The sequence below is a fragment of the Pinus tabuliformis genome, chromosome 5_1, assembly GCF_031772625.1.
Source record: "Pinus tabuliformis cultivar Carrire ecotype Pingquan chromosome 5_1, CPIR1, whole genome shotgun sequence".
Classification (NCBI taxonomy): domain Eukaryota; kingdom Viridiplantae; phylum Streptophyta; class Pinopsida; order Pinales; family Pinaceae; genus Pinus; species Pinus tabuliformis.
Window position 1 is genome coordinate 639,096,910 of NC_142305.1, and position 288,358 is coordinate 639,385,267.

Below are 288,358 nucleotides of genomic sequence, written 5' to 3' on the forward strand. Positions count from 1 at the left end.
TAGGGGATATAACCATAAGCATCCGAAGACCTGGGATGGAAATTTGGTACATATACAACATTATTATAACAGAGAAGTCCACATTTCTATAGGAAAGTCAACGTTTGAGACTTGTTTTGGATATTTTCCACCTTCACCTTTGGATATTGCTTATGGGCAGTAAGGAGGAGTGAGGAAATATCTTACAAGAGATGCTTTGAGGGCTAAAAATTTATAGAGAAGATCAGGTAGATCCATCTACAGGTACAGGAAAAACTGCAAAAATTACAGGAGAAGTATAAGGCCATGCATGATCAACACAGAACAGAGAAATCATTCAAGGTGGGAGATAGAGTATGGCTACAGTTGAACAAGGAGAGGTTGCAGGGGTCTGGTAAGAAAATCAAGGCTCTATGGTATGGGCCCTTTGAGATACTAGAAACTGTGGGCGATAATGCCTATTGACTAAGTTTACCACCATATATGCACATTTACTCAATTGTGAATGTAGAGAATTTGAAACTCTATGAGCCTTCCATGCTAGATCAGGAAGAGGAACATGTCCTACCCTCTATGGAGGATTTGGCCCAGATGCTTAGGCAGACTTGACATAAGATACAGTTTTGCAGAATAGGTCCAGAACTACATGACAGGAGCAACATGACCTTTGACAGATTGGGTTGAAGGGACAATTTCTAGGCAAAGCTAAATGGTACACCAGAGAGAAGGTGGAGGAAAAAATTCTTCACCTCATTCAATAAAATCTTTTGGGGACCAAAAGCCTCCCAAAATGGGGAGGTGTGATCCGAATTGGATCATTGTATTGTTTTTCATCCATCTTGATTCATTTGGAGTGGAAAAAGTGGAGGAATCAGCTCATGGGACCATTTTTACTAGTGGAACACAGTTTGGTTAAACAAGGTCTGAAACCTTCCGGGAGAATTTTGAGGCATCAAACGATGTTTTTTGGGGGTAAAAATTTGGCGCTTTAGCACCACACCTTTTCATGCTATTCTACATGTAGAGACCTTTCCAACAACATAATAAGTGCGTCAATCAGAGTTATTATGCAAAAGTTATGCCCCTCAGAAGTTGACCTTCCTGTTTTAACACCTATTATTTCGGGAAGATGTCGCACCAGCCCCCATTATTCATTGAAAAGAGGCTAGCCATGTGTTTCTGATGTAAAAGACTCTAGAAGAGCCTTTTTTGTAACACTAGTTTATATTTGATGTAGTCAAACTTAACCACTAGTAGGCTATCGGGTTTTGTTATAATCGGGCCATTAGGAGGAAGAGGCATCACATTCTTTTGAGAGAATTTTGTTCCATAATTGAGCAAAGATAGTTAGGAGAGATAGGAGGTAGAGCACACAAAGATGATTTATGCATTGTAGCAGCCCACAAGCCACATGCATTACTTTTTGTATTTGTAGCCATATTTCCAGACAAAGAAAGAAAGCAAAGCGACGCCACCTTCCAACTGGGTTTTCTCCCGAAAGGGTTTCCCATAGAGCATATCTTGTGTCTTATGTGTGTGTAGGCTTATTTTGTCATTCTCTACTTTTCTGCTTGATTTACTTTTACATGCATGCACTAATTATAATAAAATCTATAGATTTAGAAATTAAATAAAATTGTAATAGTGTAGAATCTCATATTTTTAATATAATATTATCATATATGTTGTGACGAACTGCCCAGTGGAATATCCACGACAATTTACAGATCAGATAAAGAGCTAGGGAGAAAGAAAAGGTAGTATATTGAAGAGTTTAATCCCACTTATAATCATCAACAAAAAGCGTACATAGGGGCCAATATTTCTTGGAGAGCCAAAATTCTTATTACTCAGTTAGGGATTAATTCTCATCAACTCCATTGTGAAATAGGGTGTTGGAAAAAACCAAAAGAAGTGTGGGAAGAAAGAGTATGTATTTTAACAAAAACACATTTCATTTTAGAATGTGAGGCCTTCAAAGACAACAGAGAAATTTATGCAGATATTTTGACTGCTAGCTCTTGGGATAATTTATTCAGCGAGGGGTTTGTTGAGAAGCTGGGAGTGTTTATTGTGAGACTTCACAGGAAAAGGGATGAATACATGACTCAGATGGCGAAGCAATCTGTCCCATAGGCTATCTTTAGCCTCGTGGACGTTAAAATAATTTCTTCTTTTTCTTCTCTCCCTGTTTATGTTTTAGAATGTGTTTTTTAAATATTTATTTATTTATTTTTTAAACATTTTATTAAAGAAATTTAAAGAATTTATGATATGTTGTTTTTTTTAAAAAATGAAAATTTTATGATTTTGTTTATAGTAGTGATGACTTTACATAATTTTTTGCAATTTTAATGCTCCATTGAAAAGGATATCAACTTACCTTACATCAAAATTTCAAATGAGCTATAATTTTAATGTTAAAAAAAAAAAAAAAAAAAAAAAAAAAAAACTATTGGTGCAACCACTCTTTGATTTAGGTACTGATTTTTAAGGTTTTTCGTATTCATGATATTTGGTCTTTAATACCATCATTGAAAAATGTTTTAAATTTTAATACTTAAAAAAAGAGTGGCGTTGCATCACCGCTTTCACATTTAGGGATATTTGGATTTTAATAACATGATTAAAATATGTTGGATTAATAAATTGATCTTGCTAAAACCACTCTCTAATTTAATAATTGATTTTTAAGGTTTTTTTGTAGTCATAATATGGTTGAAAAATGTTAGAATTAACTCTAAAAAGGGTGATATTGTATCACCACATTTGCATTTATGAGTATCTTTCATGCTTTTAGTAGCCATGATTTTGTGGTTGAAAAATGTTGAAATAATACATTACTCTTGGTAGACCCTGTTAGCTCTGCTATTACTTTCGACTTTTTAAGGACAAATGCAGGCCTGATTGGGTTGTTGATGATTAAAAGGGGGGTCGCAGAAGTTGGTTTTCCTTCCCTCCTTCATTTTCTTTATAACTCTATAACTCCCGCTACCTCCGTGTCCTTCCCCTCCTTCATTTTTCTACACTCTCATAACCTCTCTGCTAGCTCTGGTTTCCTTCAAAACCCTGCATAAACCCATGTTTCCCTCGGGGCCCGGGTGCAAAGTTTAAGTCCATATTACCCTAACGATGTGACCTCGTGCCTTCATAACCCTTTTTGTCACTTTTAATTCCGAGCTGTTGATCGCATCTGTCGCAATCCAACGGTCTCCGCTGACTTTCCCGCACATTAAACTGATACCTCTTTCCACCATTGATCGCTTCCACCGTCGTGATCGAATGGCTATCGCGCATCCCGCTAATGAAACTTGCCCGCGCGTTAACTCGCGATATCGGTGGTTTCGTTCCCATCACATCCGCCACACGTCACAATTGTGTTGGATCGCTCCTTCGTGTACGTATATCGCCGCGGCTCCAAAGGTGATGCGATAATTACTGCCCGCCCCGAAACCGCCTTCCCCTCGCTCATTATCGTCTGTGTGTCTTTCGCGCCCGATTGCCATCGGATCTGTTCGACCACGATCCGACGGCCCACATTAGTTTGACCCGGTTTGTTCCCGCTTCTCTCCCGCCGATAGATCTCTGCCGTCCGTGCACTGGATCCGACGGCTCACAGCTTTCTTCCGCCTCGCCTCCTGGTACTCCTCGCCGAGTGTTTTCCGCCATTGATCTGCGTGATCCTACGACTTATTTTCTTCCACAGTTCGCCCACACGGTCCTCTCCCACAGCCTTTCCAAACTCCTGAAGGACGAAGGTAGCCTGCAGTTATGTACCCAAGCAGTGACTCCTCAACAACTGCAATTAACCAACAGCGTGGCCGAGAAGAAAATGGACGGCCTCAAGCAGTCAAAGGAATTTATCAATTATGGAGATCCATCCATACATGAATCCACCTGACTGAGGAGGACTGCAGAACACCAGAGAGAGGTCGATTTGTTCATTAAGACAATCAGATTGTAGCAGACAATCCATTAGAAGAGATAATGTGGTTGGTGATCCATTATGACCCCTCCACGCATAGCATAGCAGAGTTTTTTTTGTAATCAACCTCTATATATACCCAGAAGACAAAAGGTTGATCATTGATGGATATTGTATTGATGTAAAGTTCAACTTCTGGAGACTGTAACTACTGTGATACTTGCAATGTCTGGTCTTCATTTTCAGCTAATACAAGATTCTTTTGCTGTTAATTGCTCACTTTCCACTTCTTCTTTGTTCCAGGCTGTGCCTGTTATACATTTTTCATGTGCTCTTGATGTTTAACATTAGAGGGGATGTCATCCCACCTCTGTGTTAGAATCTAGTATGTATTATTGAAGGTGTATGAAGGTTTCTGTTTTCTTAATGCTAGAGAGCTGTCATCCTGTCTGTGTATTAGGAAATAGATTTACAGACCTTTTAACTGCTTGCAACTGGCCATCACAGGGTCCTGTGTATCTGCTGGTGTGATCAGTATTCTCCATTTTCACCTATTCCTTAAACTGTGAGTAATTGGTGGTCTAAAGCCTTGTAGTCTGGGGGTGTTCACCTATGTCTGGGGTTAAGCATAGTAGAAGTGGTTATCTAGCTTGAATATGCATCATTCCTTCCATTCATCCACCATTTTCCAACATTTTTGTTGAGTTTCTAATGCTCCCGAGCATCTCTGAGATACAACCTAGGAGAGTTTCTTGGGGTGATTACAGAACCACTCTCTGATTTATGTGCTGATTTTTAAAGTTTTTCGTAGTAATGATATTTGGTATTTAATGCCATGGTTGAAAATTGTTGAAATTTTAACTCGAAAAAAGGGTAATGTTGCATCCCCATTTTTGCGTTTGGGAGTGTTTTTCATATTTTTTGTAATCATGATATTTGGTTTTTAAAGCAGTGGTTTAAAAATGTTGGAATTTTGACTCTAAAAAATGATAATGTTGCATCACCACTTTTATATTTGGGGTTGCTTTTTCATTTTTTTACACAAAAATATGGACTTCTAAAGTTTGAGTTCTCATTCTGAGGTTATGGTTCTTGCTAAGTTGATAACTTTGTTTATTGATTTATGTTTTAACGTGATAAATTAGTTGCTAGGTGATTATGTTTATTTTCTCAATATTTGCCTCCCTCCTTTGTGAGACACCTATGTAATGTTGAACTAGAAAAATGTTAGATATGTCTATCTTGTAGTGCTTTTATGTTGTTGCTATGATATATAAACACATATCCTCCATCCCTCCTATCTAGTTATAACTAATGTATTCTATATAAAACTTTAACTCAAAATAGTAGGGGTACCAAATAATATTTTAGATAATTTTATCTTCTCAATCATTAGCGAAATTTCACATTGGGCCCATGGATCTAATTTTGTAACCAAAATACAAATATAATATTTTTTTCTACCACATGGAAATTAAATATAAATTGGGAATTGTCAACAATATAAACATATCAATGGCAATTAAACAACAAAGCTCAAGTAGATAAATTTAAACTTCACTTATAAAAAGTAAGCAAGATTAAATATGTTTAAAGATTTCAATATGAACATCATCAATGCTTTAAATACATTAGACAATAAGAAACAAAAAAAAGCCCCTAATCAATATGAAGAGCGAAGTAGCATACACATTATAATTGGTTATTGATCTCATAAATGTTGGGAAACTATAAATTATGTTATAATTTGTAGGGCATTAAAAAAATGTTTTTTTTTTAACAATTTGAAAAATCAATATGTGGTATTTACTAATCTTGAAAATCATGAAATTAACACACTAAAAAAATTTAGGTTATACATGTTTTAAAACTATAAACAATTTTTTTTGTAAGTCAACATTTTTCTATTAATTCAAGAGAAAGATACATCGTGGGTGGAACAAGAGCCATGAAAACAAGGTCTCACTCCTATCAGATTTGATGGCCATTAGATACATACAAAAAAGAACTGAAATTTTGTGAGAAAAACTAGATGACTTCATATCAAGAGTCCACCAGGCACAAAATTGAGCAAAACAAGAAAACATCCCACTTGCTTCATTGCATATTGCCTTCATTCGGGGATTGAGCACCATTACCTCCATCAACTGAGCGATGAAAGGCATCATGGATGTGTGATTCCATGTGAGCTATGTGCACTTCAAAACCATCCATCTGATCCTGCAGCATTTGTTTATTGCGACGAAGTGATGCTTGACGATCCAAAATGCAACCTTGATTGTGCAAAATATCAGAAAAGAAACTGATAATGTCATTGCAGTCTACTTGGCGATCTTTGTTGAAAAGTGTAACTAGGTTCGGTCTTCATATTGACACGTGTAATCATGATTTTATGTAATTGGTGCAAAGAAGAAAAATAAGATTATTTTTGTAATGCTTGAGTCATGGGTTTCATGCTCAAGGAATTTTATTTTACGTAAGGCTCCCATTGTGAGCCTTTAGGGTTAGTCATCAAGTCATAAAGTCTAGGAAGTCAATGTCATGTATTGAAGATATGTTACATATTATAAAAAGTGATTTTGATTGTGTCATTTACCCTCCAAGGCCGTGTCACAAACTATACCTCATGTCGGCCTTCTACGAAGGATGAAGAAGTTTCTGGACAACATGTCGGCCTCAAGTACAAAGTGAAGTTGGCCCAATTTGTGAAGACAAACCACTATATATAGAGGACTCAACCTCCATTTGGAGGCATCTCGGTCAAACATCCATCTCAAGAAGAAGTAGCACGAAATCACAAGAAGAATAAGCCTTATAACCAGCGAGAAGGAGAAAGCGAAGAGCGAATATCTGTGGCACTGATTTTGGGTTCATCTCCTCACATGTGTGGCAAAAACTAGGGTTTCTATAGTGATATCAAATAAGTCCCTTATGAAGTTATCAAGAAGGTCTACAATACTCTCCCCTTGCTAGCCGAGAGCACCAACAAAAGAATTCAAGGAAAGCGAAGGAGGAAAAGCACCCTAAACTCTCTCTCTCTCTCTTCATACGTGGAGGTACGGATTGCAGTTCTGTGGATAGAAATTGAAATTTTAGGGTAGGTGAAAAGTGCAGTGAAGAGGCAAGTTTGACTTGTGTTGACTTGGGCAAGAAGAAGAAACTGTGAAGAAGGATCTTGTGACTTGGTCTTGGAGAGGTTTTCATGTCAAGGGTCTTGGTCTTGGTATTCATCAATTGAAGTCTCTATAAGAAGAAGAATTCGTTTGGGTTTTCCTCTCAAGTTGGAGAGGTTTTGGTCCTGGATGATTACTTATATTTCGTGTCTCTCGTCTCTTTATTGTTTATGCTTTGGTAGTTGTTTGACGAAGAAGAACACTATAATAATCTAAGAAAATAAAATATCCTAATCTAAAGAAGTAAAAAACATTCACAAGCAGTTATCATTACAAGAGAAATCACCTAATCCTAATGCCCTAGGTTTCTGAACATGGTATCAGAGGTAAGGTGACAAATCAAGGAAAGGGAATCTCATTAAGGGACACACAAGCACTCAAGGATCAAATATCGAAGGATATCAAAGCAAAGTCAAGATCTACACTACAAGAAGTCTTGAGATCGTCAAAAGACGACAAAGACCCTACTCGAGTTAAAGAGACCTACAAATCAAAGTTCTTGAAGACTATTCATCCAAGAGAAGCAAGATCAAGGACGTTGTCATCATCTTCAAAATTTCTAAGGCAATCTCCCTTCATTGAAGCAAGGTCCTTGCCTTTGAAGAATATTTTCCAAGAAGCATCAAGACATCATCAAGAATTTAATATTGATCATCATCAACAAGGACATCACCATCAAAGGATCTAAAGTGATCTCCTCTTTGCAAAGCCAAGGATTATTCTTGAAGAGAACTATCTTCTCTAAGGAGAAGTTCTATATTATCTATATCATCATCAAATTCCAAGAGGCAGCAAGTGGAAGAAGCATCTTCGCAAGTAAGTATATTTATATGAATATGTCAAAATGTCGTTTTGCAAGGAAAACAACAAATTGGTTGGTGCTTCAAACTATCTTGCATGGAAGAAGAGGACACATCCGAATCTCATTGAGAATGAGGTCATAGAACATGTTAAGGGCTCAATCACCAAACCCCCAAAAGAATATGCTCAAGCAATTGCAAATTTTATGAAAGGGGAAATGAGGGATCAAGGATTCTCATAGAATCCATCAAGGATCCCCTCATTCCATATGTATATAAACTCGACACTTCAAAAGAAATATATGACAAATTGGTGGAGTTGTTTTCTATAAGCACTACAAGAGAAGTTATCTCTGAGGAAAGAACTCTACAAGCTAAAAATATTAAAAGAATAAGGGATAACCTCATACATCATGAGGATATTTGAAATAAGGGATCAACTTCAAGATCTGGGTGAAATAATCTCTGACAAAGAGATGACCATTGTAGTACTAAATGTAGTACCAGAGGAATGGGGTAACTTTACTCCAAGCATTTATGGGAAGAAAGAAGCCATTCCATTCCAAAATCTATGGTCACTATGCAAGATTGAAGAAAGTAGGCTGAAGGAAAAAAGTGGTGTGGGATCAAATGAACAGAATAAACCATATTCCACAATGAAAAAAAGTAAGGGAAAATTTGGAAAGTTTGGTCCCCAGAAAAAGAAGAAGAACTTGGATAAGATTCGATGCTATGGATGTCAAGAATATGGGAATTACAAAAGAGATTGTCCTAAGCTAAAAAAGGACAATAAAAAAAGAGGAAGAGAAGAAGCCCATATAACCGAAGAAGTGGAAGACGCTGAAAGGAAGAAATCCAACAAAGAGGAAGTAAGAGATCTCTACTATCACTGAGATAGTCTTCTTCATCTAGTTCCTTTCAAGTTTATGTTTCTAAGTTCTTTTTTTGTAGGAATATAGCAATCATGAGTCACCAAGGAGCATGATAGGATGCATCTTGGCATCATAAAAGCATTGAAAGCAAGAGCTTGTGACATCTTCATAGAGAAACACGAAAGATGGTTGGAATAGAAGTTTGTGGAAATCACCTATGGAAGGATATAGCTCTTGGTAACCTTATTAGAAGCATAAAGGGTATTTATGAGAAAAGGCAAAAGTCATCTAATACAAAGCTCAACATACATCAGTCAAAAGGAGACATTTGTTGGATGAGGATACTTAAGATTCTCTATTGGAATCTTCGTCGAATGGTTCTCCAATTAAAAGGAAGCAAGTGTTTCATCAAGAATTCCAACTTGTGGAATTATTGGGATGATGGTATGATGACAAAAGTGGTGAAGCAGATGAAGTTCTTTCAATCAAGGAAGTTGTTGAAGAAAGTCTAGATGACCCAAAGGAAAATGAGGTATGTATGCTTGTATTCAATATTATAGAATCATGTCATATGGTTGTAGGTAACATAGATAAATGCTCTATCTCGAGAGCATGACCAAAAGAAAGGATCTCCTAATTTGAAGGGATGAATGAAGGCATGTGTCACACATTAACTAGTTGAAATCAACATAATATGTCCTCATATGAAATATGAGGTGGTTGACAATAATAGGAGGAACTTTGATTAAAAGTTCCCGAGCAAAAAAAAGTGTGCAGAAAGAAGGGAAGAGATCGTGAAATATGCAACTATGAAGAAGGCAATCAACATCCAAGAACTAAAAGATTTGACTAGGATATCTCCATGAAAGATATGAAGACTTTGATGAAGTTTGAAAAAGAAAGAGACCCTTGACAACGTATATCATTTGGAGATATGTCAATGTGTATGCAAGACGCTGATGCAAATTAGAAGATGTCATGGTGAAAGACCATCACAAAGGTAATTTTTATTTAATGTCCATTTCTTATTTTAAAACAATATCTGGATGGGCGTGTGCAGGGTTGCCAAGGGAAGAACTTTGGATGTCTTCCACAACTGATGCCCATGTAGCAGGATGAAAGATCCTTAAGGAAACATGGCATGAAGAAGGGAAACATGGCATGAATAAAGACCAAATATGGACTAATGGATCACTTTTCGATGAAAGAAATGATGACATGACTGACTCGTGAATAAAAGTGATGAATGGTCAATTCCCTACAAGGAAGTCCCAAAAGATGTAGACTCTATGACAAAGAATAAATTCATGACATCAAAGGAAGGAGTTCTATAAGCAACTGGTTACCCCATGATCTCCACCTAAAGAGTTGCTACAACCAAGTCCCTGGTCAAGAGAAAGCTTATTCAAGTCCCTAATTAAGAGGGATCTAGGGTACATTCCTTTTATAGGAATTGGTAAATTCCTTCAGTGAAATGCGTATGTATTCCCTAAGTTGAGGGTGAGAGATAGACACATCATTCTTGTCTTCACTTGGGAAGATAGAATGGAGGATTGGGTAAACATCTAGCATTTGATGCTCTTTGAGGATGAGTTAGGGCATCCAAGATAAGAGTAGTCATAGAGGACCGATATTCTTTGAGGGTTGATAATCCAAGATAAGAATTGTCTTAGTGGAACATACTCTGAGGGAACCCTGATGGGGTATGTTTTGAGAGAGATAATGACGAGGGTGTTTATACATCATTATTCTTGCCAGCATTGAGCTCCGATCTTGTGGAGAGATAGAGTTGTTAGTTAAAGCCTTGGTATGTGACAATGCTGGATGATATGATGTTATACAGATGGATTACCAATCCAACTCTTCTTATGAGAATTCTTTAGATTGAGAATGTCCAAGTACCTTGTATGGATTATGAATACGTCCCTATTTAAGAGAGAGTGTTGAAAAGTGTAACTAGGTTCGGTCTTCATAATGACATGTGTAATCATGATTTTATGTAAATGATGTAAAGAAGAAAACTAAAATTATTTTTGTAATGCCCGAGTCATGGGTTTCATGCTCTAGGAATTTTATTTTAGTTAAGGCTCCCATTATGAGCCTTTAGGGTTAGTCATCAAGTCATAAAGTCTAAGAAGTCAATGTCATGTATTGAAGACATGTTACATATTGTAAAAAGTGATTTTGACTGTGTCAATTACCCTCCAAGACTGTGTCACAAGCTATACCTCATGTTGGCCTTCTACAAAGGATGAAGAAGTTTCTGGACATCATGTTGGCCTAAAGTACAAAGTGAAGTCAGCCCAATTTGTGAAGACAGTCCACTATATATAGAGGACTCAACCTCCATTTGAAGGCATCTCGGTCAAGCATCCATCTAAAGAAGAAGTAGCATAGAATCACAAGAAGAATAAGCCTTGTTACCAATGAGAATGTGAAAGGGAAGAACGAATATTTGTGGCACTGTTTTTGGGTTCATCTCCTCGCACGTGTGGCAGAAACTAGGGTTTCTGCAGTGATATCAAATTAGTCCCTTATGAAGTTATCAAGAAGGTCTACAATACTCTCCCATTGCAATCCGAGAGTACCAAGAGAATCATTCAAGGAAAGAAAAGGAGGAAAAGCACCCTAAACTCTCTCTCTCTCCTCACACGTGCAAAATTTCATAGGTACGGATTGCAGGTCTGTGGATAGAAAATAAAATTTTAGGGTAGCCGAAAAGTGAAGTGAAGAAGGCAAGTTTAACTTGTGTTGACTTGGGCAAGAAGAAGGATCTTGTGACTTGGCCTTTAGAGGTTGTCATGTCAAGGGTCTTGGTATTGGTATTCGTCAATTGAAGTCTCTTGTCTCTTTATTTTGTCTGATCACCTATATTCTGTCTCTTGTCTATTTATTGTTTATGCTTTGGTAGCTATTTTATGAAGAAGAACATTATAATAATCTAAGCAAAGAGAAGATCCTAATCTAAAGAAGTAAAAATCATTCACAAGCAGTTATCATTACAAGAGAAATCACCTAATCCTAATGCCCTAGATTTCTCAACGGTCTTGAGATACAACGTATTTAGGCTTCAATGGAATTGAAAGGGGGTGGCAAATCAACATGCCCAAGTGAGCCTCCATGTGGCACGCCAAGCTCACCATTGTCTTCCAGTTGAATCCCTTGTTTTTGTTCTCCCCTACTTTGTTGACCACCCCCCTCGACGTGGACAACCACACTGTCTCAACATTGGAAGCTCGCGAGTGACACAACTTTGACTTGACAGGGCTAAGCTCTCCAAACAAGAGTTGACAGTAACACCTGATTTTTTCCACCAAGGCTTACCAAAAGGATTGAAGATTCCTACGCCTGTCTGAGGGTGGATGACAGGATGATTCCACCTTTGGGCTCCCTTCTCATTCAGTGCGGGAGTCGGGGCAAGAATCTCTTGGATACTAGTGAAAGAAACAATAGAGAACACGACATTCTTGAAAAACCCATTGTATGCCAAGCAAAAACCAACACAATTATCCCAAAGAAGCAAAACAGTAGGGTGGATAACCCCCTGATAACCTAGATGACATGCACACCAGAACAATTCAACTATTCTTGAGGGAGGAGAATCCCACACAACATAAAAAAACCATACAAATCTTCTTTGTAATTGAAATGGAAGAGCATTACCTGTGAACATGTAGATGAAATCCAAGCGACTATCCAAACATACAGCTTGCTTACAGCCCAGAAGAGATTGTGCAGGGGAATGGACTTAGTATGCGAAAGGAGTCCCTTCGCCTCAAGGCTCTACAAGAAACTTGTGCCCGAGTCCCAAATTATAAACTCAACTTCAACTAGCTCCTATTCTTTGCCATTCTCTAGCCTTCGGGTTGCTATACGTACCTCCCACCCAACAGAGAGACAGCTTGGGGCTCCAAAGAGATCACACGCAAAGTCCAAACCAAAACCTCCCTCCACTGCACCCAATTTCATTTCCGTATAGTGACAACTATGTGTCTAGACTAGCTCCATCCCTATTATACCCGGAGTAAGCTCAAGAAAGTTTGTTGAGCAACTTCCCAACATCCTTGTTCTAGCACATTTAAACATAACTGATGCCGCATGGGGTAGTAATAATCCCACCTGCTCCCATACAACCCTCAATTCCACCCCAACGGGCAAATTTTGAATCATTTTATTTAAATACTAATATAATAAATATGATAATGTGTATTATTTAACATTGTTCAATGATGATATAACATTTTTTCTTTCATTTGTTTAATTATGTAAAATGAAAAATTATCAATTTGTTAAATTTAAATTATGTTCAAATATGTTTTTAAATTCTACTGTTTTTAATATGGAGAATTCTTTGAGCTTGTTTATATGTGAACTTTGTTTTGTAAAATGTTATCTGCAACTTAAGTTGTCATATAATGTTACTCATTTATCCCATATCCTAAAAGATAAACCTATATTATAAAGAAAACAAGTACACTTTGGGAAAAGAGATTTCACAGAAGCAATGTTTGGGGGGATTTTTAATTCACAGATTTCACACCAGTAATGTTTTCTACATATAATAGTCAAATTTTGACAAAAATTACAAACCATTTAATTAGTAAAGATATCATACTATGTACAAATATTTGAAAAAAATGGGACCATTATTGCCTTACTTGCAAATTAGATATCCAATAAAATCATAGCAATATGCGGTTTGTCCATCATAGACGATTAAGGGAAAAATGAGACTACTTTCTAAGTAGACAACCTTAAATTTCAACTTTTGCCTTTCAAAATTGAAGGATCTGTTCCTATCCATGAATTGTATCTAGCACATATGTTACAACATATGGCAATTTTTTTCAAGACACCTCCCTTGGTAGAGTTCATGGAGGCAGTTACAAATATTAAAAAGAAATATAACTCGCACGTGAATAGACATGATAAATATTAAGCAACATAGTAAGTTAATTATTAGTTTATTGCCTTTTCATTTTGTTCATTGAATACCATATTCTCATCCGGTAGATAACAATATATCACCATGTGGGTCACCCATCATCATTGTGCCAAAGAAGGATGGGACTTAGTGGATGTGTATAGATTACAGGGCGTTAAATAAAAGCACACTCAAGAACATATACCCCCTGCCCAGGATAGATGATCTGCTAGATTAGTTGTAGCAAGCAAAGTATTTCACCAAAATCAACTTGAAGTCTGGATATCACTAGGTTCGAGTCAAAGAAGAAGATACATGCAAGACCGCCTTCAAAATGAGGCAAGGTTTGTATGAGTGGTTAGTTATGCCATTTGGCCTATGTAATGCACCAACTACATTTATGAGATTAATGAATGATGTACTGCGCCCTTTTATAGAATCATTTTTTATTGTCTATTTGGATGATATACTAGTATATAGTGCTACCTGGGAGGAGCATATATCATATTTGACACAGGTGCTGGAAACACTGAAGAAGAACCAATTGCTAGCAAATATCAAGAAGTGCGAGTTTGCGCAGCAATCCTTGGTGTATTTGGGATATGTGATTGCTGGAGGAGAATTGAAGATAGATCCTTCCAAGATGGAGGCCATCATGAAATGGTCAGTGCCTACTAATGTTACTGAGGTTAGGAGTTTCATTGGGGCATCACAGTACTTGAGGAAATTCATAGCCTCGTTTTCAATGGTAGCAGCACCACTCCATGCCATAACAACAAGTGGCAAGTGTTCCCAGTGGGGAAAAGGTCAACATAAGGCTTTCGATGAGTTAAAGAAGAAGATCAGTGAAGCACCAATTCTGGCATTACCAAACTTGCAACGACCCTTTGAAGTGGAGACAAATGTGAGTGGGTATGCTATGGGAGTTGTCTTGATGCAAGGAGGAAGGCCTGTTTGCTACCATTCTGAAGTATTTCATGGGGCAGTTCTTAACTATCCTACCTATGATAAGGAGCTCTATTCCATGGTGCAAGCTGTGAAGAAGTGGAAGCACTATCTGATGGGAAAGGAGACAATAATCCACACAGATCACTAGTCATTACAGTACTTGCAGGCCCAGAGTAAGCTACAATAGACCAGGCATTACAAGTGGATGGGGTTTTTACAACAATTTCATTTGGTGATCAAGTATAAGAAGGGCAACACAAACAAGTTGGACGATATGCTTTCAAGGCCACCCACATCAAAGATTACAACTTTGGGGACTCTTATGCACATGGAGCCATTCACCCATGATGCATACATAGAGGCATATTCAGAAGATGAGGACTTCAAGGAGGTGTATCAACAGTTGCAGAGTCAGAGTCATGTGCACGATGGCAGAAACACCGCTGACTACCATCTCCAGGATGGGTTACTCTACATGATCGATAAGCTATGTATTCCTAAAGGTAAGTGTTTTCAGCTGATTAGAGAGGCTCACACCTCCAAGGTTGTAGGGCACTTTGGTGTAGGGAAGACTGTGGCTACCTTGTAGAGGTATGTGGCCCAAGATGCAAGAGAAGGTAGCTAGGTTCATAAGAGGATGCATGCCTTGTTGTACCAGCAAGCCTAGCAATAGGAAACAAGGTCTGTATAATCCCTTACCGGTACGTACTCATCCTTTGGAAAACATTTCCATGGACTTTGTGGGCAGTTTACCGACAACCAAGAAGGGACATGACTACCTGTTCGTGGTACTTGACAGGTTCAGTAAGATGTGTGTTCTGATGCCCTTTAAAAAGACCATCAGCGGAAAAGAAGCATCAAACTTGTTCTTTGGACAGGTCTAGGTGCACTTTGGGATACCACGAAGCATCATTTCAAACATGGATACAAGATTTCTCAGGGCATTCTGAACTACATTGTGGGAAAAGATGGACACAAAGTTGAAGAGATCTACAACATTCCATCCATAGACAGATGGGCATACAAAGGTAGTGAACGTGACTTTGGTGAAGCCTCTGAGGGGATATAACCATAAGCATCCGAAGAACTGGGATGGAAATTTGGTATATATACAACATTATTATAACAGAGAATTCCACACTTCTACAAGAAAGTCAACATTTGAGACTTGTTTTGGATAATTCTCCACCTTCACCTTTGGATATTGCTTATGGGCAGTAAGGAGGAGTGAGGGAATATCTTACAAGAGATGCATTAAGGGCTAATAATTTATAGAGAAGATTAGGTAGATCCATCTACAGATATAGGAAACACTGCAGAAATCGTAGGAGAAGTATAAGGCCATGCATGATCAACACAGAACAGAGAAATCATTCAAGGTGGGAGACAAAGTATGGCTATAGTTGAATAAGGAGAGGTTGCAGGGGTCTGGTAAGAAAATCAAGACTCTAAGGTATGGTCCCTTTGAGATACTAGAAAATGTGGGTGATAATGCCTATCGACTCAGTTTACCACCATATATGCGCATTTACTCAATTGTGAATGTAGATAATTTGAAACTCTATGAGACTTCCATGCTAGATCAGGAAGAGGAACATGTCCTACCTTCTGTGGAGGATTTGGCACTAGATGCTCAGGCAGAGTTGACAGAAGATACAGTTTTGCAGAAGAGGTCCAGAACTACAAGACAGGAGCAGCATGACCTTTGGCAGATTGGGTTGAAGGGGCAATTTCTAGGCAAAGCTAAATGGTACACCAGAGAGAAGGTGGAGGAAAAAATTCTTCACCTCATTCAATAAAAGCTTGTGGGGACCAAAAACCTCCCAAAATGGGGAGGTGTGATCCGAATTGGATAATTATATTGTTTTTCATCCATCTTGATGCATTTGGAGTGGAAAAAGTGGAGGAATCACCTAACGGGACCGTTTTTACTAGTGGAATGCAGTTGGTAAACAAGTTCTGAAACCTTCCGGTAGAATTTTGAGGCATAAAACGACATTTTTTGGGGGTAAAAATTTGGCGCTTTAGCGCTGCACCTTTTCATGCTATTCTACATGTAGAGACCTTTCCAACAGCATAAGAAACACGCCAATCAGAGTTCTTATGCAAAAGTTATGCCACTCAGAAGTTGACCTTCCTGGTTTAACACATATATTTCTGGAAGATGTCGCACCAGCCCCCATTATTCATTGAAAAGAGGCTAGCCATGTGTTTCTAATGTAAAAGACTCTAGAAGAGCCTCTTTTGTAACACTAGTTCAGATTTGATGTAGTCAAACTTAACCACTAGTAGGCTATCGGGTTTTGTTATAATCAGGCCACTAGGAGGAAGAGGCATCACATTCTTTCGAGATCATTTTGTTCCATAGTTGAGCAAAGATAGTTAGGAGAGACAGGAGGTAGAGCACACAAAGAGGATTTGTGCACTGTAGCAGCCCACAAGCCATATGCATTACTACTTTGTATTTGCAGCCATATTTCCAGACAAAGGAAGAAAGCGAAGCGACGCCACCTTCCAACTGGGTTTTCTCCTGAAAGGGTTTCCCATAGAGCATATCTTGTGTCTTATGTGTGTGTGAGCTTATTTTTTTATTCTCTACTTTTCTGCTTGATTTACTTTTACATGCATGCACTAATTACAGTAAAATCTACAGATCTAGAAACTAAATAAAATTTGTAATAATGTAGAAACTTATATATAATATTATCATATATGTTGTGACGAATTGTCCAGTGGAATATCCACGACAGTTTACATATCAGATAAAGAGCTAGGGAGAAAAAAAAAGTAGTATATTGAAGAGTTTAATCCCACTTATAATCATCAACAAAAAGTGTACATAGGGGCCAATATTTCTTGGAGAGCCAAAATTCTTATTGCTCAGTTAGGGATTAATTCTCATTAACTCCGTTGTGAAATAGGGTGCTGGAAAAAACCAAAAGAAGTGTGGGAAGAAAGAGTATGTATTTTAACAAAAAAATATTTCATTTTAGAATGTGAGGCCTTCAAAGACAACAAAGAAAGTTATGTAGATATTTTGACGGTTAGCTCATGGGATAATTTATTCAGCGAGGGGTTTGTCGAGAAGCTAAGAGTGTTTATTGTGAGACTTCACAGGAAAAGGGTTTAATACATGAATCAGATGGCAAAGCAATCTGTCCCATAGGCTATCTTTAGCCTCGTGGACCTTAAAATAATTTATTCTTCTTCCTCTCTCATTGTTTATGTTTTAGAATGTGTTTTTTAAATATATATATTTTAAATATTTTAATTTTAATTTTTATTAAAGAAATTTAAAGAATTTATGATATGTTGTTTTTAAAAAAAATGAAAATTTTATGATTTTGTTTATAGTAGTGATGATTTTACAGAATTTTTTGCAATTTTAATGCCCCATTGAAAAGGATATCAAGTTACCTTACATCAAGATTTCAAATGAGCTATAATTTTTTTCAAAGATTCAAATGAGCTATAATTTTAACCTTTAAAAAAAATAATTTATTGGTACAACCACTCTTTGATTTAGGTACTGATTTTTCATATTCATGATATTTGGTCTTTAATACCATAGTTGAAAAATGTTTTAAATTTTAATACTTAAAAAAAGTGTGGCATTGCATCACTGCTTTCACATTTAGGGATATTTGGATTTTAATAACATGATTAAAATATGTTGGATTAATAAATTGATCTTGCTAAAACCACTCTCTAATTTAATAATTGATTTTTAAGGTTTTTTGTAGTCATAATATGGTTGAAAAATGTTAGAATTAACTCTAAAAAGGGTGATATTGTATCACCACATTTGCATTTATGAGTATCTTACATGTTTTTAGTAGTCATGATTTTGTGGTTGAAAAATGTTGAAATAATACATTACTCTTGGTAGAACCACTCTCTAATTTATGTGCTGATTTTAAAGTTTTTTGTAGTAATGATATTTGGTATTTAATGCCATGGTTGAAAATTGTTGAAATTTTAACCTGAAAAAATGATAATGTTGCATCGCCATTTTTGTGTTTAGGAGTGTTTTTTCATATTTTTTGTAATTATTATATTTGGTTTTTAAAGCAGTGGTTTAAAAATGTTGGAATTTTGACTCTAAAAAGTGATAATTTTGCATCACTACTTTTATATTTGGGGTTGTTTTTTCATTTTTTTACACAAAAATATGGACTTCTAAAGTTTGAGTTCTCACTTTGAGGTTACGGTTCTCGCTAAGTTGATAACTTTGTTTATTGATTTATGTTTTAATGTGATAAATTAGTTGTTAGGTGATTATGTTTATTTTCTCAATCTTTGCCTCCCTCCTTTGTGAGATACCTATGTAATGTTGAACTAGAAAAATGTTAGATATGTCTATCTTGTAGTGCTTTTACATTGTTGCTATGATATATAAACACATATCCTCCATCCCTCCTATCTAGTTATAACTAATGTATTCTATATAAAACTTTAACTTAAAATACTAGGGGTACCAAATAATCTTTTAGAAAATTTTATCTTCTCAATCTTTAGTGAAATTTCACATTGGGGCCATGGATCTAATTTTGTACCCAAAATACAAATATAATAATTTTTTTCTACCACATGGAAATTAAATATAAATTGGGAATTATCAACAATGTAAACATCTCAATGGCAATTAAACAACAAAGCTCAAGCAGATAAATTTAAACTTCACTTATAAAAAAGTAAGCAAGATTAAATATGTTTAAAGATTTCAATATGAACATCATCAATGCTTTATATACATTGGACAATAAAAAACAAAAAAAATCCCCTAATAAATATGAAGAACGAAGTAGCATACACATTATAATTAGTTATTGATCTCGTAAATGTCGGGAAACTATAAATTATGTTATTGTAGGGCATTAATTTTTTTTTTTTTTAACAATTTGAAAAATCAATATATGGTATTTACTAATCTTGGAAATCATGAAATTAACACACTAAAAAAAAATTAGGTTATACATGTTTTAAAACTATAAACAATTTTTTTTGTAAGTCAACATTTTTCTATTAATTCATGAGCCATGAAAACAAGGTCTCACTCCTATCAGATTCACTGGCCATTAGATACATACAAAAAAGAACTGAAAGTTTGTGAGCAAAACTAGATGACTTCATATCAAGAGCCCACCAGGCACAAAATTGAGTAAAAGAAGAAAATATCCCACTTACTTCATTGCATATTGTCTTCATCGGGGCTTGAGCACCATTACCTCCATCAACCGAGCGATGAAAGGCATCATGGATGTGTGATTCCATGTGAGCTATGTGCACTTCAAAACCATCCATCTGATCCTGCAAAATTTGTTTATTGCAACGAAGTGATGCTTGACGATCCAAAATGCAACCCTGATTGTGCAAAAATATCAGAAAAGAAACTGATAATGTCATTGCAGTCTACTTGGCAGTCTTTGTTGAAAAGTTGTTGAAAAGTGTAACTAGGTTCGGTCTTCATAATGAAACGTGTAATCATGATTTTATGTAATTGATGCAAAGAAGAAAAATAAGATTATTTTTGTAATACTTGAGTCATGGGTTTCATGCTCAAGGAATTTTGTTTTACATAAGGCTCGCATTGTGAGCCTTTAGGGTTAGTCATAAAGTCATAAAGTCTAGGAAGTTAGTGTCATGTATTGAAGACATGTTACATATTGTAAAAAGTGATTTTGATTGTGTCAATTACCCTCCAAGGCTATGTCACAAACTATACCTCATGTCGGCCTTGTACGAAGAATGAAGAAGTTTCTGGACAACATGTCGGCCTCCAGTACAAAGTGAAGTTGGCCCAATTTTTGAAGACAAACCACTATATATATAGGACTCAACCTCCATTTGAAGGCATCTCGGTCAAGCATCCATCTCAAGAAGTAGCACGAAATCACAAGAAGAATAAGCCTTATAACTAGCGAAGAGCGAATATCCGTGGCACTGATTTTGGGTTCATCTCCTCACACGTGTGGCAGAAACTAGGGTTTCTACAGTGATATCAAATCAGTCCCTTACGAAGTTATCAAGAAGGTCTACAATACTCTCCCCTTGCTAGCTAAGAGCACCAACAAAATAATTCAAGGAAAGGAGGAGGAAAAGCACCCTAAACTCTCTCTCTCTCTCCCCTCACATGTGGAGGTACGGATTGCAGTTCTGTGGATATAAACCAAAATTTCAGGGTAGCTGAAAAGTGCAGTGAAGAGGGCAAGTTTGACTTGTGTTGACTTGGGCAAGAAGAAGAAACTGTGAAGAAAGATCTTATGACTTGGTCTTGGAGAGGTTGTCATGTCAAGGGTCTTGGTCTTGGTATTCATCAATTGAAGTCTATATAAGAAGAAGAATTCATTTGGGTTTTCCTCTCAAGTTGGAGAGGTTTTGGTCCTGGCTGATCACCTATATTCCATGTCTCTCATCTCTTTATTGTTTATGCTTTAGTAGTTGTTTGACGAAGAAGAATACTATAATAATCTAAGCAAAGAAAATATCCTAATCTAAAGAAGTAAAAAACATTCACAAGCAGTTATCATTACAAGAGAATTACCTAATTCTAATGCCCTAGGTTTCTCAACATGGTATTAGAGGTAAGGTGACAAATCAAGGAAAGGGAATCTCATTAAGGGACACACAAGTACTCAAGGATCAAATCTCTAAGGATATCAAAGCAAAGTCAAGACCTACACTAGAAGAAGTCTTGGGATCCTCAAAAGACCACAAAGACCCTACTCGAGTTAAAGAGACCTACAAATCAAAGTATCTTGAAGACTATTCATCCAAGAGAAGTAAGATCAAGGACGTTGTCATCATCTTCAAAAGTTCTAAGGCAATCTCCCTTCACTGAAGCAAGGTCATTACCTTTGAAGAAGATTTTCCAAGAAGCATCAAGACATCATCAAGAATTCAATATTGATCATCATCAACAAGGACATCACCATCAAAGGATCTAAAGTGATCTCCCTCTTTGCAAAACCAAGGATCATTCTTGAAGAGAACTATCTTATCTAAGGAGAAGTTCTATATTATCTATATCATCATCAAATTCAAGGAGGCAGCAAGTGGAAGAAGCATCTTCGCAAGTAAGTATATTTATATGAATATGTCAAAATGTCGTTTTGCAAGGAAAACAACAAATTGGTTGGTGCTTCAAACTATCTTGCATGGAAGAAGAGGACACATCCGAATCTCATTGAGAATGAGGTCATAGAACATGTTAAGGGCTCAATCACCAAACCCCCAAAAGAATATGCTCAAGCAATTGCAAGGCTTATGAAAGGGGAAGTGAGGGCTCAAAGGACTCTCATAGAATCCATCAAGGATACCCTCATTCCATATGTATATAAACTCAACACTTTAAAAGAAATATATGACAAATTGGTGGAGTTGTTTTCTATAAGCACTACAAGAGAAGTTATCTCTAAGGAAAGAACTCTACAAGCTAAAAATATCAAAAGAATAAGGGATAGCCTCATACATCATGAGGATATCTGAAATAAGAGATCAACTTCAAGATTTGGGTGAAATAATGTCTAACAAAGAGATGACCATTGTAGTACTAAATGCAGTACCAGAGGAATGGGGTAACTTTACTCCAAGCATTTATGGGAAGAAAGAAGCCACTCCATTCCAAAATATATGGTCACTATGTAAGATTGAAGAAACCAAGCGGAAGACAAAAAGTGATGTGGAATCAAATGAACAAAATAAATCATATGCCACAATGAAAAAAAGTAAGGGAAAATTTGGAAAGTTTGGTCCCCAAAAAAAGAAGAAGAACTTGCTAAGATTCAACGCTATGGATGTCAAGAATATGGGCATTACAAAAGAGATTGCCCTAAGCTAAAAAAGGACAATAAAAAAAGAGGAAGAGAAGAAGCCCATATTACCGAAGAAGTGGAAGAAGCTGAAAGGAAGAAATCCAAGAAAGAGGAAGTAAGAGATCTCTACTATCACTGAGATAGTCTTCTTCATCTAGTTCCTTTCAAGTTTATGTTTCTAAGTTCTTTTGTTGTAGGAATATGGCAATCATGAGTCACCAAGGAGCATGACAGGATGCATCATGGCATCATAAAAGCATTGAAAGCAAGAGCTCGTGACATCTTCATAGAGAAGCATGAAAGATGGTTGGAATAGAAGTTTGTGGAAATCACCTATGGAAGAATATAGCTCTTGGTAACCTTATTAGAAGCATAAAGGGTATTTATGAGAAAAAGGAAAAGTCATCTAATACAAAGCTCAACATACATCAGTCAAAAGGAAGCATTTGTTGGATGAGGATACTTAAGATTCTCTATTGGAATCTTCGTCGAAAGGTTCACCAATTAAAAGGAAGCAAGTGTTTCATCAAGAATTCCAACTTGTGGAATTCTTGGGATGATGGTATGATGACAAAAGTGGTGAAGCAAATGAAGTTCTTTCAATCAAGGAAGTTGTTGAAGAAAGTCTAGATGACCCAAAGGAAAATGAGGTATGTATGCTTGTATTCAATATTATATAGTCATGTCATATGGTTGCAGGTAACATAGATAAATGCTCTATCTCGAGAGCATGACCAAAAGAAAGGATCTCCTCCTTTGAAGGGATGAATGAAGGCATGTGTCACACATTAACTAGATGAAATCAACATAATATGTCCTCATATGAAATATGAGGTGGTTGATAGTAATAGGAGGAACTCTGATTAAAAGTTCCCGAGAAGAAAAAAGTGTGAAGAAAGAAGGGAAGAGATCATGAAATATGCAACTATGAAGAAGGCAATCAACATCCAAAAACTAAAAAAAATTGACTAGGATATCTCCATGAAAGATATGAAGACTTTGATGAAGTCTGAAAAAGAAAGAGACCCTTGACAACATACATCTTTTGGAGATATGTCAATGTGCATGCAAGAAGCTGATGCAAACTAGAAGATGTCACAGTGAAATACCATCACAGAGGTAATTTTTATTTAATGTCCATTTCTTATTTTTGAACAATATCTGGACGGGCTTGTGCGGGGTTGCCAAGGGAAGAACTTTGGATGTCTTCCACAACTGATGCCCATGTAGCAGGATGAAAGATCCTTTAGGAAACATGGCATGAAGAAGGGAAACATGGCATGAAGAAAGACCAGATATGGACTAATGGATCACTTTTCGATGAAAGAAATGATGACATGACTAACTCATGAATAAAAGTGATGGATGGTCAATGCCCTACAAGGAAGTCCCAAAAGATGTAGACTCTATGACAAAGAATAAATTCATGATGTCAAAGGAAGGAGTTCTACAAGCAAATGGTTTTCCCATGATCTCCACCTGAAGAGTTGCTGCAAGCAAGTCCCTGGTCAAGAGAGAGCTTGGTCAAGTCCCTAATTAAGACGGAGCTTGGGTACATTCCTTTAGTGAAATGCATATGTCTTCCCTAAGTTGAGAGGGAGAGATAGACACATCATTCTTGTCTTCACTTGGGAAGATAGAATGGAAGATTGGGTAAACATCTGACATCTGATGCTCTTTGAGGATGAGTTAGGGCATCCAAGATAAGAGTAGTCATAGAGGACCGATATTCTTTGAAGGTTGAGAATCCAAGATAAGAATAGTCTTAGTGGAACATACTCTGAGGGAACCCCGATGGGTTATGTTCTGAGAGAGACAATGATGAGGGTGTTTATACATCATTAGTCTCGCCAGCATTGAGCTTTGATCTTGTGGAGAGATAGAGTTGTTAGTCAAGGCCTTTGTATGTGACAATGCTTGATGATATGATGCTATATAGATGGATTACCAATCCGACTCTTCTTATGAGAATTCTTTAGATTGAGAATGTCCAAGTACATTGTATGGATTATGAATACTCCCTAGTTAAGAGAGAGTGTTGAAAAGTGTAACTAGGTTCAGTCTTCATAATGACATGTGTAATCATGATTTTATGTAATCGATGTAAAGAAGAAAAATAAAATTATCTTTGTAATGCTCGAGTCATGGGTTTCATGCTCGAGGAATTTTATTTTAGTTAAGGCTCCCATTGTGAGCCTTTAGGGTTAGTCATCAAGTCATAAAGTCTAGGAAGTCAATGTCATGTATTGAAGACATGTTACATATTGTAAAAAGTGATTTTGACTGTGTGAATTACCCTCCTCCAAGACTATGTCACAAGCTATACCTCATGTCGGCCTTCTACAAAGGATGAAGAAGTTTTTGGACATCATGTCGGCCTAAAGTACAAAGTGAAGTCGGCCCAATTTTTGAAGACAGTCCACTATATATAGAGGACTCAACCTCCATTTGAAGTCATCTCGATCAAGCATCCATCTAAAGAAGAAGCAGCACAAAATCACAAGAAGAATAAGCCTTATAACCAATGAGAAAGAGAAAGGGAAGAACGAATATCTGTGGCACTATTTTTGGGTTCATCTCCTCGCACGTGTGGCAGAAACTAGGGTTTCTGTAGTGATATCAAATTAGTCCCTTATGAAGTTATCAAGAAGGTCTACAATACTCTCCCATTGCTATCCGAGAGTACCAAGAGGAGCATTCAAGGAAAACAAAGGAGGAAAAGCACCCTAAACTCTCTCTCTCTCTCTCTCTCTCTCCTCACACGTGCAAAATTTCATAGGTACGAATTGCAGGTCTGTGGATAGAAACTAAAATTTTAGGGTAGCCGAAAAGTGAAGTGAAGAAGGCAAGTTTGACTTGGGCAAGAAGAAGGATCTTGTGACTTGGTCTTGGAGAGGTTGTCATGTCAAGGGTCTTGGTATTGGTATTCGTCAATTGAAGTCTCTTGTCTCTTTATTTTTTCTGATCGCCTATATTTTGTCTCTTGTCTCTTTATTGTTTATGCTTTGGTCGTTGTTTGATGAAGAAGAACACTATAATAATCTAAGCAAAGAGAAGATCCTAATCTAAAGAAGTAAAAAGCATTCACAAGCAGTTATCATTACAAGAGAAATCACCTAATCCTAATGCCCTAGATTTCTCAATAGTCTTGAGCTAACTGGTCCACCGAGGCTTGGATACGGCGTATTTGGGCTTCAATGGAATTGAAAGGGGGTGGCAAATCAACATGCCCAAGTGAGCCTCCATGTGGCACATCAAGCTCACCATTGTCTTCTAGTTGAATCCCTTGTTATTGTTCTCCCCTACCCTGTTGGCCACCCCCCTCACTCCCCCCCCCCCCGACGTGAACAACCACACTATCTCAACACTGGAAGCTCGCGAGTGACACAACTTTGACTTGATAGGGCTAAGCTCTCCAAACAAGAGTTGACGGTAACACCTGATTTTTTCCACCAAGGCTTACCAAAAGGATTGAAGATTCCTACGCTTGTCTGAGGGTGGATGATAGGATGATTCCACCCTTGGGCTCCCTTCTCAGGCAGTGCAGGAGTCAGAGCAAGAATCTCTTGGATACTAGTGAAAGAAACAATAGAGAACACGATGCTCTTGACAAACCCATTGTATGCCAAGCAAAAACCAGCACAATTATCCCAAAGAAGCAAAACAGTAGGGTGGATAACCCCCCGATAACCTAGATGACATGCATACCAGAACAATTCAACTATTCTCGAGGGAGGAGCAACCCATACAACATAAAAAAACCATACAAATCTTCTTTGTAATTGAAATGGGAAGAGCATTACCTGTGAACGTGTAGATGAAATCCAAGCGACTATCCAAACATACAACTTGCTTACAGCCCAGAAGAGATTGTGCAGGGGAATGGACTTAATATGCGAAAGGAGTCCCTTCGCCTCGAGGCTCTGCAAGAAACTCGTGCCCGAGTCCCAAATTATAAACTCAACTTCAACTAGCTCCTGTTCTCTGCCATTCTCTAGCCTTCGGGTTGCTATATGTGCCTCCCACCCAACAGAGAGACAGCTTGGGGCTCCAAAGAGATCACACACAAAGTCCAAACCAACACCTCCCTCCACTGCACCCAATTTCATTTACCTATGGTGACAACTATGTGTCTAGACTAGCTCCTTCCCTGTTATACCAGGAGTAAGCTCAAGAAAGTTCGTTGAGCAACTTCCCAACGTCCTCGTTCTACCACATTTAAACATAACTGATGCCGCATGGGGTAGTAATAATCCCACCTGCTCCCATACAACCCTCAATTCCACCCCAGCGGGCAAATTTTGAATCATTTTATTTAAATACTAATATAATAAATATGATAATGTGTATTATTTAACATTGTTCAATGATGATATAACATTTTTCTTTTCATTTGTTTAATTATGTAAAATGAAAAATGATCAATTTGTTAAATTTAAATTTTGTTCAAATATGTTTTTAAATTTAATTGTTTTTAATATGGAGAATTCTTTGAGCTTGTTTATATGTGAACAATGTTATCTGCAACTTAAGTTGTCAAATAATGTTACTCATTTATCCCATATCCTAAAAGATAAAACTATATTATAAAAAAACAAGTACACTTTGGGAAAAGAGATTTCACAGAAGCAATGTTTGGGGGGATTTTTAATTCACAGATTTCACACCAATAATGTTTTCTACATATAATAGTCAAATTTTGACAAAAATTACGAACCATTTAATTAGTAAAGATATCATACTATGTACAAATATTTGAAAAAAATGGGACCATTATTGCCTTACTTGCAAATGAGATATCCAATAAAATCATAGCAATACGCGGTTTGTCCATCATAGACGATTAAGGGAAAACTGAGACTACTTTCTAAGTAGACAACCTTAAACTTCAACTTTGGCCTTTCAAAATTCAAGGATCTGTTCCTATCCATGAATTGTATCCAGCACATATGTTACAACAGAGCAATTTTTTTTCAAGACGCCTAACTTGGGAGGCAGTTACAAATATTAAAAAGAAATATAACTCACACGTGAATAGACATGATAAATATTAAGCAACATAGTAAGTTAATTATTAGTTTGTTGCCTCAGGAATCACCAGACCTCATGCACATTTCTCTAAGTATGGGTCCTAGTATTTATGATCTATGGCTGGGCTTTTTAATTTTTATGCTTTTTTTTTTTTGGTTTATTCTTAGTCTTTTTTGTTTTTTAAATACACAGGTACAGTTTTTTCTGATATTTTCTCATCATATACTTGCCAAGTCCTGTCATATGCACATAGAGGATGGTAATAATTCTGTAAAGTTATCAGTTTTGCTATCATGTGAGACTCCTCTTATATGTTTGTTTCTTATCCCTGCGTAATCGCTGACATATGATAGCTGGATGCCAGACTCAATAGATTACATGTACTGATTTTAATATATAATACAAATCAGTTTTTTTCTTCCTGAAAAAAAAACACATAGAAAAGCAGGAAAACAATAAATGAATGACTGATTAACTTACTGTATGGTGCTTAATATTGGCCAAGGCATGCACTTGTAGAGAAATGTAGAATTCTTTCCTAAGATGGAGTACAAACGCAGGCAGTTTTTCTCAAAACATGGCAGTCAATAAAAAAAATATGAAACTAATGCTAGAAACAATGTTTTTTTTTAAATCTAGGATAATCGGTAACTGGTGAGAGTTATCCTGAACAGACCCAGGATCAAATCTAACTGGCTGCCACTATAAACCTAGGCTACGTGCAACAGCCTGCAAGCCGCACAATAGCAGGAAACTTATGCCTCAACAAGAGCCGAGACGTCTGCTATGGGGTCGCCTACTCTTCTAGCCAAGACACAACAGGTCATATATATACTCAATGAGATTTGAACCCTCATCTCGTGGGTTTCACCCAACGAAACTTACCATTAAACCCCATATCACTGTATAATGCTAGAAACAGCATTACTAACACCGTTTTCCATTTAACATCACGTTTCTGGTAACTAAGTGATAAACCTTTTCTACGATCTTCTCTACTGTAAATCACATCAAACCAGTTATAGTCATATCAGAGCCTTACTATATATTGGTTGAAATATTGCTCGATACTCCCTCAGAACTAGAAGTCCTAATTCATTCATTAATTCTTAACCACAGTTGGCTTCTAGGGACAGTCAAATCTTTTGTAAAAAGATAAACTCAGTTTTGTTACCTCCTTTTCCTTCTACTAAGATTTTGATGGAAATCAAGTTTTGGAAAATTTAATGACATTTTATAATGCCTACCTAACCTTTTGGCCAAACCAACTAGTTTTTTATGTACATGTTAATCTCTGTTTAATACTGTTAGTGTTTTATTAACATTAGGCATATCATAATTGCATATAATTTGAAGGATTACAGTGGTACCTAACTTTGTATGTAGTCATGATTAGAATTTCAACCGAGTTATTATCTCAACGTTAACTTAAACATGTAATTAATAGCCATTTTAAAAAATGCCTAGCCCGCATTTTAGATATGTTGATTTATATCTTTCAATATCGTCTGCGTTGCCTTAAGCTAGAAGCTTAAAAACTATTTTGATATCTTGAATTGTGAAGATGTGTCCAGGCTTTACAAATCCTATTATTACCTTAACGGGACAAAAGCAAGTGATTAGTTACATGATGCTTTATTGTTTTCATTTTTCCATTGATAGTTCTTTCCATTAATACTAAAAAACCATCAGAACAAAAGTAGAGCAGAACAATGTTTTTCAAATAAATATAGAACGCTAGGCAGCCCTGTTGTGCCATCTCCAATTTTGCAAACAAGGTCGTAATATCTACTGGCTCTGCTTAGGCATATTTTTAAAACTCTTGTATAGAAAAAAGAAGAGATCTGATTGTAAGTTCCAGATATTCGATAGATAATTGTTGGGTCTAAAATACACAATCATTTAAAATGGTGTAACAGATATTTTAAATACGAGAGTACCCCAATACACAACACCATGAAGAAATAATAATGTAATTATTACCTAAACAGATGAACCTATTTTAGAGATTTCTACCTACAGACAATGTATTGAGCAAACAAATCTTAGCTCAAATAAATAGCTCGACACAGAGGACATTAAAACAGCAGTACCACTTGAAAGTATGAAAAAAAGATATTTAGATCCGAACAACCAACTGTTCTATAGCGTTATCTATAAATGCCCAATGTATCTAGCACATATGTTACAACTTACAGCTTAATAACCCTGAATCTTATCATACAGAACAAACAATGGATGAAGCAGATTCAGCAGCTTTTGTTGTCTCCCCCCTGCCAAATCAATGCACAGCAAAAGGATTAACTAGGAAATTCCACAATACCAGACATCCAAGTTACAATTATGAAAATACTGACAAATTTGAAATGAAGAATCTTGTACATAAAGGTTACCACGTAGCTGAAGTTCAGAGGAACTGTTCACTAATTGTTAATTTAACAAACTCTACATATGCGTTGTTTTTTAAAAACCCATATTGAAACAAATCATATTTAATACCAGATGAGAGATACTGAGGTAACAAAACATGCCGGGGACAATAACTTTTGTACAGTTTCATCCGCTGTGTGTCCTCTATGACACAATCCCGTGGCTGATGCAGAAACAAACATCAAAATTAAGAAGAATCCAAAGGCTGATGCAAAAGTGAACAGCAAAATGCAGAAAGGGGCTCTACACAGAACCAGAGTACTGCTTGATTATTAAAAAGTAAGAAAAAACCCAAACCTTAAAATTTTTGTAAAAGCAAATTCGGAGTTCCATCACTTCACCCTGCGAACAAACAAGTAAAGGCGTTGCCCCTACAGCTTTTCTAATTGCAGCGATTAAATCACGAGTTGGATATTCTTTACCATTGTCTGGGCTATATCCAGCTGCACTAAGTATATCCTGCCACAGAAGACATGTTTCAAGGTTTAAAAATTGAATATCAGTTCTCTTCAAATGACAACATTTGACAACTCAAATCTTATGCTGATTACATCACATATATTAAATGTGCTGATCGTTTCTTTTCCTCACTTATCATTCAATTATAAAATGATAATGGAGAGAGCGATCCTTTCCGGACCAAAATACTTCATATGTTCTGGTCTGGCGGAGACAGGATTTGAACCTGTGACCTCAAAGTTATGAGCCTTGTGAGCGACCAGACTACTCTAGTCCGCACCATTAATTGATAGCATAATCAGAATGGGTTTATCCAAGATATTTTGCAGTAGATAGGGTGCCATGCTTGTTTGTATATCCAACAGTAATTTCCATAGCATTGTCATGATAGCCTGGCCTGTGTGAGGAATCCTCTTCTCATACTGAATCTTTTATATATCACTTTTGGGATAACTGGCCAATATTGCTAGTACTTGGGACTAAACAAAAACTTGGGGTGTCTAAGAATATTTGTTCTTGACTCTTCACTTCTTATCCAAAAGATTTAATACCAGTTCTGTTGGACATGGAATCCAGTGTTCCATGGGGACGTGTCCCCCAAGGTGGGGTGCACGCACCTCTCACACTGCACGCACCTGGGACGGGGGCGTTTGGGGAAACATTTTCTCACATCCCTCTTTTGGGTAAGATGTAGGGGGGACATTTCCTCAATGTGGGGGACACGACTCCCCAAAAAGGGTGCTTTTGGGCATCCCCCTTAACTTTGGTTGAAAATAATAATTTATGAGTGGAGAGCTTAATATTCAAACCTAGGGCCTTACTAATGCTATGTAATTAATGGTAAAGTTAAAATCACTTTTACTTAAATTTTTAACATTACCATGAAATGACTCAAGATGTTTGAGAGTCGTTCCAACCTCATTGGACTTCATATGGAGAAAATAGAATTTCATATCCCATTCAAAATTCAGCAGACTTAACAGTTTTCATGATTTCAGGATTGGGGGCACTACAATGTTTCCATTCGATTCTATCAAATATGAGGGCCTGGAACTAGCATTTAATCAAAAGCATCAAGTCCAGAATCATCCCTTTTGAGGGGGACATTTCCCCCTCAATTTTGTATAATAACCCTTGAAATTTAAAAAAAAATTAAAAATAAAAAGAAAAATAATAACAAATATAAGAATCTAAACTAATTTGCAATCCCTAACTCACTCATTCGACTTACCAAGCTTACCTCTACTTGGCTTACCACGAAGTATTATTTGACTTCCCGGTTATCTGTTGTCTCTCCTCCTCGGCGACGCTCCTTCAATGCTCAGTTCCATTTTTAATTTTCGAGTCTTGACTCTAGATATTGATGGCCTTAGACTGATTCTTTGACTTGTCACTCTTTACTATTTTTGAGCTTCAGTTATATCAATTTACTATTCTAGTCTTCAAATTTCAGTGTCTACTATAGTCTATTTTGCTTAGTACTAATTAGATTCTAAAATGATGAATTTAAATTTTAAATCAATTTAGAATCTAGAATGATGAATATGGATCAATGTATTTCATTATTGAATCTTGTGGTGTATGGATGAATGATATATACCTCAGTATGAATGATGAGTATGGATTAGTGTATTTCATTATTTAAAACAATTATGTATGGATCAATGTATTTATACTTTCATTATTGAATATATATGTGTGTGTGTGTAAAAGTATATAGTATATACCCTGACGTCCCCTCGCCCCCCTTAAATTTCCCTAACTTTGAGGGTAGTCCCACACGTCCCCCTTGTGAGTCTCCCCACACCCGCATCCCCTTGTCTTGGAGTCTTGGTCGAACATAGATGAAATCTTACTGCCAGAGTGCAAATGGCATCAAACTCATGGATAATCAACCCAGAATAGTCCACAAGTATGCCCTCAGAATCTGCATAAGCTGCCAAAACTGGGCCCTACTGGGTTACCACCAAGAAAAAGAATACATCCAACCACCGTCAACTTTCCTGCAAAGGCAGGTCCTCATGAAGCCAAACATGTAATTTGCTTTGCAGCCTCTAAAGACACCAAGCCCACATGGCTACCAGTGACAACCCAACCCTAAACAGATACCCGAGTACCTATTGATGACCCCACGGTGAATATAAGTCCGGGCAGCAAAGATCCACTCTGGGATATGGTCTTCTGAACACTGATCACCTCTTAATCATGCAGCTGCAAGGCTTTATTCCGAAGTTCGAGCTATTCAATATGAACATGTGTATGCTTGGGCTGTTTTGGAGGGACTGCGGTTGGAGCTTTGGCTGTCTGCTTCTTGAATATGACTCCTGCCATACGTATTCAGTGCTTCATCAGAGACATATTCTCTCCCTGGGTTCTTAATGTACAATGGGTGTATAAAGATTAGGAGGACCATTGGGTCCATTGACTCCAGAGTGTTTGGACACTGAGGCTTCCTACAATCTGCAAATTTTTGCTTGGTTGGTCATATGTCAAGGGATACCATCCAAGGTCAGGTTGGCCAGGAGTGGTCTCTTGAATGGCCTCTGCCAAGTTTGCCAGCAAAAAAAGATCATCAAGCATATTTACTAGGAGTGCCAGTTTGCCAAGCGATGTTGGGGTTTGTTGAAGGATTGGCACGATGTGTTACTAGAGGGTAGGGTGCATTGGTGCATTACTTTGTTGGTTGATCTCTTGTTTGGCCTGCTTTTCTAGGGTTCTGGCATTGCTTCCACATCTTGGTGTTTTTTGCACTATGGAAAAAGCAGGTGTAAATTTGCTTTTAATCAGAAGGTTATCTCTGTCTACTTTTAAAATTTTGTTGAAAGATGAGGTATGCCATCAACTTTTGGCTAAAGGAGCTTTGTTGATCAGAGATGCCCAATCGTTGGATCACATAGAATTTTCTGCTTTTATTTCTGATCTAGTAGCTCTTAGGAAAGGTTATTAAATTCATCGTATATACCCTTGAGCATTTTGCTTTTCTGATTGTAAATTTTTTTTCTGTAGATGTAAGATATTTTTCCAAAAGAAGAAAAAAGAAATCCAGAATAATCCCACAAAATGAGTGAACTCTTTATTATGTTGCACTGGATACATCTATGCTGTGTAAAACAGGATCTTTCTAGTCAAATATTGATAGAAAATACAAAATGACAACGAAATATCCTAAAGTTCATACCAGAAAATCTTTTGAGACAAAATAATCCTTCACTTGTCACGACGATTGAAATTGCTATGCTGGGCATTCGTGTTCAGTTTCCCACTAGGTAAAGTCCGAAAAAAGAACTGCTAATACTGCCCTAGAGCTATGTATTCCTAACACAGAAAGTACCCTGAAGAGAGGATGTAGCAAAAACCTTAGAAAATAGGGGTTTTAGGTCCTTCAGATGCCTCCAATGACATCTGGAGGTAGACAGGTGATTTGGAACAGTGTAGAGACCAATTGATTGAGGTCCACCAAGGTTGGTTGAGTAAGCCACAGGGTGACAGTTATGACAAAGTTTGGCCACAGCCTGCCATGAATACAAGGATGCCTGCCTTTATCCAAGGTATCCAAATTTTTTAAAGAAGCCAGCGTAGGGCACTCGATATTAGATAACATAAGATAAGACTATTATAATAATGTCCAACAAATAACCAAAAAGGTAGGTCAGTTGGACTGAAGAAAAATAAGCACCTGCAAGAGTACCTAAGGCTACTCCGAAAGCAAAAAATAAGCTAAACTAACAGACATGAGAAAGACATGAAAGAGCATGAGCAAGTAACATCAGAATAGACAAATAAGAAGCTGGGGCTAGATATTAACTTCTGAATTTTCTCAGCCTCTTGCTGAGAATTTTGTGGAGCTTTTGGGATAATTAAGCTCTCTTTGTTTCCTCTTAGCCATCTTATGAATGTGCTTCTAGGGAGGAGAAACTCAGTTGAAATTTAGGAACCTGAAAATGGCAATTTTGTAATTTCATCCACTCAATTTCATCAAGAGTAAGCTCAGCTCCTCAAGTACTAGGATACCTTCACAGTCCCCACCCCACCCTAGATCAAACTGGGGGCTAGAATTGACATCTGCAAAATCTCAGAAGCCCTAATTCACAGAGGAGATTCTAACCCTTCCCATACAATTTAATCGATGGTAACCATTGTTCAGTGGATAGCTTTCATCTACTTGGGAGTCCACATAGGAATCGAGGTGTCGAATTGAGTGTCAGCATGGAAAAATAGCTGGCAGTAATTAGAACGGTTTGATTTCATAAAGTCCTATACATGTATTGAAGCTTACTAATGAATAAAGAAATGTATTTGATTTCCCCCATTATTTTCGTTCTTCATTCTCAACATCTTAACTGCTTCTACTATTAAATCAAAGCCAGGAACTTCGTGCTGAGTTGCCCACCAGAATATTTGCAGCAGACATCAATGTAAGGTTTGGGGCTGAGTTGCCCACCAGAAAGTTTGCAGCAGACACCCATGTAAGGTTTGGGGCTGAGTTGCCCACCAGAAAGTTTGTAGCAGACACCAACAGAAGGTTGCTGTTTTGATGCATACCTGAGCTCCTTGTTTGGCACATACTATTGCTTGTCGAGAAATAAGCTTTTAAGGCAATGTTTTTGGCAAAGATTGAAATGGGAAAAGGCATCCAAGGAGAATGAAGATGAAGACTGAGAGAGGAGAGGACAAAACTTGAGCACAATACAAACCAGAAGAGAAGGGATGCCCACAAATCCATCAAAGTTGCAACCCAAAAGATAAAATTAAAAACCTTTGTTGAAGAAGGTACATATATGCTGAATTGTTGAAGAAACAAAAGAAGGTTGCTTTCAATAGAGAAGAACATTATCCAGCAGAGTCAGACACTCTGTGGACCCCATTTTCCTGTTGAGTAACAAGATGGAAGAAGATCTACAGAAACGGAAGCATAATTGTATTTCCCTGCTTGGAGTTGGAGGAGGTCGTTGTCGCTTGGAGGAGGAGGTCATCTCAACTTGGAGGAGAGCTTGGAGCCTTGGCTATTAGTGCTTGGAGCTTGGTTGCTAGAGCCTAGAGATTGTGTGGAGCTTGGAGATTGGAGGTATTTACAGTTTACTCCTAAGTTCTAATCAAGATTCAATGGAGCTTGGTTGCTAGAGCCTAGAGATTGTGTGGAGCTTGGAGATTGGAGGTATTTACAGTTTACTCCTAAGTTCTAATCAAGATTCAAGCTTGAAAGTTGAAATATTGAAATATAAATTTGTAGATTATGTAACATGTTGCTTGTTGAAATTTGAAATATAAATAGAAATAAATTCAAGAATTTTTTTAATTTTATTATGTAGTTTCCATTTACATCATCATCATGGCATCTTCAAGTTCATCCATTCGTAATGAGGCACAAGAAATTGAATTGGCCCCTAAAGTTGATCCAAAGTCACCACTTAGGAAATATGTAACTGTTGTAGCCTATAGGGAAGATCCAAGGAGGCGGATCATTGGTATGGGTTTGCAGCGAGTGTCAAAAGGTGTTTACGGGATCATACACCTGAGGCTAAGTTGCACGAAACGGGGAAACGGAAACAAGTTTCCGAAACGGGAAGCGATACGAAACGCGACCTCCCCAAATTTTGGAAACGGGGAAACGCGAATATATATATATATATTAAAAATATTTAAAAATTATTAATATATATATTTGCAATCATAAAGCATTAATGATACATTTACATTATATGATTATAATTTATTACATTTAAACATTAAGATTAAATTTACATCACATTTACTCATGAGTCATGAATAATCACATAATGAAAATAAAAATATAGGAACTGGAAAATCCAAAATCAGCCTTTATTTATATTAGTATATGAGGCTGCAAGTACAATAAAGACTATAAGGCTGCAAGAACTATAGAGACAAGTCACAAAAGACTAATCCTCATCATAACAATTCTCATAAAAAATAGAAGCAGCAGAATGCTCAACAGTGGATGGTGGTGCTGAAGAAGATGATGCACCAATTCCACTTCTAGAATCGTCCTCAATATTCAGGGCAGCAAGAGAGAGATCCAAATCAGGATTTTCTGCATCCACATCCCATTCTTTAGAAGGACCACTGTTGTATTCTGGACCCCTACGAGATGCAAGGCGAAGGTTGGAGTGCACATAAACAAGATCCTCTGCTTTCTGTGAGCCCAACCTATTGCGCTTCACAGAATGAATAAAACCATAAGTGCTCCAATTCCTTTCTGTTGATGAAGAGCTTGCCACTTGTGAAAGAATACGAATGGCAAGGCTTTGCAAATGTACACCATTTGCTCCATGACAAATCCACCACCTAACTGGATTCATGTTGCTTCTCTCCTCCAAAGCTGATATATCTGCATAATCATCTATTTCTGCAGCAAAACTGGCAAATTCCTCCTTTACCTCCCTATGTAGATGAGAAGGAAACATTCTCATAAGTGCTTTTTTCACCCCAGTAGCCACCTCTCTATCCTTATGGGGTGCCTTCCTCTTCCCATTGCTTTTAGCAATAAGCTCCTCATGATAAAATTTGGGGTTCAAAGCATGTGCTAAAGTGTGCAATGGTGTATTGAAATTGTTCCACCTGTCAACAATGATTTTCTTGATCAAACCAGCAAAATGATCATCAACAAACAAAAGTTGTGGAGACTCCTGCGAAATGATTTCCATAGTTTTCTCAACCATGGAATCCATGCCATCATATACCTCTCCCAAGAAAGGTTGGTCAGTGTCAGCACTCCGGAGAAGCTCAAATGCAGGGGTTGTGAACTTTAGCAAGAAATCTACCTTGCTCCACCAATCCTCATCAAGGCACAATCTACGCACCATAGATCCCCGCTCTGAATCTGCTTGTCTCCACTCAATCCAAAGTTGACTCACCACCATAGAAACTAATGCATGCTTAACCTCAACAAGGCGGTGCAACATCACGAAGTTTGAGGCATATCTTGTCTCAGCAACTTTTAACAACTCCAATTTGGTGTTAAAGAGAGAATCCATACAGGCTGGTAGAATTTTTTTGTTAATGGAAAAACCTGTGAGCAATTTAGGAAACCGACGTTTCGGACTCATTGCCCTGATGATGGACTCACCTAGCTAGTCCGAAACGTCGGTTTCCTAAATTGCTCACAGGTTTTTCCATTAACAAAAAAAACTCCAATTTGGAGTACTCTCGAAATATGGCCTGAGACTGGTGGTGGTTGGTGATGAATTTGATAATCTCCCTTGCTTCCCCTGTGACTTCCTTTATCCAGGAAACTTTGTTGTCGATCTCTTCTAAGATCAGATTCAGATTATGGACAATGCAAGGTGTCCAAAAGATGTGGTCATACCTCCCCTCAATAATTAAACCTGCAGCTTTGCAAACTGGTGCATTATCCGTGATAACTTGCACCACCCTGTTAGGCCCTATTTGTTCAATAGCTTTTATAATAACATCAGCAATGAACTGTGCATCTTTCACCTCTCCTGAGCAGTCTTCTGCCTTGATAAACATTGCTCCTTTGGGGGAAGTGGCAATGATATTTATCAATGGTCTGCGCCTCATATCTGTCCAACCATCTGAGACTATGGTAACCCCAGAGCTACTCCAGGAAGAACGAATTGGAGCTAAAATTTCCTCCACAAGTTCCTTCTCATTTTTGAGAAGCTGGGTTCTGACTTTCTCATAGTTGGGCCCCTTGTACCCTTGAGGAGCTTTGTTAACTGCCCTTATCATATCTTGCCAGTAAGGAGAGCGAACAACATTGAATGGGATACCACATGCATAAATGCACCTAGCCACTCTGGAATCAGCTTCTTCTCTTGCTTGCACATTCACCAATCTAGCAATTCTGCTATCCTGAACTGAATGGGATGCCCCTGGGCCTCTGTATTTTTGGGTGCTGGTTGTTCATGTTCTTGAGTGTGACCAGCTCTCCTCTTTCTTGCTTCAGCTACAATCCTTGGCTCAATATTAGATGGAGCTTGAGTAAGGTCATCATGCCTTCTCTTAGTACCATCCGCCTCATCTTGCTCTCTTTGATATGCCCTCCTTACCAACGGATCTGATGTTTTTGTGCAACCTGAAATCCCCTGTCCTCCTCCATGCAATAGATGCGCCTTCACTCTTGGGTAGGAGCCCTTGTACGTATTATTGCAAAGATTGCATCGCCATTCCCATGAGCCACCACCTCCACATCTTTGAAGCTTCGTCACATGCCTCCAAAGAGGATAATATTCAGCCCTTGGGTTGGCCCTAGGGCTTGAAGTTGCAGCTGCACTTTGGCTGGAAGCCATTGCTGCAAAAATAAATTAAAAAAACAAATCTGTAAATAATAAAAACGTTTTTCATATTTTTGGCTGTATAAACCCTAGAAAAATTAAAGAAATAGTAAGAAAAAAACTAAGAAATGAATGTGGCTTACCCAAATTAATTTTCTGTGGCTGAATCTACCCTAAAATGCCAGAAAAGAGGAGAAATATGGCTGTAGCTGAGCCAAATCTGCTGCAAAAATAAATTTAAAAAACAAATCTATCAATAAAAAACGTTTTTCATATTTTTGGCTGCCTAAACCCTAGAAAAATTGAAGAAATAGTAAGAAAAAACTAAAAAAATGAATGTGGCTTACCCAAATTAATTATATGTGGCTGAGACTACCCCGAAATGCCAGAAAAGAGAAGAGAAATATGGTTGTAGCTGAGCCAAATCTGTTGCTACTGAAATCTCTTTCTCTTGCTGCTGAAATCTCTTTCTCCTGCTGCTGAAATCTACTTTGCTCATTGCTCAAAACACCCTAGCTAAAACAACTGCCAGTCTCCAAGAGAAACGACTTGCTGAATAGTGTGATGAGAGAATGAGACAAACTGCTCTTTTATAACTTTAGAATAGGTTTCTAGAACATCCTGGAAACCCTAAAAAAATTTAAAAACAAATTAAAAAAAAATAAATTAAAAAACAACTGTTTTTTTGGGGAAACATGGCCCGTACGGCCTGGAAACGCGTTTCCGGCTGTACGGCCACGTTTCCCGAAAGTACGGCCACGTTTCCGTTTCGGGAAACGTGGCCGTACGGTCGGAAACGCGTTTCCAGGCCATACGGTACGGGGAAACGCGTTTCGTTTCGTTTCCCCTGGGGAAACGACCCCTAGGGCCACGTTTCCTGCAACTTAGACCTGAGGTAAAGCACATTTACTTGCATTAAGAAACAATGGGATTTGAATATGCATTGGCCCACCTAAAGAGAATGGGGTAAAGGGAAAAGGTTTAAGCAAGGAAAAAATTGCAAAATATCAGAAAGAACAAGACGAGGCTCTTGGGTCGTAGTTACACCTAACCATAATCATTATCATCGTCACCATTATTGTCTTCTCACATCTGAGCTCCCACTTGAGTTCCATTCTTTGTTTTGGGTTTTTCACACATTGAGAGAGAGAATAGATCGTTGAGTACAAGGACATCAAAGGACCTATTACCACTCAAACTAGCAAGGGTCCTAGAGGGTGATCCTCAAGGAGAAACTGCTAGGTCAAGGGAAACAATGGAGCAATAGACCATTGTCACCTCAGCTAAAGCTCTCTACTCTTTACGGACTTTCACCAATGGGAGGAGACCCCGTATGAAGGGAATCACTAGATGAATGAATCAATAAAGGGAGAGAGTGATTCCTAAAGGCCTATTCACAAGAGAGACTCAAATTGTGGTTTGCTTACGTTAAAAACAAGGTGAAAGGCTCTCTAAGAAGGGCCAAGGGGATTTCAAGGGCTAGGTTTTGCAAGTAAGACTTGTAATGGAGGGGCTTAGTCCAAGAAATCTTTGTGGGAAAGTTGGATTCCAGGTGGTCTTTGTGAAGTTTCCTTTAAGAGGTTGCGGGACCACACAGAACCAAGTGGACCCGCAATTAGGTCAAGGGGATGGAGTTGATCAATCAAGGGTATGATTGACCTAATTGAGGAGAAGGAGATCAAAGGAGGAGGTTTCAACAATCTTGATGAAAAGATATCAATGAGGTCACTAGCCAAGGGAAACCCAAGGCAAGAAACGATCCTCGATCTAGGGTTTGAAATATCTGGAGATCCCACCGTCGGATTTGATTCAAATTTGGAAGGCCTCTAGAGAAAACTGCAGTGCAGCTGTGGACCAAAAATCAAAGTATTTGGATGGCCAGATTGTGAGATAAGTGATGCCCTAGGTGACCTATGTAGGCTAGGCCTAGAAAAGAAGGGAGAAGGTGAGAAAAATATGCTTTCAGGTCATCACCTATGGAAGACCAATGCCTATTCCTTTGGGAGAAATGGAGTCAAGAAGATTCCAATGATTAGGATGGTTTCATTCAGTCAAGGAGGCCTCTAGGACAATTCCGCATGGCAATTAGGGCATAAGGAAAATTGCTTCAAGGTCTTTATACTTCAATGTGCAATGTGTGATGAGTTATCAATATAAATTTAAATGAAATATCTCTAGGAACATTCACTTATTAAAACATGGCCCATAACATGATGCAACGCTAATAAAAGACAAATTTATACCCTTTCACCAAAGAAAAGCAGCAAAATTTCGGCCTAGTATAGTGAAAATCCCAACATCATTTATGTGACATAGAAAAGAATGACAAAATAGCATTAAAATAGCACTTACATGTGAGAACAAGTATATCCCGTCATCATCATATGCTAATATAGAAGCTCCAAGAAAAATGATATCCAAACATCAAAATTCATCCATACATCCAATTTCATCCTCCAAAAAGAACAGTGAAAATATCTTAAGAGAGAATGATCAATCCAAGTGATGATGATCAAATGATTTCATCACACTTCTATTTATACACTTCCTAATGAATTTGATTTAGCTAATTAGGCCTAATTTAGCCCCTAGAATAAAATAATGTGCATAATAACACTAACTTTTGGTGACAAGCCCACCAAATAGCTCAATAATACACGAATAAGCCTCTCAAGAGGGTCGAATGATCAACTGAATGAGTCGTTGGGCCTTTGAGGAGGCCTAATGAAGTCCAAAGGGTGCCCTGATGAAGTAAAGGTCTCCAAACATAGTGGACAAAGAGTTGGCCCCTTATTATCCAATCAGGAACCTATGGTGCTCCCAACTGGGTGTGGGGGCACAAGGACAACCTCATGGGTCCCCACATGGATCAAATATGCCTGTAGACCATCTATAAGGGTTCGAGTGACGACATAAACCATACATCTGTAGTGGGGGCATCCTAGAGAATTTGCCAAGTGTATGGTGCAACTGTGGAGCTGGCTGGGCATGGTGGACCAGGTGCATCATCCTCATCCTAAAGGTGGAACACGAGCAATCAATGAACACTGTTAGGGATCCATGAAGTGTTGTCTGCTATGGTGGAGGCCCATGGCTCTCAACGCTCACCCTACAAGTGCCAATGTGGCCCTCTGAAGGACCAGGACCCCATATAGGAGACCAAGCCCTAAATGAAGACCCACCTACAATCCTGCATAAGATCCAATGTGTCCCCTTGCCCTCCAATACAACAAATCATTAAATTAATCAATTAATAATGCTTACAAGTCATGGGATGAATGGGGCACTTCATAGTGGCATGCCCTTCCATAGTGGGCTTTGGCAAGTACAAGTGTCTCCAAGCTTAAAAGGGGGTTAACCAAGGACCCTATTAGGTGGTTTCAACCTCTAAAGGGGGTGGCAAGTCCATGGTACATCCTTTAAGAGGTAGGTGGCAAAAGATATAATGATGGAATGGAGTGGTGATCAGGGAATCATCCAGACCACATGTCAAGGTGCATTGGGGTAGCTATAACAAGGGAAGCCCACACCTGGGTGTGAGTGTAGGAGGGAGCAAATCGTGGTACATGAGTTACTCCGACCTTTATTTTTCCACCCTTTTTCATATGCCTTTTGCCTTTGATTGATTTTTCTTCTTCATAACCGCTCGGGGCTCCAAGGATGAGAGCATGATGTGTAGTATATAATAGTGGATACCCCCTTAAGGTGGGGCAGTTCATTGCCCACAAGGGGTTGGGACAAGCATGGGTTCCTTAATGATGGAGGGGGCTCATCTAGGGCCCATAGGAACAACGTGATGGCCATGGACAAGGGGTAGAGCTCATGTTTGGCTTTTGCCCACATGTTAAATTTGTCTGTCTTGACCATTTTTTGCATTTTGTGGTACATTTCTTGTTGAGAGAGGCCAAATTATGCTTTTTACTTTCTTTTTCGCTTCATCAACCTTCGAGGCATCGTTCCAAGGCCTGACCCAAGGTGTGGACAAGGGGAGGGGGAGGCTAACCCTATGTAGACCTAGTGGACACATGAAGACCCGGATGGGAAAAGAGATGAATGGGGCTCAAATAAGTGGAAAGGGAGTATTGTAAGTGGTATTGGGAGGCGGCACCATGCAACCAAAATCGAGATTTCCCATGTAGTGCCAACCCTAAAGCTAATGGTCAGTAAAGGAGATCCCATGTGACTAAGATACAAGGGTAACCATGAAATCAGGCAATGGAGACAAGAATATAAACCTAACCCACTCTTTCTGCCGAATCCCCCCACCAATTCATGCCCATGACAAGTAAGGAAAACTATTCAACTATACCAATGAAAAGTGATACCTTTGGGATTGGGAGGCCCACCTTCAAACATGCATTCATAATAGATGGGCGAGTGACCATATGGCTAGCTCAGGTGGTGGAGAAAACGGTACATCGAGCTATCTGGGGGCTGCAAGGGGCTGCTGGCTGAGGACCATCTAGGAGAAAAAATTTCTCTATATATACTACCCACAGGTGGTGAGCAACATGACCCATCCCACGGAGGGGGATTTGCAAACCCATGTTGTAGATCTCCTTTACCAGGTGTTTTAATAAAATATTATGCATATACAAGTCTTATTCTATTGGGTTATTACATCGAATATTTCTTGTTTTCTGTTTTGGATCGCATACAATCTTTTTGTTGCAGGGTTTTCTCGTATGCTAAAGCAAAAGAGGCAAATCCTACCTCTCAATTCAAACAACCAACAAGGTTGGGAGCATCTTCATCAAAGCCTCCACTTCCCTCTTATGGAATTGGCAACCCTGGTTCAAAGCGGTCTAATTTGGGACCGCTTGAAAAGAGTTTTAATAATGATGCTCAAGAGAAGGCAGATGCAACTATAGGTCAATGCATTTATGCAAATGACCTTCCCTTTAACCTTGTGCGATCTCCTTATTGGGAAAAGATGATCAAAGCAATGAATGAAGCCCCAAAAGGGTACAAGAGCCCTAGATATGAGAAGGTCCGCACTACATTGTTGATTGTTGAGAAGTTAGATTTGGAGGCTAAATTAAACCACATTTGTAATTCATGGTGCATTTTAGGGTGTTTGTAATTTTTTATGGATGGAAAGATCAAAGGAATAGGCCTTTGATCAATGTGATTGCTCAGAGCCCAAAAGGGGCAATGTTTTTTAAGGTAGTGGATTGTGAAGGGTAGCTGAAAGATTCCCAATTCATCGCTGACATCTTGATTGAAGCAATTGATTGGTGGGGCCAAAAAGTGTTGTCCAGGTAATAACTAACAATGCTATGGTGTGTAGAGTAGCAGGCCTAATTATTGAAGGCAAATATCAACACATCTTTTGGACCCCTTGTGTTGTACATTCATTGAACCTCATGTTGAGCAAGATGGAGAAGCAAATTGAGTGGATTCGACTTATTTTTGAAGAGGCAAGAGAAATTCAAGCCTTCGTCACAAGCCACCACATGTCCCAAGGCATCTAAAGGGAATTTGCAAAGTTGGAGCTCCTTAAGGTACTTAAACTTTAAAATTTATTTCATAAATTCTAATTTCTATGACTCTAAATTCAAATATGTAAATTGGATTCTCAAATAAGTCATGATTCATGAATCATAATAGGTATTCAATCAATTATGATTTTTAATTTATTGAAACATTGGCACTTGCAGGTTGTCGAGACTCGTTTTTCTTCTCACATCATAGTCTTAACAAGGCTTATGCAGGTGAAAGAAGCATTACAATCAATGGTATGCAATTCTCTTTGGAATCAATGGAGGCAATCCCAAACTGAAAGAGCACAAGCAATGAAAAGGTTGGTTGTTGATGATGAATGGTGGGATAAGGTGGAGTACCTCTTGGCATTTACTAAGCCAATTGTGGATTTGCTACGCATGTTTGACACAAATATGCCTAATTTGGGAGAGGTGTATGAGGGCATTGACTCCATGATAGAGAAAATAAGGGTGGTTATAAATGCCAAGGAGAAGGACCCAGATGAATTCTTTTACAAAGAAGTAAAATATATATTGACCAAAAGGTGGAACAAGATGATCACCCCATTACACCTTTTGGCCTATGCAGTGAATCCAAAATATTATTCTACAGAGTTGCTAAGTAATCCAAAAAGAACTGCACCAAACAAAGACCCAGAAGTCTCACAAGGATTTAAGAAATATTTTAGAAAGCTATTTGTAGATCTCAATATTGGGATTTGGATTCGTTCAGAGTTTGCTCATTTTGTGGGATCAGAGGGTTTGGGTGCAGATCTTGATTTTATGTGGGACAAGACTATATTAAGTCCAATTGATTGGTGGAACTACCATGGTGGGGAACTTCCAAATATCCAAAAATTGGCCATTAGAATATTGCCATAGGTTGCTAGTTCCTCTTTAGCAGAGAGGAACTGGAGTACATATGGCTTCATCCATTCAGTGAAGTGAAATAGATTGGGCTCTAAGAAAGCTGAGGAACTAGTGTATGTTCATTCAAACCTTCGCTTTCTGTCACATAAGAGTGACAGATAAATTTGGGCATGTGAATCTATGGGATGTGGAACCAAAGTTGCTTGACTTCGATATGACGTTGAATGCCATGTCTCATATGACTCTATGTTAAATTTCCATGAGACTCTACAACTACTTAGATGAATGTTTGAAAATTGAAACCTAGTTTACGTTCACCAAGATACAAAGTCTCTTAACAATTCATATGCAGCAGAAAAAAACACAGAGATAAAAACACATCACACAAATTGACACTTATTTTTTCTCAAGAAACCCAACAGAGAAAACCTGCTTGCTTGATGTGGTTATTTTATTGATTGTCTTGGAGCAATTGAATCTATTACAAAGCAATGTGTCTCTCTTGAGAGAGCGTTCTGTTGTTGAAGTTTCTAAGTCTACCAGTTAGAAACCCTCCATGCACTTTACTGATTTATTCCTACCTACTTGTTTCGTTACTTAAGAAGTTATTTACAATGTAAATACTGAAAATAAACACTAGTGCATGCTAAACATATTACAGATCATCCACTGAAGGAAACAGAAACAAGCACACAAAATGACACCATTATTTTTGGACCAATGTCCCCAGAAAAACCCAATGTGGGAAAACTGGTGCAGCTATCTGAGGGTTTTCTTATTAAGCAATTTCAGAGTACAATCTGGGTGCCAAATCCGGCTTACCCAACAGAGAATGCCCTTGGTAGTAGTACCTCTCAGTCTGAGACAAATGTCCTGACTAAAACCCCGGATAAACCCTCCGGCAGCTCCTCAGCTCCAATCTGCCCCAGAAAACCTAGCATTTGCCTTTCTGGACTGCGTCAACCTCTCTTTGCCCAGCATTGGCCCTGCGTCACCCTGAATGGGTCTGCATCAGCCTTCTGGCCCTCTGCGTCAGCAACGCTGGCCTCTCTGAAGGACTGCGCAACTCCTAGCTGCCTCTACGTGGCCCTGCGTGAGCCTTGGCTGGTTCTACGTCACTCTCTCTGGCTCTTGCACTGATCTCCCATCACTATCACTGCCTCTTTGTCTCTCTGTACTCACTGCCCCTTAGCTGCAACTCTGATCACTGATTCTATCTCTCTTAGCAAACCCCGCTCTAGTGAATAGAATGACTAATCATCTGGTGTGCTCTCCAAGTGACCCTCAAGCCTCCTCTTATACTTTTCTCGTTGACATATCAACGACCGAGATTAAGTCCCTAATCGACGGCTAAGATTAGATCTTGCTTGATCCATGTCTTTTGGACCATTCTAAGACAGTTTTATATTAATCCACATTAATATTTTAATTTCCCTAAGTTTAGACTTAGGGACTCCATTAAAAATATTGATTATTTTAATATCTTCTAAACTGTTTAGAATTTGCCCAAACCCTTTATGGGTATTGGAGATCTCATGTGCCCCAACCTCTCCACCAAATTTTGTGGCTAGAGCACATCCGATGGTACCACAAATCAACACTCCCTCTTAGCAAGGACTATGCTCTAGCAATACTCCTCACTGAGTATCACCCTGATCATCTAGCATCAGTCCCTGTGCTGATGCTGGGCCTCCTGCCCATCATCCTCTACACTGCTGCATTTTATACTGCTACCCATGGCTCTGCCACTACCACTGTTGCATCCGTACTCCAACTCCCTCTGCATCCGTGCTGCTGCTGGTCCTTTCTCCCAACATTGCATCCGCACTACAACTCCTCTCATCATGTTGCATCGTGCTGCCCACTGCTTCACTGCAACTTAGTTACTGAGAAGTAATCGATCTCCCAACTCTAACCTCTTTTTTGGGTTAGAGGCACCCACTCATGCTGAAGCTCCCTCTGCGGCTGACAAGTGCTCCCTCTCTGACCTTTGCGTTGCTGCAACAACTCCCTGTATCTCGCACCGTTGCACACCTCTCTGTGCCATCCTGCACTGGTGCAACACTCCTGTGCCTCTCGCACTGCTGCAGCCTGCTAGCCTTGCGCTGTTTCGGGACTCCTGCACTGTAGCATGGTCTAATCCAAGAGGCTGGGTACCTCGAGGATCCTGCCTCTCATTGCCTGTAGTCTGCCTAACTACAGCTCGATGTCTCCCCACTTCCGCTCAAGTGGTGCGGGTGCACTTATGGAACACAGAACAAAAAGGATCCTGGGCTTCCAGATGACCAAAGTTGGATGCCTCATCCAACCTGTCCTGATCCCTCAACCCATTCATGGCGATCTCTTTGCTCTTCTTGTTGACTCCTCTTAGTCTCTCTACTTCTCGCCTGGAAGTTCTCTGTTCGACTCCTGCTGAGTCTACTTCCCGTCTGGAAGTTCTTTGTTCGACTCCTGCTAAGTCTACTTCTCGTCTGAAAGTTCTTGGTTCGACTCCTCCAAGTCTCTTTACTTCCCGTCTGGAAGTTCTCTTCTGGACTCCCTCCGGGTCCTGATTTCCCTCCTGGAAATCCTTCTGCCAATGTTAAGTTGCCCCACTCTGATCATCTGTGTAACTGCACCACTGATTTGGATTTCTTGGCTAGAAACCCTCGGTAGCAACTCCCTCCTCCTTGCCTTGTTAGGTACTGTTCTGACTACAGTACCCCACCAGCTCCACTATGCAGCTTTCTCACAGCCTCCTAAACCCTAGCAACCTAAAGGTGAGAGCTCCTAGGCTCTGCGCAATCCCGGCACCAGCAACTCAGCCTCCTCAGCCAACTGCGTCAGCCCTCCTAGCTTCTGCATGGCTTTGCGTGAGTCTCCCTTTGCCTCTCTTAGCCTCTGTGCTACCTCTTCCTGGCTCACCCTTGATGACAAAGGCACTGCGTCACCCTTCCCTTGTTGCTGCTCTGCTCGAAACAGTTTTTGTCACTCGGGATAGCTGTTTTTTGCTGTTATTGCTCTGCTCGACTGATGTCCTTAGTTCTCCTGTGATCTGCAACCATGCTCTGATACCATGTTGAAGTTTCTATGTCTACCAGTTAGAAACCCTCCATGCACTTTACTGATTTATTCCTACCTACTTGTTTCGTTATTTAAGTTATTTACAATGTAAATACTAAAAATAAACACTAGTGCATGCTCAACATATTACAGATCATCCACTGAAGGAAAAAGAAACAAGCACACAAAATGACACCGTTATTTTTGAACCAATGTCCCTAAAAAAACCCAATGAGGGAAAACCGGTGCAACGATTTGAGGGTTTTCTTATTAAGCAATTTCAGAGTACAATCTGGGTGCCAAATCCGGCTTACCCAATAGAGAATGCCCTTAGCAGTAGTACCTCTCAGTCTGAGACAAATGTCTTGGCTGAAACCCCGGATAAACCCTCCGGCAACTCCTCAACTCCAATTTGCCCCAGAAACCCTAGCGTCTACCTTTCTGGACTGCGTCAGCCTCTCTCTGCCCAGCGCTGGCCCTGCCTCAGCCTTCTGGCCCTCTGTGTCAACAACGTTGGCCTCTCTGAAGCACTGTGCAGCTCTTGGCTGCCTCTGCATGGCCCTGCGTGAGCTTTGGCTGGTTCTGTGTCACTCTCTTTGGCTCCTGCGCTGATCTCCTGGCACTATCTCTGCCTCTCTATCTCTCTGTACTCACTGCCCCTCAGCTGCAACTCCGATCACTGATTCTATCTCTCTTAGCAAACCCCGCTCTATAGAATAGAATGACTGATCATCTGGTGTGCTCTCCAAGTGACCCTCAAGCCTACTCTTATACTTTTCTCGTTGACATATCAACGGCCGAGATTAAGTCCGTAGTCGACGGCTAAGATTAGATCTGGCTTGATCCATGTCTTTTGGACCATTCTAACACAGTTTTATATTAATTCACATTAGTATTTTAATTTCCCTAAGTTTAGACTTAAGGACTCCATCAAAAATATTAATTATTTTAATATCTCCTAAATTGTTTAGAATTTGCCCAAACCCTTTTTGGGTATTAGAGATCTCATGTGCCTCAACCTCTCCACCAAATTTCGTGGCTAGAGCACATCCAATGCTACCACAAATCGACATCTGCGTCTCACACAATTCTCAACTGATACAACTGATCTTGGCTTACCTTGATCACTACTTGATCTCGATTCCTGCACAAAATTCTTCCTTCGCTGCCTCCTTGACTTGCTTTGCAAACCCTACTGTCCTGCTTCAATTTTTCTCCTTCCTTGCACACTTGGCCTCCTTATTCCTTGTACTGATCTCCTATATCCTAGCGCACTTCTGGCCCTATTTCTTAGCGCACTTGAGCTCCTATTTTTTAGGACCCCAACTCCACACAACCTGCGCACAACCAATTCTCATAAATTCTAGTGCACTTGTGCCTCCTATTCTTTAGAAGACACTAACTCATGAGCTTTGTCTTGTCACAAACCTTTGTGCACAAAACAATGTAATTTACTTGTGCCTTCGTCCTCTTATCGAAGTCAAGAGGCCCAACTTAATTTAAAACTCGAGCTTTGATAACGAGTTAACTGAGAGTGTTACTCGCTCTCCTTCCAATCAACACTGGAGTTGTTAACTCGTGCTCTCTCCAACCAACACTGGAGATCTAACTCGCTCTTCCTTCAATCAAGACTGAAGACTAACTCGCTCTAATTGAACTACCACCTCGTTCTATAGTCAAATTGATGAAGGCTTCCACTTAAATAAAACTCCAACTCTACGCATGCTAATTTGATGACTATTCCAGTAAATTGGAAATAACTTATCCTAACTGAAGTCTAACTCACGAGGACAACTTGAGGCCTTCACTGGCTAAGGCACAAGCCAAAAGACCTTGCTTGCTACATTTTCAAGACATTATTTGATGAGGAGGCACCAATAATTGCATCTTCAAGTGGACATGGCAACAATGCTACCAATCCTAGAGAGGATTCAAATGTTGATGTGGATCTTAATTACATGGATGAAGACATATTTGATGATACATAAATGTAATTTATGATTATGTTTTAAACTTTTAAACAATGAACATTGAATACCATAATATGTAATATGATAGTACACTGCCACTCATAGTTCATTTTGTAATTTGTACTATGTGGTGTGCATTATTAATTTTGGTGATGATGTTGATGATTGAAATTTGAAACTGAAACTTGATGATATGTTGAATGTTATAATAATCATTGATGTTGATGATTTGTTTAAGTTGAATTCATGATGATGATTATGTATTTTTAAATATAGAATCTAGATTCTAAAAGATGAATGGTAATATGAAATTTTTACGGTCCGGTATATATATATCGTTTCTTTGTTGTATCATATCTGGATTTTTTGAAAATTTGTTGTATCAGTTTCAAACCCCATACTGTATCCGTTCTCATATTTGTTTCAATGTAACTTAGCCTACTACATCAAAATTATTTTTACCTTTCTAAAACTTCTGACACTTGCTCAAAAATCTAAGTGTTTTTTGTGTTTGATTTGTTCTTCCACTTTACTGGGCATTGTCTAGAATCTGCAAATCACATCTCCAACACCTTTTCTTCCAAAACTATCTCATCCATTTGCTTCTTCGGCATCTATCTCGCCAACTTGCTTTTGTGTTTTCATTCTGTGCATCACCATGGTTGCTTGGGAGCGGGAAGCAAGAGCGGAAGTGGGAGTGGGGAGCAACATTTTCAAAAACTCTCGGGTCGGGAGCAATTTTATATAATATATATTTTTATATATTTTGATGCGTATATGTCAATAAAAGCATGTAGAATGATGAATTAGTGATTAAAAAAATAAAAACATGGATTAAACCATATAACATCATTCATCTAGTAGTTATAATCTTCATCAACCATAGGTCCAAAAATTACAAGTTCTCATTTATATAGCATGTAAGGGTGCACATAACCAAAATAGCATAGAGTACAATGCATCTCTGAATTGAAAATACATCAACAAATAGGCTCTAGATGACCTCTAGCATACAAAAAAATCATGCTACAACAAATACCTACATATCATCAAAATCATTTGCCCATCTTGGGATCTTTTTCATTAATATCACCCTCTAAGCATTAACATAAGATAGAAAAAACATAGCATGTCAAGTCTGTTGAAATTATGATGTTTTATGTTGTAACAATCACTTATTACAAAACTTCTTTACGATGGCATCCCACAGTGTTTGTTGTATTTTTATCTGCAACATGCGGGATGACATGATCCCGAACACCATCTAGGACCATTCTCTTAGCTTTGGCCATTTCTTTCTTGAAGGTTGTAAACTGTTGTGGATTTGCTGGCTCTGCGATGATATTTGTCACGAAACCTTCAAACCATGCTCATCCAACATGAATTGCATTCTGGCCTTCCACACACCAAAGTTAGAGGCTTCATCAAGTCTGTCTTGATCCCTGAGTCTTGCTATAGCAATCCCTGTGAAACTCAAATAAACTGGAGACTGGATTTGGAAATCTCCTACTCTTCCTTGCTTGGGCTTCTTTTGCTATCCACATTCCCTCTAGAATGCGCAGATTTGTTCCTGTACTAGCAAATATGATCCTACACTTGCCTCTGGTCCTTCCGGGAACTCGCACTGCCTGCTACTTCTCTACTAGGCAACTCGCTCTACCTTCCAGATGTCCTTCTCCTGAATCTGGCACATGCATTGCTTCTCCTGAAGGTTGCATTGGCTAACTAGCAAGCCTAACTCAGCCTACTACTGCTAGAAATCATGGATCTCCTCCTAAAAACTGGAAACCCTTTGAGGAAATCTCTTCGATGTGCTTTTCTCTTCCTTCCCTATGTAGATCTGCAACTACAACTCTTGCTGCAAATCTTCTGCGCTCAGATCTGCTTGCAAATCAACTGATCTGCTTTCGAGCAACCATACTGCTTGCAAACTCTGCTTCTAAGGCTATTCAAACTTTTCCTTTGACTAGATCTGGAAATCGAATTTCATGCCCTTATAATTCGCACCATTGGCTTGGCCTGCGTAGATCTGAACCCTATGCTTCAGATCTCCCTCTGAAACTGCACGATTTGTTGATCTTTCACCTCTGATCTTATCAACAACGCTCTGATACCATGTGAAATTTCCTTAAATTGCAGCAACTAGAATTTATTCTTCTAACTTATTAGCAGTATATTTGTTTTACAACAAATAACGAATAAATCACACTGCAATTCTTCACAATGAAATTATGTTGCAGAAGTAAAATTAGGAACTGAGAAACAAACACACAGACACAAATAATGACACTGTTATTTTGGACTAACGTCCTCGGAAAATTCCCGAAGGGAAAACTAGTGCTGCAGATGAGGGTTTATTTTATTATTATGCAACGAATATTGAGAATATAATAATTTGGATGCCCAACTAGCAATCATCCAATAAATATCTAGCCAAAATAATCTGGAGATCAAGGATCTCGTCTGCAAATCAATTCGGCCCCTTCTGGGCTACTCGCACCCCTCTCCGGTTGCTTGCACTGCTAGCCAGAATGCGCACTGCTGACTCTATGCAAATCGTAGAACCCTAGAACTGCCTCCAATTGGGCCATCTAGCCCCCCTCTGCCTCTGGAAAATTTTTGTTTTTCCTTTTGGACTCAGATCTGACCTCTGGCAACTGAAACGAACTGTTTTCAACAACTCGCTTTGTTGCACTAGCTAACTCACACTGCTTGGATGACTCTCTCTGCAGAGGAATTCAGCCTCCCTTTTCTTGCCTCTCCGACACTAGAAAACTACTAGAAAATTCTATGGAATCCTCCTCCCAAATTATTTGTTTCTCCCTCTCTTCGATGCTCTCCCTTTGGCTCGAATTGGGCCCTCACTTTCTGTGAACTGGGTAGCTCGATCTGCCAAGAAAACGGATGTTCAATGTTTCTCTCTCCATCCCTTCGAGTTGCTCTTATAATCTCTCATTGAGACTTCAAGAGCCAAGATTAAATCTTCATCAACTTCTAAGATCAATTAGACTTCATCAATAGAAGTCTTTAGTGTTGGAAATACTGAGAGGGGGGTGAATCAATATTTCTTACTATTTATTTATATATTTTTTAATCGTTCTAGTGATTGCCAACAACATATATAGATATGTGTATGTATACACAGAGCACATAAATCAACAGCTGTAATTAATGCTTTTATTAAAACTCAAAACAGTGCAATGAAATAAATACAATATAAGTATAAATCTGATTGTGAATAGTTGCCAAGCTCCAACTTGGACTTCAGTGAGGCTCCAACCTCCAGAGCACCAACTCTGTTTTGCAGTGGCCCTGCACTTAGGAGCACTTACCACCAATGACTTTTGTCCAGTTTAGTTCTGAGGCTCCAACCCAACCTTGGTATAAACAGGTATGCTGTTGCACACTATTCAGCTGAGATTGTCTCACTCTTGCTCTCCTGCCTCTGCTGCTTCTACTGCCTCTACAGCCTCTGCTGCTTCTACTACCTCACACTCTGGTTCTTCACCACACCAACAGCAACAACAGTTCTCTGTTTTTACTGTTTTATACATTCTCATGCCTTTGTCCATTCGTTTCCGCTTACTCAATGGCTCTTTGGCTTCCTCCTCGCTCACTTGAGCTTCCAGCTTCCCTCCTCCATTCGCTTTATCTTCCTCATGATTACCTTCGATTGATGGTGTCACGAAAATATAATGTCGTCGCGGAGGTGTTTCAGCAACGCGGAAATATAATGTCGTCGTGGAGGTATTTCAGCAATGCCGAAACTGGTGTTTCAGCAACGCTGAAACTGGTGTATCGGCAAATTTTTCACAAGTGTCGGTGTTTCAACAATGGAGAAATTGGTGTTTCAACAACTTTTCTCCAAGTGTTTCAACAGTGCTCAACAGCTGCAGCAGCCTTCACCAGTGTTCACCAGCAACTTCATACAACGCTTAACTACCTCTACTCCTCTTGGCTTTGTGTGCTCCTCTTCTTTGGCTTTGTCTTCTTCCTTGAATATTGCCATATTAACATCAATGACAATCTGTGTCCAACAATCTCCCCCTTTGTTATTGATGGCAATATTCTTCTGCTCTCTCTCTCCCCCTTTGACATCAATGGCAAAGGAATGCATACAGACTCCCCCTGTCAACCTGCTCTCCCTGTCCTGCTACATCTTTATGAATGAACTTGAGTGATGATAAATAAATAACCCCCATCTTTTGACGTAGATGTTCGAATGCTTCTCGAGGAAGAGGTTTTGTGAAAACATCAACTATCTCCTCCTTAGTACTGATATATTCCAGGACAATGTTTTGTTCAACTACTTGCTCACGGAGGAAATGATACTTGATTGGAATGTGTTTGGTTCTTGAGTGCATCACTGGATTTTTGCTGAGACTGATTGCACTTGTGTTGTCACAATAGACAGTAATTGGTTGATCTGTACATATGTCGAGATCTTTTAGAGCTTCCTTCATCCATAGTATCTGAGTACAACACTCTGTTGCAGCAATATACTCGGATTCGGATGTGGATAATGATATGGATAATTGTTTTTTGCTGAGCCAAGATACCAAATAGTCTCCTAGGAAGAATGTATTTCCACTAGTACTTTTCCGATCATCTATACTTCCAGCCCAATCAGCGTCTGTGTATGCAGTTACAGTCAGTGTTGAGTTCTTTGGGTACTAAAGACCGAAATCAGAAGTTCCCTTCAAATATCTGAGAATTCTTTTTACAGTTAATAAATGGGATTGTTTGGGAGCAGATTGAAATCTTCCCACCATTCCTACTGCTTGCATTATGTCTGGTCGTGTAGCTGTTAAGTATAGAAGGGCTCCGATCATTGACCTGTAAAGAGTTGCATCCACTAAAGGGGAGTCATCATCTTTGCTCAATTTGCAGTTTGTGGTCATAGGTGTGCTCATGGGTGCACAGTCCTCCATTCCATATTTTTTGAGCATGTCTTTTAGATATTTGGTTTGAGATATACACAGTCCTGCTCTGGTTTGAGATATTTGAAGTCCAAGGAAGTGCGACAGCGTGATGGAAATAATACTGAGAGGGGGGGGGTGAATCAGTATTATCACATCAATAAAACTTTTTCATTTCCATATTCAGATTCATATATGCTACTTCCACAACTTCTTATGATTCAGTTAGTTGATCCTTAATGAGTGCATTAGAACATTATCAACCATATTAACAGTAAACAGGTGCAGTAAAATAGAACAGATCGTCACACATAAGCCACACACATGAACACCATGATATAAGGTGGAAACCCAATGTGGGAGAAAACCACCTGCTGCAAGTCATCTCAATCTTCTTCTTAATAAGAAAATCCTTTTACAATATTTCTGTACTGGTGCAGTCTTATACCAGTACGCAGGCTTCTACCTGCAGAGAGCTACAACCCTCTCTCGTTCTCCAGTCTTTCCTGGAAGGGAGCTACAACCCCCATAGTTCTTGTACTAGCCGATCCATTTACTAGTACGCAGGCTGCTACCTGCTACAATGCTCCAAAGTTTTCAACTGCTACTGGAAAGGAGCTGCCACCCCCTTAGCTCTTGTACTAGCTAAGATACTAGTACGTAGGCGCCGACCTACAATCTTCTCTCCTCCAGGTACCACGTTTCATACATTTTCAGACTGGATACACCTGAAGCACAACACATAATCTGAAAGGCCACGTTTCATCCAATTTTCATACTGGACCCATAAATATCATTGAAGCACATAATCAATCAATCTTCTGAATCACCCAATCACCAGATCAATACATATACAAGGATAATATGAGTGTTAGCAACCCGATCTAGTCCATTAGATCCATTACTAGATCTCATCCATCAACACAATCAATCAAACTGAATATGTAGAATACTGACACCATTAAACAGTCATCAGAACACATCAACAACCTGAACCACCTGTAACTTTAAACATCATAGCTCAAATGGTATATGCTACTACAATGAACCAAACCTGCGTACATACGTGCTTTCACCAAAGCCAACCCGCGTACAGATCTATAAATATTCAAACATGACTTGCAGCGATTTCAAACTCAAGATATACCCAGTTCAGATCATTACAAGCGTCAGTATACAGATCTAGAATAAGCATAATCAAATATATAGAGATAGTTCATTTCAAACCATTTGATCCCGATCTATCCTTAGATCTTGTTTTCCATCAACTGGTGAGATCCCTCTTTAGCTCAGATCTAGATCTGCACCATAACCCAATCACAGTCTTCCAGATCTAGTACTTTATGAGATATTCAATAATTCAGATAATGCTTTGCCAAATGATCTCCTTCCTCTTTTATAGCCTTAGTCCTTTCTCAATACCACGGTCCAAAACCATAGGATCAAAAAACTGTTGGACTAATACCATGAACCAACCATGAAAGTGCGTGAGATCAACACTTTTGGATGCAATACCACGGGCCAAAACCATAGGATCAAAAACTGTCGGACTAATAAAATGAACCAACCATGAAAGTGCGTGAGATCAACACTTTTGGATGCAATACCACGGGCCAAAACCATAGGATCAAAAACTGTCGGACTAATACCATGAACCAACCATGAAAGTGCGTGAACTTTTCTCTTGCATGAAGGGAACTTTTCTCTGCATGAAAGTGCGTAAACTTTTCTCTACATGAAATAAACTTTTCTCTGCATAAAAGTGCGTGAACATTTCTCTACATGAAATAAACTCTTCTCTGCATAAAAGTGCGTGAACTTTTCTCTACATGGAATAAACTTTTCTCTGCATAAAAGTGCGTGAACTTTTCTCTACATGGAATAAACTTTTCTCTGCATAAAAGTGCGTGAATTTTTCTCTACATGGAATAAACTTTTCTCTGCATAAAAGTGCGTGAACTTTTCTCTACATGGAAGGAAACTTTGTTGCACTATAATTTATCAAATAAATTTGCTGCACTATAATTTATCATTTGTGTGATTTGCCATCAAGGACAACACTTGTCTCATAATGCCAACAATCTCCCCCTTTGGACTTGATGGCAAAGCTAACCTGAGAACTATCATCTGATTCCTTTGAGTTGTCCGGCATCCCATGCATTCTGTCACATCTGATATCTCTTCCGTAGATTCATCTAGATATATATAAGTGAGTTGATCTTCTACGAGTTGGTTGCCATCAAGTACAACACATGCATCATAATGTCAACAATCTCCCCCTTTGGACTTGATGGCAACAATACCAAATCACTCTCCCCCTTTGACATCAAGGGCAAAGGGCAAACCAAGATATTCTCTTTCCTAGAAAGGCATTCCGATGTTCATACTCCCCCTGAGTACCTGCTGAAATCTTTGAATGAGCTCCCCCTTTGTATATGCCATGGTGCACCAATCTGTCCATGCTCTTTCTGAGAACATGCTGAAATCTCTGGTCTGCTGATATATGCTGTTCATGCTCCCCCTGACTGTAAGCAAGGTCTACAAAAAAATGTTCTACAAGAAGAACATGACTCTATACATCATAAATGACCTTCCTATCACCAAAGACTCATACATACATCTATCTCCCATCACAATGGTGATATACCAAAAGTTTACATATGATAACATAAGAGAATAACATCATTCATCCCAGGGATAGTGGGGAAACCAACATAGGCCGTTACATGACCTGAAGAGATCTCATCAAATGACTACAATAGATAGAGACACACTATTACATCATGAGTCTTGATATGACCTTTACATCGAATGATATACATGACATTTATAACAGAGACCATACACCTAAATAAGATCATGATAAACATCAGCGACGACACTGTATGATCTGCTCCATAGCATCTGTCAACAGCAACTAGACCAGCAACTTGTATTAGTGCATGAATCATCAAGGTATGTCCGTATCAACTCATCCTCATCCATATATGTGCCAAGAACAATAAGAATCCTGCATCATAACTGTAATATATGATCTTTATGCATATGACGACAACAGCATATGAGTGACTCATCATCAAGTAAAGAAGATGTGAATTATGTATTGCTCCTTATCCTTATGAAGATCACCATGTAAGCACCATTAGAGAATCAACCACAAATCTGATCTAAATATCACCTATGTAACCCCAAGAATCATCTGAACAACTCATAACCATATCATAGCAAGATGAATCATTTATCCACATAAGCATCATCACCAAGGACTATTAACCATAATGCCAACAATGCATTAAAAGCATATGCTCCCCCTAAACCTGTGCCATCTTGGTTACTGTCAGATCTGATCATGCATATCAACAAGAAGTATCAAGACATCATCATTATCAAGTTAGAAACAAAACACTTCTAACCATCAAGTCATTTCCACACATCATCAGCAAATTGTAACCATTATCAAACAGCGCAAATAATAAACTGAATCATAACTGATCCTTTTCCTGAACCTGTCCCTACTGCCTTTCCTCAAACAATCATATACGCGACTATGCCATAACCAACTCGCATATATACGTGACTTCTCTTTAAGAAACTTGCGTATGAGATTTAGGACACTGAAGTTTTACACTTCTAGCTCCCTCTGATTCTGTTATGTCTGTATGTTGTGCTGTGCCACCTCTTTCTGACTGTACTTCTTTCTTCTTCCACATCTTCAAGTGTGATGATGATGTTTTCTCCTTTTGGTATGGTGCCCATACTTTGTTCCTGCATTCTTTAGCTATATGTCCAAGCTCGTTACATGTGTAACATCTTACATGTCTCATATTTCTTCTATAGCAATCAACAGCTCTGTGACCAAACATATTGCAAGCAAAGCAATATCCATTAAAATACCTTGAATGTGATGATCTTTCTGCATGATGGTCTTGAAACCTTCTTCTTCTACATCTGGCTGCAACATGTCCAAGATTATGACATACATAACATTCAACATTATTCATAGGAGGAGTAAAAGATTTTCTTTGAAGAATTTCTTTCCTTGGTTGATGATGAGATTGACCTTTCATCTCCTTATTGAGCATTTCAGATTTTGCAGTCGAGTCCCTTGTCTTACTTTGTGAACTAGATTCACCTTCAATAGATTCATGAAAACCGAGACCAGTTTTGATAGCAGGAGACCTTTGACTATTAAGAATATCATCCAAGACTTTAGTACTATCTTGAAATCGTAACAGTTTATCCTTTTCTTCTAATTTATCTTTTAGAATATTTACCTCAACTTGATGTTGCTCTTCCTTTTCAAGATACTGCTTCTTCACGTTTTCTTCAGCATTTCTTTCTTCTTTCAACTGACGTCTTAGTTCAAGAACTTCATTTTCATGAACTTGGAGTAGTTCTTTATTCTGCTTCTTTGATTCTTCAAGATCTTCTTTTAGCGAGCGGATCGTGGCTTCAAGACTTTCATAGTAACTGGATCTATCTCTGAGTTTCTTGATGGTTGTGCTTCTTTCATTGACTTCATCCTGCAACTTTTGATATTTGTCCTTGAATAACTTCCTTACCTTGTTTCCTTCCTCTAGTTGAGCTTTTAGTTTGGCAACTTCTTCTTTGAAGTCACATTCCCTTTTGTTCAATAGATCTTGTTGATCTCTGATTTTGTCCGAAAGCCTTTTAAATTCTGCCTCTATTTGATATCTTTCTTGTTCACCCATAAGAGCATATTCAGTTGTTTCACTATCACTTTCATCTTTTCCAAATGGATAGATAGCTGGAACATCAGAGGATAGCAAATTCATACCTGATAGTTCATCTTCATTCTGAAATGATTCTGAATCTGAAGAGCTTCTTACACCTAATCCCCAATCGATTCTCCCACTGTCATAGTTCTTCTGAGATGTCTTCTTCTGCTTATGTGCTTTCTTCTTAAGCTTCTTTCCCATTGTTCCACAGATCTCCTTCAAGCGATCAAGCTCCTACAAAAGGACCTGCTCTGATACCAATTGATGGAAATAATACTGAGAGGGGGGGGGGTGAATCAGTATTATCACATCAATAAAACTTTTTCATTTCCATATTCAGATTCATATATGCTACTTCCACAACTTCTTATGATTCAGTTAGTTGATCCTTAATGAGTGCATTAAAACATTATCAACCATATTAACAGTAAACAGGTGCAGTAAAATAGAACAGATCATCACACATAAGCCACACACATGAACACCATGATATAAGGTGGAAACCCAATGTGGGAGAAAACCACCTGCTGCAAGTCATCTCAATCTTCTTCTTAATAAGAAAATCCTTTTACAATATTTCTGTACTGGTGCAGTCTTATACCAGTACGCAGGCTTCTACCTGCAGAGAGCTACAACCCTCTCTCGTTCTCCAGTCTTTCCTGGAAGGGAGCTACAACCCCCATAGTTCTTGTACTAGCCGATCCATTTACTTGTACGCAGGCTGCTACCTGCTACAATGCTCCAAAGTTTTCAATTGCTACTGGAAAGGAGCTGCCACCCCCTTAGCTCTTGTACTAGCTAAGATACTAGTACATAGGTGCCGGCCTACAATCTTCTCTCCTCTAGGTACCACGTTTCATACATTTTCAGACTGGATACACCTGAAGCACAACACATAATCTGAAAGGCCACGTTTCATCCAATTTTCATACTGGACCCATAAATATCATTGAAGCACATAATCAATCAATCTTCTGAATCACCCAATCACCAGATCAATACATATACAAGGATAATATGAGTGTTAGCAACCCGATCTAGTCCATTAGATCCATTACTAGATCTCATCCATCAACACAATCAATCAAACTGAATATGTAGAATACTGACACCATTAAACAGTCATCAGAACACATCAACAACCTGAACCACCTGTAACTTTAAACATCATAGCTCAAATGGTATATGCTACTACAATGAACCAAACCTGCGTACATACGTGCTTTCACCAAAGCCAACCCGCGTACAGATCTATAAATATTCAAACATGACTTGCAGCGATTTCAAACTCAAGATATACCCAGTTCAGATCATTACAAGCGTCAGTATACAGATCTAGAATAAGCATAATCAAATATATAGAGATAGTTCATTTCAAACCATTTGATCCCGATCTATCCTTAGATCTTGTTTTCCATCAACTGGTGAGATCCCTCTTTAGCTCAGATCTAGATCTGCACCATAACCCAATCACAGTCTTCCAGATCTAGTACTTTATGAGATATCCAATAATTCAGATAATGCTTTGCCAAATGATCTCCTTCCTCTTTTATAGCCTTAGTCCTTTCTCAATACCACGGTCCAAAACCATAGGATCAAAAAACTGTTGGACTAATACCATGAACCAACCATGAAAGTGCGTGAGATCAACACTTTTGGATGCAATACCACGGGCCAAAACCATAGGATCAAAAACTGTCGGACTAATACCATGAACCAACCATGAAAGTGCGTGAGATCAACACTTTTGGATGCAATACCACGGGCCAAAACCATAGGATCAAAAACTGTCGGACTAATACCATGAACCAACCATGAAAGTGCGTGAACTTTTCTCTTGCATGAAGGGAACTTTTCTCTGCATGAAAGTGCGTAAACTTTTCTCTACATGAAATAAACTTTTCTCTGCATAAAAGTGCGTGAACATTTCTCTACATGAAATAAACTCTTCTCTGCATAAAAGTGCGTGAACTTTTCTCTACATGAAATAAACTTTTCTTTGCATAAAAGTGCGTGAACTTTTCTCTACATGGAATAAACTTTTCTCTGCATAAAAGTGCGTGAACTTTTCTCTACATGGAATAAACTTTTCTCTGCATAAAAGTGCGTGAACTTTTCTCTACATGGAATAAATTTTTCTCTGCATAAAAGTGCGTGAACTTTTCTCTACATGGAAGGAAACTTTGTTGCACTATAATTTATCAAATAAATTTGCTGCACTATAATTTATCATTTGTGTGATTTGCCATCAAGGACAACACTTGTCTCATAATGCCAACAATCTCCCCCTTTGGACTTGATGGCAAAGCTAACCTGAGAACTATCATCTGATTCCTTTGAGTTGTCTGGCATCCCATGCATTCTGTCACATCTGATATCTCTTCCGTAGATTCATCTAGATATATAAGTGAGTTGATCTTCTACGAGTTGGTTGCCATCAAGTACAACACATGCATCATAATGTCAACACAACGCTCCTATCATTGACATCTCAAACTCTTTTGACATGTTTTGAGAAAATTCATGGCTCATTTCATCATTATTACTAGCAAAATCAGATCATCGACATAAACAAGAGTAGCTAGTAACTTACCTTGATCTGTCTTTATGTATAGATTACTTCCAGCCACTCCCTTTTTGAAGCCTTATTGTTGTAGGTAGTGATCCAATCTTGCATACCAAGCTCTAGGAGCTTGTTTCAATCCATACAAAGCCTTTTTCAACTTACAGATTAGGTCCTTTCCTGCTGTTAGATCAAAACCTTTTGGCTGCTCCATGTAGACTTCCTCTTTGAGTTCCCCATTTAGGAATGTTGATTTCACGTCCATTTGATAGATTTTGAATCCTTTTGAGCAAGCAAATGCTAAGAACGTCTTGATAGCTTCCTAACGGGCCACTGGTGCAAATGTCTCTTCAAAGTCAATTCCTTCAATTTGTGAATAGCCTTTGCAGACAAGTCTTGCCTTGTTTCTGATAACCTGTCCTTCCTCATTCATTTTATTTTTGAACACCCATTTGGTTCCTATTATGTTTTTGTCCTTTGGACGAGGTACCAGCTCCCATGTCTTGTTCTTCTCAATTTGGGACATTTCTTCTTCCATTGCTTTTACCCAATGAGGATCCTTACTTGCTTCTGCAAATGTTTCTAGTTCTATCATAGATAGGAGGGCAATGACTTTTCTCTTGGGTGAGGTTGTTATCCTTCTTCGGGTCTGCACACCTTCATCTCTATCGCCAATGATCTGTTCTTCTGGATGGTATCTTTCAACATACTTCATCTTTGAAGGGGTATGAGGTGGTTCTCTTTTCTCTTCTTCTTCTTCATCATCTATCTCTTCTTCTTTAGGTTCTTCTTCTTCAAGGAGAAAGTCATCTTCATGTTCTTCAATTTCCTTTACTGGAAGTTCTTCATCAACCTTTACATCAATGCTTTCCACTATTTTCTTCAGTCGATAATTGTAGCACTTGTAAGCCTTGCTCCGTGTAGAGTATCCAAGAAATATCCCTTTATCAACCTGAGAATCAAACTTTCCGGGTGAGCCATCATTTATTTTTATGAAACACTTGCTTCCAAATATCTTGAAGTACTTCACCGAAGCAAGTCTTCCTTTCCATAGCTCATAAGGAGTTTTATCACAATTTGGTCTTAATTGAGTTCTATTAAGTGTATAGACAACTGTCCCTACTGCTTCTCTCCAGAATTTAGGCTGTAGGTCTGCTGCTAATAGCATGGTTCTTGCCATCTCTTGCACTGTTCGGTTTCGTCTTTCAACTACCCCATTTTACTGAGGTGTTCTGGCAGCCGAGAATTCCCTTTTAATTCCATGAATATTACAGAACTCACTAAACTCGTTTGATGTGAATTCTCCTCCTTTGTCTGTTTTGAGGCACTTAATTTTTGAATCTTTTTCATTTTCTACAAGGGCTTTTAAATTCTTAAAACACTCAAAAGTTTCAGATTTATACTTTATGAAATATATCCACATCATTCTAGTATAATCATCAACAAATAACACAAAGTACCTTTCTCCTTGGAGTGCTTGATTTCTAGTTGGCCCACACACATCAGCATGGATGATCTCCAAGGGCTTCGATGTACAGTGTTCCTTTGTCTTGTGGCTGGTTCTGGTCTGCTTTCCATGTTGACATGGACCACACACTGCTTGATTTGGTTTGAACAGCCTTGGGATGTCTTGTACAACTTTGATCTTGCTGATATTGATCAGATTTTCGAAGCTTGTATGTCCAAGTCGCTTGTGCCACAGCCAACTCTCATCTGTCTGACTCAAGTAGCATTTATTTTCCTGAATCTTGTTCAGAATGTAAATGTTGTCTGGTGTTCTCACCCCTTTTGCCACAAGTTTCCCTGAGGCAGAGTTCCTTATTTCACAGTCTTTGGTGCTGAAAACAACCTTATGTCCTTGATCACAGATTTGGCTGACACTCAGGAGGTTGTGTTTGAGTCCGTCAACCAGCAGAGCATCTTGAGCTTTTCCTTTTCCATTTATCAGAGTAACTGTTCCTTTTCCTGCAATTCTGCCAGATCCGCTTCCAAAAGACACATTCCCTTCCTTTTTGCTTAGTGAGACAAACTTCCCTCTGTCTCCTGTCATGTGTCTGGAGCACCCACTATCTACAAACCACTGGTTTCCATTATTTTGAGCATATAGAGCCAGGCCGCATTTGTCCATGCTGGAATTCTTGCTACTTGTCTTTCTTCCTTTGAGTGAGCAATCTTGTTCATAGTGTCCAATGTTGTAGTAGAAAGAGCAAATCAGATCAAATTTGGTTAAGGGATCAAATGAATTGAAGGTTTTGATTTGTCCCTGCCTTTTGGGGGCATATGAGTTGATTATTCGGTCCTTTAGCTCTGTCTTTTCATTTCTGAGAGCCATACAATGTCTGGCTTGATGACCGAAATTTTTACAGTGAAAGCAATGTCCAAGAAAGATGGTTTTGTACTTGTTGAAGCAACCATGGTTTGAGTCGATTTCCTTCCTGGGAATTACTTCTCCCTCGTTCTTTGGATTTTTGATGGGCCCTTGGTGGAGTACAGGTTTGTATTTGCTGTAGTGTCCATGATTCGACTCCACATTCTTCTTTGGAGTAATTCTTTCTTCATTCTTGGAATCTGGGATGCACTTTTGATAACATACTTTTTCATCTTTTGGATTGCAGGAAAGTGCATCGGCATAGCTTTTTGCACTATTCTTAGTGCTTGAGGATTCTCCTTTGAAACCTATTCCAGACTTGTCATGTTGAGGTTTTTGATTTTTCAGAATAGTCTCAAGTATTTGAGAGCTTTTATAGCCCTTTTTAATTTGCTCCAACTCCTTTCTTAGAGACACTATTTCGGCCTCGCGTTCTTCACAACTCTCTTCTTTTTCTTTAAGCTTTGCTTCCAAGAGATCTTCTCTCCTTCTTATTTCCTCGTTTTCCACTTTGAGAGAAATGATTTTGTTCTGTAGTTTCTCGTTTTCTTCAATGGCGCTTATTAACAGTTCATCTACATTTCCTTCTAGCCCTGAGTCATCATCATCTGTGAGTGCCATGAATAATGCTTCTTGGCTTTCATCATGATCACTTTCCTCATCTGATTTCTTTTTTATGACCATAAACTCATCCTCATTAGACCCATTTTGCTTGGAGAAGAAGTTTTTCTTATTGAACCCTTTCTTTTTATGTGCCATTCTTTTAGAATTTCCTTCATCATCACTGTCATGTTTATGAGGACATTTTGCTGCATAATGACCTATTTTACCACATTTAAAACAGATAAGAGGATACTTGCCTTTAAGCTTAGATCCTCTCGTAAGCTTTTGTACAAATTGAGCCAATTCGGATTCCACATCAGACTCATCACTACAGTCATTCCTTTCTTTCCCCTTCTTTGACTTTGAGGCCTTGAATGCTACATCTTTGGAACTTGGGCCACCTTTCCTCATTTCATAGGCAGTGAGAATTCCATGGAGTTCATCCATTTTGAGGGTATCTAGATCCTTTGCTTCTTCTATAGCGCTTATTTTGGAGTCAAATCTGTCTGGAAGAGACCTTAATACCTTTTGAACAAAGGTACTTTCTTCAACTTTTTCGTCCAATCCTTTCAGGGAATTTACCACTTCAGCTACTCGAAGGAGGTATGCTGCAATGTCTTCTTCATCTTCCATCCTCAAACTTTCAAATTGTCTTCGGTGAGTTTGAAGCTTTGCCTTTTTTACTTTTGAGTCTCCATCATACAAGCCAACTAGCTTCTCCCACATTTCTTTGGCAGATGTACAGTGCATGATTTTTGTAAACTTAGAATCAGTGATTCCACTAGTGATGGAGTTCATGGCCTTTGCATTTGCGATGTAGGCTTTCCTCTCGTCTTGGTCCGTTGGAAGAGTGGTAGTCGTTTTGTATTCATTTTGAACAAAATGCCAGACTTCGGGTCCAAGGGACATTAAGTAGTAGGTCATTATTTTCTTCCAGAAACCAAAGTTAGTGCCATCGAATAGAGGAGGTCTTCCTGATGCTTTGTGATTTCTCATCATGGCTGCGGATCCTTCTTCAAGCTGTTAGGCTAGTATGAAGAGGCCTGCTTTGATACCAATTGTTGGAAATACTGAGAGGGGGGTGAATCAATATTTCTTACTATTTATTTATATATTTTTTAATTGTTCTAGTGATTGCCAACAACATATATAGATATGTGTATGTATACACAGAACACAGAAATCAACAGCTGTAATTAATGCTTTTATTAAAACTCAAAACAATGCAATGAAATAAATACAATATAAGTATAAATCTGATTGTGAATAGTTGCCAAGCTCCAACTTGGACTTCAGTGAGGCTCCAACCTCCAGAGCACCAACTTCGTTTTGCAGTGGTCCTGCACTTAGGAGCACTTACCCCCAATGACTTCTGTCCAATTCAGTTTTGAGGCTCCAACCCAACCTTGGTATAAACAGGTATGCTGTTGCACACTATTCAGCTGAGATTGTCTCACTCTTTCTCTCCTGCCTCTGTTGCTTCTACTGCCTCTACAGCCTCTGCTGCTTCTACTACCTCACACTCTGGTTCTTCACCACACCAACAACAACAACAGTTCTCTGTTTTTACTGTTTTATACATTCTCATGTCTTTGTCCATTCGTTTTCACTTACTCAATGGCTCTTTGGCTTCCTCCTCGCTTGCTTGAGCTTCCGGCTTCCCTCCTCCATTCGCTTTATCTTCCTCATGATTACCTTCGATTGATGGTGTCACGAAAATATAATGTTGTCGCGGAGGTGTTTCAGCAACGCGGAAATATAATGTCGTCGCGGAGGTGTTTCAGCAACGCTGAAACTGGTGTATCTGCAAATTTTTCACAAGTGTCGGTGTTTCAGCAACGGAGAACTTGGTGTTGCAGCAACTTTTCTCCAAGTGTTTCAACAGTGTTCAACAGCTGCAACAGCCTTCACCAGTGTTCACCAGCAACTTCATACAACGCTTAACTACCTCTACTCCTCTTGGCTCCTCTTGGCTCTGTGTGCTCCTCTTCTTTGGCTCTGTCTCCTTCCTTGAATATTGCCATATTGACATCAATGACAATCTGTGTCCAACATTTAGAGCAATCCAAAACATCCTTAATTAATTTATTTTAATTAACCAACTTTCCTAAAGTTAAACTTAGATAATAATTTAATTATTGGCTAATTAATTTAATTAAGGTGTTTCAGAACCATATCTCGCGAAACCCTTTTTGGGTATTGGAGATCTTGTGTTCCTTGGTCTCTAAGCACCATCTGAGACTAGAACACTTTTTCCGATGCTACCATCATAATCAAAACTAACACTTCTCACAAGAACAACAAGAACGAGTTCAAAATATTTGTTCCACCAAGAAGGCCTTTCAGAACCCAATACCAAAATCTCTTCCTTGGCTATCGCTTTTCTTGTAAAAAAATTGGTCATAAAGCAATAGATTGTAGAGCTTATGCAAGAAGTGAGCATGTGAGAGATAGAAATAAATGATATTATAAGACCTAAAAGAATGATTATGTGAGCAACAAAACTAGAAGTTTTCATGGGTTTGTGGATAGAAACTACAATTCATTTGCTCCCCTACTTGATTACAATATTGAACGTTATGTATAATAATTATGGGCATATAACACGATTGTAGAAGTAGCATAATAAAATCTCTTAAACAAAACAAGGAAGACAATGTTCTTTCTGGGCAAATAGAAGAATACACAAAGGTGTGGAAAAGGAAGCAAGAAAAACAAAAGAAGGAAGAATGTGGACTTGCACTGTATGCTCAAAACAAAGGAAGCCAATGATACATTGATAGTGGATGTTCAAAACACATGACAAGGGATCAAACAAATTTCTCACCCTAAAGGAAGAAAAAGGAGGCAACATTACCTTTGGGGATAATGTTTTTGCAAGGATAGTTGGAAAAGGTACAGTTAGTCTTGATGATGGAAAGACTAAAACATAGAATGTCTTGTATGTTGAAGGGTTAAAACACAATCTTCTAAGTGTCAGTCAAATGTGTGATCAAGGTTACAACCTCACATTTCATTCTAAAGGATGTGAGATAAGGAAAGTAGGTTCAGGAAGATTAGTGGCAAATGCAAACAAAACCTCAAGCAATGTATACATCCTCAATGAAGTCAAAGGAGAAAAATGTTGTATGGGACAAGTAGATGAAAGCTGGTTATGGCATAGAAGGATGGGTCATATAAACTTTGACAATCTAGTAAAACTCAGTAAGACAAGCAATAAGAGATATCCCAAGAATCTCAAAACCTATGGACATTATTTGCAAGCCATGTCAACACGAAAAGCAAATGAGAGTTAGTTTCAAAGCAAACAAGTACTCAACATCAAAGCCATTGGAACTTGTACACACAAACCTCTGCAAGCCAACAAGAACACAAACTTTAAAACGTGAGAGTTATTTTATGATGCTTATCAATGATTATACAAGAATGACATGGACTACATTTCTTAAAGAACTGAAGCATTTGAGAAGTTTCAAGCTTTCAAAGACTTAGTTGAAAATGACACTGATTTAAAAATCAAGTGCTTACGATCAAAGGAGGTGAGTTTACATCTAATGAATTTGATGAATTCTGTGAGAATCATGGAATCAAGAGACATTTTTCGGCAGCAAGGACTCTTTTGCAAAATGTAGTTGTAGAAAGGAAGAACAAAACTATACAGGAAATAACTAGAACAATGCTAAATGAAGCCAGTCTACCAAACACCTTTTGGAGAGAAGCACTCAACACAACAGTCTACATTTGCAATAGAGCACAACTTGGAGTGAACAACAACAAGAAACCTTATGAATTATGGAAAGGTGGGCCAGCTACAATCAAATACTTTAGAGTATTTGGGAGCAAGTGCTATACAAAGATAAATGAAGATAATTTAGGCAAGTTTGATTCTAGAAAAGATGAAGGTATATTTATTGGATATGCATCTAGAACCAAGGCCTACAAATGTTACAACAAAAGACTGCCCAAGGTTGTAGAATGTATTGATGTAAGAGTGGATGAAACAATAAATCAAAAAAAAAAGTCACAAACAAATGAAGATCCAAAGGAGACAATCTACAAAGAACGAGAAAAGGAAGAAGAAAAGAAAGAACAAGAAGAAATAAAACACCTATATCCAAAGACACCATCCAGAAAATCAGATTTTGGTGATATAGATACAAGAGTTCTGAATAGATGAGGAATGGTAAATACACCAAAACAAGAAAACTTTTCTTTGCTATCCAAAATAGAGCTCAAAAACTTTATACAAGCTAGTGAAATTAAGCATTGGGTTAAAGCTATGGAAGAAGCATTGAATCAAATTGAGAAGAATGAGACATGGGAACTTGTGCCCAAACCAAAAGATAAGAATGTAATTGACACCAAATGGTGTTTCGGAAACAAGTTGAATGAAGACGGACAAGTAAATAAAGCAAGATTGATTTGTAAATGGTATGCTCAAGTTGAGGGTATTGACTTTGAAGAATTCTTTGCTCCAGTTGCAAGATTAGAAGCAATCATAATGATTTTGGCATTTGCACGTTTCAAGAACTTCAAAGTCTATCAAATGCATGTCAAATCAACCTTTCTAAATGGAAATCTAGAAGAACTGTTGATTTCTGGTAGCATCGGATGTGCTCCAAGTCTCAAAATTTGTAGGGAGGCTTAGACACATGCATTCTCCAATACCCAGAAATCATTTTGGGAAATTCCACTCGGAGACAATATTATTAAAACAATTAATTATTTTTAATGGGACCCTAAGTCTAAACTTAGGAAATTAAAATAATTAATGGGTATTAATCTAAACTGTGGGTGTAACTTCTAAAAGATGAGGATCAAGCCAAAATGATCTAAGCCATTGATTAGAAGTTAATCTGAATTGTTGGTTGTCCAACAGAAAAATATAAGAAGAGGCTTGAGGGGCTCTTGGAGGACACACAGAGAGTTCCGAAGATCGAATTTCTGAAGCAAAGCAGCTGCAAGTGAAAAATTCGAAGTGAGCTTTTGCAATGAGTGGCAAGGATAGTTCTGGCTGGAGATTTCTCCTGATCCGGGAATGCTCAGCAGAGGAGGCAGAGAGAGATCTGGAAGAGGTAGCGCTAAGCCAAAAGAGGCTGACGCAGGGCCACACAGAGGCAGCATAGGTTGATGCAGGGCCACACAGAGGCAGCGTAGGCTAATGAAGGGCCACACAAAGGCAACATAAGCTGACACAGAGGCAGCATAGAAGCCTTGAGGGAGTCCGAAATTCGCTGGAGAGTTTGATTTCTGTAGCTGGAAGCCGAGGTGTGAGACCGGGAGAGAAGAAGTCTGAATCTCATAGGCAAATCAATTAGCCGAGAAGAGTGACACAGGTCCTAGACTGTGTGATGCAGACACTGTGCAGAGGCAGACAGGGGTTGTTCATTCAAGGGCTGGATCAGCCAGGACTTCCAGTGATAGTGTGAGGTAATCTCACAAATCTCTTTGTCAGTGATATTCTCTATAACTGGATTATCAGGAAGGCATCCAGAAGTTGTATTCAGAAATTACTACTGCATAATAATAAAACCCTCAGAGCTGCTACACCGGTTTTCCTGCATTGGGTTTTTCTGGGGACATTTGTCCAAAAATAACTGTGTAGATGTGTGTTGTATCTCTTTCCTGTTCAATTTCTTGTTTCCACATATAATTTAATTAAGTGAAGATTGTAGTTGTATTTACTTCCATATTTACAATAGAACACCGTAAATAACTTGCATGGATCAACAAGTATGAGAAGTAATATCAATTTACTGCAGTAGGGATTCCGAGTTTTGGAATTTTCACATGGTATCGAGCTGCAGGTGAAGCAAGAAGAACAAAGCCGTAAGACCCAGCGCTGAAGGAATAAGGGAATTTGAAATTCCTACAAAGGCAACAATTTGAATCCCCAAAGAGTTTGCACAGTTCAGGCTAGGAGGGCTAGATTTTCATGGTAAATCTCTCTCTGAGTGAGTCGACAAAGAGGTAAGATTTCCAGATTGAAATTTGTCAGTGGCAAAGGGAGCAGCGTAGCAGAAGCTTCAGCGAAGAGGGGTTTTCTGGTGGGATGCAGCTTTCTGCAAGCAGTTGTTGGGCAGAACGACGTCAGAGGGGAGAGAGACACGGTTGAGGGAATTCTTCCTCCGAGGACTTCCAGCAAAGGAGTCTGAATTCTCACTAGCTAAGCAGCAGCGGAGAGGGGCATATCTACAAGCTCCAGAAGGGAGTTTGTAGGCCAGTCTAGTGCTGCGTAGAGAGAGGAGGTTATTCGACTTTTTCAATTGGCAGAGATAGCAACCAGTGGACTGCGAGATCAGGATAGGTTGGATGGGGTATCCAACTATGTGATCTGGAAGGCAAGGATTGTTGAAATTTCTAAGTATGACATGTTAGAAATCCCTACTGCATTATCTGGTTTATTTCACCTACTTGTTTATTCCTTAACAAGTTAGTTATACATATAAATACTAAAAATAAACACAAATGCAACCTTAACTCATATATACATCAACAACTGAAATACTAGACAAACACATAAGGGACACTGTTATTTTTGGACAATTGTCCTCGGAAAAACCCAATGAGGGAAAACCGGTGCAGCAGTTCTGAGAGTTTTATTATTATGCAGATTTCTTGAGTACAACCAGGGTGCTGAACTGGCTCACCCAACAGAGATTTTTACATGGCAATAATACCTCTTCTCGAAGACAGATATTTAGCAAGTCTTCCCCATGAAAATCCTTTCGGTGCTTCTCCAAGGCTCTGCGTTAGCCCTGCTAGCCTCAACGTAGCTCTAGAACCCTTTGCGTCAGCCTTCTGCTTCTCTGCGTTAGGTCTCTGGCCTTCTGCGTCACCCACGCAGGCCCCTCAACCTTTGCGGATTCTCTAGCTGCCTCTGCGTGGCTCCTGTTGCCTCTGCGTAGCTCTGGCTGCCTCTGCGTCAGCGTCTCTGGTCACTGCGCTGACCCTTAGGCACTATCTCTACCCCTCTGTTATGTACTCACTGCCCCTCCCTACAACAGATCACTTGTTCGAATTTTCTTAGCAAACCTCGCTCCAAAAAATCGAACTGACTGATCAATCTTGGTGTATCTCCAATTGACCCTCAAGCCTCCTCTTATAATTTTCCCGTTGAGTCTTCAACAACCGAAATTAAGTCTCTAATCAACGGCTAAGATTAGATTTGGCTTGATCCATGTCATTTAGAACATTCTCACCCAGTTTTATATTAATACCCATTAATATTTTAATTTCCCTAAGTTTAGGCTTAGGAACTCCATTAAAAATATTAATTATTTTAATATCTCTCTAACCGGGTGGAATTTTCCGAAACCATTTCTGGGTCTTGGAGATCTCATGTGCTTTAGCCTCTCCACCAATTTTCATGGCTAGAGCACATCTGATACTACCACAAATCAACACTCCCTCTTAGCGACGAATGTGCTCTAGTAATGTTCCACCATTGAAACATCACAATGATCCTCCGCACCGGTACCTGTGTTGATGCTTGGCCTACTGGCCAACATCCACTGCACTGCTGCTTCTTGTATTGTTGCCCATGGCTCTGCCACTGCTACTGCTACATCTGTACCGCAGCTCGCTCTCAACATTTTGCCTGTTGACCTTGCTGCCTACACCTACCTACAAGTCAGTGAGAAAAAGCCTTCAACCCCACAAGGTGTGGTTGGTGGCAGAGAACTAAGAGAAGGGGTTGTCACACTAATCCCAACTCTCTCTGTCTAAGCTATCTCCTAGGTTAGCTAAGGGGGGTTGTCCCTAATGAAAAGTTAAGTTAAAAAGATGCAAGTTTCTAGGAAAATTGTTAGAGTTAAATAGATTATTTCTTTAAGATTTATAAGTAAAACTGATATGAGAAATAACCATAAATACATTAGATAAGCATGAAATACATAAACAACCAGTGCCTTCAAAGTATTGCTCTTTAAGAAATGAAATTGTATTTGCTTAATGAAGTGAAATGCTTTCAAATGGAAAGCCAAAATAATCCTGAAAAGTGAAACAATAAATTGTTAGCACAAGATATTATAAATGCTTTCAAGATGAATAAGTCTACAAATCAAAGCATGGAAACTATCTTGCTCAAAAGGATACAAAAATAACTCAAATGTTAGATCAAGATGACAACATGCAATTAAGTTTGCAACCCAAAATAATAGTACTTGAAATCAACCATTTATGACAATAATTAAATCACAAGATGAGTCAATTTCCAAGTACAAGAAAAATTAAACTTGTTACAAAATTAAAAGGAATTACAAAGCTTGCATCCAAAGTGCCCCCTTGAAATAAGATTTGCATGTGAGACTTTAAACCATCAAGATAGCAAGAAATTTAAGAACTTTGCAAACAAAGCAAATATGATGGAATGAGTTCTTGGTTTATTTTATTAGTTAGCATTAAGACAAAGTTACAATTGAACTCTAGTCCTCAGACCTCATCCTCGCCCAAATGTTTGTATTTCACAATGAGGAGTCTAATAGAAGTAGAGGGTCCCTAAAAGTCTATTCAACCAGCTTAAGTTGGGGGTAAGTTTTAACAAGGCTTGTGGCCTTCCTATACTAAAATGCCTAAATGAAGTGCAAATTTTGTTAATTCCCCAAATTAAACTAATACTTCAAAGAGAAATAGTTTGCAAAACTTGAAAGCGTATGCATGTGGGAATTTAAATACAAGATTAGTAAAAATTTGCATGAGGAGTGAAATGTATTGATTTTAAGCATGCACAATATGAAATTAAAAGCTAGAAAGCTAAGAAAAACTAAAAGCAAGATTAGGCAACCCACAAGAATCCCTCCTCTAAATAAGGAAGGGGGATGCCATGGGAAAAATCCCAAGCTCCCTCCAACAATTTTTTTTTATCTTTTATTAGTGATTAAAGCGAGTAAAAATGGCTCTAAGAGGGCAGCGCACAATACGAGAGAGATCTTTACAAAGATGGGACTCTAACAAAGCTAGACTCTCTCCCCAAAAGTATAACAACAACAACCTTGAAGATGGAAAAAACTCTTAAGGAGATTCACAAGGCTCAAAAGGCCCACGACTTAGATGAGTTTGCAACTCTCCCCCAAGTGCTTATGGCCTCCCTAGAAATCAGTCTTTGGACAGTGTGAGGGGGTCCTGCATACACACGAGTGAGTAGTTTTCCAAAGTTCCTTGCTGCCCAATACTCAAGCCTATGGGCTGCAAAACACAAAAAAATACCAATTGTCAGTGTGAAATTAGGAAAAAAAAACCAACATTAAACTTAGAATTTAATTTACAAAATACTAGCTCAAGTAATGGGAGTGAACCCCCATACTTGCCTAGCTTTAGAAATGACTCTTGAATAGGAGATATAACTTTGAAAGAACTAGAACCAAAGAAGTATTTTGAATTTTAAATGGATGATCAAGTAGCTATAGACTAAGAAAACTCCCTTTTGCTCTTCGTTGGATGGAAAACTTGGAGTGAAAAAATGGTTGAGTCTTGGATTGCTATGACTCTAGGAGTGAGTTGATCTAATTGAGATTTCTCCCACTTCCAGATGGATTCCTACATACAATACAAAAGATCTTTCCTACACACTTGAACATGTATTAGTTTGCACAAGATTAGAGCAATATAATGAATAAGATAAAGCAAACATTCCTCCTAAAGTAAATTGGCAAGCTTATCCCTAGAATACTACTCTAAATCAATGATATGTGCAAGATAGCTTGCACACATCAATCCAAGCAAGATGACAAGCATAAACTAATATTAATTCAACGTGCGAAAGAAATTAAACACAATAGCAGTAGTATGAAAAGACATCAACTCTTGATGCCAAGAGAACACCAGCCAGATAGCTCCAAAGTCTTGATTATATTAAGAAAGTATGTAAGTACAAAATGATAGAGTTTCCTCAAGCCCAATAACTTATTACATGATACAATATGAGAGCCCATAGCTCTATTATATAGAGAGTGGGGAGCAAATTCCATTGAAGAATGACAAGGAGAAATGGCATTGGAGCCAATCCCAATGTAGAAGTGATTAAAAAAGTGGAATGAGGTGACAATCCCAAAGAGAAATTCGATCTTCTTGAATAGAACTCCAATGCCAAGTGTAAAAATCGAATTCTGGCAAGTGGACATCATTTTCTTCTTCCCTTATGTGCTAAATTCAAATTTTATGATAGAATGACAAGTGTATATGGGTGGTAACCCATGTGGGGACAATTTCCCACAAAAATCGCCACCAAATATTCTCCTAAATCCTCCCAAATGTGCATTAACTTCACAAATTCGAATTTCCAAGTAAGCAACTTTCTCCTTTAATGCCAGAAATTCGATTTTATTTGAACACGTCCTTTCCTTGATTTTAGGAGTCCACATCACCTTGGGACTTCACTTTAACTCCCCCATAATTTTCACCTCATTTCACAACATTTATCATGTGTGGATATTTATTTTTCCCATTTATTTAATTTCTGGCTTAATTAATTCCTAATTTCCCACTAAACCTAGGAAAAGTGGGCTTTAGGGTTCAAAACACGTTTTTAACCCATCAAAGTGTGTCATAGTAGAAAGTTGAGGGTGAAAGATGCAAATTTCATTACTCATACCCCATACAACTTCTCTAGACATCACTTATTACATTACAAATACAATTTTAGTAGCAATTTCCACAGTGCGAAAAATCTAAAAAATTAAAAAATGACTACCTAGACCTAACCAAATTCCACGAAATTTTTTGTGTGATCTAGTATGGTAATATACATTGACTCGAGACACTAAGATGTGTTAGGGGCTCAACCTTCAAACCGTCACCCCGGCTTTGGCGTAAAATGTGAGTGAAAAAACCCAGAAAATTATCCGCCCCTGAAAAAGAAAGGATAATTAACTAGATAAAAAAACACTCCAAGGTGTACTTGTTTGTTGATTGAGTCCCAACATCCTAGGCCTGTTACAGACTCAAAAACTCATCATTACCAGTATCACTTATTACAATTCCCCGTAGGGTGTGAAATCTGGGTACAAGAAAGATGATGAGAAGATAGAAGTAAAGTTAAAAAACTCTGTTGACTAATGATATATGATGGCACAAGTGTCCTCTGGATCACCCTTGGGCATGGAGTCTTCATATAATTATCAGGTGCCACTCCAGTGGTCAACACTACCCATGTTGCCCATAGCACTGCCACTACTAACTGTTGCACTGCAACTCAGTTACCGTGAAGTAAGTAATTGATCTACCTAAATATTGACATCCTTGTCGGCCTAGAAACCTCCTGATGCTGAAGCTACCTCTGCTGCCTCCTGTGCTCCCTCTGTTGCGTCTGCGCTGCTGCAAACACCTCTATGCATCTCGCACTGTTGCAACCCCCTCTGTGCCTCTCGCACTGCTGCAAACACCTCTGTGCCTCTCTCACTGCTGCAACCTCCTCTGCGCTGCTACAGACCTCTGCACTCTAGCACTACCTTATCGCTCCATCGCATCTTGTTCCACCTGACATCTGTCATCTTGCTACTGTCATTCGGGGCTCTTGTAGTCGGATATGATCCAAGAGTTTGGGCACCTCAGGGATCTTGCCCCTCATCTTTTGTAGTCCTCCTGACTATAGCTCAATGTCTCCCCACCTCTTCTCTAGAGGTGCATGAGCACTGATGGCATAGTCGTACTCAATCTCGACTTCTTTCTTCCCCTTAGCTAGCGCTGCCTTGGAGTCAGAAGCCTCTCCCTTATTCTTCTTCCTGGGACACTTGGTTGCATAATGACCCAGCTCCCCACAGTGGAAGCACTTCACCTTGGAGATGTCCTTCTTCTTCCTCTTCCCTTACTATCCTGCAGATGCCAAAGCCGCATCCTCCTCCTCCTCTTTCTTGATTCGACCTCCTTTGCCACTACTCCTTGCCTTGGTCAACCGTGTGATCTTTTCTTGGCGAAGAGCTGCCCACATCTCTTCCCTTCCTGGAAGATTAGCTCTGCCCAAAATGCTTTGGACAAATGTCTCCCACTACTCGGAGAATGCATTCAGGGCAGTTCTCACCATGAACTCCTGATTTGGCGTGGCCCCTATGGAAGTAAGTTGGTCCCGAATCTCCTGCAACCTGAGGAGGTATAGATCTATCTGCTCCCCCTTTTGCATATGATATGACTATAACTGATTCTCTAATAGCATCTTGCACTGCACGAAAGTGCCCTGATACAATGTCGTCAAAGTATCCCACACCTCTTTTGCCGTGTTCTTTTTGGCAATATGTGGTACAACATGATCCTTGACCCCATCAAATATTATGCACTTTGCCTTTGCCATTGCATCCTCATACTTCTCATTATCAGCTAGGTCGACTGGGATAGCCACAATTTTCAAGGCAAAGCCCTTAATGCGATGTCTATCCAGCACTAACAGGACTCTGGCCTTCCAGATGACAAAGTTGGAAGAACCATCCAACCTGTCCTGATCCCTCAGTCTCTTCACTGCCATCTCCGCTCTTCTTCTAGACTCCCTCTGAGTTTCGACTTCCCTCTTGGAAATCTCCTTCTAAGTCCTGATTTCCCTGTTGGAAATCTTCCCACCAACTATCGAACCGCTCCTCTCCAATCCTCTTTGCAACTGCAACTTGGATCTGGATTTCTTGGCTAGAAATCCGTCAAGGCAGCGACTCCCTCTACCTTGGTTCTGTCCCGTTAGGTACTGTTCTGCTCCGACAGAAACAACACCCCACCAGCTTCCCAATCCACACTCTGCCCACAGCTCCCTAGGCCCCAACAACTGAAGAAACTAAGCCTTCCATCTCTGTGCAATCCCGGCAAAAGGCTGAATCGCTCCTCTGGCCAATTGCATCAAGCCTACCTGGCTGAGTAGGATGACATGGCTCTTCGTGAGTCTCTTCCGCCTCTCTTTGCCTCTGCTATGGCCCTTTCTCTGGCTCGAAATGATGACGCAGGCCCTCTGCGTCACTCCTTCTCTGTTGCCTTTTGCGTAGGAGCAACTCTATCTCTCGGGATAGCTACTACTATTGCAAATTTACGATATCTACTGGTGTCTTCAATTCTCCTGTGATCTGCAACGCTTTGATACCATGTTGAAATTTCTAAATTTGACACGTTAGAAATCCCTACTGCATTATTTGGTTTATTTCACCTACTTGTTTATTCCTTAACAAGTTATTTATACATATAAATATTGAAAATAAACACAAATGCAGCCTTAACTCATATACAGATCAACAACTGAAATACTAGACAAACACACAAGGGACACCGTTATTTTTGGACAATCGTCCCCGGAAAAACCCAATGCGGGAAAACCGGTGCAACAATTCTGAGGGTTTTATTATTATGCAGATTTCTTGAGTACAACTAGGGTGCCGAACTGGCTCACCCAACAAAGATTTTTACACGGTAGTAATACCTCTTCTCGGAGATAGATATTCAGCAAGTCTACCCCACGAAAATCCTTCCGGTGCTTCTCCAAGGCTCTGTGTCAGCCCTGCTAGCCTCAACGTAGCTCTAGAACCCTCTGTGTCAGCCTTCTGCTTCTCTACGTCAGCTCTCTGACCTTCTGTGTCACCCACGGAGGCCCCTCAGCCTCTGCGCAATCTCTAGCTGCCTCTGTGTGGCTCCTGTTGCTTCTGCGTCAGCCTCTTTGGTCACTGCGTTGACCCTCAGGGACTATCTCTACCTCTATGCTATGTACTCAATGCCCCTCGTTGCAACAGATCACTTGTTCGAAATTTCTTAGCAAACACTGCTCCAGAAAATCGAACTGAATGATCAATCTTGGTGTATCTCCAACTGAACCTCAAGCCTCCTCTTATACTTTTCCTCTTGAGTCTTCAACGGCCGAGATTAAGTCCCTAATCAACAGCTAAGATTAGATTTGGCTTGATCCATGTCATTTAGACATTCTCACCCAGTTCTATATTAATACCCATTAATATTTTAATTTTCTTAAGTTTAGACTTAGGAACCCCATTAAAAATATTAATTATTTTATTATCTCTCTAATCGGGTGGAATTTCCCCAAACCATTTATGGGTCTTGGAGATCTCATGTGCTTTAACCTCTCCACCAAATTTCATGGCTAGAGCACATCTGATGCTACCACAAATCAACAAGGATGTCATGCCTTCTGGATGAGAATTTTCTCAAAGCCTACGTCTACAGTGTGGTAGCTAAGCCCACAGATCCAGATCAACTCAAGAAGTACAAGGGAGAAATGGCAAAGACAAAAAAAATGATCCTCGATGGAGTTAAGGATCATATAGTCTGTCACATCGCTGGCAGAAACACTACCAAGGAGATGTGGGATGCATTGTCGATGCTATATCAAGGATTTTCCGAGCAGCGGAAGATGTACTTGGAGTAGAAGATGAGATCTATGCAGATACAGAAGGGGGAAAGCATTGATCTGTTCTTTACGAAGCTTCAGGAGAACCGAGATGAATTGGCAGCGGTGGGATCAACACCTCAAGGTTCAGAGATGGTAAGACTGGCCCTAAATTTAGTATCTGAGGAGTGGCAAGTCTTTGTCTAGAGCATCCTTGGCAGGGCGACTTTGCCAAACTAGGATGAGATGTCTGTAGCTCTTAAAAAACAGGAGCTGAGGAGGGACTTGGTCAAGTGTAAACTTGACGAAAGTAGCAGCAGTGGGTCGAAGCCCAAGGAGGAGGATGAGAATGTAGCCTTCACATCCAAAGGGCAATAGGAGCAACGAAAGAAAAAGAAAGACGTTTGGAAGATAAAATGCTTTAGGTGTGGTGAATTCGGTCACTATGCAACACAGTGTCCTCTCAGGAAGAAGGACAAAGATAAGCAGCATGATCCGAAGGTTGTAGTCGTGAAGATCCAGAAGGATGAGTTTGCCATGACAGTCGAGATACCGCTAGAAGGGAGGTGTGTTGATTTGGAGTCGTAGTTCGAAAGAGCTATAGATGGGCAAAACCCTTGAGGAGCCCACCTCTTGGATCAATTCCTTGCTATGGGGGCCTAGATTAGAAGTAGCGAGATGGACCAGGTCAGTTGATGCAGAGGAGTGTCGGAGTGACAGTTGTAGGGGCTAGGAGTGCCAGAGACTGAGCAACGCAAACCTAGAGTTGGCAGCAGTGTAGATGGCACAGAGAAGAAGTCAGCAGAAGCGCAAGGCTTCAGAGGGTCAGCGTAGAGACTAGCAGTAGTCGGACTCCAGCAACGAGATGCATCATACTGAACACCAGTTCAATAATTTGGGATGCTTTTTCGTTGCTGATGCAGTAGCAGTAGCAGCAACAGTTGGAGAAAGTTGCAATGCAGATGCAGTTGGCAGTGTCAGTACCAGCATCAGCACAGATGCAGAATTGAGAGGGAGTTGCAGTACGGATGCAGTGTCGACAGTGGTAGGGTCAGCAGCAGTACAGATGCAGCATTTGCACAGTAGTTGGTGGACAGGATGCCAGACATCAACAACGTAAAAGGAGATGTTACAGAACAGAGTGATGCTTCAACAAGGTGCATTGCTAGAGCACATTCCTCGCTAAGAGGGAGTGTTGATTTCTGGTAGCATCGGATGTGCTCTAAGTCTCAAAATTTGCAAGGAGGCTTAGACACATGCATTCTCCAATACCCAGAAATTGTTTTCAAAAATTCCACCCGAAGGCAATTTTATTAAAATAATTAATTAATTTTAATGGGACCCTAAGATTAAACTTAGGAAATTAAAATAATTAATGGGTATTAATCTAAATTGTGGGCGTAACATTTAGAAGAAGATGAGAATCAAGCCAAAATGATTTAAGCCATTAATTAAAAGTTAATATGGGCCATTGGTTGTCCAACAGAAAGATATAAGAAGAGGCTTGAGGGGCACTTGGAGGACACATAGAGAGAGTTCAGAAAATCAAATTTCTGAAGCAAAGCAGCTGCAAGTGAGAAATTCGAAGTGAGATTTTGCAGTGAGGGGTAGGGATAGTTCTGGTTGGAGATTTCTCCTGATCCAGGAATACTTAGCAGAGGAAGAAGAGAGAGCTCTGGGAGAGGCAATGCTAAGCCAGAAGAGGCTGACGCAGAGCTACGCAGAGGCAGTGTAGGCTGACATAGAGGTCGCACAGAAGCCTTGAGGGAGTCCAAAATTTGTTGGAGAGGTTGATTTCTGTAGCTGGAAGCCAGGGTGTGAGACTAGAAGAGCGGAAGTCTGAATCTCAAAGGCAAATCAATTAGCCGAGAAGAGTGACGCAGGTCCAAGACAGTGTGACGCTGGGTTGATGCAAACATTGCGCAAAGGCAACCAAGGGTTGTTCATTCAAGGGCTAGATCAGCCAGGACTTCTAGTGATAGTGTGAGGTAATCTCACAAATCTCTCTGTCAGTGATATTCTTTGTAACTGGATTGTCGGGAAGGCATACAGAAGTTGTATTCAAAAATTACTATTGCATAATAATAAAACCCTTAGAACTGTTGCACCGGTTTTCCCTCATTGGGTTTTTCCAGGGACATTTGTCCAAAAACAACTGTGTAGATGTGTGTTGTATCTCTTTCCTGTTTAGTTTCTTGTTTCCACATATAATTTGATTAAATGAAGGCTGCAGTTGTATTTACTTCGATATTTACAGTAGAACACCATAAATAACTTGCATGGATTAACAAGTAGAAGTAACGTCAATTTACGGCAGTAGGGATTCCAGGGTTTGGAATTTTCACAAGAACAAGTATATATTAAACGACCAAAAGGATTCCAATTGTCAGAAAATGAAGATCATGTATGTGGACTAAAGCAAGCACTATATGGACTAAAGCAAGCTCTCAGAGCTTGGTATTCAAGACTTGACAAATACCAACAACAACATAGTTTCAAAAGAGGAGCATCAGACAACAATGTTTACATCAAAACAAAAAATGAAAGTTTATTGATCATCATGGTTTATGTGGTTGATATCATCTTTGGAAGTAATGTTGACAGAATGAGCCAAGATTTTGCAGAAGAAATGCAAAAAGAATTTGAGATGTCCATGTTTGGAGAATTCTCATTCTTTCTAGGTTTGCAGATTTCTTAATCCAACGAAGGCATATACATTTCTCAAACCAAATACACCAAGGAGATGTTGAAGAAAACTGGAATGGAACAAGAAGACTATGCACCTGTAAATACACCCATGATCATCAAATGTAAATTGAGCAAAGATGATAAATCCCCATAAGCAAATCAAACACTGTACATGTCAATGATTGGAAACCCACTATAAGTGACAACATTAAGGCTAGACATCACACAAGCAATAGGATTGGTTGCAGGATTTCAATCTACACCAAAGGAGACACGTGCAAGCAACAAAAAATAATATTCAGATATTTGAAGGGCACATTGGAATTTGGCTTGAGGTATTCAAGAAGTAAGTGCTTCACATAACAACATATACAAATGCAAGTTGGGCAGGAAGTATTGATGACAAAGAAAAGTACAAGTTGAGGAGCATTCTTTCTAGGAAACGTTCTACTATCATGGTTGAGCAAGAAGCAAACTTCAACCTCTCCATCCACAACAAAAGCTAAATATATTGTAGTAGCAACATGTTGCACACAAGTTCTCCGAATGAAGCAAACACTGAAGGATATCAAGGTAGAATATGATCAGTCAATCTTAATCATCTGTGACGACACAAGTGAAATCAACAAAGAATCTTGTTATGCACTCAAAGACGAAACATATTCCCACCAAGTACCACTTCCTAAGAGAATATGTAGCCGAATAAAGTGTCAAGTTGGAATACATTGCCATCAAGGAATGGGTTGCAGATATTTTTACCAAACTGTTATATTTTAAATACCCAGCAACTAATTTAATGAATTTTTAGAAATAAAAGAAACTGGAAATGAAACTTTCAGATGCATTCACCAAATACATTGAGTATTTTAACTGAACATTCATAGTGGAAAATAAATCATTGAAGACACAAGCACATTAAAAAACACATAGCAACAGAAGTTACCCAGGAAACCCAAACTAGGGAAAACATGCAATGTGTGTGTCCTTTGTTTCTTCTTCAACAAGTGCTCTATTTATAAAATTGCAATGATGAGGGAAAACGTCCCTTTCACTCAAAAACCTTTCAAAACCCCTCAATGCCCAAACTGGACTGCGATTTTCACTCACGACCCTCTTTTCTTGCACATTATACGGAACCTGTACGAATTCACACGACCCTTTTGTGCAGATGAATTCGGCCTGGCTTAAGGAAATGCTTGGCTAAAAAATCTGAGAGTTGAATGCCTCTTTTCCTTGCCCTCTCTGCACTAGTCTGAGTGCCCTAATCACTGAACACATTGGTTGCAAATGCTAAGAAGAACACACACAATTCTGATGCACAAGTCGATTTGTCCACCAACTACCTTATCTCCCCTTTCTAACTCAACCTAGGGCCCACCAAGCACTTCCAAAGGCTGAGAATACTTTTTAACATTAGGATGAGATCAAATTATATTTTGACTTTGGAAAAAAAAAAATCCTAAGTCAATACGTAGGAAATAATTAAAATCTGCAATAGTAGAAATTTGTGGGTCCCTCTGCTAATCTAGGCATCATAGACTAGGCAAAACCCTTGCTCTCTAACTCCATTCAAAACTTCCTCTTAAAGAGGAAGGTGTTTTGTACTATGCCCAATTTATCCCTGATGTAGACAAATCTCCCTCTAAACAATGCTTTAGTCAAGATATATGTTGTCTTCTACTATGTATGTGAAAATTCCAAGTTGGAACCCTGTTGTAGCAACTGGTATTATTTCTCCTAATTGTTAATTAATTTAACAATTTATTTGGTACAACAAATATCAAAACAAACACACTACAACCTTCACAAATAAAATTCCACGGAAAAATAAAACGTTGGAAACTGAGAAATGCTAGCACGCACACATAAAATATAACACAATTATTTTTGGACAAAAGTCCCCGGAAAAACCCAGTGCGGGAAAACCGGTGCAGCAGCTGAGGGTTTTATTATTACACAGCAGTGAGAAATTCTAAGTACAACTGGATGCCGAAATCTGACAATCCTACAGAGAAAAATACTGGCAAAAATCTAATGAGGAATTTCCTCACCCCACAAGCAAACCCCGACACAACCTGCCTTCAAAAAAACTCGGCCCTCTGACCCTCTGCTCAACCTCTACACTGCACTATGCAGTCTGCTTGACCTCAAGCCTCTGACTGGTCTCTGATGAAGTCGTTATGCCATCTGTTGGCTGCGAAAATGCTTCTCTGACACTCTGGGGCTCCTTCTCAACCTCTAGAACTGAAGACGTCTTTCCCTCTCAGCGAATCGAACATGCCTCTAGAAGCTGCTAAGTTGCCCCTGCGTTAGCTTCTCTGTGGCTCTTCTGCCTCTCTGCAAATGCACTCACTGAATTTGGAATACTTCCTCTAGCCTCACTGTCTCTCCCCTCACACATTGCATCAATCTCTAGCTCTCTCTGGCAACTGATTGTTGCAACTCTGGAAATCGATTTGCCAAGAAATCAAACTACTGGAGCTCTCAGATGTGTTCTCCATCACCACATCGACCTCCTCTTATAATCCTCTGTTGGAGCACCAACAACCAAGAATAAAACTTAATCAATGGCTAGGATCAACTTTGGATCGATCCGTGTGAGTTTCTAGATGATTCTCGCCTTGAATTAATTAATATTGATTAATTAACCATATTCCCTAAGTTTAGACTTGGGAAATATTTAAAAACTGGTTAATAATCTAATTAAGTCATTTCGAAGCAGAATTTCAAGAAACGATTTCTGGGTTTTGGAGATCTCATGTATTCTAGCCTCTCCAAATTCCATGGCCAAAACAAATCTGATGCTACAAAAACTAACACTCCCTCTTAGTGAGGAATGTGTTATAGTGTTGCACATCCTGCCACAACACCCTGTCTCTGCATTGTCTCCTGTCACGTTGCTGATGTCTGGCTGCGACCGCCCACCAACCACTGCGCAACTCTAATTTATGTTGCATATATGTTGCCGCTGATGTTGCCATACTGCTGCCAACACTGCAACTCCCTCTCATTTGTTGCTACTGCAACTGCAACATCTGCACCTGAAAAGCATCCAAAATACTGAATCCACTGTGATCAGTATGATGCATTTGTCTCTCGAGTCTCTGACTGCTACTAGCATTTGCACTATCACTGAAGGATTTGCGTTGTTGCTAACTCTACACTACTGCCAACACTGCACTGCGCTCCCCAGCATCTGACTGCTACTAGTCTTTGCAACTATCACTCTGGCATATGACTGCATCAACTGTCACTGATCCATCCTGCTACTAAATACTGTGGGCCCCCGTAGCAAGGTATTGATCCATGAGGTGGACTCCTCAAGGACCCTACCCAATCTCTGTAGTTCTCTGGGACTATAGTACCAAATCTCCCCACCTCACTCTTGGAGGTATATCTGCAAACATCGCGAAGTCTTCCTCAACCTGGAGGGCAACCCGTCGATCTCTGTTGAGGCTGCCTGTTGGTCCTACTTCTCCTCTTTGTCCTTCTTCCTGAGAGGACACTGGGTACTGTAGTGACCAAGCTCACCACACCTGAAGAATTTGACCTTTGACAGGTCCTTCTTCTTCCTCTGCTCCCCTTGTCCTTGACTGGGACCCTTTAATGCAAGGGCCACATTCTACTCCTCCACCACCTTTGATCCGTTGCTACTGCTGCCACTGATGGAGCTATTTAGCAAAGCTCACCTGTTAAAATTGGCAACTAGGGCCAAATTCCACCTTGGGACAACTCATTTGATGAAGATGATGATTGCATTGGATTCCTCTTTTCGAGAGGTCCAAAATTGATATAAAGATCATCTCATTCGGACAAGCGGAACTATGATTTTGAATTTATGCCTACACGTGCAAATTGATCAGGTCAACTTCATCATTATGTAGGCTCAAGAAGCCCAATGGATGTGTCTCTTCACCCACAACAAAGTGTATAAATATAAGAGACCTCACACCTCAATTGGACATTCATCACTCACGCATTCTTCTCTCTCTTCATATTGGTTCGTACAGCTTGGGCACCTCTCTCTCTCTCTCACATGTGTGGCTAGGAGGACAGAAATTTTGGGCAAAAATTACAGGTCGAATTTCAGACTTCAAGAACAGGTTTGACCAGCGTTGACCAAGGTGCATTTGACTTTGGTTTTTGGGTCAAAGATTCGATTTTCTCAGGCCGCATTGCTAGGCAAAAAAATTATGGAATTATGGGTTGGTTGAGCTATGTTGACTTCAGGTTTGACCGCAAAAAATTACAACAGTCTTCTCTATCCTTTGACCAAGTTGTTTTGGGCTGAATTTATCCTCCTGATCAAGCCGAGTTTGACCAAGGAAGACCGAGCTGCTTTGAGGAAGATTTGTTGTTGTTTTGACCACCGTTAACTTTCTGGTTGGGGTTGAAGTTTGACTGCAGTTGACTGTAGAAATTTACAAGGTTGTTTTGACTGTATATTGGGGAAGTCAATTTGACCTTTGTACTCTCTCTCTCTGCTGAACTTTTGATTTAATAATAAAAAGAATTGATCGAAGGGTTTTCCCACATTGGGGTTTTTGCCTGACATCCGCCAAATTTGGTGTCCTCTTGTCTTGGCTTGTCTTCTGCAGTTTATTTTATGTTCTATCTGCTTTTATTGTCAATGTGCATTGTGATTATTGTGATTGGAAATTGGAACTTGTTATTGGGCTACCAAGGAACATTGAAGTAAACTGTGCTAAGTATAGAACATAAAATTGTTAACTAAAATTAACATTGCCTCAACTCCTCCTGCTGCAAGTCGACCTGCATCCTGTCCCACTCTGGTAGGCTTGTCTTTGCCCAATATGCTTTGGACAAATACTTGCCACTCCTCATAGACACTATTCAGTGCCAACCTCACTAGCTTTGTTGGTTGAGGTGTTACCCCAACAGCTACTAGCTGGTCTCGGACCTCCTGAATCCTGGTAAGGTAGGGGTCTATGCCTTCCCCTTTTTGCATCCAGATGAGTCTCAGCTTCTCCTATTAGTGCTCTTCCGCTGCTCGGAAGTACCCTGGTATAATGTGGAGAGGGCATCCCACATTTATTTGGCAGTATCTTTGCTAGATATAAGTGAGACTATATGATCCCGGACTCCATCCAAGATCAACCGCTTCGCCCATGCCATTTCCTTCTTATATTCCTTCTGTTGATCTGCATCCTAAGGAACTGCCACTACAACATCAATGTAGGCTTTCAGGCCATATTCATCTTGCCTTCCAGATGACGTAGTTGGAAGCTCCATCCAACCTTTCCTCAACTCAACAAACTGTCGAAAATCTCCTCTTTCCTTCTGCTCGGTTGTTGCTTTGCTATTCGCACTCCCTTCTGAAGGTAGAAGATCTACTCACAATGACTGTTGATTTGCAAGGAAAAATCGAACTTCTTGAGACTAGAAGTTCCTTGAGGAAAATTTTTCCTCTATGTGTGCTCTTCTCTCTTCCACCCAGACATTGATTCTGCTTCAACATACTTTGAAAACCCCTGCGTCCAGCTAGAGATCTGCCCAACAAAGGTACTGAGCTTCTCCCCCTGCCTCTGGAATCACTCGATCTGGAAGGATCGGATTTTTCTGCCCCTTTCTCAGAAAAATCGAACTTGCCTCGAGCAACTCGGCCTCCTGGTAAAAAACTGTGTGCCCTTGGGAATTTTGGCCTGCTACCCACACTGAGCAGCGAGATTCTTTCCTTTCACTTCTAAGCTCTCTGACTGATCAATTGCGCTTTCATACCATGTGAAAATTCCAAGCTGGAATCCTATTGCAACAGCTGGTATAATTTCTCCTAATTGTTAATTAATTTAACAATTAATTTGTTGTAGCAAATATCGAAACAAACACACTGCAAACTTCACAAATAAAATTTTGCGGAAAAATAAAACACTAGATAGTAGAAGCTAAGAAATGCTAGCACACACATAAAATATAACACAATTATTTTTGGACAAAAGTCCCTAGAAAAACCCAATGTGGGAAAACCGATGCAGTAGATGAAGGTTTTATTATTATGCAACAGTGAGAAATTTTGAGTACAACTGGATGCCGAAATCTAGCAATCCTACAGAGAAAAATACTAGCAAAAATCTAGTGAGGAATTTCCTCACCCCACAGGCAAACCCCGACACAACCTGCTTTCAGAAAACTTGGCTCTCTGACCCTCTGCGTCAACCTTTGCACTGCACTATGCAGTCTGCTTGACGTCAAGCCTCTAACTGATCTTTGATGAAGTCGTTCTGCCTTCTGTTGGCTAGCAAAATGCTTCTCTGACACTTTGGAACTCCTTCCCGGCCTCTAGAACTGAAGACGTCTTTCCCTCTTAGCAAATCAAAGGTGCTTCTAGAAGCTGCTGCGCTGCCCCTGCATTTGCTTCTCTGTGGCTCTTCTAACTCTTTGCAAATGCACTCATTGGATTTGGAATACTTCCTCCAGCCTCATTGTCTCTGCCCCTCACACACTGCTTCGATCTCTAGCTCTCTCTGCCAACTAGCTGCTACTGCTCTAGAAATCGATCTGCCAAGAAATCGAACTGTTGGTGCTCTCAGATGTGTTCTCCATCACCACATTGACCTCCTCTTATAATCTTCTGTTGGAGCACCAATGGTCATGATTAAAGCTTAATCAATGGCTAGGATCATCTCTGGATCGATCCATATGAGTTTCTAGATGATTCTCGCCTTGACTTAATTGATACTAATTAATTAACCATATTCCCTAAGTTTAGACTTAGAAAATATTTAAAAACTGGTTAATAATCTAATTAAGTCATTTCTATGCAGAATTTCCAGACACGATTTCTAGGTTTTGGAGATCTCATGTATTCTAGCCTCTCCACCAAATTTCATGGCTAGAACACATCCGATGCTACAAAAACTAACACTGTAGGCATGCATTGAAGTCTAACTATACCCCTATGAACACATTCTCTCATATGGTGGTACCAGATCTCGATGTCTTTGGAGCGGTAATGAAACACTGGAATTTCAGAGAAATTAATGTAACTCTGATTGTCACAATGTATGATTGTGGGCTCCAACTTCTAACTAAACAAACCAACAAGTAGCTTCCTCAACCAGATAGCCTCACAGGTTGTCAGGCTAGCAGCAATGTACTCGGCCTCAACTGAACTTAGTGCCACTGATCTCTACTTCCTGATGAACCAGGAAAGGGTTGCTAACCCAACACTAAAGGTGCAACTCAAAGTGTTCTTCCTGTCTATAGAGCTTCTTGCCTAATTTGCATCTATGAAGCCTTCCAACTTCACTCCATCAACCCGCCTATACAACAACCCATAATATGTTGTGCCCCTAAGATACCTCAACACGTGCTTGGCAACAACCCGATGTACTCTGGTAGGCTCAACCATAAATTGACTCAAATGGTTAACTGCGAATCAAATGTCTTTGAAAATTCCTTAAACTGCAACAACCGAGTATTATTCTCCTAACTTAACAGTTTATAGTCTTCTGTTAAATTTTTAACGACAAATAACGAATACACCACACTGCAATTCTTCATTAATAAAAATACGTTGTGGAAACTAAATAGGAACTGAGAATAGATGCAAACACACACAATAAAATTGACATCGTTATTTTGGACTAAAGTCCCCAGAAAAACCCCGAAGGAGAAACCAGCGCCGCACATGAGGGTTTATTTTTATTATGCAACAATTTGAGAAAACCCAGAAGGAAAAACCAGTGCAGCAGATGAGGGTTTATTTTTATTATGCAACAATTTGAGAGATTTACAACTAGATGCCCAATTGGCTATCCTCCGGAAATACACTGGAAAAAATCTAGAGATAAAATATCTCCCTCTGCAATCAACTCAGCTTCCTTTGGCCTGCACTTGCCCCCTGAAATGCGCATTGTTGGCTAAAGAGAATTTCGTACAGCCTGGAATCTAATTGTGGATGAGTCATCCTGCCTCCCACTGCCTCTGGAATGAATTCGCTCTACCTTTTGGACACTAATTCAGCCTTCGGCTACTGAACTGTTCTTCTTTCGGCAACTCGCACTAGGGTTTCTGGCTATTAGCACTAGCTGCAACGACCCTCTCTGCAAATAATTCGACCTCCCTTCTCCTGTCACTCTGATATAGGAAAATCACTAGGAAACTCTCTGGAATCCTGCTACTCACAAATCTCTGTTGCCTTCTCTCTCTAATGCTCCTTCCCTGGCTCGAATTGCACCCTCACTAAACACTGCAAACTAGGTAGCTCGATCTGCCTTGCTCACAATGATCACACTAATGCTTTCTCCAAGCCCTTCAACCTGCTCTTATAATCTCTCGTTGGAGTCTCAACGGCCATGATTTAATCTCCATCGACAACTAAGATCAATTAGACTTCATCAATAGAAGTCTCTAGAGCAATCTCAAACATCCTTAATTAATTAACTTTAATTTACCACTTTTCCTAAGTTAGACTTAGGAAATATTTTAATTATGGAAAATTAATTTAATTAAGGTGTTTCCCAAGCTTATCTCGCGAAACCTTTTTTGGGTTTTGGAGATCTAGTGTTCCTTAGCCTCTTAGCATCATCTGAGACTAAAACACTTGTTTGATGCTACCATATCCATAAAAAACTAACACTCCCTCTTAGCAAGGAAGGTGTTCTCCACTATACCCATCTATAAACTAAGTAACTCTGTGAGAACATCCTGTAGCTGGACTAACCCACTCTATCAGTGTCTGACATCTATGATACAACTGGCTCTCATTATTAGCCAAGCTACTGCGCAAACTCTGATTCGTTGCTAACTCTGTAGTTGAACCATCTTGTGTTATCACTGCACCACTCATATTGTTGTTGCCCTTGTGTTGTTGCTATTACTGCACTGCCACGACAACTACTACAATAGTAAGTCTCAATCTCCCTCTAAATAAGAATTGTGAAATCTCTCTTGGCTGGAAACTCTTGATGATTTCTGGTATCATCGGATGTTCTCTAAGTCTCAAATTTTGCAGGGAGGCTTAGACACATGTATTCTCCAATACCAAGAAATCATTTTGGGAAATTCCACCAGGAGACTATTTTATTAAAATAATTAATTATTTTTAATGGGACCCTAAGTCTAAACTTAGGAAATTAAAATAACTAATGGGTATTAATCTAAACTATGGGTGAAACTTCTAGAAGAAGGTGGAGATTATGATCCTAGCCATTGATAAGGATCTAATCTGGGTCGTTGATTAATGAACAAGAGGATTATAAAAGAAGGCTTGATGGGCACTTGGAGAATACACCAAAGGCAGATACTCAGTTACCCGAGTAAGATCGATTTTCTCACTGGTCAAAATTCGGCAAGAGAAAATCGAATCAGAGGGAGAGATGCAAGTGAGAAAGGAAGAGAGGGCACCAGCATCTTTCGAGAGTGCAAGGCAAGAAGACGTAGAGCAGGAAGAGACAACACAGAAGCAGGTTGACGTAGAAAGAGGCAACGCAGAGGCAGGTTGACGCTAGCACTGCGTGGGCAGTTTGAAGTTGGGCCAACGTGGGAAATTGACACAGAGGGACGCAGGACTCAAAGAGAAGAGGATTAATTCTCCTGGATCAAAGATTTGTCAAGAAGCGTCTATAAATTTTATCACTTCTGTTTTGCTAGTTGTAACTTTTACATGAGATTTTGCTGAAGAATAATAAAGAAACCCTCATCTGCTGCACCGGTTTTCCACATTGGGATTTTCCGGGGACGATTGTCCAAAAATAATTGTCATTGTGATTGTATTTGTGCGAGTATTTTTTTTGCATTTACTTTCTGCAATATTTTAATTGTGAAGGTTGTAGTAGAATATATTTCGATATTTGTCGTAAGAACATTGTGAATAACTTATTTCTGAGAGAATAAGTAGAAGAAATAATATTAATCACTAAAGTTGGATTTCTATTTAGAAATTTTCACATGGTATCGGAGCTGAGGTAAAGCAGAAGAAAAGAGTCGGAAGACCCAGTGTTGAAGGAAGAAAGGAATTCAAATTTCCTACAGGGGCTATAATTCAAATCTCCAAGGGGTTTGCGCAGTCAAGCATAGAGGATTAGATTTTCGTGGTAAAACTCTCTGAGTGAGTTCATAGAGAGGTAGGTTTTCCTGATCGAAATATGTCAGCAACAAAAGGAACAACATAGCAGAAGATTAAGAGAAGAGGGGTTTTCTCAAGTGGGACTCAATTTTTCCTGCAGCAGTTGCTGGGGCAGGATAGCCTCAGAAATCGGTTGAAAATAGCACAAGATGGATACTCAAAGTGTCTCAAAATAGTCTACCAGATTAGAAGAAGAATTTGCATGCCTAGCAAATTCAGCGTCAGCAGATGTTTGGTACATTGATAGCAAGGCTTCAACTCATATGACTGGGGTACGAGAACATTTCTCGAGCTATCAAGAAGAACAAGTGGACTTCCAGATTTCAATGGGAAATAGAATGAAATGTATTCCAGTAGGGAGGGGCACCATAGCATTTCAGAAGGAAGCATGGACGAGCATCCGAGCCACCAATGTTCTGCATGTGCCAGGATTAGTAATGAACTTGATTTCAGCGTCCTAGTTACAGGACAAGGGATACGATGTATACTTCATAAGAAAGAAAGTATACGTCACACATCCAAGTTGGAAGAAGAAGAGACAAATTGGGGTTCGAAGCAACAAATTGTATAGGTTGTAGCTTGAGTTACCAATGGCACTGATAGGCAACAACTATAATGGTGAAAAGGAACGAAATGAATTATGGCACAAGGGAATGGGACACTTACACCATGGAGCACTGAGGATGCTCAGAGAGACTGTTACAGGAGTACCAACCCTTAGTAGTGAGCATGACGACTTATGTCAAGGATGCGTGCTAGGGAAGTACACTAAAGCAACTTTTTCCAGAAGTAACAATAGAGGAGAATGTGTATTGGGATTGATACACTCAGATATCTGTGATCCAATGTCCACAAGAGCTCTTAGCAATGGCGAATACTTCGTCACTTTTATTGATGATCACTCTAGAAAAACCTAGATCTATTCTTAAAGACCAAGGATGAGGTCTTTGATCGATTTAGAGAGTTTAAGGCTCGTTGAAAATATGACAAGGAAAAAGGTAAAGGTATTGCATTCAAATAATGGTGGAGATATACGAACAAAGACTTCATAGATTTCTGTGCAAATGAGGGAATCAAAAGAGAGTGGACAACTCCATATAATTCAGAGCAGAATGGAGTAGCAGAGTAGAAAAATAGAACTATTATTGGGGCAACCAAAGCTATGTTGTATGATCAGGATCTACCTAAGTATCTATGGGCAGAAGCTTGCAACACAACGGTGTATATCCAGAATAGAACTCCTCATAGAGCATTGGGGAAGAAAACGCTTGAAGGATTCTTCACAGGGAAGAAGTCGGAAGTTAGTCATCTCAGGATATTCAGAAGCGTGGCATATCGTCACATTCCAAATGAGAAGCGCAGTAAACTGGATCAGATTGTAGAAAAGGGGTATCGCGTAGGATACATCATACAGCGAGACCTCAAAGGCATACATAATCTACATTCCTAGCAATAAGAAGATTGTAGTGGGATGGGATGCAAAGTTCATGGAGGATAGAGCTTTCAGAAACTATCCAGAGATGCCTGCAGAAGATCAATTAGGAGATGTTCCACTAGTCCAAGAGAAACAGGGGCAGCAAGGAGGATAGGCAGGAGGACAGACACCTGGATCAAGTATAGTGACTAGTACCAGTATTTCCTCAGAAGGAGGAAATCCAGATAGTTCTCAGCAGATGGAACAACAGGATTAGGAGGAGGAGTTGATTGAGCCTCCCACCACCAGTGGTAGAACCAGTAGAGAAGTACGGAAGACACTGAGGGACGCAGTGGAGTTTGTTGGAGCTCCTAGAACTAAGAAAAGGCAGCGTAGATAACCTGACAGATACCAAGCATTGGTAACTCAGGTTGAAGAACCCTCTAGCTTTCAGGAAGTCGTTCAACACCAAGTGCAGGTGGATGCCATGGTAGAAGAGTACAACTCTATCATGACGAATGATGTCTGGGAAATAGCACCTAGACCAGAGGATAGATCAGTTGTAGGATCACGATCGATCTACAAGATCAAGTATGTTGCAAATGGCAGTATAGAAAAGTACAAGGCTAGGTTCGTGGCAAAGGGGTACACTCAGAAAGAAGGAATAGACTATGAAGAGACCTTCGCCCTAGTTGCTCGATACACCTTTATCAGATATGTTATATCCATAGCAGCTCAAATGGGATGGGAGATTCACCAGATGGATGTCTAGACAACATTCTTGAACGAGGTGGTAGAAGAGGAGATGTATATAGAACAACCCGAAGGCTTCGAAATTCATGAAAAGGGAACTCATGTTTGTAGACTAAAGAAAGCCCTGTATGGGCTCAAGCAAGCACCCAAAGCATGGTCTGGTCGAATTGATAGTTACTTGCTGCAATTGGGATTTGTCAAAAGTGATGTTGATCCCAATCTCTACTACTTAATGATAGAGAATGAGCCACTTATTTTGGTATTATATGTGGATGACTTGTTTTTAATAGGGTCATCCAGGCTCATACAAGATTGCAAGAAGAATCTTGAAGATGAATTCGACGTGAAGGACATGGGGTTGATGCATTATTTTCTAGGGTTGGAAGTTAGACAGAACAGTGGGGAGATCTTCCTTGGGCAAGGAAGATATGCTACAGAGATCCTGAAGAGATTCAAAATGCAGGATTGTCGACCCATGGCTACTCCCATGATCACCAACTGGCAAAAAATAGATGTATCAGAAGACAAGGAAGTGGACCCCACCTTGTACAGATAGCTCATTGGGTCGCTCATGTATTTGGTCAACACTAGGCCAGACATTTGTTTTGTTGTCAACACTCTTAGTCATTGGGCGACAGCTAGACACATTCTCAGGTATGTGCATGGAACAGTTGGATATGGGTTGAAATGCTCCCGATGGGAGGATGTCAGATTGAATGGGTTCAGAAATGCAGATTGGGCAGGGAGTTTAGTAGACCGAAAAAGTACCTCGGGGTACTGCTTCAGTGTTGGATCAGGGATGATATCCTAGTGCAATAGGAAGCAGAAGTCGGTAGCTCTGAGCTCAGTAGAAGCAGAATATATGGCAGCCAGCATAGCTACGTGGGAAGCTATAAGGCTTAGAAAACTGCTTGTGAGCTTGTTCAGAAAAAGGATGGAAGCGACTAGGGTTTACTATGATAATCAGAGTTGTATCAAACTCTCTGAGAATCCAATATTTCATGATCAGTTGAAACACATTGATATCATATGTCACTTTATTAGAGACTGTGTTCAGCGTGGGGCAATACAGCTACAGTATGTCCCCACAGGGGATCAGGTAGCAGACATACTGACAAAGGCTCTAGGAAGAGCTAAGTTCATTCAGTTTAGACAGCAGATGGGTATGGTAGAGAATATGTTTCAGTAGCAGAAACAGGTGATTTCTCAGTTACAATGGCAGAGGGAGTTGCAGTACGGATGCAATGTTGACAGTGGCAGGGTCAACAACAATACAGATGCAGCATTTTGCGCAGTGGTTGGTGGACAGCATGTCAAAGATCAACAACGCAAAGGGAGATGTTACAGAACAGAGTAATGCTTCAACAGGTTGCATTGCTAGAGCACATTCCTCGCTAATAGGGAGTGTTGATTTTTGGTAGATCGGATGTGCTATAAGTCTCAAATTTTGCAAGGAGGCTTAGACACATGTATTCTCTAATACCCAAAAATCGTTTTGGGAAATTCCACCCAGAGACATTTTTATTAAAATAATTAATTATTTTTAATGGGACCCTAAGTCTAAACTTAGGAAATTAAAACAACTAATGGGTATTAATCTAAACTATGGGTGAAACTTCTAGAAGAAGGCGAAGATCAAGTCAATATGATCCTAGCCATTGATTAGGATCTAATCTGGGTTGTTGATTGATCAACAAGGGGATTATAAGAGAAGGCTTGATGGGCACTTGGAGAACACACCAGAGGCAAACACTCAGTTACCCGAGTAAGATCGATTTTCTCACTGGTCGAAGTTCGGTAAGAGAAAATTGAATCAGAGGGAGAGTTGCAGGTGAAAAAGGAAGAGAGGGCATCAACATCTTTCGAGAGTGCAAGGCAAGAAGATGCAGAGCAGGAAGAGACAACGCAAAAGCAGGTTGACGCAGAAAGAGGCAACACAAAGGCAGGTTGACGTTGGGATTGCATGGGCAGTTTCATGCTGGGCCAGCGTGGTAAAATTGACGCAGATGGACGCTGAAGGACTCAGAGGGAAGAGGAGTACTTCTCTTGGATCAAAGATTTGTCAGGAAGCATCTGTAAATTTTCTCACGTCCATTTTGCTGGTTGTAACTTGTACATGAGATTTTGCTGAAGAATAATAAAGAAACCCTCATTTGCTACACCAGTTTTTCCACATTGGGTTTTTCCGAGGACGATTGTCCAAAAATAACTGTCATTGTGATTGTATTGTGCCAGTATTTTTCTTTGCATTTACTTTCTGCAATATTTTAATTGTGAAGGCTACAATATAATATATTTCGAAATTTGTCGTAAGAACACTGTGAATAACTTATTTATGAGATAATAAGTAGAAGAAATAATATTAATCACTACAGTTGGATTTCTATTTAAAAAATTTCACAACTCTCTCATGGAGTCTCTCTCTGGCAAGAACTGCGCCTGCTACCTGCCACTGGCCAATTCTCATTGACACCAATCACATGAATTTCCTGCGACTGCAACTGGAAACTTGATCTCCACTAATCTATTGTGCCCCTGCAACTGGCTTTGCGACTGTCTCATCAGTTCTGACTGCAAGTAGCTCTACAATTGTCTCATGAGTTCTGACTACAACTAGCTCTACATTGTCTACCGAGCATCTGACTATGCCCAACTGGTTCTGCACTGTCTCTCGAATATCTGACTGCAACTAGATCTGCATTGTCCCTCAAGATCTGACTGCGCCTTGCTGACACCTCAATCCTCCTTCTACTAAAATACTGTGGGGCTCCCATAGCAAAGGAACTGATCCATGTGAACAACGACTGGATCTGATCTAGACTTCCTGCTGCTCTCCCATGGACCTTGCCCGTACTGGTTATCTGAAGCATCATGCTCCCCCTCCTTCTATAGGTATTGCGGCTATCAATGCAAATTCCTCCAATCTGGAGGTCAACTCATAGACCTTTGCCAAAGTTGATGTCTGTTGCCCCTTCTTTTCCTTCTTTCTCTTTGGATATTGGGTGACGTAGTGACCAAATTCACCACATCCAAAGCACTTGACCTTTGAAAGGTCCTTCTTCTTCTTCTCTCCCTCTGAGTCTTGACCCTGACTAGGACCTTTATTCATCTTTCCCTTACTTGGAAGGGCTACATTTTCTTCTTCCTTCTCCACCTTCGATCCCTTCTACTGTTGCTGGTAACTCCATCTGTGAGACTGAGCCTTAGCTCCTCCTGAGTGAAGTCACTCCACATGCATTCCCAATTTGGTAGCTTATCTCGTCCAGTGATTCCCTGAACAAAGGTTTGACATTCCTTGGTAAACCTGTTCAGAGTCGTTCACACCAGTTCCCTATCTGTTGGTTTCTCTCCAACAGCTGCAAGTTCATCAAGGACTCCCTGAATTCTGGTGAGATAGGAAGTGACGTTCTCACCCTTCTGCATCTTTGTTTTCCTCAGCTTCTCCTTGAGAATCATTTTCTGATTCTCAGATGGATCCTATTATAGCTTCACAATGGCCTCCCACATTTCCTTTGTTGTATTCTTGTCTGCAACATGCGGGACAATGTGATCCCGAACCCCGTTTAGGACCATCCTCTTTGCTTTGGCCATATCCTTCTTGTAATCAAGATACTGGATAGGGTCTGTCAACTACAACTATTATCAGGAACTCCTTTAGACCATGCTCATCCAAAAGGAAAAAAATCATGGCCTTTCAGAAGCCAAGTTTGAGGCTCCGTCAAGTCTGTCCTAATCTCTAAGTTTTGTTGCAACGATCTCTGCGAAACTCAAATAACTAGAGAATTATACGCTCAAAATCTCCTCCTTCCGACAACTCGGCCTCCTCTCCGCTACACGCACTCCCCCTGGAATGCACAGATCTGCTTCTTCTCTTATCTCTGGTGTCACTAGTATTCTTGATGTGGTTAAAACCCTTAAGGAGGGAAGCAGTTCACGGCTTGAGCCAACGCAGCCACTTCAGGCAATTTATTAGTGTAAAAGAAAGAAAATTTACATAAGCTTCTCCCATGAACGGTCACCTTACAAATGACCCTCCATGCTCTTTAAATAGAGATCATGGACCAATTAGGTGTTAAGCCATGGATCAAGTGTCGGTAATACCGAGGAGAAAATGAATCGTCGGATCACTTCATGTCTAGAACATATCGTGATCGTTGGATTGTAAGTTACAAAAAGTGCATAGTAAAGAAACACACTTTACCTAACTATACACTAAACTAAGTTATACTTAACTATTTCCTATGTGTCGGAATATCCTAACATCCCCCTTAAGAACAACTTGGGATAGGATTGAAGGATGTACAAAGATGACACAATAGGAAAAGGAATGAGGCATTAGAGCCTATCCCCCCTTAGTGACAACTTCCTGAACTCCAACCATGAATCGAAGTTTAGTAAACTTTGCCTCTGTGAGAGCCTTTGTAAAGAAATCTACAACTTGATCATCGGTTGAACAATATTGCACTTCAAGAACATGGTCATGAATGATCTTTCTGATGAAGTGCATGTGTAGTTCAATGTGTTTGTTGCACTGATGTTGGATTGGATCTTTGCATAGTTGAATGGCACTTTGATTATCAAACCAAAGTGTAGACAGATGCTGCTGCTGAAAACCAAACTCTGAGAGGTTCTAACGAAGCCACATGGCTTCCTTACTAGCTTCTACGGCGCCATGATACTCTGCTTCTGCTGAAGAAAGAGAAATGGCACTTTGTTTCTTGCAAGCCCATGTAATAGGTCCAGAACCAAGAGTGAATACATAACCTGCAGTAGACTTTCGATCATCAGGGTCACCAGCCCAATCAGAATCAGTGAAACCAACCAATAGAGGAGATGCTTCTGCACTGTAATGAATCCCAAACTGAAATGTACCTCGAACATAACAAAGTATTCTTTTAGTTTCTTTCCAATGAATTTCATGTGGGTTTTGCATAAACCGAGCAATAAGGCCAACATCAAAGGAAATGTCAGGACGGTTATGAGTCAGATACAAAAGTCTTCCAACAAGCTGACGATATAAGGTAGCATCAACTTCAGGGGAAGTACAAGTGACTGAAAGTTTGGCTCCAAACTGAAAGGGAGAAGGGGTTGGCTTACAGTCTTCCATGTGAAAGTGGCGTAGAAGATCACTTGCATACTTGGACTAGGAAAGGGAAATACCTTCTTTGGATTGCAAGAATTGAAGACCAAGAAAATAATGGAAGTGTCCTAAGTCGGTCATTTCAAACTGCTTTTTAAAGCTAGACTTCACATGGTTTATAAGGTTGGGATCACTACCAGTAAGGATAAGATCATCAACATAAAGAACAAGAATGGTAAGAGACTTACCCACTTTCTTAGCGTAGACAGTATTGTCAGAATGACACCTAGAAATGCCAGTATCTAAAAGAAAGCTATCCATTTTGGCATACCAAGCCCGAGGGGCTTGCTTGAGACCATAAAGAGATTTCTTAAGCCGACATACAAGGCTGGACTCTGTTTGTATAAATCCAGGAGATTGTTCCATATAGATTTCTTCATGCAAGTCCCCATGCAAGAAGGCGGATTTAAAATCCATCTAATGGACTTCCCATTTGAAAGAGGCAGCAAGGGGAAGAACAAGGCGAATAGAGTTCATTTTGGCAACAGGGGAGAAGCTTTCAGTATAGTCAATGCCTTCAACTTGTGAAAAACCCTTAGCAACAAGACGAGCTTTATGTTTATCAACTTTTCCATCTGGTCTAAACTTAGTTCTGTAAACCCATTTGCATCTAACAAGTTTTCGTCCCTTTAGAAGAGGAACAAGGTCCCATGTATCATTTGCCAATAGCGAATGATATTCTTCATTCATAGCTGCGTCCCAAGCTGGATGGCCTAAAGCTTCTGCAAAGGTGTCAGGATCATAATTCGTTGAAGCTTGAGCCAGTAAAGAAGAGGCTCTATCGAACTGAGAACATGTATGACAATGATCTATAGGATCACCTACAAGAGCACCTGTTGCATCCCGAGTAGCACGGACCCATTTTGGAAGATGAGGAGCTGAAGGAGGATCCCAAGAAGGCAGGGGAGGATTGTCATCTTCGCTGTCATCATCTAAAGAAGAAATATTTTCAGAAGTAGAAGGGATAAAGAGAGGTGGCACATCCGTTGAACTAGGCTCGTAGGCCGATATATTTTCAGCAAACTTTACGTCTCTTCTAATGATAACATTTTTGGATTTAGGTTGAAGCAGTCTATATCTTTTGACATCTTCAAAATATCCAACAAAAATACATGTTTCACTTTTAGGTTCTAAGGCTTTATGTTTCTCATTTGGAATATGGGCCCATGCTTCACTTCCAAAAACACAAAAGTGACTTACATCTGGTTTAATTGAGCTCCATGCTTCTTTTGGAGTGATATTCTTTAAAACCTTAGTAGCAGTGCGATTTACAATGTAATTTGCACAGTTAATTGCTTCTGCCCAAAATTTAAGACTAAGTCCTTTAAATTGAAGCATACAATTAGCCATTTCTTTTAAGGTGCAATTCTTCCTTTCAGCTACACCATTTTGTTGTGGAGTATATGGAACAGTATGTTGCAATTGAATTCCATTCTCAGCGCAAAAGCTGATGACTTTGTTGTTAACATATTCTCCACCATTATCAGATCTTAGCTTAAGAAATTGATGTCCAGATTATTTCTCAACAAAGGCCTTAAAAGCCAAGAACATGTTAAAGACTTCACTCTTGAGTTTTAAGAAGTATACCTAAGTGCATCCAGAGAAATCATCAATGAAAGTTAATAAATACTTGTAGCCAAAGAATGAAACAACTGGAAGTGGACCACATAAATCACTATGCACAAGCTGTAAAAGGGTTGAGGCGTGCCAAGAGGCACATTTTTCAAAACTTTCTCGATGATGTTTTCCGAGTACACATCCAGAACAAACACCATCTCTACAAGATACCATAGGAAGACCTGTTACCATATTTTCTTTACATAGATTTTGAAAGGAGCAATAGTTTAAGTGACCAAATCGCTCATGCCAAAGTTTTCTCAGTTCATCATTATGAGCAACAAATACCGAGGAAAGTGTTGATGATCCAAAGTTGTTAAACTTATACAACCTTGTAGAATCATCAGCAATGCCAGTAGCTAAAATCTATCTAGGATTTCTTAGGTCCTTAATTACAACATCATGAGGTGAAAATTCAATGATTTTACCTTCACCTGAATGGGTTATCTAATATATAGATAGAAGGTTGCAGGATAAAGTAGGAACACATAAAACATCATTAAATTGACCATTGTCTAGATGAATAGTTTCAGTCCCTACAACACTAAGAGAACTATCATCACCGACATATATATTTTTGGTGTTACAATCATTTAAAGAAGAAAACATGGCTTTGTTTTTGACCATGTGATAAGAAGCTCCAGAATCAATGAGCCACTCATGAGAATGAGAAGAAGAAGATACATTTAGTGCATAACCAGACCGAGATGCTTGACAACCACATGTAGAAAGTGTTATTCCTGAACATGAAGTTGAAGAGTGCTCCAAATGGATGTTATGCTTCTTCATTGCTACTTCTAAGGCTTCTATCATCTTAAAGCATTTGGATTCTAAGTGTCCATCACGATTACAAAAGTTGCATTGTCTATCAGTCTTCTTCACTTTGTTTTTATTTGCCTTATCATTTTGTTGAATTGATTTTTCATTTTGAGACTGAAATTGCTTAGGACCCTTGTTTGGTTTAGGACCATTCTTTTTAGGATGTTGCTTCTTAGGATTCTTTGAATTTGGTTGTTGTTGGGCTCCTAAGGCTTTCTTAGAAGAGTTTCCAGTATTAAGAAGACCAAGATGTAAGAGTTTTTCTTGTTATCTTATTAAAGAATCACAAAAGGCATTAAAAGAGGGGAACTTGTAGGCTTGTCCTTGAGAAATAAAGGCTTCTCTAGTAGAATGGAAGGTGGAAACAAACACAGAGTAGGATGGTCCTAACTTAGTAAGAATGGAATAGATAAGGCTACCATCTTCTTTCTTAATCTTAACACCTGCCAAGAGAAGTCTAAGGGTCTTGAACTTAGACAAAAAATCTTCAATGGAAGAAAAATTATTGGGGTCTAACGTAAGCAACTCATTTTCGAGTTGATGGGCTCTAATTTCATTTTTTATTCCAAAAACTTTATTGAGTTGTTTCATTACTTCATCAGGGGTATCAAGTTTTGCGATATGGAATCTAAGGTTTGGAGAAATAGACATCCCTATCAACCCACGTGATTGATCTTGCTTATTTTCCCATTTAGCTACCTTATCTTCGTCTTTAGGTTTAGATTCTTGGCCTGAGGCTATTCTATGTAGGATAACCATTGGAAGTAGTTGGTGTTGTCAAGAATAGCTAGGCATGGACTTTCCATTTTAAAAGAAACTGAACTTGAAGATGTTGAAACTAAGTGCTCCAATGGAAAGATCTTGAAAAATTAGGCCGACTAAAAAAAAATGGCTCTGAAAATGGCTTCCGGATGAAGAAGTTATGGCTTTTTGAAGAAAAGTTGTTGAAGATGCCGACGAACTACGTGAATGTTGGGAAGTGAATGATAATGTTATATTTAAAAAAAATTCCCCGCCCCCCTTTCCAAATTTATTTTAATTAGCACACTTTTAAAAAAAAAATTACTTTATGTGACCCACTTTTATAAATAAGTGAAAGTTACTTTTACAATGGTCTTTTATGAACTACCCACCAAATTATAACTTAAATAAAAGATAAAGTGACTTCGGAATTATAAGTGACTCATTTTTTATAATGGGTGAGAACACTTTTACATAAAGTAACTTTAAAACATAAGTTACATGTGCTTTTTGAAGAAGTAACTCAACAAAAAGAAAGACTTGAACCCAAGACCTCTATTTTCATAAAGTAACTTTGGACCAAGTGAGCTAGTTTAAAAGGTTAGTAATTTTTGGAGAGGAGGGTTTTTTTTTTTTAAGTGAAACTTTGGAGTGCGTGCTTACTTGAAAAACCTCTTTTTTCCTACAAAACAAAAAAAAACCACACAACCCAAACGAACATGCAAAAGAAATCAAAGTCTTACGGCTTAAAGTTAGATTTGGTCGGAAACTAAATATTTTCCTCAATGTTTATGATTTTCCGAGATCACACTAAGGCGCAGCGGAAAAGAGCATACGCATGAGAAAAATCATTTCTTTCTGTTTCTGGTTTGCCCAAATTGCACGAAGTCGCGGAGCAAAGAGCATACGCAGAAATGAAAGGTATAGATCCGTAATAAAAAAAATTATAGAGGACTTTAAACCAAAATAAATAGGGAGATAAATAATTGTAACTGCAAATAAAGACTGTATACCTCCAGATCTTAAAAATGACGTAGCTAGGGCTACCAAAAACCTTTTCGCGTGAAATGAAAGGGGTTCCTCACTGGAATAGATGCTCCTAACACAATAAAGCAGTCCTCCCGGCCTGAAAGCGGTCAGAAACAGTAGATCTAGGAAATGATAGTCGGATACAATTGTATCGGCTTCAGATTTAGATCACCAACAGATGCAACCCTCGAATAGCTCTAATACCATGTATGAATTTACAGGGTAAGTTCCTTAGATAGAACACCAAAGGACACCGCTCACAAACAGATCACAGATCGGTACACCAATATTCTTGACGTGGTTAAAACCCTCAAAGAGGGAAACAGTCCACAACCTGAGCCAACACGGCCACTTGAAGCAATTTATTAATGTAAAAGAAAGAAAATTTACATAAGCTTCTCTCATGAACAGTCACCTTACAAACGACCCTCCATGCTCTTTAAATAGAGATCATGGACCTATCGGGTGTTAAGCCACAGATCAAGTGTCGGTAATACCGAGGAGAGAATGAACTGTCGGATGACTTCATGTCTAGAACATATTGTGACCGTCAGATTGTAAGTTACAAGAAGTACATAGTAAAGAAACACACTTTACCTAACTAATACACTAGACCAAGTTCTACTTAACTATTCCCTATGTGTCGAAATATCCTAACACTTCCCGGATTTCGTACTACTTGCTACTTCTACTGGGTAACTCCCTCTACCTCCAGGAAGTCCTCCGGAATCTGGCACACACACTGCTAGCCCTGAAACTCGTATTGGCTAGACTAACAAGTCTAATATGGCCTTCTGCTGCTAGTAATCACAACCTCCTTTCCTGCAGCTGGAAAACTGGAAACCCTCTGAGAAATAAAGTAGAAATTATGCTTGTGTGCTTTTCTTTTCATGCCCTGCGTAGATCTGCAACTGCAAACCCTTGCTGTAAATCTCGGCACCCAAATCTACTCTGCAAATTAGCTTATCTGCTCTCCAGAATCTCTTCTCGGCAACCACATTGCCTGCTTCTACCGCTTCTTAGGCAACTCGAACTTTTCTTTTACTCTGAACTAAAAATTGATTTTCCCGCCCCAGCAATTCGCACTGCCTTGCTAGACTGCACAGATCTGGAAATTAATGCTTTAGATCTCCCTCTAAAACTACACGATCTCTCTTTCTTTCACCTTTGAGCCTCTAATCTGATCAACAATGCTCTGATACCACGTGAAAATTCCTTGAACTACAGCAACTGAGTATTATTCTCCTAACTTAACAGTTTATTTGTCTTCTGTTAAATTATTAACGGAAAATAACGAATAAACCACACTGTAATTCTTCACTAATAAAAATACGTTGTGGAAATAAAAAAGGAACTGAGAAATAGATGTGCACACACAATAAAATTGACACTGTTATTTTGGACTAAACATCCCCAGAAAATCCCTGAAGGGAAAACTGGTGCAACATATGAGGGTTTATTTTTATTATGTAGCAATTTGAGAGATTTACAACTCGACGCCTAACTTGCTATCCTCTGGAAATACACTGGCAAAAATCTGGAGATAAAATATCCCCCTCTGCAATCAACTCGGCTCCTTTGGCCTACTCGCACTCCCTGCACTAACCACCTGAAATGCGCACTGTTGGCTAACGGGAATTTCATACAGGCTGGAATTTTAATCTGGATGAGTCGTCATGCCTCCCACTGCCCTAGAATGAATTCGCTCTGCCTTCCGGGCACTAATCCGACCTCTGGCTACTGAACTGTTCTTCCAACAACTCGCGCTGGGGTTTCTGGCTATTCGCACTAGCTGTAGCGACCCTCTCTGCAAATAATTTGGCCTGCCTTCCCTTGTCACTACGACACTGGAAAATCACTAGGAAACTCTCCAAAATCCTGCTACTCCCAAATCTCTGTTGCCTCCTCTCTCTAATGCTCTTTCCCTGGCTCAAACTGCGCCCTCACTGAAAACTGCGAACTAGGTAGCTCGATCTGCCTTGCTCACAATGATCACACTGATGCTTTCTCCAAGCCCTTCGACCTGCTCTTATAATCTCTCGTTGGAGTCTCAATGACCATGATTAAATCTCCATCGACGGCTAAGATCAATTAGACTTCATCAATAGAAGTCTCTAGAGCAATCTCGAACATCCTTAATTAATTAACTTTAATTTACCACTTTTCCTAAGTTAGACTTAGGAAATATTTTAATTATGGCAAATTAATTTAATTAAGGTGTTTCCCAAGCTTATCTCGCAAAACCTTTTTTGGGTTTTGGAGATCTAGTATTCCTCGGGCTCTTAGCATCATCTTAGACTAGAACACTTGTCTGATGCTACATATCCATAAAAAACTAACAATGTTGGGTCATGCATTCACCAGATACATCAACGACCCTATAAGCTGCTTGTAAAGTGTGACATCAACTTAGCTTTGCTTTGGTAGCACCCACCTTCCTCCAGTTTGGTCACGGGTCTGCAATCCTGCATGTGGAACCTCCTGAGAATCTCCAGCGTGTACTTGCCCTATCACAAGAAGATCTCCCCATCACCTTGCCATACCTCCAACCTAAGGAAATAGTGCATCAACCCTAAATCCTTCATCTCAAACTCCTTCGCAAGATCTCTCTTGCATTCATCGATCAGGTTGCCTACTCCTGTCAATATCAGGTTATCTACATACAGCACTAGAATGAACGAAAGACCTCCAACCACAATGTAGTACAGGTTGGGGTCCGCTTCACTCTTAGTGAAGCCCAATCCCAAAAGATAGTTGTCTATCTGGGCATACCATGCCCTCGGTGCCTGCATGAGCCCATATAGGGTTCTATTCAACATGCATACATGGGTGTGTCTGCAAAAAGTCTCAAACCCCTTAGGTTGCTCAACATATATCTCTTCCTCAATAACTCAATTAAGGAAGGCAAACATTACGTTCATTTGGTGGACCTTCCACCCCATCTATGCTGCAATTTCTAATATGGTTCTAATGGATGAGTATCGGGCCACAGGTGCAAATGTCTCATCGTAGTCTATCCCCTCAACCTGAGAGAACCCTTTGGCCACAAATCTAGCCTTGTACTTCTCCACACTCCCGTTAGCTCCATGCTTGATCTTATAGACCCAGCACGATCCAACCACTAATTTTCCAACCGATCATGGCACTACCTCCCAGACCTCATTCTTTATGATGGAGGAATACTCCTCCACCATGGCATCTCGCCATGCCTGCTAAGAGGTTGCCTCCCTGTAACAAGAAGGTTTTGAGTCTAGCAACTCAGTCATCAGTGCCACATACCTCGTATACCTCTATGGTTGTCAACTCTTTCTGAATGTGGAGCTAGGTGTCGAATTTTCCTTGTACCCCAGATCTGGCCTATGTCTAGAATTGATCATAAACATACTAAAGGTACTCAACTAAAAGCACTTTGCACAACAGAAATTAACAACAGTGAAATCAATTAAGTACACATATTTATATGGCCCAAATCTCGACCTTTATTAGTCCATTAATAAAAGAATCATTACAGCTCCCATATCAGGACCATGGCACTTTAGATCTTTGAAACAACTAGTATACATACTATACAAAACTTAGGTCTTGAAATGATATTCCATCAAATCTACAATCTGCCCAAAAAGTCAAATGCATGCCTGAGCTAGTGCCTTTAGCTCAAGGTCCTTGGATTGTTGTTGTCCATGGGAACTGGTCCTTCTACAATCACGCTACAACTTCTCAATCTGCTAAATCTGCTTCTTCAGATAACAAATCTGACTTTCTTCTTGCACACACTCAAATCTAACTTTCTTCTTGCAGATTTGACCTTCTAGCACTCAAATTTGACTTTCCTCTTACAAATCTGACCTTCCAACACTCAAACTTGACTTTCTTCTTGCAGATTTGACCGTCCAGCACTCACATATGACCTACTTCTTGCAGATTTGACCCTCCAACACTCAAATCTGACTTTTGTCTTGCAGATCTGACCACCCACCACTCAAATCTGTCCTTCTTCTTGCAGATCCGACCTTCCAACACTACAGCTAGATCCTTCTAATCCCTTTTGGCACCGGCTCCTTTAGCTAACCAGATCATGGAAAAACTAGCCTCCTTGCTACTGTGGCTAGTTCCTTTAGCCTCTCTCCACAAGTGAAAGCCCTTCTCCACTTGTGTGTCTAGGCCTCTTATTTATACTTTTAGTGTGAGTGACTTGGGGGTTTTCCTTATCCATCAAGAAACACTCATTTAACAGCTCAAACACAAATTAGAACAAACAATTAAATATCTTAGGTCCAAACCCACAACTTTGGGTCCAAACCCAACCACTTGAGTAACTAACTCCCTTTTGGTGTGTTTTCTCCACTCGAAAATACCTTCTGAGCTACCCAAATTCCAACACTCCCTCTTAGTTAAGAAGGCATTTCCTTCACACTTTGAAATCTTCAGCGCCATGACTTTCCTTGCATACCCATGATTGTCCTCGCACGAGTCATAACTTTCCCTTATGTAGCCACATATGTCCTCGCATGTGCCACGTCTTCTTTTGTACTTGGCCAAGCTTTATCTTGCATGGTGCATGACTGCCCTTGCATGCAACATGACTTTTCCTTGCACGACTATGAGTGTTCTCGCATGGTTTGTGACTGTCCTTGCATGGGCTGAAAACTTCACTCTCTAGCTTGAACCTAAAGATTCAGACTTTCGTTGGGTGGCTAACATTCCTTCGTAGTCTCCCTTTGAAGCTAGACTCCCTCCGAGCCTACACAACCTCCACTGGCTTGCTCTGCTTTCTTGTGCACACTCTGATCCACATGCTCTTCAAAGTATCTCTAATACCATGTTAAATTTTCTTGGCACCCTAGGTTTGATTTATGGCTAGACAAGCACACAAACACACTAGAAGTGCTCAACTATGGACAAATTTGCATAGTGGAAATGTAACAACCATGAAACAATAACAGTACACAAGAGATATTGGCCCAAATCTTGACCTTTATTAGTCCATTAACAAAAGAATCATTAGGGTGCCTATACCATAGATCATGGCCCTTTAGATCTCTAATACAACTAGTATACATAGTATACAAAACTTAGGGCTTGAGATCTATTCCATCAGATCTACGATCTGCCCAAAAAATCAAATGCATACATGAGCTAGTGTCGTCATCTCAAGGTCCTTTGGTTGTTGTTGTCCTTGGCAACCAGTCCTTTTGCAATCATGCTACAGCTTCTCAATCTACTAGATTTGCTTCTTCAAATCACATATCTGAGTTTCTTCTTGTAGATCTGACCCTCCAGCACTCAGATATGACTTTCTTCTTGCAGATTTGACCTTCCAGCACTTAGATCTAACTTTCTTCTCGCAGATCTAAGCTCCCAGCACTCAAATCTGACTTTCTTCTTGTAGATCTAACTGTCTAACACTCAGATTTGACTTTCTTCTTATAAGCACTCAGATCTGACTTTCTTCTTACAGTTCTGACCTTCCAGTTCTTTATTTGACTTTCTGCTTGTAGATTTGACCTTCTAGTACTCATATCTGACTTTATTCTTGTAGATCTGACATTCCAACACTGTGGCTAGATCCTCCTACTCGACCTCCTCCCTTTTGATAGTGGCTCCTTTAGCTAACTAAATCATGGAGAAACTAGGCCTCCTTGCTATTGCGGCTCCTCTAAGGAAGATTTGCGGCTAGGCCCTTTAACCTCCCTCTCTCCACAAGTGAAAGTCCTTTTCTGTCTAGGCCTCTCCTTTGGCTTCATATTTATACTTTTTTTCTAGGCCTCTCCTTTGGCCTCTTATTTATACTTTTAACAATGCAAACACAAATTAGAATAAACGATTGATTATCTTAGGTCCAAACCCACAACTTTGGGTCCAAATCCCAACCACTTGGGTAACCTGCCCAACCAACTCCCTTTTGAGAGGTTTTCTCCACTCGGAAATACCTTCTGAGCTATCCAAATTCCAACACTAGGGACTCCAACTCTCTCATTAGCCTCCCTAATCAACTGATTTGACCGCTTGGCTCGTCCTCTCCCTGTGTTGGGAGTCACTGCTAAGTGGGCTCCACTCGCTCTGCTCTCTTCTCTTGGTCCTACATTGACTCCTCATTTACATGTTGCTCGACCTGCCCAACAACTGGCTGTGACTGAATCTATGGAACTCGCTGAGTCTCCCGCTTGGGAGCCTATTGCTCCTCCTCTTGTGCTATATCTTGCTCACACTCTAAGGACTTCCTGAGAGCCCTTTCCTCCTCAAACCTCACGGCACGCCTGATCATGGCCTTCTTGAGTGTTGGGACATATACCCTGTACACCTTTGACGTCTTGTTGTAGCCTACAATAATGTCATTCTCTATCGTGGGTTCCAGCTTCTTCTAGTTCTCAGAAGGCACATGGCAGTAGACAAGAATACCAAAAATCCAGAAGTGATATACATCAAGGTTCTTGCCTATGAAATCCTCCTCTGATGTGACTTTTCCTAGCACCCTATGTGGACTCATGTTCTGCAGAAAAACTGATGTGTTGCATGCTTATGCCCAAAGGAACATGGGTAGTCACAGATCATGCAACATGGCTTTAGTTGCTCCAACAATGCTTTGGTTCTTGCGCTCAGCCACCCCATTCTATTATAGGGTGTGGTGAGCTCCCTCCTGATGCCCTCCTTGACACATAAGTCCCTGAAGGCATTGGAGATGTACTCCCCACCATTGTCTAACCTCAGCGCCTTAATATTTTTACATGGATGGTTCTCTGCCAAGGCTTAGAACTCCACAAATTTTGAGAAGACTTCATCTTTCTTCTTCATGAAGAAGATTCAAGTCTTTCTCGAGTGGTCATCTATAAGAGTGACATAATATATGTATCCCATAAGGGATGGGGAGGAAAATGGGCCATAGACATCCAAATGAACCAGCTCCATGATGCTCTTGGCCATGTTGTCTCTGGTGGGGTAGGATGTCTTGGCATACTTACCAAGTGTGCAACCCTTGCACATGTCATGTTGGTCAACATTGCACTCTAGCAGTCCTATGGCTATCTCCCTAAGAATCTTTAGCGCTCCATGGTGTAAGTGACCCATACACCTATGCCAAAGCTCCCCAAGTTCATGACCCTACTCACTGCCTCCTCTGTTGCTCAAGGTTGCGGTTGTCTCAAACTGAAGCCTGTAGAGGTTCTTCACCCTAACTCCAATTTGCTTGGCTGCTTCAGAGTTGGAAGGCTTTACAAAGGCCTTTCCTCTACTAAAGATAACCTCATAACCCTTACCTTCTAGAGCTAAGATTGAAACAAAATTTTTCTTCAATCCTGGGACGTAAAGGACATCTCTGAAGTAGAGAGGGTTCCCAGACTCCCTCTCAAACTTGAAATTACCCACGCCCTTGGCTAGGTACCTTCCATCATCTCCCAATTCTATATGGACCTACATGTCCTTCTAGGTCAACTGGCTGAAATACTCCTTTTTCTCAGTCATATCACAGGAAACTCCGCTGTCAATATACCACACGCTACTACCCACTGAAATTTCCATGCAAGCTATAAGTGAGAACTCCTTCTCAAAGTGAGAAGAGAACTCATCCACCTCTGCTAATGCTGCAACATGGCCCTTCTTAGACCCTTTCTTCCTATTTGGGAACTTGGTGGCATGAGAAGCACTTTATTCGGCTAAGATCCTTCTTCTTCTCGCCTCTAGTGCCGATCCTTCTTCTTCTCGCCTCTAGTGCCGGACTCGGCCCCTCCAGCACCTTTCTTGCCCTTGGCCTTGCCCTCTTTGCCAGTTAGGGCAAAGTTCTCCTCTTCCTCTGTCTTTATGTGAGACCTAGCTTTGGCCTGCCTTTGAATCTCTTGTTGGACACAGTCACCCCATAGTTTCTCCCAATCTAGAAGCTTTTCTCTGCCACTCAATGCGTCAATGAAGTTTTCCCATGACTCGGAAAAACCCAACAACACAAAGCTAACAAGGTCTCTATCTGAGACTGTCTCCCCAACTCCATATAGTTTGTCCCTCACTTGAGTGAACCTGGTAAGGTATGAGACCACAGACTCAAACTTCGCCATCTTGATGTTTCTGAGTTTGTCCTTGAGTACTAGTTTCCTAGCCTCACTCGAACCTTGGTACAACCCTATGATGGCTGTCCACATGGCCTGAGCGGTCTTCTTCCCGGACAGGTGAGGTATGATGTGGTCCTTGACTCCCTCAAGGATAATTCTTCTAGCTTTCGCATCTTTCTTGCTGTGCTGAGCCAGTTGCTGAGGGTCACCTAGTTGGGTTGGTGGATTGTCCATGAACTCCCAAACTCCTTGCTCCTCCAGTAGTAAACAAATCTTCTCCCCCCAAGAACAGAAATTTGAGGCCCCATCTAGGCGGTCCTCAAACCTCAACCCCAATTACGCCATGCTCTTGTTTGAACTGCTCAAAAAAACCTTAGTGCTGAGCTGTTTTGGGAAAATCCCAACACTGGTCCTGACTGGTAAATTGTGCCTTTGCTACCTTTAACCCGCTCCTGAGGAAGTAAATACTTATGTTCTAGTCTTCAATCAGAGGCTGAGCTCTGATACCATGTTAGATTTTAAATACCCAGCAACTAATTTAATGAATTTTCAAAAATGAAAGAAACTAGAACTGAAACTTTCAGATGCATTCACCAAATATATTGAGTATTCTAACTAAACATTCACAATAGAAAATAAATCATTGAAGACACAAGCACATTAAAAAACACATAACACCAGAAGTTACCCAGGAAACTCCAACTAGGAAAAACCTACAATGTGTGTGTTCTTTATTTCTTTTTCAGCAATTGCTCTATTCAAAAAATTACAATGATGAGGGAAAACTTCCCTTTCACTCAACAACCTCTGAAAACCCCTCAACGCCCAAACTGGATTGTGCCTTGCCCTCATAGCCCTCTTTGCCTGCGCATTGTACAAAATCCATATGGATTCATAAGACCCTCTGCGCGGCCCTTCTATGCAAACGAACTCAGTCTGGCTGAGGAATTGCTTGGCTGGAAATATGAGTTGAATACCTCTTTTCCTTGACCTCTCTACATTGGTCTGAGTGTCCTGATCACTGAACACATTGGCTACAAATGTTGAGAAGAACATACACAATTCAAATGCCCAAGTTGATTTGTCCACCAGCTTGCTTATCCCCCTTCATAACTCGACCTGGGCCCCACTTAGCAATCCCAAAGGCTAAGAATACTTTTTAACATTAGGCTGAGATCAAATTATAATATGAATTTGGAAAAATAATTTTTTCCTAAGTCAATAAATAGGAAATAATTAAAATCTACAACAGTTGAAATTTGTGGGTCCCTTTGCTAGTCTAAGCATCATAGACTAGGCAGAACCCTTGCTCACTAACTCCATTCAACACAAACCCCTTCCTAGAGAAACATTTGAATATCTCAAACAGAAGTTGGGAGTGATATCCCTCTCATCTCATCAGTAGAGGGGAGCACAAGCCCATGGGGAGTATCCCTTTGCCACTGATGTCAAAAGAGGAGAAGTTGCAAACAAAGGAATTGCAAATACAAGGAGAGTTGCAGACAGAGATAGTACTACAGTGTTGTTGCAAAATTGACTAAGGGTTGCCATCCATGACAAAGGGGGAGATTGTTGAAAATATTGTTGTCATTGATGTCAAAGACATGGGAAAACTATAGATATCCAAGATAGAGATTGCAAGATGGAAATTGTTGGAAATATTGTTTTTGGACTTTTGATGCCCAGTTTGGATACCCTATCATTGAAGCCCTTTAACACTCTAAAGACATATCTCAAATGGGAGCATAGGGTGTATGGTTAAAAAGCTTATTCTAAGACCTTTCAAACGATATCTAGCACTCCTTCTAACTCATAGGAATGAGGAGATATGAAAGATTCTGTCAGGTTGGCCTAGCTAGAAAGTACAGGGCAACTTAGTGAGTTTTACAAGTCAGCCCCATAAGTGAATGCAAAAACAATATAAATAAAGGATAGATGAGTGCATTTGAAGTGTATCCAAGCAAGAAGATCAAGTACAAGGGCACAAAAGAGATTTGAGATGCACAAGAGGAGTTGGGTAGTATTCTTAGGGTTTAAAGGTGCACAAGAGGAGTCTAAGGAATTTTCTTGGAGTGTTAAGGGTGTGCTATGAAGGACTAAGGTCTATGATGCTGTGAAGAGCATTGTTTCGGGGTTGTAATGCTGTGAAGTGCACTAGTCTAGGATTATATTCTGGGGAATGATACTATGAGGTTCGCTAGGGCATGAAGGTTTTTTTTACTAGGGTTTGACGCTGTGGCTGTGGTATGAAGCAAGGAGAGGCGTTGAAGCATGAAAGTTAAGGGTATGATGATTTTGTGAAATGCATGAAGTATGAAGCATGCAAGTGAAGTCAGAAGTATTCTGTGTATGAAGACCTTAGGTTGGTGCCTATACAGGTTTTGCTAAGTTGGTGCTTAGCCAAGAAGATTGGTGTTTCCGATAGGTTGGTACCTACACATTATCTTTCTAAGTTGGTGCTCAGCTAAGGAGATTGGTGTCTCCAACAGGTTGGTGCCTACAAAGCTTTCTAATAGTAGCTTGGTGCCTATAGACATTTATAAAGATAATTTTTTGTGGTTTTACTTTTCTCCTGCAATGGTTTCTGCATTAAAATCAATGTACTGTGATTTGAGTTTACATGAATTTAATGTTTTGAAGTTAATAAATGATTGATGAATGTTCATTTAAAATTAAAAAAAGAATCCTATACTGATTCACCCCCCTTTTTAGTATAAGCATAAGATCAACATCAACTCCAATTAAGTAATGAAGAAATTACACATCTCCGTCATACTAGGAAGTAGAAAGCATGTATTTGCGGAATAAGAAATTTTTTACTTCAAATTAATTTATCTCTGCATACTCTTTCTATATAAAGTTGATATAAAATTATTTTACTTGAGGTGGACATTGGAATATTTTATTTATGGCCGACATTGAAATTTTTTGCTATTAATATTTTATTAAATTCCATGCATCAACTACATGTTGAGCACAGAAGGAATCACATATCTTCATACTGGAATGTAGAAAGTGCCTTCCGGCACAGTGAGAAAAAAAACACAGCGATTACCCTATCTAAATCACATTCAAGGAACCTGGAGTGAAAAGGAATGCATATCACTTCCTATTTATTCTATTATATTTTTGGGATAGCTTAGAGATAATAGAAAACCTTCATTAAGTGGTGCTTTACAAAAGACTAATACAAATCCTAAAAGTTGATCATGCAATGGGTTGCCCATGCCAGAATAATTGACATTTGAGCTTCAATTTTTTTGATTACTTGGATCTGATGTTTTATTTGAACTTGAAAGGCTCTATTACCATCCTGTAGATCTGAAATCTATCCAAAGGGAAACAAACACTAATGTACATAGACTGGCCAAAGAAAGTGGGGAAATGTTATATATTCATTGACAAAAATGGTTTATAAAATTATAAATAAGTTGTTAAGCTAGCTTGACAAAGAAATTTTCTCATTTAAGCTCTTAATAGTGTATGGATTAACGAAATATCAATTTATTCATACATTACACTCCCTAAGAAATGATGACGTGTATGTTGAATGAGTTCCATTTTAGTAAAAGAATAATTCTCCATTGCTTGCACTCTGATTCAGCAAAAGAAGAGACCCTGTCCAGAACTTCCATCTTGATTTCTCTTGATGCATATAATAAAAAAGAATTCTTGATTTAATGTATAATTTCCTGAAAGGTATGGTCCATGTTTAATTTTTTCTCCTCCTTATTTGTTAATCTCCAGGTATTTCAAATATAACTGTACGCCATGGACTTTACCAATACACGATCAAAAAATAATTTAGAAGACAGAAATGTCTAATGGTTTGCTTTGAAATAAACCCATGTTTTTGCCTAGAATAGGAAATTCAAAATGTTTGTATTGCTACAAAATTAGAAATCTCTAGACCCTTATAATGTATCAGAAAACCCCATTCACATTCGGGTAAAATAACAACATTTACTAACATGGAACTCACCATGCAATTAAAAACTGAAGAAAGGTTGAGCTTAGGTATCTAATAAAAGAAAATTCTTTATTATCTGAAATACTAACCAAGATGTTGTACTTTGAATAAAGTTGAAGTGTTGTTGAAAAATAACCATATTCATCTCGAATCACAGGGTATGCACAGGTTCCATGCTTCTCTGCAACCAGCAATTAGAAGTGGCAGCAAACATTAATAAACCCAAAAAAGGGATAAAAAAAATTCTCCCTATACGTCAAAAGGTGTTCATGAATATGCCAATGGGATGTTTAAAAGTTGGTTACAGCACTGACACAGATTACAGACTGCAAGAACTTCTGTGTATCTTTACTTTAAAAAGAATTGCATTTATGGGAAGGACATACCCCACTGCGCCACCAGACAATCATGTCGCAACCACCCAACAGGTACAAAAATGGTGTTAGCAAATAAAAAGAACTAAACAACTTCAAAACATCATAAAGATCAAATAATTTGATGAATATACATCACACAATGGTTGGTGCGTTAATATTATTTAAAGAATGTATTTACAAGGCTCTCTTTTTACTAGGAAAGTAGAGTTCACCTCATGTTCCCAAAATGAACCTCTTTTTCCATGACAATCACTTGGGGAGCTGCAGCTTAAGGATGGCCAGTCCCTTTCAAGTTCTCCATGCAGACTGGCAATCTATCAAAATTTTCAGCAATAAATTCAATAGGGTTATCAAAACAAAGACAGTATATATAAGTTTTTAAGGTCATAACACAACCTTGCTTTCATCGAAACTAGGTCCGTTGCAACATTGAGGCCAACTCCCATCATTGTAATCAGGCCATAAACCATCTGTACCATAGGAAAGTCATCCATACAAAGTACAAATTCTAACATAAGGCGCAAGATAAAGTGCAAACGCATTCTGACATATAGACATCCCAGTATAGTGCAATTGCAGTGCATATAAATAACAAAAAGACAATTTAAATAGACACACACCTAAGGCCTGTTATTACACAAATCTGCACCAGCAGACCTGCCTAATAATTATAGGCCATCTAACCCTTTCATTGCTAGATGCATATCCATTTAGACTAATGCTTTTCTAGTCATGGGGGGGTCCCTAAGGATTGTACGATGTTCTCAAATGAACTGATCTGCATAAACTCCAATTTGATAAGCACACAAAAAATTCACTCTTGAGCGGCCACTAAGTGCTCAAGTGAGAATGGATTTAAATAAAATTAAGAGTGGATGAGATCAAACTCCAAAGACAATTTGTAACAGTAGATTAACAGAAACGAGTGAATTGAATTTGCACCTGAGGTGAAGAAGGTTCCAAAAGTGCACCATAAACAACCATAATACTGAAAAACAACTTAATTAATCACATCCTATAGGCTCACAGAGCTAAAAGAAAGCATAATCATACTAAATAACATATTATCCAAGAGATTGATCGCATCATAGTGAGTCAAGTGATATGCTGCCATCGATCTCCTTGCCTGCAGTGGAGGTAGTGGTCCAAAGTCTAGAGGATGGAAGAGTGAAGTCATCCACTGCCACAATCTGTTCTAAACGAATGCTGTCTAAAGTTTAAACCCTGCTTTGTCTCTAAAATCTACACATATAGAAGCTCACTCTAAAGGAATCAATTTGCCCTTGCCACTAGTGCATGAAAGCAAGAAAAACATGCCAAATTATATCATCCTTTGCATGGCTCCCAAGTCAGTTTGCTGCTGTTTTAGCAGGTTTTTCTCTGCTGTTTTCATTATTTTTCCAGCCTCGATTTCTTTCCATGTAAACAAAATTGGTAAAATCCTTCTACTTTAATTTTTTATCTTTTGTGGAGTTGGCTTTATTCTCATGCTAAATAATTGGATAAAGCTGAGCTTTAACTTTTCTTGACAAAACCACATGGTAACTTGGCATGATTGACAATAAAAAATGACAAGGGCGAGTTAAGGCATAAAACACTTATTTAAGGCTTACATTTAGACTAGATAGTGTTGAATTTTGGTAGCTGCGGTCGGTATTCTCAAATTGCATTAGCCCACAAAAAATAAAAGAGAATGGAAATATAAATTTGTATCCAAGTCGACCCTCAAAGTAAATTAAAAGAAGAAATTCAAATTTTGAATTTGCCTCCAAAACTCAAGTCGGCTCAAAGGAGGGAAATTAAATTTTAAATTTAAATTTCATGTAGGCTCCAAATCTCATGTTGGCCCAGCCAAAAGTTACACCGCTTGAGGCACCTTAAATTTCTCTAAATTGACACTCGACCTCCTCACTTGAGACCAATTCAATGAACACACAATTTCTCTTTCCAGCTCATACATGGGAAGCAAGTCTGAGGAAGGAGCCGGAAGTTTTCAGTGGAAGTTTTCTGATCTGTTTGACCCCACAGTTGTGGGCTTGACCAATGATTTCTGTCACAGAATTTGATCTTAAGCAGCAGTTTGACCTCGCATCTGTGGGCCACAGTAGCAGACCGTTTGACTGAAGTTTTCTCGGCAGTTTGACTGGTTTTCTGGGCAGGTTTCCTTTGCACGTGTGGGCCACAGAGCTTGACAGTTGACAGAGGTTTGACCAGGCTGATCTGGGCAGAATTCAGACATCTGACTGCAGGCTGACTGAGGGTTTCTGGGCAGCCCTTTTGACTGAATTTCTAGGCAGAGATCCTCAGCACAGTTTGACCGTTCTGGGCCTGTTTGACCAGGTTTGACCTGAGTAGTTTCTGTGGTCAGTTTGAGCTAGTTTGACTGAAAATCAGATTGTATCTCTTGTTGAATTGAAAAGGTAGGGCTTTTCCCTAGTTAAGGGTTTTCCCAAGGTAAAATTTTGTGTCTCTGCATTATGATTCCACTAAATCTCTACTATCCTACTGCATTTATGGTTGAATTTCTCTGAAGTACAATTGCTTAATGATAATCTGAATGTGCTAAAGTAATATCAATATCATTGGTCAGTTTCAGGAAACTGTGTTTGTCTATACTGCACTTAAAAATCAAAATGGTATCAGAGCTTTGGTGAAGAAAGGGCATTGAGATCACTCCTTAAAGACACCCTTTTGTCTGTGACATGATATCTGAGCAGATGGCTCCCTCTTTTAGGGCTGAGAATAAGCTGGAAGGCGTGATGTTCCTTTTTCTGGTGTTCCTTATGAATGGACTTTCAGGGTTGGAGGCAGACAGGTCACTTGTGCAGGTTTTCTTCATCAATGGGCCTAGGGGCTTTTGAAGACGTTTAATGGGGTTTTTAAGAGTTTCTATGGGATCTGATGGCATTCGCTTTGCATATTCCATCATCTGCACAACATGCCTTTCATTTTGTTGCATTCCAACAACTTTCGAGAAACAAGGTTATTATTGGGCCTAACTCAATTAATCATGCTTAAGGTAGCATTCCGAGAGGAATACTTGACGGAACACCTTAGTGTAATAGCTCATTGGAACTGGAATGAGCAAATCTACAGGATGGGATGGTTAGAAGTGATTTTGAGTAACCTAGGGAGGCATGGTGGCCACTTTACCATTTTCCCACATTAAAAAGAATATTTTAATTGAAATAAAAAGAGCAAAATGTGCTCAATGATTGAAATAATAATAAAATAGGAGGTTCTAGAGAGGTCGATCAGATTTATAAAAGAGGAGGAGGCCATTGGAAGACATCTTGGATTATTGCTATTTTCTATTGATGAGATTTGGAGAACCTAGTTCCCAACTTCTAAAGCCCCAGGACGGAAACCCTCAGGTGTGCTAGTGGGTGTTGGACGAAAATCCAACACTCTTGAGGAGATTTCACTCAGAAATCTCACAGTGCTTCATTGGAGTTTTGGAGAGAGCAGTTTTGCAGTAGCAGGTTTGCAGCAGTCTTCTCGCCGGGCCGTCTACATCATTGCCAGGGTCATTCATCATTTGGGTCAGAGATCTTTTTCTGGGTTTTGCTTCGCTTGCTTGGCAAGCTCAAGTTCCACTATTCCTCATGTTGATGTACTCTTCCCAGTGGATTAATAAAATGACTCAGTGATTTTATTGGCATCTATTTGTGTATCAATTTGCTGGTTGTGTGTTTATTTGCGATTATTTTGTTGTTTGAGTTCATTTCGGGTATCTATTGCTAAATTTTCCATTAGGGATATTACAATGGTATTAGAGCTAGTTTTCCTGCCAGCCTAAGGGTTTCTTGTAAATTGTCGAACCAAAAATCAAAATTGTCATAAGAGCAAAAGGACCTGGTTTATTGTTGAACAAGCCATATTCTCTTGGGCCAATTTATAGTGATTTGCTAAGGCCGAACTAGCTTTGGGCCCGAATTTTTGTGAGGACCAAATTTGTACTAAGACCACAATTATTGAACCCGAATACAGTCATTTTGTTGATTCTAAGTGACCTCAGGAGGAGTCGTATTGTTAATTTCTCGGCAAGATGGATCGAATTCCGGGACATCGCATGAATACAATTCCAAGGGGATGCCTGAGCTATGTATCAAATCTAAGTGAAAGCTTGTTGGGTCAAAACTTGATCTACTCACACGCACTTCCTTGGTCAGTGCGTGGAGTCAATTCTGTGTAATGGTTGGGCATGGGATTGGTCACTGCAACAAAGTGGCTCAGTTGGGCATGATTATTGAGGTGTAACATACTGTCTGTAGAAGACCTGTGAATGAGTGTGCGCAGAGCATATTCATTTTTGTAACGTGAAGAAACTGTGTAGCATCGTCATCATATGATCATGCAGTTGTCGTGCAATGGTTGCATGGTGCTAAACTGAGTTTCACTTTTGAGCAAGGAAAGAAAAAGGGGATGCGACTAGGGCATAATTTGATCAGCGGCTGGCATGAATACTAGAGTGGACCCGTGTTGATTATCCAATTGATCAGGGAAGCGGTGGGGCCTCAATTTGTAGGTTAATCTGCTGGATCATTTGCTCCATTTAACTGATTCGTTATTTCGCCTTGTTTTTTCGGCTTGGTACGACCACAGGGGGGCAACCCTGGTGTGTTGTTGGCTGAGTGGAGCTACCTGAAATCCATGCAGCATTGATCCGAATGCGTGATGAATCAGTTGGTGCATGGATAGAATTGATGCGACGAGCTTCATGTTCATGTGCGAGATTCATTTCCATGGCAGAGGATAAGTTGCTGGGTAGAAAATATATGTCCTATAGGGTGAGCACTTTGTAGTAAAGTGCATATGAAACGCGCATGAGGGGAGTATCACATCAAAGGAAGGATCCCTGAGTCGACCACCACTCCCTGTCAATCAAAGGCCGAATTGTCTCACAATTCGATTCTGTTGGTGTGTAGAACGAGTAATCGGATCGAGCAAAATGAAGGTGTAGTCGCAGCCAAATATCAGACACTAGAGCCAATTATTGAAGATCCATTGCACTGTACTTGGGAGAGTTGAAACTTGGGAGCCCATTTAACGTTCACGAAGCCGAATTGAACAACTATTCATGAACTAGAAGAAAGAACGCGTCTGGCTGGCGAGATTATGGGGCCGACGTAAGTAGAGGGAACAATTGTCTATGGTTGCAAGTGAACGAAGTCATTCTCAAAAGCCACATGTCTGGAGGGGCGTTGAAAAGCATCGAACGCAAGCAGAGTGTGGACCTAGATTTTCCCAAATCCATCAATAGTCCAAAGAGTGCAGGAACAAGTTTGGAGAGCAGGAGACTACTCGTAGCCGCAACTTTCCAAAGAATACAAACCCAAGGTCGAATTCTGGCATGCTTTCCATCAGGGGTTGATTTAATTCTAGTTGAGATTGGTCCCATCCACAAAGACCGAGAGCACTCTTATGTGGAAACTCAACTATTACATAAATAGTTGATCGCATCTACAGGCAAAATTATTCTACTCCGGCGGCCACTTTATTGTGAGTGACTGCCAGAGAGTGTATATATCTTGTTTTTGGGTGTATCACAAGAACAATGACTATGTATGACTGTGTGTTGTTGTATCTGACTTGCGCGCATAGTTGACTGCGTCGGAACAAAGATCAAGTGTAATAAGGAACTGTTTGGTGTGTCATCAGAGACAGAGTTGTTGGAATATTGTTCAGAAAACCAAGAGAGTGCCGAAGGGTGATCTCCAAGCATCGCAGAAATCAATGGATTAATCAGTAATGCTTCATTTCTGAATGGTTTGATTTCAATCATTATTGTTTGGGAGACTGTCTGAAGCACATTTGCCTCTGCATATTTGGGTCTGGAGATAAATATATATGGATACACCTACAGCAATATGCAACTTCCATTTTATTAATAATGCTATGTGTATCAGTTAATGATGTCATTCCTAAAGGTGTATTTGATGAAGGGGGACCACAAGTTCCACATTATTTCAGCTTGGTGTATGCTTGGATTGGATGTTGTTCCTCCATCTTGCTTGTTGGGCATGTTTGGGAGTGTATATGGATGATAAATTGGTGTATGTATCTCTATTAAAGGGCATCCTGCTTTTCTGATGCATTTTCTCACAATATGGACGCACATTGGGCTGCTCAACAAACCCAGGTTCCTCTACTTACTCTAAATGATGTACTTTCCTCGTTCTGGACTGATATTTATATATGCTTGCTCAGTAAATTAAGCAGTGATTTGCATGAGGCCTGGTTCCCATTTCTTTACTACTGTGTAACACATTTTAAGGAGGAAATTAATCTTACATTTATAACAGTTGTCCCGAAACTTTTTGTCGAAACACCTGACACAGAAATTCAACAAACTCATAAAACAAATATTCTTGTCATCATTGAGACAAAACATGGATCAAAACTTTATAAAGTCCCTTAATAAACCAACAACAGCAAACAAAAAACCCTTCTCAAAGGGGGTCTATGCCATTCTTCAGAGAGAACAACCAAAGGATGTGCAAAAGGGGCAAGAAATAGGACACAAAATATTTGCACTTTTGGGACAGATTTGAAACACGTGAGGGTCTCTGTGAAAACCTTTCTCAAACTAGAAAAAATAGACACACACCTCTCTAAGATAGACCAATTAGAGGGAAAGAAGCTGATGTGGGCTTTGAAACCCGCCATGCTAGCTTTAATACAGCCCAAGTTTTTGGAGTACCCTTGCGAAAGGGTCACACTTTCAATTGCCTCCTGTCTCAACAGTATCGTGATGTCGACCGCACCTATACCTCCTTACATTGATGACGTAATGAGGAGAGTCTACAGACTGATAGTAGAGACCTTTCAAGGTTTGGATAACAGTGAGGGTCCTACATTTGGGAAGAAGGCTTAGGTTTTGGAAATTATGGCCATGACTAGGACTTGGGAAATCATGTTTGATCTTGAGTGTGATGATTTGATCTTGCAGATGTTTCAATGCTTCTTCAACATTAGGAAACATCATCTTGACACAGTCACAGCACACATGCAATCCATTTCGTCCTCATGTATGGGAGGTCATGATACCATTTGCAGGAGGTTGCAGACTAGATTGTTGACCATTTGGAGGAGAGAACAACTAGCCTCACCTGCTGCTTATGAACTAGCCGAAAGGTTGGTTGAGTAAAAAATTGGGTTGCTCAAGAGACAGATGACGAAGGAGGATTTGCTCAGGTTTGGTGGATCATGCAACAAGAATGAGCCAAGGAGGAAGGGGTTTTGCTTCATCTGCAAGGGACCATGGGGACCTAACCACTCATGCATGGGTGGCACCGAGGAGACGACAGGGGAAGATCAGGAGGAGATTCCTTCTAACTTTCAGGATGAGGATTCTTCTTCTATAGTTGAGTCCATGGACACCTCTAAGGAGCATGAGCAGTCAGGGGGAGTTGTTGAAAGCAGATCAAAGTTGCAACCATGTTTGGTAGAGGAGATTGATGAGCAACTGCTTGTTCCCATTCAGCATGAGCAGCACATAGTGGAGCACAGTGTGCATGATGGGCCATCTTTGGAGAGTTAGTTGGTAGCTCATGTTGAGCCCATGATAGAGGAGGATGAGCGGAAGTCCTTGGGGCCAACCATTGATGAGGAGCAAGAAGATGTACAGACGGCCACCAGGGAGGTAGTATTTGCAGACATGGGTCATGAGGAGGCATTGGGACTTACAAGACAGTTTTGTCGGTGACGAGTGCACCGGAGGAGCATAGAGTTTTCAGTGAGATGAGGGAGGCCCTTTTGGAGACAACGGTGCGCGAATCTTTGGGTCTACCCACTGACGAGGAGAAGGTAGATGCAGTGGTAGCTAGAGAAGCTGCAATATTTCTAGGCAACAGCCCTCTCCAAGAGTACATAAACAGGACGTGTAGCATGGGTTGCCCACTTATAGGGAGAGAGGCAAGGATTCCTAGACATATTTGGTTGATTGGTTGGGCAAAGTTGCATGAGTTGAGCATGGTGCAGAATAGTGGACTCGTACGATATACAGTACACATGCATTTGATCCTTCCAGCGGGATGGATTGGCGGGAGATTATGAGTTGGTATCATGTTGGTGGCACGATATTCTCAGTCAAGAGCATAGTGCAATAGGAGCCCTTAGACATGAGGAGTACCACATGCTCCAGTTGTCGGTGGGTGGTAGGCCAACATCTTTCCAGCACTTCAGACCTACATCGACATAGTGGGACTGACCTTGGCCTATGCCAAGGGTTGGACTGGAGAGAGGTGATGAGTTGGTACGCGATTAATAATGCAACATTAATAGCTGGAGCTATAGTACAACAAGAGCCATGGAGCATTGATGCTTGTCCTTGGTGGCATTGGGATCCAAGAGGATTTGTTGATGACAGGTTCAGTCAGAGATTGGTCTGGGATCCGGGCATTGAGGGGTTCATTCATGGTGGGTTGACACAGAGGCATAACATCACCCAGTGGTTTGTATGGGATCCGAGCATTGGGTCTCAGTTGCATTGGGCCACCAAACTGGTCCACAAGTTTGGATTGCTTGAGGGCAAGCAATCTTGGGGCGGGAGGATTTGTGATGTTCCTTTTTCTGGTGTTCCTTATGGATGGACTTTCAGGGTTGGAGGCAGACAGGTCACAGGTGCAGGTTTACTTCATCAGCGGGCCCAGGGGCTTTTGGAGATGTTTCATGGGGTTTTGAGGAGTTTCTATGGGATCTGATGGCATTCGCTTGGCATATTCCATCATCTACACAGCTTGCCTTTCGTTTCATTGTATTCCGACAACTTTCGAGAAACAGGGTTATTATTGGGCCTAACTCAATTAATTACACTTAAGGTGGCATTCCAAGAAGAATACTTGACGAAACACCTTAGTGTAATAGCTCGTTGGAACCAGAACGAGCAGATCTACAGGATGGGATTGTTAGACATGATTTTCAATGACATGGGGAGGCATGGTGGCCAGTTTACTATTTTCCTACATTAAAAAGAATATTTAATTGAAATAAAAAGAGGGAAATGCGCTCAATGATAAAAATAATAATAAAAGAGGAGTTTCTAGAGGGGTCCATCAAATTTATAAAAGAGGAGGAGGAGTCCATTGGAGGACATCTTGGATTATTGCTATTTTCTATTGATGAGGTTTGGAAAACCTAGTTCCCAACTTCTAAAGCCCCAGGATGAAAACCCTCAAGTGTGCTAGTGGGTGTGGAACGAAAACCCAACACTCTTGAGGAGATTTCACTCAGAAATCTCACAGTGCTTCATTGGAGTTTTGGAGAGAGCAGTTTTGCAGTAGTCTTCTCACCAGGCCATCTACATCATTGCCAGGGTCATTCATCATTTGGGTCAGAGATCCTTTTCTGGGTTTTGCTCCGCTTGCTTGGCAAGCTCAGGTTCCACTATGCCTCATGCTGACGTACTCTTCCTAATGGATTAATAAAATGACTCAGTGATTTTATTGGCATCTATTTGTTTATCAATTTGTTGGTTATGTGTTTATTTGTGATTATTTTGCTATTCAAGTTCATTTATGGTATCTACTGTTAAATTTTCCATTAGGAATATTACAAAAGGTCCAACAAACTTTAGGGTTTGGAAGACAAGAATTGAACTTATTCTTGAAGATAATGATGTCATGGAATATGTCCAAGGAAAGGTTACTGAGCCAGAGTGTACTGAAATAAAGGCCAAGTACAAGAAGACTGAAATCAAGGCTAAGAGGATTCTTGTTGAGTCCATCAAAGACCACTAGATTCTGTTTGTTTCAAGTACGCAAACTTCAAAGCAGGTGTATGAAGCTCTAGTAGGGCTATATACTATCGACAAAATTGGTCAAAAAATGTCTATGAGAAATCAACTTCGTGACATTCAAATGACTAGAGTAGATACTGTGGCTTCCTACTTCATGTGGATCTCTCAATTAAGGGATCAACTTCAGGCATTAATGAATAAGAACTTGTGACTACAGTTCTTAATGGACTGCTTGATTCATGGGATTCATTTGCATCTAGCATTTGTGGCAAAACAGAAATTCCAAAGTTTGAACAGCGATGGACCTCTTGTACCTAAGAGGAATCTAGGGTTGTATCAAAGGGGAAGATTCAGAGACCTCAAGATGGTGAGTCCCAAGCATTTGCAGCTCCTTCAAAGAGTGGTAAAGGAAGAAGAAATTTTGGAAAGTTTCAAAAAAGGAATTCAGGTAGAAAACCTGCTCCTCAAGAGAAGAAAGATATGTCAAAAATTCAATGTTTTCCTTGCCACAAGTTTGGTTACTATAAGAATAAATGTCTTGAAGAGATGAATGATAGAAAGGGGAAGGCCAAGCAGCATGCCTCAATAGTGGACATTCACATCAGCAAAAACCCAAGAATGAAAGTTCAGGTGACACAAATTATTTCTTCTTTTTTGCCCTTGCAGGTTCTGTTGCAGACAGCAATGACATTTGGTTAGTAGACAGTGGTGCCTCCAGACATATGATAGGTGATCATGACAGTCTCTAAAATCTGGTGGAGAAGAAATCAACACGAAATGGTGGAACTTCGAGACAACAAAAAATATGTAGTCAAAGGTGTTGGGTCAACATCTTTCCAATTGGAATCAGGTGGAAATATTCATCTAAATGATGTGTTGTATGTGTCAAGTCTGAAGAAGAATATGATTTCTATTTCATCTTAGGAAGATAAATGTTAAAATTGGCAATTAGGGCCAAACTCCATGTGGGTCATCTTATTTATGGCAGCTGATATTTTTCTTGGATCCCTCTCATCGAGAGGTGTAGGATTGATCTAAAGATCATCGATTCAAATAAATATTCATGGAGTTATGAATTTATTTGTGTTATGGAACAATTCATCAAGGTCGGCCAGCAACCAAATAAACCCCACATGTGCTCAATGTTTTAGTATAAAAGGAGATGACTTGAGAGTCATTTCACACACACTTCTATCTTGATTTCTCTCCACTTGTCTTGGGCTTTAGTGGAAGAGAAATCTAGGAGTGGAAACCCTAGACGTTGGAGGAAAAGAGGCTGCCCTAGCAGCAGCAAAGAAGGCAGGCCAGCGAAGCAATGGAAGGGTTATATGCGTTGACCTAAAGGAGCTCAAGGAAGGCAGCCCTAAACGTTGTCCTAAAGGTAGCCCTAAATGTTGTCCTAAAGGCAGCCCTAAACGTTGTTCTAAGGCAGCCCAAAACGTTGTTCTAAGGCAGCCCTAAACGCTATCCTAAGGTCAGCCCTAAACGATATTCTAAGGCAGCCCTAAACGCTGTCCTAAAGGCAGCCCTAAACATTGTTCTAAGGCAGCCCTAAACACTGTCCTAAAGGCAACCCTAACGCAGTCCAAGAAGGCAGCCCTAACGCTATCCTAAGGCAACCCCAACCTACACTATCTCAAGGGTATCCTAGCCACTGTTAAGATGAAGATAGACGTTGTCCTAAACATACCAATGGTGCCCTAGCCGCAGGCCTAATGTCGCTGAAAGGGAGGATTGTTTTAAGGCCTAAAACAAGGCACCGAGCAGCTAAAAGGAGGCCGAGTTGAAGAAGGGTTGTTTGGAGCAGCGAAAAGGTGGGCTGTAGGAGACAACGTGGGACTGTGGTAGGCCGCAGTCCTAACCACCTCAAAACAGGGACAGCATGGAGAGTTTGAGGGCTCAAACATGCCCAGGACAGCAGTGCTAGTAAATGGGACAGCTGGGCTAAATGGTTTTGCTAAGACACATAGGACAGCAGCAAGGTATGGCAAGGCAAAGGGGACAACAGCAAGGGGACAACAGCAAGGTATAGCATGACTGTTAGGGACAGCAGCTACAGCAATATATCTAGGCAGCAATGGCAAGGGACAGTTGCATAGTAAATGGGACAGCAAAGGAATGCTTAGGCAAACATGGAACAGCAGCAAGCATGGACAAGTGTGGCAACATGATGCAGCTATGGCACATGGGACAACTGTGGTAGCATGGTACGGTAATGGCACATGGGACAGTTGTGGCAGCATGGTGCAACAATGGCACATGGGACAGCAGTGTAGCATAAGGTGCAGCAGTATGATGTGTACAACATAGTCATGAGGTCCAACATTGTGATGATGGGTGCATCATGGTGTAGCACGGTGAGGTGCAGCATGACGATGAGATGCAGCACAATGATAGGTGAAGGAGTCACCTTAGAGAATCAGTTGAAGCAGCATGTCTTCAACTGATCTCATGTATCATCTTCTTAGAGATGATCTATGCTCTTATCTAGATAAGTCAAAGTGTTGACTTTTGTTGTAAATGTACTATCTCTCTCTCTCTTTGCTGAACTACTGAAGAACATATAAGAAGAATTGATCAAGGGTTTCCCCACATTGGGGTTTGTCCCTGGCTAACGCCACATCTTGTGTCCTCTTGTCTCGGCTTGTCTTCTGTGATTTATGTTTATGTTCTATCTGCAATTTACTTTAATGCTGATGTGATTTCTAATCTGGAAAAGATATTGAGCTAACTGTGAAAATTGAAATAAATAGCTCTAAGCATAGAACATACCTAAAATTAACAATAAAGGATGCAAAGTTGCATTCATTGATGCACAAGTCCTTGTATTGTTGAAATTTGGCAGCTTAGGGAGAAATTCCTCCTTTGGGAAGCCCTCCTCATCCTAAGGAGACCCTTCTAGCCCTTGGAAGAATTTAATTTGCACAAGAAAAAATATTATTTTTAATGTGGAACCATAACTACACAAAAAAGTCAAGTCAGCATGGGCAAGGAAATTCAACCTCATCAACCACATATAAATAGAGTCTAGACATCACTTGACATCACTTGGAGGCATCATCACACATCTTCTCTCTTCATCTAATTGGTTCATACAACTCTGAAATTGCATGGTTTGAGTTCCCATGTGCGAAGGAGAAAGAGTGTTTTTTGTTGACCAATGTTGACTTCTGTTCTTGGGCTATTTGACTTGCGTTGACTTGAGGAGATTTGACTTCATTTGACCTGATTTTGGATCTGTTTTGGAAGGCTGAGTTGACTGGCACTTTGACCAAGATTTTCTGTACACTTTGACCAGCGTTGACTGTAGTTTCTGGGCTAGGGTTTCCGCAGGTCAAACTCTGACTTTGGCCAAATTTGTGGGCATAGTTTAAGGGTTGTTTTGACCAAGTTTGACCGGGCATAAGAGGTCACATCCTTTAACTGTTTGACTAATTTGTTTGGACCACTTTGACCATTGACTAGTTAGGGAAGAGTTAACTATTGTTGACTCTGAACAAAATTTGCAGATTTGAAGTTTGACCAAATTTGACCTTCTTGCTCATATTTGATTAGATCTTAGTTAGTTGATTTGACTAGTCAAGGCTTTAACCTTTGACTCATTGTTGATGTACTTGGACTATGTATCTCTTTGCTGAACATTTGATGACAATCTAATAGAAGAAGAATTTGGAAAGGGTTTTCCCCCTTGGGTTTTTCCCTGGTCTTTGAACAATCTATTGTGTCTCTATTGTTCTTGGTTGTCTTCTATTGTGCATTTGGTTCACTATTCTATCTACAATTGCTTATTGTCATTGGAAGATTGAAATTGTTGGATAAAGTGATTTCTATTGAAAGAAGAAATTGATTACATGATTGTTATAGCATAGAACACTGAAAAATTAACATGGTATCAGAGCTGAAGACAAGCCCAAGGAGACAAGAGCAATCACTTTCAAAGGAATCTGATTTGAAGAAGCTTATTTGACTTGGTCAAGATGTCTACCTCATACTTCAAGATTGAAGAGAAGCTGAATGACTCATCTAACTATGTTGTTTGGAGAACCAAGTTGGATGTGACTTTGGATGAGAATGATGTCTTGGAATATGTTGAAGGCAAGGTACTTGAGCCTCCTGAGAATGCTTCTGCTGCTATCAAAGCCAAGTACAAGAAAGGTGAGATCAAAGCTAAGAAAATTATTATTGATTCGTTAAGAGATCATTTGATTATTTATATTTCAAAGTTGAAGAAGTCCAAGGAAATGTATGATAAGCTGGTTGGGATGTACGAAGTCAACAACTTGAATCATATTCTATCCTTGAAGAATCAACTCAAGGACATCAAGATGAACAAGGGGGAGACTGTGCAGTCATATTTCATGAGGATATCCCAACTTAAGGATCAATTATTGTTTGTTGGAGAAGTTACTTCTAATAGAGAGTAGGTACTAATTGCACTTGGAGGTCTTCCATCGATTTGGGAGACATTTATTACAACTATTAGCAACATGATAGGTTCCCGACATTTGATGAGTTCATTGGCAAGTGCACTCAAGAAGAGACCATTCTGATTTCTAGAGGAAGGATTCAAAAGCACGAAGAAGGAGATCCCTTTGCATTTGTTGCTCAAGACAAAGAAGAGGAAAGCACGAGGAGGTCCATCTAATTCAAGAAAGTCGGCAACAACATCTAGGGACTCATAAAGAAGATTTAGAAAGGACAAAGTTCAATGTTTCAAAAGCCATAAGTATGGTCACTTTGCCAAAGACTATCCAAAAAATGGAAATGCTCCTAGATCTTACAACAACAGGTTCTATAAATGAATAAGAATAGAAGCTCTTGCTGCTCATGAAGAAGGCCGCCATCCTCAAAAGAAATCAAGGAACTCATGGTATGAAAATAATGCAATCTCTACTCAATGTGAATATTTTCTTATTTCTGCTCTTTCTAGCTCCTCTCCTCCAGATTCATTTGATAGTTGGTTGGTGGATAGTGGGGCTTCTAGACACTTCACTGGCTATCATGAATTCCTCTCCAACCTGGTTGAGCGGGAGACAAATTCGAAGATCATTCTTGGGGACAATTCTACTTATCCTATAAAGGGGTCTGGTTCTGTCTCATTTCATTTGGATTATGGTCACCATTTACATCTATAGGATGTTTTGTATGTGTCGGGATTAAAAAAGAATCTTGTGTCTATATCTGCATTGGAGGACAAAGGAATGAAGGTTTCTTTTATAAATGGAAAGGTCCTCACCTAGCCAATGGAATCTAGCCTTAGGGATGCCTTCACTTTGAGATCAATATTTGAAGGCCTCTACAAAGTTAATGGACAACTGATACGAGCATTGGTTCATGATAGTAATAATCAATGTGAGTTGTGGCACCGAAGATTTGTTGGCTTTCATTATGATGCCTTGCTAAGGTGAGGAAGATAGTTTCTGGGATGCCTAAGATTCAAGCAACTCATGATGGGGTTTGTTCGGGATGTGCATGCGGAAAGAAGACGAAGGAAGCATTCCCTTCAAGCGAGAGTAGGACCAATGGCATTCTACAACTCATTCATTCTGATCTATGTGGACCCATGCCAATGGCATCTCTTGGTGACTACCTATACTACATAATCTTTGTGGATGACTTTTCTCGCAAGACATGGATATTCTTATTGAAGCATAAAGACCAGACATTTGATATGTTCACAAACTTCAAGGCGCTGATACAAAATCTAACATGGAAGAGGATCAAAGTCTTCAGGTTTGATAATGGAGGAGAATTCATTTCAAATAAGTTCACTGGCTTTTGCAAGAAAGCTGGAATCAAGGAGGAGACTATTGTACCTTATAACATCAAGCAAAATGGAGTGGTTGAAAGGAAGAACAGGACCATCATGGAAGTTTCCCGAGCTATGTTGCATGATCAAAAGCTGTTGAAGTTTCTATGGGGAGAAGCTGCAAATATTGTTGTCTATGTTCAAAATAGGACTCCTCATCAAGCCTTGGGTGACAAGACTCCCGAAGAAGTTTTCACAGGTGTAAAGCCTAATGTTGGACATTTGAGGATTTTTGGCTACCCTATCTATTTTCATGTGTCGAAGGACAAGAGGAACAAGCTGGAAGCTTCTAGAAAGAAAGGTATGTTTGTTGGCTATTGTGAAAATTCTAAAGCTTATAGAATATATGTACCTGGTCAAAGGAATATAGAGTTTAGCAAGGATGTGACATTTGATGAAGATGTTGCCCTTGGGAAAGCAAGGGATACTCCTCCCCCTACCAATGTTGAAAAGAAGGATGATGCCATGGATGTACAAGAAGGCCCTCCCATGACTAATCTAGAGACTGAACTTGTCGATGACCCGTTAGAACCCATAGACCCCTTGGATCCCCATCCTTGTGATCCTCTCGCTAGGAAGAGACCACTTTGGCTTCGTGATACCTTACAAGATGTTGAGAGACATGTTGCTGCCAAAGGAACCTTCAGGGAAAGCAAGAAGCCATGCCGATATCAGGGATATGTTGTGGCTATGAGCAACATTATACAAGTTGAACCACATACTTTTGAAGCAATGAAAGAGCAGGTATGGAAGGATGCTATGGCAGAGGAATATGAATCCATCATGAAGAACGATGTGTGGTAAGTGGTTCTGAGACTCGAAGGAAAGTCTGTTGTGACTTCAAAATGGTTGTACAAGATCAAGCATGGTGCAAATGGAAGTATCGAGAAATATAAGGCGAGATTTGTGGCTAGAGGTTTCTCCCAGAAAGAGGGAGAGGACTATGATGACATTTTTGCACCAGTTGTCCGCTACACTACCATTCAGTCTATCGTTGCTCTAACTACTAGCCAGGGATGGACTCTTCACCAATTACATGGCATACTCATGGAAGAAGTATATGTTGAGCAACCACAAGTATTTGAGGAGCAGAACAGGAAGACTCATGTGTGCAGGCTGAAGAAAGTGCTTTATGGATTGAAGCAAGTCCCTAAGGCTTGGTACGCCTGCATTGATAGCTACCAGATGAAGCTTGGATTTACAAGGAACAATGTTGATCTGAATCTTTACTTCTAGGTCGTCCAAGGTATGCCCGTGTTTTTGGTATTATATGTGATGATTTATTCTTGACAAGTGGAGAGCCTCTTATTCTCAAGTGTAAGAGGGAGTTGGCCTTTGAGTTTGAGATGAAGGACCTTGGATTGATGCACTACTTCCTAGGCTTAGAGGTGTGGCAGAGACCTGGTGATATTTTCCTTTCTCAAGGGAAATATGTTGTCAAACTACTGGAAATATTTGGAATGGTAGAATGCAAGTCCATGGGCACACTGATGGAGATGAACTTCAAGAAATTATGTGGAGAAGTTGTGGGACCTGATCTGGAAAATCCCACTGAGTACTGATAGTTGATTGGGGCACTGATGTTCTTAGTGAACACTCGACCAGACATATGTTTTGTAGTTAACACTCTGAGTCAATTTATGATCGAGCCTCTACATGCACACTGGGTTGCTGCTAAGCATGTGCTGAGATACTTACATGGGACTATCAATCTTGGATTGAGATATACTGCCAGAGATGTGAGACTACATGGATACACTGATGCTGACTGGGCCGGAAATGTTATTGACAAGAAGAGCACATCAGGGTGTTGTTTTAGCCTAGGGTCTGCCATGATATCTTGGATGAGTAGGAAACAGAAGTTTGTTGCTCTTAGCATGGTTGAGGCTGAGTATATAGCTGCTAGAATGGCTAGTTGCGAGGCAATATGGTTGAGGAAGCTCTTTGGCGAGCTATTTGAGCAGGTTCTAGATACAATAGTGATATATTGCAACAACAAGAGTGGGATCCAACTGGCAAAGAATCCTGTGTTCCACGATAAGTCCAAGCACATTGAGATTAGGTATCAGTACATCTGAGATATGGTGCAGAGAGGAGCCATAAGACTCCATCACATTTCGACCGATATAGTTGATATTCTTACCAAGGCTTTGCCGAAAGGGAAGTTCTTGGCCTACAGAGAGCAACTTGGACTAGTGAATATGACCCTCCCGAGAAAAGGTCACAGTTGATCGAGGACACTAAGCTATGCTCTTGCCCCCTGTTTCAGCTCCCATGGAGAGGAATTGAGCCAGAGAGTTCTGGGGTTGAGGGAACTCTTGGACAATAGGATGTGCGATCCTTGTCATTTATGACAAGTAGGGTATCCTACCTATTTTCACTGTAGGGTGTACGTGATCCTTATCATTTATGACAAGTTGGGTATCCTCCCCTACCATCAAGTATGGGACTTAACAAAGTATACCCTAGTATGCATCCTACAGACAAGATGGGCTCGTCGTGATTGCCACCCATCTGGCCAATGGGTGAGGAGAGACTTGGGAGTGTGTGATCCTTACCACTGGTAAATTGGGTATCCTCCTCAAGTTAAAGGATGCATGTGTTCTACCAGTTCATTCTTGAGGGTCAAGGTTGGAAGATCAGCAGGCAATAGGATGTGTGATACTTGTCACTCATGACAAGTTGGGTGTCCTGCCTATTGTCATTGGATATAGGGTGGCAGATTTATCTCCCCTATGATGATTCTGTTGGAAATACTGAGAGGGAGGGTGAATCAGTATTTCTTTTTCGACTATTGTTTTACCAGTTAAACAATTTATATTCAGAACACAAGATGAACAACAATAATCAATGCTTTTATTAATATAATCTTTGCAGTAAAATAGATACAATATATAAGTGGTTGCAATTAGTTGCCAAGCTCCAACTCGGACTTTGGTGAGGCTCCAACCTCCAGAGCACCAACTCTATTTCGCCAAGACACCAATCTTGGACTTAGGAGCACCAACTCCCAAGGACTTCAATCCTTCCATTTCCTGAGACACCAGTCCCAAAGACTCCTATCCTTCCTACTTCTGAGGCATCAACCCCAAGGACTCCAATCCTTCTTACTTTTGAGGCACCAGCCCCAAGGACTCCTATCCTTCCTACTTCTGAGGCATCAACCCCAAGGACTCCAATCCTTCTTACTTCTGAGGCACTAGCCCCAAGGACTCCTATCCTTCCTACTTCTGAGGCATCAACCCCAAGGACTCCAATCCTTCTTACTTCTGAGGCACCAACCCCAAGGACTCCTATCCTTCTTGCTTCTGAGACACCAACCCCAAGGACTCCAATCCTACTTACTTCTGAGGCACCAGCCTCAAGGGTTCTGACCCAATCTTGTCAAGGTTCATTTGATAATAATGTTCTGCTCTCAGAACTCTTCTCTACTGAGTTCTGTCTGATTATAGCTTCACTGCAGTCTCCAAGCTACAGCATCAATGACAGCCAGTATTCTTATGAAGAAGTCTTTACAACTCTGCACACTGCCCACACATAGTCTCCAATAGCCTTCATGCTCTCTGATAATGTCTTCACACAGCTTTAGTCAATCTACTGTTAGCTGCACTAAGCTCTGCATAAAGAACAACTTCCTATTCAAGCTTATGTTCTCTGCTGGCACCTTCTCCCATTCGACTATCTGCTGTCCTATTGGCCCGTTGGCCCTCTTTCTGTTCTACTGGATCCTCACGCTGCCTCTGTCTCCTCCAGCGTATTTTCCACAGCGTTCAACAGCCTTCAACAACATTCACTACTCATTGTTCTCTGCTTTTTCTGTCTTTTACTCATTCCTCATGCCTCTGTCTGTCAATTTCCTCTCTTCGCTAGCCCTTTAGCTTCCTCAATGCTCGCTATCATTTCCTCTATGCTCGCTTACTTCTTCAGCTTCCCGGCTTTCAGTTTCCTCTGTCTATTCGTGCTCACAGGACACATTAAGTCATAAGAGAGGGCCAAATATACAGAGAATACTTATTACAATTTAAAACCTATAACAGCGCTCCTTTTATCAATAATTACAGGCATACACAGAGACGGCTTTGTTTAACGAACAGCCACGTCCCAATCGCAATCGCAATCGGCTTGATTCAGCCTCCTGAACTATCGGGTGCATTTTATAGTGCATTTTCGCCTTCAAACCACGCGCAAGTCAAATATGTAGATACACATGAAATATGATCAAAAACAAGCGAAAGTGCTAAAGCGCGGACTTCAAGGATTATTTCACCCCCATCTATTCCTGTATCAGGTCCACTGCTTAAATCGTAATCGGCAATTCGTGACTTCTGGAGGTCCTTTATATGTCGGGCCCATGACACCGCCGATGGCCGACGACCGATCCACTTGCGGATGCGATATTGCATTGAACCATGTTGCAATCGGACCATCGGGTCCATGACTTACATCGCAATCGGCGCTCAGGAGAGTGAAATTCCTTTGTGTATTGTTGCAATGGGCGGATGCGATATAGCATTCAACCATAACACAATGCCGCAGCGGGTCCGCACATATCATAGTTATATGATATCCATATAAATATCGCAGTCGGGAGTTTGGGGTTGACAGCCCTTTATACATCGCGATTACCGCGGATGCGATATAACAATAGGGTGCGATATAATAGGACCATCGGGTCCGCATACATTATCGCAATTGGAGGTTTCAGGGGTGACACTTAGATAGAACCTGCCGATATAATATACTACTCCGCCTCCGATAGTGTATTTGGATATATATATATATATATATATATGCTTTGGCCTCCGTTTGCGCCTCCGATAGTGTTAAACGCATATAAGCATGGTTTTTGTTGCCGATGGTGTATTTGCATATATAACCAAGTCTTCTGCCTCCGTTTGCGTTAAATGCATATTTATATGGTTTTTGGCCGCTGATAATGTTAAAGCACACATATATGGGTTTTTGGCCACCGATAGCTCCCGATAGTGCATTTTTTGACATTCTTGCTCCGATAGCTCCCGATAGCTGTTAAATGCATCCATTGCTCCTCCGATGGCTCCCGATAGTGTAGTCTGTTTCCTCTGTAGCTCCGATAGCTCTGTTTGCTACCTCTTGGCTCCTCCGATGGCTCTGTTTGCTCCTCTTGGCTCCTCTGATGGCTCTGTGTGCTCCTCTTCTTTGGCGCATATATATATATATATATATATATATATATATATATGACATATACATATATAGCTCCTCTTGCTCTCATATGCCTCCTTGCTCTGATATGTTTGTTTCCGCATATATATATGATATATATATATATATATATGGCTCCTCCTGCGGCTCCTCTTAGTCCAATGTGGCTCCTCTGGCTTGGCAATGTCTTTCAAAGACCTCCTTGCATATATGAATGCCTCTCTTGGTCTGATATCCTATAATATGCTTTGATATGCCTCCTTTGATAACTCCTCTTGCTTATGGCTTGGCTATCCTGATGGCCTTGCTCCTGTCCCTTCATGCATCTGCTCTGCTTCCCCTTGGCTTTATATCGTCATCTAGTATCTAGAATATTGCCATATTGATATCTAGAATATTGGCATATTGACATCAATGACAACCTAGGTCAACAGATTCTTCTTCTTTAGATCGAGAATGTTCAGCAGATGAGCACAAAGAAGCAAAGATGAGTAGAGACGAGATATGATATGATACAGCGACGATGATGACAAGACATCTGAGATGAGACTTACAATGCAGTCGGTAATTCCTCCCTCGCTGAGAGGGAGTGTTGAAATTTGGCAGCCCAGGGAGAAATTCCCCTCCTCATCCTAAGGAGACCCTTCTAGCCCTTGGAAGAATTTAATTTGCACAAGGAAAAATATTATTTTTAATGTGGAACCATAACTACACAAAAAGTTCAAGTCGCCCTGGGTAAGGAATTTCAACCACATCAACCACATATAAATAGACATCACTTGGAGGCATCATCACACATCTTCTCTCTTCATCTGATTGGTTCGCACAAGTCTGAAATTGCAGGGTCCGAGTTCACACGTGCGAAGGAGAGAGAGTGCTTTATGTTGACCAGCATTGACTTTTGTTCTTGGGTTGTTTGACTTGTGTTGACTTGAAGAGATTTGACTTCGTTTGACCTAATTTTGGATCTGTTTTGGGAGGCCGAGTTGACTGGCACTTTGACTGAGATTTTTTGTACACTTTGACGAGCGTTGACTATAGTTTCTAGGCTAGGGTTTCCGTAGGTCCAACTTTGACTTTGACCGAATATGTGGGCAAAATTTAAGAGTTGTTTTGACCAAGTTTGATCGAGCAAAAGAGGCTGCATCCTTTAACTATTTGATCGAACTGCTTGGATCACTTTGACCGTTGATTAGTTAGGCAGAGTTGATTGCTATTGACTTTGACCAAAAATTGCAAATTTGAAGTTTGACCAGATTTGACCTTCTTGCTCATATTTGATTGGATCTTGGTTGGTTGATTTGACTAGTCAAGGCTTTGACCTTTGACTCATTGTTGATGTACTTGGACTATGTATCTCTCTGTTGAACATTTGATGACAATCTAATAGAAGAAGAATTTGGAAAGGGTTTTCCCCTTGTGGGGTGTGTTTTCGCACAGATTGTCACGACAACGCTCAGATCGGGGGCTGTCACCCTGATCCCCGATCTCTCCGTTTAAGCCGTCTCCCACGGCTAAGGGGGGTAGACCCTATGGGATGAATGAAGACCAACTGTGGACCAGTTGGGTTGGGAGACAGAACAAGGCGATTTAGCACTTGATTGATTTTGGAAATTAATGTACCCATGCCTTATGGAGTTAATGATTAAATGATTGCTTATCGAAAGCTGCAGAAATATGAACTTTATAATTCCATGATTAACAATCATTTATAAGAAAAATATAAGATATTCAACAAATGCACAATGCCTTAAACGATAACCTAGCAATTAAATTTCTAAAGAATAAATCCTTTAAACAACCACGAAACTTAAATGCTGACCAGATTTCAAATAGTTAATCTCCATATATAAACATTTTAAGCACATTTAACTTCACCACAACAGAAAAGAGACTTTAGAAAAAGAATTTCCAAGTTTTAATTAGCCTTTTTCAAATTTTTTGATTTTTTTATATTTTTTTTATAAAATTTTAAGTCAAAACTAAAATCCTAAATAAAAAATGAAATCTAATCTAAACTAAAGTCTAAAAAAAGAAAAGCTTTTTGATCATATGAATTTATATTTTTTTTTCATTTGATTTTTTATTTATAAAATAAAACTAAACTTTTTTTTTTTAGAAAAAATAAAATAAAATCTAAAACTCAAACTTTTATGTGAAATCAAAAATTTAAAATTTTTCCTTTTGAAACATAACTAAAAGGCAAACATATCTAAATAAGAAATAACAATTTAAACTAAAATCTAAAATCTAAATATACATCGGAAGCACCTAAGTTAAAATAAAAATTTAAATGAAAGTCAAATTCTTTTTATTTTAAGTATTTTTTATTTTTTATGATTTTTTGGATTTACTTTAAAATTAAAACAAAGCTAAACATTAAACATTCTAAATATTAAAAGTAACCTAAAGACAAATTGAATATCCAAACCAAAAAGAAAATGGAACCTACGCTAAAGTGAAAATGCAATCTTAAAATCGTAGGCATCAACGCATATAACAAAAATAACAAAACCAGCTCAACCCTAGCCCGTATGTCTCATGAAAAATTTCGTTTTGCCGCAGGGATGAGAATACACGATGCAGTTTTGTCTTGACAGCGAGAAAAATGCAAGTGGACGCTTTGTGTGGACAGCGTTTGGAAGCACCACGCGAGGAAGGCAAGTAGTACGCAGCTGCTTTGGCTTGCAGCTGGAAGTAGCAGCGATTCGAAGAACAGTGGAGCAAGACGCAGACAAAGCGTTTGAAGATGGGCAACGTATGGGACGCAGGTTTGGACGAGTGTATGAGAGCAGCTCGCAAAAGCCACGGAAATGAAGGCCCAAAAAATATTTCGAATTTTCCTTTACGATTTTACTGCCCACGCATATATAAAAAAAAAGAAAAAAAAAAAAAAAAAAACTCAACCCGTCATACAAAAAAAGGGAAAAAAATTAAATTTTACAATACGTGACCCCAAAGCTTACTTATGTCATATCGTTTTAGCGTTTTTGCACTGTGTGTGAGCGTGTTCAGGTCCGCAGAGAGGAGAAGCGTGAGGAGCAGCGTGGAAGATAGAAGCTGCGGGGTTTGAGGGAGATATTGCTCAGGCGTGGAGAGAGTTTGCAATGCTAGCAACGTGGGGAGATGTAGGAAAAATGCAGGGGAATGAAGCAGCTTGAAAATGGCTCGATGCAGTTTGAGAGTGAGGCAGAGAAAGACTGCGTGGATTTGACTGCAGCAAAGCATCAAGAGTTTTTACACAGTTCGCCCTGAATTTTAATAAAAATGAAACCCCAAGATACAGACAGCATAAAAAAAAATCGAAACCTTTTGTCAAAATGAAATCCCAGGCAGCAAACAGATAACCTGGAAAAACCCTCGAATTTCTTCAGAGAAAAACTGCAAATTCTCCAGTAAATTTTAAATTGCCTTGCATTCAGATTTTTTTTTTTTTTTAGATCCTGTTGCTGCAGATTTGCCTGCTGAAAACCCCACAAAAATTTTCCAGACCTGTAACCTGCAATGGCAAAACAAAATACCCAGAAACAATATGTGCAAGGAAGAAAACTGAAAACCCTAAAACCAGATAAAAAAAAATTACAATATTTACAAATTTTTGACTCTTAAGTAGCCAAATTTGTCAATAATCCACAGTAATATTTTCAGAACTCTAAATTTAATGTGAGATACTTCAGAAAACCCTGCATGCATTTATAAAAAAATTTAGATGATAAACCCGGGATTAAAACTGGCTGGGCTCTTTCAGAAAATGCAATCCGGAAGTTGGCTGGTTCAGCCAAGAACTTCCCCTAACGCCCGGTAAACTGAAAACTAAGATTTCCTGCATAGCGTAAAATCAACCATTAACATAGAGGGAAAAAACAATAGTGAAATCCAGATCAAATGGAGATACCTGCCATTATATTTCAGAATCTAAACTATCATTCAAACCCCAGAGATCAGACAAGATACCTGTGCCTGAATCAATCTTCATCAAGCTATTATCGATGACTGAAAATAAAATTATGCAGAAAAATAAAAGATCTTACAGCATTTCCAGAAGAGTAACACCAACAAGATTTTTAACCCCAAAGTCTTTCTTTATTGCACAAAAAATGACTACAGGAGAGCTTTCTTTAGCACCAGACTCTCAGATCCAATCTGATCTCAAATGACCCCTAGCACCCTATTTAAAGGAAAAATTCTCAACAGCTAGCTCGAGTGATCCATGTCAAACTAATCTCGACCGTCGATGAGGATCAAGATTTCTTATAATCTCATCCGTCGAATTTTTAAATGCATTTTAATATATTAAAAAAATTAAAATTCTGCATTTATTTACTCAAAAATTTGACTTATTATTATTTTATTATTTTTTAATTTTTATTTATTTTTTTAGATTTTATTTTATTTTATTTTTTATTTTTTAATTATTTTTAAAATTTTAAAATTTTATCATTATTTTATTATTATTGTTATCTATTTTTTAATTAATTAATTTTTTTAATTTTTTAATTTTTATTTTTTGATCCTCGAAATTAGCCTTTGGAAAAATCACCTAGGACCTAAGACTTAGGACTTATGAGGGGATTAAAACATTTTCTAACCCTCAAGACACTTTACATCATGATTTTTACAAATTTTACATCTCAAAGGGGAAAACCCATTTGACATAGACCCTCATAGACCACCCAGTTCTGCGACCAAATATAATCTAGCAGATCAACACACTAGGATCCTCTAATGACAAAATTCATTCCGGCTTTGGGGTTAGGCTGAAGGAAAACTCTGCCAATCATGGATCGGTGAGACAAAAAACCTTCCGGAACGTAGATTATCACTAGAAAATTAAGTCCACCTAGGCAATTTACATACATGACTCAACTCTGCTAAGATTATTTACAATTCACACATGCAGACTGGGTTTACAACATAAATTGATCGAGTCGACAATGACTGTCGAATGGCATGGACACGTCAATCAAGCACTATCCCTTTTGCAAAGAAAAGGGGGTGTACTACTATGGGAAGTTGACACGTAGTGGTCAACATCTGGCTCCACTTGGGGACATGTTGCTGCACTGCAGGAATGTGAGAATCCAGAATCTGCATCCACGCAGTACACAATAAAACATAAGTAGCGTCCATCCAAAAATCAACATATAACATTAAGCACATGAAAGATATAAGCTCTTCATTTATTAACTATCTAGAAAAGTAAATCTAATCCTAAAACAGAAATGAAATGCTGAAATGACAAGGAGTAGGGTTAGAAATACAATACAAAGGATGCCCCATGGCATCAGATGTGTTCAATATAGTGTATACTGAGCATTTGCCTGCTTTCAAGCAAATCTGTCCGCTGCTTGTCGGATGTGCCATGTCCAATTTTACAGATGGTAGGACTTTTTCCTATCTGAAAATCAAGCTGCTCGTGGCCGTCTGATGCATCAAATCTTCTTCTCATTTTCTTCCTCTTGCGCTTTTTCTTCCTGGTAGGCTGTATTATTGATGATGTGGAACTTTTTGCTTCAAAGCTATCAGATGAAGTATGTAAGGCATGCGTGACATGTCTTTCTTCATCCCGCATCCGCCCTGTCAAAGATGATGGACCAATCTCACAGGTGTCATGAGTTATAACTTGATCTTCAATGACTAGTGGATTAACCGTGTGAGCATCAACCTGATTATTAATTTCCCTTTAATCCAGGTCATCTTTAATTATCCACTTTTCAATGGAACAAAGGACCTCATAATATGATGGAGCTTGCTGTAACAGATAAGGAGGCTCCTGGTCTATTGACGTTCCCTGGTTTCTCTCATCCTCTGACCATTGTTGAAACTTCTGAACCTGTATTTTAATGGCATCTATCTGACTAGAGTGTTCAACCTTTATAGCACTGATTTGCCTAGCATGGTCTTCTTCAATATCTTTTATTACTTTATCGTTCTTTTCCTTTATGTTCATCAAGCAATACTGCATAGAGTTTATTTCTTCATTATGATTTGCTTGCATGGTAGCCAACTGATTATTATGATCGAATGTCATGATATTCATTTCTTCATCCATAGTTAATAACTTGTTTTGCATAGAATTAATTTCCCTATCATGATTAGCTTTCATGGTCGTCATATTTTCCTCTAAACCTGACATCTTGCTTTGCATAAAACTAATTTTTGTGTCATGATTAATCTTCATGGCCTCAATTTCCTTAGTATGCTGATTTTGCATGATCTCCATCTCCCTATTACGTTTTTCCAGGTGGGTGCATAAAGTTCTCACATCATTGGCATAATTAGTTTGATTGATCTCCATATTTTTTACCAGCAAAATTAGTTCTTGTATAATTTGCCTTTGATCTTCCTTTTCATTGTCATTTGTCCCTGCGTTTCTACTATCATGAGTTTGATCTGTAATGGTACAGGTGGATTGCACATTCTGATATGAAAAATTGTCTTGAAATCTTTCGTCGACAGCTGGGCCTTTTATAAGATTAATTTCATTCTTTTCCACAATTTTAGGGGCACAAGGCGAGCTGTCTGGATCACCATATCTATCTTTAAAAGCATTGACAATGTCTTGTAAAGAAGTGAAAGAATCCTTAGGACAATTGTTAAACCAATTCAAAGCATCACCCTCTAAAGAAAGGACAAAAAGACGCATTTTGACATCTTCATGATTATACTGAGGGGGTCTACAATATATGATCATTATACGAGTAAACAAGCCTAGATGCCTTTTAACAACGACTGAATCACCACTTGAGAACAAAGGTAATTTAGAAATGGCCACTTCCGGAATATCATGGAGGTCATCAGTAAAATGACAAGGTTTAAATGAATAATCCATGATGAATAACGAGGGACCAAATGGATGATAGAACGAGATCTTTGCTCAAGAAAATCAATAGATGAAAGAAGTGGAGTCGCCACTTGAACACCGAATCTAATTCTAGGATCCAAAAAACAACCAACAAGTAGATATGAGGGAGGCTTCTTGTCTGGGAAAAATAAGAAAATGGAGTTGCCACCCAAACAAGAAACAAACCGAAGAGAAGTTGTTGATATGACGAAAGATAAGGTGATGAAAAGATCAAAAGACGCCAAAGAATGTTGGCCGTTTGACAGGCTAATGAATGGCGTAAAAGATGAGATGATGCCAAAAAAATTTGACTCTGCCAGCTCAAATGAAAAATAAGAAAGAAGAAATAATGATGAATGTTGAATAAACCAAGGACAGAAAAAACTTTGTCCCCGGCAACGGCACCAAAAAATGTTGTCGCACAAATTGTCACGACAACGCTCAGACCGGGGGCTGTCACCCTGATCCCCGATCTCTCCGTTTAAGCCGTCTCCCGCAGCTAAGGGAGGTAGACCCTATGGGATGAATGAAGACCAACTGTGGACCAGTTGGGTTGGGAGACAGAACAAGGCGATTTAGCACTTGATTGATTTTGGAAATTAATGTACCAGTGCCTTATGGAGTTAATGATTAAACGATTGTTTATCGAACGCTGCAGAAATATGAACTTTATAATTCCATGATTAACAATCATTTATAAGCAAAATATAAGATATTCAACAAATGCACAATGCCTTAAACGATAACCTAGCAATTAAATTTCTAAAGAATAAATGCTTTAAACAACCACGAAACTTAAATGTTGACCAGATTTCAAATAGTTAATCTCCAGATATAAACATTTTAAGCACATTTAACTTCACCACAACAGAGAAGAGACTTTAGAAAAAAGAATTTCCAAGTTTTAATTAGCCTTTTTCAATTTTTTTAATATTTTTTTTTTATAAAATTTTAAGTCAAAACTAAAATCCTAAATAAAAAATGAAATCTAATCTAAACTAAAGTCTAAGAAAATAAAAGCTTTTTGATCTTTTATGAATTTATATTTTTTTTATTTGATTTTTTATTTATAAAATAAAACTAAACCTTTTTTTTAGAAAAAATAAAATAAAATCTAAAACTCAAACTTTTATGTGAAAACAAAAATTTAAAATTTTTCCTTTTGAAACATAACTAAAAGGCAAACATATCTAAATAAGAAATAACAATTTAAACTAAAATCTCAAATCTAAAATATACATCGGAAGCGCCTAAGTTAAAATAAAAATTTAAATGAAAGTCAAATTCTTTTTATTTTAAATATTTTTTATTTTTTATGATTTTTTGGATTTACTTTAAAATTAAAACAAAGCTAAACATTAAACATTCTAAATATTAAAACTAAACTAAAAGACAAATCGAATATCCAAACCAAAAAGAAAATGGAACCTACGCTAAAGTGAAAATGCGTTCATAAAATCGTAGGCATCAACGCATATAACAAAAATAACAAAATCAGCTCAACCCTAGCCCGTATGTCTCATGAAAAATTTCGTTTTGCCGCAGGGATGAGAATACACGATGCAGTTTTGTCTTGACAGCGAGAAAAATGCAGGTGGACGCTTTGTGTGGACAGGCGTTTGGAAGCACCACGCGAGGAAGGCAAGGTAGTACGCAGCTGCTTTGGCTTGCAGCTGGAAGTAGCAGCGATTCGAGGAACAATGGAGCAAGACGCAGACAAAGCGTTTGAAGATGGGCAACGTATGGGACGCAGGTTTGGACAAGTGTATGAGAGCAGCTCGCAGAAGCCACGGAAATGAAGGCCCAAAAAATATTTCGAATTTTCCTTTACGATTTTACTGCCCACGCATATATAAAAAAAGAAAAAAAACTCAACCCGTCATACAAAAAAAGGGAAAAAAAAATAAATTTTACAATACGTGACCCCAAAGCTTATGTCATATCGTTTTAGCGTTTTTGCACTGTGTATGAGCGTGTGCAGGTCCGTAGATAAGAGAAGCGTGAGGAGCAGCGTGGAAGATAGAAGCTGCGGGGTTTGAGGGAGATATTGCTCAGGCGTGGAGAGAGTTTGCAATGTTAGCAACATGGGGAGATGTAGGAAAAATGCAGGGGAATGAAGCAGCTTGAAAATGGCTCGATGCAGTTTGAGAGTGAGGCAAAGCAAGACTGCGTGGATTTGACTGTAGCAAAGCATCAAGAGTTTTTACACAGTTCGCCCTGAATTTTAATAAAAATGAAACCCCAAGATGCAGACAGCATAAAAAAAAATTTCGAAACCTTTTTTCAAAATGAAATCCCAGGCAGCAAATAGATAACCTGGAAAAACCCTCGAATTTCTTCAGAGAAAACCTGCAAATTCTCCAGTAAATTTTAAATTGCCCTGCATTCAGATTTTTTTTTTTTTTAGATCTTGTTGCTGCAGATTTGCCTGTTGAAAACCCCACAAAAATTTTCCAAACATGTAACCTGCAATGGCAAAACAAAATACCCAGAAACAATATGTGCAAGGAAGAAAACTGAAAACCCTAAAACTAGATAAAAAAAAAATTACAATATTTACAAATTTTTTACTCTTAAGCAGCCAGATTTGTCAATAATCCACAGTAATATTTTCAGAACTCTAAATTTAATGTGAGATACTTCAGAAAACCCTGCATACATTTATAAAAAAATTTAGATGATAAACACGGGATTAAAACTGGCTGGGCTCTTTCAGAAAATGCAATCCGGGAGTTGGCTGGTTCAGCCGAGAACTTCCCCTAACGCCCGGTAAATTGAAAACTAAGATTTCCTGCACAGCTTAAAATCAACCATTAACATAGAGGGAAAAAACAATAGTGAAATCCAGATCAAATGGAGATACCTGCCATTATATTTCAAAATCTAAACTATCATTCAAACCCCAGAGATCAGACAAGATACCTGTGCCTGAATCAATCTTCATCAAGCTGTTATCGATGACTGAAAATAAAATTATGCAGAAAAATAAAAGATCTTACAGCATTTCCAGAAGAGTAACACCAACAAGATTTTTAACCCCAAAGTCTTTCTTTATTGCACAAAAAATGACTACATGAGAGCTTTCTTTAGCACTAGACTCTCAGATCCAATCTGATCTCAAATGACCCCTAGCACCCTATTTAAAGGAAAAATTCCCAACAGCTAGTTCGAGTGATCCATGTCAAATTAATCTCGACCGTCGATGAGAATCAAGATTTCTTATAATCTCATCCGTCAAATTTTTAAATGCATTTTAATATATTAAAAAATTAAAATTCTACATTTATTTACTCAAAAATTTGACTTATTATTATTTTATTATTTTTTATTTTTTATTTATTTTTTTAGATTTTATTTTATTTTATTTTTTATTTTTTAATTATTTTTAAAATTTTAAAATTTTATCATTATTTTATTATTATTGTTATCTATTTTTTAATTAATTAATTTTTTTAATTTTTTAATTTTTATTTTTGGATCCTCGAACTTAGCCTTTGGAAAAATCACCTAGGACCTAGGACTTATGACTTATGAGGGGATTAAAACATTTTCTAACCCTCAAGACACTTTACATCATGACTTTTACAAATTTTACATCTCAAAGGGGAAAACCCATTTGACATAGACCCTCATAGACCACCCAGTTCTGCGACCAAATATAATCTAGCAGATCAACACACTAGGATTCCTCTAAGATTCTATTGACAAAATTCATTCCGGCTTTGGGGTTAGGCTGAAGGAAAACTCTGCCAATCATTGATTGGTGAGACAAAAAACCTTCCGGAACGTAGATTATCACTAGAAAATTAAGTCCACCTAGGCAATTTACATACATGACTCAACTCTGCTAAGATTATTTACAATTCACACATGCAGACTGGGTTTACAACATAAATTGATCGAGTCAACGATGACTGTCGAATGGCCTGGACACGTCAATCAAGCGCTATCCCTTTTGCGAAGAAAATGGGGTGTACTGCTATGGGAATTTGACACGTAGTGGTCAATAGGATGTTTCCCTAGTCTTTGACCAATCTATTGTGTCTCTAGTGTTCTTGGTTGTCTTATATTGTGCATTGGGTTACTGTTCTATCTACAATCGCTTACTGACATTGGAAGATTGAAATTGTTGGATAAAGTGATTGCTATTGAAAGAAGAAATTGATTAAGTGATTGTTATAGCATAGAACAATGGAAACTTAACATGTATGGCATAAGGGCTCTAGTATAGATTCTGCGAAGGTGATTGGTGTTGGAGAGGGAGGCTTGTATAGGCTCTTGGGAGGATAAAATCAAGCATCGGTGCATAATAACATTGATCTGTGTGAATTATGGCATAGAATATTTGCTCACATTCACTACAAAGCTTTGCCAACGTTGAAGAAGATGGTTACAAGTATTCCAGAACTTCAGATAGAACATCAGGGAATGTGCAAAGGTTGTGCACTTGGCAAGAATGTCAAGGGATCCTTTCCCCTGTCTTATATTGTGCATTTGGGTTACTATTCTATCTACAATTGCTTACTTTCGTTGGAAGATTGAAATTGTTGGATAAAGTGATTGTTATTGAAAGAAGAAATTGATTAAGTGATTGTTATAGCATAGAACAATGGAAAATTAACATGTATGGCATAAGGGCTCTAGTATAGATTCTGCAAAGGTGATTGGTGTTCAAGAGGGAGGCTTGTATAGGCTCCTGGGACGATAAACTCAAACATTGGTGCATAATAAAACTGATCTGTGTGAATTGTGGCATAAAAGATTTGCTCACATTCATTACAAAGCTTTGCCATCGTTGAAGAAGATGGTTACAAGTATTCCAGAACTTCAGATAGAACATGAAGGAATGTGCAAAGGTTGTGCACTTGGCAAGAATGTCAAGGGATCCTTTCCTAGTAGTGACAATAGGTCCAAGGGAATCTTGGATCTAATACATTCTAATGTTTATGGCCCAATGAAAGTATCATCTCTGGGTGGATTCTTGTACTATGTGACTTTCATTGATGATTTCTCCCAGTAGGCATGGATCTATTTTATGAAGACCAAGGATGAGGTCTTCAACAAGTTTCAAGAGTTCAAAGCTCAGGTAGAGAACTTGACAGGAAAGAAGATCAAGATTTTGAGGTCAGATAATGGAGGAGAATACACCTCCAAGGAACTCATTGCTTTCTACAAGGAAGTTGGGATTAAGAGGGAGTTGATAGTCCCTTACAACCCTCAACAATATGGGGTTGCTGAAAGGAAGAATAGGTCCATTATGGAGGCCTCTAAGGCAATGATTCATGACCAGGATTTACCCATGTTCTTATGGGAAGAGGCATCCAAGATAGCAATCTATGTTCAGAATAGAAGTCTTCACCAGATAGTGGGAAATAAGACTCCTGAAGAACCTTACATAGGTGAAAAACCAGAGGTCGAACATCTAAGGATCTTTTGTTGTCTTGTCTACATTCATGTACCCAAGGAGAAGAGGATGAAGTTGGAATCTTCTGGGAAGAAGAGAACATCTGTTGGATATAGTAAGTCATCAAAGGCTTACAGGATATATGTTCCAGGTCGGCAATAGTTTGAAGTTAGCCAAGACGTTACCTTTGATGAAGATGTTTCCTATTGGAAATCCAAAGAAGCTCACATGGATACTGATGATGAGGAGGAACATGAAGCTCCCAAGGATATAGGTTCAGGTCCTTCTAGACCTGTGGAACATCCTTTAGATCATCAAGAACAACTAAAACAGCCAAATGAGCAAATGGACCTAGTTAGGGTTATTGTTCTAGAAGCCAAGAAGAGGCCAACATGGCTTGAAAGTACATTGCAAGAAGTTGAGGGACATGCAGCTCCCCGTAACACCTTCAGGGAAAGTAAACATCCTAAGAAGTATTGAGGATATGCAACACTGATGAGTCATTTCATTGATTCCAAGCCATCCAACTATGAGGAGGCAGCGAGCCAACAAGTTTGGAAGGATGTCATGATGGAGGAATATCAATCCATCATGAAGAGTGATGTGTGAGATATTGTGCCGAGACCTGAGGGAACGTTAGTGGTGACTTCCAAGTGGATCTACAAAATCAAGCATGTGGTAGATGGAAACATAGAGAAGTACAATACTACAAAGCGGGATTCGTGGCAAGAGGGTTTTCTTAGAAAGAAGGAGAGGACTATGAGGACACATTTTCTCTAGTTGCCAGATACACTTCTATTAAAACGATTATTTCTATTGCTTCTATTGCAGGTTGGAAATTGCATCAAATGGATGTGAGAATCGCTTTCCTCAATGGAGTGATTGAAGAAGAAGTGTACATAGAACAACCTCAAGGTTTTGAGGTACATGAGAGGGAGACTCATGTTTGCAGACTGAAGAAAGCTTTGTATAGACTTAAGCATGCACCTCGAGCTTGGTATTCTCAGATTGATGGATACCTAATGAGTCTTGGTTTCTCCAAGAATGAAGTTGATCCAATTCTTTACTTGAAAGTTGTGAAACGTGAGCCTGTGATCTTGTTGTTATATATTGATGACTTGTTTCTGATAGGAGAAAAGAATCTCATTGATCGGTGTAAGAGGGAGTTTACCTCTAAGTTCGAGATGAAGGATTTAGGCCTGATGCACTACTTCTTGGGATTAGAAGTATGGCAGAAGTGGGTGGGATCTTCCTTGGTCAAGGGAAGTATGTTATTACAATCCTTCACAGAGATTCGAGATGATGGACTGCAAGTCCATGGCCACTCCCATGGTGACGAACCTAAAGAAGCTGAGAGACTCTGAGTCAGATTTGGTGGATCCCTCTATGTATTGACAATTGATTGGATCCTTGATGTATTTGGTTAATACCAAGTTGAATATTTGCTTTGCAGTAAACACTCTAAGTCAATTCTAGGTGGAACTAAGGCATGAACATTGGATTGCAACAAAGCATGTATTGAGATATCTACGTGGTACAGTCAGTTATGGATTGAGATATGCCTCAAATGGTGAAGTCCAGCTATAGGGATTCATAGATTCTGATTGGAGTGGAAGTGTTGACGACAAGAAAAGCACATTAGGATGTTGCTTTAGTCTGGGTTCTGCTATGATCTCTTGGATGAGTCGGAAGCAAACCTCTGTCGCACTTAGCACTGCTAAAGTTGAGTATATTGCAGCTAGTTTGGCAAGTTCTGAAGCAGTGTGGCTTTGGAAGCTACTCATAGGATTGTTTGATCAAGTGTTCGAACCAACCATGATACATTGTGATAATCAAAGTTGTCTGAAGCTTTCAAAAAATCCAGTTTTCCATGACAAGTCGAAGCACATCGAGATCAAGTACCACTACATCTGTGACATGGTACAAAAGGGAGCAGTGAGGCTCCAATACATTTCTACAAAAGAGTAGGTTGCTAACATTCTCACAAAGCCTCTGCCTAGGATGAAGTTTGTTTACTTCAGGGACAAGCTTGGAGTGATTGAGAATAACTACCTCAGTGAGAGACTCAATCTAATTTGCCAATATCCTCAAGCATGAGGTGTATGCAATGTGCAGCACATGGTATCCAAAAGATGGTTTTGTGTTTTTCCTCTAACAGTTTACCAGCAAGAACATAGTTAGAGGCATTATCTGTGATGATTTGAATAACATTAGCCACCCCCACCTCCTCAACAACCTCATCCAATGGCTGAAACAACAATTGTCCATCTTTCACCCTATAAGATACATCAACTAATTTTAGAAACATGGTTCCCTGTGAGCAAAAGATAAGAAAGCTTTGTTGAAGTTTCTAAATTTACTTAGTTAGAAACCCTTCATGCACTTTTTCTGATTTATTCCTACCTACTTGTTATTTTTCCTTAATAAGTTATTTACAAAGTAAATACTGAAAATAAACACCAGTGCATGCTCAACATATTACAGATCAGCAACTAAAAGAAACAAGAACAAACACACCACATGACACCATTATTTTTGAACTAATGTCCCCGGAAAAACCCAATGTGGGAAAATCGGTGCAGCTATCTAAGGGTTTTCTTATTAAGCAATATCAGAGTACAATCTGGGTGCCGAAGCTGGCCTACCCAACAAAGAATTTCCTTAGCAATAATACCTCTCAGTTTCTGACAAATCTACTGGTTGAAACCCCGGATAATCCTTCCGGCAACTACTTAGCACCAATCTGCCCCAGAAACCCCAGCGCCTGCCCATCTGGACTGCATCATCCTCTCCTAGCACTACGTCAGCTTATCTTGGCCTGCGTCGGCCCAAGAGGCCCTACGTCAGCTCTCTGAGCCTCTGCGTCAGCTACACTGGCCCCTCTGGTGCTCTACGCAGCACTTAGCTGCCTCTGCGTGGCCCTGCGTGAGCACTGGCTGCTCCTGCGTCTCTCTCTCTAGCTGCTCTGGTGCTATCCTGGCACTATCTCTACCTCTTTGTCTCTCTGTACTCAATGCCCCTCAGCTGCTCTCCCGATTACTGATTCTATCTCTCTTAGTAAACCCCGCTCTAGAGAATAGAATCACTGATCACTCTGGTGTATTCTCCAAGTGACCCTCAAGCCTCCTCTTATACTTTTTCTGTTAACATCTCAATGGCCGAGATTAAGTCTCTAATCAATGGCTAAGATTAGATCTGGCTTGATCCATGTCTTTTGGACCACTCTAACACAGATTCATATTAATACACATCAATATTTTATTTTCCTAAGTTTAGACTTAGGGACTCCATTAAAAATATTAATTATTTTAATATCTCCTGATCTGTTTAGAATCTGCTCAAACCCTTTCTGGGTATTGGAGATCTCATGTGCCCCAACATCTCCACCAAATTTTGTGGCTAGAGCACATCCGATGCTACCCCAAATCAACACTCCCTCTTAGCGAGGACTGTGCTCTAGCAATACTCCTCACTGAGTATTACTCTGATCATCTGGCATCGGTACCTATGCTAATGCTAGGCCTTCCTGCCCAACATCCTCTGCATTGCTGCATCATGTACTGTTGCCCATGGTTCTGCCACTGCCACTGTTGCATCTGTACGATAGCTCCCTCTGCATCCGTGCTGCTGCTGGTCCTTTCTCCCAACACTGCATCCGCACTGCACCTCCTCTCATCATGCTGCATCATGCTACCCACTGCTGCACTGCAACTCAGTTACTAAGAAGTAACTGATCTCCCAACTGACCTCCCTGTTGGGCTAGAGACACCCACTGATGTTGAAGCTCCCTCTGCCGCTGACAAGTGCTCCCTCTCTAACCTCTGTGCTACTGCAACAACTCCCTGCATCTCGCACAATTGCACACCTCTCTGTGCCTTCCTACACTGGTGTAACACTCCTGTGCCTCTCGCACTGTTGTAGCCTGCTAGCTTTGCGCTATCTCAGGACTCCTGCACTGTAGCTCTCTCTGCCGCTCCATCCACATCCGTCTCTACCCACTCAGCTAGTCCTGCTACTCTTCAACGGGGCTCCCGTAGCAAGGTCTAATCCAAGAGGCTGGGTACCTCAAGGATCCTGCCCCTCATCACCTGTAGTCCTCCTGACTACAGCTCGATGTCTCCCCACTTCCGCTCAAGTGGTGTGTGCGCACTCATGGCACAGTGATCGTCTGTCAAAACTTCCTTCTCTACCTGTGTTGGCGCTGCCTTAGTCTCGGAAGACTCTCCCTTACTCTTCTTCCTTGGACACTGGGTCACATAGTGACCCAGCTCCCCACAGTGGAAGCACTTGATCTTGGAGAGATCTTTCTTCTTCTGCTTTTCCTACTTTCCCTTAGATGTTAGGGCCATATCCTCCTGCTCTTGCTTGACCTTGATCCCTTTGTTGCTGCTACTTGTCTTCGACTACCATCTGATCTCTTCCTGGCGAAGAGCTGCCCACATCTCGTCCCAAGGTGGGAGAGTCCCTCTGCCCAGGATACTCTGGACAAATACTTCCCAATCTTCTGAGACAGCATTCAGGGTTGTCCTCACCATAAGCTCCTGATCCGGTGTCGCTCCTATAGCAGTCAACTGGTCTCGGATCTCATTCAGTCCTCTGAGGAAGGTGTCAATCGATTGACCCTTCTTCATCTGATACGACCTCATCTGGTTCTCGAGCAGCATTCTTCTCTGCACAGAAGTATGCTGGTACAGCTTCTTGAGAGCCTCCCACATCTCAAATGTCGTTTCCTTCTCGGCTATATGTGGTACCACATGATCCTTGACCCCGTCAAGGATAATGCACTTGGCCCTCGCCATTGCCTCTTCGTACCTATCATTATCATTGGGGTCGACTGGGACAGCTATTACCTTCAAGGCGAAGTTCTTGACACGATTCCTGTCAAGCACTGATAAGATTCTGGCCTTCCAGACTGCGAAGTTCGATGCTCCGTCCAGTCTATCCTGGTCTCTTACCCCGTGTAGTGCCATGATGCTCCTCTACTTCCCTCTTGGAAGTTCTCTGTTCGACTCCTCTGAGTCTCTACTTCCCATCTGGAAGTTCTCTTCTAGACTCCTGAGTCTTGATTTCCCTCGTGGAAATCCTTCTACCGCTTGTCGAGATGCCCCCTACTCTGATCGACTTGTGCAGCTGCACTTCTGATCCGGGTTCCACGACGAGAAACCCTCAGTAACAACTCCTTTGGCCCTGCTCTGTCAGGTACTGTTCTGACTACAGTACCTCACCAGCTCCACTTTGCAATATTCCTACAGCCTTCTAGACCCCATCAACTGCCTCTCTGTGAACTGAGTCAGCCCCTCTTTGCCTCATGCTGGCTCTGCGTCACCCCAGATGGGTCTGCGTCAGCCCTGGTATGCCCTGTCTCAACCCCCTGGCCCTCTGCGTCAGCAACGCTGGCCTTGCTGGGGCTCTGCACAGCTCCCAGCTTCCTCTGTGTGGCCCTGGCTGGCTCTGTGTCACGCTCCTTGGCTTCTGCGTTGCTAGAAACAACTTTTGTCACCTCGGGACAGTTGTTTTCTGCAGCTATTGCTCCACTCAGCTGATGTCTTTTAGTCCTCCTGTGATCTGCAATCACCCTCTGATACCATGTTGAAGTTTCTAAATTTACTTAGTTAGAAACCCTTCATGCACTTTTTCTAATTTATTCCTACCTACTTTTTATTTTCCCTTAACAAGTTATTTACAAGTAAATACTAAAAATAAACACCAATGCATGCTCAACATATTACAGATCAACAACTAAAAGAAACGAGAACAAACACACCACATGACACCATTATTTTTGGACTAATGTCCCCAGAAAACCCAATGTAGGAAAACCGGTGCAGCTATCTGAGGGTTTTCTTATTAAGCAATATCAAAGTACAATCTGGGTGCCGAAACTGGCCTACCCAACAGAGAATTTCCTTAGCAGTAATACCTCTTGGTTTCTAACAAATCTATTGGCTGAAACCCTGCATAATCCTTCTGGTAGCTACTTAGCACCAATCTGCCCCAGAAACCCCAGCGTCTGCCCAATCTGGACTGCGTCAGCCTCTCCTAGCCTAGCGTTGGCACTGCGTTAGCCTATCTTGGCCTGCGTCAACTCTCTAAGCCTTTGCATCAGCTACGCTAGCCCCTCTGGTGCTCTGCGCAGCACTTAGCTGCCTCTGCATGGCCCTGCATGAGCACTGGCTGCTCCTGCGTCTCTCTCTCTGGCTGCTCTGCTGCTATCCCGGCACTATCTCTACCTCTCTGCCTCTCTACACTTAGTGCCCCTCAGCTGCTCTCCCGATCACTAATTCTATCTCTCTTAGTAAACCCCGCTCTAGAGAATAGAATGACTGATCACTTTGGTGTATTCTCCAAGTGACCCTCAAGCCTCCTCTTATACTTTTTCTATTGATATCTCAACGGCCGAGATTAAGTCTCTAATCAACGACTAAGATTAGATCTGGCTTGATCCGTGTCTTTTGGACCACTCTAACACAGATTCATATTAATACACATTAATATTTTATTTTCCCTAAGTTTAGACTTAGGGACTCCATTAAAAATATTAATTATTTTAATATCTCCTGATCTGTTTAGAATCCGCCCAAACCCTTTCTGGGTATTGGAGATCTCATGTGCCCCAACCTCTCCACCAAATTTCGTGGCTAGAGCACATCCGATGCTAACCCAAATCAACAAGTTTATGATGGTACGATTCCTTTAATCAATCCATCCATCTGACATGATGTTACATCCTGTTTTTTACCATGAGTTTTTGAAATCTTTCAGATACTCATCAATGGAGGAAATTTCTTTCCGCAAACAAGACCCCCTTAACTCATGCATAGTAAGGCCTTTGAAGCCCTTTCCAGTAGCAAATATGGCATCAAACATAGGCTCATAATATGGAGAACGGGAAGCATTGAAGGGGATATCAACATCATACCACCATCTAGCTATGTAATCACAAGCAGTCTCTCTCAGTTCTTTCTTCCAACTAAAGTGGGCTACATATGACTTCTACTAACTTGAGGACCATGTGCCTTTGATGGAGAGGAGGGTGTGACAGTGAAATAACTTTTGATATTCATATCACCCTTCTTTTTCATTTTACCCTTACTCTTTTTTTCTTGCATGGACTCCAAAGAGGGAGGAACATAGCAGAAGGGGTTGGATGCATTAGTACAAGGGATAGGAGAAGAGCCCTCAAAATCAAAATGGGGGTTGGTAGCTATCATTTGTTGTATACTCCTCTTCCTCCCAATTTCAGCCTCTATTTCTTTTTTCTTAGATTTTTCTTCCTGAAACTTCTCAAAGCTATTTAACAACTCCTACCTAATCTCCCCAATTTGTGGTGATTCACATGGAGTAATTTAGCCTCTAATACCTGCCAAGTGTTGTTTCATCCTATGAATGCCCCCAGGACCCTCCTTAATTTTTCTATGGCAAAATTTGCAATGCATTTGATTGTCAACCATTTCAGCATATGCCCAAGCAACATCTTTCACTCTAAGAACCATTTTTTGACTTGGAAATGAAAGGAAAAAAAATCTGAAAATGAAAACAAAAAAATAGCATTGCTTCAATGTTCATTTCTTTTAAAAAAACACTATTTTCAATTTTCGGATTTGCACAAAAAAAAAAAATAAGCAAAAACAAATTTTAGAAGTGAAAAAAAAATACCTCTAGGCACAAACCGCCTTCTCAATGCTGCTCCAACAAACCAACTCCTCAATGTTGCTCTAATGGCTACCCACGAAGCTCCTCATTGCTGCTCCAAAAACAAACTCCACAACTCTTCACAAATTCTCACACAAATGCAATGAGATAATTGTGAGGAAATGAGGGGTTGGGTAGCTTTTATAGGGTTGGGAAAGGTGAATGAACCTCAAAATAACCCTAAGCCAAATTAGAATTGGCTGTGGGATCCATTTCCCCCCCAAAATAATCCGTAGACCGTCAATTAGCGTTGGTCACCGAGTCGACTGAGTTAACTCGGGCTTGGCCGCGCCGGCCAGGTTGTTACCGAGCTGGCCGAGTCGATCACTGGCTCGGTAACAACCCGACCAACCGATCCGTTTCGGCCACCGAGCCGACCCAACCAGGCATTGGCTCGGTCTGGCTCAACCGACTCGGAGTCGGCTCGGTCATTTTTAAAACAATGCACCTAGCTTGCGAAGTCTAGCACCTCTCTTGTGGTTAACACGGTGACCTTGCAATCGTCAGAGCCACAATCTCTATAGCGTCGGAGGCATCTGGTGGTTAGAACTCCAGGGAAGGTATCGTTAATATCAGTGTAGTGAACATCGCGATCGGGATTAAATTGGCGAGGGTTCAAAAAAAAAAAAATCAGGAAAACCAAGAAAAAAGTGGTAAAAATCAGCAAATACAAAAATATTCATTTTTTTCAATTTTTTTAATATCTAAAGCATCCACAAAATAAAATAAATGCATTAACACATAAAAATGAAAAAAGAACTAATATATAAGATGTGTAATATCATTTCTAGTGCTACATCACACATAATAATGAATCATGTAATGAATACTAAGTCCTGAGTCCCAACTCAGCCTTAAAATATCAACAAAAAATATAATAATGTATCTCATATCATGAGCCATAATGTCATATACAATGAAATGAACCAAATAACTAATACTATTGATTTCCTCTGCCCCTCTTGCAATAAAATGCAATAGCTTTCCCTCTAGATGTAGATGGCGATGGAGTTGGCAATGGACTCTGTTGTGCTCTAAAATCTGAAGAACTAGGAGTTGCAGGAGGTAGACCACGTCTTCTACTGGTGACAGGGGTAGGTGGTGTCACCTCCTCCTCCTGTTGCTCCTCCTCCTCCTCCTCCGCCGCCTCCTCTACCCCCTCCACTACCTCCTGCTCTAACGAATCAGGGACCGACTCTATGATAGGCCTCTCGACCTCAACCCTCCATGCGGCAGTGGTGTCAATCCCATCCAATGAGATGGCCTCCACATCAGGTGTTCTCTCAAGCTGCCTCACCCACAATCAAAGATTGCAGTAAGATGTAAACCATGTCATTAAGTCATTGGTACTCCAATTGTACAAAGGTCATAAATTAATAAATTATAAATAATAAAATAATAATTATAAAAAAAAAATTATTTAATGAATTCAAAAAGTTTATTGGAAATTTGGAATATTTTAACCTGTTGTTCTTCTTGGTGTGTATTTTTTCAAATACACTCCCCAGTTGCACTCGCAACTCGAGAAGCTACATGTTTGGCTAAGCACTTGAATGGCAAGCCTTCGAAGATTGGGTACTCTGCCACCATAGCGTCTCCACCATGCATCTACAACAAACAAGATAAACATAAGAAAAAAATGAAATTTGAAAGTTGAAGCAAAGTCTGAACTTGAAGAGACAATGAAATTTGAATTTCAAAACAAAAACTAAAGCTTACCTGGCATTTTAGTCTTCCTATCCCCAACAGCCATGTCAAAGATAAATGTGCCACATGCAATCCTGTATATCTCCATTTCTTTGGAGATTTCTGCACATTCTGCAAGAGATGGCACCATCCTCTGAACACAAGTGAAGAATCCATCCATGACCTCAGCATTAAATAAGAAACCACAAGAGTAAGAAAATGCAGGATTCAGGTAGATCCATGCAACATGAATGGGACGATGGAGTGTATTGTTCCATCGCTCATCAATCACTCCCCATAGGAGTTGTTTCTCAAACCCTTCATCCCCCTTATCATCATAGTAGGTCCGAATGGATTATTTGGCCCTATCCATGGCCTCATACAAGTAGCCCATTGCGGGCTTGTCTTCATCAACTAATCGAAGAACCTTTACCAAAGATTCAGTAATGCTACACACCTCTTGCACTCCCACCCAGAAGCTTTCCTGGTATGAAACTAATCTGCATATGGCCTCTCCCTCTGGTTTGTAGCTATATGCCAAAGCACGCCACTCCTCTGAAAGAAACATTCTCTTCACGTCCCACATAGAATTCAGGAGGGATTGAAGAGATATGAAACCGGTGGCACACCATGTAATGGCAGTGCGCACCAACTCCTTGTTGTTGGTGAATGTTCTCATCAAATGAAGCACAGATGCATGATTATATATAAATTTTGTAATGATTTTTGATGAATCAATGATATCTTTGACAAAAGGAATTTTTCCTATGTCCTCCAACATCAAATCAATGCAGCGTGCAGCAGAAGGCGTCAAAAATAAGGTAGGATGTCTCTCCATAAGCATCTTCCAGCAGCAACATAATTTGCAGCATTTTCCATTATGACTTGGACAACATGTTGTGGACCCACCTCTTGAATGAACACATCCAACAAATCACATAATAATCGTGCATCTTTGATATGTGCAGATGCATCAACAGATTTCATAAACATTGGCCCCTTGGGACAATTAACCAAGAAGCTAATAACGCTTCTACACTTTTGATCGGTCCAACCATCTGACATCACAGTGCATCCTGTGTGTGCCCATGATGCCCTAAACTCCTCCAATATCTTAGTGCAGTCAACCTTTTCATTTTGAAGAATGCACCCTCTAAAGTCATCATATGAAGGGACTTTGTACCCTGGGCCAACAATAGCAATAGCATCAACCATGGGCTAGAAAAATGGATTGTTCCTTGCAACGCTAAAAGGAATATCACTCCAAAGAAGAAACTTGCCCAACAACTTGTCAGCGTCTTTCTTCTCCCTTTTTTTAATAACTGAAGAGATAGATGGTTGTGCACTAGGTGTGGTTCTAGGAACAAAAAACGATAAGGTAGCTACAGGGTTGGCTGTAGATGCTGATGGTGAAGTAGAACCAGTACCACTCTTATGTTCACCTCCCAATACTGACACTCTACTCCCTTCTAGTTGACTCTTCAAAGTTGACTTGGACAATTTGGTTTGCTCTATTTCTTCCAATGATTTGAGGGCTCTTCGGATGATTTCTAGATTTGTATTTGTGCAAGGCCCTACCTCATGTCCAGGAACTTGTGCAAGGTGATACTTCAATTTGTATATCCCCCTGTCATATGATGCCCACATAACTTGCAAGTCAAATTTGATCTGTCAAACCCTCTATCAGGTTCACCAAATTCCCATAGAGAGTCCAATTTCCTTGGCATATTTGTAACTTTGTTGAACACTTGAATTTTAATGTAAGATAAAGTTTGAAGTTTGAAGTTGAACCTAGGGCACAAGAAGAATTGCTAGTTAAAAAAATAAAATTAAAATTTACATACAACATATTGAATTTTTGACCCAAAAAAGCTCTCAACTCAATGCAACAATAATGGCAAAAAATACACATTCAAACCCAAGCAAAAATGATGGGAAAAAATTAGGGCACAAGAAGAAATTAAACAAATAAATCTAACAATCAAGTTTTTGCATTTTTGACCAAAATAAACCCTCTCCACTATATGCAGCAAAAATGAAAAAAAAAACACAATCAAATCCAAACAAAAAACATGGAAAATAAATGGGTGATAGAAACCCGAGGAAAAACAAGAAAAAAACAAACAAACAAAATCGCCAAATTTGATGCCCATACCTGAAAATGATGCTTTGCTAAAGAAACTTGGTCCAAACATGAATTTTTTTTGCTTAGGATGCTAAATTCCATTCACATTTCTCCTCTCTTGCCCTTGTAGATGAGTTCTCCTCCTCCTTAGCTCTCACTCTTGCCCACTATCTGAAAAAAAAAAAAGAGGAAAAAAAAATAAAAATCATTTTTCTCAATCGTTGTTCCACGCCCCCACTATTTTTATGGGTTGGCGATTTTTTGGCTCATTACAGCGAAAAAATCACGATTTTTTCAAAAATCGCGATTTAATCGCAATGTTCATCACTGGTTAATATAGCCTTTGTTGTCTTTCCCTGGGTTTCTCTCCACAACCTACACTAGAGACTAGTTTCAAAACAGCTGAGAGAAAGGATTCAATTAGATAGGCATCTAACTTAAAATTTATCAAGATCCTGCATTTAACTTTATATTGGTCTTTATCATAACTAATTCCCCCTTAATTTATTTTTAAATCATACCTTTCAACTAACTTTTATTTATTTATTTAATATTTTTAATATATATATATAAGAGTCAGGTCCTTAATCTAACTAACTTTTATTTATATATTTATTTAATATATTTAATATATATATATATATATAAGTCAGGTCCTTAATCTAACTAATTCCCATACAAGTCACGGTTTTTATTAAACTAATAACGTAATCAACATCTATAATTATTTCTTTCTTATATAACCTAACTAACTCCCTCTAAATTATCATTTTGACTTTTTGACTACAGTCCCTAAGTCAAAATTAGTCGTTGATCAAGATAGCCGTTGGAGGCTCTGCTCAGACTATTTAGCATGCAAAGCTGGATCTGTTTCTTCAACTTGTCCTAACGATGAGCCACACTGGTTGGTTCGAAACGCGTCGACAAATGTCTCTCTTTATGTGATTTACGCCGAAGTTCTTCTTATAAATCCTGCATTTCACTTAGTTTTAGGTGTTGCATTTCATATAGGATAGTGAGCATCCTAAGTAGCAATTGTGCATCCAGTGACTTGGTAAATAATTTACATTAAGCAAGTAATTTGACTCCATTAAGGCACTGGTCTCTCAAATAATTTAATCTAATTGTGCTAATAACTGAACTTGCTAATCATTATTAACCATGTTGCTAGGCCATTCAGTGGTGTTTCCCAGACTTGTTGGTTGTCGATAGGTCTTTCCTCCTCACATTTCATAGGGACTACCCTCCATAGCCTACTATAGGGAGACAGCTAGAATGGAGAGGAGACAGATCAGTGACAGCCCCCACCTTGAGTCGTTGTCGCAATCACCTGCACAATTTGAGCGACAACAGGCGACAATTGAATTTTAGCCGTAATACAAGTGAAATGGTTGCAATTTTCTTTTTTGTTCCAACATCAACAGTACCCAACCACTAATTAATAAAATTCACCGTTTGAAGGGCTTCAATGCTCTGAAGCCACAAGTATTTGTTGTCTCCTAACAATTTCCATTCTGTGGTCCCCCAGCTTAAAGGATACCTCTGCTAGAAGGCTATCACCAATGTAATGAACTTAATCTCTGTACTGCTACAACTAATTCACAGATAATTTCAGGCTTGAAATGTGCAGTTGACACATCTAAGCAAGGTGCTGCTCCTTTGTCCCCATTATCTGGCATTCTGATTTAGTATGCTGGTGATATGGATGTCTGTAAACAACCATGAATACAACCCCTTCTTAAAGGGCTCTAGGACAAATTTCTCAGGTCTCAATTATATGGGTGCAACTAATCCATTGAGCCGAGTTAAGCAATATTTCACCTTTAGATCTCCCTGGTAACCAAGTGTGAAAGTGCTCCAACATAAATTTGTATCAAAAATTCCTAGGGGAATCATATTAAGAAGCTTCCAACCATAAAGTGTGTTAATCATCAAGTGAGGCTAATCCTCAACAATAACCATATCAACATCCTCAAGGAGCCATGAAACACCATCATCAATATATGCAACATGTAATACCAAGGAATCAGATCACCCAAACATCATCTAGGCTATCCACCAAAGAGGTTAGTCAAGATCATCAAAAACCATCAACCAAAGAGCATGAGACCACCAATGAAGCAAACACCAAGAGCACCACAACTTCTCCCAAGGAGGGCCACTATGCTCAACCAGTCTCGGGAAAATAAGGTACGTTACCCCCTGCAAATATACCTTTACCACTCATGTCATTTGAGGGGTAACACATTGTACAATGTAAACTTTCCATTATCAATATGAATGAGGATGGCCAAGATTTTGTTATAACTTTGTGAATAAATATGATATGATGTCTCTTTGTGTATCTACTCGTAGAAATTAAAATGATTTGCAATTCAAAAATATATAATTTTGCATATATTTTAGAAGAAACTTTTCAAAACTCTATAAGCACTCCATGTGTGAAACCTGTGAATTTTTGTTTCACATACTAACATGTTTCGCATTTCTCGTATCCAGTACCATATGACAAAAGCATCGTCAACATAATGGTACCAACACTCATTCTTAACAAGAGAAGCGCTGATGGCCTTTTTTTAGAAATCTTCTATAAAAAGGTAGCAACAACCGGGACAGAGATGAATACATTGTACCTTTCCTATGAAGTTTAAAATTATGTACTAAAGACAAATCCTAACGGGATTGGCAATATAGTTGGGACTTTCTTACTCCTGATTTTAAATGCTTCTTTGAACAGTAGCCTGGTGAAAAGGGAAACCACATCAAAGCTCACCAGCAGGTTGCCCTCTTAAATGTGAATGTTCTTTATTTTTCTTACAAAATCAGTTGAATTACAGATAAAAGATGAAGTATGACCCACTGACAGTTGAAGTTGTTTACTGAGAAGACCTGCTAAAGCTTAGATTGGAGAATTTATAGTGCAGAGAATCGGTCTCAGCGGGATGCCTGTGAACTCTAGGCAAACTGTAGATTCTAGGAATGAGAGGAGCTTTTGGAATCATTTGTTTTCTTAATGAATGGTTCTAACTATGAGTTGTTTATAGCTTAGGTGATGGATTTAATGATAAGGGAGATCAGGTTCTTCCATGTTTCTTATAGATATTGAAATAAAATAAAGAAATGAAGCATACTTCGGAAAAGGACATACAATTGCAACTCCCTTGAGGAATGAACAAATAATTTAGAACCAAGAATTTTATCACACCAATGATCAAAATTCATAGCAATTTTTCAAGTTCAGACAACTCTTACCAACATATAGGGTGGCCAAGCACGGGGTACTTACGAATAGTGAAATGTAATGAGCTGGAGATTCTGCACAAAAGGATACGCAACATCCTTAGTCTCATATTATACTTTTCTTCCATCAACTTAAAATATCAAAACTTGGGAAGCACAAAGAACAAGAAAATGAAAGGAGAGGTAGTAGCTTGTAGTTATATATACATAACACAAAAAAGGTATGCCGAGCTGTTCTTGATGATTTTTTCTGTCGTTATAGTCACGAAAGCTGACAAAGCTATATGTTATACATGATTGATAGTTTTATTCTTCCTTAGTTACTGCCTGAATGCAATTCTGTCCATAGTTCCCCTGGCTTTTTTTTAACTGAAACTGGATATTATATTAAAAGGCGCTGTAACTAGACGGCAAAAGTACGAACTCAAAATATTTATGATAGACCAGTTTACAAAATATACCTTCTGCGATCAATGGAAGGAAAGGAAGTGATCCAGTCTTTGTCCTACCATAACTAAGAATAACTGCTTCCGGATTACATGAGTAAATTCTAACAAATTGCCAACACAAAACAAGGCAAAACCAGCATGTAATTATTTCTTATGCAAGACTCTTCCTCCACTAAGCATGAGTGTCCAGGGTTTGTTGAGATCCCCTCATATTTTTTTATTTCATCTCTCTCTCTTCTCTGTTGGTTTGATTTCCTTCCCCCTGTTGATGGAGGAGAGGGACATAGGTATTTTCTCAAAATTTCTGCAAAGGAAGGGAAACCAAAACTATCAAGGTGCTTCACTTCCCCTCTCCTCCATTTCCTCTTATGTTTCCTTCTCAGCTACCTCCAGATCATTCTCTTGAAGGGGTCGTGATACCCCAAATGGGGGCTCTTCCATGATAGTTTGAGCTGAATTCTCTGTTTCATTTTGAACATTGACTGCTGGTTCAGGGTGGGTCTTTGGAATTTTCTGTTCTACTTCCTCTTGATCTTTAAGGATTTAAAATCTGTTAATGATGGAATTGAACGATCTTGACTGAGGACTCTTTGCAGGTTGAGATCCCTTGGGCTGACACTTCTTGCACGTTCAAAGCAGTGGTTTGAATGTTTCTTGCTCATTGTTGTTCTGGTGGGGGTGAGGGGTGCGGGGGGATGGAAAGGGTGGAACCTACTTCAAAAGGGGCTGTGGTTCATGTTTACTCGGGAAACTCTTTGTGAATTGCCCATTCTCATGACAAGTGTTAAACTTGAACAGAATCTGTGCATAATCAAGGGCTTGAAGATGACGCCAGCCTTCCATATCGAGTTGAATTGCTTCTGGAAGGCCCTTTTCTAAGTCCATTTCCACACATATTCTAGCACAAGTATATATTTCCCGTTTTATCTTTAGCTCAGTCAATGTAGCCACCGAGCTTGTCTCCAATTATTTTGAGTGTGGCTTTATAAGTTTATCCCAAATGATCATGGGGATAGGCGAAAGCATGACTCAAATAGGGGCAGCTGAGATTTCCATTTCTGAATCAAAATCAATGGTCTAGTGGAAAAGAAACATTCCCCTACAACCCATGGAGTATGGGCCTCATCTGAAAATCTGATATCTCACCCTTTTACTATCAAATAAGAACAAGAAAGAAGACATTTGCCACAGTAAATAAGTTGACATGGAAAATCCCAATGCTCCGAGGCCCATACCTGAACTGCTAAAGGGATGAGCCATATGCCTGTGAACTTTCCAGTTAAGATTTGTTCATGCAATACAATGGATTTCTATTTAGCCTCTGAAGTCAAACTTTCCTGCTCAGGAATGTCTTCTGTCCTGATGAATTTACTATTCACTTGACACTGGGCATTTCTCTCCTACAGATTTTAAAGATCTGAGAAGTGAAGCAAAGGCTTACTCCTCAAATCTATTGGGCATGTCCATATTGTTCAACTAATAATCCACCACAGTGCAAACTTGACTTCCTACAGCACTGCAAAGAAGCAGCCTGTAGCAATTCTCAAACAGTCTAAAGCCGATATCAGCTAGGAACGATGGATGCCTCATACCTTCAGCTAGAGAGCCAGCTTCACAGCTCCTTCTCCAGCATAGCAGGTTGTAACATGTAGAGTTCTCAGAATAGTGCTGGCAGCTACAGGAAACCCTAGCCACTGAATGGGCAAGGCTCAACCACATCATTATAGCCCTCCCAGTTTTCAACCTAAGGGCTTTCCAATTTTCACATTTAAATTTAGCATACAGTAAAGAAGAATAATCTAAGAAATGTGAACTTATTTGAAAACTATTGGAAATGGCTGAAAATCAAAAAGCAAATGTAAAATCAATTCCACAACAAGGAGATGCAAAATCACAACTTGCTTAATATATAAATTCAAATTTGTAATTGTCATTTTGAAAATGTATAGAAAGCAAGAATATGGTCGACACACTGGATATTTGATGATCGACCATAAATCAAGTTTCAACCTGTATTATTCAGCATCACAAAACTGCCTGCAGAGATAATCATTTGATTTCCCAGAGATCAAGTTAAAAAACTAGAAACTATTTTTTTTCTTAGACAGAGGGCAAAGGGATATACTGGATCAACTAGGCCAAAATTGCCAGAAATCAGCAAGCAATTACAAGCCAAATAGAGAGTTTGAAAAGAATTAAAATGAATCATGAATTCTCCCATATTAGCATTGGCAATCTCAAAAGCAAACAAACCTCGGGAAGCAGGGAAATGATTGATGGAAGTAAATGCACCTGAGCCCAAGCCACCAATTCAGGGATGGGGAGGGCAGCAGGATAATGATAATAACAAGTATGATCTGCCTACCACTGGACTTGGTCACATGACACTCCTCTTTTATGATTTTGTTTGCTTACAGTCTTAATCTATGTACCTGCCAGAATGGAAGCTTTAACTTTTGTACTAGGGGAATTTTCTTTGGGCCAACTGATGCTATGAAAATTTGGATATTTATGGTATCTTGGTAGTTAGATATTGTGTTAGCTTTCAAGGTTACTCCAAAAGTGTTTACATCATGTTTGGGGCTGCTTCATGTAATGTGGGGTGCATGGTGTATAGATGACCATTGGTTGTTCGGTGATGGACAGACACAATGGAGTTGACTTGTTAGTTGATTGATAGACCTTGTATGGATGTTTGTATGGCATTCTTCCTTGGAGTGTTGGAGATCTATGGAGCTTGGTGACTTCATGTCACCGACACATAGAGTTTGGTTGCTTGCTTGCTATGGAGGAGCATTGGGCATTATGAGGAGAGCATTGAATACTGGATGGCATGGGTACATTTGGTTGCTTGCATGGAGGCTTGTAGTTGACTTGAGGATTCTTGGGTTAAGGTAGTGGTTGTGTAGGTGTGGTGGACATGGAGAGCACATGGCTTTCGAGGAACTGTGATGTTCCTTTTTTCTGGCGACATGGTTATAATGGACTTGCAGGGTTGGAGGCAGACAGGGCATAGGTGCAGGTTTACTTCATCGGCGAGCCCAGGGGCTTTTGGAGATGTTTTATGGGGTATGGAGGAGTTCACTTGCCATCCTCCATCATCAGGATTGAGTCCGCACAGCTCGCTCCTCGTTCCATTGCATTCTAATAATTCCCGTAAAACGCGATTATTATTGTGCATAACTCATTTAATTAAGCTTAAGGTGGCTTTCCGAGAGGAAAACTTGACGGAACACCTTAGTGTAATAGCTCATTGGAACTAGAATGAGAATATCTACAGGATGGGATGGTTAGCGGGGATTTTCAGTGACCTGAGGAGGCGTGATGGCCAATTTACCATTTTCCCACATTAAAAAGAACATTTTAATTGAAACAAAAAATGGAAATGAGCTCAATGATTAAAATAACAATAAAATAAGAGCTTCTAGAGGGGTCCATCAGATTTATAAAAAGGAGGAGGCCATTTGGAGGACATCTTGGATTTGATATTTCTTCTTGTATGAGAGGATGGGAACCCGGTTCTCTACTTCCTTGATAGCCCCAGAATGGAAACCCTTGAGTGATTTAGTGAGATTGGGCAAGTACCCATCTCCCCTTGGTGAATTCATCCAGAATTCACAAGCAAGCTTACCAATGGCAGTTCAGTTCAGTTTTGGTGGAGGGCCTGTGCAATATTGGAGCAGACCCTTGAGGCCAATTCTATCTCAGCTATATCAGTTATTTTGTTACTACAACATGTAAAGCCCCAGTTTATATATTATAATAAAAGCTTAGATTATTTCTGCTCATTGTATGATTGAATTACATGCATTCTCTTGTTCTATTTTACATGGCAATCTTCTGTAAATTGAATGGTAATTTTATGGAGAAATTTTGGTTGAATTAGTTCTTTTCTGCAGAATCTGCAAAATATCCCGAAAGGGATATTACAGTGGTATCAGAGCTGGTTTTCCTGCCATCCTAGGATTTAATTTGCAAATCAATTTTAAGCCAAATTTTGAAAGGACAACTTTGAGGGTTTTTATCATGCCAATCGTTGTTGAAGGAGCTATGTCATTGCCATTGTTGAAGTCTAAATTACTCATTGAAAAGACTGAGATATTATCCTTGTCAAACAAAATTCATCCATCACTTTCAGGAATTGATTGGATCACTGAAGTGAAGTTCTATTAGAGATTGATTTGCACTGTTTATTGCTCAGAATTTATATTTAGTCGGCTGAGTTTTGTTCCAGATCTCAGAGGGACAAAGTCTATTGTTCAATGATCGAGTTGTTCATCTTCTGTTGGTAATCAAGCAATAGAGGTTGATCTCTAGAAGCCCGGAAGTCGAGCCGTCATTTCAAAGTAGAGATTGTGACCGAGTCAAGCATCAGATTGAAGTTGCAAACGGAGTGATATTGTGGGCACCGTCAAATTTGGGATGAACCGGACAAAGCTTCAGATTAAGAGATCGATAAACAAAATTGTTTGACTAGTGGATCCCATCGAATTTTGTTAGTCACCACATCAAAATCAAGTTTCATTGACGGGCCATAGCATGATATTTAAAACAGGCCAAGTCCAAAGTTATTGAGGCCAACAGTTTCAAAGCTCGAATTTCTTTAAGAAGGTTTTTGGATTGTCGTCAAACATTTCTTAAAGTGGGGACCATTACATTATTTTGGAGCGAACGTTGCAGATATCGATATAAATATTTTGGCTTCATTGTGGAAACTAACGTCTCACTAAGTGTAGCAAGCATAATCTGTTGGGAGATTTGCATCGGTCATGTAATGATAATCCCTCATCATTGTGTGGTTGCGTTGTAAGTTGAGAGAGTGTCAGTCAAAATAGCTTCATGTACTTGACTTCATTGGACTATAACATGGATGAAACATTCACAAAATCCCTTGATAAGCTAGCAACAACAATCAACAGATCCCTTTCCAAGGGGATACTTTCTATGCTACAGCGGGAACAACCACAAAAAGAACATGATTTGGGAAACAATATTCTTGCACTTGGGACAGATTTGAGATTCATGGGTTTACAGTAAAATCCCTTCTAAAGCTAGAATAACTTGCTTCACTCCTTTCCGAGGTGCATCAATCAGATGGTAAAAGCTTAATTTGGGCTCTCAAACCAGCCATGCTTGCCTTAGTACAAAACAAGTATCTGGAGCACCCTTGTATAGGCGTCAAACTTCCAATGGCCTCTTGTCTCAGTAGTATCATGATGCTGACCGCAACTATACCCCCTTATAGTGATAACATTATGAGAAGAGTCTTCAGGCTGATAGTGGGGACCTTTTAGGATTTGGATAACAGTGAGGGCCCTACTTTTGGGAAGAGGCTAGAGATTCTAGAAGTCATGGCCTTGGTTAGATCTTATGACCTCATGTTTGAGTTGGAGTGTAATGTTTCGATCTTGCAAATGTTCTAATCCTTCTTCAGCATTAGGAAACATCATCATGATACAATCATAACATACATGCAATACATCTTGTCCTCATGTATGGGAGGCCATGATGCCATTTGCAGGAGGTTGCAGTCTAAGTTGTTGGCCATTTGGAGGGAGGAACAGTTGGTTTCACCTGTTTCTTATGAACTAGCCGAAAGGTTAGTTGAGCAGAACATTGCACTGTTCAGGAGACAGTTGACCTAGGAGGAGTTGCAGTGGATTTATGGTGACCAACCATGCAGCAAGAATGAGTTGAGGAGGAAGGGTCTTTGCTTCATCTACAAGGAACCTTGGGGACCTAACCACTCATGCTTGAGAGATGCAGAGGAGATGGCAGAGGTAGAGCAGGAGGATATTCCTTCTGTCTTTTAGGATGAGGACTCTTCTTTGGATGAGTCCATGGGGTCATACGAGGATGCCTCTGGGGAGCATGAGCAGTCATGTGGAGTTGTTGACAACAGGCTAGATTTATATTCCAGTGTGTATGGTGAGCAATCAGTGGACCCTATGGGAGACGTTCAGGATGATGAGTCACCAGTGATGATTCAACATGAGCAGCATAGGGTGGAGCATGAGTCAGTTGAGGAGGAGGATGTGCACAGTATGCATGATGAGCCTTTTGGGGAGAGTCAATTGGAGGTTCATATTGAGGTCGTGATGGATGAGCAGCCACCCTTGGGGTCAACCATTGATGAGGAGCACACAAATGTACAGACAGCTAGCAGGGTGGCAGTATTTGCAGACACTTGTCCTCAGGAGGTGTTGGAGGCTGACAGGATAGTTTTGCAGGAGGTTAGTTGACTGGAGGGTCATGGAGTTTTCAGACAGATGAGAGAGGATTTTCTGGAGATGGTGGTGCATCCATCTTTGGGCCCGCCCATTGATGAGGTGCAGATAGGTGCAGTGGCAGCCAATAGAGTTGCAGTATTTCCAGGCCGCATCCCTCTCCAAGAGTACATAGACAAGGCTTGTAGCACATCTTGCCCACTTTTGCCTATTATGGAGAGAGGGGCAGGTTTCCTTGGACAGATTTTGTTGGTTGACCGGGTAGAGCATCAAGAATTGAGCATGGACTAGTATCAACCTAGTAGATATATTCCTTGCACAAGTTTCCATACATTAGGTTGGCAGGAGATCATGAGTTGGTATCTATTAATGGAGTATCATCTTTAGTCAGGAGCATTGTACTACAGGAGCCCTTAGATGTGAGGGATATTATATGCTCTAGTTGGCAGCAGGATGTAAGCTGGTTGCTTATCAGTATTTCAGCACAGTGTCAGCATGGTGAGATTGACCTTGGTCTACGCCAAGGGTTGGATTGGAGAGAGGTGATGAGTTGGTATTCCGTTGAGGGAGCAGTAGTTGGAGAAAAAGCACAACTAAAGCCATGGGATAAGGGTGCTGACGAGTGGCCATGGTGCCATTGGGATCCGGGAGGATCTGTTGATGGCAGGTCGAGTCAGAGTTTAGTCTAGGATCTGGGCATTGAGCAATCCGTTCTTGGTTGGGTGGCACAGAGGTATGGCATCACCCAGTGGTTTGTATGGGATCCAGGTGTTGATTCTTAGTTACACGGGACTGCCAGATTTGCCAAAAACGATGGATTGCCTGAGGGCAAGCAATCTTGGGGCGGAGTATTTGTGATGAGCCTTTTTTCCAGTGGCATGGTTATGATGGACTTCCAGGGTTGGAGGCAAATAGATCACAGGTGCAAGTTTACTTCATCAGCGGGCCCAAGGGATTTTGGAGATGTTTTATGGGGTATGGAGGAGTTCACTTGCCATCCTCCATCATCAAGATTGATTCTGCACAACTCGCTCCTCATTCCATTGCATTCTGATAATTCTCGTAAAACGGGATTATTATTGTGCATAACTCATTTAATTACGCTTAAGGTGGCTTTCCGAGAGGAATACTTGACGAAACACCTTAGTGTAATAGCTCGTTGGAACCGGAACGAGAATATCTACAGGATGGGATGGTTAGCAAGGATTTCAGTGGCCTGAGGAGGTGTGATGGCCAATTTACCATTTTCCCACATTAAAAAGAATATTTTAATTGAAACAAAAGAGGGAAATGAGCTCAATGATTAAAATAATAATAAAATAGGAGGTTCTAGAGGGGTCCATCAGATTTATAAAAAGGAGGAGGCCATTGGGAGGACATCTTGGATTTGATATTTCTTCTTGTATGAGAGGTTGGGAACCCGGTTCTCTACTTCCTTGGTAGCCCCAGGACGGAAACCCTCGGGTGATTTAGTGAGATTGGGTGAGTACCATCTCCCCTTGGTGAATTCATCTAGAATTCACAAGAGAGCTTAGCAGTGGTAGTTCAGTTCAGTTTTGGTGGAGGGCCCGTGCAACATTGGAGCAGATCCTTGAGGCTAGTTCTATCTCAGCTATATCAGCTATTTTGTTACTACAACATGTAAAACCCCAGTTTATATATTATAATAAAAGCTGAGATTATTTCTGCTCATTGTATGATTGAATTGCATGCATTCTCTTGTTCTATTTTACATGGCAATCTTTTGTAAATTGAATGGTAATTTTATGGAGAATTTTTTGTTGAATTAGTTTTTTGCAAAATATGCAAAATATCCCGAAAGGGATATTACAGGAACATTAGAGATTTGGAGGCTTATGGAGGAGGAGCATTAGAGCTTGGAGGCTTGTGGAAGAGGAGCTTTAGACACAACTTGTGTACTTGGGCCTTAGAACCTTGCTCGTGGACATCTTCACCTTAGAGTTTAACATGTGTCACTTGGAGAGAAATCACTCCCCTTGTGAGCCTACTTCTATAGAGTTAGGTTTCTTGTAGAGGTTTATATCAATGTTACAACATCATTTCAGTGAATATATTACCGATTGTCCAGAAAGCAACTTGTTGACCTCTACTGGTCAACTACCCATGCAGTACCCCCCCCTTTTCTTGGCAAAAAGGGGCAGCACCTGATCAGCATGTTCGTGCCATCCTGCCATCATCAGCAACTTGATCTTTTTGATTGTAAACCCAGTCTGCATGTATTAATTGTAAATAATCTTAGCAGACATGAGTCATGTATGTAATTTGCCTAGGTGGACCTAACTTTCTGATGATAATCTACGTCCCGGAAGGTTTTTCGTCTCACCGATCCACGGATCGGCAGAGTTTTCCTTCAAACCTGACCCCAAAGCCGGGATGCATTTTCTCATTAGAACTTTAGGAGAATCCTAGTGTGTTGATCTGCTAGATTATAGTTGTGTCGCAGAACTGGGTGATTTGTGAGGGTCTGTATTAAGTGAGTTTGTCCCCTTAAGATGTAAATTTGTAAAAGTCATCATGAAATGTGTCTTGAGGGTTGAAAATGTTTTAAATCCCCTCATGAGTCCTAAGTCCTAGGTCCTAGGTGATGATTCCGAAGGCTTAGTTCGATGATCCATTTTGAAATGAATTAAAAAATTAAAAAATGAATAAAAATAATAAAATAAATTAAAAATTAATAAAATAATTAAAAATTAAAAAATTAAAATAAATAAAAAAAATATATATATAATAATAAAAAATTAAAAAATAAAGCAAAAACCCTAACTAATAAAATAATAATATTTTAAGTGGATGCATGCAAAATACTATTTTTTTATAAATCGACAGATGAGATCAAGAGATGTCTTGATCCTCATCAACGGTCGAGATCATTTCAGCATGGATCACTCGAACTAGCCGTTGGAGTCATTGCCTTTAAGTAGGGTGCTAGGGGTCAGTTCAGATCAATTCGATCTGTGAGTCTGATACTGAAGAAGCTCTCTTGTAAATCTGTTTCTGGTTAATAAAAGAAGACTTTGGGGTCCATATCTTGTTGGTGTTACTCTCTTGGAATGCTGTGAGATTGTTTAAATTTTCTGCATATGTTATTTTCAGCCGTTAATAATAGCTTTTTGTAGAGTATTGTGAACACAGGTATCTTGTTCACTTGCTAGGGTTTGAGTGCTGTTAGGATTTCTGAAGTAATGGCAGGTATCTCCATTACTTTCTGAGATCTAGCAGCATTTTTGCCCTCTTTACTGATGGTTGTTTTGAGCTGTGCAGAAAACCCTTTCTGAAGGAAATTTGTGGGCGTTCGGGGAAGTTCTCGGCTGAACCAGCCAACTCCCGCAAGCATTTTTTGTTGAGCCCAATTGGATTTGATCCTGGGTCTATCATTCGGTTTATTTATCTGATTTGCATGAGATATTTTCTGAAGATTCTTCACAGTGAAAACCTCAAATTTTTATTCTTAAAATATTTTCTGTGCTTACTGCTAAATCTGGCTGTTAAGGGGCCAAGTTTGTACATTAATCAGTTAATCTAGGGTTTTCAAAATTCTGCTTTTCACAAATTTTTTCATTAGGGTTTTAAATTTTTGTTTTATACAGATTTTTTATTTGGGCTTTTGTTTTCTTTTTGCAGGTATAGGGTTTTGCCAATTGCAGGACCACCGTCAGAAGCATTTTGAACGTATGAGCCTCTGCCGTCTCCTTAAACTGCAAACGCATATCAATCTGAGGGTCAAGCAGCAAAGCATTTGCCGCCACGCAGGCCAGTCACTAAGCGAAATCAGTTTGGATAATCTGCAAACTCCAGCGTGAAAGATTTCAAATAAAGCGTCAGTTAGTATTTGCGTAGAAGCCTCAGGTAATGACTGCAACCTCGAGCCAGGTAAGCTTCTGCGTAAATCTTAAATTGATTACTATTGCTGCCTTCATCTATACATTTGTGCGTTAATCCTGCTCACTCATCTGTTCATCGTCCCTTTGAGAATGTTACGCTCCTGTCACCCTGCATTCGTATTTTTTGGGGGCCTGTGAGGTATTTTCGTTTTAGAGTTTATGCGTAGGTGGTCAATACCCTCGTCTAGCCAAGGAAGAAACACAGTGAATGAACAGTTTCGCTTCCGCTTCTCCCTCTAAATGTGACGGCGGTTCACCTGAAGACGTCTCATTCTTCAGCACAGAGTTTTGAGGTCAGTTCTCCTGGTGCAAACGTGATCAGGTAATTTCAAACTGCGCTCCAGGTTTTCATCGACTCCATTCTCAAAAAAACAAAATTTCGAAAGAATAATAACGTGTCTCAGGTTTTCCTTTTTGGCATTCGAACTTGCGTCTGAAATTTTCGATGAACCCGTCTGCGTGATTTCCTGAAGGGCATTTGCGTGGTTATCTCTAGCGTTAATTTTAATATAGTGTAATTTTGATATTTAGCGTATGCCATTCAATTTATACATCTGCGTAATTTCTTTAGAAACCGTATGTCTGTCTGGCTGATCCATTTTACGCCGAACCCGTCATCGCACAGAGTGTCTTTGGTTTACGCCTTAATGTATCATGTTATTTTGCTTTGCAGTCTTTTTCGATTTAGGGTTTCCATTTACGATTTTTTGTTGATGCGTTTTGATCCGATGCATTTGCGTTTAGACGTAGGCTCTTTTTAGTTTGAAGTTATATTTTTATTTTTTATTTTATTTTTTTTAATTTTCATAAAAAATAAATAAATAAATAAAAAAAAAAAAACATATATGCATATTAAAAAAAATAAAAATCCATAGTCAGAGTATTAGGTTTGGTTAAAATTTTAATTAGTGCTTAGATTTATATTTTGCTTTTTTTTTAAATATTAGACTTTAATGTTTATAGTTAGCTTTTTAAATTAGATTTTAAGTTTAAGTTTTCATTTTTAGATTTTACAAACAAAAAAAAAAAAAAATCGAAAAAATATAAAAATTTCGTGGAAAATTATTTTGCCTGATTCAGTGGTTTTCATGTTATTATCTTTCATACTGAGATCTAAAATTTTCAAGTCGAGATGCGAAATATGATATCTGGTTAATGGTTTATGACTCTTGGTGATTTTAAGCATTTATTTTCTCAAAATTTTCAGTTGCCGGATATCGTTTTGGTCATGTGATTTAGCTGCTGACAAATGATTGTTGTTCACGGTTTATGTTTCTCTACCATCTAACAAGTAATCGTTTAAATAACAATCTCTTAAGGCACTGGTCTGTTAAATTAATCAAATCATTTAAGTGCTTATCTCATCGTGTTTCGTGTCTCCCAACCAATTGTTCGGCAGTTGGCCTCCATCGTCTCACAGGGTCTAACCCCCCTTAGCCGCAGGAGACAGGCTTAAACGGAGAGACCAGGGATCAGAGTGACAGCCCCCGGTCTGAGCGTTGTCGTGCCAATCCGCGCGACAACATAACTTATCAACAACATCAGGGAAATGATAAAAAAAATATTGGAAAATTTTAAAAATTACAAAATTAATCATTTTTTTCAATTTTTTAAATATCCAAAGCAACAACAACATCAAATAAACGCATTGTCATGTCAATATGAAACTAAAACTTATGTACAAGATGTATAAGATGTCTAATGATACATTACATATCAATATTGAATTGTGTCCTAAGTCCTGACTGTAAGCCTCAAAATACAATCAAAAAATATAATAAATATATTTCATCATCATGAATCATCCAATGTTGCAGTAATCGTTATCGGGATAATATCGGCGAGGGAAAAAATCGGAAAAAATCGTAAAAATCGGGAAATAATCGGGGAAAAAAATCATAAAATACAAAAATTTTCTTTTTTTTCAATTGTTTTAATATCTAAAGCATCTACAACATAAAATAAATACATTGACACATAAATATGATAAAAGAACTAAAAGAACTAATATATAAGATGTGTAATATCATTTCTAGTGCTATGTCACACATAACAATGAATCATGTCCTGAATAGTCAGTCCTAACTCCTGAGTCCCAACTCAGCCTCAAAATATCAACAAAAAATATAATAATGTATCTCATATCATGAGTCATAATGTCATATACAATGAAATGAACCAAACAACTAATACCACTGATTTCCTCTGCCCCTCTTGCGAGAAAATGCAATAGCTTTCCCTCCAGATGTAGATGTCAGTGGAGTTGGCAGTGGACTCTACTGTGCTCTAGAAGCTGAAGAACTAGGAGCTATAGGAGGTAGACCACGTCCTCTACTGGTGACAGGGGTAGCCTGGGTAGGTTGTGTCGCCTCCTCCTCCTATTGCTCCTCCTCATCAAAAAATCAGCAAAAAAAAATTAATCAAGATTTTTTTCTTAAAAATCGAGATTATTTCAAGTTATCGCGATTTTTTGTGAAAAAAAAATTAACGTAAAAATCGGGCGATAATATCGCCAAACTCAAAAAATCGCGATTTTCCAATATTATCGTGATTTTCGCAACACTAGAATCATCTACAACGAAATAAGATAAATAAGATATCAATTCCCTCTTCCCCTTCTGCATCCAAAGGTAATGTATCTGGTAATGGCTTTTCCTCTAGAAGAACAAGACCGCTAAGACTAGACTTTGACATCCTCTAGAAGAAGGCTCTGGAGCTGGAGTTGGAATCTGACATCCTCTAGAAAAAGAAGAAGCTAGACATTGATGTCCTTTGGTAGTGCTACTACTAAGTCCAACTACCCATGTCTATGTCTATGAAGGTGGTGGGACACTCCCAATGTCAATTGCCACCTCCTGTAAAGGTGTCTGCTATGGAACATCCTCCTCTTCCCCACTACTACCTCCTACACATCCTCCTATAACCACTCAAGGGCCAACTTCATGACAAATATCTCAATCTCCACTCCATGCAACAGTGGTATCAATCCCATCCAATGATATGGCCCCCATGTCAGGTGTTTTCTCAAGCTACTTCACCCACAACAAAAGATTGTGGTAGCTGTAGACTATGGCATTGAGGCACTAAGATTCCAACCTACATGAGAATCATAAATTATCATACATGGATTAGAGGTGACGAGACATAAATTATAATTTATAATAAATTTAAACCCTAATCTGAAAATTGTTAACCTATTACACTTCTTGGAGTGTATTTTTTCAACAAACTTGTGCTCATAACTTGAAGAGCTACATGTTTAGCTAAGCACGCAAATGGCATTTTTTTGTAAACTAGGTAGGTGCTCTTAGTGCAATAGCTTGTCCACCAAAAATCTACAAGGTACAACAAAAAAGAGAAACATAAGAAAAGAAATTGAAATTTGAAACAAAGAAAGAAGAGACCTTGAAATTTGAAAGAAGAGGTATTGAAATTTGAAACAAAATGAATCTTACCTTGCATTTTGGTCTTCCTCTTGTTGAAAATTGTAGCCATGGTAGATATTTTCATCACGTGAAGAATTTAATAATTTGAATTTATAATTTCCCTCCAAAATATTTCAAAGTCACCTCACAATTATTTCAAGTCGGCTAGGCCCCAAGAGGCACCCATTTGACCTCCTTCAAAAAGCTATATAAAGGAGACCTCTCCTTCTCATATGTACACATCGTATTTGTCTTGTCTATCTCTGATCTAGCGAATTTCAAAAGGAGAAAGGAGGGTCGAAATTTCAGGAGGGTGGTTTCAGACTTCGTCTTGTTCTTGGGTATTGGTTTGGCTATTCTCTTGATAATGTTTCTGATGTATTGTTGAACTATGAACTCTCTCTCTCTCTTTGTCACATAAGGAAGAATATATGGGTTTTCCCCTTGTGGGTTTTTGTAAAGTTTTGTAGATGTTCTATGCTAAGAGCAATTTCACTTTTCTCACAGCAATCATACAAGTAGATAAGCAAAATGCAGATAGAACATATAAGCAGATCTTACAGAAGACAAATCAGAAACAAGAAAAATGTATGTGTTCGTTTCGGCGGTCAACAGGATGCTTCAACCAGCAAAGTCTCCTTTGGTCATCCAGCCCAGCATGTGTCACAACAACCCTCCAACCAGTAGAACTTCTGCGAAACCCTAGCAGTAGAAACCCTATTCGTCCTTCCCACGTGTGGCTGAAATTCGTTCTCCAGATAGCTCGTACTTTTAGGATGAGAGAGGAAGATGTGAGTTGTGTTATCATCAAATTCTCTCCAACTTTTCCTGTATATATATCCATCAATGAGGGTGTGTGACACATCTGTTGGGCATGTGAGCCTACATTACAAAACTGGCTGACCTTGCACATATAATTTATTAAGAATAATAAATTCAAAATATAAGTTCTGCTCATCGGATTAAGACTATTTTTATATGGATTTTACACCTCTCAGAAAGAGGAATCCAAAAATATTAGCCTCTTAATCTGAGCATCAGAACATGGAGTTTGGACCTAGTTGTCCAAATTTAACACTCCCTCTCAACTAGGGAGAACTCCATCTATTAGTGCAATTAACATCGTGAGTCATCCCGCCGAAACTTGCTTTGCTGGCTTCTTTATTTCAGAACAGAAGTGGGTCAGTCACAAAGACATCATTCCCCGACTGACATAATCAGTCCAGAGGTCCCAGACCTCACAAATCTTGATCCCAGATCAAGTGGTTGGACCATGCCATCCTAGATAGAGAGTACGGCAATCTCTGATGCGTCCATCAGTCTTTGCTAATAGTCTCTAGCTTTTCCACACCTCATTGGCCAAATGAGAGGTACTTCCCATGAGCCCTGAACTCAATGGGTAGGATGCATACGGGGCACAGATTAAATGAGTGGCGAACCAGCTCAATAATCACAAGGGTGGGGCAGAAGCATTATGAGTGCTTATAGCTCCGAGAAGCTATCCCCAAAGCCCCCCAAAGCTCCCAGAGCTCATCGTCCAACAGGACCCACATCATAGGGTCTTTCCACGACACCAAGACTCTCACGGAAGGTTAGGAACTTGACCTTCCCCAGGGGCTTAGTGAGAATATCCGCGACCTGCTCATCAGTTCCTATATGATCGAGCCTTACGTCGCCTCGCTGTACCATATCCCGGATAAAGTGGTACCTGATATCAATATGCTTGGATCGGTCGTGGAACACAGGATTCTCAGTCATACGAATCCCACTCTGATTATCACAGAGTATTACAGTGGTATCTAGCACATGTTGGAACAGCTCACTAAAGAGCTTCCTCAACCAAACTGCTTCACAACAGGCCATACTAGCAGCAATGTATTCGGCCTCCGCGGTGCTCAAAGCCACCGACTTCTTCTTCCTGCTCATCCATGAGATCGAAGCAGAACCAAGATTGAAACAACATCCAGATGTGCTCTTACGATCCACCACACTGCCAGCCCAATCGGCATCAGTATATCCCCGGAGTATCACACTCCCGGCAGTGTATCTCAGCCCATGGTTTATCGTGCCCCGAAGATATCTCAAAAGATTCTTGGCACCAACCCAGTGAAAATGATGAGGCTCAACCATCTGTTGACTCAAAGTATTCACTGCAAAACATATGTCCGGACGGGTGTTCACTAAGAACATCAAAGCTCCTATGAGTTGACGATACTCAGTAGGATTGGCCAAGATAGGCCCGGCAGCGCTGCCACTCAACTTCTTAAAGTTGAGTTCCATTGGTGTCGACACGGACTTACAGTCCACCATCCCAAATCTTTCCAGAAGCTTCACAATATACTTTCCTTGAGAAAGGAAAATCTCTCCAGCTCTCTGCCAGACCTCCAGGCCTAGGAAATAGTGCATCAGTCCTAGGTCTTTCATCTCGAACTCAGCAGCAAGCTCCCTCTTACATTGATGAATGAGAGGGTCATCACCTGTCAGGAAGAGGTCGTCCACATACAGCACTAGAATGAGAGGCTTTCCTTCCACAACCTTAAAGTAAAGGTTGGATCAGCATTGCTTCGAGTGAAGCCCAGCTTCATCAAGTAACGATCCATCCTCTCATACCAAGCTCTGGGTGCTTGCTTTAACTCATAGAGGGCTTTCTTCAACCTGCAGACATAAGTGTCTCGATCTTGAACTTCAAATCCCAGAGGTTGTTCTACATACACCTCTTTCTTTATTGCACCATGCAGAAAAGCGGTCTTGACATCCATCTGATGAAGACTCCATCCTTGCGTAGCAGCAAGGGCTATGATGGATCGGATGGTGGTATATCGAGCCACAGGTGCAAATATATCGTCATAGTCAATTCCTTTCTTTTGAGAGAAGCCACGGGCAACAAATCTTGCCTTAAACTTTTCAGCACTCCCATCAGATCCATGTTTAATCTTGTAGAGCCATTTAGCGGTGACAACAGATTTGTCCTTCGGTCTCGGGACCACATCCCAGACATCATTCTTCATAATAGCCTCATATTCTTCATGCATAGCATCCTTCCAGACTTGATGCTTGATGGCTTCCTCAAAAGATCCAGGTTCAGATTGTATAATAGTACTCATCGCAGCTAGATACCCTTGGTATCTACACGGCTTCTTGCTTTCTTGGAATGTTCCCCTTTGACTTGGATGACTTCTTCCTTTCCTTTAATATCCAATGAGATTCCCAAGAGCTATGTTCTTCATGATTCCAATACGAGCTCTTGTTTCCATGACGCTATGATGCATCTTCTTATCATGATCATATCTGCAAGGACTTCTGATAGGATCCTATCGAAAGGGATACCATCTCATTCATACTGGAGATTTATTACTCCCTCTTTCCTTAAGATTCCTCTATCCTTCAGATGATATGAATTCTTCTTCATAACCTTCCCATAGCATTGAGTCTTAGCTATACTAAATTGTCTTGTTTGAGTACCAAACCTTTATAACAATGAGGTCTTTATGATAACTACACCTAGATAGGGATCAGGACCTTACCTTCATCATAGCCAGGATCATGCTCAGGACCTTGTCTTCATAACAGAATAAGATCATGACTGCTTGTTTTACTGTAACATTCTTACTGAGAACTTTACTGTTCTTTTACTGAGATAATCTCTGTGCTTTTACCGAAACCATAGCTATAACACTGAGATCTCAAGATCTTCTCATAATCAATACTAGACCGAGATCATGATACAGACTTATTTTGCCACTCCAAGACCAAGATCATCAATCCCTTTCTCAGACACTGCTGAGACCATCATCATTATTGCTACTACACTGAGGTCCCTGTTATTGCATCACTGATATCATCACTGCCTGTATCATCGATGTTATCACTACTAAACTGCTGCACATTCATCCAAATCAGCACTGCTTCTTCGCATAACATTTTCTGCCTCAAAATTTCAGAGATCTATACAGAGATTTTCATCAAGAATCTGACCAAGATCATGATTACCATCGACCATACTATATATAACAAGACAGAGTATCATTATAAAAACTCCACATATGCTTACTGCATTTATATGTCGAGACTAGGTGAGTCACTTTGTGAGATCTTTATATCACGCGAATATACCTGAGACCTTAGTCATTATATGTATTGCGTCTATCTAGAATCATCATAACTGTGACTGCGAGTATGCCGAGCTGTGATTGTGACTGTAGGATCATTGTGATCTTTCTTAAACCGAGACAGTGAGACTATGCAAAAGCAGTGAGGGATCCGAAGATCTTTCCATCACATATATATATAGTGACTGTTAGGAAATAGATCCATCGAGATGTGATACTATTCTTTATTGCATTGAGATCCTTACTATCCCATATATGCCGAGACTGTAATGGCTCTTTATTATGCAGAGACTGTATCCTCCGAGGCTGATCATCTCTGCGACTTATCACTATGCCAAGACTGTTCCAGTAAACCGCGCAACTGCTAACAGTGCTTTATCATGTACCGTGGCAGTCTTCAACTACGAACAGTCCGCTGGTTATACTCTTTGCGCTGTTGCCTGCCTCGACTGCGCCTTCATATAACTGGTCTGCTGTTCTAACCTGCGCATATATATATCTGTCTACGTATTTGCCGTCTGCTCCAGCGTGCCAGCATACGTATATTCAACCTTGGTTTATTTATGACTGTTCACGCGTCAGATCAACAACCTGACCGCGTGTCATTGCAAAGCCCCGACTGCTTTACCGCCTCTGCAACTTCAGCACTCGTGGCCTTCTGTCCACGTGTTGTTGGCGCAACTCCCTTGCTGCTTGCCTTAACACTCCAGCTTATAAATATAAACCCGCAACTGATCATACGGCGTTTTATATATATAAACCCGCGTGTATATCTAACTGCCCACGCGTCAGACCATTAACACTTCTGTGCCATATATCTCTGACCACGCGTCGTCCCGACTGTCCACTGTATGCAACTTCAGCGTTTGCCGTCTTCCGTTCACGTGATGTCCACCAACGTCCTGGAGATATCTGTCCACGTTACAGATCGTCAACAAACCTGCGCTTCACATACACCCAGCCGCCCACAGATGTAATGCTTCGATAGTCCGTCGTTCGGGTATCTCTCTACGGTCCTGTCAATTCCTGGCCACGTGACAGTCGTTCAACTGACCTGCGTTTTAACACAGATTTCTGTCCACGCGGCGACCCTTCAACAGACCTGCATATTATATCACAATTCTCGCGTTCGTCAACGCTTCAATTATATTGGATCAACAGCCGACAACGCATATGTAATTCTGCGTATTGATTCGAGAACTCCAACACCCGAATGAGACTGCGCTACCATATACGTAGTCTTGTCTACCCAACACTATTCGGTTCATAAGGTTATGCCATAGATAGCTTGCGCAAACTCCTGTAAGCTTTACACTTGTGAACCGCTTCCAACGACCACGACAGTTCGTTGTTTAGACATAAACTTCTGCGCTGTCCTCCGAATGAACCTGAGCACTTGTCCGACCTGCGCAACCCTAAAATCATCTCTCACTGTCCCACCGAATCTCGAACAGGAACTCTATGCGACCACCGCATAGATTAGACACATTAGAACTGTGCCATTTCTCCCTTGAGATCTAAAGACCCGATGATTGATATAGATAGAGTTTGTCTTCACCTCAGCTCCGATTCCATGTAAAGTTTTGTAGATGTTCTATGCTAAGAGCAATTTCACTTTTCTCACAGCAATCATACAAGTAGATAAGCAAAATGCAGATAGAACATATAAGCAGATCTTACAGAAGACAAATCAGAAACAAGAAAAATGTATGTGTTCGTTTCGGCGGTCAACAGGATGCTTCAACCAGCAAAGTCTCCTTTGGTCAGCCAGCCCAGCATGTGTCACAACAACCCTCCAACCAGTAGAACTTCTGTGAAACCCTAGCAGCAGAAACCCTATTCGTCCTTCCCACGTGTGGCTGAAATTCGTTCTCCAGATAGCTCGTACTTTTAGGATGAGAGAGGAAGATGTGAGTTGTGTTATCATCAAATTCTCTCCAACTTTTCCTGTATATATATCCATCAATGAGGGTGTGTGACACATCTGTTGGGCATGTGAGCCTACATTACAAAACTGGCTGACCTTGCACATATAATTTATTAAGAATAATAAATTCAAAATATAAGTTCTGCTCATCGGATTAAGACTATTTTTATATGGATTTTACACCTCTCAGAAAGAGGAATCCAAAAATATTAGCCTCTTAATCTGAGCATCAGAACATGGAGTTTGGACCTAGTTGTCCAAATTTAACAGTTTTGCCCTGGCCTCGGGCCTAATTTCTGTATCTCTTGTCTCATGGTTTCTTGGTTATTTATTTGTTTCTACTATGATTTACTACTGCTCTTTCATGCTTATGAATAAATTTTCTTATAACTGTTTGTTGATGTAAAATGTTAATGCCAATAACGATTATTTGAAGTTGTTATTTGTATAAGAAAATTGTTCTAGCACTACCCTAGTAAAAATCAGCATGGTATCAGCGAGGGGGGCATTGGAGAGCAGTTTGAAGTTCAATTTTATCATGAGAGGACAAACCAAGTTAAAGAACGTTCTGGGCTAGTTTTGGGCATAAATTCTGAAATAAAAAATTGTGACCAGGCTGAAATATAGAGGTTCGAGACCCTTGATTAAGAATGGGATGTAAGGTTGGATCAAGGCCGAGTTTCATGCAAGCCATGCGAGCTTCCTAAATTGCATTCAAACCCTTCTGTGGCATCCTGTATCAAGCTCTTGTGACCTAGTTTCTCTATATGCGAGTTCTGTGAGTGCTTACCATGACATTTATTCTCCGTATATGAGCTTCAAAAGGATCCGAAGTGTATGCTAATCCAAGGATCTATAAAGATTCGAACCTGAGGTCTATGTTATGCGATCCTCCTATCAAGTTCTGAGGCATTCCATGCGATTTATGTGGCTCCAAAGGTACAACCCCTGTGGCATTTCTAATTCCAGATCTCAGGCATTAAGAAACATTGATTCTCCTTAGAATCCATACACCATAGTACTATGGATAGTGCATGTGCTCTAGTCCGAGCTCCCTCATAATCGAATGGAGGTTTGTGGAATACAGTGTGAATTCAGTCTTTGAATTGATTCTTCAAGTCTGAATCCATGGTTGATAAACGATCCGATCCATAAAGTCTGAAATTTGAATCCAATCTGAAATCTGAAAAGGGTTCTGAGGTATGACCAGAAGTTTACAAATTAAACCCAAAGCTCATATGGAACCATGCAAATTTGATGCAAGGGTGAGATTGAGGATGTATTTTGTGGTTTGAAATCTTCTCAATCATCCGACCCTGGACATAAATTCTCTCTGTCGAAATGGACCATGTCCCTGAGTTATCTATACAGACCCTCACTATTTAAGATAATCAGGTTAGATATCTTTGTCATATTCAAGAAGATCAAGTATGATCTAATTCAAATCTGAGCCTAGAATGGTATGTGTCCTATATATATGAATGAGTACAGTAAAAAGGAGTCAACCTGAATGATTTGATATTCAAGTATGTTGCGGATGATCTATTGCTAAGAGGTTTACAAAAAAATATGAAGGCTTATTGCAAATTTCAAATCATGCTCACTCTGAGATTCTACAATTGTGGGTGGCTCTGTATTTCAAAGAACTCCATGAAATCTGAACTGTAGTCCTAGGCTCTTCTCTCTGTGGAATAAGGCTTGATCTTATGAAGGAAGAAAGTGCATATACATATAGAGAGACAGACAGACAGACAGACAGACAGACTAGCAAATCAGTTATTGCTTGGAACCAGAGGTATGTGCAATCATCTACAGTGATTTCACTTTGAAAGGATCGTTTTTGAAATCTCAGGGAGAGGAGATGTTTGTCAACTATTCTTGTTTGAAAAAGGTGTGTATCAAGTTTGTTCAAACCATGATGAATTTGAATGTCGAAATTCACTGACAACTGTTGATCATTGACAATAAAAGGTTTCTCATAAAAACAGGGTTGATGAATCTTGTCCTAGTTTATTCTTGTGTTCTTTAGTGGTTCATCCAAGGTGGTGTTTGGATACTAGGCCGAGACCTAGTTCTTTCTCTGAGAACAGAAAGGCATAACAATGACTAAGTTTGGAAACCTGGGTTTGGTCTCTTGCCTCTTATCTAGGCCGAGAACTAGGAGGGTTAAAATAAGCTCAGCTCACTATGATAGAAAGTTTGAGACTTGACAGTGATCTGATATGGTCTGCCTCTCAGTGGTGAGCTCTAGGACTTAATTGAAGTCATTACATCATACTGTTATATCAAGAGTTTGAATAAGAAAATTCTAGCGTTTGTAACCCTAGAACTGATGTTGATCAAGACAATGAAGTTGACAAGAAAGCCTAGGGTTTGAACTATTGAAAATTGGATTATCTAGGATTTGATTGTTTGGATCTACAAGACCAATTTCTCTTTGGATGGATGCAATGAGAATTAGGTTGATTTCCCTAGTAGTATGCAGTGACTTTTTATGTTGTAGATGTCAGTGACGCCTTAGAAGGTTGTAAGCTTTGAGGATTGTTAAGGTTTTTGTTCAAACCCTAGCCTGGATGCTCAAATTTGCTTGTAAGTCACATGATTATGGTATGTTTGCTTTGTTGATCTAATACTTGTGCATAAGTATTTGCTTATGTGTAGGTCTTTGGCCTGAGAAGACGCAATATATTGCAGACCGAGAATCTTGACCTTATGGCAACTAAAGAAGGTTTGAAAATTGAGGGTATTGATTTGTTTGTCCCTTATTTTAAACTATTGATAAGCAAGAGACGCTCTTGATGTTTTGTTATCATATACTCCTAAGGGGTCCTGATGACTGAGCAAGTTGCACTTGATTGCAGTCACCAATATATATATATATATATATATATATATATATCAGTGTTTTCAGAAACGGTCGAGCCGACTCCGACTCGGTCGAACCAAACCGAGCCAAGGCCTGGTCGGGTCGGCTCGATGGTCGAAACGGAATGGCTAGCCGGTTTGTTACCGAGTCGGTCACCGACTCGGCCAGCTCGATAACAAACCAGCCTGCTTGACTGAGCCCGAGTTAACTCGGTCACCGACGCAAAAGCACAGCCAGCGAGGTGTTTTGGGGGGGAAACTGGACCCCACAACCAATTCTAATTTGCCTTAGGGTGATTTTGAGGTCCATTTACCTCTCCAACCCTATAAAATCTACCCAACCCCTCTCATTTCCTCATAGCGATCTCATTGCATTTCTGTGAGAATTTGTAAGGAGTTTGTGAAGAGTTGTGGAGTTTGTTTTCGGAGCAGCGGTGAAGAGTCTTGGGCAAACATTGAAGCAGCAGTGAGGAGCTTCTTGAGCAGCCATTGGAGCAGCATTGAGGAGTTGGTTTGTTGGAGCAACATTGGGGAGGTGGTTTGTGCCTAGAGGTATTTTTTTTCACTTCTAAAATCTATTTTTGCTTATTTATTATTTTTGTGAAATTCTGGAAATTGAAAAGAGTCTTTTTTGTAAAAGCAATGAACATTGAAGCAATGTTTTTTTTTTTTTCATTTTCAGATTTTTTCCTTTCATTTCCAAGTCAAAAAATGGCTCCTAGACTGAAAGATGTTGCTTGGGCATATGCTGAAATGGTTGACAATCAAATGCATTGCAAATTTCGGCATAGGAAAATTAAGGAGCATCCTGGGGGCATTCATAGGCTGAAACAACACTTGGCAGGAATTAGAGGCCAAATTACTCCATGTGAATCACCACAAATTGGGGAGATTGGGAAGGAGTTGTTAAATAACTTTGAGAAGTTTTACTAAGAAAAAACTAGGCGAAAAGAAATAGAGGCTAAAATTGGGAGGAAGAGGAGTATACAACAAATGATGGCCACCAACCCCCATTTTGATTTTGAGGTCTCTTCATTTATCCCTTGTACTAATGCATCCAACCCCTTCCGCTATGTTCCTCCCTCTTTGGAGTCCATGCAAGAAAAAAAGGGTAAGGGTAAAATGAAAAAGAAGGGTGATATGAATATCAAAAGTTATTTCACTGTCACACCCTCCTCTCCATCAAATGCACATGGTCCTCAAGCTAGTAGAAGTCATATGCAACCCACTTTAGATGACCATTGGAAGAAAGAATTGAGGGAGACTGCTTGTGATTACATAGCTAGATGGTGGTATGATGTTGATATCCCCTTCAATGCTTCTCGTTCACCATATTATGAGCCTATGTTTGATGCCATATTTGTTGTTGGAAAGGGCTTCAAAGGCCCTACTATGCATGAGTTAAGGGGGTCTCATTTGCGTAAAGAAATTTCGTCCATTAATGAGTATTTGAAAGATTTCAAAAACTCATGGGAAAAAACAGGATGTACCATCATGTCAGATGGATGGACTAATCAAAGGAATCGTACCATCATAAACTTTCTTATCTTTTTCCCACAGGGAACCATGTTTCTAAAATCAGTTAATGCATCTAATAGGGTGAAAGATGGACAATTGTTGTTTCAGCTATTGGATGAGGTTGTTGAGGAGGTGGGGGTGGCTAATGTTGTTCAAATCATCACAGATAATGCCTCTAACTATGTTCTTGTTGGTAAACTGTTAGAGGAAAAACACAAAACCATCTTTTGGACCCCATGTGTTGCACATTGCATAGACCTCATGCTTGAGGATATTGGCAAATTAGATTGGGTCAAGAACACTGTAGAGCATGCCAAAAGCATAACAAAATGTATCTACAACCATTCATGGATTTTGAGCCTGATGAGGAGACACACAGGGGGCAGTGATATTATTAGGCTTGCCATCACTAGATTTGCAACTCATTTTTTGACATTACAGTCTATGCTTTCCCAACATAGAAACTTGCAAAAGATGTTTTCCAGTGATGAATGGAATGAAAGCCAGTGGTCTCGCAAACAGAATGGCAAAGATTTCAAAAAGAAAGTTAATGAAGAAATATTTTGGAAAAAGGCAGCAGAGATTGTGAAGGTTGTTGAGCCACTGGTTAAGGTGTTGTTGTTGGTGGATGGGGAAAGATTGGCTATGGGCTTCATTTATGAGGCTATGGATCATGCAAAGGAGCAAATAAAGACAACATACAAGGATAGAGTCGCTCGGTATGGGCCCATTTGGGCAATCATTGATGAAAGATGGAAAAATCAACTCCATCGCCCTATACATGCAACTAGGTATTTTTTGAACCCAAGGTATCATTACAAATCTCTGGAGGCAAGAGCTTTTGGGTGGGGAGGTTAGAGATGGATTGATTGACTGCATTGATCGCATGGTCCCTATGGAGAGTGATCAGCTGGAGATACACCGACATATCACTTGTTTCAACAAAGCCACAGGTACCTTTGGCAAGAACCTAGCAAGGATTGCAAGGGAAGCAAATGAGCCAGGTAAACAAACAATTTCAATTTTCAAATTCTTATTTTGTTAAATTGTTTATAATTTCAAAATTGGATATAATTTGTAATTTTGTTGAGCTAACTCATTACACAACTATGTTTTTTTAGCACAATGGTGGGAGGCATTTGGTAGCCATTGTCCTCAATTGCAGAAGTTTGCAATTCGTATTTTGATTCAAACTTGCAGTGCTATTGGGTGTGAGCGCGATTGGTCTATCTTTGAGAGGATTCACACGAAGAAGAGAAATTGTTCGGATAAAAAACGGTTAAATGATCTAGTCTATGTCCAATACAGCCTCTGGCTCAGACGCAACCAATTGTTGAACAAAAAACCTGATTCAGATCCCATTTATTGGAAGATATTGATCCAACATCAAATTGGTAGTGGAGAGTCATCCAACAAAGTTTGATTCTGATGAGGATCTTGATTTGGATTTACAGACGGAGGCATTAATTGAAGAAAATGTTCAGATGAATGCAGATCCACTTGTACCAGCCTCAGGCCCAACCCCAAGTCCTCCAGTTTTCATCCACGACGGAAGCGCATATCTTGTCTATCTTAGCATGCAACTATTGCGCAGCCTGCTAGTGCTACCACTTCTACTGCTATAGTTGTAGTTGGAGATGATGAGGAGGAGGAGCCATGGGTTTCCCTGTCTGACTCTGATTCAGAGTCTGAGCCAGATGATGTTGGCTCCTCTAGCAGTAGCCAGTAGTACTAGTGATTAGTGATGTTTTGCAGTTTACTTTTGTTGTAGAGGCCATTTCTAGCCTCCTTGGTTATGTGTTTTTGTTTTGATCTCTATATCATCATTCATGTATGTATTGGACAGTGCACTGGGTGTCATTTTGATATAATGGATATATTCATGAGCCTAATTTGATCATATGTTGTCTTCTCTCTATATTCTAAAGCTTTGTGTTTGAAAACATGAATGAAAATCTTTAAAATTATGTTTTTTTATAAATAAATAAATATTTAATGTATTTTTTACAACGACCGAGTTATTGAAATCAAATCGGCCAAGTCGAAACCAAGTCAAAGTTGGAGCCGACCCTCGGTCGTTTCCGAACCGGAGTCGGAGTTTTAAAACACACACACACACACACACACACACACACATATATATAATTGATGCCCTGTATAGTTGTTGATGCTAATGTATGAGGACAGAATGTTGCAGTTGATAGTGGTGCTACTGGATTTAGTGAATGTACTAACATATTGTTGATGGTTCTAGTTAATTGAGGTTAGAATATTATTATTTCTAAAACTTTGACAAGTTTTTAAACATATATGCCGCTAGAACTTGTGAACAAACCCTAAGATTGCTTCCGTTGTAAACTCCTTGATGATGTGGATGATGATGATATGGACGAGATTAACTCCTTGATGAGTTGAATGAGAATGATTGGACCCAAGAACATTAAGGTCAAGAGGGAGTTGAACTTGACACGCTCTCAAGAGATAAGTACTTTCTTGATTATTTCTATTTATGTTTCATTGTGAGTCTCTTGTCTCTGTATATCTTGGTTGTATTTGTTCCACCATGGCTCCTAGTGAGGATTACAGGTACATAATGAAGACTGACAAGGTTGCGGCAGCAGATGAAAAAGGATGGAAGAAGACTTGTGATTGGATGAGCTTTTGGACTCACAGGGAGCAAATAAGATTAGCCTAATTGAAGCATGTTTTAAAGAAGTCAGTTGTGACTTCCAATATGAAGATGATTAGAGTGATGCTAATCCAAAGCTACTGAAGATGAGTTTGTGACCTTTTTTGTTGTGTTTATGACAAGGACTGAGGTCCTCTTCATCCTGTGTAAGAGGGAGCTAGTTGAAGAATTGTAAGATTGAAAGTATTATATGAACCTGGCAAAATCTCCACTAAGGATGTGGCATAATGGGTTGCAAGTCCATGGTCACTTGCTTGAGGAAAATTTGAAGAAGTTGTGAAACTCTGTTGTTGATGTATCCCTCTGATTGGCATTACTAACTCTATCTGATCTAGATGTATTCTAGATGACATGGATGATCCTGCTACATGTTGTGCAATTGAAGCTGGAAATGTAGTTGACTTGTGAAGTTGGTTGTTGACGTATGCTTCTACAAGAAGCCACTTACTGACCACTGGATTCTACCGTGGTTGTTGATGTTTGCTTCTGTGAGAAGCCTCTTATTGTCTGGTGGATTCAACTATGGCACACTTTTCTATTGATAAGTAGGGTGTTGATATTTGCTTCTGAGAGAAGCCATTTGTTATTGGTTGGATTGTTTGCTTCTGTGAGAAGACCTAGCTGAAGCTAAATGAATAGTTGGGTGTTGTTGTCTGCTGGAATGTTTGATAAAGTGTTGAAGTTCGTCATGACTGCTTTTCTGCTATTGAGTCAGTCGCTGATGATTATGTGCTTGGGTTGATCAAGCTGTTGCTTTAGCTTGGACTCTGCCTTGATTTCCTGAATGAGCAGGAAGTAGAGATCTGTACAAGCGAGGCAAAGTATATTGCAGCTAGTATGCCTAGTTGTGAGGCAGTGTGCCTCCGAAAGCTCCTTGCAAAGTTGTTTGATCATGTGTCAAATACGAACATGATATACTTTTGGAGAATCTAGTGTTTCATGACAGGTCGAAGCACATCGAGATCAGGTACAACTACATTAGAGATATGGTACAAAAAGGAGCAGTGAGTCTCCAACACATCTCGATAGATGAGCAGGTTGCAGACATTCTCATCAAGCCATTGCCCAAAGCGAAGTTCTTTTTCTTCATAGACCGGCTTGGAGTGTAGGAGAATGTATCCCTCCTTGAGAGGGAACACAGAGCATATGCTCTTCCCCAGTCTTTCAACTAGCCATGGACTTGGTGGGGAGGATGAGCAGTGAGGTTCCTGGGTGTGACGATACTCCCATGGACTTGGCTAAGTACATGCCCCACTATGCATCCTACCTGCAAGTCACTTTCATGTCTTTGTTGACCAAGGGCCATATTGAGATGGTTAAGCTTGTCGGGATTGCCACCCATCTGGCCAGCGGGTGAGGAGATTTAGGTGTGTGTGATCTTTACCAAAGTCGGACGTGACTGCCATGGACTTGGTTAAGGTAAATTGATCTCCTTAAGTATGGGATGCGGGTGTTCTACCACTTGATCGTTGAGGATCAAGTTGGGTGAGGATCAGTGAGTGGACATAGGGAGTGTGTGATCTTTACCAAGGTCATTTATGACTACCATGGACTTGGTTATGGTAAATCGATCTCCCCTATTTTCGTTGTGGAGCATTCTTCTGAGATAAGATGAGATGAGATCTATGATATACTCTTTTATGTCATGGAGCTTGACTTGGAGACCATAGGGCATGTGTGATCTTTACCAAGGACATGTATGACACTCATGGACTTGGTTGTGGTAAATCGATCTCCCCTATCGTCGATTGTGGATCATTCTTCTTATATGGATCGAGACACCATTGTTCTACTAAGATGTATGGTGTAGCCTGAAGAATACCTCCATGGCTGAGAGGAAGTGTTGAGATTGGATTGTGATGCTATATACAGATGAGAGAGAATGAAAATACTTCCCTGGCTAAGAGGGAGTGTTGAAAATTGTAGCCATGGTAGATATTTTCATCATGTGAAGAATTTAATAATTTGAATTTATAATTTCCCTCCAAAATATTTCAAAGTCAGCCTTGCAATTATTTCAAGTAGGCTAGGCCCCAAATGACACCCATTCGACCTCCTTCAAAAGGCTATATAAAGGAGACCTCTCCTCCTCATTTGTACACATTGAATTTTTCTTGTCTATCTTTGATCCAGCGAATTTCAGAAGGAGAAAGGAGGGTCGAAATTTCAGGAGGAGGGTTTGGGAATTCATCTTGTTCTTGGGTATTGGTTTGTCAACTTTGGCGTTATTCTCTTGATAATGTTTTTGATGTATTGTTGAACTATGAACTCTCTATCTCTCTCATAAGGAAGAATTTTTGGGTTTTTCCCTTGTGGGTTTTGTCCTGGTCTCAGGCCTAATTTTTGTGTCTCTTGTCTCATGGTTTCTTGGTTATTTCTTTGTTTCTACTATGATTTATTACTGCTCTTTCATGCTTATGAATAAATTTTCTTATAACTGGTTGTTGATGTAAAATGTTAATGCTACTAACGATTGTTTGAAGCTATTATTTTTATAAGAAAATTGTTCTAGCATTGCCCTAGTAAAAGTCAACACCTCTACTTAAAAACCACGTCAAAACCAAATGTTCTAGTAGCCATCTATATAGTTCCAATTCTTTAGAAATATTTGCATGTTCTTGCGAATTTGGCACCTTTCTCTATGAGTAATCCTTTCATAACCTCAAAATCAAACCTAAAATTACATGAGTATGAGAACACAAGGTTGAGGTAGATGCTTGCAGCATGAATGGGGGGAATGAAATGTTTTGTCTCGTGGCTCGTCAATCACCTTCCATATCAATAATCGTTTCTCACATCCCCCATCCCCTTTGTCCTCATAGTAGATATGGATGGCTTCTTTGGCCCTAACCATGGCCTCATACAAGTATCCCATTGCGGGCTTGTCTCCATCAACCAAGTGAAGAACCTTGACCAAAGGTTCATTAACGGCACACATCACCTCCACTCCTACCCAAACACTCTCCTGATATGATGCTAGCCTGGATATGGCCCACCCCTCCAATATCGTGCTAAGTGATAAAGCATGCCACTCATCTGAAAGGAACATTCTCTTCACCTCCCACATACAAGTCAAGAGATATAAAGGTAGAGGCAAAAACATGTGATTGTAGGGCACACCAACTCCCTATTACTTATGAATTCTTTTATCAAGCTAAAAGAATAGATGGATGATTATAAATAAATTTTGTGATGCTCCTCATCAATCAATAATATCCTTGATACATGCAATTTTTCTTGTATCCTCTAAAATCAAATCAATGCAATGGGCCGCACAAGGAGTCCAAACCAAGGTTGAATACCCCAACATAAGCAACTTTCCAACAGCAACATAATTAGCAACATTATCCATTATGACTTGGGTAGCACTCTACGAACCTATCTTTTAAATAAACCCATCCAACAATTCACTGTTCCATAAATTACCATGGATATTCCACTGAACAGTTCGTCACAACAAATCTAATAAAATTATACTAAAAAATTCGAAATCTATACTATGAGGACTATTTTTCCTTAGACTTAATGGATTTATTAAGTTACAACTTCATGCATGCAATATGTAAAATGCGTAAAATAGAGAATACACAAAAATACAGTCACTCACAACCATAAGAACACAAGATATACCCTAGGAAACCCTTCCGGAAGAAAACCCAACTGGAAGGTGAGGTTGCTTACTCTCTTTCTCTTAATGGAAAATGGTGCAAGTACAAAGAAGTGAGGCATGTGGCCCGTGAGATGCTACAATGCACAAATCTTCTTTGTTTTCTCTCTCCCTATCCACGCTTGGCTACTTGTTCATCTATGAAACAAAATGCACTCGAATAGAATGGAACCTATTTTCCTCCTAGTGGCCCAGTTATAACACAACTGGATAGCCTACGAATGGTTAAGTTTGACTCCTTCAACTCAACTAGAGTTACAATACGGACTCTTCTAGAGTCTTTTTCATCATGATTACGTGGCTAGCCCATTTTCCATGAATAATGGAGGCTATGTGGCATCCTCTCGAATTATGGTGGTCAAAACAAGAAGGTCAACTTCTGAGTGGCATAATTTTTGCATACAGACTCTGATTGAGGTGATTCTTGCGCCATTGGAAAGGTCTATGTGTGTAGAATAGCACAAACAAGTGTTGCTGTTAAACAGCAAAGTTTTACCCCCAAAAAATGTTGTTTGATGACTCAAAGTACTCCAAGAAGGTTTCAGACCGCAATTTGCCAAACTAGGTCCCAACGGTGAAAAACGGTCCTGTGAGTTGATTCCTCCACTTTTTCCACTTTGAAAGCATTGAGATGGATGACAAACAATACAATGATCCAATCCAGATAACACTTCCCCATTTTGGGAGGGTTTTGGTCCCCAAAAGCTTCTACTAAATGAGGTGAGGAAATTTTCCTCCACCTTCTCTCAGATGTATCATTTAGACCTACCTAGAAGCTATACTTTCAACCCAATCTGCCAAAGGTCATGTTGCCCAAGTCTTGTAATTTTGGACCTCTTCTACAAAATGTAGGACTTGTTGCTCTTCTTGATCTAGCATGGAAGGCTCATAGAGTTTTAGATTCTTTACATTCATCACTGAGTAAATGCACATGTATGGGGGTAAACTGAGTTTATAGGCATTATCTCCCACCTTTTCCAGTGCCTCAAAGGGACTGTGGAAATTCCTATACTCAAGGAAACCCTATTACAGCAAAACTGAATTTACTTCTCCTACTTGATTTTAATAGACATTATCAAGTTATTTTCTGAATACTGAAGTAAATTAATTCTGCAGCCTACACTACTTTAAATTTGATCACATGAAACAAAAAACTAAGCAAAGAACAAGATACATAGGACACAATTATTTTTGGACAAAATAGTCCCCAGAAAACCCAATGCGGGAAAACCGGTGCAGCAGCTCTAAGGGTTTTATATTATTAAGCAGTAGCTCTGAATACAATGTTGGTTGCCCTCCCGACAAACCAATGACAGAGAAAATATAATGGCGCAAAACTAAGTGAGTTTACCTCATTTCACCCGGTAGATTCCGGCTGATCCGGCAGCAGAACTAGCTAACCCCGGTTATCTCTACGTTGGCCCTGCATAGGCCCCGCACCAGCCTTACAGGCTCTGCGTCAGCTTCAACGTTGTCTCTTCTGCCTCCTGGAACTTTTGCGTCAACCTCTCCCGGTTGTTCCGACAGTTTTCGGTTTTCTGCGTGAGGGCAACTTTACTTCTGCATTGGCCCTTCTAGCTCTGCATCAGTCCTGCGTGGGCTCAAAGTAGCCCAACGTCAGTCCCTCTAGATGTTGCGCTGCCTCCACTAATGTCTCTCTGCCTCTCTACCCAGTATTCTGGAACTATCCCTGCCCCTCTGCTACAAAATTATCACTCAGTTCGAATTCTCAGCTTCCTAGCCCTAGAAATTGAACTCCAGATCAATTTGTTCTCTCTGTGTGTTTTTCTAAATGAACCCCAAGCCTCCTTATACTTTTCTCGTTGAGACTTCAACGGCCGAGATTAAGTCTCTAATCAACGGCTAAGATTAAAACTTGACTTGATCCGCTTTCTAGAACATTCTCACCCATATTTTGATTAATACCCATTAATACTTTAATTTTCCTAAGTTTAGACTTAGGAACCCCATTAAAAATATTAATTATTTTAATAAAATACAATCTAGGTGGAATTTCACCAAACGGTTTCTGGGTTCTTTAGAACTCATGTGCCTTAGCCTCTCCACCAATTTTCATGGCTAGAGCACATCCAATGCTACCAAAAACTAACACTCCCTCTTAGCGAGGAAAGTGCTCTAGCAACAATGTCCAACTGCATGTTGCTCTGTCTCTGAAGCATCTCCTTTCCGCACTGTTGTTGCCACCAACACTGTGTTGTTGTTGCTACTGTATTGTTGCCCATGACACTACCACTGCCACTGTTGCATCTGTACTACAACTCCCTCTGCATTTGCTGCTAACACTGCCACTGCTAGCTCTGCACTGCGTTATTTTCCAATTGTTATTGCTCAGCAACGGAAAAGCATCCAAAAAATTCTGAACTAATTGTGTTCAGCATAATACCATGAATGTTGGAATATGACTGCTACTAGTCTCTGACCCTCTGAATCTTCTGCATTGTTGCTGACTTTTGCATTGTGCCATCTGCACTGTTGCCAACCTTGCTCTGTGCTGATTAGTCTCTAGTCTCAGGCTACTGCATCTGTCTCTCCAACAATTCACTGCATCATCTGATACTAAGTCCATCTTGCTACTGCTGAATCTCGGGCTCCCGTAGCAAGGAATTGATCCAACAAGTGGAATCCTCAAGGCTTCTGCCCACATGTAGTCCTCCCGACCACAGTTCTATATCGCCCCATTTCCCTCTTGCAGATGCGTGGGCACTCATGGCAAACTCATCTTCGTCAATTTTTGTTGGAGCAGCCTTAGGATCATGTTTCTCATCCTTATCCTTTTGCTTCAAAGGACACTGGGATACAAAGTGACCCATCTCACCATATCTGAAACATTTCACCTTCGAAATGTCCTTCTTCCACTTCTACTTTCGTTGTCCCTTTGATGCTAGAGTTGCGTTCTCCTCCTTCTCCTTGGTCTTCGTGCCACTCCCACTGCTGCCATTGAGGTTAACCTTAACCAAATCCCTCCTTAATTCTTGATGTTGAAGGGCTACCCACATCTCCTCCCATAAAGGTAGTCTTTCCCTGCCCAATATACTTTGGACGAAGACTTGCCATTCATCTGAGACTCCATTCAGGGTCGTCGTTACCATCGCGGTAGACTGAGGAGTAGACCCCACTGCAGCAAGTTGGTCTCTGGTATCCTGAAGACATTAAAGATAGGAGTTAACCCCTTCTCCATTCTACATCAATGTCCATTGCAACTTTTGTTCTAAGTACATCTTCCGTTGTTTGGAAGAACCTTCATATAGTGAAGACAAAGCTTCACACATTTCTCGTGTTGTATGTTTGCCCTGCAAGTGTGAGACCACATGATCTCGAACTCCATCGAGTATGAACGTCTTTGCCTTCCCCTGCTTGGCCTTGTACTTCTTCTTCTGATCATTGTCCGCAAGAACAGCCACAACACTCTTCACTTAAGCTTCGAGATCGTACTCCTCCAGAACAACTAAGATTCTAGTCTTCCATATGACATAGTTGGAACTTCCTTCCAACCTGTCCTGATCTTTGAGCCCATGTGATGCCATCTCACCCAAACTGTCAAATTGACTCCTCTAGTCACTGCTCAGCACTGATTTGTTATCTGGCAAGTGAAGAATTCGGACTTTTGGCGAGAAAAGTCCTATGAGGAGAAAATTCCCCTTCTATGTGTCTTCGCTCTTTTCTGACAGATTTCTGCCCCGGTAGATACTGTGTCCTTCAAGCACTTCGCTGAGGCTCTGCGTCACTCCCTCTGCCTCTGCAAGCTCTCGAACTGGAAACCGTACCTCTGTGTCGACTCTCTCAGAGAGAGATTTCCTTGGAATCTTTGATTTCCCGGCAAGTACTGCGCAATCCCTTAAAGGGGATTCGAATTGCTGCCAAATGCAGCTATTGGCCTCTCTGCTCAGCGCTGGATCTGCTCTTCCTGTTTCAAAATCAATGCTCTGATACCATGTGAAAATTCCTACACTCAAGGAACCCCTACTGCAGCAAAACTGAATTTACTTCTCCTACTTGATTTTAATATACATTATCAAGTTATTTTCTGAATACTGAAGTAAATTACTTCTACAACCTACACTACTTTAAATTTGATTACATGAAACAGAAAACTGAGCAAAGAACAAGATACATAGGACACAGTTATTTTTGGACAAAATAGTCCCCGGAAAAACCCAATGCGGGAAAACCAGTGCAGCAGCTCTGAGGGTTTTATATTATTAAGCAATAGTTTTGAATACAATGTTGGTTGCCCTCCCGGCAAACCAGTGACAGAGAAAATATAATGGCGGAAAATTGAGTGAGTTTACCTCACTTCACCTGGCAGATTCCGGCTGATCCGGCAGCAGAACTGGCTAACCCCGGTTATCTTTGCGCTGGCCCTACGTCAGCCTTACAGGCTCTGCGTCAGCTTCTGTGTTGTCTCTTCTGCCTCCTGGAACTTCTGTGTCAACCTCTCCCGGTTATCCTAGCAATTTCCAGTTTTCTGCGTGAGGGCAGCTTCACTTCTGTGCTGGCCCTTCTGGCTCTGCATCAGGCCTGTGTGGGCCTAGACTGGCCCAGCGTTAGAATTTCCAGCTTTCTGCGTGAGGGCAGCTTCACTTCTGTGTTGGCCCTTCTGGCTCTGCATCAGAGGCCTGTGTGGGCCTAGATTGGCGCAGCGTTAGTCCCTCTAGATGTTGCATTGCCTCCACTAGTGTCTCTCTGCCTCTCTGCCCAGTATCCTTGAACTATCCCCGCCCATCTATTGTAGAATAATCACTAAGTTCAAATTCTCAGCTTCCTAGCCCTAGAAATCGAACTCCTGATCAATTCGTTCTCTCCGTGTGTTTTTCTAAATGAACCCCAAGCCTCCTTATACTTTTCTCGTTGAGACTTCAATTGTCGAGATTAAGTCTCTAATCAACAACTAAGATTAAAACCTGACTTGATCCGCTTTTTAGAACATTCTCACCCATATTTTGATTAATACCCATTAATACTTTAATTATTTTAACAAACTACAATCCGGGTGGAATTTCACCAAACGGTTTATGGGTTCTTTAGAACTCATGTGCCTTAGCCTCTCCACCAATTTTCATGGCTAGAGCACATCCGATGGTACCAAAAACTAACAAGGACCATATCGCAAAGCCTTGATTTTCTTACTAGGACCCTATAGCCTTTCCCTATTAAACGCTAACCATAGTTTGTCTCCCACCTTGAGGGACTTCTCTGTTTTGTGCTGATCATGCCTAGCCTTGTGTCTTTCCTATGACTTCTGCAATGTCTTTTGTACCTGCAGATGGATTTGCTTGATCTTCTCAATCAATTTTCCTGCCCTTAAAGCCTCCTTATGCGTTTCTTGTTGAGACTTCAACGGCCGAGATTAAGTCTCTAATCAACAACTAAGATTAAAACTTGACTTGATCTGCATTCTATAATATTCTCACCCATATTTTGATTAATACCCATTAATACTTTAATAATTTCACCAAACGGTTTATGGGTTCTTTAGAACTCATGTGCCTTAGCCTCTCCACCAATTTTCATGGCTAGAGCACATTCGATGCTACCAAAAACTAACAAGGACCATATCGCAAAGCCTTGATTTTCTTACTAAGACCCTATAGCCTCTCCCTATTAAACTGTAACCATAGTTTGTCTCCCACCTTGAGGGACTTCTCTATTTTGTGTCGATCATGCCTAGCCTTGTGTCTTTCCTATGACTTCTGCAATGTCTTTTGTACCTGTAGATGGATTTGCTTGATCTTCTCAGTCAATTTCCCTGCCCTTAAAGCATCCCCTATGAGATCCTCCCTCACTCCTCCTTACTATCCATATGCAATATCCAAAGGTTAGAGTGGTAAATATCCAAAACAAGTTTCAAATGGGGACTTACCAGTAAAACTGTGGACTCCTCTATTATAAGAGTGTTGTATATATACTAGATTTTCGTCCCAAGTCTTCGAATGCTTTTATTTGTAACCCCTCACAAAATGCACCAAAGTCATTGACTACTTGTCTTCCCATTTGTCTGTGGTTGGAATATTGTAGACCTCTTTAACTTCGTGTCCATCTTCTCCCACAATGCAGACCAAAATGCATTGAAAAATAGTGTGTCCCTATCTGAAATGATGCTCCTTGGTATCCCAAAGTGCATCCAAACTTGTCCAAAGAACAAGTTCGTTGCTTCTTTTCTTCTGATGGTCTTTTTACAGGGCATCAGAACACATATCTTGTTGAAAATGCCAACTACCATGAACAAGTAATCATGTCTCTTCCTGGTTGTTGGTAAACCTCCCATAAAGTCCATGGAAATGTTTTCCCAAGGACGAGTGGGTATAGGTAAGGGATGATATAAACCTTGTTTCTTGTTACTAGGCTTGCTAGCACACAACAAAACATGCACCCTCTTATGAACCTAGCTACTTATTCTTGCATCTTGGGCCAATATACATACCCCTGCAAGTTATCCATTGTCTTCCCTACAACAAAGTGCCCTACAACCTTGGAGGTGTGAGCCTCTCCAATCAGTTGCAATCACTCACCTGTAGGAACACATAACTTATCCATCTTGTAGAGTAACCTATCTTGGAGATGGTAGTCAACTATGTTGTCAACATTATGCACATGCTCTAGCTCTACAACTGCTAAAACACCTCCTTAAAGTCGTCAACCTCTAAATATGCCTCTTTGTATGCATCATGGGCGAATGGTTTAATGTCCATCAGAGTTCCCAAAGTTGTGATCTTTGATGTGAGTGGCTTTGGAACCATGTCAGCCAACTTGATTGTATTACCCTTCTTATACTTGATCACTAAATGAAACTGCTATAAAAACCCCATCCACTTGTAATGTCGGTTTGTCGTAGCTTATTCTGGGATTGCAGATACTGTAGCAGCTGGTGATCCATGTGGATTACTGTCTCTTTTCCCATCAGATATTGTTTCCACTTCTTCACAATTTGAACCAAGGCATAGACCTCCTTGTCATAGGTAGGGTAGTTAAGAACTACCCCATGAAATACTTCAAAATGGTAGCACATAGGCCTTCCTCCCTGCATCAAAACCACTCCCATAGCATACCCACTCGCATTTATCTCCTCTTCGAAGAGCTACTGCAAGTTCGGTAATGCTAGAACTGGTTCTTGACTAATCTTCTTCTTTAACTCGTCAAAGGCCCTTTGCTAACCCTTTCCCCACTGGAAACTCTTTCCACTTGCTATTATATTATGGAGTTGTGTTGCTACTGCTGAAAATGAGGCTATGAATTTCCTCAGTTACTGTGTTACCCCAACAAAACTCCTAACCTCAAAAACATTAATTGGCACCAACCACTTCATGATGGCCTCCATCTTGGCAGGATCGATCTTCAAATCTCCTCCACCTACCACATACCCTAGATACACCAAAGACTGTTGTGCAAACTCACACTTCTTGAGATTTGCCAGCAATCAGTGCTTCTCTAATACACCTCCCAGGTAGCATTGTATACCAGTATATCATCCAAATAGACAATAACAAATGAATCTATAAAAGGACGCAGTATATCATTCATTGACCTCATAAACGTAGATAGTGCATTGCATAGGCCAAACAGCGTGACTAACCACTCATACAAACCTTAACTAGTTTTGAAGGTCATCTTCCAATAATCTTCTTCACTGACTTGAACCTAGTGATATCCAGACTTTAAGTCCAGCTTGATGAAGTATTTGGCTTGTTGCAACTGATCTAGTAGATCATATAGCTTGGGCAAGGGGTACTTGTTCTTGCGCTTAATTTTGTTTAACGCCTCGTAATCTATACACATCCGCCAAGTCCCTTCCTTCTTTGGCACAATGATGATGGGTGACCCACATGGTGTTGTACCCAATCGAATGACACCCTATTCCAATAGCTGTTGCAACTACTTCTTCACCTCGCCTCTATAACGAACTTCCTGTACAGCCTAATGTTTAGCAATGGGGAGTCCGACAATAGCTGGATCTCGTGCTCCACTTCCCTCTTGGGCGATAGACCTTTAGGCTCTTGGAACACATCCTTGTATGCCTGTAGCATCTCTTCCAGTTGTTTTTGTTTCTTAGAACACCCCTCCAGGGATGACTTTGCTCTTACTGACTCTTCTACAGAGTGATTTTCTCTTAAAAGTAGTAAAACATACTTTTTTCTAGAACGGATCAATTTCTCGGCTTGGTCGGCACTTGCTACTAAAGTTTTTCACTTGCCCTTGTGCTCATTACCGGTGAAGAATCTTCCATCCTTGATGAGGCGATATTGGTTGGCTCTCCACATGAATATTACATCTCGCATGTACATATAGGGACTTCCAAACACCAGTCCACATAGATCAAGGGGAACTACATCTAATTCTACTTCATCAATAAAATCAGCACTGATAACAAATCTGATTTTACACTTTGATCACCTTTATTTTTGCATCCTCATTTACCCATCCCAATGGATATGTGCTTGGATGATCATGAACTTCCTATCCCAATTTTTTGACCATCTCTGCTGCAATGAGATTCGCATGTGATCCTAAGTAAAACAGAGCATCAATCTTTGGCTTCTTGACTTGTATCTTTATATGGAAGAGTCTAGCCTTTTCGTTCTTTTTCTGTTGTTGAAGGCTACTCAAATTCACCTCCTCCTGCACTAATGTACAAACGATCTTCTCATCCACGTCCAAGTTGCTTTCAACCTGGTTGTTGGAATCACTGGCCATGAGGTTCTTCTTCTTTGCATCTTTTTTTTTGTTCTTTGGGTTAAGCTCTAGATGCAACTTCTAGCACTTCTCCTTTGTATGAGTCAGTGTTACAGTGGTTGTAGTGATTACTGGGATCTTTACATTGGTGGGTTATGGTTGCCATCTTTTTAAGCTTCCCCCCTTCCACTTCTTCTTCCCCTCCTTAGAAGCGTCCTAGTGCTCTTTCTGCTTGAACCCACTTGATTGCGCTTTTTCCTGGTCTATGTTCTCTAGGTACTATGCCTGTACACAAGCCTCGTCCACCAACCTAGGTTTGAACAACATCACTTGCGTCTGCAAATGGCTATGCAGACCCCCCACATATTTAAGGAATATATATGGGTTCTTTGGGAGGATACACAACATTATGGCCCTCTTTTTAAAATTGGTGGTGTACTCTTGTACACTTTGCCCCTGCTTCTGCCTAAAGTAATGCCAACGGATCCACTAGTCCTCTACATACCCAATAGGGTACAATTCTTTATGAGGGTTTTCAAATCCTCCCACTTAATCACTGGAGCATCTCCCTCCAACCTCGAGGTCTTCGTGTGGCTTTACTACTGGGTCAAGGCATGGCCCTCTAATTTCAACCAAGCAAACGAAATCTTTTGTTCTTCCTCTATATGATGAATACTAAAATAAACTTCTAATTGCTACAGCTAGTGATTTAACTTGAAAGTGTCAATCTCACCTTGATATAGCTTGATGTCGACCTTCAATTCCATTTTGAACAAGCATTGTGAATGGTTCACGACACTCAAATTGGGTTTATCTTTTTCGGGTTCTTTCTTCAGCTCCTTTGTTTCTTCTCGATCTCATGATCTCCCCTCTGCGTTAGAACCCCTATCTTCTCTAAATAACCCATGCTTCTTGGTCGAGGCCGCCATGAGGAGGCTCACATTACAGTTTATATCTGAAATTTGTGCTTCCAGACACGCAAACCTCTCCTTTGTAGGATCACAAGGGTTATTCACAGATCATCGACCATGACGGGGTTTTGTGGCTTTCAACTTAACCGATCTAGATCCCCTGCAACTCCCCACAATATTCCCAAAGAAACTTGCCCTGATATCAATATGATCTATAAACTGCCATGGATATTCCACCGGACAGTTCGTCACAATAGATCTGATAAAATTATACTTGAAAATCTGAAATCTATACTATGCGAAGAATTTTTCCTTAGACTTCTAGGTTTATTAAGTTAGAATTTCATGCATGTAATATGTAAAATACAAAAAATAGAGAACAGACATAAATACAATCACTCAAAACCATAAGAACACAAGATATACCCTAGGAAACCCTTTTGGGAGAAAACCGAGCTAGAATGTGAGGATGCTTTGCTCTCTTTCTCTGAATGGAAAATGGAAGCAAGTACAAAGAAGTGAGGCTCATAGCCCGTGGGCTGCTACAATGCACAAATTCTCCCTGTTTGCTCTCTCCCTATCCACTCTCAGTGACTTGCTCATCTATGGAACAAAATGCACTCGAATAGAATGGAAACTCTTTTTTTCCTAGTGGCTCAGTTATAACACAACCCGATAGCCTACAAGCGGTTAAGCTTCACTCCTTCAACTTTGAACTAGAGTAAAAATATGGACTCTTTTGGAGTCTTATTCATCATGATCACGTGGCTAGCCCCTTTTCCATAAATAATGGCGGTTGACATGGCATCCTCTCGAATTATGGTAGTTAAAATAAGAAGGTCAACTTCCGAATGGCAAACTTTTACATACAAACTCCGATTTACTCAATTCTTGCGTCATTGGAAAGGTCTTTATGTGTAGAATAGGAAAAAAAGTTGGTGTGCTTAAGCAGCAAAGTTTAAAACCCCAAAAATGTTGTTTGATGCCTCAACTGCTCCCAGAAGGTCTTAGACCCCAATTTGCCAAACTAGGTCCCGACGATAAAAATGGTCCTGTGAGCTAATTCCTCCAATTTTTCCACTCTAAAAGCATGGAGATGGATGAAAAACAATATAATTATCCAATCTGGATCACTCACATAATAATTCCACATGTTTAACATGTGTGGATCCATTAACAGATTTAATAAACATTACCCCCTAGGACAATTAACTAAGAAATTAAGAAAGGTCGTGCCCTTCCCATTGGTCCAACCACCTGACATCACGTTGATTCCAATGACTTCCCAAGAATCCTTAAGCTCCTCCAACATATAAGTGCAATCAAGATTTTCATTTCAAAAGACAGGCCATCTCCACTCTTCATATGTAGGGGCCTTGTACCTTGGGCCAACACCAGTGATAGCATCAAATATAATTTAGAAGAAGAGTTTGTTCTTGGCAATCTTAAAGGAATGTCACTCCATAGAAAACACGTATCAAAAAGTTCATCTACTTCTTACTTCTCCTCTATTTTAACCATTTACCTAACAAAAGGTTGTGCACCAAATGTAGTTCTTGGAAAAAGAAAAGTGAGTTTACTAAGGGCATCGTGAAATTTTTCTAAATCATTATATCAAAAAAAAACTCTAACTCATCTCAAATTACCCTATGGCAAGTGGGTGGTGAAATGATATAATTTGGTTGACATTATAATTGAGATTTGTCTAACAATACATGTAGAACTATAAAACCAATGTTGGGCATCAACATTCTGGATACACATTTAGGGAGCCATTTTATATATTTGTAAACAAGATAATTTTTATTTTCATACACCTAGGACAACTTTATTGTGATTGAAGAAGTGATTAAGAAGATTGACCTTCCTCCCTGTTAGACTTGTATTATTTAGTGAAGAAATTGTCGTTTTGACTTGTCTGAAGCAGTTTCTTGCGCTTATGGAGGGGGGCAGGAGACCAAACACAAGTTGGTAGCTTGTTTTTGCTTTTCTACATTGAAAAAATTAGGCTCAAGTGCACTACTTAACTCTATTTAGCTAACTTCTCCTCCTCTCTTACCAACCAGGCTACCATTTCCCTCTATTTTTGCTTGTCTACATTGAAAAGATCAGGCTCAAGGGCACCACTTAATTGACCTTCCTCCCTGTTAAACTTGTATTATTTAGTGAAGAAATTGTCGTTTTGACTTGTTTGAAGCAGTTTCTTGCGCTTATAGAGGGGGGCAGGAGACCAAACACAAGTTGGTAGCTTGTTTTTGCTTTTCTACATTGAAAAAATTAGGCTCAAATGCACTACTTAACTCTATTTAGCTAACTTCTCCTCCTCTCTTACCAACCAGGCTACCATTTCACTCTATTTTTGCTTGTCTACATTGAAAAGATCAGGATCAAGGGCACTACTTAACTCTATTTAGCCAACTTCTAAGGATTTCATCCTCTCTTAACAACCAAGCTACCATTTTCCCCACCTCTTGGGGTATTTCACTATTCTAAAAATTGTTCACTCCCACCACAAAATCTGTTAAATTTGGCAACTAGGGCCAAACTTCACATTGGACAGCTCACATGAGGCAGCTCATATTTTTCTTGGATTCCTCTCTCCAAGAGGTGTAGGATTGATCTAAAGATCATCCCATTCTGACATGTAAAAATGAAATTATGAATTTATTTTGATTATGGACAAATTGTCAAGGTCGGCCAGCAAACTCATGTAGGCTCAGAAGCCTAATAGTCACGTCTATTCATCCTCAACGTTTCCCTGTAAATACATGATGCCTCCTCCTCATTTGGACACACTTCACTCACTCATCTTCTCTCTCCTTCATTGATTGGGTACGAAAATCAGAAGTTGCTCTCCACACATGCGAAGCGAAGGAAGGGTTTTCTGTTCTAGTGTTGACCAAATTGGACCGAAATTGCAAACGCTATTTTTGGACTACGTTGACAAGCATTGACCTATTTTGGTGCGGTTTTGGGTAGAGGAATTATGTCCTAGCAGGCCACAGTTCTGGGCACAAGAACCGAGGCAATCTGACCTCTTGTTTGACCAACGTTGACTGTACAAAGGCTGGTCGCAAGGTTGACTTTTGTTGACCAGTTTTGACTAGACTTTTTGGGATTGTTGTTGGAGGCAGAAGTTGACTGGGTTTGACCGAGCTGAATTGAGGAAGAAATCTGCCCTGTTGACCAGCGTTGACTTTCTAGTTAGGGGTTTTTGTTTATGCTGTTTGACTAATTAGATTTTCACTATAATTGGACAAGTGAATATTATGCATTGTACTCTCTCTCTGTGCTGAACTTTTGAATAATTATAAGAATAATTGATCAAGGGTTCCCCACATTGGGGTTTGTCCCTGGCTGATGCCATATCTTGTGTCCTCTTGTCTTGGCTAGTCTTCTACTATTATTGTTTATGTTCTATCTGCATTTTACTATCATGTTGATGTGATTGCTAAACTGGGATTGATATTGGGCTAATAAAAAAATTGAAGTAAAATTTCTCTAAGCATAGAACATACCATTGTTATCCTAAAATTAATATGGTATCGGAGTTGAGGTGAGGACAAAGCTCAAGCAAGAGTGAGAAGAGCAATCACCAAGAGGAGAAATCACTAATCAAAAGACAAGATTCAGTGGCTTCCACATCTACTTCAAGTCTGATGATAAGCTTCATGATAATTCTCTTGATTTGACATTAGAAGAGCAAGATGTGATGGATTATGTGCAGGGAAAGATTTCAAAACCTCCTTCAAATGCACCGGTTGCTGCTAAAACCAAGTACAAGAAGGGTGAAGTCAAAGCCAAGAAGATCATCAGGGATTCTATTCATAAGCATTTAGTTGCTTAGATTTCCTATTTGAACACATCAAAAGAAATATATGACAGGTAGGTTGGCATGTTCAAATCTAGCAATGCAAATCAAATTCTTTTCCTCAAGAACAAGTTGAAGTATATAAAGAAAGGAAGAAATGAAGATATTCAATCTTACTTCATGAGGATTACTGAGATCAAAAATGATCTTCTTTCGATTAGAGAAGCTATTGTTGATAGGGAGCTTACCCTCATTGCCCTTGGAGGTCTCCCTCGTGAATGGCATGTGTTCAACACTACTATTCTTAACAACGACAGGGTTCCAGGTTTTGAAGAATTACTGACTAAATGCTCTCAAGAAGAAACAAGGATGATGGAACTAGATATGCCTTCAAATAGGAATGATCCTACTGCATTCTCCGCTCATGCTAAAAAGAAGAACAATGCAGGTTCAAAGAAGCAATGTCAAGGAAGGTCGAGTTTCAAAAATGGAAGGAAGGGAAGATGCTTCATTTGCAACAAGTTTGGTCACTATGCTAGGGAGTGTCCTAATAGAAGGGATACACCTCATGATGATGACAACCACAACAACAACAATTTCAGGGGCAACAACAATCAAAGGAATGGCAGATTCAACAACCAAGGAAAAAGGAATGCTCCCGCTTCTCATCAAGGAAATGGTCACCCTCCCAAGAGATCAAGAAACACCAGGTATGATGAATCTAATGTTGTTGATAACAAGCAAAAAGAATTATATCTTATATCTGCCCTTTCTACTGCATCTCCTCCGAACACTTTGGGAAATTGGTTGATTGATAGTGGTGCCTCAAGGCACTTCACCGGGTATAAGGAAGCTCTTTCAAATTTGATTGAAAGAGATGCAAATTAAATTTGATTGAAAGAGATGCAAATTCAGAAATTATCCTTGGAGACAATGCCACCTATCCCGTGAAGGGAGTTGGGAATGTTACTCTTCAATTTAATCAAGGTAACACCATTCATCTACAAGAAGTACTATATGTACCCAATCTAAAGAAGACCTTGGTATCTATCTCGAAGATGGAGGTCAAAGGATTCAAGGTGGCATTCATCGATGGAAAAGTACGTGTGTCAAATAAAAATTTCAAAGATGCATTTACACTTGGCTTCAGGGTTGATAACCTATATCAAGTTGGAGGAAGCCCATTGGGAGCTATGTCTTGCAACACATCACTTCAATCCGAATTATGGCACCGGAGGTTTGTTCATCTACATTATAAGGCTCTACCTGATGCGAGGAAGATGGTGACATGTATGCCCAAATTTAAAGTAGAACATGAAGGTGTTTGTTAGGGGTGTGCCGAAGGAAAGCATACAAGGGACCATTCCCCTCAAGTGATAGCAAGACCACTAACATATTGCAATTGATTCATTCTGATCTATCTGGTGCAATGCCCGTGAACTCATTGGGAGGATAGTTATATTATGCAACCTTTATAGATGATTTCTCTCGCAAGACTTGGATATATTTCTTGAAGAAGAAGGATGAAGTATTCTCATGGTTCCGTTCTTTCAAAGCTTTGGTCGAAAATCAAATTGGGAAGAAGATCAAAATATTGAGGACCGATAATGGAACCAAATACAAATCAAAAGAGTTCAAAGATTATTGTAGAGAAGTTGGCATTAAGAGGGAGACTACTACTGCATACTCCTGATAAAAATGGTGTTGTTAAAAGGAATAACCGTTCTATCGTAGAAGCCACCCGTGCCATGCTTCATGATCAAAGCCTTCTGAAGTTCTTATGGGCCGAAGCTGCAAACACCGCCATGTATGTTCAAAATAGATGCCCTCATCAAGCGTTGGACTCCAAAATTCTCAAAGAAGTTTTCACCGATAAGAAATCTAATGTTTGTCACTTTAGAATTTTTGGTAGCCCCGTATATTTTCATGTGCTGAAAGAAAAGAGAAGCAAATTGGATGCTTCTGGGAAGAAAGGAACATTTGTGGGCTACAGTGAAACTTCTAAGGCATATAGAATCTATGTACCTAGTCAAAAGACAAGTGGAGATAAGTCATGATGTCACTTTCGATGAGGATGTTGCCCTTGGGAACATTAGTAACCTCCCTCTTCCAAGGAAGGACAAAGTAGCTGATTCCAAAAAGTACGGAGAACTGCAGGATGAGTAGATGCCCGATGCTAAAGGACCAATGGATCCCATTGATCCACCCCCTCATGAGCCCTCCTCCTCGAAAAGGAGACCCTCATGGCTTAGGGAGACTCTCAAAGATGCCGAGAGACATGTTGCACCTAGGGGGACATTTCGTGAAAGTAAGAAGCCGAATAGGTACCAAGGGTACTTAACTGCTATGAGCACCATTGTTCAATCTGAGCCTTGCACATTCAAAGAAGCTGCCAAACACCAAGTTTGGAAGGATGCAATGAACGAAGAGTATGAGTCGATTATGAAGAATGATGTCTGGGATGTGGTCCCTAGACCCAAGGACAAATCCATTGTCACCTCGAAATGGCTCTTCAAGATCAAGCATGGAGCTGATGGAAGTGCTGAAAAGTTCAAGGCCAGATTCGTTGCTTGAGGCTTCTCTCAAAAGGAAGGTGTAGATTATGACGAGATATTTGCACCAGTTGCCCGCTACACCACCATTCATTCGATTACAACCCTTGTTGCCTCACAAGGATGGAATCTTCACCAGATGGATGTCAAGACTGCCTTCTTGCATGGTTCACTTAAGGAGGAAGTCTATGTAGAACAACCTGAGGGGTTCGAAGTTCAAGATCATCAAACACATGTATGCAGGTTGAAGAAAGCCCTCTATGGGTTGAAGCAAGCACCCCGGGCTTGGTATGAGAGGATCGATAGCTATCTAATGAAGTTGGGATTTACAAGAAGTAAAGTTGATCTGTACCTTTACTTTAAGGTTGAGAATGATAGACCTCTCATCTTGGTACTCTATGTGGACGATCTCTTTCTGACAGGTGCAGACCCTCTTATTCATCAATGTAAGAAGGAGTTGACTTCCGAATTCGAGATGAAGGACCTAGGACTGATGCATTACTTCCTAGGGTTGGAGGCCTGGCAAAAGCCAGGCGAGATTTTCCTTTCTCAAGGAAAATATATTGTGAAGATTCTTGAAAGATTTGGGATGTTGGACTGCAAGTCCATGACTACTCTGATGGGACTTAACTTCAAGAAATTATGCGGAAGTGCTAATAGGCCCAATTTGGGAAATCCTTCTGAGTATCGTCAACTCGTGGGGGGCCTGATGTTCTTGGTGAACTCCCGTCCGGACATATGTTTTGTCGTGAATAGTTTATGGTCGAGCCTCATCACATACATTGGGTTGTTGCCAAGAATCTCTTGAGATATCTTTGGGGCACAATCACTTATGAACTAAGATACACCGCCGGGAATGTGAGGCTCCATGGTTACTCTGATGCAGACTAGGCTGGCAGTGTAGTGGATCGTAAAAGCACATCTGGATGTTGCTTCTCTTTAGGTTCTGCTTCGATATCATGGATGAGCAGGAAGCAGAAGTCGGTTGCCTTGAGCACCGTTGAGGCTGAATATATTGCGGCTAGTTTGGCCTCTTGTGAAGTTGTTTGGTTGAGGAAGCTCTTTAGTGATCTATTTGGACATGTGTTGGATACCACCATGATCTTCTGCGACAATCAGAGTGGGATTTGTCTTTCGGAGAATCCTGTGTTTCATGACTGCTCCAAGCATATTGATATCAAGTACCACTTTATACGAAATATGGTACAAAGGGGAGCAATAAGGCTCCAACACATTGGGACCGATGATCAGGTCGCCGATATTCTTACGAAGCCCCGGGGAAAGGTCAAATTCTTGACCTTCCGTGAATGACTTGGAGTCGTGGAGAGACCCTCTTATGAGGGTCCCGTATGAGATGGATGTTGAACTATGGGAGCTCCGAGGAGCTTGGGGTACTTCTTGGAGTGATGAGCGACCATAGGGTGAGTGGTTCACCTTCCCCTAATGGTGCGCGATGTACAGGGTGAGTGGTTCACCTTCCCCTGTGATACCCCATGGTGGCATATGCATAAGATGAGTGGTTCACCTTCTCTTGCCGACACATCCTACCCATGCAGTCCAGGACTCATGGGAAGTACCTCTCATCTGGCCAATGAGTAGGGAAATGAGGATAGGGACCATAGTACTACCAATGGACACATCGTGTACTACCATACTCCCTATGCTAGGATGTTGATATTGATCTGGGATCAATGGAAACTGACTTTGGGTCGGTTAAGAGTGGTATGACACACTCTCTTTTATTGGAGACTGACTTCGGGTCAGTGGAGAATGGTATGATACATTCTCGATCATTTCTTCTTTCTTCATAGTTCATCAAAGTAGAGCAAAGATAGTGATGGTACAGATTGTCAAACAGTTTGGCAGGTGAAGTTCTCCCTAGTTGAGAGGGAGTGTTAAATTTGGCAACTAGGACCAAACTTCACATTGGATAGTTCACATGAGGCAGCTCATATTTTTCTTGGATTCCTCTCTCTGAGAGGTGAAGGATTGATCTAAAGACCATCCCATTCTGACATGTAAAAATGAAATTATGAATTTATTTTGATTATGGACAAATTGTCAAGGTCGGCCAGCAAACTCATGTAGGCTCAGAAGCCCAATAGTCACTTTTATTCATCCTCAATGTTTGCCTATAAATACATGATGCCTCATCCTCATTTGGACACACTTCACTCACTCATCTTCTCTCTCCTTCATTGATTGGGTACGAAAATCAGAAGCTGCTCTCCATACATGCCAAGGGAAGGAAGAGTTTTCTGTTCCAGCGTTGACCATATTTGACCGAAATTGCAGAGGTTGTTTTTGGACTGCGTTGACCAAGCGTTGACCTGTTTTGGTGCGGTTTTGGGTGGAGGAATTCTGTCCTAGCAGGCCACAGTTCTGGGCACAAGAACTGAGGCAATCTGACCTCCTATTTGACCAGCGTTGACTGTACTAGGGCTGGCCGCAGGGTTGACTTTTGTTGACCAGTTTTGACTGGACTTTTTTGGACTGTTTTCAGCTGATTAGACTTGTTGTTGGAGGTCGACGTTGAATGGGTTTGACTGAGCTGAATTGAGGAAGAAATGCCCTGTTGACCAGAGTTGACTTTCTGGTTATGGCTTTCTGTTTCTGTTGTTTCACTGATCAGAATTTCACTGTAATTTGACAAGTGAATAATATACATTGTACTCTCTCTCTCTGTTGAACTTTTGAAGAATTATAAGAAGAATTGATCAAGGGTTTCCCCACATTGGGGTTTGTCCCTGGCTAATGCCATATCTTGTGTCCTCTTGTCTTGGCTAGTCTTCTACTCTTATTGTTTATGTTCTATCTGCATTTTACTATCATGTTGATGTGATTGCTAAACTGGATTTTGATATTGAGCTACTAAAGAAATTGAAGTAGAATTGCTCTAAGCATAGAACATACCATTGTTATCCTAAAATTAATAAAATCCAATCCAAGTTCATATTTGATTCCAAACATTCTGAAGTGTTGATATACACCCCTCTGATTTTGGGAAGCATTGAACATATTAAGCCATTTGTTTGCAAAGCCTTGGCTATCTCCAAGGACCATGCAGGTAATAAGAGTTCGGTGGTCATAACTAGTTATCAAAACTTCCACCTCTACTGACTAGGGACAGTTACTGACAAATGCAACAATTTGTACATTCCTATTAACCCATTCAATCTAGCCTAGATAAGTCCTCACTTGGCTCTCTAAGAGACACAAAGTAGACAACCACCCTCCAACTCTATCTCCCCTCCTATTCTACCATATTGAAATCCCCTCCTAATATCCATTCTAGGAGTGAGAGAGAATTCGATATCCAATCTCAAAGCTAGATTCTTCCAATTAAATAAATGGGTGCATAAATAAAGCAGAATGCTAAGCCCGTGCCACCCATCACAACTGTGAACTGGTAACACCTTGCTACAGGATCTTCCCCTTTAGCAATAATCAGAAGAACTAACTATTCACAAAGTTATTGCACAAAAAGACCCACTCTTCTCTTCCTCATGATAAGTGCAACAATAAGGCCACTACTAGATTTCATCCATCACTGAATATAGCCTGTAAGCTGTAAATTTTATTTCCTGTAAGAAAGGAGCATCATGCTTGAGGCTACAAAAACTCTCCCAATTACAGCCTGCACAAATCTCTCTTCACATTCCAAGACAACAGTTTAATCTTTATGCACAACTCTCATCGAGTCCCTGCTCAAGGAGGAGTCAGGACTGCAAAGGGTTTTTAACTGCAAACATCCCATCCATCTTTGGCTTTATATGCACACCTATGAGACTCAGCCTCATTGACCTTTAACCCATTTGACTAATTAGTTTGATCTGAATATATAATTCATTCCAAAATTAAAAAACTTGTGCAGACCTGCTGGTTATATCTTAGCAGCATTTAACCAACTTCCAATTTTTCATGGAGTCATCCTACTTCCACAATCAGAGATAAATTTGTTATGTTCTAGTGCCAAAAAGGTGATACCCGAGTAATGTTAGGGAAGACCCAAGGGAGATAGTGAGCAGTTTTCCCTCTGATACCCATAGCAAGCATATACAAAAAACCCAAGGAAGATGGTGAGCAGTTTTCACTCTAGGATGATCAAAAATTCGTAAGTAGCCAATACACACCACCTATATCAGAGTGAGAACATGGGTGCACAACAAGTATGGAGTTACATTTGAGCATGAAGTGGGATCCAATTTTCACTCTGATTTCCATGGTACAATTTCTCTTTGATTCCCATCATTCGGATTTAATTAAGATGAACAAAAATTCGGAATCAGCCAATGCAAACGTCCGAAATCAAAGTGAGACTATGGTTACCCAATAAACATGGCAGCCAGTACAAACCTCCCAAATCAAATTGAGAACACGGTTGCCCAGTAAAGATGGAGTTAGATTTGAATCTTAAAGACTGCCCCAATCACCCAATAAACATGACATTACATTTGAGCCTTGAACTTGGCTAGACCAAAATCGAAAACTAAACCAAAACAGTATAAGAACTGATCGAGCATGAAGAAATTATTGATTAGGAAGCTTACCCGTGGCAGCAAGCGTTTGTAGCACAACAGTGCTTTGTATTTTTACAAACAGTACCGGGCCACTCGAGAGATAATACGAAATAGTCGAAATCTCTGCTCCGTCCGTTTTGCTCATACTGTCGTTTAGGCCATGAAGTATCGTTTCTACCCGATACCATCGCGATGAAGCTTACTACAACTGCAATGATGAATGTGAATTTGTGGGAATCCATGGTGGAGAATCGTACCAGAAATTTAGCTTATGAGAGGTTCTCGTAGGAGCCCTTTAATGGTCGCGACACAGGGTGGTTGCCTCTTGCATTGGAGATGCGATTATATAATAATATTTATCAGGATAGGTACCATTATTGAATCTGCTCTGACGGGCGTTGGATATTCGTTATCTAAAACGCAGTACTTTAAGCGATGTTTGTTCGAATTAAGCGAAATAAATTTGTTTGCTTTTGATCGATCCCGTAGGAAACGTGCCCAGCCCTTTTAAGCGAAAAGGGTCACATATTAGACCAAAAACTCCCGAGACCCAGCAGAGTTGAAGAGATCGTAGTTCTAAAGTGAAACGGTAATCAGCCAACGAACGTCAATGAAAAATATGTAATCAAAAATTCTGCACTTTAGATTAATTCTTATTGTCTTTATATGTGATAGTGTGATTTGGACCTCTTTCCAAAACAGAGTAGCAAGATGGTAATAAAGAAGAGGCAACAAACTTTTCAACAAGGAATTAGAAAGCGAGGTCAGTATGGGAAAGCAGGAACAAAGACTCAAAAGTCTTTCATGTCAAAATAAATAGCAATCAAGTTATACCCAGGTTTCCTTAAGATTAGTTTGTTGGAACTGCAGAGGTTACCCATGGAGACGAAGACCTGGGTTAGGGCTTATTGCGGAAGATAGAGACATAATTTACCTCATAGAAACACATGAGCATGAAGGGTGCAAGACACCTCTGTTTGAAGGACACTGGAAGATGGCAGTGTGGAACAAGGCAGCAGGGAATGGCAAAGGGCACGGGGTATCATGGTTTTAGTAAGGGAGAAAGAAAGTTGTCTCATTCAGTTAGAAAAAGAAGACTCAAATAAGCAATTCATTTGGTTTAAAATATCAGAAACTGGAAACCAGATCAGAATTGCAGCATGCTATTTTGCGCCGCATGTTTCAAAAATCTACAAAGGTAGAGGGCTTGACCACAAAGATCCATTTGCAACCTTAAAAAATGATATTGCAACATATTCGCAGCTAGGTGAAGTCTTTATAGCGGGTGATTTCAATGCTAGGGCTGCAAGTGAGCAAGCTAGCATTCTTTGTTGTAAAGATGATTGCGACCCTATTTGGCTTACAGAGGAAAGTAATCATCAGTGGGAAAGAATTTCAGAGGACAAGGGCTGCAATCTCTTTGGTGAACAATTGCTTACTCTATGTGGGGCCTTTGATTTAGTCATTTGTAATGGCTTGACTAGATGGGCAAAGTCCGGTAATTTCACTTGCAATACTTACAATGGAGCAAGTGTGGTAGATTATGTAATTTGCTCGCATGATTTGTGCGAGAAAAATGGAGGAAGTTTTGATTGGAAATCAACTGTGGGACTTAAAATCGGATCACAAGCCAGTTTATTTATGTTTCTCTTGGATTGGAAAGAAACAATTAGAGTAAAAAATTTAGCATGTCCAACAAAATCTCCCACATGGCAGAATTCTTTTGACCCTATAAAATTGTAATACCTTCAAAATGACACTAGAGAGGCTCTTCGAGAAGGAGAAAATTACAATTCAAAACCTTCATAGTCGTGAATTAACACATTTAATTCAATGCGCACTTGAAAAGTGCAAAAGAGCAAAAATTAAGAAGTCTGAAACAAATTGCTTTCCGATTAATGCTTGGTTTGACGACGAATGCAAAATGGCAAGGAGAATGTGGAAAGAGTCAAACAAGGATAACATAAAGCTCAAAGCTTACAAGCAGTTATTAAGCAAGAAAAACGTTGATTTCATGGTTTCAAGGAGGGAAGAACTAATCTTCCTTGGGAAAAATAATCCCAAATTATTTTGGAAGGAGCTAAAACCGAAAAAGATACAAATTGGAAATAATATTACAACTTCTAAATGGTTTGACTATGCAAGACAACTCTATGAGCAGGTTCTCAAGGTTGACCCTCCCCCCTTGGTCAACACTGATATTGAACTCTTCACGGTACAAGAGGTAGAGATGGGTATCAAGAAGTTGGGTGTTGGAAAAGCAAAAGACTTAGCTGAACTCCAAGCAGAATATCTAAAGTGGGGATCAAAGATTCTTGCACCTCACATTACAAAAATATTCAACAACATCATACAACAGGGGCTCCCCAAAGATTGGACAACCAGTCTGGCAATACCTCTTTTTAAGAGCGATGATGTCAATAATCCCTCCAATTATAGGACCATCATGATAAACCCTTTGTTTGCAAAGCTATTTGGAAGCATGCTAGAAAACAAAATTAGCAAGTGCGCAGAAGAAAGAGATAAGCGTGCTAAAGGGCAAGCAGGGTTTAGACCTAAACATTCCATAGTTGATCATTGTATAACTTTAAGGCACCTCATTGAAAAAATTTGGGAGAAAAAGGAAGAAGCATTTTGTTGCTTTGTTGATTTCAGAAAAGCATTTGACTCGATTCATAGGGATAAGCTTTGGCACAAAATGGAGGAACTCGGGGTTCCTAAACATTTGAGAGAAGTTGTGCATACACTGAATGAAGAGGTGAAAGTCAAAATTAAAACTTCAACAGGAATTTCTAAAAGTTTTAGAAAAGATATTGGGGTCACGCAAGGTTGCTCATTGTCTCCTACCCTTTTTTGTTTATATATCGACAAGCTTGAGGAGTGGTTAAATTCGCAAGGGGGTGATGGTATCTATTTGGGCAAGTTTGTTATAAGGATTCTTTTGTATGTAGATGACCTTATTCTGATTGCTAAATTGGCTCTTGGTTTGCAAGAGCACTTACTATCCCTTGAGCATTTTTGTAGAAGTGTGGGGATGCAAGTCAATATTAGCAAAACAAAAGTAGTGGTTTTCTCTAAGAAAAGAAAACATAACCAACATAAGTTCTACTTTGAAGGCAACATTCTAGATGAAGTTGCGGATTACAAATACCTCGGAATTGGCTTCAACAAAAATCTAAGTTGGAATGGTTGTAGAAAGAAAAGAACTTTGGGGGGTTGGAAAGCACTTTATGCTTTTCAAAATAGGTGTAGAGAGGCAGAGTTATGGGACTAGAAAACCACTCAAACTCTTTTTGGGTTTCTAGTGATTCTAGTGATTCTATATGGTTGTGAACTATGGGCCAGCAGTACATCCAACATGCAGTGGAGACAAATTGAGAAAATTCAGAAGCGTTTGATTACAAACAAATTTAAGATTGAAAGTGCAGTTCCTTATGATATCTTGTTAAGTGAAACAGGGGCTGCTCCTATTGAAGCAATTGCTATGGTGCGAGTCATAAGGTATTTTAAAAAATTTGAGCAAATAGAAGAGGGTAGATGGCCTAAGGTTGTCTTTAATGATTGATTGTGCAAGAGCAAAAAAACTTGGATGCAACAAAATAACAAATGGTTTAATAAATGGGGTATTTGCTTGAACGCGTGTCCTATAAACAACAAAGAGATAAAAGCTTTTGTTATGGAAAAGTTCCACAAGCGTACTTGGGATAAGGAGCTAGGAAGAAAGAAAAAGTACTATATTGAAGTGTTTAATCCCACTCATAGTCATCAACCAAAAGCATCCATAGAGACCAATATCTCTTGGAGATCCAAAATTCTTATTACTCAGATAAGGACTAATTCTCATCAACTTCGTTGTGAAACAGAGCGCTGGAAAAGGCCAAAGGTAGTGTGGGAGGAAAGAGCATGCATTTTTTGTTTTTCCGGAAAAGTGGAAACAGAAAAACATTTCATTTTAGAATGTGAGGCCTTCAAAGACAACATGGAAAGCTATGCATATATGCTGGCAGCTATCTCTTGGGATAATCTATTTAGCAAGGGGTTTGTCGAGACGTTGGGAGCATTTATTTTGAAGCTTCACAGAAAGAGGGTCGAATACATCAAGCAGATGAAGAAGCAATCTGTCCCATAGGCTATCTTTAGCCTCGTGTACGCTAAAATAATTTCTTTCTTTCTTCTTCTTTCTTAGCTTTTATCTTACAGAGTGTCTGCACTTTAGATTGACTTTATCTTACAGTGTTATATTAACTTTTATCTCACTGTTTTTATTTAAAGAAGTTTTATTCTAATAACACTTTTTATCTTACTGTGTTTTTTTTTAAATGAAGTTTATGGTAAGGTATTGGAAAGAGTTTTTAATTTTTTTTTTTTAATTGAATTAGAATTTTGTATTTATAATTATATGTAAGTTTGTATTGGGTCATAATGAGTATTTCAGGTAGTATATAGTTATATCTTCAAAAAAAAATCTTAAGTCTTTTTATCTAACAAAATTACAATTTTTTTTAAAGGGACTCTAAATTAGACAACAAAAAATGGGATTTCGTAGGTATATCCCTTATGAAACTGACTCGCCAAAAACTAAAATTTACATATCATACTATAATTGATTGATAATGCAATCCTTGATAACTATGCAATGCCAATCTTTTAGCTCTAAGGAATAGGAGAGGATCTGATTCGACCATTGATTATTAAACCTCTCAATCCTAATTTACACCCTCCATTAGCACATAAGTATGCATCTTTATTGAAATCACAAAGAACATGAAAATATGTTATTGAAGGGAACTCTTTCCTTGCTTTCTTGATTATTTTCATAAGACTTTCTAATATTTTGTCACTTAGAGAGAAGCCCTTCCCCAAATGTGGAATAAGGAGAGAGTCTCCTAAAACAGTGAGAGAAGCTACCTGAATTTCTTTGGCTAATTGAATCCCCTAATAAAAGGCATAAGCTTTAGCTTGGTTGTTTGTCATGCATCCTAATCCCCATAAATACTCTACAACTTTAACTTTCTTTGGAACCATAAAACACCCCTCCCCTCTTACCACATCTAATTTTGCTATATTTTTTAAAATTTTTTTAAATATATTTTTTTGTCAATTTTATTTAAAATCCGATTACAATTTAGAAAAAATATAATTTTAAATATTAAATTTATAAAATGGGAAAATTCTAAAATTATCCATAAAACTAAATTTATTTTTACACAAAAAAAAAAATATAATTTAAATCACAAACATAATTTCATAAAAAAATCATATCATCAAATTCGATGGTAAATTTTTTTAAAATATCATATGAATACATTACACTCATCCATTTACCCAAGAACTCAGTTTTTTAAATTAAAATTTTATGCAATAGTTTAATTTAATCCTATTTAGTCCTGCTTTGCCAAGTGCTCAAAGTTTTTTAAATTAAAATTTGATGAAATGGTTTAACTTAATCCTATTTAGTTCTCCTTCGCCAAATTTACCTGGTATATTACAAGTGTGAGAGAAAGATGAGTCTCCATCATGTTTAGGAATTGAAATTTGATGGGTATATGAATGTTCCGATGTTATTTTTTTATTAAAAAATATAATAATTTACTTCTTGTGTTTTATTATGAGTATTTATCTTTTTTATTTCGTCATTTTTGCAGGTTTATTTCCTTTTATATGGGTATTTGGGGTTATTTATCTTTTTCATTTGGTAATTTTTGCAGGTTTACTTCTTTTTATGTGGGTATTTAGGGTTATTTGTGCTCATTCAATGTTACACCAGCCTAGATCCATCTAACTCGGATCTATCATTTGTCAAGAGGGATCAAATCCCTTGAGGTGCAAACCTTCTTTTTGGAGTGTGGAATTTGAGGAAAGGTTTGCACCTCAAGGGATTTGATCCCTCTCGGCACATGATAGATCCAAAGTTAGATGGATCTAGGTTGGTTCCAGTTGAGGGCAACAATGACACATTTTTAGATTATCATTATTATGTATATGTTTGAGATAAACTTCATACTTTGAAATTTACATTATGTTTTCTTTATTTGACATGACTATATCATTCTCTTCTTTAATTTTGTTTTTGTTGCTTGCCTTGAATGGTTTGTACGTCTGCACTTGGATGCTTTGAGTGGTTTGTGTGTTTATGTGTTTGGATTTGGATGGTAATGTTTGTGAATGTTACAATTGTTGTGTTATATTTCTATATGTGTATGTAATTGTCTATTAGTAATTAGTTGGTGATGAAGAAGATGAACAATCTTGTCAATAATTTCCAAGAGGATTGATACTGCACATATATTTCATTTAATTTTAGGTATCACAACTTTTGACAATTAATAATTCTTAATAGTGTCACTTCAAGTATTACTAAATATATTTTGAAGAGTAGTTTTAATAATCTACTGCATCAAAATTACTCTTGAAATCATTTGTTTCATTGCTAATGTTGGAAATAATTTATTCCCTTCAAAAAAAATTATTATTATTCTTGTTATTATTATTATTTATCTATCGTTTGTTTTGAAAAAATTAAGAAATAAATTAATTTTGAATTTTTTTTAATGAGTGGTCAGATTTACAAAATTTTCACATTATTTGTTTGTTTTTCCATATTTTCATATCGATTATATGAAAAGGATAGTTGAAATTGTAAATCATTCAATTCTTTAACTCGAACTATTGTAGCAAACATCATGCTTTGTCTCTCTTGCTCTCCAATATTAATAGGTTGAATTACTATAACACAAAAGGCAATGCAAATTGTCAATCATTTTTTTTGTGCTTACACTGAAATCAATGCACATTGTTAAGCCATACACTTTAAGTTAATGTATCATCATACATTAAGTTACGTCAAATCAGAAATCATCATTTATGCTGAAATCAATGCTTCTAATGCACGCAATTAAATAAGATTATAAAACATTTACACTAAAATCAATGAATATAATGCAAACAATCAAATAATATTAGAAATCAGTGTCTACACTAAAATCAATGCATCTAGTGCAAGCAATCAAATAAGATTAGAAATCAACATCTACGCTGAAATCAATGCATCTAGTGCAAGCAATCAAATACGGTTAGAAATAAACATCTACACTAAAATCAATGCATCTAGTACAAGAAATCAAATAGGATTTGAAACCACCATCTACACTGAAATCAATGCATCTAATGCAAGCAATCAAATAGGATTAAAAATTACAATCTACACTGAAATCAATGCATCTCGTGCAAGTAATCAAATAGGATTAGAAATCACCATCTACACCGAAATCAATGCATATAGTGCAAACAATCAAATAGAATTATAAATCAACATCTACACTGAAATCAATGCATTTAGTGCAAGCAATCAAATAGAATTAAAAAACATTTACACTGAAATCAATGGATCTAGTGCAAGCAATCAAATAGGATTAGAAATCAACATCTACACTGAAATCAATGCATCTAGTGCAAGCAACCAAATATCATTAGAAATAAACACCTACACTAAAATTAATGCATCTAGTGAAAGCAATCAAATAGGATTATGAATGAGCACCTACCATGAATTCAATGCATTTAGTGCAAGAAATCTTCTTCCCTCTCTTTCCCCTCCATCTATATGTATATCTATATCTCCCACCATCTCTCCTTCTTTGTCTCTCTATCTCACCCTCAAACATACACACTCTTTCTCCATCTCTTCCTTTTCACTCCCCCTCTCTCTCTCACTCCACTTTTCTCTTCGTAGGTGTTTTATATTCCCTCCCACTCTCCTCCTCTCTCTCAAGTTATTTCTCTCTCTCTCTCTCTCTCTCTCTCTGCCCTCCAACCCTATCACTATCTCCCTCCCTCTCTCCTTCTCTCTCTCCCCCTCTCTCCCCCCTCCATCTTTGTGTCTCCCTCTCTCTCTCTTACCCTTCTCTCCCTCTCTCACTCCTCTCCTTCTCTCTCTCTTCATTCCTCCTCTCCCATGTCCTTTAGTTTATCTCCTTCAATGTAAGCAATCAAATAGGATTAGAAATCACCATCTACACTGAAATCAATGCATCTAGTGCAAGAATTCTTCTTCCCTCTCTTCCCCCTCCATCTATATCTATATCTTCATCCATATCTCCTTCTTTGTCTCTCTATCTCACCCCCCAAACACACATGTTTTCTCCCTCCATATCTATCTATCTCTCCCTCTCTCTATCTCTCTCTTCTTCCCTCTCTTCACCTTCCATATATATATATATATATATATATATATATATATATATCTTTGTCTCTCTATATCACCCCCAAAACATACACACTCTTTCTCCATATTGATTTGTCTCTCCTTCCATCTTCCTCTCCCTCTCTCTCTTTCTTCCCCTTATCTCCCTCTCTCCCCCTTCTATCTCTCTTCCCTCTTGCTCTCCTCTCTCCCTCTCTCTCCATCTCCCTTATCACTCCCTCTCTCTCACTCCACCTTTCTCTCTTTGTGTCTTTCTTCTTACCTCCCTCTTTCTCTCCCTTCCTCTTTCCTTCTCTCTCTCACATCCAAGCTCTCTTCCTTCCTCTCTCTCCCTTTCTCTCCTGCCTCCCTCTATCTCTCCCCCTTATCTCTCTATCTTTGTCTCTCTCTCTCTCTCTCTCCACACTTTGACTCTATCACTATCTCTCCTCTCCTTCTCTCCCCCTTATCTCTTTGTCTTTCTCTCTCTCTCTCTCTCTCTCCACACTCCAACTCTGTCGCTATCTCTCCTTCTCTCCCCCTCTTCTCTCTATCTCTCCTTCTTTATCTCTCTATCTCACCCCAAACATATACACTCTCTCTCCATCTCTCCTTGGCACTCCCTCTCTCTCTCTCCACCTCTATCACTCTGCCTTTGTTCTTCCCTCCCATATATATCTAAAGTTAATATATATCATGATATATTAATATAGATTATAATAGAACAAATTTAATATTGTATTAATCCTAAGTTATTAAATTATAATATTAATATTAATATTAGATTTAATGATATTTTTTACATGGCATGATAACAAAATTTTCAAATATTACAACTTTGAAGTGGAAATATTTATGTATATCCATAGGATATGGTTTTACTTTTAAAGATTCATTTTACAAATATTTAATTAAAATAAATATTAAAATATTTTGGAGCAAGATTTTCGATTCTTTGTGTTGAAATAATCTTTTTACTTTATTTTACGAAATGGTATTGACTTTAGTAAAGAGTAAAGATGTTTAAAATTTTACCTGATTTGGAATTTTAATGTGGTAATTTTTTTTGTTGAAGGTAAATTTATGATCCATTCAAATTCAATGTATATGATAAAATAACTATTAAACGAATAAGATAATTGTATTACAATACAATTATCTTATTCGTTTAATAGTTATTTTAAAATATACGTTGAATTTGAATAACTATCTAAAACATTTAAATTAATTATTTTTATTTTTAGATTTTTTTGAATTTTTATTTGGCTAACATTATCAAAATTTCAACTTTGATGATAAATAGAAGGCTTACACATCATAGTGGGCTCTAGAATTATTTGGTTTGAATGTTACTTTATCTATCAAAACAAATTGTCATTAATAATTATGAAGATAAAAGAGTTTGTGGGAGTTTACTTGTTTACTTCCTCTTAAATGGATATTTATAACCATTTAATGAATCACTTGAATTGAATGTTGCTTTATTATCAACACATGTATTTTTTTTATTAACAATTATTAGGAGATTGTTTTTTTATTAATAATTATGAGGATAAAAGAGTTTGTGAAAGTTTACTTGAAAGTCTTTTACTAAATAATAATATTCCTTATGAAATATATTTATTGATATTTTTATCTTTGAATATTAAATTATTTATGAAAAATATAAACAACATACATTATTAGGGTGTTTTGTCAATTATATATCATTGAAGGCCATGAATTGAGTATGGATGAAGGAGGTGTAGCAACCACATGGTTAACACTTCCAAAATACTCCTAACATTTACCAGAGGTTTTTATTTTTGTTTTTGTTTTTTAAAGACTTTGCATGTGCTTGCATTGTTGCATTGTGGTCCTTAGGTTTGCCAAAGCACCTTTGTCATCTTCTCTTAGTAGTTTGAGGAATCTATTATCTTATGTGGTGAAATTCCATAACCTTCTCATGTTATTTTTGTTGTTGTTAGTCGAACACATTTCTATGTTGTTAGGTGGCTTAATTCCATGAACCTGATAGGATCTTAAACCCCCAGACTTAGACGAAGCTTTTCTTCAAAATCAATATATTCAAGGACTTAAACGAGTTTCTCTTGACCTATGTGAGTTATATTATCTTCAAATACAAGTCTAATACATTTACATGTTGATGTAGGGGAATCCCTAGGGTTCAAGTGATCCCACATCAACTAAAAAATGTTTCTTATTTTCTTAAATGGTTTTCTAATCCGTACATAGGTATTTTTTGTGTATGTCGTTATAAGATACCTAGTAAGGGCAAAGGAGTGATTCCCTTGAACGTTGAACCCACTAAAATTTGAATAATCATAGGGTCAAAGATTCATTGGTGATACTTTCATGGTTAAACATACATGACAAGAGAGATAGCCTTTGTCGACAACAATCAAATGAAGGTATTCATGGGTAGGAGGTTCATCATGCAGATGAAGTCGCATGCCTATCAAACATAATGATTTTCTTGACAAGATATATGAGGTTGATGAGAGGGGATGTAAGGAGTGGACAAGTCAAAGAATATTATAACAAGGGCTTTGAGCCTCCCAAAATGAAAAATTCAATGGCGACAATGAGACCTCCCAAATGTTATTTATTTGTTTGTTTAAATCAACTCCAACATTTGATCATTTTCAAATTTAATAAAGAATAATTTTTTTAGCTTTTGTTGTATTTGAATTTTTTTAATTTCAATGTGTACTTTGATATACAATACTAGGGCTCACTTCATTTGGTATTAAAGCATAAGAATTGTATGATTTGAAGACAATTTTAGTGAGGAGTGAAGGTGCTTGGCAAAATTGTTAGAGTGAGGAGTGTGAGGACTCTAAGAGAGGAGATGAGGAGATTGTATAGACACACAAGCAATTCTAAGATGCCAAGTCTAGATAGTAGTGTCATGTTGTTGTTTCATATACATGCACCCCTACAAAACACATCCCACATGGGAATAGAAGAAGGTCAACCAACAAGCATACTCACCCCGTAGGTAATCAACCACAATATTAATAGGATGCACCACTCCCTTGTGGTTGCCTCCATTCACATGATGATCATGGTTTGTGGAACTTATATAGTGTTATAGCAAGCCTTTGCAACCAATGTGGTATAATTCACAAAACCAAAGGAAAAACTATATTTGTAAAAGTGATTGAAACATACCATAAGATAGGTGTATCCTATTAGTGTTTCACAAACACACACCCACAAAACAAATCTTGGAAAGGAGGGAGGTTGAGCAATAGACATACTCACCTTGTAACTAATCAAACTCTTAGTTAGTATGAGATGTCATCCCATTGGCATAATGATAACGGTATCTTGGGACTTATATTCATTCACATACCATCCCTCCTAACCAATGATGTGGGATGATACACAAGATGACTAGAGGATATTTTATAACCATAGACACAATTCCAATTTATCTTAGTATAAGTGAATCTAATTGTTGTTTGACGCACACAGATCATTAAACCCTAACGAATTGATTGATTGGATAGGGGAAATGGATAATTGGTAGACATTGAGTAGATTAAGGATCCTAGGAAGGTAGGATTTGCATGTGTGAAGTTGAAGAGTCATTCATGTTTGTAGTGTGATGGGTTGTAGCTAGATATACAAATAAAGGGGAAAGAGAAGATAAAAAGATGGGACAAACTAGTTACAAAATTGAAAGGTAAATTTCTTCATGTAGATTACTCTTTCAATTTACTAAGAATATTGCAAAATTTGAAGCAAATTGAAATGCCATTAAAATATTAGACATAACAATTCTAAATGTTACCCATTAGGTCAAGATAAAGTGAAGAAAGCCCCAAATCTATTGCAAGGTATGCAAATGGCCTTCAATTTTATATCTAATATTAATTTAATATGTTCAATTTTCATTTAACAACAGATGTTTATTGTTTATCATTAAGCACTAAGGATAAATGATCCAAATTAGATCATCATACAATTTTTCATCTACCTCGGTACTTTTTGGGTGGAAAAATTATAGGAATTAGCATGTAGGGCCTATTTTAGTGGTAGGTCCCAATTTGGAAAATTGGGATTTGAAACATCCTAGAGCCATTTTAAGGCATCAAATGGTGTTTTTTGGGATTGCAATGTCTGGAACGTACGCACACACCCTTAATATTGATCTACACATTGAGACCTTTCCAACAGTGCAAAAATCACCTCAACCAGAACTCATATGTGAAAGTTATGCCTCCCACAAGTTGATATAGCTTATTGACCACCATAGTACAAGTGGAAGCCACGTCAACCCCCATTACTCACACATGTGGGGGTATTCATGTAAGGATTTTCAAGGAGATTCTAGATGGTCTAAAACTTTATCATTAATTGAGGGCCAAGGAAGTCAAAACCCTAACTTTGGATGTCTATTAGACTATGTTAAATGCCAAATTTCTAGGAGGAGGAGGAGTTCCATTATTTAGCATTAGGATTGTTCTTTAGCATTAGGAGTTCCATTATTTAGCAGCCTCATTGTGTAATGCCATCCCTCAGAATTATACGACGCCATATAATTCTAAGTTTTGGATATTGATTCGCGTGGATCGGGAGCGCGATCTCTTACTAGTGGCTGCGAGTGAGCTTGCTTGGCTTAAGAGAGAAATCCCTCTCCCTTATGGTCGAGCCCCTACCGGTCCTTATGGTCGAGCGAGAAATCGATGGTAGCCTTAACAGTCGAGCCCCTTAAGCTTCACATGGTGCAGCTGAGGCTATCCATGTGTCACATTATCTTCCTTCTTGCCATTCTACACACCATCCAAAAATGAAGGGGTCAACAACCCCTGACCACACCTATTGACTCGCCATCAAGTCAGCTCCATTACTCTGTTATATCCTACTCTTCTACATGCCCTTCAAACAAAGGATCCAACTCCAGTACCAGAGATAGTGACATTCATTATATATGTCATTATGCATTCCCCGATCATATATGAATGGTGCATTCGATCAATATGTCCTTCCAATTGGCTCTGTCCCGAAAAGCAAGAAGACATGTCAGGGAGTACGTCCGATGCTAAAGCGTAATTACGTATATAATGAATGCATAATATATGCTTGGGCTGGCAAGCAATCTTATTAATGGGCGAGGGGAACAGGACCGACTGTTAGGTACAACATTCAAGCAAGCAAGCTAGGCTCATACAAATAGGAATGCCTTGTCAGTGTGGACCCAACCGGTGGAGCTTGGAGCCGAGGGAGGCATTTATGGTGTAACGTATATAAAGAACTTGCCTCTACCTTGATTTATAATTGATTACCAACCGCTCCACGCCTGTACTTATGTTCGGACCTACACCGACAACCACCTAGCATGGCATCTTAACAACCCTTTCACTTGACTGGCTCTACTTGCTAAACTTAGAACATTCATGGGCTTGCTTATACAACTGGTATTGGTGTTGGTGGCTATGGATTTGGGTAAACAGAGTTAACAGGCACTGGATATAGCTATATAGGTATAAGGAGTAAAGCAAGGGTCAGAAGTGGCTTGTTGAAAAATAGTGCATATTCAATTGACTTGATGAACTAACTACCTGGATATATATATATAAGGTATAAGGAGTAAAGCGAGGGTCAGAAGTGGCTTGTTCAAAAATAGTGCCTATTTAATTGACTTGATGAACTAACTACCTGGAAAAGAGGAGACCTCATGTTCAGTCCATTTGGCCAATTTAAGGCACATTTTCTATACCGTTAGCGTGCACGTGCAAGCCATCCTATGAAAAGCAACCATTACAGCCAGAAACTCCCCGCAAAGGTTGGGCTGAGCCATATCTCTCTTCTTCCGCTTTTCTAACCTGCGCCTCCGGCTGTGAACTAAACTATTGAAACAAAATTCCATTCCATAGACCATCACCATCGACCACTCCAGGGGAGAATTGCTACTTTCTTTTTCTCCTACTCTCTGATCCGCCTCCTTCTGTTGAGCCAACTCATATCTTTCCACCCTTCGTGTTCCTCTAATAGCATCACGGCAGACTCTGTTAGATTAAGGTTGTTTCAATGCACTCTCATGGGTGCGGCCGCCAAATGATCTATTTCTCAAATAAGAAAGCCCTACGGAGAGCATCCCTGGCCTAACCATCTTTACACTACAGGAAATATTGAGAATTCAATAAATAAGCCCTAGATCGAAGTCGTACCTAAGCCCTAGATCGAGGTCCTACCCAAGGGGGAGGAGATACAGCTCTACAGACTAGGCAGCGACTCAGAGCCATTTTGACTCCAGAGGATGCCCTCTAATCTCCTTCTTGCGCATTCAATCGTATGAAATAGAAGCGCTCAGACCATGATGTGTACTGCTGGGCGGAAGCCATACGAATTGGGGGAAGACAGATCTTGGGCTCCTAGGCTCACTTATATCTTACGCATTCACGAAGAGGAAGGAATACGAATTGGGGGAAGACAATAAGGCCGTCATCGCTCGACCGTAAGGGAGAGGATGCCCCCGGCAGGGTGAGGGTGAGCCTGTCAAACTCTTGACCTATGGGAGAGGTAACGAACGCTTGACTAATAAGGAGAGGGCTCGACTAACAGGAGAGGAATTGGAAGCTTTGGGGGGTGACTTATTTAGACGGGCCACCAAATAAGTAAACCAAGGTGACGCATTGTAATATTTCGCTACATCCATTTAGATACTATCTTATAGACGATATCCGCACTGATGAATCAATCCTTCTGCTATTAGTGATGTTTCAGTATTTCCCCATTACTCACACATGTGGGGGTATTCATGTAAGGATTTTCAAGGAGATTCTATGTGGTCTAAAACTTTATCACTAATTGAGGGCCAAGGAAGTCAAAACCCTAACTTTGGATGTCTATTAGACTATGTTAAATGCCAAATTTCTATGAGGAGGAGGAGTTCCATTATTTAGCATTAGGAGTTCCATTATTTAGCAGCCTCATCGTGTAATGCCATCCGTCAGAATTATACGGTGCCGTATAATTCTGAGTTTTGGATATTGATTCGCGTGGATCGGTAGCGCGATCTCTTACTAGTGGCTGTGGGTGAGCTTGCTAACGCCTTCCCGAATCCCACTTCATAGAAAGTCGATCCCCAATTGGATCTATCTTTTGAACATGAGGGGGAAATACCGAAACATCACTAATATCAGAAGGATTGATTCGTCAGTGCGGGTCTGTAGCGGATTCTTCTTAGTGATCGACATAACTCGGATATTAAGACTTTCTTTTATAAGACTTGGATAAGACTTGAAATGGATACTAAGAAGGTAGAAATATGAGAAAATCGAGCAAGCTCAGTAAGCATATCTTGGACCGCTCAAACATGAAGTACCAATCAAGATAACATAGAGTCAAGAAAGTCCAATTCCATTCAAGAGAAGCCAATACTATTTACCTCGAGATCTTAACCTGAACTCATAGATATTTAGGAAGAGGAGGATTGCGTAGTAGTCATTCAAACCACAATGTTAAAAATCAACTCCACATTGAGGTCTCATTCCTTTACGTGTGAATTTATATGACTGAAGCAAAGAGAAAAGAGGATAGGCCTCACCTTCTAGCTAGGTTTTTCTCTTGTAGTGGGATACCCTAGATAACTCTTGTGTTAATTTGTGTGGATGGTGTGTACTGGTGCCTGTTATTTCATTTTCATAATTTGGTTATTTCATAAAATTCGAGCAAAGATAGTAATTAATTAATTTAGAATCTAAGAAAATTTAATTGCATAATCTAAGATTCATAATACTATAAGATATATTATGACAAATTGCTCTAGAGAATATCCACGATAATTTACATGTCATATTAGTATCAAAAATAATTTTCTTTGGGAGTATTTGTGAGAAGTTGTAGGGTCCAAGAATTGGATTAAGTAAAAAGTCACTGAAACATTATAATGGAAAATGAGTCCTTTCACAACAACCCTCAAGATCCAGTAGAAGAGATATTTATGAGGTTGGAAAGCAAGTCCTTGACATCTCTTGCAATATGGCCCTCCTCATGGCAACTCTTAAAAGCAAGCTCAAATTGTTTGGGGAGGTTGGAGGTTCTAACTCAAAGATCAAATCAAAATGAAAATCAGGAAATAATGAAGACCCGAAAAAGGAGTCAAACAAAGAGTTCGAGAAAGAGAAACCCATTAACCCTTCACAATCCCATTCTCAATCCTTATTTAAAATGGAGGTAAAAGTGGGTATCAAGCCATACCATGGTGAGATCAATGCAGTAAAATTGAATCACTAGTTGCGACAGTTAGGGGTCTCTTCGAATGTTCACCATATAGAAGAAGAGCAAAAGATCTCATTTGCCAAAATGAAATTAGAGGGCCATAAATTAACTTAATGGGAAATTCACACTAACACACTTAGGCTAGATGGTGATTTGCTAATAACTAAATGGAAGGATTTAAAAGCACTCATTAATTCTCAATTCTACCCTACTAGGTAGAGGACCAATGGATCTATTGGCATTACTTCAGGCAAAGGCACAGATAGAGTATGCAAGAGTACACCATTGAATTGAAAGAGATAGCTATCATGTTATGCATCTCTCTTAAGAACCTATATGTACTCATTGAAAGTATTTGGGGGGTCAACATAGTCATTTTCAAAAGCAAGTGATGCTCTTTGTGCCTAATATAGTTGATGAAGCCTGTATACAAGCACAATATCACAAAAATATAGGCCACAAAAAATGATAGGCGAGTGGTTCCAAATAGAAAGAGCATAAAAATGATTTTATGGAGGGAATGAAGAGGCGGGAAGGGAAAGACAAAAAGATGGTAGCCATTGCACACCAATGAAAGGATCCAAGTAACCACTGCAACCATTACAATATTGATGGTCACGCTAAGAAAAAGTGTTGGAAACTACATCCAAATTTGAATAATGCTAAGAAGAAGAACCTTTTAACCACATATTCAATCAATCAAGTAGAGGGAAACTTAGATGTGGATGAGAATATCACCCCACACTTCGATGTCGAAGGAGGTGAATTTGAGTAGCCTTCATCACAATGAAGAGAAGGAGATGACAAAGCTCTTCTGTATCAAGATCCAAGTCAAGAAGACCAAGGTAGATTCCTTATTTGATTATGGTTAATAGGAAAAAACCATAGCAATTGATCTAGTTAGCAAGCTTGGGTTTGAGGTTCATGAGCATCCAAGCCCATACCCATTAGGGTGAGTGAACAAGGATGTAGAAATAAAGGCTATGAAATAGTGCAAGATTAAATTTGTTGTAAGTGCAAAGTTTATTGATGAGCTAGAGTTAGACATAATACTCCTTGATGTGTGTGGCATAATATTTGGAAGCCCCTACAATATATGAGGGAAGAAATCTTCATGTAGAGTGCCAACTAGTACCACCTTATTAAGGATGGAAAGTCCTACATCATCAACACACAAAGGTAAACCAAATATATCACTAGCAAGTGCCATCAACCCAAAGAGTTAATTAGTTTCAGCCAAAAATATGTGTTGCTTTTTTTAAGAGAAAGTCAACCAAGTGATGAATTGGTAAAGGAAAAGGCATCCATGGAGGGATGCATGAAAGAACAAAAACAACATTCAAAGGAGTTGCTATATGCATATAGAGGAGTGTGCTAAGAGCATAAAGAGATAACACCTAAGAGGGAAGTGAAGCACGAGATACAATTGTTGCCTAACTTTCCATTACCAAATGTTGGGTTGCATACACAGTCTGTTCTGGAAGTAGATGAAGTGAAGTAGTTGTAGTAAGGAGTGATTCAACCAAGCACCTAATCTTGTGGGTCACCCATCATCCTTGTACCCAAGAAGAATGCAACTTAGAATATGTGTATCAACTACAAAGCTTTGAATAATATTACACTTGCAAGAATCAATGTTGTTTGCGTAGGATTAATGATTTGTTGGACAAGTTGTAGCATGCCAAGTGCTTCACCAAGTTGGATTGAAATCAAGATACCACCAAGTATGTGTCAAAGAAGAAGACACATAGAAGACTACCTTTAAGACAAGGCAAGGTTTGTATGATAGTTAGCCATGTGATTTAGTTTATGTAATGTGCCAAATACATTTATTAGATTGATGAATGGTGTATTGTATCTATATTTATCTTCATTTGTCATAGGATATTTGGATGATATATTGGTTTATATCTTTACTTGGGAGGAGTACATATCACATCACATGTGGGTGTTAGAGACTTTGAAGAAGCACCAACTACTAGCTAACCTTTAAGGAATGTGAGTTTTCTCAGCAATCATTAGTGTATTTGGGGTGTGTGATCGATGGAGGGGAACACAAAATAGATAACATAAAGGTGGAGGTCATTATGAAATGGCCAATTGCTATAGGTATTGAAGTTAGGAGCTTTGTTGGGGCAACAAAATATCTAAAAAAGTTCATAGCATCCATTTCATTGGTAATTGCACCACTCCATGCGATAACAAGCGGCAAGAGTTTCCAGTGGGGAAAGAATCGATAGAAGTCTTTCAGTGAGCTAAAACAAAGGATTAGCCAAGCATCAGTTCTCATATTTCCAAAGTTTGCAAAAGAATTTTGAAGTGGAGACATATGCAAATGGATATTCCATGGGAGAAGCCTTTATGACAAGGAACTTGATGCCTTGGTGCAAGCCATTACGAATTGGAAGAACTATCTAATGGGAAAGGAGACCATAATCCACACAAATCACCAGCCACTATAGTATTTGCGGGCCCAAAATAAGCTTCAGCAAACCAAACATTACAAATGAATGGGGTTTTACAACAATTTCATCTAGTCATCACGTATAAGAAGGGAAACATTGATAATTAGAAAACATGCTTTCAAGGCTACCTACATTAAAGATTACAACTTTCGGGACTCTTATGCACATGGATCCTCTTACCCAACATACAAAGAGGCATACACAAAAGATGAGGACTTCAAGGTGTTTCAACGACTACATGGACAAATTCATGTAGAATAGGTTAACAACAAAGTTGAGTATCATATCCATAACGGGTTATTATACAAGCTAGACATGCTCTATGCAACTTATTAGAGAGGCTCACACCTCTAAGGTTGTAGGAAATTTTGGTGTTAGGACAATTGCTAGCTTACAACGGTACGTAAATTGGCCCATAATGTAAGAAGATGTTGCATAATATATTAGAGGATGCATACTTTGTTGTACCAGTAAGCCCAGTAACAAAATGAAAGGTCTATACCATCCCTTACACAAACCCACTCGACCTTGAGAAATCATTTCCATGGATTTTGTGCCAATAACTCACAAGGGACATGACTATTTATTTGTGCTAGCTAACAGGTTCAACAAGATGTACATTTTAATGTCTTGTGAAGAGACCATGAAAGGATAAGAGGTAGAAAACATGTTCTTGTTCTTTGAACAAGTTTAGGTGAACTTTGGGATACCAAGGAGCATAATCTCAGATAGGGATGCCAAATTTCTCAGTGCCTTTTAGACTACACTTTAGGAGGAGAAGGACACTGAGTTGAACAAATCTACAACATTCCATCCAAGAATAGATGGACAAACATAAGTAGTCAAGAAGACTTTGGTACAACTTCTGAGGGGTTAAAATACGAAGCATCCTAAGACCTTGGATGAAAAATTGATCTATATCTAGCACTCTTATAATAGAGAAGTCCACACTTCTACTAGTAAGCCCTCTTTTGAAACTTGCTTTGGATATTTGTCACCTTCATTTTAGATGCCATGTATGGACAACAAGGAGGAGTGAGTGAATACATCGTGCGAGAAGCATAGAAAGTAGAGAAGTTTTCCAAAAATATTAGGTAGATCCATTTAGAAGTATAGGAGATCTTAAAGAAGTAATGTAAGAGGTACAAGGCTTGACATGAACAACATAAAATAAAGAAATCATTCAAAGTGGGAGACAAAAGTTTGGTTATAATTGAACAAAGAAAGAATACAAGGTCTTAGTAAGAATATAAATGTTCTATGGTATGGATTTTTTGTGAGAAGGTGGGAGATAACAGCTACAAACTTGGTCTACCCCCATACAAGGCATTTACTTAATAGTGAATGTGGAGAATTTGAAACTCTATGAGCCTTCCATGTTGGATTAGGAGGAGGAGTAAGTCTACCTACCATAGAGGACTTAGCACCATATGCTTGTGCATAATTAATAGAAGAAACAATTTTGTAGAGGAATTTTATAACTACAAGGCAAGAGCAACCTAACCTTTTGGCAGATTGAGTTGAAAGGAAAACTTCTAGGCAAAGCAAAATGGTGCTCTAGGGAAAAGGTAGAGGAAACATTTCCCAACCTTATTCAATAAAGCTTATGGGGACCAAAATCCTCCTTAAATGGAAAGGCATGATCTGAATCATATCATCATACAATTTTTCATCTATCTCAGTACTTTCTAGGTATAAAAAATAGAAGAATTGGCATGCATGGCTCATTTTCGTGGTAGGTCTTAGTTTGGAAAATTGGGGTCCGAAACCTTCTAGAGCCATTTTTGTAGTGCCCACTTCCTAATCCTATTATATTAGATTAGGTTATTAACATGCCTACAAAGTGTTTGAATTCTATGATTGATTCTTATAAGGATTATTAATATGCGTACGAGGTATGTATTTGCTAACTACTTACCGACACCTCGCATGAATACATTAGTATTTTATGATTAGTCTTAAGCCTGGCTGATAGTTAAGTTTGGATTAGTCTTGAGCTTGATTGATAATCAAGCTTGATTAGTGGTTAATTAAATGATTAACCTTTAATCAAAATTAATAAATAAATAATTATTTATAATTATTATGATTAAATTAATAATAAATTAATTAGGATTCTCATGAATCCATTTTGATTTGACTAACCTTAAGAAAATATTATTATTTTATTACTTATGATTTTATTTTATGATTTTATCATTTTATTATCTTTATGACCTCACAAGATCCTATCCCCTCATATTAATTTGAGGATAAGAGGATAGGTGAGCACTGGGAATGGCTCGAGAGAATCAAGGAATGGTAGTAGCATTAAAGAGGAGGAAGCCCATGGGGGTTCGAGGGGTGGATAAGCACACAGAGAAGGAGTTTTTATGGGGGGGTTTTCCTTTGGTTTGGGGAAACTTGGACGGGGTAGGAGTGTGAAAATTTCATCTATCATAGCAACTCGAAATTATTTTCCTAATTGTAAATTTATTTAACAATTTATTTGCAGTTTGCTATAACAAATACCAAATAATTCACATTGTGATTTTCATAAATAAATATTGCAGAAGAAAAATAGCGTTGGAATCTGAGAAAATATAACACACACAAATAAAAATGACACCATTATTTTTGGACATATGTCCCCAGAAAACCCAACTTGGGAAAACCGGTGCAACAACTAAGGGTTTTTATTATTATGAAATAGTGAGAAATTTTGAGTACAATCTGGATGTCAAATACTGGCTATCCTGCAGAGAAAATACTAGAAAAAATATCGTGAGGAATTTTCCTCACCCCCATGAGAAATCTTGGCTCAATCAAGCCAATCGAACTGGCTTCCCAACTACCTTTGTGTGGGCCCTGCGTCAACCTCTGTGCAGGCGTGAAATACACTGGCTAGGAACTACCTCTAATCTACTTTTGACTGACTGTCACTAGTCTGGAGCCCTATGGCTTGGCTCTGTAGAAATTCTTCCGGCCACTAGCACCTAAAATGACCCTTCCTCCAGGTGAATTGAAATACCCTCTAGAGGCTTCTGCGCAACCCCTACGTCAGCCTCACTATGGCTCTTTCTGCCTCTCTGCAATGCCACCGGATCTGGAAGACTCTTCCTCTAGCTTCATTATCTCTGCTTCGATCTTTGGCTCTCTGACAACTAATGTTGCTATCTGGAAATCTATCTGCCACAGAAATCGAACTGTTGAAGTGTATTCTCCATCACCACTTCGATCCCTTCTTATATCTTCCTGTTGGGACTCCAACAAACAAGATTAAATCTTAATCAATGGCTCTAATCATTTCTGGATCGATATGTGTGAATTTCTAGAGAATTCTCACCTTGAATTAATTAATTTTGATTAATTAACCATATTCCCTAAGTTTAGACTTAGGAAATATTTAAAAATTAGCTAATAATCTAATTAAGCCATCTCTAGGTGGAATTCCCATAAATGATTTTTGGGTTTTGGATATCTCATGTATTCTAGCATCCCCACCAAGTTTTGTGGCTAGAACAGATCTGATGCTACAAAACTAACACTCCCTCTTAGCGAGGATTGTGTTCTAGTGCTGCACATCCTGCCACAACACTCTGTCTCTGTACCACCCTCTGTCGTGTTGCTGATGTCTGGCCATACTGCCCACCAACCACTACGCAACTCTAATTCTGCAACTGTGTTGTTGTTGACATTGCCATACTATTGCCAACTATGCATCTGCATTGCAACTCCCTCTCATCTGCATCTATTGCAACTGCAATAACTCCAACTAACAAGCATTTGAAATACTGAATCAAATATGTTCAATATGATGCATCTATCTCTCGAGTCTTTGGCTACTACTAGATACTGCACTTTCCACTGAAGTATTTGCGTTGTTGTTGACTCTACTTTGTGCCACTCTGCACTGTGCTCCTCAACACCTGACTGCTACTAGTCTGTAACTGTCGCTCTAGAATCTGATTGCATCACTGTCATTGATCCATCCTGCTGCTGAATACTGTGGGCCCCCGTATCCAGGTGATGATCTATGAGGTGAACTCCTCAAGTATCCTGCCCAAGTTTGTAGCTCTCTGGGTCTATAACACCAAATCACCCCACCTCACTCCTGGAGGTATCGCTGCCATCATCATGAAGTATTCCTCCAGCTTGGAGGAAAAATTGTCAATCTCAGTTGATGCTACATGTTGGTTCTACTTCTCCTACTTGTCCTTCTTCTTGAGAGGACACTGAGTATTGTAGTGGACAAACTCGCCACACTTAAAGCACTTGACCTTAGACATGTCCTTCTTCTTATTATTTGGCTCCCCTTATCCCTGACTGCGAACCTTTGATGCAAGGGCCACATTCTCCTCATCCTTCACACCCTTCGATCCGCTGCTACTGCTGCCACTGATGGAGCTCTTTAGAAAAGTTTGCCTCAATTCCTCCTGCTACAAGTCGAACCACATCCTGTCCCATCCAGGTAGCATGTTTCTGCCTAATACACTTTGGACGAAGACTTGCCAATCCTCTAAAACATTGTTCAGTGTCAACCATACTAGCTCTGATGGTTGAGGCATTGCCCCAACAGACGCAAGATGATCTCGGACATCCTGAATCCTAGTGAGGAAGGGATCTATGCCTTCCCCTTTTTGTATCTTGATGCATCTCAACTTTTCTTCAAAGAACATCTTCCGCTGCTCATAAATTCCCCAATATAGTGGGGCGAGAGAATCCCACATCTATTTGGCAATATATTTGTCAGATATATGCGAGACTATATGGTCTTAGACTCCATCCAGGATCAACCTCTTCGCCTTCGCCATTTCCTTCCTATATTCCTTCAGCTGATCTGCATCCCGGGGTACTGCCACCACATTATCTATATAGATTTTCAGGCCATATTAATCTAGAAGGAAGGACATCCAAAACTTCCAAATGACATAGTTGGAGGCTCCCTCCAACCTATCATGATCTCTAAGCCCAATTGTGTCCATCTATGAATCTGTCGAAAGTCTCCCTCTTTCCCTCTGCTCGATAGCTACTCTGCTACTTGCACTCCCTCCTGGAATGCACATATTTGCTAGCTGCTATTGCCAATATGCAATTGGAAATTTGAACTTCTAACTCCCAAAGTTCCCTGAGAAAATTTTTCTCTTTGATGTGTGTGCTTTTATCTTCCACCCGACCTCTGTGTCTAAGCAAGGAATCTGCTTAGTGAAAGTTTGATCTACTTCACTGGAACTACTTTCTGGCTTATATACTGCCTATTGGAACTGCTTCCAAGCACTACGAATTTTCCTGCCACTTGCAAGGAAAAAATCAAACCCTCTGCCCAATAGTTTTGTAACAACCACGGGTTAAAAGTTCATGTAATAAAATTAATAAAGGAAAAATAAGACCAAGGTCACATGACACGTATTCCAAGTTGAATGTTGGGAAAAACATCCTAGTGTGGATGTTCATTTAGTTTATTATGGCAAAGGCAATGAAAAAGGCTTTGGAAAGATAAGAGGCATTAATTGACATTTTATTTATGAATATAATGGAAATAGGAGAAAAGGAAGGTGAAAGGTCACAGGTTGCATGTGAGGAGGAAAATGAAGGAAAAATAACAAAAATTGAATAAAATAGAGGCCTCACTAATAAAAGGCTTCTAAGGATCAGTTCACAACCTTTTGTTAGTTCAGATTTGGAGTTCTCTCTCTATTCTCTCCACTCTCTCATACTCTTGCACACTTAGAGTATTATTGGAGCACTCTAGCATTGGAGGAAGGAGGGCAAAGGAAGGACAAGAAAGAAAAGATCAAGCAAGGAAGAGTAGGATCAAGTGCATACAACAGGATTACTTTCAGGTAATGAGTTGCATGTATGGTTTCCTTGCTAGTTTTGGCATGCATGGTACATACATGTGTGTATCTGGTTCTCTTGTTGTCATTAGCATGGGTTTTTCCAGGTGTGACAGTGGTTTTCAACTTTGCCTTGCCATTTTCGAAATGCCATGGTGTGATGGGGTTCTATTACTTGGTTGAGATGGATTGCTGGATGGTTCCAAAACTGACTGGGGTGGTCTCGGAGAAATCACAAGGCCTAGGAATCCCTACACCGGTAAAGGTGGGATTGCGGTAAATCTTGGTTGTGTATACCATCGTTGGGCCTAGGAATCCTCGATTGGTAAATAACGGGATATATGGTAAATCCTAAAGGGTGGAGACGAACAAATCCCTCACAATTTAGGTGGAGAGATCTAGAGGCATCCATTCTTGTATATGCCTAATGATCCCAGGACCAGTATATGGCAGGATTGCAGTAAATCTTGGTAGTGTATGTTTCTTATTTAGGCCTAGGAATCCCTTGGCAGGATTGTAGTAAACCCTGGTTGTATAGATGAGGGTTTGGGCCTAAGAATCCTTGATCAGTATTGGCAGGATATATGGTAAAGCCTAAGGAGGCGCTGGTTAGTTTTTTTGTGAGTCCCACATTCATGCTTGGAATATGGCATGAGGGTGATTGGCTGAAAGAAAGATTTGGTTCAACCCAATCTATGGTCGGGTGGTACGTTATTATGAGAAAATGTTCTTGGTTATTATGTGATTTTAGTGGTTGTTCTATCATTGATAATATGTTGGTTATATGCTAGCTATAAGCATGTTTTTATGACATATATTAGTCATGGCTCTCATCATGTTTTGAATAGTAAATGAATGAATAATGAATTTATGACCTAATAGATGATAATGCAACTATTATTGTAGGGCATCAGTCCTTCTTGACAATTCTCAGATAATTTTAAAACCCCTATGCTCAGATGTGTATTTATGACCTGTACATTACATGTTCATGATGTGTTTGATGAAATGTTTGTCATGGCTAGGAATTGTTGGGCCAAGTTCTTGTTTAAGATTTGTATGGAAGGCTTTGTCCTTATGTCATTCATGGTTCTAGAAAATTTTCATTAAGTTACGAGTAGAGGTTTGGTTCCTAGCTTGAAAAAGTGGCTTAAATCTCGTGGTCGCAAGCATAAAACTAAGTGAAAAAGACTGCAGTCGCTCCCTTGAAGGTATCATGCGTTTGACTGGAGGGTCACAGTCAAAATTCTGCAGTGTTGTGCCAACGTCCGGGAGATCAAGGCACTAAAACATAGTCATATCACAAGGTTTAGGCACCTGGAAGGGTGGTTTAGCCCTTGGGGTCTTGTAGCACCTGAGGGAGCCCGATAAGGTTTGGTTTTGTCGATTCCACTTACTTAAGGTGATCAAGGAGGTCAAGTCATATCATAGTAACTCTTCATCACATATTTACCTCGGTGGACTGGTAAGTGTGGGAGGAGGGTGTTGCAGAGTGGTATCAGAGCATGGTTTACCCCATGGACTAGATGGGATGAACGTGTTTGTCATGCATACATGTCGATTTCATTTGTGTTCATTATGCTTGTGGTCTATGTGCTTATTATGTATGCATGGTGGTGGTCATTGTTACAATTGTGTTTCCATGTGAAAGTTGATGGTGTTGTTGTTGGAATGTGGTCGTCATGAGTGCATGTTGGTTATGCATGTGTTATGCATGTCAGTGTCTATATATTGTTATGCATGCATTTCCATGGTTATCATGCATGAGGTCATGGTATGTAGTTGGTATTGTCATGCATGGTAACTCGATAATGATTGAGATGATGTTGATATATTGTTATGACTATGATTATACATGTATCGTGCTAATATGGTTGATCTTGCAGACGAGATATCCTCCCCTGATCTATACTGAGGTACATGTGGTTTTGTTATATTTGGTTATCTAATATTGTATACTTGCAGGAAGAAGATCAAAGATGACTAGCAAGATGGTATACTACAATTCACATGATTCTCCCTATAGACCAGATGAGCAACATGGTGATGGGCACTCTCCTGACATAGTAGACACATTGAGAAGTTTGAAGGAAGAAATAAGAAGTTGCAAAGAAGATGATGACAAAATCATTCAGGCATAAGAGAAAAAAGCAAAGGTTAATGCAACTATCCTTCAGAGTTTGTCAGATTTGCAGAGATAGGGACTGCTTAGGATCAATCATGGGTAGGAGGATAAAACTAATGGGACATATGGCAGTAGGTCTCATGGTGGACACAAGTCAGATAGAGATGACACGATCATAGATGGAAGGTTCTTGGATACACCAGATAGAAGAGGTGATGGACACAGGTTTTATTCTAGTTTTGGTTCTGACAGGTACCATGGTCATCATCGTTATCATCCTTACAGAAGGAATGACATGGGATATTTTCTAGATGAGTTCAAGAAAGTTAAGCCACCTACCTTTGATGGAGATTTGAATAATCCAAAAGATGCAGAAGCATGGTTACTCAGGATGGAGTTATTTGAGATGCATGATTACACGGAGAATACGAAGGCCAAAATAGATATATTCAACCTCAAAGGGAAATCAAACATATGGTGGGAAGATGTGAAGCAGGTTAGATACATCAGGATAGAAGAGTTGAGTCGGCATGAATTCAAGAGACTTTTTAGGAAGAAATATTTGTCAGAGAGGTACTATGGCAGTAAAGCCAAGGAATTCTATGAGCTAAAGATGGGATCAATGATAGATGAGAAGTATACAACTAAGTTCCTGGAGTTGTCGAGGTATGTATCATATCTTAAGGATGAGAAAGCCAAAGTTCAGAGATTTGTCAGTGGATTAACAATAACATTTAAAGGTCGGATTGAGTATGATGAGCCTTGGTCACTTGAAGAAGTCATTGGGAAATTGAAACACTGCTATGAGAAATCAAAGTGTAAGACATAATGTGAACAAGGTTGGAAAGGGAAATACAAGACTAAAGGTAAATGGCAGCCAAAAAGAACAAGACCTTAGGATGCAGGTGAGAAAGAAAATGTTGTGCCTTACAAGAAGTTTAATGGACCTCAACCTGGAGAACAACAGAACAGAGGTGATGGTAGGATATAGTTGCAGTGTTAGACATGTGGTAAGGAGCATTTTAAGAAGGATTGTCTGCAAATCAAGGTGGCAGGCCTCAGATCTATAGTGAACAGGAAGCACAAAAAATTGTGGCTGTTGGGCAGAGCATGCCACGAAACTATGTAGCATTAAATAATAGGCAGACAGATCACCAGGCATATATTGTCAAGATGGATGGTAAGCTTTGTGATCAGTTATTTCTATTTTGGTTGACCTTGGATCTAATTATAGTTATGTTAATCCTAACTTGGTGGATAGTGTGGTTTAAGAAAAATAAGTGCATGCAGAATATTGAGTTGGCTACAAGTACAAAGAAAATAGTTCATCATTGGGTAAGAGTTTGTGCATTTGAGTTGAATGGTATGCCTACATCACCGCATTTGAATGTACTTTCGTTGGGATCATACAATATGCTTCTGGGTATGGATTGGTTGTATCTTCATAGGCTAAGGTGGATTGTTATGACAAGAATATTGAGTGCTTGGATGACAATGGGGAACAAAGAATCCTATAGGGTAAGAAGAAGTGAACATTAGTTAGAATGGTGGCAGCTATGCAGGTGAAGCATGGTCGTAGGAAAGGGTGTGTATTATTTGCAATACATATTTCTAGTGATAAAAGTAAGGATGTTGAGGATGCAAGGGTATTGAGCCAGTACCCAGTTTTACAATAGTTTCAAGATGTATTCCCCATAGATATTTTAGAGTTGCCGCCTCACAGAGAAGTGGAATTTTCCATTGAGTTGGTACCAGGGGAAACACCAGCATCAAAGGCACCATACATGATGAGCACTCTAGAGCTAGTAGAACTGAAGCTGCAGTGGAAGGAAATGCTTGACAAGGGATACATCAGGTCAAGTGTATTACCTTGGGGCACACTAGTGTTGTTCGTAAAGAAGAAGGATGGTACTCTCAGGTTATGAATTGATTACATGAAATTGAACGAGGTAACCATCAAGAACACGTATCTGTTGCTGAGGATTGATGACTTGTTTGACCAGTTGAAGGGAGCAATAGTGTTCTCAAAGATTGATCTAATATTAGGATACCATTAGGTACGCATCAAAGAAGAGGATATTTACAAGACTTCTTTCCCGACCAGGTATGGGCATTATGAGTTTGTTTTAGTTCCATTTGGTTTGACTAATGCTCCATCTACTTTTATGTGCTTGATGAATAATGCGTTACGTCCTTATCTGGACAAGTTTGTTATTATGTTCATTGATGATATATTGATATATTCTAAGAATGAGGAAGAGCATGTCAAACACTTAGCAGCAGTGTTGAAATTGCTAAGAGAGAATTAGTTGTATACTAAACTTAGCAAATGTAGTTTCTTTCAGAAAGAGGTACATTACTTGGGGTGTGTTGTTTCCAAGGAAGGCATAGCAGTGGATCCAGAAAATATAAGAGTTATCATGGAATGGGAAGCTCCTAGGAATGTGGATGAGGTAAGGTCATTTATGGTGTTAGAAGGTTACTAAAGGAGGTTCATCAAGAACATCTCATGGATTGCATATCCTACCACATCACTACAGTGAAAAGGGAAGAAATTTGAATGGACAAAGGAATGTGTAGCAAGTTTTGAGTAGTTGAAATAGTTGTTGACAAATTCTGCAGTTCTAAAGATTGTTGATACAGATAAAGAGTTTATGGTATGTACAAATGCTTGCAAGAGAGGACTTGGTGGAGACCTGATGCAGGAAGGACTGGTAGTGTGCTATGAATCAAGGAAAATGAATGAGCACGATCAGAATTATGTTATGCATGATCTTGAGTTGGTAGCAATCATCCATGCATTGAAGATGTGGAGGCACTATCTTCTTGGTAGGATATTTTTATTGATGAGCTATCACAATGGATTGAGATATCTATTTGACCAACCAAAACAAAATGTCGAGAAAGCTAGATGGTTGGCGACAATCAATGAATTTGACTTTGAGATCAGGTACATCAAGGGAAAAGAAAACAGGGTCGCAGATGCTCTTAGCAAAAGAGAGCAGGTGAATCATATAACATCTATGAGTTCATATGGGATGGAATTACATGATCAAATCTTGTAGGCAGGACACCAAGATGATAGTTATATGGAGCTTAGGCATAAGTTATAGCAGGGTACAGGTGGAAATGATGTGGATTATCATCTTACAACAGATGGTTTGATCAGATTTAGGGACAAGATCTACGTGTCGAACAATAGTGAGCTTAAGAAGCTTATCTTGAGGTAATTTCATGCTAATTTGTATTCAGGTCACCCAAGATATCAGAAGACATTAACGGTGATGAAGAAGTTCTACTATTGGCCGAATTTGAAGAATGAAGTGGCAGAGTTTGCGGCTAGATGCTTGGATTGTCAACAAGTAAAAACAGAATGTAAGCATCTAGGTGGATTACTATCACTGATTCCAATTCCATAGTGGAAATGGGAGGTCATTTCCATGGATTTCATTACAGGATTGCTGAGGACATCTAGACAACATGATTCCATCATGGTTTTGGTGGACGGGCTGACAAAGGTAGCACACTTCATTCCAATGAAATCTACTTATTTAACTAGTGATGTAGCACAGGTATTCATCAGAGATATAGTGGGGTTACATGGTGTATCAAAGAAGATGGTATGAGACAAAGATGCCAAGTTCACTTCTAGGTTCTAGAAAGAGTTGTTTGTAGGTTTGGGTACAAAGTTGGCCTTCAACACAACTTATCATCCATGGACAGATGGAAAGACAAATAGGGTCAGTAGGATACTGGAGGATATGTTGAGGATGTATGTGATGCATCAACAACAGAAGTGGGAAGAGTATCTACCATTGGTTGAGTTTAATTACAACAATGGGTATCAGTAGTCATTGAGGATGAGTCTATTTGAAGTACTTTATGGGTGGAGTTGTAATACTCCTATCAATTGGAGTGATCCAGTTAACAGGGTATTGATAGGACCAAACATGTTGTAAGAGATGGAACAGGAAATGCAAGTTATCAAGAAGAATGTAAAGGAAACACATAATAGGCAGAAGAGTTATGAAAATCAACATAGGATGTTTAAGGAGTTTTAGGTTGGGGAACACGTGTACTCACACATCAAGCCCAACAAGATCTCCTTGAGGATTGGGTCATGTGCGAAGTAAGCACCTCGGTATTGCAAGCCCTTCGAGATCCATGAGAGGATTGGACTAGTGGCCTACAAACTTACACTGTATCTGAAGTAAAATTCCATGATTTTTTCCATGTTTCATTGCTTAAAAGATATGTAAAGGATGTTGATCATGTTATTGATTGGTCTATATTATAGGTGGAGCTAGAAGGAGAATTCCAGTCGGAACCTCAACATATTTTATAGGAAAAGATGCTCATGCTCCATAATTGAGCAATCGAGCAGGTTAAAGTGCAATGGAAGTACTTTGGGCCTGATGAAGCTACATGGGAGATGACTTATCATATGCGGGCTATGTATCCTTCCTTGTTTGCCGGTTGAGGCAAAGCAATTTTGGTATATGTATATATTTATATGGATGTAAATACCACCATGAGCTATGATATAAAGCTCCAATAAGCGGTATGGTTGTCATGTTGGTTATGTTGGTTTGCTTTCAGCGGACTGATCATTGTAAATACTACATCGAGTTAAGTTATAAAGCTCCATGGGTAGTATATTTTGGTTTTCAGCAGTCTTGTTGATTGTATGTGTCATTGAACACCGAAGACAGTGTTCCCCTAAGGGGGAGGGGTCTATAACAACCCCAGTTTAAAAGTTCATGTAATAAAATTAATAAAGGAAAAGTAAGACCAAGGCCATGGGACACGTATTCCAAGATAAATGTTGGGAAAAACATCCTAGTGTGGGTGCTCATTTGGTTTATTATGGCAAAGGAAATGGAAAAGGATTTGCACAGGAAAGAAGAATTAATTGACATTTTATTTATGAAAATAATGGAAAATAGGAGAAAAGGAAGGTGAAAGGTCACATGTTGCATGTGAGGAGGAAAATGAAGGAAAAATAACGGAAATGGAAGAAAATAGAGGTCTCATTAATAAAAAGGCTTCTAAGGATCAATTCACAACCTTTTTTCAGTTTAGTTTTGGAGCTCTCTCTCTATTCTCTCTACTCTCTCATACTCTTGCACACTTAGAGTATTCTTGGAGCACTCCAGCATTAGAGGAAGGAAGGCAAAGGAAGGAAAAAAAAGCAAAGGGAAGTAAAGAAAAAGCAAGGAAGAGCAGGATCAAGTAGCTACAATGGGATTACTTATAGGTATTGAGTTGCATGTATGGTTTACTTGCTATTTTTGGCATGCATGGTACATGCATGTGTGTATCTGGTTGTCTTGTTGTCATTGGCATGGGTCTTTCCAGGTGTGACAATGGTTTTTAGCTTTGCCTTGCCATTTCCAGATAACCATGGTGTTATGGGGTTCTCTTACTTGGTTGAGATGGATTGCCGGATGGTTTCGAAACTAAGTGGGGTGGTCTCGGAGAAATCACAAGGCATAGGAATCCTTGGACCGGTAAAGGTGGGATTGTAGTAAAGCTTGGTTATGTATACTCACGTTGGGCCTGGAAATCCTCAACCGGTAAATGGCAGGATATATGGTAAATCCTAGAGGGTGGAGACGAAAAAATTCCTCACAATTTAGGTGGAGAGATCTGGAGGCATCCATGCCTGTATAGGCCCAGTGATCCCTGGACCAGTGTATGATGGGATCGCGGTAAAGCCTGGTAGTGTATGTTTCTTGTTTGGGCCTAGGAATCTATTGGTGGGATTGTGGTAAAGCCTGGTTGTATGGATGAGGGTTGCGGGCCTAGGAATCATTAACTAGTATTGGTGGGATATACGGTAAAGCCTGAGGAAGGCCTGGTTGGTTTTGTTGTGAGTCCCACATTTATGCTTGGAATATGGTGTGGGGGTGATTGGATGAAAGAAAGATTTGGTTTAGCCCAATCTATGGTCGAGTGGTATGTGGAAGTCCTTGACTTGCCTGGCTTTTGTATATGTTAATAAGAGATTTTTCCTCTTGAGTTTTATGAGCAAATGTGCTTGGTTATTATGTGATTTTAGTGGTTGTTATATAATTTTTAATCTGTTGGTTATATGTTGGTTATAAGCATGGTTTTATGACATACCTTAGTCATGGCTCTCATCATGTTTTGATTAGTAAATGAATGAATAATGAATGTATGACCTAATAGATGATAATGTAACTATTATGAGAGGGCATCAATCCTTCGTGACGATTCTCAGATAAGTATGAAACCCCTATGCTCAGATGTGTATTTCTGACCTATATATTACATGTTCATGATGTGTTGGACTAAATGTTTGTCATGGCTAGGCCTTGTTAAGTCAAGTTCTTCTGTAATATTTGCATGGAAGGCTTTTTCCTTGTTTCATTCATGGTTATGAAAAGTTTCATTAAGTTTTGGGCAGAGGTTTGGTTCCTAGCCTGAAAAAGTGGGTTAAATCTCATGGTCGCAGGCATGGTCTTGAGTGAAAAAGACTACAGTCGCTCCCTTGAAGGAATCATGTGTGTGATTGGAGGGTCACAATCAAAATTCTGTAATGTTGTGCCATTTTTCTGGTGATCAAGGCACTGAATAGAGTCTTATATCAGGGTTTGGGCACTTGGAAGGGTGGTTTAACCCTTAGGGTCTTGTAGCACCTAAGGGAGGCCGGTAAGGTTTGATTTTGTCGATTCTACTTCCTTAAGGTGATCAAGGAGGTCGAGTCATATCATAGTAACTCTTCATCACATATTTACCCCGGTGGATCCATAAGCTTGGGTAAGTGTGGGACGAGGGCGTTACAAGTTCGAACTGCTAAGCTGGCCTCTACGCAGATCTGAAAATCATGTTGCCAAATTCCCTCTGAATCTGTTCGATTTCTGCTTCTCACTTATGAGCTTCCTGCTTGATCATCTATGCTCTAATACCATGTGAAAATTTCAGCTATCACAACACCTAGAAATTATTTTCCCAATTGTTAGTTTATTTAACAATTTATTTCCAGTTGCTACGACAAATACCAAATAATTCACACTGTGATTTTCACAAATAAATACCACGGAAGAAAAATAAAGTTGGAATCTGAGAAAATCTAGCACACACACACACACAAAAATGAAACTGTTGTTTTTGGACAAATGTCCCTGAAAAAAACCCAACTTAGGGAAAACCAGTGCAACAACTGAGGGTTTTTATTATTATGCAGCCATGAGAAATTATGAGTACAATATGGATGTCGAATACTGGATATCTTGTAGAGAAAATATTGATAAATTTTTTGTGGGGAATCTTCCTTACCCGCACAAGAAATCTTGGCTCAATCAAATCAATCTAAATGGCTTCCCAACTACCTCTGCTTGGGCCTTGCGTCAACCTCTGTGCAGACCTAAAATACACTGGCTAGGAAATACCTATGATATTATTTTGACTAATTGTCACTGGTCTGGAGTCCTCTGGCTTGGCTCTCTAAAATTCTTCTAGCCACTAACACCTGAAACGACGCTTCCTCCAGTTGAATCAAAATGCACTCTAAAGGCTTCTACAGGGTAAGTTCCTCAGAAAGAATACCAAAGAGGACACCGCTCACAACCAGATCTCAAATCAATACACCAGTATTTTTGACGTGGTTAAAACCCTCAGAGTGCAAGGAGGGAAACAGTCCACGGCCTGTCCCAACGTGGGTACAGACAATTTATTAATCAAAGAATGAAAATTTACATAAGCTTCTCTCATGCACGGATTACCCGAACAATGACCCTCCATGCGCTTTAAATAGAACTCATGGACCAATCGGGTGTCAAGCCACGGATCAAGTGTCGGTAATACCGAGGTGAGAGTGAACCGTCGGATCACTACATATCGTGACCGTCGGATTGTAAGTTACAAAATGTACAACGGTAAAGAAACACACTTTACCTAACTCTAACCTAACTCTATACTAGACCAAGTTGAACTTAACTATATCCTATGTGTCGGAATATCCTAACATCCCCCTTAAGAACAACTTGGGATAGGATTGAAGGATTTACAAATATGACACAATAGGAGAAGGAAGGAGGCACTAGAGCCTATCCCCCCTTAGTGACAACTTCCTGAACTCCAAGCATATATCGAAGTTTAGTGAACTTCGCCTCTGTGAGAGCCTTTGTGAAGATGTCTGCAACCTGATCATCTGTTGGACAATATTGCACTTCAAGAACATGGTCATGAATGAGCTTTCTGATGAAGTGCATGTGTAGTTCAATGTGTTTGCTGCGCTGATGCTGGACTGGATCTTTGCATAGCTGAATGGCACTTTGATTATCACACCAAAGTGTGGTTGGATGCTGCTGCTCAAAGCCAAACTCTGATAGGATCTGACGAAGCCACAAGGCTTCCTTACTAGCTTCCACGGCACCACGATACTCTGCTTCTGCTGATGAAAGAGAAATGGCAGCCTGTTTCTTACAAGCCCATGTAATAGGTCCTGAACCAAGAGTGAAGACATAACCGGCAGTAGACTTCCGATCATCAAGGTCACCAGCCCAATCAGAATCAGTGAAACCAACTAACAGAGGAGTTGCTTTGGCACTGTAATGAATCCCAAACTGTACTGTACCTCGAACATAACGAAGTATTCTTTTAGCTGCTTTCCAATGACTTTCACGGGGGTTTTGCATAAAACGAGCAACAAGGCCAACAGCAAAGGAAAGATCAGGACGAGTATGGGTTAAATACAAGAGTTTTCCGACAAGTTGACGGTATAAGGTAGCATCAACTTCAGGAGAAGTACAAGAGACTGAAAGTTTGACTCCAGACTGAAAGGGAGAAGTGGTTGGCTTGCAGTCTTCCATGTGAAAATGACGAAGAATATCACAAGCATACTTGGACTGGGAAAGGAAAATACCCTCTTGGGATTGCAAGACTTGAAGACCGAGAAAATAGTGTAAGTGTCCTAAGTCTGTCATTTCAAATTTCTTTTTAAGGCTGGACTTCACATGGTTTATAAGGTTGGGATCACTACCAGTAAGAATAAGATCATCAACATAAAGAACAAGGATGATGAGAGAGTTGCCCACTTTCTTGGTGTAGACAGTATTGTCAGAATGACACCTAGAAAAGCCAGATTCTAAAAGAAAGCTATCCATTTTGGCATACCAAGCTCGAGGAGCTTGCTTGAGGCCATAAAGGGATTTCTTAAGTCGACAAACGAGGCTGGAGTCTGTTTGTATGAAGCCAATGGGTTGTTCCATATAGATTTCTTCCTGCAAGTCACCATGCAAGAAGGCAGATTTAACATCCATTTGATGGACTTCCCATTTTAAAGAGGCAGCAAAGGAAAGAACAAGGCGGATAGAGTTCATTTTGGCAACTGGAGAGAAGGTTTCAGTGTAGTCAATGCCTTCAACCTGTGAAAAGCCCTTAGCAACTAGACGAGCTTTATGTTTATCAACTTTCCCATCTGGTCCATACTTGGTTCTGTAAACCCATTTGCATCTAACAAGTTTGCGTCCCTTTGGTAGAGGAACAAGATCCCATGTATCATTTGTCATCAATGAATGATATTCTTCATTCATAGCTGTTTCCCAATGTGGATGGCCTGAAGCTTCTGCAAAAGTGTCAGGATCATGATTTACTGGAGCTTGAGCCAGTAAAGAAGAGGCTCTTTCAAACTGAGAACGTGTACGTCGCTGATCTGTAGGATCACCGGCAAGATCACCTGCTGCATCCCGAGTAGCACGGACCCATCTTGGAAGTTGAGGATCCTGAGAAGGTGGGGAAGGATTATCATCCTCGCTTTCATCATCAGAAGAAGAAATGTTTTCAAAGATAGAAGAGATAGGAAGAGGTGGCACATCCGCGGACTAGGCTCGCAGGCCGATTTATTTTCATCAAATTTTACATCTCTTCTAATGATAACATTTTTGGACTTAAATGGAATAAGTCTATAGCCTTTTACATCTTCAGAATATCCAACAAAAGTACATTTCTCACTCTTAGGTTCTAAGGCTTTATGCTTTTCATCTGGAATATGGGCCCATGCTTCACTTCCAAACACACGAAAGTGACTTACATCTGGTTTAATGGAACTCCAGGCTTCTTCTGGAGTGATATTCTCTAGAACCTTAGTAGGAGTGCGATTGATTATATAATTTGCACAATTAATTGCTTCGGCCCAAAAACTAAGACTGAGTCCTTTAGATTGCAGCATACAATTAGCCATTTCCTTTAAGGTGCGATTTTTCCTTTCAGCTACACCATTTTGTTGTGGAGTGTATGGAACAGTATGTTGCATTTGAATTCCATTTTCGGTGCAAAAGTTGATGAATGCATTTTTAACATATTCTCCACCATTATCAGTTCTTAGCTTAAGAATTTGATGTCCAGATTGTTTTTCAACGAATGCTTTGAAGGCCAAAAAGGTGGTAAATACTTCGCTCTTGAGTTTTAAGAAGTATACCCAAGTGCGTCTGGAGAAATCATCAATGAAAGTTAAGAAGTACTTGCAGCCAGAGAATGAAGCAACAGGAAGAGGACCACATAAATCACTGTGCACAAGCTGTAAAGGGGCTGAGGCGTGCCAAGAGGCACGTTTGTCAAAACTGTCCCGATGATGTTTTCCGAGTACACATCCGGAACAAACACCATCTTTGCAAGATACCATAGGAAGACCTGTCACCATGTTTTCTTTACATAGATGCTGAAGGGAGCGATAGTTTAAGTGACCATACCGCTCATGCCAAAGTTTGCTCACTTCATCATTATGAGCAACAAATACTGAGGGAAGATGGGATGACCCAAAGTTGTGAAACTTATACAACCTTTTGGAATCATCAGCAAGACCAGTAGCTAGAATCTGTTTAGGATCTTTTAGATCCTTGATTACAACATCATGAGGTGAAAATTCAACAATTTTACCTTCACCTGAATGAGTTATCTGATAGATAGATAGAAGGTTGCAGGATAAGTTTGGAACACATAATACATCATTGAACTGACCATTGTCTAGATGAACAGTTCCAGTCCCTACAACATTAAGAGATCTATCATCACCAACATATATATTTTTGGTGTTACAATCATTTAAAGAAGAAAACATGGCTTGGTTTTTGGCCATGTGACAAGAGGCTCCAGAATCAATGAGCCACTCATGAGAATGAGAAGAAGAAGAAGATACATTTAATGCATAACCAGACTGAGATGATTGACGATGACATGCAGAAAATGCCGTTCCGGAAGTTGAAGTTGAAGTAGGCTCCAGATGGATGTTATGTTTCTTCATTGCGGCTTCCAAGGCTTCCATCTTCTTAAAGCATTTAGATTCTAAGTGGCCATCTCGATTACAAAAGTTACAATGTCTGTCAGTCTTCTTCCATTTGTTTTTATTGGTCTTGTCATATTGCTGAAATGATCTTTCATCTTGAGGCTGAGTTGGTTTAGGACCATTCCTTTGAGGATAAGACTTCTTAGGATTCTTTGAATTTGGTTGCTGCTGGGCGGCTAACGCTTTCGAGGAAGAGTTTCCAAGATTAAGAAGACCAAGGTGTAAGAGTTTTTCTTGTTCTCTTATTAAGGAATCACAAAAGGAGTCAAAGGAAGGGGGCTTGTAGTCTTTGCCTTGACAAATGAAAGCTTCCCTGGTAGAATGGAAAGTGGAAACAAATACAGAGTAGGCTGGTCCCAACTTAGTAAGGATGGAATAAATAAGGTTACCATCTTCTTTCTTAACTTTAACACCTTCCAAGAGATATCTAAGGGTCTTGAATTTGGACAAGAAATCTTCAATGCAAGAAAAATTATTAGGATCCAAAGTAAGCAACTCATTCTCAAGTTGATGGGCTCTAATTTCATTTTTAATCCCAAAAACTTTAGCAAGTTTTTCTAATGCTTCATGAGGAGTTTCAATTTCTGCAATGTGGAATCTAAGATCAGGAGAAACAGACATTCCTATCAAACCACGTGCTTGATCTTGTCGATTTTCCCATTTTTCGGCCTTGTCTTCATCTTTGGGTTTCTTCTCTTGGTCTGTGGCTATTCTGAAGAGACCTTTACTTCTAAGTAAATCTCCCATGTAGGCTACCCATTGGAAGTAGTTAGTGCTGTCAAGAATGACTTGGCATGGACTTTCCATTTTTTGAAAAACAGCTGAAGCTGAAGATGCTGAAAGTAAGTGGTCCAATGGATAGATCTCGAAAAAATAGGCGGTTTTAAAAAAAACGGCTCTGAAAAAGGCTTCCGGATGAAGAAGTTATGGCTTTTTAAAAAAAATTGTTGACGTTGCCGGCAAAGTGCGCGAATGTGCGGGAATGAAAAAATCCGCCCCCACAAAATGGAGACTTGAACCCAAGACCTCTACTCTCTTAAAAGGTCTTTGAACCAATTGATCTATACAAAATATTTTGAGAGAGAGAGGGGGGGGGGGGGGGGGGGGGGGGGGGGGGGCTCGATTTGCGTGCTTGCCTTGGGAAGACTCTTTTCCCTACAAAACACAAAACACAAAACCCAACACGAATATCCAAAGAAAAACGAACCTTACGGCTCGAAGTTAGCTTTAGCCAAAAAACTAGAAATTTTAAAAAAAAATCTCAAAGTTAGCTTTTAGCCGAAAAACTAAATATTTTTCTCAATGTTTCTGATTTTCCGAGATCACACTAAGGTGCAGGGAAAAGAGCATACGCATGAGAAAAATCCTTTCTTTCTGTTTCTGATTTGCCCAGATCGCACAGAGTCGCAGGGCAAAGAGCATACGCAGAAATGAAAGGTATAGATCCGGGAAAAAAAAAGGCTAAATAAACCGAAACCGAAATAAGCAGAGAGAAATGACAGTAAACTGCAAAAAAAAACACTGTATACCTCCCGATCTGAAAAATGACGCAGCTAGGGCTACCAGAAACCTTTTCGCGTGAAACGAAAGGGGTTCCTCACTGAAACAGATGCTCCGAACGCAACAGAGCAGTCCTCTCGGCCCGAAAGCAGTCAGAAACAGCAGATCTAGGAAACGACAGCCGCATGCAGTTCTACCGGCTTCAGATTTGGATCACCAACGGACGCGGCCCTCAAATAGCTCTGATACCAAGTAGGAATTTACAGGGTAAGTTCCTCAGAAAGAATACCAAAGGGACACCGCTCACAACCAGATCTCAAATCAATACACCAGTATTTTTGACGTGGTTAAAACCCTCAGAGTGCAAGGAGGGAAACAGTCCACGGCCTGTCCCAACGTGGGTACAGACAATTTATTAATCAAAGAATGAAAATTTACATAAGCTTCTCTCATGCACGGATTACCCGAACAATGACCCTCCATGCGCTTTAAATAGAACTCATGGACCAATCGGGTGTCAAGCCACGGATCAAGTGTCGGTAATACCGAGGTGAGAGTGAACCGTCGGATCACTACATATCATGACCGTCGGATTGTAAGTTACAAAATGTACAACGGTAAAGAAACACACTTTACCTAACTCTAACCTAACTCTATACTAGACCAAGTTGAACTTAACTATATCCTATGTGTCGGAATATCCTAACAAGCCTCACTGTGGTTCTTTCTGCCTCTCTACAATGAACTTCACTGGAGTTCGAAGACTCTTCCTCCAGACTTAATGTCTCTACCCCTCACTGTGTCTGCTTCGATCTCTGTCTCTCTGGCAATTACTGTTGCTCTTTGGAAATTGATTTACCAAGGAAATCAAACTGCTGAAGTGTATTTTCCATCACCACATCGATCCCTTCTTATATCTTCTTGTTGGGACTCCAACGACGAAGATTAAATCTTAATCAATGGCTCGGATCATCTGTAGATTGATCTGTGTCAGTTTCTAAAGAATTCTCACATTGACTTAATTAATTATGATTAATTAACCATATTCCCCAAGTTTAGATCGAGGAAATATTTAAAAATTGGCTAATAATCTAATTAAGCCATCTTTAAGAGGAATTTCCAATAACGATCTATGGGTTTTGGAGATATCTTGTATTCTAGCCTCCCCACTAAGTTTCGTGGCTAGAGCACATATGATGCTACAAAAATTAACAAGGAGGATTGGGTTTTGGTACGTGGGAGTAGGAGATGTTTTAGCTTCACAGAGAGGTGGATTTTGGTTTTGGACACGAGAGGAGTGTTGGCACAAGGATATCAGATACACTATGGTTGTGGTTTGGACTTGGGCTTGGAGGGCTAGGGAACCTATAGAGGTTTCCTAGGCTATAAAGTTGGATAGACATTCTTTGTTGGAAGGGTGGCATATTCAGTCGGGTGGTCCTAGGAGGAACACCACAACCAAACCACCATAACTATGTATTTTCCTACTTGTGGTTAAGTTAAATAATTTTTTCTCATGAATTATATATATTTGAAATATGATGTTAAATTTGAAATATGCTATTAAATATATTGTTTTTCTATTTACACGTTATAAAAAATTGTCAAATATTGTTATGGTTTGAGGATCCCATAATGGGGCATTACACGTGGTATCAAAGCCAACTACAAAATTTGGACCCTAAAAACCCACCATAACAACCTTAATCCCTACCGGCAAGAAGTTTATGCACCAAAATCAGGGTTACATGAACTGCATGAATGTCAAAAGCATAAGTAACAAAATTTTGAATTTGAGAAAAAAAAATCAAAAATTCATTTTATATGAACAAATTTTGGGGAGTATAGGATGTTGCAATGTGAACGGTTCATCCAAGCTTCTCCAGGTGGTGAATTTTAGGAAGCGACCACTACAATAGAAGAGAGAGTGTTTAAAACCATCACAATCCATTCTTAATTTCAATTCCATGGTATGTATGCACAACCAATCATACTTACTATTATTGTAAAGCTGAGTTTTTATAGACAAAAATGAATTAACAACAACATAAAGGAGAGTAATGAACTCCAAACCTTAATTTTCTTTCTCTTTTTGGATTTTTCCTCCTACTAAAGAGATCTGAGGAATAATCCAAGGAACCTATATGGATTCCAACACTTAAAAACTTTTGTTTAATAAGCACCAAAGGTCATTGTGACCCTGATCGAAGGGAGAAATGAATGATACTATGGGTCTATTTGTAACTTCAAATTATAATAAACACCATGTTATAATAATTTCCTTGTTGTTCATTGTAAAGTTGTGAGGCTCAGAAGGCTCTTGAATATTCGAGGACTTGCAGAATATGAAGATCTCGACAAACCTTGGAAAAGGAATTGCAATAGAAAATATGATGTTACATTGTAAGTGATCAAGCTACCATGAGACATATAATTCCTTTATTACAAGAAAAACACCCTCCAACAAGAAAGGTACTAATAAGAAAAAAGACATGAACTAATAAATTCAATTCAACAAAACAAATATTGTTTAATCCTTTGTTATGAAATTACCAAGATTTATAATGCACTGGTTTAGAGTGTGTTCTAGAATCATACCTCATGTTTCTTTGTGTCGCCACTAACTATCTTTATTTTCCAACAATTGTCACTCTTTTCAATTGTCATGGGGTTAACAACACCCAAAGTGAATATATCTGCAGATGGCCTTGATAATCCTCTAGAATTAGATAATTAATATAAGCTAGCAATTTCTCACAGTCTTTGGGATCTTCATGTGCATTGATGGAAGTTGTATTCATGACAAAATCTTCCTCATATCAACATTTGTTTCATCTCTTTATTTTTTAGCCATATTCCTATTGTTTGTTGACTGAGTCATATATTCATGTTTGTTGACTAGTGAGGATTGGACAATGGAAAATATATCATGTATTCTTCCATTCATTGGCATTGCTTGAGTGAAACTCCCTTCATGAACCCCATAGACTGAAGAACAACCTCTAGTTTGCAACACTGTCCACTTTCTTGTATCTTTCTCAATTCATATTGGCATTGTCCACTGAGGTGTTAATTTTGCTTGGACGACCAAAAATAACTGTAATTCAACCATTTTTTTTTTTTAAATATGACAACAAGAGTGCTTGAATCATGTTTTTGAGGTTGGAAATGGATTTATCACCATCGGGAACCCTTGGGTCACCCTTTATCAAAATCGTGTCAGAATTTCCATTGTTTTATAGGCAAAAACAACACCTCGTTAGACTATGAAATTTAGATTCTCGTTTTGGTGGATCTAGCTAGGAAAAACTCTCGCACCTTTTGCATAGATGGTGATTACCTTACGGACAAACACTCACCTATGGTGTCTCTCCCATTAGTGAAAACCCTTTTTAGTAATTCCTCATTCTCACACATGGTATTGACTCTTCATGGGCAATCACAATTTCTTACAGACAACATGAGAACCTTAGATATGTCCCATAGTGTCTTGACCAACACCTCCATTCCCACAAAATCACTGACAATTTCAACTTGGAAGTTATTCACATCATTTCATGATTGCAACTCTGGTCTCTTCATGGTGACAGTTACAATTCCTGATGGGCACTCATGTAGAAAATTTTTAACTCTTCTCCTTTGGCTTCTTTTTTGGTGAATATTCTACCTTAATGCTCTTACAAAATTTACCCTCATACCCCTAAAGTGCCTTCTGACAATTCTTCTAACTATTGAACTCCTCACTATTATCATCCTAGGATCTTCATCCCAAATGGGTAAAAGAGAAGAGGTGTATTCTATAGGTGGGCCATGTGTTGGGTAATGATTTACTGAATCTAGATTGGGCTTTGGCTATATTGAATATAGATGCCAACCTTGCATTCACAAGAGCAAACTATAACAAATTGAATGGGTGTTGTGTAATCATTATAATTTTTGGAGTTTTTGGCTGGAATAGCACGAAATTTCTTTTTGTTAAATTTTGATCTTTGTTCTTTAAAATCATTTTTTTGATTGTATATATGGATTCAACACCTTGAAATACACCTTGGTACTTATATTATGGAGAATTCACAATTTAAACTTGTGATTTCAACAAATCCCTTGCAGATTCTAGGCAAATTAGTTTACAAAATATGCCTAAAAAACTTCCAAAATATGTCGATAGACAACAATTGAATGTAATGTATTCTCGAAATTAGCATTGAACCATTGATTACGTAATTCAATTTCTTTTCTAATTGTGGAATAACACATTGGTATGCCTAAAAAGAGAGAAAAAGGAAGAAGCTATTAGCACAAAAAAGCATAAATGAATTCATTTAAGGACCAACAAATAGTGATGATGTGTGTATTTTTTATGGAGATGGCATGAAACTTACCTGACAACTGCGAAAAAATTATCGTCTGATGCAAGTGCATCTCATATGCTTTTGTTTGCAATAATGTCCTCTTGACTTAAATAAAAAATCCCATTGTAGCCAAGGCAAAGTGGGATCACATTTCCCAGAAGCAATTTACAAGCATTAGTTCCTCTGTCCATACTATCCTGTTTTGTAATCACACTTATTGTACGAGATCCATCAATGCCAACTCTTCTAGAAATTTGAAGGGCATTTGAATAATCCAAATTGCAGTTAGCTGGAGAGACTACCAGGATAATACAAAAATGATTCGTAATGTATGACATAACCATTGTTCTAATGCGAGCCTCAATGTTAGCTGATTGATCGTCAACTAGAACCTTTGTTATACCAAGCAAGTCCACCAGAGTAATGTTTAGGACACATGCAAAAAACATTTTCAATCGAAAGGGCTTATCCAAGATGCCCATGTTGGCTCCAACTTCCATATCTGTTTTAGCCTGAATTTCACCCTAAATGGTTGAAAAGTCAGTGAATGTCAAATCAGGAAGATGCAAAAACTCCCCTCACTCGACATATTCCCACTCCTTGACTGATTCGGGGACTTGAACAATATATATAATAAGAAGCCAGTGAGTGCAGATATCGATATCTAGGGGAGAGAATCCCAACCAGGTAGAGCTTTGAGGACGCTGGACTTTCTGCTGCTTTACCTCCCGACCACAACGACCTTCGGGAGATTGATTTGGAACCACTACCCAGTTGAGAGAATATGTCTTGCACCCTGTTTATCATAAGGATTAACGATTGGCTGAAACCAGAGATTACGTTGCGATCCCCGACCATGATATGGCGCGAGTTCAAATCTTGTTGCATTCATAAAAATATTCTCCATTGGAGTTGGGCTATGTGGGAGATCGAAGGGACCGTGATTTGTGACATGGACGGCGTCACACCCCCAACTCTTAAGGTGACTTCCCAACCTTTTTAACTGGCAAGTCGTGCGACACCAACTAACTTTTTTGCTTTACACTACTTGAGTTTTCAAACTACCCCTTACTTCCAAAACTTAGTTTTTATTTCAAGTGTTTCTTAATTACTTATATGCAACATAATTAACTTAAATTCAATCAACATTCAATGTGAGATATCCATACATATATAAAACAATGAACAACAATAGTGCGGTATTGCAAAGTAGACACAATTAGAAAGGGAGGGGGTAACTCCCCAACAATTCTCCCATTACTTATAAACAAACTTATGCAAATTATTATATAAGTAATATTACAATGTACAAGTTTGTGGTAGCTTCCCGATTGCCCCAACAACTCATCCACACTGATTCTAAAATCATGCAACTCTTGTCTGCGCTGCTTGCCCAAGTCTACTGATCATCCTGCCCAAGTTTGTGATATTGGAATTCGTCCTGCACAAAAACCTTGAATTTCCTTCGCAAAAACAAAGTGTAGTTTGGCATGGTCCTTAGGCTCGCAGGGCGAGCCCCATCCTGCCCATCACCCTGAACTGCGTCCTTCTTCTTCCTTAGTTCGATTTTCTGTGATTTCCTCTTGTTTTCCTTTGCGTGTTCGCCCTAAACTTGCTTGGTCAAATATTCCTTTGCTTATTTATGCTTCCTCCTTGTGGTTGACGCCCATCTTCCAACTTGAGCCGACTTTACACGTTCGCCATTCATCCGACTGACCTACCATTCAGTAGGTGAACACCCCTACGCAGGTGGATGCGCCCTTGGGCCGACCTACTGTTGGGAAGGCGGGTGCCCCTTGTGGGCGGGCACACTCCTTTCCTAGGCACTATCTCTTCCTTGACGCATACACTAACCTTCTATCACTCCTTACTTGAAACACATGTTTCTCCATGCTGTCACTCGTTCAACACTTACTCGTCACGACTCGGTCGTGTCTCCGTTTCCTAGGCGCCCCATGGTGCAGACGTGCCCAAGGTGTTGGTTGCTACAACATGCACGATGGGTCCACCAACTTGGTCGCCACTATAAGTCATGAACGTGCGCTCTTCCCTAACGTGCTCATCGCACATCACTTGCTCACTCACCCAGGGCGCTCATTCGGTTAAACGCAAGACGGCTAGCTATATATAAGAAGTGGCTGAAATGAGTAACGATGAATCATGTCTGTAGGATTGCCTATTGTTTGATAAGGGTAAGGTTTCTGTGCGTTTAGTTCATCTACATAGAGTGAATCGGTCTGAAGGTGGGTGTTGCACTCCTAAGAGACTGCCAGTGATATAAATAACTTAGTGTTGGGTAACCGCGTGATGCTGCGGCAAAGAACCGCTCTTAAGCTGACATGTTGTGAGCTTGTAACCTGTTATGTCCAAATCGTCTGGTTGGTGTTGGGCGCCCCGCCTTCATGCAAGTGCACACCTTCCCAGCTTACCTTGTTTCCTAGTCACTACCAAGTCGCCCATCACATCAATGGGATCCCTGCCTTCATGCGAGCGCGCCTGTCGTGCGCTCCTTGCCCAACTCAGTTTGAATTCGGTTTTGTTGCCTCTCCTCCTGTTAGTGGGAGGTCACAGGCGCCCACTAGCCTTGGTGCCAACTCAGGGCCTTGACATCCTCCCCCACTCTAAAAGGGTTGTCGCCCTCAACAACGTCATCTCAACAAACTCCATCGCCAAGACCAAATATCGTAGAGTGCTACCAACTCCAATGTTAATCGTCCCTGTTGCATAACTCCTTGCCTTCATCGCACGAACCTCCATCAAGGCTCATGACTCTATGTGGGAAAGAATCCTCAATCCACTATCATCAACCACAAATCGTCGCAATCCTCTATACTGAACCATCTCGTGGAAGGATGCTCCCTCCAACTTGGCTGCATACTATGGTCACAACTCATGTCGTGCCAATCCATCGTGTATCATCATCATGTGAACTATTGCTTCCGTACTCCAACTCAACTCCAACATATACCAGTGCACTTGCACGCGCCATGAATTGAACTAGTTGGGTGATCAGTCCGACCATCCATCCAAATCTATGAGAATGCACCTCCTCATGCCTTCGTCACTTATTTCTCCAGCGTTCTATCACATCTTGAACTCAATTAAGAACTTTTCCCATCAATCCAATTCTCAATGTGCCATATCTAGGTTCATGAAGAAATCTTCATCCCATCTGTGATATGCTTCCCATCAATGTTATCAAAGGGGAAGTTTACACTTGCCTCATTATCTTATCCATGTGTTTCCCATGGCCATAAACCAACAACCTCCATGTCCATGAAAAATAGAAAGGTCTCATCAGCTCAACATGTGCCTAAGTGCTCCCACTAAGGCACCTCCATCGTTGCAACTCCATCCAACTCCAAGGTGTCTCGTCTCTATCGCATCCACAAAGTCACTCCTCATGAATATATCCCCATATTATGTCCAAGGTATGCATCCCATACTGCATCAAAGTCAAGTGTCAAACTAACCTCAGCTCCTCAATATATCAAATACTCCAATACCACCATAATATGAAGTCTTCATCAACTGCAACTTCTTCAAGTCATCATAAGCTCCTATCAAACATATCCATCCAACACTTTAGGAAGGCACACTTGACTTGGTTGCAAGACTCATCGCAAGTTGTCTTTGCCCTCTTTGTCGGATGAACACTCTCATAGGTTGCCCATGTCTTCTCCAAAAATGACCATGGCCTTGTTGTTCGAATGTGCACAACGTCACCATCGGTCCATTTGCAAATATCCTCATGTCACATTGGCAAGTCCATCCTACCCAACATCCTTGCCTTGGGACCTTTCCTTGATGTCAATATACGACATCTCTCCATGTGCTCTCGCTTGATGCCTCTGCACGAAGTCTGTCATGCTCCCTTCTCTTAAGCTGAATGGCCATGACTTTGTTTGCCCAACTCGTCCACTTCAGTAGAACCAATGCAACTTAAAGTATCACATCCTTTCTTTTGTTCAGGTTAGCGCCCTTGGTCACCATACCCTCATATCGCATCATAGGTCCCTTCCTTCATCACTATCTCCCCTCCTAAAGGTTCAACAAGACTGTCTCTTGGCCTTAATGAAACTTCCATGAAGAAGTCTACCCAAGTGTGTGTGTTATGTCAAGTTGCCTTTACATTAGTTTTGTGTTCCCTTCCTTCATTTTGTCCATGAGTCATGCTAGGCACTTAGCCAATTCTTCGTTTGGCTAAGCATGACTCATCCATCGCAAAGTTCATTACGTTCAACCCTTGTCATGGGTGTTCACACCTTCTGCCTCAAGGTCGCAAATTGTCCCAACAAGACCCGCAACAACCAATGTTCCTTACTGCCCAACTGCACAAGGTCTCATTGTAACCTTCCATCGAATGTTTGTCCATCACATCGACAAACAAATACTTCCTTCGCCCATTTCTGCATATGGCAAATCTTCCAAAAGTTTCAACAAGACACAAGTTACAACAATACTTATGTTTTCATGAGGTCTCTCTAAGTGAGTGCCTCCTTCCTTCAATGGTTGCAGCGTGCACAAATATGGTCCAACTTGGAAAAGTTTAGTCACACCAAGTTCCTCCTCTTTTGTCGGCACATCAGCAACACTTGCTTCTTCATATATCATAACTTCTTCCTCTTCATCGCAATCAGCAGCTTCATCATGCCCCACTTCCCAACCAAGTCGAAGAAGCTCTCCTTCAAATTAATTTTCCAAACTTCAAGTTCAACCCATACCCTCAGTCTATCCTCCTTGATATGTTTCAACCTGTACAAGGTTTTCATAAGTCTCTCACAACGTTCTAACCAACTTGCCATCGCTTATCGTTCAACTCGGCCTTTGACCAAGTTCTGTGTTGCTGCCAAACTGTCACATCGCAAACCACGTCTCACTTCATTCAGCTTGACTCGGCCCTTTGGTGTGCCTCGACCCAAACCAAACTTCAATATCTCTATACGTTCAACTCGACCTTGACTCTGTTGTCTTGCCCCTACCAAACTATGTCTCACTACAACCAATTACTTTGCCCAATTCCTTTGAAACAGGCTCTGATACCATCTGTCATGCCCCCAACTCTTAAGGTCACTGACTGGCCTTGTTAACTGGCGAGTCGTGCGACATTAACTAATTGTTTTGCTTTACACTACTTGAGTTTTCAGACTACGCCTTACTTCCAACACTTAGTTTTTATTTCAATTGTTTCTTCAATTATTTATGTGTAGTGGAATTAACTTAAGTTCAATTAACATTCAATGTGTGATATCCATACATATATAAAATAGTGAACAACAATAGTGAAATATCGCAAAGTAGACACAGTTATAAAGGTAGGGGGAAACTTCCCAACAGTTTGCCCCAAACTTATAATCAAACTTCTGTAAAATATTATACATGTAAGATTACAATGTAGAAGTTCATGGCAGCTGCCTGGTTTCCCAATAAATTTTCCACACTAATTCTAAAATCATGCAACTCCTGTTCGCACTGCATGCCCAAGTCTGTTGCACTTCTTGTCCAAGTTTGCAATATCGCAATTCTGTCGAGTCTACGATATCGCAATTCGGCCTGCACAGAAACCTCGAATTTCCTACCCAAAAGAAAGAGTAGTTCGGCTTAGTGCTTAGGATCTCAGGGTGAGCCCCCTCCTGCCCGTCACCCTGAACTGCGTCCTTCTTCTACCTTAGTTCGGTTTTATATGATTTTCTCTTGTTTTCCTTTTCTTGTTCGCTCTAAACTTGCTTGGACGAATATGCCTTTGCTTGTCCGCTCTGAACTTGCTTGGACGAATTTGCCTTTGCTTGTTCACTTTGAACTTGCTTGGACGAATTTGCCTCTGCTTGTTCTCTCTGAACTTGCTTGGACAAATCTACCTTTGCTTGTTCACTTTGAACTTTCTTGGACAAATCTGCCTTTGCTTACTTATACACTTCCTCCTTGTGATCGACGCCCCTCTTCCAACTTGCGCTGAATTTACATGTTCGCCATTCATCTATTCGACCTACTGTTCATTAGGTGAACGACCCTTTTTGGGTGGGCACGCCCTTAGGCCGACTTGCCATTGGGAAAGCAGGCGCCCCTTATGGGCGAGCGTGCTCCTTTCTTGGGCACTGCCTCTTCCTTGACACATATGCTAACCTTTTGTTGCTCTTTGCTTGAACTGCATGTTGCTCCACGCTGTCGCTCGTTAAACACTTATCTGTCACGACTCAGTCATGTCGCCTTTTTGCCTGGGCGCCCCATGGTGCGGATGCACTCATGGTGTGGGCCGCTACAACGCGTATGGTGGGTCCACCAACTTGGCTGCCACTATAAGTCATGAATGCATGCTCTTCCCTGATGCGCTCGTCGCACATCACTTTCTCGCTCACACCACGTGCTCGTTCGGTTAAACGTGCCTGCTATGTTCGACTCATCTAGTTGGTTTTGGGTGCCCTGCCTTCGTGCGGGCATGCGCCTTCCCAAATCACCTAGTCGCCAAGTCACTACCAACTCACTCGTTGCATCGGTGGGCACCCTGTATTTGTGCGGGCATGCCCGCCGTGTGCTCCTTGCACAACTCGGTTTGACTTTCGATGTTTTTCCTCTCTCCGTGTTAGTGGGCGGTCATGGGCGCCCACTGGCCTTGGTGCCAACTCGGGGCTCTGACAGACGGGGTTCTATCCAAGTTATGGTGACACATGGATCTCATGTAATGCTCTATCCTGCATGGACCAATACCTATTTTTTTATTATTTCACTTTATTAGATTTTATTTTATACAATATAGATGAATAGCCCGCAAGGAAGAGTGGAAAGAAAGAACTTGTACTAGAGAAATTGAAATTGAATGTCACTTCATCATGGAATGTTTGGCTTATCAGGACATTTGTAATCAGTCTGAAAATAATATTCGTAATCAATTTTAAAGCAATACCAAGGTGGATAGTTTGAATGAGTTGTTTGAGGAAGCAAGGCTTCACAAAACTGAAAACTTCTTGATCAAGATTTATGGCAAGAGAGCTATAATAGAAGGAAATTTGAAAATGTGATGTTTTTTGTTTGGAGCTCTAGGTCCCTTAGACTGCTTAGTCTTGTGGACATCATTAAAATTCATTCAATTCAATTCAAGGAAACTCCAGTAGATAAGATCATTTTCTTAAGTCCCACAAGTGACTAATGCATCTAGTATGGGAGTATTATTTTTTTTTTTTTCATTTTTAATTTATTTTATTATATATACAATCATAAATAGTGAGAAAAATTAGCATAAATCAGTTGTCAAACCAGAAGTGGGGAAAACTATTACTTCTTGTTATATGCTAATGCCAGCTAATCAAACATTAAAAAAATATTTATTCAATTAATATTATAAAGATTTAAGAAGACAATCATGTTATTATAAAGGTTAATTAAAGATTAATTAATTAAAACTAAGTTATTTCCATCTTAAATCTAGATCTACCAAGCATCGAGAGGGATCAAGTCTAGACTTAAGATGGATTTAAGTTGATACTCTTTCATTCCATAATGGATTTTTTCAAGCCTTTAAACATATTTTATCATAATAATTACTAAGGACAAATACCATGGGCTTGTAAACCACCATGAGTAAACCTATCAAATCACTAACTCAAACTTATCTTAATGATTATTATTTTTTAATTTTAATTTTATTTTAAATAATTTAACTAATTCAACATTGTGAAATTTCCTTGAACTAAAACCACTGGAATTTATTCTCCTAACTGATTAACAATTTATTATTTTTATGATTAATATCAAATAAATCACACTGCAATTCTTCACAACAATATAAATATGTTGCAGAAAATTAAACTAGAACTGAAAAATTCATGCACACAATTAACACAGTTATTTTGGACTAACGTCCCTAGAAAAACCTGAAGGGAAAACCGATGCAACAAATGATGGTTTACTCTATTATTATGAAGCCATAAAAATCTGAGTACAATAATCGGGATGCCTCAATAGAAATCCTTCGGCAAATAATTTGGCAAATTTCTGGGAGAGATTTTCTCCCTCTGCAAATCAACTAGCCTCCTTCTGGCCTACTTGCACTTCCTACTGACAACTCACACTATTGGCCTGTGCAAGTTGGATGACACTTGAAGCTACTTCCAACTGGGTCCTCTAGCCTCCCTTTGCCTCTGGAAATGACTCACTATGTGTTCCGGGTAGTTTCCCAGAGTTCAACAACTGAATCGATATCTTCCTGGCACTTGCACTGGGGTTTCTAGCTCACTCGCATTGTTTGGATGATTTTTGTGCAGAATATTCTAGCCTCCCTCTTTCCTGCCTCTCCGACACTGGAAATATGTTGGGAAATTCCTCCAGAATTCTCTCTGTTGATCCATCACTCATTGATGCTCCTCCACTAGATCAAATTCTTCCCTCACTGAATCACTATGCACTGAAAAATTCGCACTGCCTGGATAATCCGCTCCCTCACTTGTGTCCTCTTCTCATCCCATTGATCTACTCTTATAATCTCTCGTTGGAGCTTCAACGACCATGATTAAATCCTCATCAACATTTAAGATAATTTTAGACTCAATCCATGTGAGTCTCTAGAGAAATATCAAACATCCTCAATTAATTCCCTTTAATTAATCGATTTCCCTAAGTCAGACACAAACATTTTTAATTTTCGATTAATTAATTTAATTGAGTGGTCTCTAGGTGTTTTCTCGTGAAACATTTTATGGGTTTTGGCAATCTTGTGTTCCTTAATCTCTTAGACACAAATCGAGACTAGAACACCAGTCCTATGCTACAAAACTAACACTCCCTCTTAGCGACGAAGGTGTTCTCTCCACCAATACTACTCCTCTACACTTAGACAGTCCTGCGCTGCTAATGTCTGACTGACCTTCTCCACTTCTCCAAGTTGACCAACCTCCTTGTCACTGAAAATCATTGTGAAGATAATACTATCTATCATGCTACTGCGCAAACTCTTATCTACCCACGCTGTTTCTATCGCTACATTGCTATTGCAACTACTACAATAATGTGTCTGATCTCCCAGATCCTGAAGTGCTGGATTCAATAGGGTTGCTCCCTCTAAAGGTAGACTCCCTCTGATCCTCGATCTCCCTATGGGAAATCTCTCTACTCCCTCATGGAAACTCACATTTTCCTCCTGCACTGGAAACTATATTGTGTAGCTTTGCGCTGGGAATCTTCTAGCTAGAACTGCACCTGCATAATACAACTGGGAAATTCGCATTGCCTGTGTCACTACAACTAGTTATGCAAATGTCTCTGGATCATCTGACTGCAACTAGATCTGCTATTGTCTATTTGATTGTTATCTTCGAATATTATGTTACTATAACTAGCTCTGCAACTGTCTATCAAGCATCTAACTACAACTATCTTTGCTAACACTGAATCTTGCTATTGTGAAATTATGGGCCCCTTTAGCAAAGGTGATGGTCTTGCTGCAACAACTTAAAATGATCTAACTAATCTCCTTATTATAGATGCACTAGACCCTGCCCATCTTTCTATGCAGAGGTATCAAGCCTCTCCTCCTCCTGGAGGTACTACTGCTATCAACGCAAACTCCTCCAATCTGGCAGTTAGTTTAGCTATTTCTACTGAAGCAGTTGTTTTCTCCTACTACCCCTTCTTGTCCTTCTTCCTTTGAGGACATTGGGTGACATAGTGGCCATACTCACCACACTCGAAGCACTTGATCTTCGACATAGATTTCTTCTTTCTCTCACCTCCTCTTGATCCTTATCCCTGATCGGGACCTTTCTTCACCTTTCCCTTGTAAGGGTCACATTTTCCTCACCCTCCTCCTCCTTTAGTCCCTTGTTGCTGCTGCAAGCGGAATGATTTGCAAGACTAAGCCTCAACTCTTCTTGAGTAAAGTCACTCCATAGACGATCTCAACCAGGTAGTATATCTCACTTAGAGATAACTTGGATGAAAATATGCCACTCCTTGGAGAAACCACTGAGAGTTGTTTTAACTAGCTTGCTATCTAATGGTTTTTCTCCAACAATAAGAAGTTCATCTCTGGCATTCTTAATTCTAGTGAGATAAGGTGTAACACCTTCTCCCTTTTGCATTCTAGTGGTCCTCAACTTCTCCTTAAGAATCATCTTTTGATTCTCTGAAGGATTCTCATACAACTTGACTACGACATCCCACATGTCCTTTGTTGTTGGATTCTCTAAATATGTGGGACTATATGATATCAACTCCATCCAAGACCATCCTCTTCATCTTGGCCATCCCTTTCTTGAAGATAGTCAAATTTTGTGGATTTTTTGGCTCTTCCATGAAATTTTTCACGAAATCCTTCGGACCATGTTCATCTATCATAAATTGCATTCTGGCCTTCCAGACGCCAAAATTAAAGTCTTCTTCAAGCCTATATTGATCCCTGAGTCTTGTTGTGGCCATCTTTGCGAAACTCACATAATTTGGAGACAAACTTCTCATTCCTCCTTGACCTTCCTTCTACTACTCACACCCCTTGCTGGGATGTGCAAATTTTCCTTACTTGCCTCCTTAATTCCTTCTATGACACTCTCACTACCTGCTACTCCTGCATTAGCTAGACTGAAAATTCTGCTACAAATTCTTGTAACTAGAAAAATCCTCTCTTCAATGTGCTTTTCTCTTCCTGCCCTTGCACAAATATGCAATTGAAGCCCTCACTACAAAAATTTTGTGCCTAGATTTGCTCAAGGCACTATTTGATCTTCTCACCAAAACCCTCTATCCGGAAAATCCATTCCTTGTGAATTATGCTTTTGAGGCTATTTGAATTTTTCCTACACTTGCAACTGGAAATGGAAACACACTACCTCTATAATTCACACCCCTGGTCAGCTTGCGCATATCTCGAGAATTTGTGCCTAGATCTTCCTCTGAAGCTACACAATTTTACTTCTACCGCCTTTGCGCCTTTTATACAATCTTCACTACTATGATACCATGTGAAATTTCCTTGAACTACAACTACTGGAATTTATTCTCCTAACTGATTAACACTTTATTATTTTTCTAATTAATATTGAATAAATCACACTGCAATTTTTCACAACAAAATAAATACGTTGCAAAAAATTAAATTGGAACTGAGAAATTCATGCACACAATTAACATAGTTATTTTGGACTAGCGTCCTCGGAAAAACCCTAAGGGGGAAATCAATGCAGCAGATGAGGGTTTATTTAATCATTATGCAGCAGTAAAAATTTGAGTACAATAATCTAGATTCCTCACTGGTAATCCTCTGACAAATAATCTAACAAAATTTATGGGAGAGAATTTTCTCGCTCTGCAAATCAACTGGCTTCCTTCTGGCCTGCTCGCACTACCTACTAGAAGCCTGCACTGCTGGCTTGCGCATGTTTGGACGACCCCTTAAACTGCCTCCAGCTGGGCCATCTAGCCTCCCTTTGCCTCTGGAAATGACTCGCTCCTCCTTTTGGCAGTCTCTCAGCCTTCAATAACTAAATCGATTTCTTCCTGGCACTCGCACTGGGGTTTCTAGCTCACTCGAATTTCCTGAACGACCTTTCTGCAAAATAATTCAGCCTCCCTCTCTCTTGCCTCTCTGACACTGAAAAAATGTTGGGAAATTCCTTCGAAATTCTCTTTGTTGCTCCTCCATTGGCTCAAATTCTTCCCTCACTGAATCACTATGCACTGAAAAATTCACACTACCTAGATAATTCGCTCCCTCAATTGTGTCCTCTCCTCATCCCATCGATTTTCTCTTATAATCTCTCATTGGAGCTTCAATGACCATGATTCAATCCTCACTAATGACTAATATCATCTTAGACTCGATCCATGTGAGTATCTAGAGCATTCTTGATCATCCTTAATTAATTCCCTTTAATTAATCGATTTCCCTAAATTCACAGGGGTTTCACTCAATGAAACTCCGACATATCACGTGCGCTCATGGCATACTAAACAATACCCTTAATTTGACTACATATTGGAAAATACCTCTAAAAATCACATTATTAACCCCCTACCAATACAAACCCAATACACCTTCCCAATTTAAAACCCCCTACTTTCACTAGATATTGTAGGTATCTATTTTCTCATTAACATTTTTTATACCCATTTATATTTTTTCATTAACTTTGAGCTCCATTTTTTATACCCATAAAAATAAAAACCCTCTACCCCCTATTATATTGTAAATATATTATATCATTTTTCCCCCAATATATATCCCCCAATATGAATGCATGTGGTATGGAATTTCTCCTCCGGTGAATCCCTAGTGCCTAAGTTAGACTTAGGCATTTTTGGCCATAGAGTGGATAATAAGCTAGTCCCCTTCCTTTCCTTCTTCATTCAATGATTAGCGGATGCTTCTTAAACCGCTGCTCCTTCCCCTGCACCTAGAGGATCTCCTGCTATAGGTAACTTTTCTCTACTTGATGTCCACCGCGATAAGACTTTTGCGAAAAACCAATCCAACCACACCACCCCGATGATAAAGACTTATGTGCTTGGCCGCTACAATAAACGACCATAATTATCAATTAATTAATTTAATTGAGTTGTCTCTAGTTGTTTTTATCTCGAAACCTTTTATGGGTTTTGAATATTTTGTGTTCTTTAGTCTCTTTGAAATAAATTGAGATTAGAACACTTGTTTGATGCTACAAAAATTAACAAACATAACATTACATTACATAACATTTTACAACATCCTTCCATACTGAGTTGTAGAGCGCCTCTCAATGCAATTAAGATTACTAAATTAATTCAATAGGGAAGACTTTGATGCTAAGAAGGCGAGTAGTGTAGCTAAATAATATGGCATCATAGTGCTTGCTTAGCTAGTGATGGGAGAGGGTTTAGTATATCCATGAGGACTTGCTTAGTATCAGTAACACTTGTTTACAAGCATAGTTAAAAGAAAAACATACCCTATCATTTTTTATATGTGTGTGAGCTAAGTAAAATCTAAGACTATCCTAAGACTATCCTATCATTTTGTATATGTGTGTGAGCTAAGTACAATCTAAGACTATCCTAAGCTGCGCTAATGAACCTTGTGTGTCATGAAAATATTTGACCAGTTTAGAATGGTGATGATGCGAGCGAATTGAGGCCATGGAGGACCTCATAAGGACCACCACCACTACCATCACTGGAGTTGGTTCTCATATTACATTCCCTAGAGGCAATTAATGACACTTTAAGAGGGCGCCAAATAACTGAGGTGGTGGTAGAGCACCCTCCATTAGGGGTAGTTAACCTCGAAGGATGAAGGGACTCTGATAGAGGACCTCCAACTGAGGAAATTACTATGGAGATTTAGAAGACTAAGCTCTTAGAATTTGTCAGAGGCTATGCCTGATCCAGGTGGATCTCTAGACACCAGTGGCATGGAAAAGGCTCAAAATTCAAAGTGGCAGAAAGTCGATTAACTTGACATCAGATCGAAGTGCTCATCGCCCTGATTCCAACGGTGTGAATGACACTCCAATCCGAGTCCGTATGAAGAAGATAGAAGTAGTCAAAGTTGTGGGTTGACTTACCCATGTGGCAGGCTTAAGGAGGGCGCAATTTGGCAAGAATCTGGCACTGGAATCCGGCCAGTTTTCCGGGTGAAATTGTGGGTCTGTTAATTTGTCTAATATGCCTAAGGTTTTGGAAATTTTTAAAAAAAGGGGGGTTATTTAGTTTTAAATATATATATATATATATGAATGAAAAATAAGGCGTGCGACCATGACCCCGCCGCCCTTGGAACCACCCCAACGAAATGTATTTAAAAAAGGGGCAGGCAGTCATGACCCCGCCGCCCCCGGAACCACATTACCAAAGTGTTATTTAAATGGGGTGGGCGGCCATGACCCTACCAACCCTGGTACCCACTGTAACAATGTGTGTGTACACACACACACACATATATATATGGTGGGGCTGCGGGCTGTCAACCCTGCCACCCCTCCACCTCATCGTTCAACGTAACCACCAACGGAAAAGGGGGTGCGGGCCACCAAAATAGCGGACCTGCTATGCAACGGTTAAAACAACAAACTGTTATGTGTTAAAATTGGAGGGGCAAGTTTTGATCCCTCGACCCCTCCTCAACCATTATTCATTTTTAACCAATGCGCCCAACGCTCCTTCTTGGTTTATCCGCCCACCAATTTACATTTAAACACTTACGCACAGTGCATCGAGGGGGAGAGGGTGCACACGCATTTCAAGACAGATGACTTGCAGGTGGTGGAACCGTGAGCAGGCCTGTGATAGGGGGTGGAACCATGCCTGAGAACATTTTCCACGGGGTCAGTTTTGGGCCAGTGTCAGAATTGGGAAAGTTTTATATCGATTTTGCACCTCTCGGCGACATGAACTCAATGGTGATGCCAGTTTGTGCAACAAAGCTCTCCATTTTTTGGCCATTTTCCAGATTGGAGGTATAAGACTCCTTTTTGTAAATGATGATTGTACTCTTATTTCTCATGCCACTTAATGAATGAAGGCCTCCCCATTGATTGAGCAGGGCTCGAAGACGTAGTCCAAATTGGACAAACTCCGTTATCAAGTCTCTTATCTTCTTTCATGCTTTTATGTGTTTCTCCTTTTCTCTCATGTGGACATTAAATTTCTATGGTTAAGCTGCAATTTATCCATGTAATTCTTTAATACATCTATAAGCAAAAGACCTTGGATCAATGCCAACGAACAAGCATAGGCTTGGTTGGAAGGAATAATGAGGTGTTTCGCGCTATGAGAGTATACTTCCGATTTGAAGGCTAAGATAGTGATATTTCAGCTGAGAGATAGCACCTTGAATAGTGGGGTAACCTGGAGAAACAACTGCACCTCACTCCTAACACTACCACCTAAGAGTTATTTGAGTAAAGATTCAGGGAAGAAGTACCTACCAACATATTATGAAGAACAACAAGTAGGAGCCTTCCATGCTTTGGTGCAGAGAAACCACACAATATAAGAATATGAAATCATATTCATGGAATTGGTTAAGTATGTCTTGTATATGGACATTGATCAATGACAGACAAACAATTTCATCTATTTATTAAATCTTAATATTAGAGCAAAGTTTCAGATGTGGAAACCATCCCCAATTGCGGATGTTGTTGAAAACACTTGCTATGTAGAAGAGCACTTGGAATTGAAAGGGGGAAGTAGAGCCATTTTTCCACAATAACCAAGGTTTATGGGTAAGGCCCCTTGGACGTTCTCCGTGGGAGGAAGTTTGAGGCCACCACCACATGGAAACAACGGTTGTACCCAGAAAAATGGCAGAAGATATTTTTATGGTTGCTAGTGCAACTTCACCATCAACTTCAAGGACTCATGCAAGTCAAGGGAAGATGTGTGGAGCACAAGCAAAGGCAAGGATCCTAATGGAAGGAGCTCATTCCATAGGGCCCCATAACATTCTATTCATATTCTACCATGCATCACTTGTTGGGGATGCGGGGGACCTCATTACTAGTGTGTTTTCCCAGAGTCACAAGCTGGAAACACTCGTAAAAAAGTAACAACACCAATTGGAAGAGAAGGAAACCACCATCAAATCTACACAACAATTGATAACCACCAACCTGAACACTAATCAACTATTGTGGAAACCCTAGACATGATAAAGCATCTAAAAGTTAAAATTATGTTTGAGTTTGGTGCTACATATAGTTTCATTTCACCATTTGTATTAGAAAAAAGTGGGTTGGCAGCCTATGAGCACGATGAATTTAAACAAGTCAAGATGGCTTCTGGGATAAAACAAGTAGTAGGACCTAGTGTGGACCAATGTTTCATGAACCTTGGGGTGTGTACGAAAAATATGATCACATATGTCACTTCCTTGGGAACATACGATGTAATCACCTGAATGGACTAGGCGGAAGCTCATAGAGCTTTAGTGGAATGCCTTAGAAAGAAAGTGATATGTTTAGATGATGAATGTAGATCAATTGAGATCTATGGTACCAAGACGACCCTATGATTCATTTCAATGATGAAGATAAATCATTGCCTCAAGCAAGATTGTAAATTGCATGTGGTTGAGGCCATAGGTCATAAGAAGGGACCCCCCTAGATCAACACCCAATTCTATTAGAATTTGAGGATGTTTTCCCCAAATAGTTTCTAGGATTACCCCCTAAGAGGGAGAAAATTTTTATAATCAACCTAAAACCTAGTGCAAATCCAATATAAAAGACATCCTATAGGATGACGGATAACTTTGTGAGTTACAGATGCAATTAAAAGAGTTTCTAGATTTAGGAATTGTTAAATGATCTATAAATTTTCCATGGATATTCCACTGGATAGTTCATCACAACAGACTTGATAAAATCATGCTTAAAAATCATAAAATCTACACTATTATAGTTTTATATATCTTTAGATTTGTAGATTCATTGTTAATAATATATGCACGCGAATTAAAATTATGCAAAAAATATAAAACAACAAAAGAAAAGTTCACACACACATTTGACACAATATATGAAATGGGAAACCATTTTAGGAGAAAAAACCAGCTGGAAGGTGAGGTGACTCTGCTCTCTTTATCTGAATAGAAAACTTCTGTGAGTAATGAAGTATGGCTTGTGGCCTAAGGGCTACTACATTGCAAAAATCCTGTCTGTGTGCCCTATTTCCTATCCATCTCAGATATTTTTTCTCAGATATGGAACAAATGCACTCAAAAGAATAGTGGCCTTGTTTTAACACAACTCGATGGCCCACTAGTGGTTAGGTTTGACTACCTCAACTCTTAACCAAATTTACAATATAGACTCTTCTAGAGTCTTCTTAATCATAATCACATGGTGTAACAACCCCTAGTTGATTTTCCATGTAAATAAAATAAATACCAAGGTCATGGGACACGTATTCCAAGTTGAATGGTGGGAAAAAAATTATAATCGACATCACTTGTGATTAATTGATGGTTATGGAAATTAGCAAAGGAATTGGCAAAGGAAAAAAGACAATAATTGACATTAATTATGAAAATAAAGGAAAATAGGAGAAAAGGAAGGTGCAGAGACACAAATTTGCATGCAAGGGAAAATAGAGGAAAAATGAAGGAAATTGAAGAAAAAAGAGACATCAATAATAAAAAGGCACCTGAGAATCAGTTCCCAACTTTTGCACAGCTTTTCTTCAGTTCCAACTTTTATTAGTTCAGTCTTTGGCTCTCTCCTTTCATTCTCTTGTTCTCTCATACTCTTACACACTTACAGAATTCTTGGAGCACTCTAGCATTCACTTGGATTGGAGAAAGAAAGCAAAGGAAAGCAAGGGAGTGCAAGGGAAAAGTTGGATCAACAACTACAATAGGGATACTTTGTAGTTAATAGGTTGCATGTGTGATTTCCTTGCTGATTTTTGGATGCATGGTATATGCATGTGGTTCTTTGGTTATGTATTATCATTGGCATGGAGATTTTTCTGGATTGGCAGTCGATTCAACCTTGCCTTGCCATTTCATGTATAGAGATGGTGTTGTGGGTTTCCCACTTGTTTTTTTGATTGGTTCTTTGGTTCCCTATGGCTATGTGTTCGAATAAATTCTTTGGAGCCCTAGAACAACTTGGGTTGAGTTACTAGTTCCTAGAACCTGCATGTTGGGACAAACACTCTAGAGCCTTGTAGGTTGAGTTACTAGTCCTTGGAGCCACGGGTTGGAACAAACACTCTAGAGCCCTGAATTAGTTGTGGGTTCATATACTAGTTCTTGGAACCCTAGATAACTTGGGTAGAGACCAATTTGGTTGATGTTAGTGATTTTTGGACCATACAAGTGAGATCATTGTGGTTAAGAATCGAGGTGGTTTGGCCTCTGGAATCCCTTGTTGGTTTTGTTTTGGTTTAACCCTTATGATCCCACATTCATGCTTGGAATATGGCGGGGGGTGATTGGATGAAAGAGATATTTGGTTTAGCCCAATCTATGGTCGGGTGATATGTGGAAGTCCTTGACTTGGTTGGCCTTTTCATATGTTAATATGAGCTATTTTTATATTTTGATCTATGAGCACTTGTACTGGTTATCATGTGAATATTATGGCTGATTTATTATGGTCTATGTTCTGGTTATATGTTGGTTATATACCTGGTTATATGATGAGCCCTATATATGTATCTCATTTGTAATTTGTCAAATACTGGATGGTTGATGAATGCATGGGCTAACAAGTGTTGTTTCAACTAGTTAGAGAGGGCTTGGAGACTTCTTGGTAATTCTCAGATGAAATTCAAAAGTTTATGATTAGATATGCATTCATGAACTATAGCTTGAATGTTTACCATATGTTTGATGAAATGTCTATTATGTATTAGGCATGTCTTGGTCAAGATCTTGCTTAAGTTTTGATTGTTTAGTAAGATCATCATTATTGATATGATTTTGGAAAGTTACATGCAATTTTGGGCAGTGGTCTGGAGGCTTTCCTGAAAAATTGGCATAGATATCACGATTGCAAGCATTGAACTGGGAAATTTTGGTCATAACTACATGGAGGCAGGCATAGGCGTGTGGTTGGGACCTCATAACTGCACTGATGTTGTGTTGTGCATGCAGTTGGGGAGTTTTCCTAGTGGAAAAAGGTTCCAACTCAAAGATTGATCACCTGGGGTGGTTGTTGAGCCTCAAACTTGCACCTTCCTATACACCCTCTCAGCCTTCTTTTTACACTTACTTCATCCATCAAGCTGTTAAATCATTGCATTATAGTCTAAAAAGAGCTTCTGACATGGTTTTCTAACTATGCTTATGACTGTTGTTTGGTTTAGATTTTTGTTCAAGCAGCTACGGAAACTTGTCAGTTTCCGCAACCAGCACAGGTTTCTGCAGCCAGCACAGGATTCCGCAGCTATTTTGTTAAAAGCTATGCTACAGGTGTCCTATGAAGAAACGAGCCACATGGGCAAGCTACAGGTGACGGGTACATGGAACGTGTCCCTTCAAATCAGCCAAATCATCCATAGAAGGTCATGGTCAACAAGGGTCAAAGGCAAACCCAACCAAGGAATTTAGCGGTGGCACGTCTCTGTTTTGAGCACGTGAAAGTTTACGTGGCACAGTCCTCAGCCCACGGAGACATCGGCACACCTGGAGATCATCCTCATAACCTGAATCCAACAGCTACCACTCCGAAGATTTAATAGACATGATGACAATTACGCTAGATCTCGGCTGAGGAGATCTACGTGTCTCTGGCAACGCAGTTAGTAGCATAGGATTTAGTTAGTTAGTTTCATCACTTTTTCATTATAAATAACGCTTTGATGAACGCTGTGTAGAAGCTTTGCGATGTAATTTTTGAATTGTTTCTATTATCATCCCACTGTACTCTGTTTTATATATGTTGTTGCTGCTTTAATACATGAGAAGACTACTTTCCTGAGTTCATTCTTGTGACTGTTCGTTGACTGGATGAGGTGGCAGAGGGCCCTTGCGCACTAAAGCCCTGTATAGTTTTCATTTGATTTTATTATGTTTTTGTTTTCATAATCATTAGCTTGTATATAACATGCTGTTTTGATGTTTTTAATTCACTGCTATTTACATTTTCACTTCTATTTTCCTTATAGCTGTCAGCTGATCAATGTTTTTTTGCAGGTTTTCTTAGGCAGCCTGGGCAAATTTTCATCTTTTTGATAACTATTGACATATGAGATCATCTTGTCCTTCCTGCTAATTTTCATTTTCTAAAGTTTAATTCCAGCACTGTCATTTTTCAAATTGTGTTTTGCTTCTTTATTTTCTGCTACTTAGACATCATACTACTCATTTGTTTATGGTTTCTTTCTATAGTCAAGTGACTCTATTAGTAAGGAATCAGAATATTACTTATTGTAGTGTGATTTAGTTATCATATTGCTTAAGCTTATTCATGATTGCTTCCCACAAGGTAGATTGAGCTGAAGGGTAAAGGATCAGAAGAGTTGAAGTAGTGTGATTAGTTTCCTTTCTGCAATTTAATTTCTTGCAATTTAGTTATCATATTGCTTAAACTTATTCATGATTGCTTCCCACAAGGTAGATTGAGCTGAAGGGTAAAGGATCAGAAGAGTTGAAGTAGTGTGATTAGTTTCCTTTATGCAATTTAATTTCTTGCAATTTAGTTATCATATTGCTTAAACTTATTCATGATTGCTTCCCACAAGGTAGATTGAGCTGAAGGGTAAAGGATCAGAAGAGTTGAAGTAGTGTGATTAGTTTCCTTTATGCAATTTAATTTCTTGCCATTTAGATATCATATTGCTTAACTTGTTCATGATTGCTTCCCACAAGGTAGATTGAGCTGAAGGGTAAAGGATCAGAAGAGTTGAAGTAGTGTGAATTAGTTGCTTTGCTTTTAGTTTGAGTTGCTTTAAGTTCAGTTTTTACTTTCTTTTTCATTCAGCAGCAAGGATATTGGGCCATTGTCATTAGTTCACTGTTTGATACATTTACTTCCTCTTAAGAATTGATTTCATTACATTTGTTTTAAAAGCTTTCTTTTTGAACACTTTTAAGTTTGGGAAAATCACTGTAGAAATCACCATCACCATCCATACTTAACTTTCATTTTCGCCATCACACATTAGGAAAAAATAAATCCAAAAACAAACTAAAAAAAAAACTCAAAAACGACAAAAGACTAAGGAAATGGTTATCTTGTACATATAGTACACTTCACTTCGTCAGTTTACGAATCCCGGATTGACATTTTAAATAGCAATTTAGAACACACTAAATTGACCAAACATTTTGGCGCCGTTTCCGGGGAAGTGAAATTAGGTAGCCAATTTCTTAAAAAAAAAAACAAGAAAATTTCAAGGAGGGAAAATTGATAACCTCTCAAAGTATGCTCTCCTCTTGCACTTAGTGTGATCTGGAGGATCAGAAAAGAGAAAGTTATTGGTTTAATAGTTTCTTGAGTATGCTCTCTTCTTGCACCTAGAGTGACCTGGAAGATCAGACCAATCAGACAACCTCAGAGAAAGATGAATCCAAACCTTAGGGAGATAGTGAAAGAAGAGCTCCAAAAGTTACTTAATGTGAACTTCATTTATCCAATTTCAGATAGCCGATGGGTTTCTCCTTTGGTTATAGTACCTAAAAAGAATGGTAAATGGAGGGTATGCATTGATTACAAAGAATTGAACAAAGCAACTTTGAAGGATCACTTTCCCTTACCCTTTATCGATCAGGTATTAGATACTTTAGCAGGCAAAAAGTATTTTTCATTTTTGGATGGTTTTAGTGGTTACAATCAGATTCAGGTAGCACCTGAAGATCAGGACAAGACCACATTTACCTGTCCATGGGGAACTTTTGCTTATCTAGTACTTCCTTTTGGATTATGTAATGCACCTGCAACATTTCAAAGGGCAGTACTAGGAATCTTTTCTGATCTAATCCATGATTGTGTAGAGGTTTATATGGATGATTTTACAGTTTATGGTAATTCGTTTGAAGAGGCATTAGAGAATTTGGAAAAAGTCCTTATAAGATGTAAAGAAACAAACCTATCATTAAGTCATGAAAAATGCTTTATGATGTTTACTGAAGGGATTGTTTTAGGACATCATATTTCAGGAGATGGAATTAAAGTTGATAGATCAAAAGTTGAAGTCATCTCCAAGTTGCCTATTCCAAATTGTCAAAAAGATGTTAGAAGTTTTCTTGGATTTATTGGATACTATAGAAGATTTATTGAAAACTTCACCAAAATAGCATCTCCACTCTTCAAATTACTTACAAAAGATTGTGAATTCAAATGGGATCCTGATTGTCAATCTGCATTTGAAACTTTGAAAACAAGAATATTTGAAGCACCCATTTTGAGAGGTCCAAATTGGAAACTTCCTTTCCATATTTCCACAGATGCTTCAGATACAGCTCTAGGGGCTGTGTTGGGACAAAAGGATTTAGTTCCTTATGCCATTTACTACACCAGTAGAAATTTGACTCCCACTGAGTTAAACTATACTGTGACTGAGAAAGAGTTCTTAGCTGTTGTTCATGCAAATCAATAAGTTTAGACACTATATAACCGGCTATGAAACTTTTGTCCATAATGATCATTCTGCAATTAGATATCTCATGAATAAACCTGTCACTAATGGCAGAGTTACAAGATGGCTCTTACTTTTACAAGAATTCAATATTACTGTGTTGGATAGACCAGGGAAACAAAATACAGTAGCTGATTTCTTGTCTAGAATCCAAAATACTAACGAAGATCTCCTGTAGAGGATAAGTTTCCAGATGAATATTTGTTTGCAGTAACTACTAAGACTCCTTGGTATGCAGATATTGCTAACTATTTGGTTACAGGGAAGCTACCTCCACATCTATTTCCTGGTGAAAAAAGAAAAATTATTTAGGAGAGTTCAAGTTATTCATGGATTTCTAATGAATTGTTTAAAACAGGGCTAGATTGTGTGATCAAAAGATGTGTTCGGGAAGATGAAATGCCTGACATCCTCAAGGCATGTCATGATGAACCATGCGGTGGACACTTTGCTGACAAAAGGATGGCCTATAAAATCCTTTCTTTTGGATATTATTGGTCTTCCCTTTTCAAAGATGCAAAACAATATGTCAAAAGGTGTGACAGCTGCCAAAGAGTTGGGAGACAGACTCTTTCAAATGAAATGCCATTACAACCATAGGTACTCATCGAACCCTTTGAAAAATGGGCTTTAGATTTCATTGGACCCATTAATCCACCATCCAAACAAAAGAAGTATATATTGGTATGCACTGATTATGTCACTAAATGGGTAGAAGCCAAAGCATTGCCTTCTGCCACTGAAAATTCAGTTGTTCAATTTCTTTTTAAGGATATTTTTACACGTTTTGGTGTCCCAAGAGAAATTGTGACAGATCAGGGAAGTCAATTTACATCTAACTTGATGGAGAAGCTGATGGAAGAATACAAAATCAAGCACAAAAAATCTACTCCTTACCATCCGCAAGCAAATGGCCAAGTGGAGTCTACAAACAAAGTTCTTGAAAGCATCATCACCAAAACTGTTCATCTACACAAAAAAGATTGGGCAGAAAGGCTTTCTGAAGCCTTATGGGCCTACAGAACTACATGGAGGAACACAACAGGACATTCTCCCTATGAACTTGTTTATGGGAAAGAGGTCCTGCTCCCCATTGAGTTTCAAGTCAAGACTTTCAAGATGGCAGTCCAGTTGGGGATGAATCTATCAGAAGCCCAAAAGCACAGAATGGAGCAGCTGAATGAGCTAGATGAGATCAGACAAGATGCAATTTTAAGGACTGATCTAGTTCAACATCAAAGAGCTAAGTGGCATGACAGATACATCAAAGAAAGAAAGTTTCAAGAGGGAGATTGGGCGTTATGGTTTGATTCCAAGTTTAAAGACTTCAAAGGAAAATTTCAGACTCATTGGCTTGGGTCATATGAGATTGACAAAGTCGTTAACAATGGAGCGGTAAGAATCAAGACTATTGATGAATTTCAAACTCCTCTCATTGTGAATGGCCACCGATTGAAAATTTATCATAAGCCACTCTCAAAAGAGGAATTTGTCAAAATGTTCCAGGAGAATTCTGCAATAAGGCTGGTGGAGAAGGATCCTTCTCCCCCATCAGCCTAGCCTTTGTTTCTTTCAGTGAAAAAAAAAGAAAAAAAGAAAAAAGAAAAAAGAAAAAAATCGTATAAGCCTGAAAACCGATAATAGATTGGTGGTCTTATACAGAAAATGTAGAGTGAAAATCAGGGACACCTGACACTCTATATTTTCCAAAAAAAAAAAATCTCCTCTCCTTTTCTTTCCATCTTCACTCCATCTCATTTGCCATTTCACTTCACCTCCATCTCATTCTCATTTCCATTTCACTTCACTCCGCTTCATTTTCATTTCATTCCACTCATTCCATTTCATTTCATCAATAAAAGTCCCTTTTAGGACTATTTTCATTCAGCTAGTTCTTCTCTAACTATCTTTGTGCAGTTAAGGGGGTGATGTCTCAGTTTCCGCAGCTGGAAACCGTTTCCGCAGCCAGAAGCAGTTTCCGCAGCTAGAAACGATTTCCGCAGCCAACATCACTCTGTTTTCAAATTTACAGTCAACTGTTAGTGCCATAATCATGAAATGCAGGTGTAATTGAGCTAAAGACATGGGACATCTCCAAGACATCAAGGAAGAGCAATTGGTTAGAAGCCTTGAGCAAAAAAATGACAAAGTTTCCAAAGGTATGATCAAAAATCTTTATCAAATAACAATTCAAGTCATAATTACGCATAGTTATCAAACCATAACAAGTTCTACTATGTGCAATGATTCAATACGATAGCTCCACTACCACTCCTATTCCACGATATCACTCCACACACCTTGCATTCATTTCTCCAATGGTCTCATGATTATTCTGAGTTTAAAGTCAAGACTGACTGCACTTCCATTTATTACCCGTACTCTTGAGACGCGACCTATTGTGTTACGGTTCTTCTTAACCATAATTTCCCCAGCCGTCTGTTGAGACGTGTAAAAATTTCATACGCAGTCATCCGATTCCATTCGTTTACCACTCCACTAATACCATACTCCTCGCATGCATCCACATTTTATTTTGAACTTGTTTACTGCTGCTCACCCTCTGTTCCTCCGGTAATTCAGGTACTTCCATTCCCTGTTCTCCATTTTCGATTGCAGCCACTACAGTTTGCTCTAAACCCTGACTGCAGCCACTACAGTTGTTCTAAACCCTGACTGCAGCCACTACAGTTGTTCTAAACCCCGATTGTAGCCACTACAGTCTATCTTAAAACCTGTAACCGAGCCATTTTTTCTGAACCCTCACACGCAGAAGAACTCTCAGTTGGAATTTAAAACAGAGGATGAGAAAATTACTGAGAGCCGAGCCGGAAGGACCGAAATACTTGGAGGGTTATCCTCAAACTAAGGAATTGCTGAAGAAAGCCAGATGGCTACGATTTATCCAAAAGTTTAAAGGCCATAACAAGGAAGTGACCAAAGCTTTTGCGCGGTCTTTTGATGGACAAACAGTGGAGATTGGAGACTTAAAGTTTACAGTGACTGAGGCCACAGTGGCAGCTGCCACAGGCCTACCTGAAGAAGGTGAAAGGTGGTTTAAAAATAGAAGTGTGGACGATCAGATATGGAGAATCATGCTACAAAACCAAGGTATGGATACCACCGTATTTACAAGAGGCATCCCTGTTCATGCACTAAAAGAGGAATGGTCTAGTCTACTGTTAGTCATCCAGAAATTTATCACGTGTGAAGGTCATTTTGGTTCTATGTATATTTATCATACTAGACAGATGATGAATTTCATAGAGGGTCACACTCTTAATTTGCCTCATTTTCTGCTATTGAGTTTGAAGAAGATGAGTTTTACAGTTCAAAAACACGTAGGCAACATTGAACCTCATCTCTACCATCATGGACTCATAAAAATTCTTATTGAGGACCAGTTGAAGAAAACTAAAGATACTTGGGAGCAATTCTTGACAAGAAACTACTTCCAAGAGCCATCTGAGGCCTCTGGAAGCAGTCCACCAAAGATTCCAAGGAAAAGTAGGAGGAAAGAAAAGAACATTACAGTCCAAGACTCCCCTACAATAGAAACTCAATAAACTGTCCAAAAGGAAGAAGAAGATAGAGCTAAAAATAAGAAATAGAAGAAAGAAAAAGGCAAAAGAACCATTCAAGAAGTCTATCCATCCCCTGAGCAATCCATAGAGGAGGATTATCAAGCACTATAAGAAAGATTAGTACATTTTCAGGCTGTTGCTATAGCCAAGAAAAAGCAAAAAGGAAAACAGAGTGCACAAGAAAAGAGTACTAGTCCATACTTAAGGAGGAGCACTAGGCTAAAAGGAAAGGTGAATAAAACCCAAGAAAAACAATCTCACTTTATTGATTTAGGTGAAGAGACACTTGAGAAATCTCCAGCTCAGCCAAGCATTGAATCAAGTCCTCCACATGATGAAAGCCCTTTTCAGCCGGAAAGAGAGAGCAGTCCTCCTCCTCCACCAGATTTTGAGCCTAGTCCGAGAAAGACACCTGAGGTAGATCCTAATCAGCAAGAGTTATATAACTACCTGGAATCCTTAGAACAATCAGCTACAGGACCAAGTACCACTCTGCCACTAGATGCACAAGTTCAGTCTTTGAAACAAGAAGTATTTGAATTAGAAGTCCTAAATAGGCATATCAAACAGGAAAATGAAGCACTCAAAGATCAGAGCAAGGTAGACAAGATTGTCCATGATAACACTATGCTCCATTTAGGACTGTGGTAAAAGAAAAATAGGAAGCTGAAGAAAAAGTGCAAAAAGTTAAGCAGAGCATTGATTAATCTCAAGTTCAAATGTCTAGTCAGGAAACCCAGGATGATGTTAGCATCAAAGAATAAGAAAAGAGGGCTAGATGTCCTAGCAGAAGCCTCAGAGCATATGGATTAGAGGGAAATAAATAAATTTTGGTTGCATGAGGACCTGCAACACCTTCACAGTGGGGGTATGTTGAGCCTCAAACTTGCACCTTCCTATACACCCTCTCAGCCTTCTTTTTCCACTTACTTCATCCATCAAGCTGTTAAATCATTGCATTATAGTCTAAAAGGAGCTTCTGACATGGTTTTTTAACTATGCTTATGACTGTTGTTTGGTTTAGATTTTTGTTCAGGCAGCTGCGGAAACTTGTCAGTTTCCGCAGCCAGCACAGGTTTCCGCATCCAGCACATGATTCCGCAGCTATTTTGTTAAAAGCTATGCTACAGGTGTCCTATGAAGAAACGAGCCACATGGGCAAGCTACAGGTGACGGGTACATGGAACATGTCCCTTCAAATCAGCCAAATCATCCATAGAAGGTCACGATCAACAAGGGTCAAAGGCAAAGCCAACCAAGGAATTTAGCGGTGGCACGTCTCTGTTTTGAGCACGTGAAAGTTTACGTGGCACAATCCTCAGCCCACGGAGACATCGACACACCTGGAGATCATCCCCGTAACCTGAATCCAACAGCTACCACTTCGAAGATTTAATAGACATGATGACAGTTACGCTAGATCTCGGCTGAGGAGATCTACGTGTCTCTGGCAATGCAGTTAGTAGCATAGGATTCAGTTAGTTAGTTTCAGCACTTTTTCATTATAAATAACGCGTTGATGAACGCTGTGTAGAAGCTTTTGCGATGTAATTTTTGAACTGTTTCTATTATCACCCCACTGTACTCTGTTTTATATATGTTGCTGCTGCTTTAATACATGAGAAGACTACTTTCCTGAGTTCATTCTTGTGACTGTTCGTTGACTGGCTGAGGTGGCAGAGGGCCCCTGCGCACTAAAGCCCTGTATAGTTTTCATTTGATTTTATTATGTTTTTGTTTTCATAATCATTAGCTTGTATATAACATGTTGTTTTGATGTTTTTAATTCATTGCTATTTACATTTTCACTTCTGTTTTCCTTATAGCTGTCAGCTGATCAATGTTTTTCTGCAGGTTTTCTTAGGTAGCCCGGGCAAATTTTCATCTTTTTGATAACTATTGACATATGAGATCATCTTGTCCTTCCTGCTAATTTTCATTTTCTAAAGTTTAATTCCAGCACTGTCCTTTTTCAAATTGTGTTTTGCTTATTTATTTTCTGCTACTTAGACATCATACTACTCATTTGTTTATGGTTTCTTTCTATAGTCAAGTGACTCTATTAGTAAGGAATCATAATATTAATTATTGTAGTGTAATTTAGTTAACATATTGCTTAAGATTATTCATGATTGCTTCCCACAAGGTAGATTGAGCTGAAGGGTAAAGGATCAGAAGAGTTGAAGTAGTGTGATTAGTTTCCTTTATGCAATTTAATTTCTTGCAATTTAGTTATCATATTGCTTAAACTTATTCATGATTGCTTCCCACAAGGTAGATTGAGCTGAAGGGTAAAGGATCAGAAGAGTTGAAGTAGTGTGATTAGTTTCCTTTATGCAATTTAATTTCTTGCAATTTAGTTATCATATTGCTTAAACTTATTCATGATTGCTTCCCACAAGGTAGATTGAGCTGAAGGGTAAAGGATCAGAAGAGTTGAAGTAGTGTGATTAGTTTCCTTTATTCAATTTAATTTCTTGCCATTTAGATATCATATTGCTTAACTTGTTCATGATTGCTTCCCACAAGGTAGATTGAGCTGAAGGGTAAAGGATCAGAAGAGTTGAAGTAGTGTGAATTAGTTGCTTTGATTTTAGTTTGAGTTGCTTTAAGTTCAATTTTTACTTTCTTTTTCATTCAGCAGCAAGGATACTGGGCCATTGTCATTAGTTCACTGTTTGATACATTTACTTCCTCTTAAGAATTGATTTCATTACAGTTGTTTTAAAAGCTTTCTTTTTGAACACTTTTAAGTTTGGGAAAATCACTGTAGAAATCACCATCACCATCCATACTTAACTTTCATTTTCGCCATCACACATTAGGAAAAAATAAATCCAAAAACAAACTAAAAAAAAAAACTCAAAAACGACAAAAGACTAAGGAAATGGTTATCTTGTACATATAGTACACTTCACTTCGTCAGTTTACGAATCTCGGATTGACATTTTAAATAGCAATTTAGAACACACTGAATTGACCAAACAGTGGTATGCAGCCTCCTGATTGGTTTGTGGTCTCTGAGTGATGTTAGTTTGTCATCAGATTGCAGGCCTCACTTCCATAACTAGAACTTGGAGCTTGGGTCATATCATAGTGACACTCATCTCATGTTTACCTTGGAGAGATTGTAAAAGTGTGTAAATGTGGGACGAGGCAGTTCCACGTGGCTAACCCCTTTTCCACAAATTATGGGGGTTGACATGGCATCCCCTCAAATTATGGTGGTGAAATCAAGAAGGTCAACTTCTAAGTGGCATAAATTTCGCAGACATAATCCAGTTGATGTGATTCTTGTGTTGTTGGAAAGGTATATGTGTATAAAATGGGTAAACAAGGTGTGACACTAAAGCAACACAGTTTTACCCCCAATAAATGTCGCTTGATTCCTCAAAACACTTTCAGAACGTTTCATACCCTAATTTTCCAAATTGGGTCCTACCGGTAAAAATGGTCCTGAGATGAAAGCATCAAGATAGATGAAAAATAATATAATGATCCAATCCGGATCACACCTCCCCATTTTGGGAGGCTTTTGGTCCCCCAAAAGATTCTATTGAATGAGGTGAGGAAATTTTTCCTCGACGTTCTCTCGGGTGTACCATTTAAGTTTGCCTG

The 288,358-nt window shown here is 39.5% G+C and overlaps 1 protein-coding gene across 1 annotated transcript; it reads right to left on the reverse strand.

The window, feature by feature from the left end:
• Positions 1 to 29,367: 29,367 nt before the first annotated feature.
• On the reverse strand, positions 29,368 to 215,708 carry LOC149166597 (ribonuclease 2-like). Its single transcript, XM_089432703.1, has 9 exons — positions 215,157 to 215,708; positions 163,913 to 163,941; positions 116,540 to 116,613; positions 116,356 to 116,457; positions 116,153 to 116,156; positions 115,856 to 115,947; positions 30,194 to 30,355; positions 29,966 to 30,059; positions 29,368 to 29,739 (listed from the first exon to the last, which is right to left on the reverse strand). Exons 1-9 carry the CDS (start codon positions 215,366 to 215,368, stop codon positions 29,666 to 29,668), a joined length of 843 nt encoding a protein of 280 aa, XP_089288829.1. The 5' UTR covers positions 215,369 to 215,708; the 3' UTR covers positions 29,368 to 29,665.
• Between the last annotated feature and the right edge of the window lie 72,650 nt (positions 215,709 to 288,358).

Coding starts and splice junctions, on each gene's coding strand:
- LOC149166597 (XM_089432703.1), bottom strand. CDS start 215,368: ATGGATTCCCACAAATTCACATTCATCATTGCAGTTGTAGTAAGCTTC. Junction 163,942..215,156: donor ACAAACGCTTGCTGCCACGG/GTAAGCTTCCTA, acceptor CCTTTTGTGCAG/AATCTCCAGCTCATTACATT. Junction 116,614..163,912: donor CTCATTACATTTCACTATTC/GTAAGTACCCCG, acceptor CCTATGGTACAG/ATGGTTTATGGCCTGATTAC.